The 288,358-nt window shown below is 47.7% G+C and overlaps 1 protein-coding gene and 2 non-coding genes across 4 annotated transcripts; 1 reads left to right on the forward strand and 2 right to left on the reverse strand.

The window, feature by feature from the left end:
* Positions 1-4,161: 4,161 nt before the first annotated feature.
* LOC139279677 (forkhead box protein O3-like) lies at positions 4,162-202,512 on the reverse strand. 2 transcript variants are annotated; one of them, XM_070898788.1, is made up of 4 exons: positions 201,843-202,512; positions 11,813-12,271; positions 7,155-7,264; positions 4,162-5,124 (listed from the first exon to the last, which is right to left on the reverse strand). In XM_070898788.1, the coding sequence occupies exons 1-3, from the start codon at positions 202,272-202,274 to the stop codon at positions 7,157-7,159; spliced, it is 999 nt and encodes a 332-aa protein (XP_070754889.1). In that variant the 5' UTR covers positions 202,275-202,512; the 3' UTR covers positions 4,162-5,124; positions 7,155-7,156. The 2 variants fall into 2 exon arrangements, with proteins under 2 accessions (XP_070754889.1, XP_070754888.1); XM_070898787.1 differs by lacking the exon at positions 4,162-5,124 and having other exon boundaries at positions 7,191-12,271.
* trnak-cuu (transfer RNA lysine (anticodon CUU)) lies at positions 105,364-105,436 on the forward strand. The gene has a single exon. It is a non-coding gene; the product is annotated as a tRNA-Lys (tRNA).
* LOC139280393 (U2 spliceosomal RNA) lies at positions 176,086-176,276 on the reverse strand. The gene has a single exon (XR_011596663.1). It is a non-coding gene; the product is annotated as a U2 spliceosomal RNA (small nuclear RNA).
* Positions 202,513-288,358: the final 85,846 nt, after the last annotated feature.

A 288,358-nucleotide genomic window follows, 5' to 3' on the forward strand; every position in this document is an offset into this window, starting at 1 on the left:
CGGGGCACCAACATATGGCCTCATGAAAAACCTGTTCGCTCCAGCGAAGCCCATAGAAGTCATACGATGAGTTGTGCACACTAGCCTGGGAGCATCTCCGCCCGAAGGAAAGCATTCTGATGGCGAGGTATCGGTTCTGCACGTACAAGAGGTCTGAAGGCCAGGAAGTGGCGAGCTATGTCGCCGAGCTAAGGCGCCTTGCACGACATTGCAAATTTGAAGGACACTTAGAGCACATGCTCAGGGACTTCTTTGTACTTGGCATTGGCCATGAAGTAATACTTCGCAAACTTTTGACTGCAGAGACCCCAACCTTGAGTAAAGCCATAGCCCAGGCGGTTATTGCCACCAGTGACAATACCAAACAAATTTCTCAGCACATTAGTGCTTCTGCAAGTACTGTGAACAAAGTAACATTGTTTTCAAACCGAAATGTAGAGGGCAGGACTGATACGCCTGCAGCTGCACATCCACAGATAACTCAAGAGTCCACCATCAAGGGTGATGAATGCAAGGCCATTAACACCTTGTTGGTGCTGTGGGGATGATCATCGATTCCATTCATGCTGCTTCAAAGGATACATTTGCAAGGGCTGTGGAACAATGGGACACCTCCAATGTATGTGCAGGCGAGCTGCAAACCCTGTTAATCTTGCAAACCACCATGTTACAGAGGAGGACAGATTCACGGTGGATCATGATGAACCAGAGCCTCAGACCGAGGAGGCAGAGGTATATGGGGTGCACACATTCACCACAAAGTGCCCCCCGATAATGCTGAAGGTTGAATTAAATGGACTCTCGGTGTCAAGGAGCTGGACACGGGCGCAAGCCAGTCCATAATGAGCAAAAAGACTTTTGATAAATTATGGTGCAGCAAGGCCTCAAGGCCCGTCCTGACTCCCATTCGTATTAAACTGAGAACGTACACAAAGGAACTGATTCCTGTAATCGGCAGTGCTACCGTAAAGGTCTCCTACAATGGAGCGGTGCACGAGTTACCACTCTGGGTGGTACCGGGCGATGGCCCCACACTGTTCAGCAGGAGCTGGCTGGGAAAGATTTGCTGGAACTGGGACGACGTCCGAGCGCTTTTGTCCATCGACAACACCTCATGTGCCCAGGTCCTAAACAAGTTCCCCTCGCTGTTCGAACCAGGCATCGGGAAGTTCCAAGGAGCAAAAGTGCAGATCCATTTAATTCCAGGGGGCGCGACCCATCCATCACAAAGCGAGAGTGGTACCTTACATGATGAGAGAGAGGGTGGAGATCGAGCTGGATCGGCTGCAACGAGAGGGCATCATTTCGCCGATCGAATTCAATGAGTGGGCCAGTCCGATTGTTCCAGTCCTCAAGGGAGACGGCACCGTAAGAATGTGTGGTGATTACAAAATAACTATCAATCGTTTCTTATTGCAGGATCAATACCCACTACCAAAAGCAGACGACTTATTTGCGATGCTGGCGGGAGGGAGAACATTCACAAAGCTGGACTTGACCTCGGCCTACATGATGCAGGAGCTGGAGGAATCATCGAAAGGCCTCACCTGCATCAACACGCACAAAGGACTCTTCATTTGCAACAGATGCCCGTTTGGGATTCGATTGGCCGCGGCGATATTCCAGAGGAACATGGAAAGCTTGCTGATGTCAGTTCCGCGCACCGTGGTCTTCCAGAATGACATCTTGGTTACAGGTTGGGGCACTGTTGAGCACCTACAGAACCTTAGTTCTTAGTCGGCTTAATCATGTGGGGCTCAGGCTAAAACGCTCGAAGTGCATTTTCCTGGCACTTGAACTGGAGTTCCTGGGGAGAAGAATCGCGACGGACGGCATCAGGCCTACCGATTCGAAGACGGAGACAATCAAGAACACACCGAGACCACAGAACATGACAGAGCTGCGGTCGTTTCTAGGACTCCTGAACTATTTTGGTAACTTCTTACTGGGTCTTAGCACATTGTTAGAACCCCTGCACTCTTTACTGCGTAAAGGAGATGAATGGATATGGGATAAAAGCCAAGAAAATGCCTTTGAGAAAGCTAGGAAACTGACATGCTGAAACAAATTGCTTGTGTTGTACGATCCATGTAAGCGTTTGGTACTAGCATGTGATGCTTTGTCGTACGGGGTCGGGCGTGTATTGCAACAAGCTAATGAATTTGGGAAATTGCAACCAGTTGTTTATACATCCAGAAGTCTGTCTTAAGACTGAGAGGGCCTACAGTATGATCGAAAAAGAAGTGTTAGCATGTGTTTATGGGGTAAAGAAAATGCATCAATATCTGTTCGGGCTCAAATTTAAATTGGACACTGACCATAAGCCACTTATATCCCTCTTTTCTAAAAGCAAGGGGATAAATACGAATGCATCGGCCCGCATCCAGAGATGGGCGCTCACGTTGTCCGCATACAACTACACCATCCGCCACAGGCCAGGCACAGAAAACTGCGCCGATGCTCTCAGTAGGCTGCCATTGCCCACCACAGGGGTGGAGATGGCACAGCTCGCAGACTTAGTCATGGTAATGGAAACATTCGAGAGCGAGCAATCACCTGTTACCGCCCAACAGATGAGCCAGGACCCCTTACTGTCCTTAGTAAAAAAAACTGTGTGCTCCACGGGAGTTGGTCTAGTGTCCCGTTAGAGATGCAGGAAGAAATAAAGCCATACCAGCAGCACAGAGATGAAATGTCTATACAGGCAGACTGCCTCCTGTGGGGTAATCGGGTAGTGGTGCCAAAAAAGGACAGGGACACCTTCATTAGTGATCTCCACAGTACCCACCCAGGCATCGTAATGATGAAAGCGATAGCCAGATCCCACGTGTGGTGGCCCGGTATCGATGCAGACTTAGAGTCCTGCATGCACAAATGTAACACATGTTCACAGTTAAGCAATGCACCCAGGGAGGCCCCACTAAGTTTATGGTCCTGGCCCTCCAAACCGTGGTCCAGGGTCCATGTCGACTATGCAGGCTCATTCTTGGGAAAAATGCTCTTAGTGGTTGTAGATGCGTACTCCAAATGGATTGAATGTGTGATAATGTCGGCAATCACATCCGCTGCCACCATTGAAAGCCTACGGGCCATGTTTGCCACGCACGGCCTGCCTGATGTCCTAGTGAGTGACAATGGGCCGTGTTTTACCAGTGCCGAGTTCAAGGAGTTCATGACTCGCAATGGGATCAAACATGTCACATCTGCCCCATTTAAACCAGCGTCCAATGGTCAGGCAGAACGAGCAGTTCAAACAATTAAGCAGAGCTTGAAAAGGGTAACTGAAGGCTCACTGCAGATTCGCTTATCCCGAGTCCTGCTTAGTTACCGCACGAGACCCCACTCGCTCACTGGGGTCCCTCCCGCTGAACTGCTCATGAAAATGGCACTTAAGACAAGGCTCTCGTTAGTCCACCCCACCCTGATCTACACGAACAGATAGAGAGCAAGCAGCTTCAACAGAATACATATCATGATCGTGCAAATGTGTCACGCGAAATCGCGATAAATGATCCTGTATTTATGTTGAACTATGGACAAGGTCCCAAGTGGCTTCCTGGCACTGTTTTGGCCAAAGAGGGGAGTAAGATGTTTGTGGTCAAACTTTCAAATGGACGCACCTTCAGGAAACACTAGGACCAAACCAAACTCAGATTTACTGACTATCCAGAACAACCCACAATAGACTCTACCTTTATCAATCCTCCAACAGACACACAAGTGGCAACCGAACCAGCGGTTGACCATGAAGCAGAACCCATCACTCGAACAGCCCAGCACGCCCAGCAGCCCAGCAAGGCCAGCTGCACAGCAGCCCAGCGAGGGCCCAACAAACGACTCACCAAAACCAGCATTTGCACCGAGACGATCAACCAGGTAAAGGAAGGCCCCAGATCGACTCACCTTGTAAATAGTTACACTATTGACTTTGCGGGGGAGTGTTATTACATATGTAAACCTGTAAATACCATGTCTACCCACATGAGGGCTTATCCCCTGGATTCCCAAGGGATCCCACAATCCCTTGGGAGCACCTGTATACAAGGAGGCCTTACAGACTGGAGAGTTCTGTAATAAAGGACTACAGTCACACCTTATTTTGAGCTTGCAGTATCTAGTCTGACTCTTTATTCAAGACATAACAGTGGCACAAGGTGTTCTGTGCATGATTTATTGTGTACAGCTTTAGGCAGAGTAACAGGCCAATTTACTGTGTTACTGAACAGCTTTGTAATTATGACAGCAGTTCAGAGATAAGGCACAATGTGAAATGCTGTCAGAATCCGTCCGATCATCACAACTGATGGTGCCCTTTTATTTTCGGGGTCACCGGAAAGTCTGTACCATGACTGAACGTCAGATAAAGTAGTACATTCAACCCACTGATTAAAGTATATTATTTAAAACAATTTATTAATGAAAATACACTGTACAATACACTATACACATCTCCTCACATTGCAGTTTTCACAAACCTTTACAGCACAGTTTAAAGTTTTACATTCATTAAGGTATGGATATAATCAAATGACTGTCGCACCAAATCTGACCTGATAAGAGATTACAATGTGTTTTATGGGTTTATAGACGGATACAGCTTTCTGTTGAACTCAAGTTCATGATGGCTTCACAGCATTTGAACAGTACAACACAAAGGTGTATTTTTATATTCGTTACATATGGTTTCTTAATGGTGTGATGAAGGTTAATCCCTTAGCAGGACTGGGCCTGTTCCAACTCCCAACCTTTCTCTCCACCCCTCCCCCAACCTTGACCTGCTCCATGAAACTTTGATAAACTTTCATTTGAAAGCACTGGTTGGTTGCTTTTCCACTTTCATGATTTCTCCGCTCGAGTGTCGCTTAAGCTCTGTTTGATCAGGGAACTGACCTCGTGCAGGTCTCCAGCTATTCACTGAGCTGCCTCCCATTTGTTCGCTGTAAGGCCACTGTCTGCCGATTACACTGCACGCAAATGTAGAGACAGGCCAAACTGTACGACTTTTCGGGATGGCATAGCCCACTCACAAAGCCATGAATGTAAAGGCTGGTGGGTCCTTCATAATGCTCTTCTCAACCCGTCAGAGCAATTCCATGACACAGCTACCTACGAAAACACAATGCCCTGGCAAACCAGGAAGGTTTTGTTAGATTAGGGTTTACACTTCCATCTGGGAGGGTTTTGGAAGCGCTATTGCTAATGGACCATTGGATATGCATGTTTCCGGTTGTCTAAAGCAGTGCACATTGGCCACGTTGAGCATGATATCCGTTTCAAAGCCAGAAGCAACTGGACAGAAGACAATGTAGACAAAACCAGCAAATGTTTGCATAGAAAATAATGGGATTTGTTCCTATCCCCAGGAAAACCAAAAGACTGGGTTTGTGAAGAAACACAAAACTGTATCAGAATGATTTGGGAGAGCAGGATATCAGTGCTGGGTCAATGCAACACAATGGCATCTCATTCTTTTTTTTTTTAAATAGTACAGTGAAGTCAGAGAAACATATTCAGTAACAGAACAAAAGTATGCGTGGGAGTCCTGATGGCTCAGGTTTATTCCCTCGAATACCCAAGCCAGACGGGCCAGTCAGTGCATTGATCGCGGCTGCGATGGTGGCAGGAGCTCGACTGATGTCAGAGAGCCTTGGCTCGGGGGGGGGGGGAAATTGGCTGGGATCGCGCTCTACCCGTGAGGTCCCTGCTGGGAATCGTGTCCAGCCATTGGGCTCGGCTAAGGTGTTCCAAACCATCGAATCGCCACTGATTGCCTGATGAATAATGGTGAGTTAGGGGTGGGGGGGGGCACTGGAGGACACCGGCAATCCATGGAACCCTCTCCCAACAGGGAGTCATGTCATTCAGAGATACACGGCTTTCTTTCACATAGTATCCTTTGTGTGGTATATTTTTGGGACCCTTTAAATAAATTAACATTCATACGGTGGCCACTTTTGTACAAATAGTTTTTATCAATTCTAATAGAGACTCAATTCCGAGTTATAATCAAAAAATAAATCTGTGGGGCTTTATTTTACCATTGGATAATTTGTCACAGTTAAGCCATTATTGTCCATTTGATTAAATTAAGAATCAGGAAGGTTCTTACTAACTGATATCCAGAAGAGTTTATTTTGAGTCAGGAGCTTGTCAATGATCAGACGCCCCAGTGTGAGTTTTATTGGCAAAATAAAGACCTTTGCCATAATTACCTGCGCAGTAATAAACTCCAAAGCCGATATTTCACAGGCTGTAAAGGCCCAGTCTCCGTTTTAACGCACAGTTTCGCTCGATATTAATCTTGTGTGCTAAAGCTCCCAGCATTCATCACCATTGACTACCCAACTTTAAAATGATCAGATTTTAAAATGAAGAACATATTTAATTAACAAAACTTTGAAGCAATTTGTGGGGGCGTTTCTTTTAAAATTTAATTCAGGAGATTGCTAAAAACTCAAAGCGGTGGACCGACCTGCTGAGGGAACATCTGGATTTGTAAATCATGGCTAAATCTCTACAGCTATGTGATGGTTTAGTGGTGATAAACGCAGTTCAGGTGGTTTGCAACAATTCAGATTATTGATGTTGTGAGCCCTGAGCAATGTTGGGTAATCTGCAAAGGGGTTCAATAAGGAGTGCCAAGATACGGCGGTGACCATAACACGGTATTGCAAATCCCCTGGGAGGACAGACGCATCAACGTCAGTGTTCTCACTCAGACCAATATCCCCAGCATCGAAGCACTGACCACACTCGACCAGCTCCATTGGGCGGGCCACATTGTCCGCATGCCCAGCACAGGACTCCCAAAGCAAGCGCTCTACTCGGAACTCCTACACGGCAAGCGAGCCCCAGGTAGGCAGATGAAATGTTTCAAGGACACCCTCAAAGCCTCCCTGATAAAGGGCAACATCCCCACCGACACCTGGGAGTCCCCGGCCAAAGACCGCCCTAAGTGGAGGAAGAGCATCCGGGAGGGCGCTGAGCACCTCGAGTCTCGTTGCCGAGAGCATGCAGAAAGCAAGCACAGACAGCGGAAGGAGCGTGCGGCAAACCAGACTCCCCACCCACCCTTTCCTTCAACCACTGTCTGTCCCACCTGTGACAGAGACTGTAATTCCCATATTGGACTGTTCAGTCACCTGAGAACTCACTTTTAGAGTGGAAGCAAGTCTTCCTCGATCCCGAGGGACTGTCTATGATGATTGCCCATTGCAGTGAATCGTCTCTTATCTTTCACGGATACAGATCCATCAATCTTCAACTGAAGAAAAAAAAATCATCTTAATGGTGTGTCTTTCTTTCGCGGATTGTTGTGGGATGTGTGTGTTTCTCACGACAGAAGTAGGTGGCACAGATATAAAGCAAAAAAAACTTGCATTTAAATAGTGCCTTATTTGCACCCTCCCGAGTAATTTGCGGCCAATGAGTTATACTCCGGAAGCTCAGTCACCGTTGTTATGCAGGCAAGAGTGGTCGCCCATTTGCACACAGCAAGATCCCACAAACAACGGCTTGATCTGTTTATGATGGCATCGGTCGAGGGAGGAATATTGGACAGTATTCTGTGCCACTCTCATTCTACTGAACTGCAATGTGTATAGGCCCAACCTACTCAACCCATCCTCGTAAGTCAATTCCCTTATTTCTGGAATGAACCTCGTGAACCTTCTCTGACCAGCCTCCAATACAAGTATATCCCTTCTTAAATACGGAGACCAAAATTGTATGCAGTACTCCAAGTGTGGCCCCACCAATACCCTGTACAGTTGCAGATAAACTTCCCTCCCTCTACTTTGTTCAAGAAAATTCCCACAAAGTTCCATCGTTTAGCAGTTTTATCGGTGGGCAATGGACTGCTTCAGTTGAAACTTTTCTTTTGTCTGTTCAGGCTTTCAGCCTGGAAGGAGGGGAGGGTTAAGACTGAGCGATTTATTGAAGCTGCAAAACCTTGGGAGAAATTAAACACTTAGCTGATCCTTTCTCCTGTGGGCTAACTTGCAAATGTCTCTCAATACTTGTTAAATGTGCTCTGTAAATAAGCATTTTAAAAATCGAAAGTTCCGCTTTGTGCATTCGTGCCCTGGTTTGCCTGAATTGATTTGTTTGTACGCCTGTTACATCATGGAACGGGAGTCTTCCGATAGGACGGGATGTGACCTAAGTTTGAGACGTGCATAGGGTTGCCCAGCCCTCCTGGATTGAAGTGCTTTGGGCCGTTTCACTCTGTTAAAGGTGCTATATAAATAAAAGTTGTTGTTGTTGTTTGCCCCAGAGACTCCAGGAACTGAAGATTAATCCCCAGGACACCCGGGAGAAAAATCATAGGGGAGATGCAGTAAACCATGGCGTGCTGCGTTCATTTCCCAGAACACCCATTTCTTAGTTAGAAAATATCAGATGGACAGAAAAATAGGCTGTTTGACCGGCGGCCTAGAATCATCCAATGAGACGGTGAGGGCTGACCTGTTGAGCGTAGGGGGAGTGGGGCAGTTAGACGCAGGAGGCCATGTGACGAGACACAAGAACATAAGAATTAGGAGCAGGAGGAAGCCATTCGGCCCCTCAAGCCTGCTCCGCCATTCAATGAGATCATGGCTGATCTTCTACCTCAACTCCACTTTCCCGCTCGATCCTTGTATCCCTCGATTCTTTTAATATTCAAAAATCTATCGATCTCTGTCTTGAATATACTCAATAGACAATTCCAAAGATTCACGACCTTCTGAGTGAAGACGTTTCTCCTCATCTCAGTCCTAAATGGCCAACCCCTTATCCTGAGACTGTGACCCCTGGTTCTAGACTCCCCAGCCCGGGGGAAACATCCTCCCTGCATCTACCCTGTCAATCCCTGTTAGAATTTTGTATGTTTCAACGAGATCACCTCTCATTCTTCTAAACTCGAGAGAATATAGGCCTAGTCTACTCAATCTCTCATAGGACAATCCCCTCAGGAATAATGACCACCTCCAGGAGTACGTCCGACCAGAAATGGGCACCCTAGATGTACACGATGGAAAGGGAGTGCTCCCTTTCACAATCACCAACAGAATGCGAGTGTCTGGAACAGAATCGGTTTTACTCTCTGATTTAGTTTTTAAAAATGCTGTTGGAATTTGTTCTGTTACTGTTAGAATTTCATACAAGAAAGTTGCTGTCTGGGGCTTCCATTATCGTACAATATTATTTTATATTTGAAAAATAAAAAGAAATTATATTCTTAATCACATCAACATCCAAAGAATACATGGTGAAATTACAGTACAGTACCTGTATGTACATTTAAGAATGGACTTTTCTGATTTTAATTATCCATATGCTTTACATTAAAAAGAAGTTAATATACATATGTAACTTATATAACTATCACTGATGGCACTTTACAGAGAAAGTTTCAGGTATTCGGAGAAATGACTACAGGCAAAGTATCGCGGGATTCCACCAATCTCCGTGGTGGAACGTGGTAGCCACAGTCAGTCTCCCAAAAGAAATTCTCAACAAAATAATGCCCCAATCACGACATAAATTAAAGTTTCAGGCTGTGGTATTAACTCCAAACACCTACGTTACCAAGCTTGTCATTTCGCTCAATGTAAAATAAATACAGTTCCGACCAAAAATAGCATACAATAATGATAAATGCCAAAGCCGTAACAATATGACGTGTTTTTAAAACTCTCAGTCTATGAAAGAAACGAAGAATTGACAAATAATGTTATGTAATGTTTGAGAGCAGTCAAACCGCAGATGTAGGCCACTGAAGAATCGTTTTGATCAAAGTCTTCCAAGACAAAGGAGTTTTGCATTCGGCAAATCCAACTATTTCTCAGTCCACAGTCTCAGAAGATTCCTCCTCTGCCAACATCCTCTCGTTTAATGTGCTTCACCCACTCTCAATCTTGTCCTCAGAAATACAAGTGTGTATTAAAATGCCTTCAGTTGTTACAAACAAGTTTGTTTAAAAAAAAATTATGAAGCTTTGGTGACTTTAATGCAACTGTGGTTTGCAAACCCAAGACTGAGCGAGAAATTATCCTGGCCCAGACCAAATGAACTTCTGGTTTCCAGCAGGGGGGCTGAAAGTGGGATTTATCTCTATCGAGGGGACACTTCACCAGTCACATCCCCTGTCCTCTCACCCCACTGCCCCCTCACACCTCTGTCTAAAGTCAATATTTAGTCGTGGCATTTTTGTGTTAGTTATACAAAAGGATTGGAACACCCACTAAGATATCAGCGTGCAATAGTGAAAGTTCCAGCCACCATGGGGAGAGAAGTTGTTCGATGTGCATTCTGTAATGAAATCGTCAACCTGTTAATAGCGAATGGGCTTCGAGTTTTGTTACACAGTGCACAGCAACCCTCCCGTATCACCCAAATCCAACTCTTGAGTAAAAATGTTAAGGATTAAATTCTGAGAGACTATTCCAGAGTTACAATTATGAAAAAGTAACCTATTTAAAATTATTTCGCTTTACAGAGAAATTAGATTAAGGCCTTAATTTCAGGAACTATATCTTTGAGCTCCATTCACATTACATTGCAGCTGTCCCACTAAATAAATCAATTGTGCCGAGACCATCATCGTAACATCTGGGCATCTTGGATTTGCAGCCGAACTTCCAAAAGAAAAATATGACTTCACTTTAATTGGCCTAACAGTTACTCTAACCAAGAACACATTATTGCCTTTTTTTAAATTGTATTTCTAAGTGTATCCCAGGTAAAGGAGACAAAAAGCAAATCTTTCTGTTTTCAAGTATGTGTTTCTTAAGAAGCCAAATGTCAATTTGGTCTGGTCTTAGAGCATTTATGGAACCAACTTTCATCCCATGATGCTGAACATTGCAACTCCCCCTCACCCTGGCACCCAGCTCTGATTGGTGGTCTGTGGGGCAGTGGGGAGGCTCGCCATGTTAATGCCAACATTCTGAGCTGGCATTGCACAGTCAAAATTGAAATCAAGCTCATCACTGTCCATAAATTCGTTAAGAATAATAGATTCCACGTCGCACTCTAAGCTGCCGTGGAACATATCTAGGTCAAGGTCTGTGGGGAACTTATCTTGACTGGTGGCAGCAATGGTAATCCCTCCTGGGCAAGAGTTCAACCTCGAGTCTGTCGCCTCCATGTGCATCCCGTGGCTGGCAAGTGAATGAAGCTGGTTGTGGAGAGGGTGCACAACAGAGTTGATGTTCGCAGCATCAGAGTGCATGTGCATGAGGCCGATGGGATTGGATAAGGCACCGTTACTGACGGCAGAGTTCTGCTGGGCTGGTGATGGATGGTGAAACGGATTGCCGTTCATTAATCTCGGTGACTGGGCATTGAATGGCGATAACGCTGGGTCACTGCACATCACCATCTGTCTCTGGCTTTGCGATGTTGCGACGGCACTGGCCTGCGGCATCAAGGGATCTGACTGCGTCATCATGACCTCTTTGTGCCGCAGTGACTCTGGTGTTAACAGGTCTTGCAACATCCGATTCCCATAGTGGTTGATGGTTGAAAAAGTGACTTGTTTGTTTTCCTGAATAGTCTGCATGGGCGAGTGGCGTAACATGGTCATGGGTGGCTGGCTGTACATGGTGGCACTGTACGTACCTGCCTGGCTTCCCAGGGCCGGGCACTTGGATCCAAAGGAGAAGCTGGAGCTCCTCTGCCGGAGGCACCCCGAAGGAATCTGCTGTGATGGGCTCATGCTGTAACTGTCCTGCAGGTCCTCGAGGTTCTCTGTCAGCCCCTCGTTCAAGCTAATTGTACCGGCCATGTCAGCCAGCCTGGGAAGCTCCACAGAACACCTGGTACTTACAGAGGGCGATAAGGTATTGGAGGGGCTGGGGTAGAGCAACGGAGAAGATGGAGTCCTGTCATCGTCGTCAAGGTCGTCCAATTCGGAATTGGCCATGATGGGGGACAATCGGCCACTCAAAGTACTCGCTGCCGAGTTTGCACGTGATCTGAAGTCAGTCCACAAATCAAATTCATCGCTGGCATGCGAGCTGGGGCTGCCTGACCACATTGTGTGCTGTGATGAAGGACTGCCCTCGTTTCTTTCTTGGGCTGCCTGTAGGGTGGCTTTCTTCTTGTTCGCTCCTCTCTTGCTCTTCAGGAACTTACTGCTGTTGTCCATGGAAACGGCCCGTCTCCGGGGAGATTTCCCAGTCTTCCCTCCGTCGGGGTTTAACATCCACCACGAACTCTTACCTGTGCCTTCATTCTGCACCCGTATAAATCGGCTATGCAAGGAGAGGTTGTGTCGGATGGAGTTCTGCGAAGATATAAAAAAAAAAGGGATAGACTGAGAATGAGACCCCAAAGTGAACAATGTACACACGGCACAATAACGACTGCCCCTGTCCTCAGAACCGGTCCCGGTCGATGCTGCCACCTGCTCCATAGGTGGGAGATTAAAGCCTCCCCATCATGTGACTGTGGAGCTCCTAATCAGACCCTGGAGCACATCATCGAGCACTGCCCTCAGAGGGAATTCACAGGCAGCCTACAGGATATCCACACTGTTACACTGGGAGTTTTGGTCTGGATAGCCAACTTAGATATTGGTACTTGTTTTGCAACTATCGTAGAAAAAAAGAATGTTCTCTAAAGATGCAAAACATGGTGCAGATATGCAGTGTTAATGCAGTTTATACAATGAGCAATGTGCACATGTAGGATATATAGGACAATAATTCAGTTAAATAGTTGATAAAATGAATGATGACATAGTTGGATTAGTTGACACACACTCTCTCACACACACACACTCTCTCACACACACACACTCACACACACTCTCTCTCTCACACACACACTCACACACACTCTCTCTCTCACACACACACACTCACACACTCTCTCACACACACACACACACACACACACACACAATGCTCAACTATTGGTGATCGTGCCTTCAGCTGCTCCGACACTCCTCCTTTCGCGTTGCTCCTTAAAACCTGCCCCGTTTCCCACATTACAACACTAACTACACTCCAAAAGTACTTCATTGGCTGTAAAGCGCTTTGAGATGTCCGGTGGTAGTGAAAGGCGCTATATAAATACAGGTTTTTGTTGTTTCAATGCTTGTGGAATTATATGTCAGCAAGAAATGGACATCTTAATGAGAGGAAGAGGGGAGAAATAACATTAAAAAGAATTGTTCTACATTTCAACTCAATCTACAACTATTTTTTCAAAACATAAAATTGGTTTTTATCCCGATAGGAATCTGTCAAGTCTTTGAGAGGAGCGGCTATTGGTAGAGGCCTAAATATGTGCATTCTAATTCCTGGAGTGCACGCAATTGCTTTTCACCAGCACTTCTGAAAACTTGCTCTCAACAGTTTTAGCAATTTTCTGCCTCTCTTGGGAGATTACTGGAGTGTATGCATGATGGTGACATTCCCTGAAATAGCCTGATGGTACTCCAGGGTAATAAGTACATCAGTAATAGGAGCAGGAGGAGGCCCCTCGAGACTGCTCCGCCATTCAATAGGATCACGGCTGATCTTCGACCTCAACTCCACTTTCCCGCCCAATCTCCATATCTCTCGATTCCCCTCAAGTCCAAAAATCTATCGATCTCAGGCTTGAATATATTCAACGTCTGAGCATCCACAGCCCTCTGGGGCAAAGAATCCCAAAGATTCACCCCCCTCTGAGTGAAGTAATTTCTCCTCATCTCAGTCCTAAATGGCCACCTGAGCATTATGCATTGCCTGGGCAGGATGCAGGGAGAGAAATCTAGCCCAGGTGATTAGGCAGAACCCACTGGGTTTTCCTGCCAATGACACTCCGACAGGTTTTGTACAGGCCGTGTAATCCTCCTGGTAGATTTTCCTTCCTGTGCTCTGCACGGGGAAGACAACCGACTTTAAAATACATTTATTTCTAGATTACCCAAGAATGAATTAAGATAATGACCATCCTGGGGTTTAGGTGACCTTGGAAGCCAAGGGTTACAGTGCCAGCTGAATCCCTGGATTGATTTACTGTCGAGTTCATGGAGAGTACCTGTTGCTGTCTAGGATCATGAGTTGGATGCTGATAGCTTGCTCTCTCTCCTGTTTCATTGATTTCTTAATGTTTCTGTAAATATTTCCTTGCACTATGCACCACGCTGTATATCGCAGTTGCTCCACTCTGGTGTTGTCAGCACTCAGTGTTGAAGCTAAAATACTGCTTCAGAAATATAAAAACAGAGTGATAAACGCAAGTGCTTCAGAATCATTTGTTTTGCAAAAGCTTCCCGATCTGGATCCCGCTCCTGTCCCAACTTTCTCTTTTGATGTTTTCTGGACTCAGCAACTGCCAGTTCTAATTTGATGCTGGGTGATTTTGTACAGAACACCGAATCTCTCAGTAAGACCATTAAAACCTTCTGGCCTTGGTGTAGAATTGGGGCTGATGTTTAGGACTGAGAGGCGGGCGTAGGAACTGGCTGCAGGCTGGAATGGCAGGGGTGAAACACAGTTCAGCCAGTTTAGCATCACTAATGTTCCTAATGGTTTAACCACTCAGGGGCAGATTTCTCTCTGGTGTTATACAGGCTCCCTGGCATAATTCCAGGGTGTGGGGAGCTGGACCACCTGTCTCCCCATCACCTGGGGTCCCCCGGCAGGAGTGACATCGGGTATTCAGTGTGGTGCCGAAATTGCCCCATCCCTTAAGCCACACAAGAAGAAATTAGGGCAGATGACCAACAGCTTGGTCAAAGAGGTAGGTTTTAAGGAGCGTCTTGAAGGAGGAGGGAGAGGTAGAGAGGTGGAGAGGTTTAGGGAGGGAGTTCCAGAGCTTGGGGCCCAGACAGCTGAAGGCACGGCCACCGGTGGTGGAGCGATTATAATCAGGGATGGTCAAGAGGGCAGAGTTAGAGGAGCACAGACATCTCGGGGGGAGGTTGTGGGGCTCGAGGAGATTACAGAGATAGGGAGGGGCAAGGCCCTGGAGGGATTTGTAAACACGGATGAGAATTTGGAAATGATGCTTCCCTGGTTACAGAGTGGTACTATGGCAGTAGCAGCTCACATTTACATGAATTCACGACCCTTGAGTATTCAAACCAGTGTTTAATGCAAACCCTATTGGAGACTTGATCTGTCACTGGCATGTCTGCTGTTACTAAGCTCGTTGCTGTGTAAACAACAGGGTCTGACACCATCCATGTTTGCTGTGTTCTTAATAGAAGGAATTCCAACAGGCAGCATTTTACCAGATAGTTTTGCTTTGGGGGGTCACTGTACAATAATGTCCTTTTGTAGTTCAGATACCTCTTGCTAGAAACAAAGGTGAGTTTCCCCGAAAATAAGATTAATGATGAGGTATCAAAATGGAGTTGTTTAGCAACAAATTGTGAGAGTCCCTCACAAATCCTCACTTCCGAGAATGTTTGGTCCCATTGATGCCGATAAATGTCACGATGAGCTACGAAATAGTGCACCACTCCGTATTATACAACAACCTCTTTATACTATAGTCCATTTGTTTTCATCTTGTTTATAATCTGGCACTTTACCAAATGAGCTGCATTGTATCTTGAACAGCAGAAATCAATCTACAGTCCTGACTAAGCCGGGTTCATAAGTAATTATCCCTTCATGCGTAGGGAGGGCCAAGTAGCTTACTCATTGAAATTTCATATCCATAAGCCGCGTCCATACAGTATTACGTGACCAACGCTAAGAGCCAACTAAAGGCGTTGTCTTGGCATAGTCACCACAATGCAATTCTTTTCAGAATATAACGCACACACAACTGGGTGGGCAACATTACAATCATTTTTTTGGACAACCCCAAGCTCCACCTTAAGACAACCAAGCCAGCAGGAAAAACACGGTGCATAGCCAGTGTTGCACTTTCAACAACAACAACAACTTGTATTTGAATAGCACCTTTAACATAATGAATCGCGGTTTGATGTTCAATTCTAAAATCCCTTGCTGTTGGTGTTTGAGCATCTTGCAGGCTAATGGAAAAGGTGTGGGCCCCGATATTTTTTTTTTTTAAGATGGAGAGCGGGATCGGTTTAAGCGAGCCCCAAAGTGGGCGGAACACACGGAGAGTCTGGAGACACGGAGAGTCCGGAGACCCGGAGGCCCGGCCAATCTCTATGGCAGGGCCTCACTTAGGTAAAGCTTTCCAGAGTACTGCCCGACACGTGGACAGGCGGGCAAGAGCTGGGGTTTGGGGACAGGGGGCTACAGGTAGGAGGACCTGAGAGAGTCTCTGAGAGGAAGAGTCGTGAGGATGATCGGAGATTCAGAGGGGTTCCAGGGGTCTTGGGGGGGTGGGGGTTGGATCACCCCTGCTCCTCCTGGCCCACATGGCATTCTAACAGAAGTAACTGAGGTCATCGGGCTGTGACTTGTATATGAAGTCATCCTCCAAGGGACTGCCTCTGATGATGTGTGTATGAAGCCGGGCCTGTAGCGGGAGCCTTGTCGATGGCCTGGAATGTGGCAGGTTGGAGCCGAGAGGTCAAAGTTACACATTTTAACCCCCTCCCATTGTTGCTGGGTAAGGTGGGGCAGGGTTAAAATCCAAGCTGTGGAATCAGAAAGAGAGAGAGACAAAGAGAGAGAGAGAGAGAGAGAATTGCATTTATATAGCGCCTTTCATGACCACCGGACGTCTCAAAGCGCTTTACAGCCAATGAAGTACTTTTGGAGTGTAGTTACTGTTGTAATGTGGGAAACACAGCAGCCAATTTGCGCACAGCAAGCTCCCACAAACAGCAATGTGATAATGACCAGATAATCTGTTGATTGAGGGATAAATATTGACCCCAGGACACCGGGGATAACTCCCCTGCTCTTCTTCAAAATAGTGCCATGGAATCTTTTACATCCACCTGAGAGAGCAGGCGGGATTCGGTTTAACGTCTCGTCTGAAAGACGGCACCTCCGACAGTGCAGCACTCCCTCAGCACTGCACTGGGAGTGTCAGCCTAGATTTATGTGCTCAAGTCCCTGGAGTGGGACTTGAACCCACAACCTTCTGACTCAGAGGCGGGAGTGCTGCTCACTGAGCCATGACTAACACAAATCTAAGGTCAATAGGCTCTCAACCAAACTGCCTGGAGTGGGATGGATAACTTCCCCATCAGTGAGAGATGATTGCTTTGCTATTCCTTCCAAAGTAAAACCCATCACTGGACCTTTGGCAATGTTAGTTGCTGTCCTGTTACTCCTCTGTGAATAAGAGCCTAAGAATTAGGAGCTGGAGGAGGCCATTCAATAAGATCATGGCTGATCTTCTACCTCAACTCCACTTTACTGCACTGTCCCCATATCACTTTAAATCCCAAAAATGTAATGACCTCTGTCTTGCATATACTCAACGACTGAGCCTCCATCAGGAGTGTGTCTGTGTTATGTCAGTGGGGCCATTGTTTCTAATGTGGATGAATGCTTTGCGAACACATTGGAGAATCGGTCTCTTAGCACAGTGAGGGTCTCACTCTGTGCAGCTTTGTTTTGAAGCTCTCACTTGGGTGTCTGACGGTTTATACTTGACCCTTTATGGGAGGTGGGTGGCAAGTCACATAACCGAGTTATAAATACAGCTTTGATTGCATATCCTGTTACATTTCCATACTGTCCAGATTTAGATGTCAAACTTCAACAGAACATTGCAACGTCAACACTGGCAATCACTTTCTGCTGAATTCTAACAAACCTCTCTATCAATTGCCGCTGCAAGAGAGATACTGTGCCCCCAAATCCTGGACTATATTTTACATGAGGATCCAGTTTAGTTCTGATTCAATAATAGATGCAGAGAGGTTGTTTCCCCCGGGCTGGAGAGTCTAGAACTAGGGGGCATAGTTTCAGGATAAGGGGTTGGCCATTTAAGACAACTGCCTGGGCCCCAAGCTCTGGAACTTCCTCCCTAAACCTCTCCGCCTCTCTACCTCTCTTTCCTCCTTTAAGACGCTCCTTAAAACCGACCTCTTTGACCAAGCTTTTGGTCACCTGCCCTAATTTCTTCTGTGGCTCGGTGTCAAATGTATCTGTTTTGTCCTGTGAAGAACCTTGGGATGTTTTACTACATTAAAGGTGCTATATAAATACAAGTTGTTGTTGTTGAGATGAAGAGGAATTTCTTCACTCAGAGAATTTGTGAATCTTTGGAATTCTCTGCCCCAGAGGGCTGTGGAGGCTCAGTCATGGAGTATATTCAAGACAGAGATCGATAGATCTTTAAATATTAAGGGAATCAAGGGATATGGGGATAGTGCAGTGAAGTGAAGTTGAGTTTGATGATCAGCCCTGATCTTATTGAATGGCGGAGCAGGCTCGAGGGGCCGAATGGCTTCCTCCTGCTCCTAATTCTATGTTCTTATGTTACAGCTTTAATTTAGATAGTGATCTTTGAGCGAAAAGAATGCCTGAGACAAGGTGGAGAGCCATGGGGTCCAGGGGTTTGGGGGAGGGGAGACCAAAGGTACAATCGGAAGGGATAGGTTTTTAGGAGAGAAGTGGGGAAGGATTTTAGGAGGAAGCTCCGGAGTGTAGAAACATGTGGGCTGAAGGAGAAACTTCCAGCGTGGGAGTAGAAGGGGCAGGAGGCAAGCTGTGATCCAGAGCTAGAGCTATATACATTCCGAGAAGGGGTCTATGATTGGAGAAGGTTAGAGATAGAGCGGCTGTTTGTGAGGGGTTGCGGGTAAACTCTGTAAGGAGGGGCGACGACAGAGATTTTGAAGGGGGTGGGAACAAGGAGAGATGCTGGCAATGAACACAGTGTTAGAAATGCAAAGTCTGGAGGCTGGAGGTTTAGGAGCTGGGTTGGGAGGGAGACAAGGGAGCAGGGGTTAGATCTCATGGACAAAATAAATCCAATGGAAAGGATATGGGGAGATGGAGAAATGGCAGAGTGCAGCGGAGGGGGAGTGGGGGAAAGGACATGTTGACCGACGGAAGAATTTACAATCAGAGGGAGGGATGCAGGGTGCGAGAGAGGGAGGTTCGAAGAAGTGGTCTGTAGCAACAAAAAGGTTGAGGAGGGGGCGGTCTTTGCTTTCCAGGATGACCCAGGAACATTTGGCCATGGAGAGGGCCAGGCAGTACGCTTCTTGGGTTTTAAGTATAGCTTTGGCAGTGCCAACGAGGCTGGTCATAACCACATGTATCGGAGCTTGCAGCATTAGTCAAGTTGGATGAAAACCGTATGTGGCAATTAAATGACTCAGTAGCATCGCTTTCTAGATGTAAATACAAAACCAAAATATTAGATTTCCACAGCAGGGGCTCGAGATTCATTTGCCCTGCGCCACCGGTCAGTGCCCGAGAGGGGTCGGTGACGGGCCGCTCAGCGCTTACTGCCCGAGAGGGGTCGGTGACGAGCCGGTCAGTGCCCGAGAGGGGTCGGTGACGAGCCGGTCAGTGCCCGAGAGGGGTCGGTGACGGGCCGCTCAGCGCTTACTGCCCGAGCGCCGCACGTCAGCGCCTCCCGCGAACTTCAGCGGAGGTTTAGCGGCGGCATTGATAGTGAGCGCTGCGTTCGCTAGCCTCGCCCACTGGGTGACATCACCGAGCGTGCATCGCCTCAGTTAGTACCACGGTCCCGAACTTGACCACATTGGCCTGCCGTAGCGCCCGGCGCCGTCACTGACAGGGAGAACGGGCATCACGGAGACGCTGCCGGGGCGATGTGTCCGAGGGGGGAGCGAGTGGACGGTTACAATGACATTTCTTCCCGTTGATGCATCTCCCCCGGATGGTGCACATTGTGGTTTAGCTGCCTTGGCTTTTCTGGAACTTGTCGGGGCGGTCCAGCCGACCTCCCCTTTAGGCGCTGGGATCCCGGTTTCCTAGCGATAGAACTTCAGCAGCGCTCCCGCGATAGCACCCCGGGAATCTGGGTTAGCGCCCGGAGAAGGGTGTGGAACGCTCCCCTCCCGGGGCGCTAAAAGTGACTATCCCGGTCGGAGGTGCTAAATGTTGCCCGTCGCTAAAGTTAGCGACCAGGCAGTGTCACCACCTCAAACCGGGCGATACTGAATTTTTAGCCCCAGGTTTCTGAAACAGCGTACATCAAAGATGAGTGTCAATCCTCATCTGAAATGCAAGCAGATTTGAACTGACTGGGTACTGCGAGCCAATTCTAATTCAATCTACAGAAAGCCTCCAGTTCAATCTTCCCCTTACCCAACATCCAGTAACGTACACTTTGTACCATCACTATGCAGCAATTGGGAGGGGGGAACCATATCAGATATTAAGCCTCGAGATATTTCCCCCTCCCCAACTGGGCGATATTGAGGCCAACAGCACTGCCCTCATCGCTGTCTCAACTGAAATCAGCCGACTCCAACACCAGGGATCAAACCTGGGACACTTCTTGGTAGCACACTAAACCATTTTTTCCCCCCGCCTCTTATATTGCCATCAGTGTGGGTTGCAAGTCCCACTCCAGAGACTTGAGCACAAAAGTCTTTCTCCCACACCACCGCCCATACCTCGGGTCACAGCTCGTCATTGTACTAGAGAGTCTGTGTCTGGGCTGGAAGTCAGCATATCAAGTTCCAATCCAGTCACTTCAGCACAAAATTCCAGGCCGACATTCCCAGTGCAGTGCTGTGGGAGTGCTGCACTGTCAGAGGTGTCTTTCGGATGTGACATTAAACCGAGGCCCCCCAGTCTGCTCTCTCAGGTGGATGTAAAAGATCCCATGGCACTATTTTGAAGAGGAGCAGGGGAGTTATCCCCGGTGTCCTGGCCAATAGTTATCCCTCAATCAACATAACAAAAACAGATTGTTTGGTCATTATTTCATTGCTGTGTGTGGGAGCTTGCTGTGCCCAAATTGGCTGCCATGTTTCCTACATTACAACAGTGACTACACTCCAAAAAAGTACTTCATTGGCTGTAAAGCGCTTTGAGACGTCCTGAGGTCGTGAAAGGCGCTATATAAATGCAAGTTGTTCGTTTTTTTTTAATCATAAGTCGAAAAGGAAATAGCAGCTATCAGCAGCTCAACTGTACCAGGGGTTTTGCCTCTGTTTGATGGCAGACTGGTCTCTCATTCTAAGTGGAGTCTACAGCACCACTAACAGCAAGCTCGGGAGCCGAGAGATTTCAAAGGACGATTGTTATTCATTTATTCCATTTTTTCCTGCTCCCTGGGACAGCTCAGTCAGATTAGACAATCAAACAGAATCTCAACTCTCTATCGGAAAAGTCGAAGAGCTTTTTTTTCTGTTGCCTATGTTACAACTCAACACTGTCAAAACAATATTGCCATAATTGATTATAAAAATCACAACATTTGATGAGCAAATTAAAAATTTCTCGATGTCATTTCAATGTAACTTATTATTTTTTTTTTAAGTTAAACAAATAAAGACCGGCAGTTTATTTCTAAAGTAGGTCACCGTTGATTTCTTGTTCGTGATCTCCCCGAGACATTTTTGTTTTTAAATTCTGAATGCTCGCAGTTCTGTTTTAATGTACTTTGTAAAAAATAAAGAAAAAATTGGGCTTTTATTGTCAATTATCATCACTGCAGCTTCCCTTTTGCCGGTGGAAGTGTTTGTCGGGGGGTAAGGCAAGGTGAAGAGTTCAACGCTACCAATACAAAGTGGAAGCACTGCTGACTCACAAATGGGATTAACATCACAGCGGCCAACTTTGTCAAAAAGTCGCTATTTAAAACTTCATCATAACAGTTACAGCTGGAATATTGGGAGGCGGTTTCCCGGGTAATTATGTGTTGCGGTTTCTCCTGATCTTCCCAGTCACACCACCGCCATCAATCTCCGCCATCCTCCTCGCATTATCTCTTCACCTGATGACATCAGTCAACGGAGGAGTTCAATTATTGCAGCGGGAGAGCAGAGCACAAACTGACACCAAAATTGAAGGTGTGGGAAATTCAGGAATCTGAACTTTCGAACACTGGGTTTTAATTAAAAGTCGCTGTCAGAATGTAAAGAAATGTGTGTAGATTGGGCCTGTACTCGCTGGAGTTTAGAAGAATGAGAGGTGATCTGATTGAAACATACAAGATTCTGAGGGGGATTGACAGGGTAGATGCAGGGAGGATGTTTCCCCCGGGCTGGAGAGTCTAGAACCAGGGGTCACAGTCTCAGGATAAGGGGTCGGCCATTTAGGACTGAGATGAGGAGGAATTTCTTCACTCGGAGGGTGGTGAATCTTTGGAACTCTCTGCCCCAGAGGGCTGTGGAGGCTCAGTCTCTGAGTATATTCAAGGCTGAGATTGATAGATTTTGAGAGTCTAGGGGAATCGAGGGACATGGGGATCGGGCGGGAAAGTGGAGTTGAGGTAGAAGATCAGCCATGATCTTATTGAATGGTGGAGCAGGCTCGAGGGGCTGAATGGCCGACTCCTGCTCCTAATTCTTATGTTCTGGTGGCATCAGCCCAGCACGCCTTTGGGATTGGCGAGGAGGAATCGAAATGGAGCGGACGGGTGGGCTTCCCGGCAGCCACTGCCTTAAGATCCCTCGTATGTCAGGCTGCTTCGAAGAGATGCGCTGGCTGATGAAGCTGTCGCCAATGGTTAGAGGACTCTGCTCTGCCACGAAGGGAGAACGCCGTCAGGTTATCGCGCCATCAGCAAGAGGCGGGACATGAAGAAGCGACGGATTTTATTGTCACATGTCTCAGAGCTGGTAATTGGCTCCAACACACTCTTCCCCTTGTTCACCCCCACCCCCCTCCTTCTCCTTCCCCCCCCCCCCCGCCCCCGGCCACCCCCCTACCTTCTCCACGCCACCCTCTTCCCCCCCACCCCCCCGCCCCCGGCCACCCCCCTACCTTCTCCACGCCACCCTCTTCCCCTCACCCCCCCGCCCCCGGCCACCCCCCTACCTTCTCCACGCCACCCTCTTCCCCCCACCCCCCCCGCCCTTCCCCCCACTCTCCGCCCGCCACCCCTCCCCCACCCTCTTTCCCTCCCCTCCGCCCCTTGCCACCCTCACCCTCACCCCACCCTCCCCCAGTGCCAACAGGTTATAGCACTACGAGAAAGCCTGGGGTACATTCAGAGACAAATCAGGATGGAGACATATTTGCCTCCGAAATGTCCATGCGTTGAAATACAAAGTACAGTAACACAAGATAGCATGTTTCACTCAGATTTTTGAGAGGTTTAAATTTGTATCTTTATTTCCCATCCATGCAGTGGATTGTTATTCATCCTGTTTTAATATTACTTACTTTCAGAAATACAAACAACTTGTATTTGTATAACGCCTTTACTGTAGTAAAACGTCCCAAGGTGCTTCACAGGAGTATTGAGATAAATAATTTGACACCGAGCTGTTTAAATAGAAATTAGGGCAGGTAACCAAAAGCTTTGTCAATGAGATAGGTTTTAAGGACTGTCTCGAAAGAGGAGAGAGAGAGGCGGAGAGGTTTAGGGAGGGAGTTCCAGAGCTTGGGGCCCAGGCAACAGAAGGCACGGCCACCGATGGTGGAGCGATTATAATCAGGGATGCTCAGGAGGGCAGAGATAGAGGAGCGCAGACATCTCGGGGGGTTGTGGGGCTGGAGGAGATTACAGAGATAGGGAGGGGAGAGGCCATGGAGAGATTTTGAAATTGAGGCGTTGCTTAACCGGTGGCCAATACAGGTCAGTGAGCACAAGGGTGGTGGGTGAGTGGGACTGGGTGCGAGTTAGGACACGGGGCACAGGGGGTGATGGGGGAGTGGGACGGTGTGAGTTAGGACACGGGGCAGTGAGCACGGGGGGTGATGGGTGAGCGGGACTCGGGGCAGTGAGCACAGGGGGTGATGGGTGAGCGGGACTGGGTGTGAGTTAGGACACGGGGCAGTGAGCACGGGGGGGGGTGATGGGTGAGCGGGACTGGGTGCGAGTTAGGACACGGGGCAGCGAGCACAGGTGGTGATGGGTGAGTGGGACTGGGTGCGAGTTAGGACACGGGGCAGTGAGCACAGGGGGTGATGGGTGAGTGGGACACGGGGCAGGGGGCACAGGGGGTGATGGGGGAGTGGGACACGGGGCAGGGGGCACAGGGGGTGATGGGTGAGCGGGACTGGGTGCGAGTTAGGACACGGGGCAGTGAGCACGGGGGGTGATGGGTGAGTGGGAGTGTGCGTGAGTTAGGACACGGGGCAGCGAGCACAGGGGGTGATGGGTGAGCGGGACTCGGTGTGAGTTAGGACACGGGGCAGCGAGCACAGGGGGTGATGGGTGAGTGGGACTGGGGGTGAATTAGGACACGGGGTCAGTGAGCACAGGGGGTGATGGGTGAGCGGGACTTGGTGCGAGTTAGGACACGGGGCAGTGAGCACAGAGGGTGATGGGTGAGTGGGACTCAGTGCGAGTTAGGACACGGGGCAGTGAGCACAGGGGGTGATGGGTGAGTGGGACGGTGTGAGTTAGGACACGGGGCAGTGAGCACAGGGGGTGATGGGGGAGGGGTAATGGCAGATTGAGAAATGAGAACTGTAAAATATGAAATGGCTGCACTGACGTTGGGATCTGGAGTGTGTGGGCGTGTGCACGGGGAATTCTCCCTTCCCTCCCTCCCTCCCTGATACCATCGCTATGTCAGTTAACAAGCGCTGGACTATGGCCACTGCTATCTTTACCAGTTACTGCAATTGAGAGAACAGTTGTAAACATTTCAGGGAAAACCCGCTGAAAATAGACCGACTCGCGCTGCCTTCGAAAGTGGCAGGCTGGAATATATTGAGAATAAACACGACGCTGCGATTTGACTTCACACCATTTAAAGTACAATTTTTAAAACTTTCCACAGGACGATGTTGGCTGTTGCCATCAAACAGCAGAAACCTGCTATGCAGCCTCTATCCCAGGGACCCCAGGCCCTCGACACTGCAATGCAGTTACTCACTAGTCATTACACAGATTCTTTCATCCACTGATTTGTGGATTTATGTACTTGCCTCGTCCCGTGGGGTTGCTCAATGATAAGCAGACAGGGGTTTCATGCTCTGGGCTTGAGTACATTTCCCCACAAATCCTTCTTGTGAGCTGCACCCCCCCCCCCACCCCCGGGGTACACATGGCCAGCGTCCGAGCGCCATGCGCTTAACTTCGCTGTCTCTCCGGTCTGCCTGGCATCTGACCGTGGCTAGTTTGCTCGGCTGAGTTACAGAATAGCACAGCACACAAGGAGGCCATTCAGCCCATCGTGTCTGTGCCGGCTCTTTCAAAGTGCAGTCCAGTTAGTCCCACTCCCCATATCCCTGCCATTTCTTTCTCCTTCAGAGTAGTTATGTACTCGCCTTGACCAAGTGTTGTTCTACTCGACATGACCACGCTTCTACTCATTGTACGCTCCTATCTTTCTCCCTGCCCGCCCTCTAGGGCTGTCTGAGTGTCAGCCACAGCACTCTGCTGCCATACAAATATATCCATCTCCTACAAGGAGTGCCAGTCTCCTCAACAAGTTACACAATCTCTCATGTGACACTTGATATAAATGTGTTGAATCATCAGCTCCATGTGTCAGCCGTGGCCCAGTGGGCAGCACTCTCGCCTCTGAGTCAGAAGGTTGTGGGTCCAAGTTCCACTCCAGGCCGACACTCAGCGGTACTGAGGGAGTGCTGCACTGTCAAAGGTGCTGCTTTTTGGATGAGGTGTTAAACCGAGGCCCTGTCTGCTCTCTCAGGTGGCCGTAAAAGATCTCATGCCACTATTTGGAAGAAGAGCAGGGGAGTTCTCCCCGGTGTAACAGATTATCTGATCATTATCACATTGCTGTTTGTGGGAGCTTGCTGTGCACAGATTGGCTGCTGTGTTTTCCACATTACAACAGTGACTGCACTCCAAAAGTACTTCATTGGCCGTAAAGCGCTTTGAGATGTCCGGTAGTCGTGAAAGGTGCTATATAAATACAAGCCTTTCTTCCCGAAATTAGCGCTGGTAAGAGGGTATTGCACTAGAAATTCACGGCCCACTGATGATAGCGAGTATGCTGTGCCAAGCTGCAGGTTTCCAGCGCTCCGCAATTTCTCGACCTAAAACGTTCCTTTTGTATGTAGAAGAATTCTCCTCCAGGCCCTACAATAAATGCCGCAGCCTCCCGTGCCCTGGAATCCAGCCCCCCACCGACTGCCATTCCGGCCTTTCTGACCCAGCGGTATGACGATGAAGCCCAGGGATTAAACTATCTCAAACGTAGGCCAGTAGTAGGGTTTTGCCCAGCCCTTACCTACACCGTTTGGAGGCGGTAACTTTCCCGGACATTTATCGCCCGGCCTGGAAGCTCTGCCCACCTCCCGGCAGGGAATTCAATCCTTCTGCCCCTCCACGGAGGTGGAGCACTAAGGGAGACGCTCCAGGTCCATGGAGCGCTATGTGGATGCTCCGCATAGCGCTGTCGCGGCAGACCGCCCCGTCCCGCCCCTTTAATTAAAGGGGAACTCCGCTGTGCACTCTGCAGTCCCTTTGGCGGCCACCAGAGACAACCTCAGCCGGGCCGACAGGGCGGCATCCATAACAGAGTGACAGGCTGCAGGATGACGGCCCGATTGTGGTGAGGGGCGCCATTGTCGGGCCGACTGAGAAGCCCCGGGGCAATTTCCCCCGCGGGGTGCAAAAGGGCCAGCGTGGAGCGGTGAGGGGTCAGCGCGCACGTTGATGATGTCATCGCCATGCGCGTGCCAGCCCGGGGTGAAAATCACGGCACTCACGACAAAACACCGCCCCCCCAAACCTTCGGGGCAATTTCCCCAGAGGCACTATCGACCCCTGTCCTTGGGCGATAACCTCATTGCACCCCATTAGCACCTCCTGGAGGCATTGATGGGGCTATAAAAAAAACAGCAATTTTGCCCTCTCTGGGTGTTAAACCTGCCCCCCATTTTTCTCTCCCCCGATCCACAGCGCTGCCTAGTTTGGGAGCTGCAGTCAACACATACTGACAGCCTCTATCAATTTTTGGAAATCAGATGTCTGAGTCATGCCAAATCATGATACGCACCCACATGTGGCATGTGGCTTTGAAACACCCAGCGTCTTCCCCATTACTTTATGCCAGGAACTCAGATAGAATAATCTCATCCTTGAACTGTGGTGCAGAAAAATGTTTCCCTATGTTTCATTAAAAATAAACATGCCCTATGCCAAAGTCCTCCATTTGAGGTTGTGTCTTTGACTGGGCTCGAGACTAAGGTACTAGGCCAAGATATCGGGGTTACCTCAGTACCTGAAAACGCCACTGCCCATTGCTCTCGGTGCTCAACCAACACACTACAGAAAGTGCCAAGAAAAGAAATATTTTCAAAGCAGCTTTTTAAAAATTGGATCAATATCGACATTTGTATTTATATAGTGCCTTTAACGGCATAAAACGTCCCAAGGTGCTTCACAGGAGCGTTATCAAAAACAAAATTTGAAACTGAGCTGCATGAGGAGATATCAGAGCAGATGGCCAAAAGCTTGGTCGATGAGGTCGGTTTTAAGGAGCGTCTTGAAAGAGAGAGAGAGAGGGGTAGAGAGGCGGAGAGGTTTAGGGAGGGAGTTCCAGAGCTTGGGGCCCAGGCAACAGAAGGCACGGCCACCGATGGTGGAGCGATTAAACTCAGGGATGTTCAAAAAGCACTTTTAAAAATATTTATTTTCTTGGCATTTCCATTAAGCTGACACAGCTGGACATAAGAAATAGGAGCAGGAGGAGGTCATTTGGCCCCTCGAGCCTGCTCCGCCATTCAATGAGATCATGGCTGAAGAGGCCAGAACAGGCCAAGTGCAGAGGTCTAAGGGGTTCATAGGGCTGCAGAAGGTTACAGAGTTATGCAGGGGCAAGGCCATGGAGGACTAAATATCTTTCTTTCATCTTTGAGGCACAAAATAGACATTTAGAAAGGACTATGATGATTAACCACTTCTAATCGACGCTGACTGCGAAAATTAAATGAATATTAGGGTACCATCTTGGCTGGGGCGGTAACAGATCAGTGAGGAGTGCAAATGTTTTGTTGTCTTCTAAAGAAGGGGAGAAAAAAATATAACAGAAAACAATGAAATAATCCTTTTGTATATGTTTAATTTGCTGCTCATTAACAACTTACCTCTGCAGATTTTGTCTACTTTTCAAAATATTGCCTGCATGAATAACGAAATGTCAAGTTTTATCTTTTTAATATATGTGTTTTTTTGTCCTCCTTTACAAATAATTCTTTACCTGGCGATGTATAACCTGTTTTTAGTGTCTCTCTTGAGCAGGTCTCATTTACATAATGAAAACACACGCCGGTGAAATGAGTATAGTTTGCAAGGTGCTGCTTAATTGGAGATAATTTCCAAAGCAGTTTCTTTCAGCGAGTAGTTATTGTGATATAATCTTACGATATCACTAACAAACACACTCTGCACAAGATGGCTCCATACACAGAACGGTCATCATGTGACCTTGCCACATGACCCTTTTATTGCATTTACATCAGTCGTCCAATAGGTGGAGCAGTAGTCCACTAGGGGGAGCTCTATTACAGTTATGGTCACAGTGCATTGATGGAGAGTCTGTGCTATTATCAGCCACAGATATCACGTAAAGGAACAGTGAACAGCTATTGGTATTGAATATGTTTGACAGCTAATGTTTAATCACAAACTGTCTTCATTTCAATATCTAAGACTATTTAAAATTGAGAGATCCAAATAAGGGGCTAACACCCACAGTACGGGACACTACCAATAAAGACCATCAGAATGATGCCACACAGCTGGAATTTTAAAGGTCTGTTGAACAGTATGTCTCCGATCAGCACATCAGGCTCTCCCTCCCTCCCTCTCTGTTTGACATGAGGTCTCTCTATCTCCCCTGCCTTCTGCAGGCTGTTGCCCATTCAATGTGTTCTCTCTCCACCCACAGATCAGGATACAGGAACAAAAGAACATAATAATTAGGAGCAGGATTTGGCCATTCGGCCCCTCGAGCCTGCATTGCCATTCAATAAGATCATGGCTGACCTTCGACCTCAATGTCACTATGTTAAAAGGCGCTATAATTATTTTTTAAGTCTTTGCCATCTGACCACCACAAGCATCAGTCTCTCACTGTTTCCCAGATTGCTGCACTGCTATAATAAATAAATAAATAAAATTGGGAGTTTGGTCATTAAAGGTAGACCTCAGTGCTTGCAACTACTGGAACCAACGTTGGTAATGTTATGAAGCACATTCCTCTATACATGCATTGAAGCTTTCGCTGCATGGTAGCTCTTGGAAACCATAGTTTTATTTAAGCTTTCAATTTGCTCCTGAACAATCACTGCCATTGTTGGCCAATTAAATTATCAATATTAATACGGACAACACAAAGCAGCCGCTTGATCAGCTCCCCATCCACCACCTTCAACATTCACTCCCTCCACCACCGGCGCACCGTGGCTGCAGTGTGCACCATCTACAAGATGCACTGCAGCAACTCGCCAAGGCTTCTTCGGCAGCACCTCCCAAACCCACGACCTCTACCACCTAGAAGGACAAGGGCAGCAGGCGCATGGGAACACCACCACCTCCACGTTCCCCTCCCAGTCACACACCATCCTGACTTGGAAATATATCGGCCATTCCTTCATCGTCGCTGGGTCACAATCCTGGAACTCCCTCCCTAACAGCACTGTGGGAGCACCTTCACCACACGGACTGCAGCGGTTCAAGAAGGTGGCTCACCACCACCTTCTCAAGGGGCAATTAGGGATGGGCAATAAATGCCGGCCTTGCCAGCGACACCCACATCCCAGGAATGAAAAAAAAGGTTCCCTATAACAGAATGGTTCTTGGAATCCCAATAAACTCATCGATTTCTTTCAGTCTTGGACACAAAATGAAAAAAACGCAAATTATGGTAATGTGGGCTAAAAATGAAAAATCTTGGAAGGATACGTTAACATTTTGGATTGAGCCGATTTACGAAAGGTCCTATTTTATATGTGAACTTGTTCTCTCAGAAGCTAACTGACTTTCGACGTATAATCAGCACTTTCTTTGAGATGATCCCTGATCCGTGTCACAATTGTTGGCGGGACATCAAGAGATTGAAAATAATAGTGAAATGAGCAGGTCCCCACACCCAATAGCGACAGTGAATGCAAAGTTCGTCCTCTCTCCCTGTCGCAGCTCACTGGGGACTGACTTAACTATCGGATTTGTGTCAGACCCAAGGCCCCCTGCTATGCCCCAGCCCAGGATAAACATACACTACCCTGTTCATTGGGGGTTAATTAATGCTACCGAAGATTTAAACCCATTGTACAACAACTTGTATTTATATAGCGCCTTTAACATCACAAAGCACAAGGCACTTCACAGGAGTATTTTTGGACAATATTTGACATCGAGCCACAAAAGGAAGATATTGGGGCAAGCTTGGTCAAAGAGGGAGGTTTTTAAAGAGCGTCTTGAAGGAGGAAAGAGAGGTAGAGAGGTGGAGAGATTTTGGGAGGGAGTTCCAGAGCTTGGGGCCCAGGCAGCAGAAGGCACGGCCACTGATGGTGGAGCGATTATAATCAGGGATGTTCAGGAGGGCAGAATTAGAGGAGCGCAGACATCTCGGGGAGTGTGGGGCTGGAGGAGATTACAGAGATAGGGAAGGGTGAGGCCTTGGATGGATTGAAAACAAGGTTGAGAATTTTGAAATCGAGGCATTGCTTAACCGGGAGCCAATGTAGGTCGGTGAGCACAGGGGGTGATGGGTGAGCGGGACTTGGTGCGAGTTAGGACACGGGGCAGTGAGCACAGGGGGTGTTGGGTGAGCGGGACTCGGTGCGAGTTAGGACACGGGGCAGCACAGTTTTGATGAGCTCAAGTTACCTGTAAAGAGTAAAACAAAATAAAAATGATTTTGTGTCACACCGATTAGTAATATTAAGCAAAGATGTCGCTTAAGTTAGAACCTAAATAAAGGGGCTTAGATAGAAAGAAGAGCTTGCATTTCTATAGCGCCTATCACAGCCTCATGAAGTCCCAAATCACGTTACAATCATTGAAGTAGAAGAGCCATAATGGCAGTCTGTAAAGCTGAAATATCCGGTTAAATGTAAAGCGCAAAATGGGGTCTGTATTTACCTACCTGTTTTTCGTTATGCAAGGAATTCTCTCATAACAACATAACATAAGAATTAGGAACAGGAGTAGGTCCTACAAGCCCCTCGAGCCTGCTCTGCCATTCAATGAGATCAGGGCTGACCATTGACCTCAACTCCACTTTCCTGTACTATCCCCATATCCCTTGATATCCAAAAATCTTTCAATCTCTGTCTCTAATGTACTCAAAGACTGAGCCTCCACAGCCCTCTGTGGCAGAGAATTCCAGAGATTCACCACTCTCTCTGTCCTAAATGGCCGACCCCTTATCCTGAGACTGTGACCCCTGGTTCTAGACTCCCCAGCCCGGGGGAAACATCCTCCCTGCATCTACCCTGTCAAGCCCTGTAAGAATTTTGTATGTTTCAATGCGATCACCTCTCATTCTTCTAAACTCTAGAGAATATCGGCCTCGTCTGCTCATTATCACATTGCTGTTTGTGGGAGCTTGCTGTGCACAAATTGTCTGTCGCGTTTCCTACATTATAACAGTGACTACACTTTTAAAAAGTACCTCATTGGCTGTAAAGCGCTTTGGGCATCCTGGGATTGTGGAAGGCACTATATAAATGCAAGCCTCTCTTTTTCAAATATAGTTTGTGCTCTGCATTCATCAGTTTACTCCATCTGAGACAATCTCGGATGAAATACAGCGGAATTATTTTACGCTCAACAAGCGACGGGTTTATAAAAGTCCTGCACAGCCGAGCTGACTCCAGGATTGGCTATTCCAGGACTTAACTGTGTCAGCAAAATAGAAATACACTGGACTTGGGAGCAATTTGCTTATATCTGTGTTGCAAATACTGACTGAGAGTATCAGTGCGATTGTGTGACTGTCGGGGCTGGAAACGCTGACAGCTTTAATCCACGGTCGGACAGATGCCTGGATGAGATGGTTGACCGGATGCCGGGCATCCACCTGGCACTCGGAGCAGAACTGGTGGATCTGGCTCGGAGGCTGAAAGCATTTCCCTCGGGGTGTTTGAGTTCAAGACGCTCCTTTACAACCTACCTCTTTGACCAATCGTTTGGCCATCTGCCCCAATATCTCCTTATGTAGCTCGGTAACAAATCTTGCCCACTAGCACACCTGCCTAGGGACATTTTGCGACGTTAAATTGCTCTGTATAAATATAAGCTGCTGTTAGTGTTGGTCAGTACCTGGTGTGGAGAACCTGCTTACACAATTACAAGGATACTCTTTTTAAAAATGTCCTTCTCCCTTAGGTCCCCTCCATGTATAAAAACTATTCCTAGGCCAAGAGGTGCTCCAAAACGCGGCTGCAAGTGTCCTAACTCGCACCAAGCCCCGCTCACCCATCACCCCCTGTGCTTCCGGTTAAGCAACACCTCGATTTCAAAATTCTCGTCCTTATTTACAAATCCCTCTCTGGCCTCGCCCCTCCCTATCTCTGTAATCTCCTCCAGCCCCACACCCCCAGCAACCCCCCCTTCCCCGAGATGTCTGCGCTCCTCTAATTCTGCCCTCCTGAGCATCCCTGATTATAATCGCTCCACCATCGGTGGCCGTGCCTTCTGTTGCCTGGGCCCCAAGCTCTGGAACTCCCTCCCTAAACCTCTCCGCCTCTCTACCTCTCTTTCTTCCTTCAAGATGCTTCTTAAAACCGACATCTTTGACAAAGCTTTTGGTCACCTGCCCTAATTTCTCCTTGAGTGGCTCGGTGTCAATTTTTTTTTTGGATCATAACACTCCTGTGAAGCGCCTCGGGACGTTTCACTACGTTAAAGGCGCTATATAAATATCAGTTGTTGTTTTTGTTGTTGTAAAGCATTTGGCAATGTAAATTAAAATTGCTGCAATAAGACAGATCGAAAGAAAGAAAGACTTCTACTTATATAGCTCTCTGTCACAGCTCTCTACAAATAATGAATTGCTTTGAAGGAGAGCGACTGGTGTTAGGTAGGGAAACACGGCAGCCATTTCCCAACAGTTTATTTCTGGCTGGCTGGCCAGGATAACTGGGCTCTTTGAATGAAGCCATTTAACACCTGAATAGGGCCTCGATTTAACAGCTCAGCCAAAGGACGGTAGGAGGTCGGAGGGCCTCCTCGTGGAACTGCTCATAGGCCTGGCCAAGGGTGCCATTAACCGGTCTGGGCATCGAGGGGGTCGTTCAGCCCGACTGCCTGCCTCTCTTCCGCGGTTACGTTCGCGCCAGGGTGTCCCTGGAGATGGAGCACGCGGTGTCCACCGGTACATTCACGGCCTTCCGCGAGAGGTGGGCGCCGGAGGGACTGGAGTGCATCATCACCCTCGGCAACCAAATTATAATTTGATTGGCAAAGTTCCCAGTTAATTTCTAAATTTATGGGTTCGAGTGCCCTTGCTAACAGGGCACGTGATTTAAAGTTTAGTTTAAAATAGTTGTGGAGCTGTTGCATTGAGAGTGGCTTAGCCAGTCATGTGACATTCACAAGACTCAATAAAATCTCAGACAGTTGCGTCTAGATCATCCACGATGAGGTATGCAATTGTGAGCCAAGTGGATTAACCGGTAATGTGTAGTGTGATTTGTTAATAAACCAACTAATTCTTAATAGCAATGCATTGCTATGAATTCTTAAGCAAAGAGCCCATGAAGCAAATACATTACAGCTGGCAGGGTACAGGGCAGCTGAATTCTGTATCTAGCCAGTGCTACAGTTAACTTTGGACCGCTTGATCCCGAAATGGAGGAAGAATTCCAGTTCTAACTAACTCCCTTCACCTTGACTAGCACAAAATTTCACAAAAAAATCTCCCGTTGTCATCTATTTTCACCCACCATTGCTGCCGCTGTAAAAAAATAACCTAATTTGCAACTATCACCATGTACCTAACGCCAGAGTGTCTAAATCATAACTATAAATTTAATTTGGCTGCCACCGCCCACGTATCTCTAGATTAAATTAATATTTTATTGTGAAATCAGGTGGTGACCCGTTCTCCCAGCACAGTCTCATGCTTCACTGCACACGCGATCGAGAAATGTGCTGTGTGAGAAGTAATTGGGCTCCAGTTTCCGTAGTCTAATCCTGGGCTGTCCCCGCTGTTCCCCAGGCAACGGGGGCAGTCCGAGGAACCGGCCTGGCATGCTGTTATTATGCAGAGTCATCCACCACACAGTGAGTCACTGTGGTCTCGGCAACAGCCGGACAAAACGAGGGTTCTGGGCACGGTTTGAGAACTGCCCGCTTTAATGTGATTGGCAAGAGTTTTAACTTAATTTACATACGACACCCTCGTTAATCTTTGCACGCAGCTACTTCCTGCAGGAATGTATAGGCCTGCTTCTCCCAGATAGAGCTGGAGGGGAGGGAGCTGATTGGCTGCAACTACAAGGTTCACGAGGTTGATTCCGGGGATGAGGGGGTTGACTTATGAGGTTGGGCCTCTGCTCATTGGAATTCAGAAGAATGAGAGGTGATCTTATCGAAACGTATAAGATTATGAGGGGGCTTGACAAGGTGGATGCAGAGAGGATGTTTCCACTGATGGGGGAGACTAGAACTAGGGGGCATAATCTTAGAATAAGGGGCTGCCCATTTAAAACTGAGATGAGGAGAAATTTCTTCTCTGAGAGGGTTGTAAATCTGTGGAATTTGCTGCCTCAGAGAGCTGTGGAGGCTGGGACATTGAATAAATTTAAGATAGAAATAGACAGTTTCTTAACCAATAAGGGGATAAGGGGATAAGGGGTTATGGGGAGTGGGCGGGGAAATGGAGCTGAGTCCATGATCAGATCAGCTATGATCGTATTGAATGGCGGGGAAGGCTCGAGGGGCCGTGTGGCCTACTCCTGCTCCTATTATGTTCTTATATGGGACACCTTTTTACCTTAATTTGGATTTACTAATTTTTAAATAAAAGACTTGCATTTCTATAGCGCCTTTCACATCCCAAAGCGCCTTACAGCCAATGAGGTACTTTTTGGAGTGTAGTCACTGTTGTAATGTGGGAAACGCGGCAGCCAGTTTGCACACAGCAAGCTCCCACAAACAGCAATGTGATAATGACCAGATAATCTGTTTTAGTGATGTTGATTGAGGGATAAATATTGGCCCCAGGACACCGGGGATAACTCCCCTGCTCTTCTTCGAAATAGTGCCACGGGATCTTTTACATCCACCTGAGAGAGCAGACGGGGCCTCGGTTTAACGTCTCATCCGAAAGACGGAAAAATGTGTTGCCATTTGGTCGAATGTTTGAGAAAGTTGTGTTTGCACATGACTTAAATACTGTGTCCCTCTCGTCACCAATACAAAAGCCAAATACTGCGGATGCTGGACACTGGGGGGGGCGGCACCACGAGTTCAAATGCAGACCATGTCTTGAAGGTGTATAAGTTGTCTCCTGCGTTTAAAAATAAATTGTTGTTGAAATACGAGTCACATTTGCTGCCTATCCGAGCAATTGAGTGGTTTGCGAAGCCACTTCAGAGGACCTTAAGGTCCAACCACATCATGGAGACTTCATTCCACTGAGGGAGGGGTGGACGGTCTATTCCCCGGAGGATATTAGTGACCAGTTGTTTTTTTTTTTAGTGACAGTCCTGCACTTTTTACTGTTTTTTTCCCCCTGGCGCCAGCCGACAAATTAAGAGATTTATCAAATTTATATTTCACTACTTGCTGTTATTCTGGAAGCAGGAAGCACAATCATTACACTGCCATACCCATCAACTGAGTGTGGACAGTCTTAGTCTGCTTCCCAATGGGCTTGGGACAATGGGAGTGTCTGCATCGCACAAAGTCCTGCTCACCCATCACCCCCTGTGCTCGCTGCCTCGTGTCCTAACTCGCACCAAGTCCCGCTCACCCATCACCCCCTGTGCTCACTGCCCAGTGTCCTAACTCACACCAAGTCCCGCTCACCCTTCACCCCCTGTGCTCGCTGACCCGTGTCCTAACTCGCACCGTCCCGCTCACCCATCACCCCCTGTGCTCACTGACCCGTGTCCTAACTCGCACCAAGTCCCGCTCACCCATCACCCCCTGTGCTCGCTGACCCGTGTCCTAACTCGCACAGAGTCCTGCTCACCCATCACCCCCTGTGCTCGTTGCCTCGTGTCCCAACTCGCACCAAGTCCCGCTCACCCATCACTCCCTGTGCTCGCTGCCCCGTGTCCCAACTCGCACCGAGTCCCACTCACCCATCACCCCCTGTGCTCACTGCCCCGTGTCCCAACTTGCACCGAGTCCTGCTCACCCTTCACCCCCTGTGCTCGTTGACCTACATTGGCTCCCGGAACCCCAACACTTCGATTTCAAAATTCTCATCCTCGTTTTCAAATCCCTCCATGCCCTCACCCCTCCCTATCTCTGTAATCTCCTCCAGCCCCATAACCCCCTGAGATATCTGCGCTGCTCTAATTCTGCCCTTGACCATCCCTGAATATAATCGCTCCACCATTAGTGGCCATGCCTTCTGTTGCCTGGGCCCCAAGCTCTGGAACTCCCTCTCTAAACCTCTCCGCCTCTCTACCTCTCTCTCCTCCTTTAAGACGCTCCTTAAAACCTACCTCTGTGACCCAGCTTATGGTCACCTTCCCTAATTTCTACTTATGCGGCTCGGTGTCTAATGTTTTTGCCTCCTAACACACCTGTGACGCGTCTTGGGACGTTTCACTGCGTTAAAGGCGCTATATAAATACAAGTTGTTGTTGCTGCTCCACTTTGGTCTGATAAATGCCAGATTTTATTTTCCCCTCATTTTAGTTGTGGGGCAGATAGTGTGGCCTTTGCAGATGAACAAATACACAGGCCACGATTCCCGCCGTTCAAGACAGTTGCGCCCGCCAAGGAGATCGTCATTTATTGGCACTGTGTGCAAGCTGTTGGCCATGAACTATTACATTGGCCACGAAATGAACAGCACCACACCCCTGACTAAATTTATCAGCCAGAGGCCGCAGGCAGGGTTACTGTGGGATAATTGACTGTACATTAATTTTGCTTAATTACAGGTGCAATCAGGCGATGGGTGAGGCAACTGGGCGGGTGCCTGCTTTTAGCACAAGTGATTAACTTTTTTGCTGGGATACCAGCTGAGCGGGAACTGGCATGGGCCCGTCCAATTGCAGACATCACCGTTCACTGCACCACAACGGGAGCCCGTCAGTCGAGAAATACAGCAGACCGAGCTGGAACTTCGAGCCATCTACAATCGAGCAATGGTACTGAATCGCTTGCCAACCTGCGCTTTCCTCCGTGAAGGTCAGCAAAGATCTCTCTGACTGGAGGGGGGTGCAGTACCGTGGTCTTCCCGCTGAGCTTTTAAGGAAGCTTCAGTGGGTGTTTCTTTGAATCAAACTGCTCTGCAAACCCAACTCAATTACTGGTTCATCCACCACAGGAGGCGGGGCGGGGCGGGGCGGGGCGGGGGGGCGGGGGGGAATCCACGATTCAGCACTTCCTAAATCAGCCACAATACGAGCTTTCAGATGGAGACTTTACTATTGATGCCCTTTCAACCTTCTCCCCAACATCCCCGCCACCCGCCAGCCGTGGCTCAGTGGGTAGCGCCCTCGCCTCTGAGCCAGAGGGTTGTGGGTTCAAGTCCCACTCCAGGGACTTGAGCACAAAAATCCAACACACTAACACAAAAATCTGACACTCCCATGTAGTGCTGAACGAGCGCCGCACTGTCGGAGGGGCAGTACTGAGGGAGTGCCGCACTGTCGGAGGGGCAGTACTGAGGGAGTGCCGCACTGTCGGAGGGGCGGTACTGAGGGAGTGTCGCACTGTCAGAGGGGCGGTACTGAGGGAGTGCCGCACTGTCGGAGGGGCGGTACTGAGGGAGTGCCGCACTGTCGGAGGGGCGGTACTGAGGGAGTGCCGCACTGTCGGAGGGGCGGTACTGAGGGAGTGCCGCACTGTCGGAGGGGCGGTACTGAGGGAGTGCCGCACTGTCGGAGGGGCGGTACTGAGGGAGTGCCGCACTGTCGGAGGGGCAGTACTGAGGGAGTGCCGCACTGTCGGAGGGGCAGTACTGAGGGAGCGCCGCACTGTCGGAGGGGCAGTACTGAGGGAGAGTCGCACTGTCAGAGGGGCAGTACTGAGGGAGTGCCGCACTGTCGGAGGGGCGGTACTGAGGGAGCGCCGCACTGTCGGAGGGGCAGTACTGAGGGAGAGTCGCACTGTCGGAGGGGCAGTACTGAGGGAGTGCCGCACTGTCGGAGGGGCGGTACTGAGGGAGCGCCGCACTGTCGGAGGGGCGGTACTGAGGGAGTGCCGCACTGTCGGAGGGGCGGTGCTGAGGGAGCGCCGCACTGTCGGAGGGGCGGTGCTGAGGGAGCGCCGCACTGTCGGAGGGGCGGTACTGAGGGAGCGCCGCACTGTCGGAGGGGCGGTACTGAGGGAGTGCCGCACTGTCGGAGGGGCGGTACTGAGGGAGTGCTGCACTGTCGGAGGGGCGGTGCTGAGGGAGCGCCGCACTGTCGGAGGGGCGGTGCTGAGGGAGTGCCGCACTGTCGGAGGGGCGGTGCTGAGGGAGCGCCGCACTGTCGGAGGGGCAGTACCTAGGGAGTGCCGCACTGTCGGAGGGGCGGTACTGAGGGAGCGCCGCACTGTCGGAGGGGCGATGCTGAGGGAGTGCCGCACTGTCGGAGGGGCGGTGCTGAGGGAGTGCCGCACTGTCGGAGGGGCGGTGCTGAGGGAGTGCCGCACTGTCGGAGGGGCGGTGCTGAGGGAGTGCCGCACTGTCGGAGGGGCGGTGCTGAGGGAGTGCCGCACTGTCGGAGGTGCCGTCTTTCGGATAAGACATTCAACCAAGGCTGCTCTCTCAGGTGGATGTAAAAGATTCCATGGCACTATTTCGAAGAAGAGCAGGGGAGTTCTCCCCGATGTCCTGGGGCCAATATTTATCCCGCAATCAACATCACTAAAACAGATTATCTGCTCATTATCACATTGCTGTGTGTGGGAGCTTGCTGTGCGCAAATTGGCTGCCGCGTTTCCCACATTACAACAGTGACTACACTTCACAAAGTACATCATTTTGTAAAGCGCTTTGGGACGTTCGGTGATCATAAAAGGCGCTACAGAAATGCACAACCCATCCCCACTCCCGCCCCAATTTTCCTCTCTCCTTTCCTGAAAGTGGCGAGTCATCCTGGAGTTCGGTTGGCCCGGCAACAAGCAGCCATTTGTTCCCCTGTGTGAGCCGACAGTCAATGTTCACAGATAGTCCTGTTCTCACGCACACTAGCACACACTGTCACTCATCACCCCCGCCTTCCACACACCCCCCCCCCCAAACACACACTCCCCCCCCCCACACACACACTCCCCCCCCCCACACACACACACACTCCCCCCCCCACACACACACACACTCCCCCCCCCCACACACACTCCCCCCCCCACACACACTCCCCCCCCCACACACACTCCCCCCCCACACACACTCCCCCCCCCACACACACTCCCCCCCCACACACACTCCCCCCCCCACACACACTCCCCCCCCCACACACACTCACTCCCCCCCCCACACACACACACTCACTCCCCCCCCACACACACACACACACTCCCCCCCCCCACACACACACACACTCCCCCCCCACACACACACACACTCCCCCCCCCACACACACTCCCCCCCCACACACACTCCCCCCCCCACACACACTCCCCCCCCCACACACACTCACTCCCCCCCCCACACACACACACACACTCCCCCCCCCACACACACACACTCACTCCCCCCCCCACACACACACACTCACTCCCCCCCCCACACACACACACTCACTCCCCCCCCCACACACACACACACACTCCCCCCCCCACACACACTCCCCCCCCCACACACACACACTCACTCCCCCCCCCACACACACACACACTCCCCCCCCCACACACACTCACTCCCCCCCCACACACACTCACTCCCCCCCCCACACACACACACTCACTCCCCCCCCCACACACACACACTCACTCCCCCCCCCACACACACACACTCACTCCCCCCCCCACACACACACACTCACTCCCCCCCCCACACACACACACACACTCCCCCCCCCCCCACACTCACTCCCCCCCCCACACACACACACACACTCCCCCCCCCACACACACACTCCCCCCCCCCCCACACACAGCCCGATCACATGCCAGGCTACCCAGCGATTGACACAAGCTGACAATTCCTAGCATGCACCAATGAGCCTGTTCACCTTTTCCATTTTATTGAAGAGCAAATCTGAAACAGAACGAGTTAAAAATGTACAATTCCGAATTTTTAAAAATAACGAACTTGTTCATTTGCATGGCAGGTACATCGCGGCTGTCTGTCAGGCAGATATTTGCATATTACGGGAGCCAATGAGGTGCACCACAACCCAGGAGACTGTAAGCTTCATGCTCACAGACACAGAGGCAGAATTTCCTACATTTACTTGTGTTAGCAACGGTGAGAGTATATCGCAAGCCTGACGTTTCGCTAACAGAGGGAAGTTTATGAAACGGTGAACCGATTTGGAAAAATACCTCTCTTTATTTCAATTTACCAAATTCATACAAGTCTTTATCAAAGTTAACTTTCTACCGCCAATTTGAAGGAGTAACATGCAGTGTCGTCATCAATGTTCTCTGTAGCCGAGCCTGTTCCACCATTCAATATCACCTTCCGCCTCAAATCCACCTTCCCCGCCCGATCCCCATATCCCTCGGAGAGTTATCTCTTTTGGAGAAAACCTCATTGTTAAAAATTACACCTTCTAAAGCCGTCTGCTCCCACAACCTTGGGGAGAAATCAGGTATTCTGTTTTCCACTCAAGGTGGAATTCAGCCCTGAAAGATGCCAAGAGGAAAATGACTCATCGAGGGCCGGGTCTATTACGTGTGTAATGTACTTATGAATGACTCCACGAGGCAATGTGTTGCACTCAAACTGTAGTGACCTTGGTCCTTTATTCGTAACTCCAGAGTGAGGCAACAAGCATGGTGGCTCCCCTTTTATACAGCCCCTGCCACCAGGGCGGGAAACCCCGGTCTCCACCAGTTGCACCCTCTAGTGGTGCCAGCATAGTATATAGACAGTATAAATCTTACTGATAGTACATCAGGTAACAAGTCTCCATCTTGTGCAACTATACAGTGACTACACAGAGAGTACATCTATAGTCTGCATATATAACCGGGTCCTCCTCAGGACGAGGTGGTGAGCAGCAGGGTCATTGGGCAGGTCGCTGAGCACACTGGAAAGCAGAGCCAGAGACCAAACAATCGCTGCGAGTCAGGTCTGGACGTGCGGACTGATTGTCTGCGCTGTGGGCCCTGCTCTTGGGCCAGTTGTGGAGCAGGGAATGCCTCCAAACCAGGCTAAAAATAGCTCAGGTAATGAGCGCAGGTCTTGTTACTACATAGCACTTGTTTATGTATCTGCAACAGTTACTCATGGAGCACACAGGAAGCACACATTGTACCAACAAGAGGCACAAAGGCTACTAATGATTTGTGGAAGATACATCTTTGTGTCATTGGCAACGCACCGTCCTGGCGAATGAAGGGCCCATTCTTCATTTAGTGAAAAATGAGAGAAAGCCTGTTTTTATTTAATTAAATTGAACAGGGGTGGGAAGACACTACCTTCCAGTTTCAACACGGGCTCGGAGAGAGACCATGGCACCTGGGAATTACAACAGACATTCTCACATTTTTTTCTTTTTAAACAAAGAAAGACGCATTTATATAGCGCCTTTCACGACCTCCAGATGTCCCAAAACGTTTTACAGCCAATGAAGTACTTTTTGGAGTGTGGCCACTGTTGTAATGTGGGAAACGCGGCAGCCTATTTGTGCACAGCAAGCTCCCACACACAGCAATGTGATAATGACCAGATAATCTGTTTTTAGTGATGTTGATTGAGGGATAAATATTGACCCCAGGACACCGGGGATAACTCCCCTGCTCTTCTTCCAATAGTGCCGTGGGATCTTTTACATCCACTTGAGAGGGCAGATGGGGCCTCAGTTTAACGTCTGATCCGAAAGACGGCACCTCCGACAGTGCAGCACTCCCTCAGTACCTCACTGGGAGTGGCAGCCTAGATTTTTGTGCTCAAGTACCTGGATTGGGACTTGAACCCACAACCTTCTGACTTAGAGGTGGGAGTGCTGCCCACTGAACTATGGCTGACACTGAGTATATCATCCCCACTTGGGAATTATTAATATTGTGTCCACGTTCCTTTAATGGCCGCCCAGTGGAATCGCGAAACTGCACAGCTATGGTTTCTGGGAAAGCGTTTTGTTGGGGATGTAAAAAAAATCATACCCTGCTTTTGTTGAAAGAGCAGTTTCAGACCCCAAGTGTTGAATGTCTCATTTCTAGTGAATCCATGGGGTAGACGTACATAGGCACGGCCTGGGCAGTAAACTGCTGGAGCAGGGTGCATTTCTGTTGTGCCATACTCTCTCCACAGGTCAATTCAGGACACACTGTTACATTAAACACATATTTCCTCTCATCCTTTGCCAAATTACATGATTAATTTGTCCTTCCTCATTCTAAGGATAAGGGGCAGGCCATTTAGAACTGAGATGAGGAGTTACTTCTTCACTCAGAGTTGTTAACCTGTGGAATTCCCTGCCGCAGAGAGTTGTTGATGCCAGTTCATTGGAAAGATTCAAGAGGGAGTTAGATATGGCCCTTACGGCTAAAGGGATCAAGGGGTATGGAGAGAAAGCAGGAAAGGGGTACTGAGGGAATGATCAGCCATGATCTTATTGAACGGTGGTGCAGGCTCGAGGGGCCGAATGGCCTACTCCTGCACCTATTTTCTATGTTTTTATGCAGAATGAGTCGGTGGAGTGCAAACCAGCTGGTTGTCAGTGCACCACAGTGCAGCACTCCCTCAGTACCGCCCCTCCGACAGTGCAGCACTCCCTCAGCACTGCCCCTCCAACAGTGCAGCACTCCCTCAGTACTGCCCCTCCGACAGTGCAGCGCTCCTTCAGTACCGCCCCTCCGACAGTGCAGCACTCCCTCAGCACTGCCCCTCCAACAGTGCAGCGCTCCTTCAGTACCGCCCCTCCGACAGTGCGGCGCTCCCTCAGTACTGCCCCTCCGACAGTGCGGCGTTCCCTCAGTATTGCCCCTCCGACAGTGCGGCGCTCCCTCAGTACTGCCCCTCCGACAGTGCGGCGCTCCCTCAGTACTGCCCCTCCGACAGTGCGGCGCTCCCTCAGTACTGCACTGAAGTGTTCATGAGACAAGGTGCACAAATCTCGGGAGTGAGGCTTTAACCCACAACCCACCGGCTCAGGTGAGAATGCTACTAACTATAAGTTTCCCCATCACCAACACTGGGCTGACTCGCCCATACTTCATCCCTCTCCCCTTGTTTTGAACAGGATTGTAATATTTGCAATTTTCCTGTTCTCTGGCACCACTCCCATACCCGGGAGGATTGGAAGCTTGTGGTCACAGTCTCTGCTATTCCCACCCCACCTTCCCTTTGCAAACTAGGATGCCTCCCATCCAGACAGTATTCCATATTAGAAACAAAAGTGTTTCAAAACAGTCTCTTTGCTTTGCTCAAACTCCAAAAATAATACACTTTTTATACAACAACTTGTATTTATATAGCACCTTTAATGTAGTAAAACGTCCCAAGGTGCTTCATAGGAGCGATTATCAAACAAAATTTGACACCGAGCCACATAAGGAGAGATCAGAACATGTTGGTCAAAGAGGGAGGTTTTAAGGAGCGTCTTAAAGGAGGAGAGAGAGGTAGAGAGGCGGAGAGGTTTAGGGAGGGAGTTCCAGAGCTTGGGGCCCAGGCAGCGGAAGGCACAGCCACCGATGGTGGGGTGATTATAATCAGGGATGCTCAAGAGGCCAGAATTAGAGAAGCGCAGACATCTCGGGGGGTTGTGGGGCTGGAGGAGATTACAGAGATAGGGAGGGGCGAGGGCCATGGAGGGATTTGTAAACGAGGATGAATATTCTAAAAATCGATGCGTTGCTTACAAACAGTAACAAAACAAGTGCACCAAGGAAGGAGATTCAGTATTACTCTTAAAAATAACTGTTGGCAGGATTGATGGGAAGACAATTCAGACAATGTAAAATATTGCTCTGGTTTGCTGTATAATTTTAAAATACCACAGGACAGCAGACAAGTATCTGGCCGCAGTGTTACACACGCAATGACTGGCTTTTGCCCATACCCTGGCGCTGCTGCAAGGGCTTGTGGCTACCAGAGATTCCTGGTGCAGCCGCGAGCTTGCAACATCTGTTTGCTGTGCAGTGAGGTGCCATTTACAGCACAGGCAGAGGCTCGGGTTACAGGCAAAACTTTGCTGGAGCAATCCAGGGGCCTGATCTGCTGCACCCACGCCAAGGCTGAACCTGCGCACACCCTGTGGCAGACAAATCCCCAACCACCTTTGGATTATTAATCCTCATCTCATTCCCATCATTCAGCCTGCGCGCAAAAGGTTGGTCAAGTGTGCGAGGATGTTATTAAGTGAAGTTGACGCATTGAGTTTCACTTTTATTAATTATTTATCTCAAAGAACTTTTCGTGCCGGCAAAACTGTAGAGTGGGGTGGGAATCCCGGCTTGCTTTCCCGTTGGGTATGATAGTTTACTGGTTCTGCCCCTGGACCAGCAACACAAGAGGCTGAGTGTTCAAATCCCAGGCTCGCTTCAGGAAAAATACCATGAAAATTGCCAGGTTATCAGAAACCCTGACTTCACACCAACAACTTACATTTATATATCACCTTCAACGTCGTACAACAGCCCCAGGTGCTTCACAGGAGCATTACCAGGCAACGGCTGACAGGGAAAGAGATTGGCCACACCCACGCGTTCTGATCTACTCCAATCCCATGATTGAAAGAAAGAAAGACTTGCATTTATATAGCACCTTTCACAATCACCGGGCACCCCCCAAAGCACTTTACAGCCAATGAAGTACTTTTGGAGTGTAGTTACTGTTGTAATGTGGGAAACGCGGCAGCCGATATACGCACAGCAAGCTCCCACAAACAGCATCATCATCGTAGGCAGTCCCTCAAAATCGAGGAAGACTTGCTTCCACTCTAAAAGTGAGTTCTCAGGTGACTGAACAGTCCAATACGGGAATTACAGTCTCTGTCACAGGTGGGACAGACAGTGGTTGAAGGAAGGGGAGGGTGGGACTGGTTTGCCGCACGCTCCTTCCACTGCCTGCGCTTGGTTTCTGCATGCTCTCGGTGATGAGAAACAGCAACGTGATAATGACCAGATAATCTTTTTTTGTTATGTTGATTGAGGGATAAATATTGGCCAGGACACCGAGGATAACTCCCCTGCTCTTCTTCGAAATAGTGGCCATGGGATCTTTTACATCCACCTGAGAGAGCAGACAGGGCCTCGGTTTAACATCTCATCCCAAAGACGGCACCTCCGACAGTGCAGCACTCCCGCAGTACTGCACTGGAGTGTCAGCCTAGATTTTTGTGCTCAAGTCTCTGGAGTGGGACTTGAACCCACAACCTTCTGACTCAGAGGCGAGGGTGCTGCCCACTGAGCCAGGGCTGACACTTCATTGACTCAAAGCAAAGCCCACCATCGCCTCCACATTAGAAAGTCTTCTCGCGGCAACTGTGGATGGGTAATAAAATGTCGACCACATACGGCAAACAAACAAAAGAAAGAGTTCGCCCAGCGCGGTGCAGGAGAGGATTGGGTTCAACATTCACCGGGGCAGACTCGCCTGTTGTCCCTCACAGCCCGACGATCTACATGAAGAATGGTCACTGGAGTAAGGTGCCAGTGGGCACATCGCTTTCAAGAGAGAACACTGGGGTGGGTAAAAGAAATCTCTGTCAGGCACATTCCTGAGTCATGCTGGTATGAAGAGGCTGTTTTCAAACAAGTGGGTCTTGTAGAGTTAGCAAGTCCAAAATAGCTTTCAAAGAGGGGTTTGTATATTTCTCACCCTGTAAATATATTGAATTTTCTGAAATTGATGTAACGCTTTATTCCTGTCAGACTATCATACAGATGTGATTTTTCGGGAGTGGGTTTACTGTAATTAACCCAAGGAATGATGTAATTAGCAACAGCACAACGGAGGAGAAAATCACCCGAGATCTTTCTTCTGACTGACGTTAATTCTATGGTATTGTGTGCAGGACTTAATCTATTAATTTAAGTGTCACACCACTACTTTTAATTCTGTGATACAGGACATGACCCGTAGAACAGGCAAAATGTCACCTAAATAACCAGCCTGATTATGATCATCAGTGATATTTCACTCTACATTTTAAAGAGGTTCTGTAAAGACAATCGTTGAGGTTCCTACAGTGACTGCCCCAGTCTCCCCAGTCCAGAGATATTCTGTCTAAAACAGGTTTGTTTTAGTGTCAGTCTTGTCTCAGTAGGCAGCACACTCATCTCTGAGTCAGAAGATTGTGGGTTCAAGTCCCACTCCAGGGACTTGAGCAGAAAAATCTAGGCTGACACTCCCAGTGCAGTGCTGAGGGAGTGCCGCACTGTCGGAGGTGCCGTCTTTTGGATGAGACGTTAAACCCAGGCCCCGTCTGCTCTCTCAGGTGAACGTAAAAGATCCCATGACACTGTTTCGAAGAAGAGCAGGGGAGTTATCCCCGTGTCCTGACCAATATTTTATCCCTCAATCAACAAAACAAAAAACAAATTTTCCAGTCATAATCACATTGCTGTTTGTGGGAGCTTGCTGTGTGCAAATTGGCTGCCGCGTTTTCCACATTACAACAGTGACTACACTTCTAAAGTGCTTCAATGTCTGTAAAGTGCTTTGAGACGATCGTGAAAGGTGCTATCACCTTTAAGGTATAAATTTAAATCTTTATTTTTCTTTTATCAAAGCAATAACAAAAGAGGGGGGTTTGTAGAGAATAATCAGTTCCAAATAACTGCGACCAAATTATTTACCCACACCCGCACGTGGTGCAGTGCCCATATCGTTGGATATTATAGGCTGGATTGTGATGTTAATGTCATATCAAATCTCTCCTCGTCACACATTCCCAATAAAATTGGGAGAAAGATACATCGGTACTGAGGTGTTGCCGATTCTCATTAGTTCTGTAGCCTACCTGCCCCCCGCGTAGCGCATTGGAACACCACCACCTCCACATTCCCCTCCCAGTCACACACCATCCTGACTTGGAAATATATCGGCCGTTCCTTCATCGTCGCTGGGTCACAATCCTGGAACTCCCTCCCTAACAGCACTGTGGGAGCACCTTCACCACACGGGACTGCAGCGGTTCAAGAAGGCGGCTCACCACCACCTTCTGAAGGGGCAATTAGGGATGGGCAATAAATGCCGGCCTTGCCAGCGACGCACACATCCCAGGAACGAATAAAAAAAAAAGCTCTGGAATGGTTGCAAATCTGAAGAACAGACAGAGTCACAAGAGCTTTGCTCAATTCCCAGAACTCTTTCAATGAACTGAAAATATGCAGACTTGGTCGTATTTTTATTCCTGGTTTGGAAATGCCAGGTTTTTTTTGGAGTAGGCTGTTGCAGGAATTCAGCTTGTCTGGAAACTCCCCAGCAACGTGACACTGTCCCTTTTGAATAGGGCTGAGCCACCCACTCATTTTGCAAATTGAATAGTTCATCAATTACTGAAAGATTATCGGAACATTTAAATACACTGCGGCTAATGGTTTCAAAGCTTACTTTGAACCGCGGTCATCGTCCCGAGTTAAAGATACAGCTTCTCTCCCTCTCCCCGCCCCCTCCTCCTCCTCCCCCCAACTGCTGACAGCACCATTTCAACAACAACAACTTGTATTTATATAGCACCTTTGCCTGTGAAATATCCCAAGGCGCTTCACAGGAGTGTTATGCAATGAAAATTTGACACAGAGTCGTACAAGTAGAAATTCGCGCAGGTGACCAAAATCGTCGTCAAAGAGGTCGGTTTTAAGGAGCGTCTTGAAGGAGGAAAGAAAGGGAGAGGCGGAGAGGTTTAGGGAGGGAGTTCCAAAGCTTGGGGTCCAGGCAGCTGAAGGCACGGCCACCAATGGTGGAGCGATTATAATCAGAGAAGGTCACTCTTTGGGGGTTGTGGGGCTGGAGGAGATTACAGAGATAGGGAGGGGTGAGGGTCATGGAGGGATTGAAAATAAGGATGAAAGTTTTGAAATCAAGGCGTTGCTTAACTGGGAGCCAATGTAGGTCAGCGAGCACAGGGGGTGATGGGTGAGTGGGACTGGGTGCGAGTTAGGACACGGGCAGTGAGCACAGGGGGTGATGGGTGAGCGGGACTCGGTGCGAGTTAGGACACGGGACAGTGAGTACGGGGTGATGGGTGAGCGGGACTCGGTGCGAGTTAGGACACGGGACAGTGAGTACGGGGTGATGGGTGAGCGGGACTCGGTGCGAGTTAAGACACGGGGCACAGGGAGTGATGGGTGAGCGGGACTCGGTGCGAGTTGGGACACGGGGCACAGGGGTGATGGGTGAGCGGGACTCGGTGCGAGTTAAGACACGGGGCACAGGGGGTGATGGGTGAGCGGGACTCGGTGCGAGTTAAGACACGGGGCACAGGGGGTGATGGGTGAGCGGGACTCGGTGCGAGTTAAGACACGGGGCACAGGGGGTGATGGGTGAGCGGGACTCGGTGCGAGTTAAGACACGGGGCACAGGGGGTGATGGGTGAGCGGGACTCGGTGCGAGTTAAGACACGGGGCACAGGGGGTGATGGGTGAGCGGGACTCAGTGCGAGTTGTACACCGGGTACAATGCCATCTGGAGCATCCCCTGTAACATTTCCCCATAGCAACAGCGAGACTCTCCTGCCAACATTCAGCAGCAACAACTTGCATTTATATAGCCTTCAACGTAGAGAAAAGTCCCGTGGGTGAGAGGATGAACAGGCTAGGTCTCTTTCCTCTTGAAAAAAAGACTGTGGGCTGACCTAACAGAGGTCTTTAAAATTATGAAGGGTTTTGATGGAGTGGATACAGAGAGCGTTTCCACTTGTGGGCAGAACTAGGGGTCGGTTAGCTAAGCATATGAAGCTTTCGGAAGTGGCTCACTCAGCCATCTCAGAGGGCACTTAAGAGTCACTGGAGTCACATGTTGGCCAGACCGGGAAAGGGCGGCAGATTTCCTTCCCTAAAGGACATCAGTGAACCAGATGGGTTTTTGCGACAATCCGGTAGTTTCCTGGTCACCGTTACTGATACCAGCTTTTTATTCCAGATTTAATTAACTGAGTTTAAATTCCCCAGCTGCCATGGTGGGATTTGAACTCCTGTCTCCGATCATCAGTCCAGGCCTCGGGATTACTGGTTCAGTGACGTAACCACTGTGCTATCGTTGAGGGCGAACAGGATGCCAAGGTTGCAAACAATCTGGTTTAGCCCGAGACAGTGGCTGGAGAGGGGGATGCAATTGGAGTTTGTGACGGGGGCTCGCAGCGATAGTTTCAGTCTTCCCATTGTTTAACTGGAGGGATTTATGGCCTATCCAAGACTGGGTGTCGGACAAGTAGTCCGATAATACAGAGGTAGTGGAAGGGCTGAGACAGGCGGAGGGGAGGTGGAGTTGAGGGAGCGTCATCGTACATTTGTGATCTGACCCCGTGTCTGTGGATGATGTTGCCAAGGGGCAGCATGGAGATGAGGAACAAGATCGACCCTTAAAGGACTCCAGAGGTAGTGCAGCAGTTGGAAGAAAAGCCATTGCTGGAGATGTTGTTGTAACTTCCTCCAGCCCTACAAGCCTCGGAGATGTCTGCGCTCTTCCAATTCTGGCCTCATGCACATCCCCCATTTTAGTCCCTCCGCCATTGGTGGCGGTGCCTTCAGCTGCCTGGGCCCCAAGCTCTGGAACTCCCTCCCTAAACCTCTCCGCCTCTCTACCCTCCTTTAGGTCACTCCTTAAAACCTACCTCTTCGTCTAAGCTTTTGATTAATTGCACTAATTTCTTCTTATGTAGCTCGGTGTCAAAAGTGATTTTAATGGATAGCACTCTTGTTAAGCGCCTTGGGACATTATGCCATGTTAAATGCGCTATATAAATATACGTTTTTGTTGTTGAACAGATAAGTGTATAAGAGAAGGCTTCTTCGGCAGAAACCACCACCTAGAGGGAACAAGAGCAGCAGGCACATGGGAACACCACCACCTCCACGTTCCCCTCCGAGTCACACACCATCCTGACTTGGAAATATATCGGCCGTTCCTTCATCGTCGCTGGGTCACAATCCTGGAACTCCCTCCCTAACAGCACTGTGGGAGCACCTTCACCACACGGACTGCAGCGGTTCAAGAAGGCGGCTCACCACCACCTTCTCAAGGGGCAATTAGGGATGGGCAATAACTGCCGGCTTTGCCAGGGACAACCACATCCTGAGAATGAACAACAAAATGTCCCACAGAGGAAGACAATGGAGGAGAGACATTGGCGGAGGATGGTACAATGGAACCCATCAAGGACTGCAGCGAGGTCGAGGAGATACAATGCACCACAGGCACGGAGAGTGGGATTTGCGACATTTGATGGGCAGCAGTGATGGAAACCTGATTCATCCAAAAACGGTGCCTTGCTCAGGAATACGGTACTATCCTGTTGAATGACACCACCCCACCCCCACTCCCACCATCCTCCCCTCCTTCACGTGGAAGTTTTTGGCCAGAGCCTGAACACATATGTTAGATACCCAACCAATAGCCGAGGACCTAAAATACATTTGAGTGTTTGGTTTTGTTACTGCAACAATGTCAGCTGTCAGCTACAAACCGGAATCTGAACAAGTGTATCCACCATGTGTAGGGTTTAGCATTGTGCCCGGACAGGCCACTGGATCAGTGCCAATCAATCAGAAATCATTTTGTTGCCAATTTCGAAGAGCAGTGGAGTTATCCCCGGTGTCCTGGGGCCGATATTTATCCCTCAATCAACATCACTGAAGCAGATTATCTGGTCATTATCACATTGCTGTTTGTGGGAGCTTGCTGTGCGCAAGTTGGCTGCCGCGTTTCCCGCATTACAACAGTGACTACTCTCCAAAAGGCACTTCATTGGCTGTAAAGCGCTTTGGGACATCCTGAGGTCATGAAAGGCGCTATAGAAATGTAAATCTTTCTTTCTAGCTCCTCTCCCGATGGTTTCTCATGGTAGAGCCCAGTTACAGTCTGTGATACATCACCCAAGTGACATTCATGTTCGAGCCGAGGCAATCATGGTCAGTACGCTTTATTCCCACAAAGACCATGTCAGCTAACACTCTCCTCACTCTGCATTTCCAGCAGGGTTTGTTTTAAGTGTGGCGACCCTGGCCGATTATTTTCCAGTCTCCAGCCTGAGGGCAGGCTCTTCGAACCTAATGGCCTTTCCCACTTCCTAAAAAATGTTGTATTATTAACTTCTAACTCTGACTTCCTGTCAATACAGTGTGTTTCGTGCCATCAGTCGGCCAACATCATAAAGTAAACGCCCAGCGGGGCGATGTACCCAGCTCAAACAAGGCCAGCTCAGTAACCACTCCCGCAGACACCATTACACACATTAATAATAACTTATATTTAGATAACGTCTTTAACGGAGTAAAACGTCCCAAGGTGCTTCACAGCAGTGTTACAGACAAAACAGATAAATTTGACACCGAGCCACAGAAAAAGAAATGACAGCAGATGACCAAAAGCTTGGTTAAAGAGGTAGATTTTAAAGAGGATCTCAAAGGAGGAAAGAGAGGTGGAGAGGTTTAGGGAGGGAGTTCCAGAGCTTGGGGCCCAGGCAGCTGAAGGCACGGCCACCGATGGTGGAGCGATTATAATCAGGGATGCTCAAGAGGGCAGAATTAGAGGAGCGCAGAAAAATGGCTCTCTTGAATGGTTAACTCGGGAAGTTAACAGGAAACTATTGAGACTAATGGGGAAAGAGCTCCTCAGTTAATTATAATAGTCTATTTTTAAAAGTCGCCAACGTACAAGATCAAAATTCAGCAAATTCCATTCGAACAGTCGCTGCAGTGCAGTGGTTTTTCGATTAGCATGTAGCGACCCTGTGCCTTGCTTCTTGTTCGCACGCAGGACAAAGCTGGGTGTGTTCGAGACTGAGACTCTCTCCCATTACCAGGGCACGCCAATACTGGAGGTAAACGGTGCCAGATGGATCTGTAAAATATACACCTTTCTGCTGACTGCTGATCCTTAAAGAAATGCAGGTTGCCTTAATTGGCTTCGCCGGTGGTTGGACCGCCAACTGAAACTATGCATAATAAAGGGAAACAAAAGTAAGAGGAAAAAATTCACAGCAAAACGGGGGATAGCATTGCTCTGACCTTAGGGGATTTTGCAGGTGGACAGACCCAGTAGATGCCAACTGCAGGTTCTTGCCCACGCAGCACGTTAAGGACAGTAGCACGTGGTGTCAGGGTCATTCACATGTCTACCGCTTCAGCTGTCCTGCAGCCTAAGGCAAACTGTTCCAAATGATGGTTTTTTTGTCTAAATTATAGTGTGTCAGCCATGGCTCGGTGCGTAGCACACTCTCCTCTGAGTCAGAAGGTTGTGGGTTCAAGTTCCCCGAAGAGCAGGGGAGTTATCCCCGATGTCCTGGGGCCAATATTTATCCCTCACTGAAACAGATTATCTGGTCATTATCACATTGCTGTTTGTGGGAGCTTGCTGTGCGCAAATAGGCTGCTATGTTTCCTACATTACAACAGTGACGACACTTCAAAAGTACTTCATTGGCACTTTGAGACGTGCGGTCATCGTGAAAGGCGCTATATAAATCCAAGTCTTTCTTTCTATATAACAAAAATTGTACAGGGCCTTGGTGAGACCACACCTGGAGTATTGTGTACAGTTTTGGTCTCCTTACCCAAGGAAGGATATACTTGCCACAGAGGGAGTGCAACGAAGGTTCACCAGACTGATTCCTGGGAGGATGGGATTGTCCTATGAGGAGAGATTGAGCAGACTAAGCCGATATTCTCTATTGTTTAGAAGAACGAGAGGTGATCTCATTGAAACATACAAAATTCTTACAGGGCTTGACAGGATAGATGCAGGGAGGATGTTTCCCCGGGGCTGGGGAGTCTAGAACCAGGGGTCACAGTCCCAGGATAAGGGGTCGGCCATTTAGGACTGAGATGAGAAGAAACTTCTTCACTCAGAGGGTGGTGAATCTCTGGAATTCCCTGCCCCAGAGGGCTGTGGAGGCTCAGTCATTGAGTGTATTGAAGGCTGAGATCGATAGATTTTTGGACTCTTGGGGAATCAAGGGATCGGGCGGGAAAGTGGAGTTGAGGTCGAAGATCAGCCGTGATCTCACTGATTGGCGGAGCAGGCTCGAGGGGCCGAATGGCCGACTCCTGCTCCTAATCCTTATGTTCTTAAGAAATAAATAGTTCTCACAGACCTTCTTTTAAGAGAGGTAGCTGAACATCCTGCAACACCAGCAGAAGCCTTTTGTTATGTTTGTGTTCTCTTTGTCAGCACACCTGATGGTATTGAAGCCACAGAGTGGAGATGAGCTTCAGCTGCAGGCGGCTAATTGATATTCTATGAGAGGACCACTCCGTGCATTATTGATGGCCAAACGCGGCTGAGGGATTTGGGATTTGGGCACGATTCCTGTTCCTCCGTCCGGCTGGATATGAAGTGATGCCTGCTGTCGGCATGCTGCGATGGGTAAAGCTTCACTGTGGTCACCCCTGAGCCAACTTCAAGGCGATTACAGGAGTTTCCTGGCAGCTTATGGGCATTTCCGGTAGACACTTTCAAAATATCACATCACAAAACACAACTTTGATTTTGCCAACGCAGCTTTTTAGACAGAAGATTGTTGCAATCCCTGAAGGACAACAGCAGGGCATGTGGAGGATAGAGTAATGTCACAAAGCAAGCTGAAGGATAGGCTCGGTATTATGTTCCTCATTCTTTCTTGCTGACTTTGCTGGATACAGAATTGGAGTAAGGACAACAAATAGCATGTTGGCCTTTATTACAAGAGGATTTGAGTACAAGAGTAAAGACGTCTTACTGCAATTATATAGGGCCCTAGTGAGACCACACCTGAAGTATTGTGCATAGTTTTGGTCTCCTTACCTAAGGAAGGATATACTTGCCTTGAGGGAGTGCAACAAAGGTTCACCAGACTGATTCCTGGGATGGGGGGATTGTCCTATGAGGAGAGATTGAGCAGACTAAGCCGATATTCTCTAGCGTTTAGAAGAATGAGAGGTGATCTCATTGAAACATACAAAATTCTTACAGGGCTTGACAGGGTAGATGCAGGGAGGATGTTTCCCCCGGGCTGGGGAGTCTAGAACCAGGGGTCACAGTCTCAGGATAAGGGGTCGGCCATTTAGGACTGAGATGAGGAGAAACTTCTTCATTCAGAGGGTGGTGAATCTTTGGAATTCTCTGCCCCGGAGGGCTGTGGAGACTCAGTCGTTGAGTATATGCAAAGCAGGGATCAATAGATTTTTGAATATTAAGCGGATCAAGGGATATGGGGACAGTGCAGGAAAGTAGAGTTGAGTTCGAAGATCAGCCATGATCTTATTGAATGGTGGAGCAGGCTCGAGGGGCCGTATGGCAGACTCCTGCCCCTAATTCTTATGTTATTACATTTTTATCTGCACATACACCTTGTGTTTTTCTTGTACAAGTACCTGTTGCACCACTTAACGCAAGAATATAAGAATTAGGAGCAGGAGTAGGCAGTACGTCCCCTCGAGCCTGCTCCGCCATTCAATAAGATCACGGCTGATCTTCGACCTCAACTCCAGTTTTCAGCCCAATCCCCATATCCCTCAATTTCCCTAGACTCCAAAAATCTATCGATCTCAGCCTTGAATATACTCAAAGACTGAGCCTCCACAACCCTCTGGGGCAGAGAATTCCAAAGATTCACCACCCTCTGAGTGAAGAAATTTCTCCTCATCTCAGTCCTAAATGGCCGACCCCTTATCCTGAGACTGTGAGCCCTGGTTCTAGACTCTCCAGCCCAGGGGAAACATCCTCCCTGCATCTACCCTGTCAATCCCCCTCAATGTAGCTAATGTTCCTTGTGGGTAGACAGAGTGGGGATAAAATAGTATTTAAGCCTCCTTGCTGGACACGAGGTGAATTTGTAACGTTTGGAATGTTTGATTTGTTTTGTCCTGCTCTTTATCTTGAACCTGCACGAGCTGTTGTTATTGGAGGATGAATACCTTTTGAAATTGTATTTCTCCCTCCCTCCCATGCAACATGTCCTGACCGAGAGAACAGCCAGGGCTTCAGCTACGACCAGAGTTACCTTCACTTACTCCAACTGTTAGTAACTGTGTCAGAGGAAGGAAGGACTTGCATTTATATAGCACCTTTCACAACACAGGACCTCCCAAAGCGCTTTACAGCCAATGAAGTACTTACTGAAGTGTAGTCACTGTTGTAATGTAGGAAACGCGGCAGCCAATTTGCGCACAGCAAGCTCCCACAAACAGCAATGTGATAATGACCCAGATAATCTGTTTTTAGTGATGTTGATTGAGGGATAAATATTGGCATTGAAGCACTGACCACACTTGATCAGCTCCGCTGGGCAGGCCACATAGTTCGCATGCCAGACATGAGACTCCCAAAACAAGCGCTCTACTCTGAACTCCTTCACGGCAAACGAGCCAAAGGTGGGCAGCGGAAACGTTACAAGGACACCCTCAAAGCCTCCCTGATAAAGTGCAACAACCTCAACCGACACCTGGGAGTCCCTGGCCAACGATTGCTCAAAGTGGAGGAAGTGCATCCGGGAGGGCGCTGAGCACCTCGAGTCTCGTTGCCAAGAGCATGCAGAAACCAAGCGCAGGCAGCGGAAGGAGCGTGCGGCAAACCTGTCCCACCTGTGATTCTTGTATTGGACTGTTCAGCCACCTAAGAACTCATGTTAAGAGTGGAAGCAAGTCTTCCTCGATTCCGAGAGACTGCCTATGATGATGATGAAATATTGACCAGGACACCGGGGAAAAATCCCCTGCTCTTCTTCGAAATAGTGCCACGGGATCTTTTACGTCCACCTGAGAGAGCAGACAGGGCCTCCGAAAGGCGGCACCTCCGATAGTGTGGCACTCCCTCAGCACTGCACTGGGAGTGTCAACCTGGATTTTTGTGTTCAAGTCTCTGGAGTGTGACTTGAACCCACAACCTTCTGACTCAGAGGCGAGAGTGCTGCCCACTGAGCCACAGCTTGCTCAGTAAGCAAAGATATTTTCTAATTCTCTCTCTCCCCCCCACCCCGATGGGGAAACATCTGGTCCTTAGCAAGGCCAAGAACATGTGATGAAGTGCGTATATTTGCCCATTTTGTAGCCCGTGGTGATGCCAAGTTGCCGCCCCACCTTACATCCCCTCGGCCACCAGTTTTGGAATTTGAAGATGAAAATGGTCCCTAAACCTGGAGACAGGAATTCAACATAACCTGCAAGTAGATTAAACCGTCGCTCTTACAAGAATCACCATCATTGTTTAAGAATGCCTTAGACATAAATTTTGGCATCTGGTTTGCACACACACTTGCTTTCAGCAAACAGACAGCTTCCACACTTGCCAAAGGTGACTATTTATTGATTTTACTGTCTGTACACTGTGTAGCTGTCAGTTTTCACAAACTGAGCAACTTCAAACTCATTATTTGGCCCCAATACTTTTTTGAGCCAACCTGTGTCACAGCAAGTAGCAGGCTGGTGTTGTTCCTATTTTCTTCATCCAATCTCCTTCCCTCACAAGCGTGCACCGTCTCCGTCCGAGGTGGCCAGTCAGGCGTAAGGGTTTTCAGAACATCCGCTGGGCAAGCTGTGGGTAAATGCGGCAATCTTGCCCATGCGAATGTCCTGGATGTGGAGATATGGACGATCTGTCAAGCTCCAGTGTGTACGGAGTGTGTGCGGCAAGGCATCGCAAAAGCCGCTAAAGTCCGTACAGACCCGGGGAAGCTGAAACTTCTGGGCCAATATCTCAGCCAGCACCACTGACACGAGAGAGTATATGCACTGGCACATTCCAGTGGCACCTCGAGCCTGCTCCACCATTCAATACGATCATGGCTGATCATGGACCTCAACTTCACTTCCCCCGCCCGATCTCCATATCCCTCGAGAGTCCAAAAATCTATCGCTCTCGGCCTTGAATATAATCTGAGTCAGCATTTCGCCTCCATCTGTTAGACCCTCTAACTCTGCTTCGCGGTTCTCAAACTTGCCTCTCCCACTCCACCCCAACATGAGAATGGCAACACGCAGTGTGGGCAATTATCGGAACAAAGATGAACCATTCCCACAATACCAACTTCGCACTAGCACCAATTCTCAATCACCGGGTGAGTTCCGGTGCTAACCAAAAGATGCATAACCGTTGCCTTTGTTCACTGTGTAGATCTTCAGCAAAAAACCTTTTGTTAACTAAACTCTGGCCTGGGTTCCCTTGATTCTAAAGCTGGGTCCCTGAAACTGCAACGTGTTTGAAGGGTCAGCCGTGGCTCAGTGGGCAGCGCTCTCGCCTCTGAGTCAGAAGGTTGTCGGTTCAAGTCTCACTCCAGGAACAAAAATCTAGGCCGACACTCCAGTGCAGTGCTGAGAGAGAGAGTGCTGCACTGTCAGAGGTGCCATCTTTCAGATGCAATATTAAACTGAGGCTCTGTCTTGCTCTCTCAGGTGGACATAAAAGATCCCATGGCAATATTGCAAAGAAGAGCAGGGGAGTTATCCCCAGTGTCCTGACCAATATTTATTCCTCAATCAACATAACAAAAAGATTATCTGGTCATTATCACATTGCTGTGTGTGGGAGCTTGCTGTGCACAAATTGGCTGCCGCGTTTCCCACATTACAACAGTGACTACTCCGTTGGCTGTAAAGCGCTTTGAGGAGTCCGGTGGTCATGAAAGGCGCTATAGAAATGCAAGTCTTTCTTGGGGGCAGAGTAGATTGGTTTCGCAGACCATGCCACGCAGCAGACTCTGACCTGACCTGGGTTCCCGCGATGCTAAAGCAGGGTATCTGAAACTGGAACGTGTTCAGAGGGCTAACACTGCTCCAAGCGCCAGGAGAAAAACAAAGTTGCAGCAGTGAGTGAATCAGTCCTGTATTTAGAGAGTGCAACGTTATGGACAAAGACACAACACAGCCACAGGATTTCAATTCGAGCTCAACAGGGGAACAGTAAATGCTGGAGGGAACTGTGCCTGTGTTTCCGCTGTTGTCTCTCAGGCAATTCAACACAAGGCACAGTTACACGGAAAGTCACATTGTGAACTTTCTGATGGAGAACTTTGGCTGAGATTCCGGGGACCTGTTTATTATTGCACAATGCATCAGGAGCTGGCACAGAGCACACGCTGGCTACAGTGATGTCATCCTTCTGACCGACCACTGCATGAAAGAGCAACGATCGGGTTCCAGCCGCACTATGCTACAGGATCCATCTCTTGAATTTGAATTGAAAGAAAGACTTGAATTTATATAGCGCTTTTCACCACCTCAAAGTTCTTTACAGCCAACGAAGTAAGTTTTGGAGTGTAGTCACTGTTGTAATGTGGGGATACACAGCAACCAATTTGCGCACAGCAAGCTCCCACAAACAGCAATGTGATAATGACCAGGTAATCGGTTTTGCTTTAGTGATGCTGATTGAGGGATAAAATTAAGAATAATATTCAACTGACTAAAGATCCAACATGTGGTCAGAACTTGAGTAATGTGCTGTCAAATCAGGATCTACTTCAAATAACTTTAACCTAGGTTGTTCCTATCTTTCCAAATTGGTCCTTTTGAACTAAAGGCCGTGCTTGGGCCAATGTAAGCGCTTGGGTAGAACACACCCCTTACAAAAAGTCATAATGGTCAAAAATGCGATCCCATTTTATACTTGCTGATTTTTCCTCATTGCTGTTTGTGGGACCTTGCTACATTGGCCGACATAACAGTAACTGCACTTCAAAATTAATTCATTGGGCATGAAGCACTTTGGAACATCCTGACAATATGTAATCAGTTGTATTCCTGTCTTCGTTCTTTCTTACCGTGAATTTAACCCGAACGTTACCAAGGGCAGAGAATTGCTTTTGAACACATTTCACTATTTGTTACACGGCATTTTCCCCCCAGGTTACCACGATTGGGGTGCATGAAGTCACCCCGGCCTGCAACGTTCCTTCCTGTCTTTTATCTCTTCAACTGAGGGCTACCAAATACCTGATGGCGAAATTGCCCCATTTAAAAAATATATAATTCCCAAGTTCCATAGTGAATGATGGTCTTGATCAAAGCTCCAATCCATCAGTGGTTGTGGTTCACTCACGATAATGCAGTTTGGGAATGACAGGACCACTGCAGCCAGCTTGTACAACCATGTAACCATTCTATGATTCAGCACAGGAGGCCATTCAGCCCATCGAGCCAGTGCCGGCTCTCTGCAAGAGCACCTCAGCCAGTCCCACTCCCCCGCCCTTTCCCCGGAGCCCTGCAATTATTTCCCCTTCAGGTACTTATCCAACTCCCTTTTGAAAGCCGCGATTGAGTCTGCCTCCACCACCCGCTCAGGCAGCGCATTCCAGATCCTAACCACTCGCTGCGTAAAAACATTTTTCCTCGTGTCGCCTTTGGTTCTTCTGCCAATCGCCTTCAATCTGTGTCCTCTGGTTCCCGACCCTTCCACCAATGGGAACAGTGTCTCTCGATCTACTCTGTCCAGACCCCTCATGGTTTTGAACACCTCGATCAAATCTCCTCTCAACCTTCTCTGCTCCAAGGAGAACAACCCCAGCTTCTCCAGTCTATCCACGTCACTGAAGTCTCTCATCCCTGGAACCATTCTCGTACATTGTGCTGGAGGCTTCTGCAGAGAATTCTGGGCGAGAAAGCACTAACGTTAGCTCTCCCGCTTCAAGAGCCAAAGTTTGGCGGAGAGTATACATTGATTATACGAGCCTAGCCGCACAATGCAGCTCGGTCACCATGACGGCGCACTGCCCAGAATGCACTGCACGATGAAGAAGCAATGGAAGAATTAATTCGCAACAAGTTGGATTTTTCCACAGCCCAGCAATTTAGAAAGACTTGAATTTGGGCTAGAAATTCGGTTATTTAGCGCCAGAGAGAGGGCGCTAAGCCCCTCCCGCCCGAGCGCCGTGCCGTCACCGCCTGCCGTGAACTTCAGTGAAGGTTTAGCGGTGGCGCTGACAGTTTGCGTTGCGCTCGCCAGCCCCGCCCACTCTGTGACATCACCGAGTGTGTAACGCCCCCGGAGCCCCACGTTTGCAAAATTCACTCTTTTGCCCCCGTAGCGCCTGGCGCTGAGACCGGCCGGGCAAGGCAGTCAAGTCCAGCGACGATCCCGGGGTGATATCGTCCGGGGTGCAAGGTAAGGGCTGAAATTTCACTTTTTCAACTTCTAGATGTTTGCTGCAGTAGTGGGGGAACGGTGGGTGAGGTTTATTGAAGTTTTCACAACAATTTTTTGGGGGGTTAGCTTCTGGCGCTATGGCTTCCTGCGCTAGCACTCCGTTTGCACCCAAGGAGTTTGGAACCCTTCCCTTAGTGCTCCACTGCCCTCTTGGGGCGATACAACCGAATATCCCACTTTGAGGTGGTAAACATCGCCTGGCGCTAAAGGTCGCACTCCGGCACCGCCTCAAAGTGGGCCGTACCGAATTTCCAGCCCTTGGTGTTGAATCCTATCCTCGCCGGAACAAATTTATTTTTGGTGCTAATAACGGGATGAAACCTTTGTGTGCTTTCTGTCCGGAAGCACAACGTTAACTCTGATGGCGCACAGCTTGAGTTTTTGCTTGAACACAATTTTTTTTCCCCCCGACAAGACAACTTTCCATTATTCAGTCCTCGTAAAACAGCTAAACCCGGTGCAATGGTCCCCTGTCTGATGCTGTACACTGCGAGCTCAGTGCCATGAAGCCAACGCTCGCTAACCTCTCATTAAAATGTGCACACAGAGACAGCCTCGGGGCTGATGCCTGATTGTGGTGAAGGCATCAGCAGAATTATAATCTAAGAGTGGAGGAGGAGGGGGAGGGAATCGGCACATTGTGCCACGAAAAAGTTATTATGCAGCAATGCCACTACTCTCAGTTATTATGTCACATATAATTATAATAATCCTCTTACCAGCAATACCAGTTATACCTCTGCATGCTGCACAGGTAAGACTGTCTATAGCGCTTTCCCCCACCCACAAACAAGCTGCAACGATATATTCCATGTCTGACCCAGTTTAATTACACGCTGTCAGGGGTAAGATTTACTAATTCACCCTATAGCTGCTCATTCCGATTACAGTTGCAGGGATCCAAGCTTAATGTCTTGCTCCAGTTCAGACTGAGCTCAGAAATAAACACTTGTTGAAAAGCTTCTGAAAAACTTCTGGCTTTCGCACAACAGTAACGATCCACGTGTTCAGAGGGCAGTGCACGGGGTCGCAGTGACGGGGAAGAATGATGTGCCCAGCAGCCACAATGTTCGGATCTGACGGAAAGTCATCGACCTGAAACATTAACTGTTTCTCTCTCCAGATGCTGCCTGACCTGCTGAGTATTTCCAGCATTACCCTATTTTTGTTTTATGTTCAGATTCTTCTTCCCTTCTGGCCTCCCACATTCTACCTTCTGTAAACTAGAGGTCATCCAAAACTGGGCTGCCCCGTGTCCTAACTTGCACCAAGTCCCGCTCACCCATCACCCCCTGTGCTCGCTGACCTACATTGGCTCCCAGTTAAGCAACACCTCCATTTCAAAATTCGCATTCTTATTTTCAAATCCCTCCATGGCCCTCGCCCCTCCCTATCTCTGTAATCTCCTCCAGACCCACAACCTCCCGAGATATCGGCGCTCCTCTAATTCTGTCCTCTTGAACATCCCTGATTATAATCGCTCCACCATCGGTGGCCGTGCCTTCATCGTCGCTGGGTCACAATCCTGGAACTCCCTCCCTAACAGCACTGTGGGAGCACCTTCACCACACGGACTGCAGCGGTTCAAAGCGGCGGCTCACCACCACCTTCTCAAGGGGCAATTAGGGATGGGCAATAAATGCCGACCTTGCCAGCGACACCCACATCCCATGAATTAATTATTTTTAAGTTCCTGATCATTATCCAGTGAGGACAGGAACGCGTTTGAATGGCGATGACCTCCACCTCCCCCATCTCTCTCTCCCCCCGCCATCATATTTCAACAACATGTCGACACTCACTGCATTAAGACGGGCTCCGAATGGGACAAGTCAGTTGGAGGACAATCCAGTGAGTGGTAAGAGCTCATAGAACCAGAAAACAACAACTTACATTTATATAGCACCTTTAAAGTAGCAAAACATCCCAAAGCGTTTCACAGGAGCGATTATCAAATGAAATTTGACACTGAGCCACATAAGGAGAAATTGAGCCATGTGACCAAGGTCAGAGAGGGAGGTTTTAAGGAGCGTCTGGAAGAAGAAAAGAGAGGTGGAGAGGCGGAGAGGTTTAGGGAGGGAGTTCCAGAGCTTGGGGCCCAGGCAACAGAAGGCACGGCCACCGATGGTGGAGCGATTATAATCAGGGATGGTCAGGGGGGCAGAATTAGAGAAGTGCAGACATCTCGGGGAGTAGTGGGGCTGGAGGAGATTACAGAGGTAGGGAGGGGCGAGGGCCATGGAGGGATTTGAAAACAAGGATGAGAATTTAAAATATAAATTTAAAAGAGGTGAGCCCCTGCAGGAAATGAGATGGGGGGGGGGGGGGGGGGGGAAGAGAAGCAGGAGTAAATGAAAATGATTTTCAAAGCGGCTCCTTTGACAAAAGGCTGATTTACATTTATCATTTAAAGACCTGAGCGCTGCAATTTCTTCCACGTGCAAGAGTATCAGAATATCACCCCTAGGGTGAACAGGATGAGAATCTAGGTCACCCGGTGCCGTGTCTCCCGAACACGCACACTAATCACCAGAGGATCTCCAGACTATTAGCATGTACCTACTGTACTTATTTATAAGTGCACAGTATAAAATGATTGGGCTGGCTGTGTGCCTGATTCTGGGACCGCTTCCCCAAACACCACTTCAACTAAATGAGGGTGGGGGCAGGGAATAATTACTTATTGGTTTTAGCCAGTTTTAGAGCCACGTTGACAGCTTGCTAAGGAACTAACATCTTCGTTTTATTGTTTGCAGCTCAGTGACAAATGTTTCTGGATTTCAAAACCACCAATGATGGAACTGATAATACAACACTTGTGCTGCCAGGATAATACGACGATACCCACCAAAATCAGTATCTCAACATTTCTTGCATCAAAAATATGTGTTATATATATAATAAACAGCACAAAATTGCGGGCTGTTTGCAGTATTCCATCAATAATCAGGAGCAGGAGGATTTGTACAGCTTTTTGTATTTTTCTCTCAGTAACCTCTTCCTGCAAAATGTCCCTTCCCCTCCACCAGCTTTCACAGGAACAGGAGGCGGCCAGTCAGCCCCTTGAGCCTGTTCCTGCATTCAACGAGATCGTGGCTGATCTGTGACCTAACTCCATATACCCGCCTTTGGCCCATATTCCTGGATACCTTAGAAAGAAAAAGAAAAAGAAAAAAAAACTTGGATTTATATAGCGCCTTTCATGACCATCAGATGTCCCAAAGCACTTTACAGCCAATGAAGTACTTTTGGAGTGTAGTCACTGTTGTAATGTGGGAAACACGGCAACCAATTTGCGCACAGCAAGCTCCCACACACAGCAATGTGATAATGACCCAACAATCTGTTTTTGTTATATTGATTGAGGGATAAATATTGGCCCCAGAGCACCGGGGAGAACTCCCCTCATCTACTTCGAAATAGTGCCATGGGAGAGCAGACGAGGCCTCGGTTTAACGTCTTATCTGAAAGACGGCCCCTCCGACAGTGCAGCACTCCCTCAGTACTGCACTGGGAGTGTCAGCCTAGATTTTGTGCTCAAGTCCCTGGAGTGGGACTTGAACCCACAACCTTCTGACCCAGAGGCGAGAGTGCTGCTCACTGAGCCATGGCTGACACAATGGTTAACAGAAATCTATCAACCTCAGCTTTACAATTAACAATTGATCGAGCGAGAGTTTCAACCTTTGTGTGTAGAAGTGTTTCCTAATTTCACTCCTGAAAGGTCTGTCTCTAATTTTTAAACCCATGTCCCCGAGTCCTAGATGGCCCAACCAACTGAAATAGTTTCTCTTATCTGTTCTTGAAAATTTTGATCAAATCACTTCTTAACCTGCTAAAATTCTTTTGGATCTCTGGTGTCACATATTGTTGGGATGATGATGATCATCATCATAGGCGGTCCCTCGAATCGAGGATGACTTGCTTCCACGTCAAAAAGTTCACAGCTGTTTCAATGAAGGACCTAATATTCCGGATCCCGAACTACATGTTGAAGGGTGGAAGATGCCTGTGGGTGGATTGTTTTAACGTGGGGTGACCGTTGCACACCAGCCACCACACGGGCTTGACAGAGCTGGGTCTTGGTCCAGTGGCAAGGGTTAACCAGGACGACTGGAGACCTGCTCTGCTGCATGGACCTAGTGCGCACACACATCGCAGTATGGGCTGGGCCCGTGCTGCCCCTGGGCCCTCGCCTCTCCTGGGCCCCGATCACGTCGCTCTACAATCTCTCGCCGCTCCTTCGCCCTGACCTTGCCGCTCCTGCTGTACCTGCCCACGCTCCAATCACCGACCTGGATCTTGGTGATGTCCTTTTTCACTGCCGTTGTTCTCCTGCTCCAGCACGTGCTGCTCCCTGGAGTGTACACCGCCACACTGCTCCTTCCGCTCCCCGGCCTGCTCCGATGGTGCTCGCAGGATAGGGAGGCAGGGAACCTATCCCCAGGTCTCTGTCCGTGCAACTGTGGAAGGAGTATCTGTGATCTCCTCTCACCAGCTCATCCTCCCATCTCTCCTCGCCTGCACACCTTGTCGGAAAGTGTCTGCGAGTTCTTCCCATCGGAACAGCTGAGACCAGAGACGCTGTGGATTAATCAGTGCGGACCCAGACACTACCCCAGGGCACCAAACGCAGTACAGAATTCGCTCGACTGAGAGCGGGACCTCCATGGGTTCAAAGTGAGGCCTTTCTGGCCATCGAGGGACCACGGCAGGAAAACACTTATGTTGATTCCGACAAGCCTGTACCAATGGCTGAGCATGGTGGGAACCTACGCTGCATACATCGTCATTGTGAATTTTATCTTGTAGAGAAAATATTTATTTTCGTTTTGGGACATTAACCTATATCGAAAGAACATGCATTTATACAACCGAGAGTCTAACCACCACCCTGTGACATTCAACGGCATTACCATCGCCAAATCCTCCATCATCAACACCCTGTGAGTCACCATTGACCAGAAATTTAACTGGACCAGTCACATAAATACTGTGGCTACAAGAGCAGGTCAGAGGCTGGGTATTCTGCGGCGAGCGTCTCACCTCCTGACTCCCCAAAGCCTTTCCACCATCTACAAGGCACAAGTCAGGAGTGAGATGGAATACTCTCCACTTGCCTGGATGGTGCAGCTCCAACAACACTCAAGGAGCTCAACACCATCCAGGACAAAGCAGCCGCTTGATCGGCTCCCCATCCCCCACCTTCAACACTCACTCCCTCCACCACCGGCGCACCCTGGCTGCAGTGTGCACCATCTACAAGATGCACTGCAGCAACTCGCCAAGGCTTCTTCGGCAGCACCTCCCAAACCCGCGACCTCTATCACCTGGAAGGACAAGGGCAGCAGGCGCATGGGAACACCACCACCTCCACGTTCCCCTCCCAGTCACACACCATCCTGACTTGGAAATATATCGGCCGTTCCTTCATCGTCGCTGGGTCACAATCCTGGAACTCCCTCCCTAACAGCACTGTGGGAGCACCTTCACCACACGGACTGCAGCGGTTCAAGAAGGCGGCTCACCACCACCTTCTCAAGGGGCAATTAGGGATGGGCAATACTCCCTCAGTACTGCCCCTCCGACAGTGCGGCTCTGCCTCAGTACTGCCCCTCCGACAGTGCGGCTCTCCTTCAATATCGCCCCTCCGACAGTGCGGCGCTCCCTTAGCACTGCCCCTCCGACAGTGCAGCGCTCCCTCAGTACTGCCCCTCCGACAGTGTGACTCTCCCTCAGTACGGCCCCTCCGACAGTGCTGCGCTCCCTCAGTACCGCCCCTCCGACAGTGCGGTGCTCCCTCAGTACTGCCCCTCAGACAGTGTGACTCTCCGACAGTGCAGTGCTCCCTCAGTACCGCCCCTCCGACAGTGCGGTGCTCCCTCAGTACCGCCCCTCTGACAGTGCGGTGCTCCCTCAGTACTGCCCCTCAGACAGTGTGACTCTCCCTACTGCCCCTCCGACAGTGCGGTGCTCTCTCAGTACCGCACTGGGAGTGTCAGCCTAGAATTTGTGCTGAAGTCTCTGGAGTAGGGCGTAAACCCACAACCAAATGTCCCCCTGTAAGCTGCCCCGCCTCTTCCAACCCACGGCCCGTTCAAATCTTTGCGCATGCGCGGTAGCGATAATCCAAACGCCGGTGAGCGGCCTGTGCGCGATCTTGCCGCTGACTGCGCGGCCTTGGAGCCTCGCGGGAACATTGCCCACAACCTTCTGACTCAGAGCTGAAAGAGCTGCCACTGAGCCATGGCTGATACAATATCAAAATCACATCAGCCACAACTTCTCGGTGATCTTGGGTTCAGGTGGCTTCACGTGGCAGGCTGTTGCAAGACGTGTTTGCCCAATGTTTCTGCTGCTGTTTATCTGCCCCGAACCACCGCCGGACAATGCTCAGCTAAAGATTCAATTCAGCCCCAAGTGTTCCTGTTTTTAAATATATATTTCTGTCACTGTTGTCGAATACGAAGGGTTAGTTCCCGCTCCTCGCCCTCTCGTACTTGGGAGGTGGGCTACATTATACCTCTCTGTCCCCTGGAGATGATGCATCCTGCAGAAGTGCAGATATTTCAATCTTCAATCTTCTCGCAAAAGAGAACGCCAGAAAAACTGCCAAGCTTTGCTTACAGAATATGACCTGTTCATTTAGATAATCATGGGTGAGGAGATGTGTGTTTAGTGAGGATTTTAGGAGGGTTTTAGCAACCCAGTGTTTGTCTTGGCACCAGATGAAGCCAAATGCTACAATGAACCCTTGTCCACCAAAACCTGAATAAACATGCATCATTGGACGGTCGAGGAACCATTAACCCCCAGCTCCCTTGCCAAAGCACAAATCAAATTTGAAGAAAGCATGAGAAAGGTTAATGAGTCGGCCTCTCACACCATTAAGAACAAAAGAATTAGGGGCAGGAATCGGCCATTCGGCCCCTTGAGCCAGCTCCGCCATTCAATGAGAGCGGGCTGATCTTTGACCTCAACTCCACTTCCCTGCACTCTCCCACTTAGGCAGTCCCTCGGAGTCGAGGATGACTTGCTTCCACACTGATGAAGGGTCGTCGACCCAAAATGTTAGCTCTGTTTCGCTCGCCACAGATGCTGCCTGACCCGCTGAGTGTTTCCGGCATTTTCTGTTTTTATTCCACACTAAAATGAGTTCGGAGGTGACTGATGAGTCCAACGCGGGATCTACAGACTCTGTCACAGGTAAGGCAGACGGTGGTTGAAGGGACAGGTGGGTGGGGTGCCATGCGCTCCTTCCGCTGTTTATACCTGCACTGTTCCCATATCAAGTGACCATTCCTGCTTGTGGGAGGGTTCACGTTATTGACCAGCCTGCATCACTCGCACCACGAGTCACTACATTGCCCCGAGCAGCAACCAATCAGGAGCGGCAATGCTGGGCCATTGCCCTGCCTTACTCCAGCAGCACCGAGATCAAACTGTAGGCTCCGTACCATTGCACCTTGCGAAGATCAGCTGAACATAGGAAGAGAAGGATGCCATTCAACCATCGGGGTTACAGTTTCAGCTGTGAGTCATGTACCCAAGTTGTAGCCTCAGGTCAAAAACATGAACACAGATAAGAGCAGAAAGCTACATTCCATCACCTGGGGACTCACAGAATGTCTACGTTGATTTCATAGATTACTCTTCCCTCTTTAAAAAAAATTCATTCCTGGGATGTGGGCGTCGCTGGCAAGGCCGGCATTTATTGCCCATCCCTAATTGCCCCTTGAGAAGGTGGTGGTGAGCCGCCTTCTTGAACCGCTGCAGTCCGTGTGGTGAAGGTGCTCCCACAGTGCTGTTAGGGAGGGAGTTCCAGGATTGTGGCCCAGCGACGATGAAGGAACATATATTTCCAAGTCAGGATGGTGTGTGACTGGGAGGGGAACGTGGAGGTGGTGGTGTTCCCATGGGCCTGCTGCCCTTGTCCTTCGAGGTGGTAGAGGTCGCGGGTTTGGAAGGTGCTGTCTCGCTCCATTTTTTTTCCCAGCACAATTTATCTTCCTCTTCTCTACATTTTCTCTATTTCTCACTCTCTCTCTTCTGTGTGCCGATGTGATTTATGAGGATATTTTCTTGCTGGAGGCAGAGGAATGATATTTGCTGAGTTTGGTCATTTTTACACAGAACCTTGTATGGAGAACTCCGCTGGTGGCTCAATGAGTAAATGTGACTCAAGGTACTAAACCAGGAATGTGCCAAGTTTAATACCTGCTCCAAGTTAACTTAGTGCCGAGAGTTACCTGCAGTGAGATAACAGTGGCGACACTATAAGTTGCCACAAAATTCCCAAGTTGGGAAGGCCAAGTTCTACCAGGACCCCTGTTCATTATCATTATCCAGTAACCCTGCTGGAAGTCTGAGAGTGCTGACCTCGAAGAACAGGATCGGGTTCAGTTGTGATGGCCTCCATTGTCAAATAGCCCCAGGAAGTCACTGCCTCAGTTGACATATGAATAGCGATCACAACACAAGAAATAGGAGAAAAAAATAGGCATTCGGACCTCGAGCCTGCTCCGCCATTCAATATCAGGGCTGATCTTCAACCTCAACTCCATTTTCCCGCCCGATCCCCATATCCCTGGATTCCCTTAATATTCAAAAATCTATCGATCTCTGTCTTGAATATACTCAATGACTGAGCCTCCACAGCCCTCTGGGATAGAGAATTCCAAAGATTCACCCCCTCTGGGTGAAGAAATTTCTCCTCCTCTCAGTCCTAAATGGCCGATGCCTTATTTTGAGGAGGGCTGCTAACACTGATAAAGTTGTATCACACTGTGAGTCACGTTGTCCAATAGGGAAAGGGCAAGAGAAAAATTGGAGAAATAAATTAAATTAGTGCCTGTGTGTCCCTGTCCATTTTCCAAAGTCCAACTCCCACCAGTTACTTAATGGAAAGAGATATTACTGGAGTCACAAGTGTACTATAATTAACAAGCTGTTCCTGATTCTGCTATTCCCATTCAAACCCCCCTCTCGACCCAATCTTTTGTTTGTTCACTTGTCCCCATTACCATCTCCTTTTGCCTCGCACCATCATCCCTTTTGTCTCTCATCTCTCCTGCCTTCCCCCTGATCACAGACCTTCCCGTTTGTTCTTCCCTCCCCTCCCCCTTTCCCTGCCCCCGACACTTGCTTAAAACCTGTTACATCTCGAACAGTTCCCAGTTCGGACGACGGGTCATCGACCTGAAACATTAACTCTGTTTCTCTCTCCATAGATGCTGCCTGACCCGCTGAGTATTTCCAGCGTTTTCTGTTTTTACGTGCTATAATTAACGTGGCTATGACTTTGCAAAAAAATAAGTCCCATTGGGCTAGAATTTGCACTGTATCGCCGCCCGGTTTATCGACGGTGTTGGTCGTTTTGGGCGAATACTCCCCAAAAAGAGTTCCACCGGCAGTTTTGAAATACCGCTGGGGGAGTGGAGCACTGGCCGGCATGCATCGTCCATCGACTGCCATCGCCCGACCTTTGACTCAGCGCTGACCCGCAGGGAAGTTGAAAAAAAAAGCCACTCAGGAGAAGCAGTGGCAGTTGGGCTGTGGATAATTAGTCCAGCAAAAAAAGGCAAGTCCAGGGGTTTTTAATCATTATTTTTAAATTCTCTTCGTGATTAAAGTGAAAAGGGTCTCTAGAATGTTTTCTGATTTTTTATTTTATATTTTTTTTTTCAAAAAAAAAAATGTGTGTTTTTCTCCTCCTAGGCCCAACCCACAGCCTCGGTGTAAATTTGAGTAATTATCGCCCATTTTGTTTAAGAGCTGCCCTATCGGCTCGAGATTTTCCATTTTCCGCCAGAATTGGGGTGGGAGGTCCATTTTTTTTCCCCGGCGGGCAGAATTTTTTCTTTTTAAAATGGAACTTTTCACCGGCACCAATTTGAAAATCTTAGCGGTGTTTTGGGCGGTAATCTGGCGCTGGCAGATTTTGGGGACAATCTACCCCATTGAAGCTGGAACTACAATCGTGCGATGAATTTATTTGAGGCCAGTTTTGAAAATCAGGCGATAATTCGGTACCTCCAGTTCTCTGGTGTCGCGCAGTACGCTTTTGCCAGTTTGCAGCCTGTCTGGTGCATTCAGAGTTACTGGGGAAATCTTTTCCCTTACATTACAAGAGGTACTGTGAGAGCGTTGCAGGATTTGTGGAAGTGGCGGCGACAGACAAACACACAATCTGTGTTTTCTGCTCCCGATTTAAAAAAATCCAAGAGGCTGTGGTTTATAAATTGGGCTCATGTCATTAGCAATCAAAGGGCATATTTCAGGCATAGAAGCCCTGTCTTCTTTAATTGAAGGAGATATTTTAAGTGCGCAGAAGCCAACAGAATACACACTGTCTCTTTACTTCAGCCTGGATCGGAATTAACAGCTTCTTTGTTAATGCGAGGAGTTTGAAAGGTTGGGTTTTGGAGACAGACCACGATGTAACCTTCCTGCCAGCACTGTGCAACAGGGCATCACATCCAGCCCCTGCCGCCTGGGGTATTATACAGCCCGCTGTTGTGTTCAGGTCACTGGCTCGGCTGATGGGAACAAGGACTGACAGTGCGATAATTGAACCACATGCCCATCAGTGGCACCAGGAGCAGTACGGAGACAGATCGTCCAGTCACCCACCGTCCTCTCACCAGCGTCAAGCACGGAGGATCCGCAATGCAGACGTGCCCAACGCAGGCACTCCCAGGCAGGCGCCATTTCCCAGATCCACCCAGTCCATCGGGCCCAGAACTCCGAACTGAAATGAAAAGGTCAAAAAGCAGAATCTAGAAGGTCTCGGCAGTTCCAAGCCCCACTAATGAAATGTACTGGCAAACAAAGACATCGCATTGATAGAGGGCTTTCACGACCACAGGACGTTCCAGAAGTTTCAGTGTCAGCTGCGGCTCAGTGGGCAGCACTCTCGCCTCGGAGTCAGAGAGTCGTGGGTTCAAATCCCACTCCAGGGACTTGAGCACAAAAAAAAAATCTAGGCTGACACTCCAGTGCAGTGCTGAGGGAGTGCTGCACTGTCAGAGGGGCAGTGCTGAGGGAGCGCTGCACTGTCGGAGGGGCGGTGCTGAGGGAGTGCTGCACTGTCAGAGGGGCAGTGCTGAGGGAGCGCTGCACTGTCGGAGGGGCAGTGCTGAGGGAGCGCTGCACTGTCAGAGGGGCAGTGCTGAGGGAGCGCTGCACTGTCGGAGGGGCAGTGCTGAGGGAGAGCTGCACTGTCGGAGGGGCAGTGCTGAGGGAGTGCTGCACTGTCGGAGGGGCAGTGCTGAGGGAGCGCTGCACTGTCAGAGAGGCAGTGCTGAGGGAGCGCTGCACTGTCGGAGGGGCAGTGCTGAGGGAGTGCTGCACTGTCGGAGGGGCAGTGCTGAGGGAGCGCTGCACTGTCAGAGGGGCAGTGCTGAGGGAGCGCTGCACTGTCGGAGGGGCAGTGCTGAGGGAGCGCTGCACTGTCGGAGGGGCAGTGCTGAGGGAGTGCTGCACTGTCGGAGGGGCAGTACTGAGGGAGCGCCGCACTTTCGGAGGGGCAGTACTGAGGGAACGCCGCACTGTCAGAGGGGCAGTACTGAGGGAGAGCCGCACTGTCGGAGGTGTCATCTTTCAGATGAGATGTTAAACCGAGGCCCCGTCTGCTCTCTCAGGTGGACATAAAAGATCCCAAGGCACTATTTTGAAGAAGAGCAGGGGAGTTATCCCCAGTGTCCTGGGGCCAATATTTATCCCTCAATCAACATCACTAAAACAGATTATCTGGTCATTATCACATTGCTGTGTGTGGGAGCTTGCTGTGCGCAAATTGGCTGCCGCGCTTCCCACATTACAACAGTGACTACACTCCAAACGTACTTCATTGGCTGTAAAGCGCTTTGGGACATCCTGAGGCCGTGAAAGGCGCTATATAAATCCAAGTCTTTCTTTGAAAGTACTTTACAACCAATGAAACACGTTTCAAGTGTAGTCACTGTTGTATCATCACGAAACAGAAATTATTGGTAATTGTTAATGCCATAAGTATTACAGATTTTTACTTAGAACTCACACAAAATTACAGCTAATGAACAATACTGTTGATATATTGTGATAAAGGTACCAGCACAGTTATGTTGAGTCTACAACACAATAGGGAGATGGATGCGATTAAGTCAAGAAGTGAACATGATTTAACTACCTTGAAGTTCTCTGTGTCATATATACTACAAGAACCCGTCATGGGGGGATTAACATGGAGGCCAATGTCTCACGAGACCACAACTCAATATAGTCGAATCATAGAATGGTTACAGCACAGGAGGAGGCCATTCGGCCCGTCGAGCCTGTTCCGGCTCTCTGCAAGAGCACCTCAGCCAGTCCCACTCCCCCGCCCTTTCCCCGTAGTCCTGTGATTCTTTTCTCTTCAGATACTCATCCAACTCCCTTTTGAAAGCCACGATTGAGTCTGCCTCCACCACCCTCTCAGGCAGCGCGTTCCAGATCCTAACCACTCGCTGCGTAAAAAAGGTTTTTCCTCATGTCGCCTTTGGTTCTTCTGCCAATCGCCTTAAATCTGTGTCCTCTGGTTCTCGACCCTTCCACCAATGGGAACAGTTTCTCTCGATCTACTCTGTCCAGGCCCCTCAGGGTTTTGACTTGAATCTCACCAACTCAGAGCCCTGCACTGCATACGGACCTTTAAACCTCTCAATTGCTGTTGCCAGTGTTAGAGTGGGAATGCTTGCCAGCTTGTGTGGTGTTCACTAGTTTAACAGAGCAGCCAACCACTTTTAATGGATTAATGCCTCCATTAAAAACAGGAGGAGGACTATCAGAACAAAAGTTCATACGGAATACTGCAAACAGTACTTTCTCGGCCTTAATTTCTGCAGCACTGCCCTCTGCGAGCGAGTGACACGTTGAGGCCTCTGCCAATGGTACTCCAAAATCTTCCGCTAAATGTGGGTTCCAACTGGAGCTAAACTTTACTTTTAATGTTCTAAAGGCTGGAGGCATCCAGGACGAGAGGGCTCCGATCCCCTCGCAGGTCAATGAGGATGTCTGAAGCCAGACAATGCCATACAAGTCCCACCAACAATTCTTCCATTGGGAAAAGCTGCAATTTGCCCCTCTCCAGGAGGAGAAAACAAACATTAACAACTTAGATTTATATAGTGCCTTTAACATAGTGAAACGTCCCAAGACGCTTTCACAGGAGTGTTATGAGATAAAACAATTTGACACCGAGCCACATAAGTAAAAATTAGCGCAGGTGACCAAAAGCTTGGTCAAAGAGGGAGGTTTTAAGGAGCGTGTTGAAGGAGGAAAGAGAGGGAGAGAGGCGGAGAGGTATAGGGAGGGAGTTCCAGAGCTTGGGGCCCAGGCAACAGAAGGCACGGCCACCAATGGTGGAGCGATTATAATCAGGGATGCTCAGGAGGCCAGAATTAGAGGAGCGCAGACATCTCGGGGAGTTGTGGGGCTGGAGGAGATTAGAGAGATAGGGAGGGGCGAGGGCCATGGAGGGATTTGAAAATAAGGATGAGAATTTTGGAATCGGTGTTGCTTAACCGGGAACCAATGTAGGTCAGTGAGCACAGGGGGTGATGGGTGAGCGGGACTTGGTGCGAGTTAGGACACGGGCAGCGAGCACAGGGGGTGATGGGTAAGCGGGACTTGGTGCGAGTTAGGACATGGGCAGTGAGCACAGGGGGTGATGGGTGAGCGGGACTCGGTGCGAGTTAGGACACGGGGCAGCGAGCACAGGGGGTGATGGGTGAGTGGGACTCGGTGCGAGTTAGGACACGGGCAGTGAGCACAGGGGGTGATGGGTGAGCGGGACTCGGTGCGAGTTAGGACACGAGGCAACGAGCACAGGGGGTGATGGGTGAGTGGGACTCGGTGCGAGTTAGGACACGGGCAGTGAGCACAGGGGGTGATGGGTGAGCGGGACTCGGTGCGAGTTAGGACACGAGGCAACGAGCACAGGGGGTGATGGGTGAGTGGGACTCGGTGCGAGTTAGGATATGGGCAGTGAGCACAGGGGGTGATGGGTGAGCGGGACTTGGTGCGAGTTAGGGCACGGGGCAGCGAGCACAGGGGGTGATGGGTGAGCGGGACTTGGTGCGAGTTAGGACACCGGCTGCTGTGTTTTGGATCGACTCTGGTTTACATAGGGTAGAATGTGGGAGGCCGGCCAGGAATGCAGTACACTTCTCATTGAACGCTCTCCTCCAAGCTGCACGACCTCCCTCTCTTTTCCAACATCATAAATGCTGCTCTCAGCTCAGGCACTGTTCCTCTCTGCCTCACAACCACCATTGTAACGCCTCGCCTAAACAAAACCAGCCTCACCCCTCGGCCCTCACTAACCACCTCCACATGTCCAACCTTCCTTTGCTCTCCAAGTTCCTTGAACGTCTTGCTGCCATACCTCAGTGCTTGCCTCTCGCAAAATTTCCCTTGTGAATCCCTGCAACCGGGTTTCTGCCCTGCACACCGTACCGAGACAGCCTCAATCAGTCACCAGTGACATTCTCTGCTGCCATTGCTGCTTGCTCTCTCTGACTGTTGTGCAATGTTTCAACATGGTTGATCACTCTATCCTCCTCCACCATCTGTGCCCAACCTTCAGGGGATTGCTCTTGACTGATTGCATTAATATTTGTCGCAACGGACTCAGCATATCTCCAGCAACTGCTTTTTAAAAAAATGATTCATTCGCAGGATGTGGGCATCGCTGGCAATGCCAATATTTATTGCCCGTCACAAATTGCCCTCAACTGAGTGTGTCGCTGGGCCATTTCAGGGGGCAGTTAAGAGTCAACCACATTGCTGTGGGACTGGAGTCGCATATAGGCCCAGACTGGGAAAGGACATTAGTGAGCTAGATAGGTTTTTACAACAGTCTGATAATTTCATGGTCACCATTACTGATACAGGTGTAATGTCCCAAATCCGGAAATCCGAAAACCGGAATTGTCCAAAAACCGGACGTTTTGCGCATAGCTGATGGAGTTGACCTGAATCCGGAATTTTTGTCCGAAAACTGGGCATTTGAGGCAAAACCCCAAATCTGACAGAGATTTGGTCGAGGATTCTGGATTTCAGACAAAAAAAATCAAGTCTGAAATCCGGAATCCTTGACCAAATCCGTGCCGGATTTTGTTGTTTGCCGGATTTTTGGACCTCGCCGCTCAAAACCCGGCACGGATTCAGTCGAGGATTCCAGATTTCAAACTATTGATTTTCTTGTCTGAAATCCGGAAAAAACCCAAAAACTGGAACGGATTCAGTCATGAGGATTCCGGACATTGGACCTGTACGAGCTTATTATTCCAGATTTATTTAATGAACTGAATCCCAAGATTTGAACTCATGTCCCCGAATCATTAGTCCAGGCCTCTGGATTAATAGTCCAGTAACATAATCGTTCTTCCCCAAGATGATCTGCGAGATACCCTGAGGTTCTGTCCCATGTCCCCTTCTATGATTCATTTACACGCTGCTCCATGGAACCGCGAACCACGTTGAAACATTGCACAGCAGTCAGAGAGAGCAAGCAGTGATGGTAGCAGAGGGAATGTCACTGGTGACTGACTGAAGCTATCTCGGTGCTGCGTGCAGGGCAGAAACCAAATGACAGGGATTCACAAGGGAAATTTTGCGAGAGGCAAGCACTGAGATATGGCAGCAAGATGTTCCAAGAAACTTGGAGAGCAATGGGAGGTTGGACATGTGGCAGTGGTTAGTGAGAGCCGAGGGCCGAGGGTGGTTTGTTGAGGCGAGGGGTTACATTGGGGCAGTTTCCATACTTATACTATGACACCCAGCTCTCTGCTTCTACACCCTCAATTATACAAGCATTCCTTTGTTGTCAAACTGACACCACGTTGTGGATAAGCTGGAACCTCTCCCAGCTGAATGGGAAAACCAAAGCCATCTGATTCAAATCCCTTAAAAAATTCCGCTCTCTTGTTCCCAATTCAATGGCCCTCCCTGGCTCCTCACTCATGCTGAACCAGACGGAACGCAACCTCAGTGCCGTGATTAGCCCTGCACCTCGCTTCCCAACATCGAAGCACTGACCACACTCAACCAGCCCCGCTGGGCGGGCCACATTGTCCACATGCCCGACACGAGACTCCCAAAGCAAGCGCTCTACTCAGAACTCCTACACGGCAAGTGAGCCCCAGGTGGGCAGAGGAAACGTTTCAAGGACACCCTCAAAGCCTCCCTGATAAAGTGCAACATCCCCACTGACACCTGGGAGTCCCTGGCCAAAGACCGCCCTAAGTGGAGGAAGTGCATCCGGGAGGGCGCTGAGCACCTCGAGCCTCGTCGCCGAGAGCATGCAGAAATCAAGCGCAGACAGCAGAAGGAGCGTGCGGCAAACCAGATTCCCCACCCACCCTTTCCTCCAACCACTGTCTGTCCCACCTGTGACAGAGACTGTAATTCCGGTATTGGACTGTTCAGTCACCTGAGAACTCACTGAGTGGAAGCAAGTCTTCCTCGATTTCGAGGGGCTACCTATGATGGTGATCTCACTTCAAACCCCACATCCTGTACACCACATCAACATTGCTCACCTTCATCCCCCATCATGCCCACTGATGCTAAAGTTCTTGTTTATGTTTTTGTAACTACAAAACTTAATTTCTGGAAAGCCCATCTCTACTCCTGGTGGAAGAACAGTCAGCCATCTTGGCCCTACGCTGTGGAATTCCCTGCCTAAACCTCTTTGCCCAGTTATCTCCCATTTGGCCTTTTTAGAAACCTCCTGCACTCCTCCCCAATACAAACGTCAATGTGCCCGACATGACACATGCACGGAGGCTCACTCACCCATCTCCCCTGTTCTCACTCACCGCCCAATGGCTTCTTATCGCTCAACTAACCCACCCCTCTTTCCCTGCCTCTGTACTTGCCTAAATCCCATTGCATCTCTAGCCATTTCCAGTTCTGACGAAAGGTCATCCCATGTGAGGTGTCTTAGGATGTTGCAGCCTGCCACCCAAGTGATAGAATAGCAGAGCTTGAACTGTATAAAACACCAGTTATACCACAGCTGGAGTACTGCATACCGTTCTGGTCACATTACAGGATTGCACCACAGCAGATACAGAGATTTACCAGGATGTTGCCTGGACTGGAGAATTTTAGCTATGAGGAAAGATTGGATAGGCTGGGTCTGTTTTCATTGGAATAGAGAAGGCAGAGGGGAGACTTAATTGAGGTGTGTAAAATTATGAGGGGCCTGGATAGAGTGGATAGGAAGGACCTATTTCCCTGAGCAGAGGGGTCAATAACCAGAGGGCAAAGATTTAAAGTAATTGGTAGGAGGTTTAGAGGGGATTTGAGGGGAATTTCTTCGCCCAGAGAGTGGTGGGGGTCTGGAACTCACTGCCTGAAAGGGTGGTAGAGGCAGAAACCCTCACCACATTTAAAAAGTACCTGGATGTGCACCTGAAGTGCTGTAACCTACAGGGCTACGGACCGAGAGCTGGAAAGTGGGATTAGGCTGGGTAGCTCTCGGTCGGCCGAATGGCCTCCTTCCGTGCTGTAACTTTCTATGAGCCGGAGTCGCCCACACGACCCCTCGAGCCTGCTCTGCCATTCAATATCATGGCTGATCTTTGGCCTCAACTCCACTTTCCCGCCCGATCTCCTTATCTCTCGATTCCCCGAGAGTCCAAAAATCTATCGATCTCGGCCTTGAATATACTCATCTGGCTTGTGAATCTTGTGCGCAGTTGCTGCTCCCGACAGCGATACTCTATAAAGTCAGAAGGTCCCGATGGGAGGAGCAAGTAAAGAAATCGCTTAAATTTACTTTGCCAGCTTGGATAAAGCTGGTCAAGAAACTGCGCACCGGAAAAATACCACTTGCTGATCCCCGGTAATATTGCTTATGGATAGTATGGGACCGGCACCACACTTGCAATATTTAGCTGTGAGCCTGTTCTGTACTCCCCAGTCGCTGCTCAGGTACTCCCTGTGGGGACACGGCCTAAATACGTCTCGAGGTGAACCGGAGTTCAATTACTATTTGACGGGGCAGCGTGAAGGCCCCGACCTGCGAGGGAACATCAGCGGCAGGTCGGGCCATAAAAGGAACGGTCATGGGCAGCGTGGAGACATGCCACGACAGGCTACAGCGCGAGCTGGTGCAGGAGGGCGACGGCAGCGAAGAGGGACATCATCAAGGTCCAGGTCGGTGATTGGAGCGCGGGCAGGTGCAGCAGGAGCGTCGAGGTCGGGGCGAAGGAGCGACGAGAGATTGTGGAGGCACGTGACCGGGACCCAGGGGAGGTGAGAGTTCGGGGCCAGGGGCAGCACGGGCCAGCCCACACTGTGCGATATGTGTGTGCGCACTAGGTCCGTGCAGTAGAGCTGGTCTCCAGTCGTCTTGGTTAACCCTTGCCACTGGACCAAGACCTAGCTTGGTCAAGCCCGTGTGGTGGCTGGAGTGCAACGGCCACCCCACGTTAAATAATCCACGCACAGGCATCTTCCACCCTTCAACATGTAGTTCGGGTCCTTCATTGAAACACCTGTGAACCCATCCTTTTTTTGGCGTGGAAGCAAGTCATCCTCGTTTTGAGGGAACGCCGATGATGAATGAATGACTATTTGATAAAGAACATTCACAGATCTTCAGGTGCTTGTAAATTTCCAGCTCTGGGCGAGAAGGACATAAATGGCTTTCCATCCCTTTACTCTCTGGAGTGTGACATTTGACCTCCCAAGAGGTGAATAATTGTTTTTCATGATAAATTTTTTTTTTTAAACTTGAAAAGACACAGTTCTATCTGAATTGCATTGCCTCCCGGTTAAGCAACGCCTCGATTTCAAAATTCTCATCCTGGTTTACAAATCCCTCCATGGCCCTCACTCCTCCCTATCTCTGTAATCTCCTCCAACCCCACAACCCCTACCACCCCCGAGATGTCTGCACTCCTCTAATTCTGCCCTCTTGAGCATCCCTGATTATAATCGCTCCACCATCGGTGGCCGTGCCTTCTGTTGCCTGGGCCCCAAGCTCTGGAACTCCCTCCCTAAACCTCTCCGTCTCTCTACCTCATTAAAACCTAACTTTTTGAACAAACTTTTGGTCATCTGCCATAATTTATTATACGGCTCAGTGTCAAATCTATTTGTTTTGTCGTATTGCACTCCTGCGATGCGCCTTGGGGCCATTTTACTGCGTTAAAGGTGTTATATAACTACAAGTTGTTGTTGTTGTTGTAGTTGAATGACACTATTTTGCAAGAGAGCTGTCCGAGTAACACAACAGCTCGTTCCTGGCAAAGAAAAAGACCCAACTGAGCAATGCTGGGCAAAGGTTGGCTCCTGTGTACCGCTCAGTGGAAATTCAGAGCTTCAGGGGTTAAGCCGAAAGCGTCTGACTCCACTTGTGTGGTTGGCAGGGTTAGTCATTATAGTTGGGGGGTTAGTCATTAGTCGAAGTGTGCAAATCCCTATGTGTCAGCAAGTTATTTTTTGCTGTCACGAGAGGCAAATTTTTTTGTTTTAAATCCTGGACTGAGTTCAGGACGTGTTGTACCAACAGTTTATGCTGATGAGTGGGGGTTGCGATGGGATAGAAGTGTTGAATACTTGTCCGAGAGTGACTCCTGGAAACTGTGCAAAGACGGGATGTATGTGTGGAACAGGCGTGGGCCAATCTGTTTATCGTACGCTGCCCAGGGGTGACACGAACATGATGCCACACTTCCCTGGGCTCCTGCTGTTTGCAATGGCAAAGGCAGCATCTGCGTGCATTAACAGTAATTACTCGAAGATAATTTGCACACACGGTATTTCTGGGTTGCACCCTGACAGAATGCGGCCCATTTTTATTAGCATTTCTCTTCCCCCCCCCCCCCGCCTTGGCTCCAGCTTACCGTCACTGATTTCAATGGGCGACGGTGTCACGATTCTTTGTAAAAAAACACTTCAGTAAACACCCCCCCCACCCCACCCCACCCCACCCTCCCGGTGAGTATCCCACCTTTAAAATAAATGCATCTTAAAACTGTAAATAATAACCAGTCTTCAAACAGACATTCTTTACCAGACAACACATTCCAAATGGAATTAAATAGCGAAAGTCCGAATAGTGAAAAGAAGGAATTTGCATTAATATAGCACCTTTCACTACCTCAGGATGTTCTCAAGTATCTCACGGTTGATTAAATACTTTGGAAGTGTGGTCAGTGTTATGTAAACTGGAAAGCTGTTCGCTCAGAGAGTGACTGCTCACTGAAACAGGCTTCAACCGGTGTATGATCCACAAAAATAAAGTATCCAATACTAGGATTGGATATATTCAAAAGGGAGTTAGATGTGGCCCTTACAGCTAAAGGGATCAAGGGGTATGGAGAGAAAGCAGGAAAGGGGTACTGAGGGAATGATCAGTCATGATCTTATTGAATGGTGGTGCAGGCTCGAAGGGCCGAATGGCCCACTCCTGCACCTATTTTTTAATGTTTCTATGAATTCACAGTGAACACTGGAGTAAGTTTTCTTGCGTGGGTTTTTAAAAGTGTAAGCGCTTTAGGGCGTAAACCGCACCACACCTTTACTGCAGTTTGGTCAATTGTAGAAGTTGCACTATTGGCACAGACAGTGCGTTAACCGGGGCAGTAAACACTAGCCCGGGTAAACCGGGGCAGCGGGAGATCACCGCTCACACGATCCAGTCAACAACAACCGAGCACTATGGGCAGACAGAAAACACTCTGGCTGGTTGGACATTATTCCAGGGGTGGCTCCATTTAGAACCATGTTCCACATGATTTTTGTTCGGAATTCCCTGGCGTTAGCTGGCGGAGTGCAATCTCCCGCAATGGGTTCTATTTCCCCAACACATTTGCAACGCCCGAGGGAAATAGAATGAGATCGGCAATCGTGACACTGTGCGCTAAACTTGGAATATGTGAGTCGAGTGACTGCAATTGCAGGAGCGGGGCAGGGTGTGCATTACGTTACAGCTATCTGCTTAGAATCAAGTTATACTGGCAGCTCCGCAAATGCTTTCTGGTCAAAGAAAGACTTGCATTTATATAGCGCCTTTCACGACCACCGGACATCGCAAAGGGCTTTACAGCCAAATGAAGTACTTTTTGTGAAATGTAATCACTGTTGTAATGTAGGAAATGCGGCAGCCAATTTGCGCACAGCAAGCTCCCACAAACAGAAATGTGATCATGACCCAGATAATCCGTTTTAGTAATGTTGATTGAGGGATAAATATTGGTCCCAGGACACCGGGGATAATTCCCCTGCTCCTCTTCAAGATAGTGCCATTGGATCTTTTACGTCCACCTGAGAGAGCAGGTTTAACGTCTCATCCGAAAGACGGCCCCTACAACAGTGCGGCACTCCCTCAGCACTGCCCCTCCGACAGTGCGGCCCTCCCTCAGCACTGCCCCTCCGACAGTGCGGCACTCCCTCAGCACTGCCCCTCGACAGTGCGGCACTCCCTCAGCACTGCCCCTCGACAGTGCGGCACTCCCTCAGCACTGCACTGGAGTGTCAGCCTACATTTCTGTGCTCCAGTCTCTGGAGTGGGACCAACCTTCAAGGAGAAAGTGGAGTACCATGCAGCATGGTTTACTGAGCATTCAGCTGACTGGCCTCCGAATGTCGGCTGTATTTTAATAGTGACAAAGAGCCGACTGTTTCACCACCTTCAACATTCACTCCCTCCACCACCGGCGCACCGTGGCTGCAGTGTGTACCATCTACAAGATGCACTGCAGCAACTCGCCAAGGCTTCTTCGGCAGCACCTCCCAAACCCGCGACCTCTACCACCTAGAAGGACAAGGGCAGCAGGCGCATGGGAACACCACCACCTCCACGTTCCCCTCCCAGTCACACACCATCCTGACTTGGAAATATATCGGCCGTTCCTTCATCGTCGCTGGGTCACAATCCTGGAACTCCCTCCCTAACAGCACTGTGGGAGCACCTTCACCACACGGTTCAAGAAATAGGAGGTGGGTGGGGTGGATTGACCCATCCACCTCCACGGAGGTGTGTGGGGGGCCTGACCCATCCACCTCCATGGCACGAACCTGGTATTGCAGTACTTCCAGGAACGGTGCAGTGGCTCTCGGCCTTTTGGCTAAGAGCATTGGCGCAGAGTGATCCCTGATGTGTGCAAGGTGACCTCTGGCGTTTGTGATTTGACAAAGAATTGGAAAGATTGGCTACGAATAAAAAAAAACACGGTTCAAGAAGGCGGCTCACCACCACCTTCTCAAGGGGCAATGAGGGATGGGCAATAAATGCCGGCCTTGCCAGCGACGCCCACATTCCAGGAATGGATTAAAAAAAAAACACAATCTGATAGTGATGTTAGTGTCCCCGTTAAGATGTGAAATGTCCAATCAGCAAATTTGGATTTTAGGGTTCAAATTTGCTATCGGCCATTCAAATCCAAGCCATGCAATCAGATAACCAAATGCCCCTGCGATTGTTAGAGTATAACCGAAGCTGACTCAATCTGTGGTATCATCAGAAAAATAATAAAGTGTCAATCGAGAAAGGAAACTGATACTGGCAGAAGTCAGAAATCCCGAGGTCAGAAGTCCAGGCTAAGATTAGTGAAGAGTCAGTTTAAAAGGTCATTCAGGGTGCACTGAACAAGTATCATAAATTCAGCATGATACAAGTGGAGGTTCTGTGGCACACAGGGCGATTTGTGTTACAAGGTAGTAACAGATGATGTTTATAAATAACTCGATATATTAAAAGACAGACAGACTTGCATTTATATCGAGCTTTTGATATACTTTTTTGTGATGTTGATTGAGGGATAAATATTGGCCCCAGGACACCGGGGAGAACTCCCCTGCTCTTCTTCGAAATAGCACCGTGGGATCTTTTACATCCACCTGAGAGAGCAGACGGGGCCTCGGTTTAATGTCTCATCCGAAAGACGGCACCTCCGACAGTGCAGCACTGCCCTGGAGTGTCAGCCTAGATTCTTGTGCTCGAGTCTCTGGAGTGGGACTTGAACCCACAACCTTCTGACTCAGAGGCGAGGGTGCTACCCACTGAGCCACAGCTAACATAGCTCTGAGGCACATACCCTCTCGGGGTTGGAAACCTGGTTTCATTCAGCGTTTCGAACTGTATAGATTTTTTCATAGAATTATACAGCACAGGAGGCTGCCATTCGGCCCATCGTGTCTGTGCCGGCTCTGTGGCAGAGCGATCCCATTAGTCCCACTCCCCCCGCTCTTTCCCCACAGCCCAGCAAATTTTCCCCCTTCAAATATTAAACTAATTCCCTTTTGAAAGTTACGATTGAATCTGCTTCCACCGCCCTTTCAGGCGGTGCGTTCCCGATCATAACTCATTGCATGACGTTCTCCTCATCACCCTCTCTGCTTTGTTTGCCCATTACCTTAAATCCATGTCCCCTGGTTACCAACCCTCCTGCCAGTGGATACAGCTTCGCCATATTTACTCCATCAAAACCTTTCATAATTTCGAACATCTCAATCAAATTTCCCCTTAACCTGCTCTGTTCCAAGGAGAACAATCCCCGTTTCTCCAGTCTCCCCACGTAACTAAAGTCCCTCACCCCCCTGTACTCCATCATTTTGTTTAGACGATGGCGGATATCATTTGCAACTCTCCGACAACCGTGAATTTCAACACCACTGATGTCCGATCGAGAAGAGCTTTGGTGCGATGACACAGCCTCGCGTGACCCTGGTCCGAACGTGAATTGGGTCAGTGGTGGACGTGTTGGTCAGGATCACGGCCTGCATGTGAAGCAGTCGAAGGATGGCCACAAACTTTTCGGGGCAGCCGAGTTTGGAGGATGCCTCATAGTCCCTCGCGGTTGACAGTGTCGAAGGCTTTTGTGAGGTTAAGGAAGTAACAGAGTGCAGGGCTGCTCAATCACAGGATGGGAAAAATTGAAAAGCCAGCAGACCGGGCTGAGAATAACATTTTGCCCGATCTGACCACACTGTCTTTAATTAGTGCTCCCCAAGCGGCCGGCCGAGATCGCCACGCCTCCTGCGGCTGCCGCTGTTGACACCCGGCAAGGCTGCAGGGGGCGGGAGCGGATCCAAGATCCGGGGCTGTAATGGGGCGCGTGCACCAGATGACATCATGAGCCGCGCAGCAGATGACATCACGATCTCGGAGGCGGTAAGGTGCAGCGCCAGCACTAACCCCCGCCATGCAAGTTCGCGGGTGTCGGTAGTTTCACCACGCCCGGTCGGTAAGCCGTGAGCGCCCCCGGGAGGCGCAAAGGAGGCCAATTTCTCCCCCATATAGTGTCTGGTCTTTGCCCTCTTGGTGGGAATCCTTGCCTGCTCCGAGTGTATAATAGAAATTCAGACATACATGAACCTATAATCACTGAGATTGAATGGTTGGAAAATACGTGTTCAAATCGTCGATACCTGCTGCTGGTAGGTGCAGCACTCCCGTACACACAGTGTAACAGATATTTAGCAGAATGTTTATAACACGTTACAGCTCTCTGACGATCTCAGAATTTATTGGCGTAAAGTTAGAATGGTTTCTGTCCATCCACGGAACCCCAGATATCTTACAGTTTCAAACACAAATTGCATTTTATTTATTCCGTTTATAGTAACTGCAAGAATTACTGGATGCAAGGGAGCGGGGAGCGGGGGGGGGGGGGCGGGGGGTGACTTTGAGTTTATAGTGACAAGTAGTCTGACTGAGTAAGTGTTCAGCTTGACTGCATTGTAACAGTGAATGAAATGATACATGGTATCGGACTCATCCTGGGGCATAAAAGTAACTCTTTCACATTACAGTTTGATACGTTTAGTGCCTTAGATGTATTATATATTGTTTTATGTTTTACTTCAATAATTTGGGGTGTATTTTTGCACTTATCAAAGTGAGAGAGTGATTTTCCATTTCAGGAGCCCATAGTAGCAGCATCAAATATTCTCTGGTCAGGTTGAGCACTGGTAGGGGCAGAGTAATTCCCCGCTCTTTACCCTCCATCGCACCACTCTGACATCTTCCCCTTCCCCCCCAAACCTTGCAGCCCATCCGAGTGAGTTTGGCCAATTTAGGGGAGTTGTGCGCTTCGGGCCAATGCCAGCTTGGAACAGCATCTAGAGACTGCCCAATCTTATTTTACAGAAAAGCTCAACCGGTCAGGCAGCATCTGTGGGGAGAAATACAGAGTTAACGTTTCAGGCCGATGATCGATGATCGATGATCGATGATCGATGATCGATGATCGACCTGAAACGTTAACACTGTATTTCTCTCCACAGATGCTGCCTGACCCGCTGAGATTTCCAGCGTCCGAAGACTTGAATTCCGTCAGCTCAGGCTGGGAATTGAACCTGGGACCCAGAGGCAAATGGACAGCATGCGATCCTATGCCACTATTCAGTCTCGCGTGTTAAACAAGTCAAGTGGAAGGAATTCAGGTTCCACCCCAGTCCTGGTTACTGTATGTTGATATTTAACTCTGGAGATGCATGCAATGCTTTGTAAATAATGTGAGTTTTTAGTTAATTAAATGAAGGCACTTGCTTTGTGAGGCACCTTTATATTTGTTCACCGTCCAACTTGTTATAGTTTTGTTAATATTTGTTTTGCCTTCACCGGTTTAAACACAAAAAGCAGATGTGCTGTGCTGTCGTGTAGTCTGCTCATTTTCCCATTGGCTTCTTAGGCACTGCAGTAATAACTGAAAGACTTGCATTTATATAGCGCCTTTCATGAACACCGGACGTCTCAAAGCCCTTTGCAGCCAATGAAGTACCTTTTGGAGTGTAGTCACTGTTGTAATGTAGGAAGCGCGGCAGCCAATTTGCGCACAGCAAGCTCCCACACACAGCAATGTGATAATGACCAGATAATCAGTTTTTGTGATGTTGGTTGAGGGATAAATATTGGCCCCAGGACACCGGGGATAACTCCCCTGCTCTTCTTCGAAATAGTGGTCATGGGATCTTTTACATCCACCCGAGTGTGCAGACAGGGCCTCGGTTTAACTTGTCATCCGAAAGACGGCACCTCCGACAGTGCGGCACTCCCTCAGCACTGCACTGGGAGTGTCAGCCTAGATTTGTGCTCAAGTCTCTGGAGTGGGACTTGCACCCACAACCTTCTGACCCAGAGGCGAGGGTGCTGCCCACTGAGCCACGGCTGACACTGGTATCGGACAGGAGAGAGTTGCTGTCTTTCACTTGCAGTCATCGAGATTGAGAGCCACATGCAGCCACTTTATTACATACTTCTTAAAAACAACCCAGCATGATAAAGGGCTGGGTGTACCTAGCCCACGGTGTGCTGGAATAACTATCTGTAACGCACTGGCATCTCTTCAACAATCTCGTTCCAAAATCATGGGTACTTTTCAAAACTATGCATCCACGGGAGGCCAAGAATCTCCTGCAGACATTTTTTTACGATGCCTAACCTACTGAAATTGACAGACGACCAATATCTTGTGTATCAGACTTCCAGCTGAAGCACAAATTGGCCAGGCTCCCCTGCCAATGGCAGCTACAGTCGGCTGACCTTAGTTGCCCTCGTCTGCGACCTTGCTCAGGTAACTGGCAAAGGCGGCGCTGGGCTGGGGAGGACGCGCAACGTCTCCGCGCACACGGCCGGGAAGAGGTCGTCGGTCGCCTCTACTTCGAAGTTGTGGCAGGCGGTTACCGCGGTGGAAGAGGGGAGACGGGTTACGAGGGGCCTTGGGCTGTTTTGGGAGGCAGGTGGGCGAACAGTTGGCAGACACAGTCGAATGCAGAGTTAGTACATAGTCATGCATGGAATAGGCAGAGGGATTACAGAACCACTGGAAAAATACGGACAAAAAAAAAAATCAGGAAAAGGGATCTGGGAGTCAAATCGATCAAGGCAATGTCTGGCTGCTGTCAAGACAGCAAAATGGCTACTAGGTGGAAAAAGAGAGAAAGAGAGAGAGTGCAGATGAAAGAAAAGTGTCCTGCTATTGTACAGAGCATGGTCAGGATACTCCTGGGGGTCGGAAATCCTCACTAAAGAAAGAAAATAGCTGAACAGAGAAAAAATTATAGAATGATTAGAGGACTAGAGAAAGAAAAAGATCCCCAGCATCGAAGCATTGACCACACTCGATCAGCTCCGGTGGACGGGCCACATTGTCCGCATGCCCGACACTAAACTCCCAAAACAAGCGCTCTACTCCGAGCTCCGACACGGCAAACGAGTCCCAGGTGGCAGAGGAAACGCTTCAAGGACATCCTCAAAGCCTCCTTGGAAAAAGTGCAACATCCCCACCGACACCTGGGAATCCCCGGCCCAAGACTGCTCAAAGTAGAGGAGAAGCATCCGGGAAGGCACTGAACACCTCGAGTCCCTTCGCCGGGAGCACGCGGAGGCCAAGAGCAAACAGCGGAAGGAGCGCACGACAACCCAAGCCCCCCCACCCACCCGCCCCTCCAACCACCGTCTGCCCCACCTGTGACAGAGACTGTAGGAACTCATTAGTGTGGAAGCAAGTCATCCTCGACTCCGAGGGACTGCCTAAGAAGAGGAGAAAGAAAGACTTGCATTTATATAGCGCCTTTCACGACCACCGGATGTCTCAAAGCGCTTTACAGCCAATGAATTACTTTTGGAGTGTAGTCACTGTTGTAATGTGGGAAACATGGCAGCCAATTTGCGCACAGCAAGCTCCCACACACAACAACATGATAACGACCCAGATAATCAATTTTGTTCTGCTGCTGAGGGATTAATATTGAACAGGACACAGGGGATAACTCCCCTGCTCTTCTTCAAAATAGTGCCGTGGGACCCTTTACGTCTACCCGAGAGCGCCTCAGTTTAACGTCTCATCTGAAAGACGGCAAGTCCGGCAGTGCAGCACTCCCTCAACACTGCATTAGAGTTGGACTTGAACCCACAACCTTCTGACTCAGAGGCGAGAGTCCTACCCACTGAGCCACAGCGGACGGCCCAGAGAATAAAATATACAGGGATAGACTTACATAACTGGGATTCTGGAGAGGAAAATAGTGGGGAAGGTTATGAATGAAGGCTCAAGAGTGTGCAGGGTCAGGCGGGGATATTTGATTTGATACAGGATGACAGAGCAAAGGGATACAGGCTGAGAAAGGGCAGCTTTGTGAAGAGAGAACACATTACTTCACTGAGGGAGGTCGGTTCTTGGAACAGTTTATCAAGCGAGGTTGTAGACCAAGTGGCTTAGATCTCTTCAAGGTCAAAATGGATCAGTATTTTAAAGAGAAACAAATCATTGGGTTACAACCTCTACGACAGCAGGAAGACAGAAGAAATGGACCTTGACATTTTCCCCGTTTCTGTATTTTACACGGTCTGGCAACATTCAGACTGAATCGGTCAGAATGTGAGCTGAGGCATAATGCTGTGTGGAACACATGGCTGGACACATGGAGGCATGCTCGACCAGAAGTGATCCTGACTCCACCTCCTCCCCAAACAACATTCACTGAGCAGGTGGCTCACCAAGGCCCTTTCAACCTTCGGACGGCGCGTACATCAGCTGGATTGCACGCCTTCGATCTGATCTTTCTGCCATTATTAAACTCCCGGCCTTCCCGTGTCTTCAGTGAAATAGTCTGTGGTCTTGCCAAGAGAAACACTGGTTTTTGCCACATATCGGGCCAAGATTTACTGTAACCGGCGAACGAGCGGAGCGTTGGCCTTGACCTTGCCCGTTTAATTTCCACGAGGCTTCGCCCGGAAAGTTGCTGGAAGTTGGAAGTGGGAGATGGGAACGGCACGGCGCCCTCTACAGGGCATCTGCTACCTGCGTGAACAGGAAAAGCCACTGTGTTATCTCCTTCACCACCATCATCATAGGCGGTCCCTCGAAACGAGGATGACTTGCTTCCACGCCAAAGAAAGGACAAGTTCACAGGTGTTTCAATGAAGGACCCGAACTACATGGTGAAGGGTGGAAGATGCCTGTGCGTGGATTGTTTTAACATGGGGTGACCGTTGCACACCAGCCACCACACGGGCTTGACAGAGCGAGGTCTTGGTCCAGTGGCAAGGGTTAACCACGACGACTGGAGACCTGCTCTGCTGCACGGACCTAGTGCGCACACATATCGCAGTGTGGGCTGGCGCGGCCCGTGCTGCCCCTGGGCCTTCGGCTAATCTGGGCCCCGATCACGTCCCTCTACAGTCTCTCGCCGCTCCTGCTGTATCTGCCCACGCTCCAATCATCGACCTGGATCTTGATGACGTCAGTCTTCACAGGCGTCACCCTCCCACACCAGCTCGTGCTGCTCCTTGAAGTGGTCTCCTTAACCAATCAGATTGAAGAATCGCTACTGAGCAGTGCAGAGTCTGAACCAGGAAGTGCCAGTTCGAATAGTGAATTCAAGGTCAAATCAGGTACAGAAAGTGAAATAGAGAGAGGGAAAGAAATGAATTGAGAGAGAAAAAAAGAGACAGAAAGAAAAGTTTTACATTTTTTTCTAAATCTCCAACAAGTTAAAAGCTGAAGGAATGACACACCACACCTGTAAAAGTTAATTTTCAGAGCAGAGAGGTTGTTTGGCAGTAATTATTACTTATCACGCTGTTAAAAAGGTACTTTGGCTGGAATGGACAAGCCGTGACCGACTATGGCAAGTTTAGTCCGTATCTACGAGGTCAGTACAGGAACTTCACGCCGTTGAGCAGGGAGCCACACGGCGAGGTTCTGTTCTCACGCAGCTTACGGAGGAGCAGCGCATCTCAGACCGCAACTTCCAGATTTTCCTGCTTAACTGCACGTGGGTGCCCACCGGAAGTTGCGGTCCAATTTACACATAAATAACGGGGAGCGCCTTTAGCCTCACTGTTATTGTTACAGTAAATTCTGGCCCCTTCTTTACTGTGTGTGTCAGCTGTGGCTCAGTGGGTAGCACTCTCACCTCTAAGTCAGCAGGTTGTGGTTTCAAGTCTCACTCCAGGAACTTGAGCACAAAAAAATCCAGGCTGACTCTCCCAGTGCAGTGCCGAGGGAGCGCCACACTGTCGGAGGTGCCGTCTTTCAGATGAGATGTTAAACCGCGGCCCCGTCTGCTCTCTCAGGTGGACGTAAAAGATCCCATGGCACTACTTCGAAGAAGAGCAGGGGAGTTCTCCCCGGTGTCCTGAGGCCAATATTTATCCCTCAATCAACATCACTAAAACAGATTATCTGGTCATTATCACATTGCTGTTTGTGGGAGCTTGCTGTGCGCTAATTGGCTGCCGCGCTTCCCACATTACAACAGTGACTGCACTCCAAAACTACTTCATTGGCTGTAAAGCCGATTGAGACATCCGGTGGTCGTGAAAGGCGCTATATAAATGCAAGTCTTTCTTTCTTTATCCTGAACGATGGCAATGTATAAATTGAAATACACAGCAACCACGCAGGTCTGTGCTCCCTCTGGGAGAACACGGCACTGGACATTGCTGCTACCCATAAGCTTAAAGCAATTTTATCCCTGGAAGTTCAGCATGTTTGTGAGCCACACAGACTAGGGGGTGTTCCAGGGTTGACTGTAACATCGTGAATTAAATGTTAACTTTGGCACTCGACTCACCCCGAGGCACGACAGTTTGATGCATTCAGTGCCTTGGAGCATTTTTGGGTGAATTTTTGGACTGGAATGATTTTCCAGTCCAGCCAGCCAATGTATCAGCATCAAATATTCTCAGTTCTGCCGAAAGGTCATCACCTCAAACGTTAACTCTGTTTCTCTCCCCGCAGGTGCTGCCTGACCCGCTGAGTATTTCCAGTCATTTTCTGCTTATAGTTCAGATATTCTCCGGTCAGGTTGAGCAATGCCGAATGCAGAATAAAGCTCCACTCCGCTCCAACAATACAAGCTCATCCCCTCTATCGCACCACTGAGGTATTCTCTCATTTCTCTTGAGCGGAGTGAGATTGACAAATTAAGGGTAGTTTTGTGCTTTCGTTCGATGCCCACTTGGAATGCCATCGAGACGGCCCAATCCTATTTTACATAAGACAGTGAAGACTTTCACTGCATCAGCTTGGGCTGGAATTGAACCCAGGACCCAGTTGAATTTTCAACTTTGCTACCTGCCTGATAAACTGGCAGAGCGATCAGTCTGCCTGTTGCAGAACCTACCCGATCCTCAGCCCACTTCAATCAAACGAAACTCGGGAGGGTTCTACAATGAACGTGCGATCCACTCTGCTAAGTTCTCCTTATCTGAGGAAGGATATACTTACCTGAGAGGCAGATAAAAGAAGGTTCACTAGATTGGTTCCTGGGATGACAGGGTTGTCCAATCAGGAGAGACTGAATAGATTGGGCCGATACTCTCTGGAGTTTAGAAGAATGAGAGGTGATCTCATTGAAACATACAAGATTCTGAGGGGGATTGACAGGGTAGATGCAGGGAGGTTGTTCCCCCCCGGGCTGGAGAGTCTAGAACCAGGGGTCACAGTCTCAGGATAAGGGATCGGCCATTTAGGACTGAGATGAGGAGAAATTTCTTCACTCAGAGGGTGGTGAATCTTTGGAATTCTCTGCCCCAGAGGGCTGTGGAGGCTCAGACTTCGAGTATATTCAAGGCTGGGATCGCTAGATTTTTGGAGTCTCGGGGAATCAAAAGATATGGGGATCGGGCGGGAAAGTGGAATTGAGGTCGAAGATCAGCCGTGCCGACTCCTGCTCCTAATTATTATGCTCTTATGTTCGTGCCTAGGAAGTGAAGTTGAAAATTATCCACATGCCATTTAATGTGACGCATTACTCTCAGAAATTGATCTGACTCATTTGTAACATGACTCCAAGAAACTATACGTCTCACGTACATTTAATTGAACTATTTAATTATTGATAAGTGACAGTTCGTCAATCAAGTTTCTGCTTTGGTCTCGAGAAGGTTTCCCTAGCCTAAATATTTTATTACATGATAAAACAGCGACATGGTTCATCTGATGACCTACCCTCATGATTTTGCAAACCGCTTTAGGTTTGTCCCAAATAACAGAAAACAGAGAGTCAGGATAAATGGGTCATTTTCCAGTTGTCAAACAGTAACTGGTGGGGTGCCGCAGGGATCAGTGCTGGGGCCTCAACTATTTACAATCTATATTAATGACTTGGATGAAGGGACTGAGTGTAATGTAGCCAAGTTTGCTGATGATACAAAGATGGGTGGGAAAGCAAATTGTGAGGAGGACACAACAAATCTGCAAAAAAGCAAATTATAATTTAAATGGAGAAAAATTGCAAAGTGCTGCAGTACAGAGGGACCTGGGGGTCCTTGTGCATGAAACACAAAAAGTTAGTATGAAGGTACAGCAAGTGATCAGGAAGGCAAATGGAATGTTGGCCTTTATTGCAAGAGGGATAGAGTATAAAAGCAGGGAAGTCCTGCTACAACTGTACAGGGTATTGGTGAGGCCGCACCTAGAGTACTGCATACAGTTATTTAAGAAAGGATATACTTGCATTGGAGGCAGTTTAGAGAAGGTTCACTAGGTTGATTCCTGAGATGAAGGGGTTGTCATATGAAGAAAGATTGAGCAGGTTGGGCCTGTACTCATTGGAGTTTAGAAGACTTAGATGATCTTATTGAAACGTATAAGATTCTGAGGGGGCTTGACAGGGTAGATGCAGAGAGGATATTTCCCCTCATGGGGAATCTAGAACTAGGGGGCATAGCTTCAGAATAAGGGGTCGCCTATTTAAAACAGAAACGATGAGGAATTTCTTCTCTCAGAGGGTCGTGAATCTGTGGAATTCTCTACCCCAGAGAGCTGTGGAGGCTGGGTCATTGAATGTTTTTAAGGTGGAAAGAGACAGATTTTTAAGCGATAAGGGAGTCAAGGATTACGGGGAGCGGGCAGGGAAGTGGAGCTGAGAGTCCATGATCAGATCAGCTATGATCTTATTGAATGGTGGAGCAGGCTCGAGGGGCCAAATGGCTGACTCCTGCTCCTAATTCTTATGTTCTGATGTATATGATGATGACCATTACTGTGTGAGCTTACTGCGAAGGCTATCTCTGCACAGGAGGAATCATATTCCATGATTTTCTATATTTAGCCAGCTTGAAAGGAGGTGGGTTTGATGCAGCTGAATTAATTGGTCCAGCTTGTTAGGGGAAAATACTAAAGTTCAAAATGAGGTAATCCAATAACCCCATGACCTCTGATGGAGTCCCCAGAGTTCACGGTTGGTGCTGATTCTAAAGTACTCGTTGGCCAGTTTGCCAACTTTCTTAAAATATAAATAAAGGAGTGACTTAATCATTTCAACAGATTCTATGCTCCCTCGGTGGGCACTGGCCCACGTTTCCAGCCGACATTCATTGCCTGTCAAGCATTTTTTGAGGTTCTGGGACTGAGACCGTGCCGGTTTTCGGACAAGAAAACCAAGAGCGAGACAGACAAAGTACTAATGGTGGTGGTGGGTCGGGTTGGGTCGAAGGTCATTTGGCGAGGCTCGGACCAATCGCACGTCATTTAAAACATAGCGGCGAGGCCGACAACTAGTCCAGCGCGCGGTTTTTGGACAATAACGGATTTTATTTTACTGAATATCAAACGGAGATTTTTCTCCAAAATATCTGGTTTTCGGACAATTCCGAATTTTCAGACAGCCGGAATTGAGACGTTGTACCTGTAAGTCCATGGGAAGGTACCAGGTACTTAACTCCCTTTCTGAAAACTTTTGAGCTCCTTCACCAGAAAAACACAGTCCCACCTACCCCTTCCCTCAACGACTATCTGTCCCACCGGTGAGAGTCTGTGGCTCTCGTATTGGACAGTTCAACTCACTTCAGGAGTGGAAGCAAGTCTTCCTCGATTCCGAGGGACTGCCGATGACGATGCTGCTGCTGCTCTTTGCATGTATCCCTGTGCACGTAATGTAAATAAAAGGACAGTCTTTCACTTCTGGGACCTGGGCTCAAATCCTGAGTTAATAGCTGAAAAAAATTGATTCTTTGGGCTAGCTGTAAGGGTCCTACAGGAAATAATTTTGCCCAGTCTCATTGCACAGAATCATTGCATCATAGAAATTTACGGCACAGGAGGTGGTCATTCAACCCATCACATTGTGCCGGAGGATTGCCCAGATTTGCGATATTCCTCAACGTACAAAGATGGCTGGTGTGGGCAAAGCAAATGCTTCATTGGTTCATTGGAGAGACACTCCTCCAAGGTTTCTCATTGGTTTATTAGAGAGGTGTTCCTCCAAGCTTTCCCATTGGTTCATTGGAGGAACGCTCCTCCACAATTAGAGGGCACTCTTCCAAGGTTGCTGTTAATTCTCACTGTTGGGATTTTTGTACGTAATCCACAAGCCTATGAAATGGACACGGAGTGCAAAATATTCCATTCCTCCAGCACGGATATTCCTTACCTTAATTTGCTTAAAAATCTATCAAAAAAGAAGAATCATTTTGCTCTTCCCACTAATCTGATTAGTAATTAACAGGCAAAAGCCACAGTGAAAGGCAGCGTTATAGCAACCAGAGCAACCTTCTGCGGCATTACAATCAGCCAACAAAAGAGTTAGAGAGATTCCCAGAGTGATTTGGAACCAAATTTGGGCAAGAGTAGGACCCATTCCCCAGTGACAGCCAAAGTCTGATAAAGGTGAAGATGTCTCCCATCAAGGTCAACAGATTAAGGACAAAAACCACTGTGTGTGCAAATAGATAGTACAGCTTTTATCTGAAGAATGTGTACATCTTCATATCTCATATCGCAGTAGCTATCCCCACACCACTGTGCGGCACACAAATATTTGCCCCCATCCTGATCGTTAGGAGTACCGTCTTTCTGCAAATTTCAACTCGGTGACGGAAAACTCCTGCATAAGAGAGATTCATTTCTCTCTAGTATTGACTTCACTAGAACCAAGATATGAGAGTTCAGGATAGAAGCGGTTATGTTGCTTGATCATTTCAAGCCATTTCCAATTCTGCCGTCCATTGGATTGCCCTGTGAAGCACCGGACGTTTTAATATGTTAAAGGCGTTATATAAATGAATACAATTTGTTGTTGTTGTAAAGCAAAGCCACATCTTAATTCAGAGATTTAAAAAGGCAACAACCAGTGCTGATTTATGCCTCTCCTCTTTCCAGTAACGCACAAACCATAAGATCCACTCGGCTCGGCAAAACCGAACCGTTATCTTCTGCTGCTGCAATCATGTACTCCCCAGTGCCAGCTCCCTCTGGCTAACTTGCATATTGACCATAGCACAGGAGCTACGCTTTACCAGGATGTTGTCTGGACTGAAGAATTTTAGCTAGGAATTACGAGGGGTCTGGATAAAGTGGGTAAGAAGGACTTTTTATTAGTAGAGGCATCACTAACCAGGGGAGGGGGCAGGCATAGATTTAAAGTAGTTGGTCAAAGGATTAGAGGGGAGTAGAGGAGAATCATTTTTCACCTAGAGAGTGGTGGGGGTCTGGAACTCACTGCCTGAAAGGGTGGTAGAGACAGAAACCCTCACCACATTTAAAAAGTACTTGGATGTACACTTGAAGTGTTGTAACCTACAGGGCTACGGACCCAGAGCTGGAAAGTGGGATTAGACTGGATAGCTTTTTGTCGGCCGGCACGGACACGATGGGCTGAATGGCCTCCTTCTGTCCCATAATTTTCTATGATTTTATACGAGAACAGGACAAACTACGTTAGGATGAGTTTTAATCTTAGTTTCACTTGAAAGCTGAGCAACTGATGCTTATCCTCAGTACAGCTTGGCTCCAATACGCATATAATACAAACATCAATGTTTCCTTTTATATCATCTGACAAAAGGTTTGAAGTTCCTATTGCTAACCAACCCAGAGGTATGCATATAATCTGCAGGGCACGAAAAAACAATGTCTGCCCTTTGGAGCACACATACTTGGAGTTGTTGGTGTTCCCATGCGCCTGCTGCCCTTGTCCTTCTAGGTGGTAGAGGTCGCGGGTTTGGGAGGTGCTGCCGAAGAAGCCTTGGCGAGTTGCTGCAGTGCATCTTGTAGATGGTGCACACTGCAACCACGGTGCGCCGGTGGTGGAGGGAGTGAGTGTTGAAGGTGGGGGATGGGGTGCTGATCACGCGGCTGCTTTGTCCTGGATGGTGTCGAGCTTCTCGAGTGTTGTTGGAGCTGCACCATCCAGGCAAGTGGAGAGTATTCCATCACACTCCTGACTTGTGCCTTGTAGATGGTGGAAAGGCTTTGGGGAGTCAGGAGGTGAGACACTCGCCGCAGAATACCCAGCCTCTGACCTACTCTTGTAGCCCCAGTATTTATGTGGCTGGTCCAGTTAAGTTTCTGACCAATTAAAGCATTCAAATATATTCTAGCATGTAGAGAACTATTAAAGTAGTCCGTGTGTTTGTACTGAAATACTGACAGATCTCGAGTAGCATTGCTCCCAGGGAATGGGAGAATACACTATTTTAGAACAGTGGGGTATCCTGACAGAGGATTAAATGGGATACACAGCACAGAAACAGGCCATTCGGCCCAACCAGTCCATGCCGGAGTTTATGCTCCACTCGAGCCTCCTCCCGTCTTTCCTCATCTAAATCTATCAGCATAACCCTCTATTCCTTCTCCCCCATACGCTTGTCCAGTCTCCCCTTAAATACATCGATACTATTCACCTCAACCCCTCCCTGTGGCAGCGAGTTCCACATTCTCACCGCTCTCTGGGTAAAGAAGTTTCTTCTGAATTCCCCATTGGATTTCTGGGTGACTATCTTATATTGATGGCCTCTAGTTATGCTCTTCCCCACAAGTGGAAATATTCTCTCCCATAATGCACTATGGACGACTATCAGAGCCGCTGATTTACAGTGCGTGAATAAGTCACATGCTGCTGCATCAAGTCAGCAAATGGTGACAGGAAGTAAATATGACACTTACAGGTACACGCTGTACACAAAAGATGAATGTATTCGAGATAGGGGGTAATTCTATGAATTGGCACTGTTGGCAGAGAGCATTGCCCGCCAGCAACACGAGTCGTGAACATGGGTGCACCAGGCCCACAATTATCTGACCATTACAATGCCAGCCATTGAAACGAATGCTTGGAAAATGACGGGACCTTGCAGCCCAAATTCCCAATTTCCACTGATGGTAGGTGAGCTTGCCCGCCTGTGAACTCTCCCCTCCCACTTACACAAAATCAGTGTCATAACATACAAGGCTGGGTCAGCTATATATATATATATAATATATATAAATATATACCCACATCACTGCTCAGCAAACCATGTGCTCATGCTGTAGGCGTCTGCTGCCAATCATGGAATCCAAAAAAAACCCAGGCAAAATAATGTAGGAAATCACCCTGTGCATATTACACAGAGGGTATTCTGCACGCACAATATATATGAACGTGTGGAGACTTCCGAGGCTGTGACATTGAGGGGTTGAAGTGATGTTAATAAATGTTGCTCTTGTGAATTATGATTTGATGCCTGCCTCCTTTCCCCCCATGTGTTACAGCCTTGTGCTTTATACCCTCAAAGCCTCCCTGATAAAGTGCGACATCCCCACTGACACCTGGGAGTCCCTGGCCAAAGACCAGTCCGCCCTAAGTGGAGGAAGAGCATCCGGGAGGGCGCTGAGCACCTCGAGTCTCGTCGCCGAGAGCGTGCAGAAACCAAGCGCAGGCAGCAGAAGGAGCGTGCGGCAAACCAGACTCCCCACCCACCCTTTCCTCCAACCACTGTCTGTCCCACCTGTGACAGAGACTGTAATTCCCGTATTGGGCTGTTCAGTCACCTGAGAACTCACTTTTAGAGTGGAAGCAAGTCTTCCTCGATTCGAGGGACTGCCTCTGATGATGATTACATCTTCTCTAAATGTCTAAGCACAGAAGTTTGCCACTTGTGAATTAAGGATCTGCTTACCATACAAACGGGACAGACTTTTGTTGGGGGTGAATTTCTCACTCCCAACTTAAACATTCACTCCCTCCACCACCGGCGCACCCTGGCTGCAGTGTGCACCATCTACAAGATGCACTGCAGCAACTCGCCAAGGCTTCTTCGGCAGCACCTCCCAAACCCGTGACCTCTACCCCCTAGAAGGACAAGGGCAGCAGGTACATGGGAACACCACCACCTCCACGTTCCCCTCCCAGTCACACACCATCCTGACTGGGAAATATATCGGCCGTTCCTTCATCGTCGCTGGGTCAAAATCCTGGAACTCCCTCCCTAACAGCACTGTGGGAGCACCTTCACCACACGGACTGCAGCGGTTCAAGAAGGCGGCTCACCACCACCTTCTCCAGGGGCAATTAGGGATGGGCGATAAATGCCGACCTTGCCAGCGACGCCCACATCCCAGGAACGAAAAAAACATTTGGCCAGTGCAGGCTTTCAGTAAACCGCCACTGATGGAATTAAATGCGATTGGATGAGGAATGCTTTTTGGCCAGGATGAGCTCAGCCACTCAGGATACCAACCCGACTGCTTCACCCTCACATTAGCAAACATCCACCTGAACAAGCAGACATGATCTCAGTGCAATATCTCATGTGAAGGACAATCGTCCCTGACTCAGTACAACTGGGAGTGTCAGAATGAATGATCTGCCCAAGCGCCATTGTCAAGCCTGAACCTGCAACTTTCTGACCCAGAGGAGAGAGTATTATCAACATTAAATTAAACGCAAATAAATTTACCTGTGAATTTATATTAGCCGCCTCGCTCTCTTGGCTATTTACACATACGTTTTCTCCCCAACCATCTTTGAACAACTCTACAAATGAGACAACAGTGGCCTCTCCTACCAGTTGCTAAGGCTGGTGAGGTCTGACAGCCTGGACAATGCTACATTTCCATCCCCTTTCTCCTGGATTAATATCGAGCCAATAATCTATACCCAACTTGCTTTTTTTTTCAATCGTTTTTCTCTTGCTTCACAAGTAAAAGAGAAAAGAAAAACTTCAATTTCTACAGCGGTTTTCACAGCTGCAAGACATGACAAAGCGCTTTACAGCCAATCAGGTACTTTTTGGAGTGTAGTAACTTGGGAAATGCAGCAGCCAATTTGCGCACAGCAAGCTCCCACACACAGCAATGTGATGATGACCAGATAGTTTGTTTTTTGTTATGGCGATTGAGGGATAAATATTGGCCCCAGGACACCGAGGATAACTCCCCTGCTCTTCTTCAGAGCAGTGCCGTGGGACTTTTTACGTCCACCTGAGAGAGCAGACAGGGCCTCGGTTTAATGTCTCATCTGAAAAACGGCCCCTCCGACAGTGCGGCCCTCCCTCAGCACTGCCCCTCCGATAGTGTAGCACTCCCTCAGCACTGCACTGGGAGTGTCAGCCTGGATTTTTGTACTGGTCTCCACTAGGACATAGACCAAATTCAATAAAGCTGTACACAGAATACGATCTATATTTAAAATGCTGCAATTTCTATTAAAAAAAAATAAAAGGTTATTTTATTCAGCAGAGCCAACTGGGATCAAGGTGATTATTTTAATTACCAGAAAAGTAAAAATGCAACCTCTATTTACAAATATGACGGTGCGCTGATGGGCATATCTCAGAATGCCAGCTGTCAATGTTCATGTCACACCCTCATAATCACCAGGAGCAGGAGAAGAAACCTCTCTATCCTTTGTTCACACTGTCTGCAAACAACTGGTTGCTAAGGTGGTTTCAAATGCGTGTGGTTTCGGTTGTCATGGCAGTACGGCTATTTTAACCAAGCCTGATCACATGGAGCCCTTTTCCTAAATAGCCCTCAGTTAGTCGGGAGACACGTTGACTGAACCTGGTGCGAGTGTGTGTGTGCTCGACTGGCCACTTTTATAAGGCCTGCCACACATTAGTCACGCAGCAGCCTCTGTCATCTGCCGATGTGTCCATCTGCAGCCAACCCTGTCTGCATCTCTTCCTCCGCTAACTTGAGCATTTGGAGCAAAAACCAGAAAATACTTCTAAATGTGTGGTGCCAATCTCGGCGCTCTCATTAATTCCATAAAGGTTCCATAATACACTGGCTCCATTGCTGCTCACTCTCTCCGTGTTAACTCTTTCGTAGCTGCGTTGCAGATTTCAGCAACGGTCAGATGCCAAAAAATCATGCAGGAACAGCAAGCAATTAGTCTTAGAATAAGGGGCCGCCCGTTTAAAACTGAGATGAGGAGAAATTTCTTCTCTGAGGGTTGTAAATCTGGAATTCTCTGCCCCAGAGAGCTGTGGGGGCTGGGTCATTGAATATATTTAAGGTGGAGATAGACAGATCTTTGAATGATAAGGGAGTAAAGGGTTATGGGGAGCGGGCGGGGAAGTGGAGCTGAGTCCATGATCAGATCAGCCATGATCTTATTGAATGGCGGAGCAGGCTCGAGAGGCCAAATGGCCGACTCCTGCTCCTAATTCTTGTGCTCTCATCTTTTTAAATGCTTGTAGGCCTGTTTAGTTTCACTTCTAATAACTTACAATCTGAGCATACGATGGCTACCGAGAACTCCCCCTCATATTAACATTGGCACCGTCCAATCTCTTTCCTTTCAATTGTGAAGTGCTAATTATGTTTGCTGACCTGTTCATGTTCCTAAATTATGCTCCACTGTAGAAGCAAGGTGAAGAAAAGACTGAATGTGTCAATGCATTTGTGCCATGGATTGGGAGATTGACCTGCACATTCGATGCCCCGTTAACATTTGCATCCTTTGCTTCTCCGAGCGAGCGATCAGCTGATCTTCACTCGGTCACAGTCTCAGCACTGAGCTAAAGCAACGCGTCGGGCCAAAGAAACAAATCTGAGCAGTGTGTCGGCGAATGTCTACGTTGAAGTGAACCGGTTTTCAGGTGAGGGGAAATCACAGGAACGCGAGCCACATTCTATTTGGCACGTTATAAAATACTCAGAAAACATTCCTTCAATCAGTTTCGCAGCAACATAAGAATTAAGAATTAGGAGCAGGAGGAGACTACACGATCCCTTGGACCTGCTCCGTCATCCAACAAGATCATGGCCGATCATCGACCTCAACTCCACTTCCCTGCCCGCTCCCCATATCCCTCGATTCCCTTAGAGTCCAAAATCTATCGATCTACAGAAATAATTAAATGCTTCCCTTCAAGCAACGGCTTCTAACTGTTTGCTAAATGCCTACAGGCTTTGCATCAAAATATCCAAAAGCAATAAAAATACTTTCCATCATCTTTCCATTTGCAGGTAAGACAAGTTAGCTTTTGCCCAGTGGAGAGAATTGAGCAATTGGATTCAGTCAAGTGAAAGTAACAAGATTGGTATGCACCTTATGTTTTATGAATGACTAGATTGTCATGAGCGGCGATAGGCACTGGGAATGGATGGTGATTCTGTGAGGCTGAGCTTTGATCTGGTGGGGCTGAGTGGACAACAGGTGGACATACTGTGAACGTCCCATGCACTGGGCAGCCATCCTAAGTGAATGGTCATGGTCATCAAACATACTGTACTGTTGTTCACAGGAGGGGTAGGGGGAAATCACTTGGTGCAGCTAAAAGCCACAGAAATTAAATTTGCAATAATTAATGCATGTCTTGAAGTACTCGGGACTTACTGTATATTTACTTTGTCTTTATGAATGATAATGCAAATTGCACCATACTTCAGCAAGAAATGTGATGCAAATCCGCACTTAGAAATGCCTTTACATCACTGTAGCACCCAACTGCTCAAAACAAGTCACAAACCACCAGTATTTAGGGAATCATGCAGGGTGGATCAAGGGGGAACCAGTAGATGTAGTGTATTTGGATTTCCAGAAGGCATTCGATAAGGTGCCACATAAAAGGTTACTGCACAAGATAAGAGCTCACAGGATTGGGGGTAATATATGAGCGTGGCTAGAAGATTGGCTAACTAACAGAAAACAGAGAGTTGGGATAAATGGATAATTTTCAGGTTGGCAAACAGTAACTAGTGGGGTGCCACAGGGATTAGTGCTGGGGCCTCAACTATTTACAATCTATATTAATGATTTGGATAAAGGAAGGGAATGTACTGTAGCCAAATTTGCTGACAATACAAAGATGAGTGGGAAAGCAAGTTGTGAAGAGGACACAGGGATATAGACAGGCTAAGTGAGTGAGCAAAAAATTGGCAGATAGAGCATAATGTGGGAAAATGTGAGGTTATCCACTTTGATAGGAAGAATAGAAAAGCAGAATATTATTTAAATGGAGCGAGATTACAAAGTGCTGCGGTACAGAGGGATCTGGGTGTCATAGTACAGGAAACACAACAAGTTAGCATGCAGGTAAAGCAAGTAATTTGGAAGACCAATGAAATGTTGGCCTTAGTTCAGGGAAGGTTCACTCGGTTGATTCCCGAGATGAAGGGGGTCGTCTTATGAACAAAGGTTGAGCAGGTTGGGCCTGTACTGATTGGAGTTTAGAAGAATGAGAAGTGATCGTATTGAAATGTATAAGATTCTGAGGGGGCTGGACAGGGTAGATACAGAGAGGCTGTTTCCCCTCGAGGGGGAATCTAGAACTAGGGGGCATAGTTTCAGAATAAGGAGTCGCCCATTTAAGAGGAGGAATTTCTTCTCTCAAAGAGTTGTGAATGTTTGGAATTCTCTACCGCAGAGAGCTGTGGAGATTGGGTCATTGAATATATTTAAGGTGTAGATAGACAGATTTTTGAACTACAGGGAAATCGAGGATTATGGGGAGCGGGCAGGAAACTGGAGTTGAGGCCAAGATCAGATCAGCCATGATTTTATTAAATGGTGGAGCAGGCTCGAGGGGCTCCTAATCCTTATGTTTTTATGACTGCAAATACCTCCTACCTCCTCATGGCATGGTGTACGAGAGCTCCGATGTGTGGGACCACTCATTCACTCCCATACCATTTATGTTTAACTCAAGCATTCAATAATGCTGAACAAGTTATTACCTTCTGTGATATATTCACAGAACACAGCACACACAGCTTCCTAACATGGCAGGCAGCTCTCTCGGAAGTCTCCAGAATTGCCTGGTTTTGTCTAACGATTAACTGTGCAATTGCAGTACACAATACGTCCACATCCACAGTGTGGAGCTACACACATTACAAGCTTACAGACATTACACCTTCATTGCATTACAAACTTTTCTCTCTATTTAATAGATGCGCTAATGTTTCTCAGTTGCTTTTTATGCTTCTGCATGGCCCACTCTTTTTCAAAGTTCCAACTTCGAGTAACTATGAGATTTTAATTCATATTATATATGTCCAGTAGTCAATCATCTGTGACATTGTACATGGGGAGCAAGACCAAATGTCGTCTTTGCAAATTGGGGTTAGAGGCCAAGTGATATTTGAACGAGGGTGTGTAGACATATTTCAGGCTTCATTTTAAAGTCATGGATTTTGTCCTTATTTTTCTATTTCACCATAAATTCCTATGCCCACATTTACAATGGGAGTTGTCTTTGTAAACTTGCCAAACTATAATTACATTCTGTGACGGGTGCTGCAGCATCTCCAATGGGCTGGAGGTGTAACTGCAGCAAGCAAGGCAATTTCCATTATACCTGTGGGCAAAGGAATTGATAATGGAAAAAGCTGACAGGAAGTGTACTGACCCCAAAACCGACAACACCAGCTTTCAGTTGAGAAAAATGGCCATAAGGATGGGTGTTATACAAGCAGTATAGCAGTACATAGGAACATACGAACAGGAAGAGGCCATTCAGCCCTTCGAGACACTCAATGAGATCACGGCTGATCTGCAACCTAACTCCATATACTCGCCTTTGGCCCATATCCCTCAATACCTCTGGTTAACAGAAAGCTATCAATCTCCAATTTGAAATTAACAGTTGATCTAGCATCAATTGCCATTTACAGAATATAATTCCAAACTTCTACCATCCTTTGTGCATAGAAGTGTTTCCTAATTTCATTCCTGGAAGGTCTGGCTCTTGTTTTTCAAGACTATGCCCCCTAGTCCTAGACTTCCCAACCAGCGGGTGTTTGCTTAATGAAGTGTCTCTCCAAAATTAAACTGTTATACATATTGAACAAAGGATCCTTATGCAAAAAAAAAAATCAATGATAAATGAGTGGAAGTGTGAGCAGATGGCTCTGAGCTGGTACTTTCAAAAAGTACAACCTGAATGGGTGTTAAATTATGATTATACTAAGATTTCATCTTGAATTTATAAGAATTAGGAGTAGGCCATTCGGCCCCTCGAGCCTGCTCCGCCATTACAGAAGAACATAAGAATTAGGAACAGGAGTAGGACATCTAGCCCCTCGAGCCTGCTCCGCCATTCAACAAGATCATGGTTGATCTGGCCATGGACTCAGCTCCACTTACCCGCCCACTCCCCATAACCCTTAATTCCCTTATTAATTAAAAATCTATCTATCTGTGACTTGAATATATTCAATGAGCTAGCCTCAACTGCTTCCCTGGGCAGAGAATTCCACAGATTCACAACCCTCTGGGAGAAGAAATTCCTTCTCAACTCGGTTTTAAATTGGCTCCCCCGTATTTTGAGGCTGTGCCCCCTAGTTCTAGTCTCCCCGACCAATGGAAACAACCTCTCTGCCTCTATCTTGTCTATCCCTTTCATTATTTTAAATGTTTCTATAAGATCACCCCTCATCCTTCTGAACTCCAACGAGTAAAGACCCAGTCTACTCAATCTATCATCATAAGTTAACCCCCTCATCTCCGGAATCAACCTAGTGAATCGTCTCTGTACCCTCTCCAAAGCTAGTATATCCTTCCTTAAGTAAGGTGACCAAAACTGCATGCAGTACTCCAGGTGCGGCCTCACCAATACCCTATACAGTTGCAGAAGGACCTCCCTGCTTTTGTACTCCATCCCTCTCGCAATGAAGGCCAACATTCCATTCGCCTTCCTGATTACCTGCTGCACCTGCAAACTAACTTTTTGGGATTCATGCACAAGGAAAGCCCGGCTAGCTCAGTCGGTAGAACATGAGGTTCTTAATCTCAGGGTCATGGGTTCGAGCCCCTCGTCGGGTGATTTTTTTTTTTTTGTCAGCTGTAGCTCAGTGGGTAGCACACTTGCCTCTGAATCAAAAGGTTGCGGGTTCTAGTCTCACTCTAGGGATTAAACTGCATTTTTATCGGCCGCGTGGCCTAATGGATAAGGCGTCTGACTTCAAATGTAACTGTGATGTTATCAGAAGATTGCCGGTTCGATTCCTGCCGCGATCAGCTAACTCGCCGTGTGATATTTTCTAAAAGAGTTTCATGCACAAGGACCCCCAGGACCCTCTGCACCGCAGCATGTTGTAATTTCTCCCCATTCAAATAATATTCCCTTTTACTGTTTTTTTTCCCCCAACGTGGATGACCTCACACTTTCCGACATTGTATTCCATCTGCCAAACCTTAGCCCATTCGCTTAACCTATCTAAATCTCTTTGCAGCCTCTCTGTGTCCTCTACACAACCCGCTTTCCCACTAATCTTTGTGTCATCTGCAAATTTTGTTACACTACACTCTGTCCCCTCTTCCAGGTCATCTATGTATATGGTAAACAGTTGTGGTCCCAGCACCGATCCCTGTGGCACAACACTAACCACCGATTTCCAACCCGAAAAGGACCCATTTATCCCGACTCTCTGCTTTCTGTTAGCCAGCCAATTCTCTATCCATGCTAATACATTTCCACTGACCCCGCGTACTTTTATCTTCTGCAGTAACCTTTTGTGTGGCACCTTATCGAATGCCTTTTGAAAATCTAAATACACCACATCCATCAGTACACCTCTATCCACCATGCTCGTTATATCCTCAAAGAATTCCAGTAAATTAGTTAAACATGATTTCCCCTTCATGAATTCATGCTGCGTCTGCTTGATTGCACTATTCCTATCTAGATGTCCCGCTATTTCTTCCTTAATGATAGTTTCAAGCATTTTCCCCACTACAGATGTTAAACTAACCGGCCTATAGTTACCTGCCTTTTGTCTGCCCCCATTCAATAAGATCACGGCTGATCTTCGACCTCAACTCCACTTTCCTGCCCGATCGCCATAATCCTCGATTCCCTTAATATCCAAAAATCTATCGATCTCAGCCTTGAATATACTCATCGACTGAGCCTCCACAGCCCTTTTGGGTAGAGAATTCCAAAGATTCACAACTTGAGTGAAGAGGTTTCTGCTCATCTCAGTCCTAAATGGCCGACCCCTTATCCTGAGACTGTGACCCCTGGTTCTAGACTCCCCAGCCCCGGGGGAAACATCCTCCCTGCATCTACCCTGTCAAGCCCTGTAAGAAGGTTTTATGTTTCAATGAGATCACCTCTCATTCTTCGATACTCCAGAGAGTATAGGCCTAGTCTACTCAATCTCTCCTCATAGGACAATCCCCCCATCCCAGGAATCAATCTGGTAAACCTTCGCTGCACTCCCTCTACAGCAAGTATATCCTTCCTTAGGTAAGGAGACCAAAACTGCACACAATACTCCAGGTGTGGATATAAGCACAAAAATCCTACTGCGCTGTAAAAGGAGAAGGAAGACGTGCATTTCTATAGCACCTTTCATGACCTCAGGATGTCCGAAAGTGCTTTATAGCCAATGAAGTGCTTTTGTAGTGTCATCACTGTTGTAATGTGGGAAACGCAGCAGCCAATTTGCACACAGCAAGCTCCCACACACAGCAATGTGATAATGACCCGATAATCTGTGGTGGTGATATTGATTTTAGGGATAGATTTTGGCCAGGACAATTGTTAAATACCGCAATTGATTTAAGTGCTTAACCTCCAGGCCAAGACCCCTGATGTAGGTGGGATGAATGAGGCTCTGACAGAAGATTGTATGCGCAGAGAATTGTACAAGTCTGTGCCACTCGGACAGATTTCCTGCCACACTAGCTCCAGTATAAATGCTAGTGTGGACACACTGCCAAAAATCCATGGTGCAATCCCAAGTTATGTGCCAGTACACTCTTGCCACGGCGTGGATTTAAGTTGGTGGGCACATCCATTGGGTACTCTGTCTTCAAAACAAAGATCTGCTGTGTGTTCATGGACAGGACAGTGGGAAAAATGTACCCCTGAATGCAAATTAACAATCTGAAAGAAAGGCTTGCATTTCTATAGCGCCTTTCATGACCACCAGACGTCCCCAAGCACTTTACAGCCAAAGTACTTTGTGAAGTGTAGTCACTGTTGTAATATGGGAAATGTGGCAGCCAATTTGCGCACAGCAAGCTCCCACAATCAGCAATGTGATAGTGACCAGATAATCTGCTTTTTTTGTTATGTTGATTGAGGGATAAATATTGGCTCCAGGACAAACTCCCCTGCTCTTCTTCGCAATAGTGCTATGGAATCTTTTGTCCACCTGAGAGAGCAGACGGGGCCTCGGTTTAACGTCTCATCTGAAAGATGGCACCTCCGACAGTGTGGCACTCTCTCAGTACTGCCCCCCCGACAGTGCAGCGTTCCTTCAGTGCTGCCCCTCCGACAGTGTGGAACTCCCTCAACACTGTACTGGAGCGTCAGCCTAGATTTTAGTGCTCATGTACCTGGAGTGGGACTTGAACCTTCAACCTTCTGACTCAGAGGCGAGTGCTGTCCACTGAGCCACTGTTGAGTTTCAGAGGACATCACGGGAAGTGCGTAACTGTGCTGGAGTGAATCAGAAAGCGCTGGTTAGCACACCTCACGCAGAGAATAAGGACGTTGGAGGTGATAATATTAAGAGGTAATGTTACAAAGTGCGAAATGTTCCGTGGTCTACAACAAGCATCAACAGACATGAATGGTTTTACGAGGGCGAGTAATAGGTACATATGCATCTGGTATGCACAGAAACAGCTGGGCCAATAAAGTGGATTTTCTAATTAGGAGTTCCTTCCCAATGTGCAAGAGCATTAACATTAACATTAACACAGCAAGTTAAAGTGCAGGGTACGGAGAAACTGCCGGAGCCTCTGAAAAGCAGGATGGAGCCGAGGTATTCTTTTAAGTGAGCTTTACTGCTGTAAGCGCCAAGAGTGGAAAATGCAAAACTAGCTCTCGCGTGTCAAAGAAGAATACAATGTCAGGTCTCAATGGCCAATACTGATCCTGAAATTAAACGAAGAGCTGTTGGTGGGTAAAGTGGAGCTGCGATTGACAGGATTGCCATTGGCCTCTTCTCCGACAATACTCTGAAAGACTGCAGTGTGTATTTGGCTCTGTAATCCTCCTCGGCCCACACGTACTCTCTTCCGTCACATGAAAGTTTACATAGGCTGATTGACAGGAACGGTGATTAAATTTCAGAGCATTTAAACTCAGTCTCACTGCTTTTAATGATGACAGCTGTTGGCTGCGATTTTTATTTCCAATTGCAATGCGAAAGGAACTATGGGACTGGCGTTTGTATTTCTTTAAAATGTCTATTTTGTTTTTGTCGAAATGAATTGCTTGCTGACAAAATCCTGGCAATGCGCGACTCGGAGATGCGAGGGGCCCGATGACGTATCTTTGTCAGCGCTGACGACAACCAATTGTGACGCATCTGTAATATCGATCCTATAATGCTTCTCAAGAATCTAACAAGGCACCTGGATGATATACATGTCCCAAAGTTTGGCAAGCCAGTTGCAGAATGAATCATTTGGAATCCTGATGTCAAAATGACAGCTGTGTACTTGTTAATAAGAGTTAAGGTTTGGAAAGAAAGACTTGCATTTCTATAGCGCCTTTCACGACCACCGAACGTCCCAAAGCACTTTACAGCCAATGAAATACTTATTGGAGTGTAGTCACTGTTGTAATGTGGGAAACCCAGCAGCCAATTTGCGCACAGCAAGCTCCCACACAGAGATATGTGATAATGACCAGATAATCTGTTTTAGTGATGTTGATTGAGGAATAAATATTGGCCCAGGACACCGGGGATAACTCCCCTGCTCTTCTTCGAAATAGTGCCATGGGATCTTTTACATCCACCTGAGAGAGTAGACGTGGCCTTGGTTTAATGTTTCATCCAAAAGACGGCACCTCCGACAGTGCGGCGCTCCCTCAGCACGGCCCCTCCGACAGTGCGGCGCTCCCTCAGCACCGCCCCTCCGACAGTGCAGCGCTCCCTCAGCACCGCCCCTCCGACAGTGCAGCGCTCCCTCAGCACCGCCCCTCCGACAGTGCAGCGCTCCCTCAGCACCGCCCCTCCGACAGTGCAGCGCTCCCTCAGCACCGCCCCTCCGACAGTGCAGCGCTCCCTCAGCACCGCCCCTCCGACAGTGCGGCACTCCCTCAGCACCGCCCCTCCGACAGTGCGGCTCTCCCTCAGCACTGCACTGGGAGTGTCAGCCTAGATTTTTGTGCTCAATCTCTGGAGTGGGACTTGAACCCACAACCTTCCAGCTCAGAGACGAGTGTGCTGCCCACTGAGACACTGGCTGATGCTGTAAAAACTATACACTTAACAAAACTGACCCTCGTCGTTATACCTTCAACAGATCAGATGAAGGGAGAACAGGTTAGTATTTGAGAAGATGAACACTGAGCAGGGATCTATTCAAGTAGAGCAAACAGCAAATAATAAGATCTTGCTTAATCACTTCACGTGTATACTACATTTGTCAGATGTAAAATGGAGATTATTTTCCTCATTTAACAAATGACGATTCAAATAAGGTGGTAAGGGCACAGAGCGCATGGTGGGGGTCACTTGGAGAACGTGTGACGTTTACCAACCCGTGCACCTGTGGGAGATTGCCGACGGGAGAGGTGAGTCAGTGAGGGAGACATTCCGATTCCGGGTTTAGAACCGAAGCAAAGATTTACAACTAGCCCTGGCACCGTTCCTCTGTGGATGATGCAATCACAAAGAACTGGGCTGCTTTCCAGTTTTTTTGCGAATTGCAGCCTCACCTTTGTGCTGTGTGGGATTAAAAAAAGGTGCATTGGAAGAACACTGTGCTCCTCAACAGATCATTTATAAGAACAGAAGAATTCGGAGCAGGAATCGGCCATTTGGCCGCTTGAGCCTGCTTCGCCATTCATTGAGATTATGGTTGACTTTTGACCTCAACTCCACTTTCCTGCACTCTCTCGATTCCCTTAACATCTAAAAATCTATCGATCTCCGCCTTGAATATACTCAAAGACTGAGCCTCCCCCAGCCCTCTGGGGCAGACAATTCCAGAGATTCACCACCCTCCGAATGAAGAAGTTTCTCCTAATCTCAGTCCTAAATGGCCGACCCCTTATCCTGAGACTGTGACCCCTGGTTCTAGACTCCCCAGCCGGGGGAACCAACCTCCCAGCATCTACCTTGTCAAGCCCTGTAAGAATGGTGTATGCTTTAATGAGATCACCTCTCATTCTTCTAAACTCTAGGGAATATAAGCCTAGTCTACTCAATCTCTCCTCATAGGACATGCTTTTAAGTTTTTAAAGTCAGCCCATATCTGATCCCAAAGCATTTCACCGAAGTTAATGCTGACAATGTATTTCACTTGACATTGCAATATTTATGTATCTCTGACTGCTTTTCAAGGAATTGTTTAATTTGTTTGACCCGCCTAAACTGCTTCAAAGTTCTGGCACCTCCTATGTGTATCTTTGCTGAAAAGATTGAAGTTTACGGGTAAACCTACCCCTCCAGGGTTGGAGGTGACATAACTGCAGACTGACAGCACATTGTTTGGGCATTATTAAAGTAAAACTACACAGTTCCTTTTAAACCACAGATAACATCGCACGCTGTGCAACTAACTTTTGTGTCAGTGCGTGCCGCAATGCCATGTCACAACTGTAGATTGCTGGGCGTGCAAATATCCTTCTCAATCGGTAAATGACCTCTAATACAGAGAACTGGCATTCAATTGTTTCGACATCTATTAACACCTCGTCACAGGCAGTGAAAAGAAACAGACTTGCATTTATATAGCGCCTTTCATGACAACCGGCGCCCCAAAAGTGCTTTGCAGCCAATGAAGTACTTTTATGACATGTAGTCACTGTCGCAATGTGGGAAATGCGGCAGCCAAATTGCGCACAGCAAGCTCCCACACACAGCAATGTGATAATGACCAGATAATCTGTTTTTTGAGTGAAGTTGATTGAGGGATAAATATTGATCCCGGGACACAAGTCCACTGCTCTTCTTCAAAATAGTGCCATAGGATCATTTACATTCACCCGAGGGGACAGGCGGGGACGCCGTTTCACATCTCATCCAAAAGACAGTACCGCTGACAGTGCAGCACTCCCTCAGCCCTCGTCATCCTCATCATCATAGGCAGTCCCTCGAATCGAGGATGACTTGCTTCCACGCCAAAAAAGTTCACAGGTGTTTCAATGAAGGACCTAATATTCCCGATCCCGAACTACATGTTGAAGGGTGGAAGATACCTGTGGGTGGATTGTTTTAACGTGGGGTGGCCGTTGCACACCAGCCACCACACGAGCTTGACAGAGCGAGGTCTTGGTCCAGTGGCAAGGATTACCCAAGACTAACTGGAGACCTGCTCTGCTGCACGGACCTAGTGCGCGCACACATATCGCAGTGTGGGCTGGGCCCGTGCTGCCCCTGGGCCCTTGCCTTTCCTGGGCCCCGGTCACTTCCCTCTACAAACCCTTCGCCCCTCCTGCTGTGCCTGCCCGCACTGCAGTCAGCGACCTGGCTTCCCAGCCGTCGCCCTCCTGCAGCAGCACGCGCTGCTCCCTGCAGTGGTATACCACCGCACGCTGCTCCCTCCAATGGCCCCAGCCTGCTGATGGTCTTACAGACTTGGTCAATCTTAGACAGCCAATAAAGGACTCTACAGGTTAGCAGAAATGGGGTTGATTCCAACATCTATGCCGTGCATGTTGGCAGCAGTCACTCAGAACAATGTAAAGATGTATATTGATTATCACACCTCGAACTTCCAGAACATCTCTCCACTTTGGAGCTTTTGAAGACAGGCCCTCAAAACTGCCACCAAGTTCATGGTCTACAGGGCTGTAGTAATTCCCGCCCTCCTGTATGGCTCAGAGACATGGACCATGTACAGTAGACACCTCAAGTCACTGGAGAAATACCACCAGCGATGTCTCCGCAAGATCCTACAAATCCCCTGGGAAGACAGACGCACCAACATTAGCGTCCTCGACCAGGCCAACATCCCCAGCATCGAAGCACTGACCACACTCGATCAGCTCCGCTGGGCAGGGCCACATAATTCGCATGCCAGACACGAGACTCCCAAAGCAAGCGCTCTACTCGGAACTCCTTCACGGCAAGCGAGCCCCAGGTGGGCAGCGGAAACGTTACAAGGACACCCTCAAAGCCTCCCTGATAAAGTGCAACATCCCCACCGACACCTGGGAGTCCCTGGCCAAAGACCACCCAAAGTGGGGAAAGTGCATCCGGGAGGGCGCTGAGCACCTCGAATCTCAACGCCGAGAGCATGCAGAAATCAAGCGCAGGCAGCGGGAAGAGCGTGCGGCAAACCAGTCCTACCCTCCCCTTCCCTCAACGACTGTCTGTCCCACAGCCTGTGACTCTTGTATTGGACTGTTCAGCCACCAAAAAACTCACTTCAGGAGTGGAAGCAAGTCTTCCTCGATTCCGAGGGACTGCCTATGGTGATGATGGTGAGGAGAGGCTGTCTCCTGATGTGGGACTTGAACCCTAAACCTTCTGATCCAGAGGCGAGGATGCTACCCACTGAGCCACAGCAGACACTGACATTGTGGGGATAATTATTAAAGAAGCATTAGCAAGACATTTGGAAAAGCAAAATTCGGTCAGGCAGAGTCAGCATGGATTTATGAAGGGGAAGTCATGTTTGACAAATTTGCTGGAATTCTTTGAGGGTGGATAAAGGGGAACCAGTGGATGTGGTGTATTTGGATTTCCAGAAGGCATTTGACAAGGTACCACATAAAAGTTTACTGCACAAGATAAAAGTTCACGGGGTTGGGGGTAATATATTAGCATGGATAGAGAATTGGCTAACTAACAGAAAACAGAAAGTTGGAATAAATGTTTATTCTCGGCTTGGCAATCAGTAACTAGTGGGGTGCAGCAGGGATCAGTGCTGGGATCCCAAGTATTTACAATCTATATTAACGACTTAGAAGAAGGGACTGAGTGTAACGTAGCCAGGTTTGCTGACGATACAAAGATGGGAGGAAAAGCAATATGTGAGGAGGACACAAAAAATCTGCAAAAGGACATAGACAGGCTAAGTGAGTGGGCAAAAATTTGGCAGATGGAGTATAATGTTGGAAAGTGTGAGGTCATGCACTTTGGCAGAAAAAAAATCAAAGAGCAAGTTATTGTTTAAATGGAGAAAGATTGCAAAGTGCCGCAGTACAGCAGGATCTGGGGGTACTTGTGCATGAAACACAAAAGGATAGTGGTGTGCATGGAGAAAGAGTCAAACTGAACACTGTGAGCTCAAAGTAAAGTGTGACCTTAGTCTTTTATTGCAGGTCTCCAGAGTGCCTCTCCAACCTGAGAAGCCTCCTTAAATACCTGTGCTCCCAAGGGATTATGGGATCCCATGGGACTCCAGGGGGTGAGCCCTTTGGTGGCTGTACAGAGTAAATACAAGTATACATATATAACAGATAGTATGCAGGTACAGCAACTGATCAGGAAGGCCAATGTTATCTTGGCCTTTATTGCAAAGGGGCTGGAGTATAAAAGCAGGGAAGTTTTGCTACAGCTATATTGGTGAGGGCACACCTGGAATACTACGTGCAGTTTTGGTTTCCATATTTACGAAAGGATATACTTGCTTTGAAGGCAGTTCAGAGAAGGTTCACTAGGTTGATTCCGGGGATGAGGGGGTTGATTTATGAGGAAAGGTTGAGTAGGTTGGGCCTCTACTCATTGGAATTCAGAAGAATGAGGTGATCTTATGGAAACGTATAAGATTATGAGGGGGCTTGACAAGGTGGATGCAGAGAGGATGTTTCCACTGATGGGGGAGACTAGAACTAGGGGGCATAATCTTAGAATAAGGGGCTGCCCATTTAAAACTGAGATGAGGAGAAATTTCTTCTCTCAGAGGGTTGTATATCTATGGAATTCACTGCCTCAGAGAGCTGTGGAAGCTGGGACATTGAATAAATTTACGACAGAAATAGACAGTTTCTTAAACGTTAAGGGAATAAGGGGTTATGGGGAGCGGGCGGGGAAGTGGAGCTGAGTCCGTGATCAGATCAGCCATGATCTTATTAAATGGCGGAGCAGGCTCGAGGGGCCGTATGGCCGACTCCTGCTCCTATTTCTTATGTTCTTATGTTCTAAGTGTCTGTGAGCAGGGTGGCACGGGATCAGAATAGTTAATCAGTGCTGACATTAAGAATACGGATGAGACTGTTGCAGACTTCGTCTTAGTCGAGAAATTTTGTGTGTGTTTTTTTGGGGTTAAAAGTGGCGTGTTAAATGTTACTGGCAGAATTTACTCCAGCTGATTTACATGCAAGCTTCAAGTTCGCAGGCTCCAGGCTAACTGTGGTTTTTGCTCCTGTACGATGGGCCAGCCAATCAAAAGGCTGCAGCACTAATCCTCTAAATTAGATATGAACTGCAATTAGGAGGCAATTTAACACCTGAAGTAGCACTGGAAAAGCAACGGCAATTGTTTACTCAGCAAAATTGCTGTAGCATTAGGGATTACTGAGCGAGGAACGAGAGTTTCACAGACCAAAAGTTGCGAAACCTCTCTTCAAGGACTCAGGAGAGCCAGCCCAGTATTTAAGGGATGGTTGCTCACTCCCCGCCCCCTCCCCCTGCTCCTGTACACCTAGCACAGGAGGAGGGAGCTCCAAACATGTTATATATGCAGACTATCGATATACTCTCTGTGTCGTCACTGTATAGTTGGATAAGATGGAGACTTGTTTACCTGATGTACTATCAATAAGGTTTACACTGTGTATATATGATGCTGGCACCACTAGAGGGTGCAACTGGTGCAGACCGGGGTTTCCTGCCCTGGTGGCAGGGGCTGTATAAAAGGGAAGCCATCATGTAGCTACCTCACTCTGGAGTTATGAATAAAGGACCCAGGTCACTACAGTTTGAGTACAACACATTGCCTCGTGGAGTCGTTCATAGGTACATTACAGACATAACAAAACACATAACACTCGTCAGTTACCACAGTCTTAATTGTGGCGGACTCACATGCAAGGCCCTCATAATAGCCCAAGGAGGTCACAACCACGAAGACTTGGAGGCGGTGCAACGAAGGTTCACTAGATTGATCCCTGGCCTATGAGGAGAGATTGAGCAGACTGGGCCTATACCCTCTGGAGTTTAAGAATGAGAAGGGATCTCATTGAAACATACAAGATTCTGAGGGGTATTGACAGAGTAGATGCTGAGAGGATGTTTTCCCCGGGCTGGGGAGTCTACAACCAGGGGTCACAGTCTCAGGATAAGGGATCGGACATTTGAGACTGAGATGAGGAGGAATTTCTTCACTCAGAGGGTTGTGAATCTTTGGAATTCTCTGCCCCAGAGGGCAGTCCAGGAGTATATTCCAGGCACACAAATCCAGGCTGACACTCCCAGTGCAGTGCTGAGGGAGCGCCGCACTGTCGGAGGTGTCGTCTTTCAGATGGGAGGTTAAACCGAGGCCCCGTAGCATGTTGTTTATGTTGTGTATGCATGCCTGTAACACTGTTATGCAACACTGAATGTACCCTTACACTGTACATACCTTGCCTGTACACGAGAGGGTGCTGCTGCTGGAAACCTAAGAGTTACCTGCACATGACAGGTAAACCAGCATAAAAGGGAACTCACAGCTTATTGTCGTCACTCAGGGGCTGCAAATAAAGGACTACAGGTCTACACAGTTTAAGTATCATATCCTGCCTCGTGGAGTCATCACTAAAGGTGCCTACATACAGAACAGTTTATATAAAATAAGGTGTTAATAAGCCAATTACATAAGAACATAAGAATTAGGAACAGGAGTAGGCCATCTAGCCCCTCGAGCCCGCTCCGCCATTCAACAAGATCATGGCTGATCTGGCCGTGGACTCGGCTCCACTTACCCGCCCGCTCCCCGTAACCCTTAATTCCCTTATTGGTTAAAAATCTATCTATCTGTGATTTGAATACATTCAATGAGCTAGCCTCAACTGCTTCCTTGGGCAGAGAAGTCCACAGATTCACAACCCTCTGAGAGAAGAAATTCCTTCTCAACTCGGTTTTAAATTGGCTCCCCCGTATTTTGAGGCTGTGCCCCCTAGTTCTAGTCTCCCCGACCAGTGGAAACAACCTCTCTGCCTCTATCTTGTCTATCCCTTTCATTATTTTAAATGTTTCTGTAAGATCACCCCTCATCCTTCTGAACTCCAACGTGTAAAGACCCAGTCTACTCAATCTATCATCATAAGGTAACCCCATCATCTCCGGAATCAGCCGAGTGAATAGTCTCTGTACCCCCTCCAAAGCCAGTGTATCCTTCCTTAAGAAAGGTGACCAAAACTGCACGCAGTACTCCAGGTGCGGCCTCACCAATACCCTGTACAGTTGCAGCAGGACCTCCCTGCTTTTGTACTCCATCCCTCTCGCAATGAAGGCCAACATTCCATTCACCTTCCTGATTACCTGCTGCACCTGCAAACTACATTTTTGGGATTCATGCACAAGGACCCCCAGGTCCCTTTGCACCGCAGCATGTTGTAATTTCTCCCCATTCAAATAATATTCCCTTTTACTGTTTTTTTTCCCCAAGGTGGATGACCTCACACTTTCCGACATTGTATTCCATCTGCCAAACCTTAGCCCATTCGCTTAACCTATCCAAATCTCTTTGCAGCCTCTCTGTGTCCTCTACACAACCCGCTTTCCCACTAATCTTTGTGTCATCTGCAAATGTTGTTACACTACACTCGGTCCCCTCTTCCAGGTCATCTATGTATATTGTAAACAGTTGTGGTCCCAGCACCGATCCCTGTGGCACACCACTAACCACCGATTTCCAACCCGAAAAGGACCCATTTATCCCGACTCTCTGCTTTCTGTTCGCCAGCCAATTCTCTATCCATGCTAATACATTTCCTCTGACTCCGCGTACCTCTATCTTCTGCAGTAACCTTTTGTGTGGCACCTTATCGAATGCCTTTTGGAAATCTAAATACACCACATCCATCGGTACACCTCTATCCACCATGCTCGTTATATCCTCAAAGAATTCCAGTAGATTAGTTAAACATGATTTCCCCTTCATGAATCCATGCTGTGTCTGCTTGATTGCACTATTCCTATCCAGATGTCCCGCTATTTCTTCCTTAATGATAGTTTCAAGCATTTTCCCCATTACAGATGTTAAACTAACCGGCCTATAGTTACCTGCCTTTTGTCTGCCTCCTTTTTTAAACAGAGGCGTTACATTAGCTGCTCTCCAATCCGCTGGTACCTCCCCAGAGTCCAGAGAATTTTGGTAGATTATAACGAATGCATCTGCTATAACTTCCGCCATCTCTTTTAATACCCTGGGATGCATTTCATCAGGACCAGGGGACTTGTCTACCTTGAGTCCCATTAGCCTGTCCAGCACTACCCACCAAGTGATAGTGATTGTCTCAAGGTCCTCCCTTCCTACATTCCCGTGACCAGCAATTTTTGGCATGGTTTTTGTGTCTTTCACTGTGAAGACTGAAGCAAAATAATTGTTTAAGGTCTCAGCCATTTCCACATTTCCCATTATTAAATCCCCCTTCTCAGCGTCTAAGGGACCAACATTTACTTTAGTCACTCTTTTCTGTTTTATATATCTGTAAAAGCTTTTACTATCTGTTTTTATGTTTTGCGCAAGTTTTCCTTCGTAATCTATCTTTCCTTTCTTTATTGCTTTTTTAAGTCATTCTTTGCTGTCGGTTAAAATTTTCCCAATCTTCTAGTTTCCCACTAACCTTGGCCACCTTATACGCATTGGTCTTTAATTTGATACTCTCCTTTATTTCCTTGGTTATCCACGGCTGGTTATCCCTTCTCTTAACGTCCTTCTTTTTCACTGGAATATATTTTTGTTGAGCACTATGAAAGAGCTCCTTAAAAGTCCTCCACTGTTCCTCAATTGTGCCACCGTTTAGTCCTTGTTTCCAGTCTACTTTAGCCAACTCTGCCCTCATCCCACAGTAGTCCCCTTTGTTTAAGCATAGTACGCTCGTTTCTGACACAACTTCCTCACCCTCAATCTGTATTACAAATTCAACCATACTGTGATCACTCAATCCGAGATGATCTTTTACTAGGAGGGAAGGAGGGAAGTGGGGGAAGGGGGGGGGGGGGGGGAGTGGGAAGGGGGGGTTGGGGGGGGGGAAGTGGGGAGGGGGCAGAAAATTTAAATGCCTGCAAAATGAGTAGAGATGAACATTTCTCGCCTGTGCTGAGCAATCAAAGGTACGCAGAGCAGTATGAGGGCAGATCACCCTAAACACACGGAGCAAAATCAGAGCAAGCAAAACCAAATTCGTTAGTAATTCCAAATGCAAATATTATTCAATCCACTACGCCCTGAACAGTCAGCGCAGTTACTGGATGAGGGACTTGTTGGGGAGTGTACATACGGCTCTTGTATGCAATTCCTGTTTTCAGAACTCGCTGTGCTCTTGCCTTGATTACATTGGCCTGTCTTGAAGGCGATGGGAGCTCTGGACTCCATTCAGTTTGGCTTCGCGAGACCAGCCAATTTGGCCGCTGAGAATCGGTATTAGGTTCTTACTTCAACCCAGCTTTCACTTGATGTTCAAATTGCTTTTACATTGCACACTGCTGCCAGGGTAATGCTGTTAAATATATAAACTTTGCGATGCTAAAGGTTTTTTTGGCAAGGGAGGCCGAGGTTGGAATTTACAGAGTGGAAACGTTCCAAATCCTTTGTTGAATATGACAAAGAAAGTCTTGTGCTCCATCCTTTCTCAGCGAGGCCGATTGCTCGCGGAAAGCCGCCCTCGCCCCTGTGTTCAAACGGCATTGGTGCCAGTGTTCGGTCAGGCCTGTCACTGGAGGCCTCCGGCAGGCCTTACCCTCGATCTATTCGCATTCATTGTGGGGCACGGCCCTTGGTGCAAACACTTGATGTTTTCAGTTGTTCGATACCAGGCGCAAAATGTTCATCTCTACTCATTTTGCAGGCATTTAATTTTCTGCCCCCTCCCCACTTACCCTCCTTCCCTCCCCCTCCCCCCCCACTTTCCCTTCCCCCCTCCTTTCACCTTCCCTTCCCCCCTCCCCTTCCCTTCCCCCCACCCCCGCTTCCCCTTCCCTTCCCCCACCCCCTCTCCTCCCTCCCATCCCCCCTTTTCTGCCGATCTCTCCCATCTCATGCACTGGTCTAAGGTCAGAAGGACGGGGGGGAAATCCCCTCCCAGGACCCTGCCCGACATCACTCGCCCTGGGAAGCTCGGAGCCCAGAGCTAGTCTCTCAGCTGCCCCCCTCCTCCCCATGTGGGAATCACACGACAGCTCCCTGTGCTGCACAAAGCTCTCAGCTCCGTGATCTCACCACAACGCTGACTCACTCCTAAAATACCGATTAGAAAAACAATAAGATTGGGTTTTCGGAGGAGAAAATGGCACCAAACTGAAAATCCTCCTCCGTGGAACGGGTGAAAATAAAGGAACAAATCGTTCTTCGATTTGCCTCTCTCTCCTGGAGTCGCAAGGCAGTTCTGGCAAATGATCTTAACTTCGTCACGACATATACTCGGCTTTTAATCCCCTTATAATTCTGTTATAGAAATGCCGAATAATTCCTGTCTTACAGCATGTCATAACAGTCGATCAGATAATTTAATGGATGGAATGTCATATCGTGTGAACATCGTAACCTGCAAATGGGAAAAGCTCCAGAACTTACAAAGAGAGGCCTCTTGCAAGGTTAGAACATACACTGCACACCATCAGAAGTGAAGTACAACACAGAATGGACACAAAGCACTTCTTCAAAAGGGAAGGGAGGGTGGGGGGAATAAAGGAAAGAGCTTGGTGTGTACAGCACATCCTCGGGACATCCTAACGTGCTTCAAAACCCAATGAATTACAGTCACTGTTCTGTAGGTAAATGCAGCAGTTCATTCGCGCACAGCAACGGCCCACAGTTGAATTGTCCCAGACAAACAACAGAATTCACAAAGAGCCCTCCAGCTTTGAACACGCTGCTAGACATGATTTTTTTAATATCATGTTCATTGTTTTAAAAAAAAAAAATTACCGAGTTTTTTCAATTTTGTGGAAATCCAGGCCTGTATTTTCACAGAATCAATAAAACCCCAGTCAACGCCAGCCAACAAAGAGCTTTCCCGCTCTCGGTCCATAGCCCTGTAGGTTACGGCACTTCAAATGCCCATCCAAGTACTTTTTAAATGTGGTGAGGGTTTCTGCCTCTACCACCCTTTCAGGCAGTGAGTTCCAGACCCCCACCACCCTCTGGGTGAAGAAATTTCCCCTCAACTCCCCTCGAAACCTCCTATTAATTACTTTAAATTTATGCCCCCTGGTTATTGACCACTCTGCTAAGGGAAACAGGTCCTTTCTATCCACTCTATCCAGGCCCCTCATAATTTTACACACCTCAATCAGGTCTCCCCTCAGCCTCCTCTGTTCCAAAGAAAACAACCCCAGCCTATCCAATCTTTTTTCATAGCTAAGATTGTCCAGTCCAGGCAACATCCTGGTAAATCTTCTATGTACCCTCTCCAGTGCAGTCACATTCTTCCTGTAATGTGGTGACCAGAACTGCACGCAGTACTCCAGCTGTGGCCCGATGTGCTTTATCCCGTTCAAGCATAACCTCCCTGCTCTTGTATTCTATGCCTCGGCTAATAAAGGCAAGTATTCCGTATGCCTTTCTAACCACCTTATGTTCTTGGCCTGCTACCTTCAGGGATCTGTGGACATGTACTCCAAGGTCCCTTTGTCATTTGCTAAACCACCCCAAATCAGGCGGGTTAGTGGTGAGAATTGTGGGAAGATGGGACGGTGAGGCCAAGTGGTCGCTCCCTGCCCTGACCAGGATTTTCGCTCCCCTGCTTCCAACCAGGATGGCTGCTGGCTCACCCTGGCCCACCTCTCAGCGGGTAAATGACACGGTGGGGAGGCAGGACCCGGCAGGCCTCCCCCTACACCCCCCTGTAGTTTCCACTGCTGCCATTCCAAGACCCTACATTAAGGGTCCCTCAAATCTCCAGGCTCCTGTGCCTCCTTTAACTTGACCTCCGGTTCTCTGGAAACTGCAGCTCAATCAGGGACTTGCCTTGGTGGCAGAGACGGGTTCCTCATTGCTTTTTTTAAAAAAAATGTATTCACGGGATGTGGGCATTTATTGCCCATCCCTAATTGCCCCTTGAGAAGGTGGTGGTGAGCCGCCCTCTTGAACCGCTGCAGTCCGTGTGGTGAAGGTGCTCCCACCGTGCTGTCAGGGAGGGAGTTCCAGGATTGTGACCCAGCGACGATGAAGGAACGGCCGATATATTTCCAAGTCAGGATGGTGTGTGACTGGGAGGGGAACGTGGAGGTGGTGGTGTTCCCATGCACCTGCTGCCCTTGTCCTTCTAGGTGGTGGAGGTCGCAGTTTTAACTCAGAGGGTGGTGAATCTTTGGAATTCTCTGCCTCAGAGGGCTGTGTAAGCTCAGTTGTGGAGTATATTCAAGACAGAGATTGATAGATTTTTGGATATTAAGGGAATCAAGGGATATGGGGATCGGGCGGGAAAGTGGAGTTGAGGTAGAAGATCCGCCATGATCTCATTGAATGGCGGAGCAGACTAGATGGGCCGAATGCCCTACTCCTATTTCTTATGTTTCGGGAGGTGTTGTCGTAGGTGCTGATGGGATTCCCACCAAGGAGCCTGCCCTGTGTAAATAATGGCAGACTGTTTTACATTTATGGCATGCCCACACTGCCTATTATCTAACCATATGACAGCAATGCCCAGGTGTGTAACAACAGGACTCCGCCATGATGAAAACTAGACACCACACAAACCCTCATACGTACTTCTCCAATCGTTTTATAGGCGGACTAAAGCATTTAGTGAAAAAAGATCAGAGACATGTTCTTTATTTGGCAGACAGCAAGTGAACGTACAGAGCATTGAAGATAGGTTGAGCCTATATTCATTGGAATTCAGAAGGCTGAGAGGTGATCTTATCGAAACATATAATATTATGAGGGGGCTTGACAAGGTGGATGCAGAGAGGATGTTTCCACTGATGGGGGAGACTAGAACTTAGGGGCATAATCTTGCAATAAGGGGCCGCCCATTTAAAACTGAGATGAGGAGGAATTTCTTCTCTGAGGGTTGTATATCTGTGGAATTCGCTGCCTCTGAGAGCTGTGGAAGCTGGGACATTGAATATATTTAAGACAGAGATAGACAGTTTCTTAACTGATGAGGGAATAAGGGGTTATAGGGAGCGGGTGGGGAAGTGAACCAGAGTCCATGATCAGATCAGCCATGATCATATTAAATGGTGGAGCAGGCTCGAGGGGCCGTATGGCCTACTCCTGTTCCTATTTCTTATAAAGTCAATTCCACTGAGTAAGTTCAATCTTGCATCTCTCCTTGAAATTTGGGATTAGTTAACAGGCCCTTCCAACGAACCATTCACCCCCTTTCCCCAGGACGCTGCCCTCTCTTGATATTTCCCGCTCCACCTCTGTGAAGGGAATCGTCCTCACCACAATGGGTGGGAATATTTTATTTGGTAGATGAGAAGAGATGACTAATTGCTTTGTGACCCTGACATGAAGACACAGGTTAAGACAGCATAGTGGTTATGTTACTGGACCAATAATCCAGAGGCCTGGACTGATGATCCAGAGACATGAGTTTAAATCTCACCACGGCAGCTGGGGAATGTGAATTTAGTTCATTAAATAAATCTGGAATGGAAAACTAGTGTTTGCAACGGTGACCATGAAACTGTCAGATTATTGTAAAAAACCCATCTGGTTCACCAAGGTCCTTCAGGGAAGGAAATTTGCCGTCCTTACCCGGTCTGGCCTATATGTGACTCCAGACCCATAGCAATGGGGTTGATTCTTAACTGCCCTCTGAAATGGCGGCTCACCGCCAGCTTCTCCAGGGCAATGAAGATCATAAAAACATAAGCAATAGGAGCAGGAATCGGCCATTCGGCCCCTCGAGCCTGTTCCGCCATTCAATAAGATTATGGCTGATCTGATCCTGGCCTCAGCTCCATCATCATCATCATAGGCATTCCCTCGGAATCGAGGAAGACTTGCTTCCACTCCTGAAGTGAGTTCTTTGGTGGCTGAATAGTCCAATACGAGTCACAGACCCTGTCACAGGTGGACTCAGCTCCACTTCCCCGCCCGCTCCCCATAACCCTTCACTCCCTTATCACTCAAAAATCTGTCTATCTCCGCCTTAAATATATTCAATGACCCAGCCTCCACAGCTCTCTGGGGCAGAGAATTCCACAGATTTACAACCCTCTGAGAAAAAATTCCTCCTCATCTCAGTTTTAAATGGGCGGCCCCTTATTCTGAAACTATGCCCCCTAGTTCTAGATTCCCCCACAAGGGGAAACATCCTCTCTGCATCTACCCTGTCGAGCCCCCTCAGAATCTTATGTTTCAATAAGATCGCCTCTCATTCTTCTAAACTCCAATGAGTACAGGCCCAACCTTTCTTCATAAGGCAACCCCCTTCATCTCAGGAATCAACCGAGTGAACCTTCCCTGAACTGCCTCCAATGCAAGTGTATCCCTCTTTAAATACGGATGGGCAATAAATGCCAGCCTAGACGGCGACGCCCACATACCGTGAACAAATTAATTTTTTTAAATCCTGGCCAATGGGACTTGGATGAGATAACAGATCTTCACTGCACCAGTTTGCAATAGGCTGTGAGCTCCACAAACTGGCCTGTCTGGGTTTAATGCACATTTACTCATGCCTGCTGCCTGTGGCTTTTCGATTTAAAACCTGTGCAAATTCTCAATCCAAAATTCATTTCCCCGAAGAAAAAAAAAAAATTCCAAAAACGTGACAGGCAGGCATAATTTGTTTTGTAAAACTTTGGTTATTAAAATCTCCTTTATAAACTTTTGTGCTTTATTGTCAATTTTTTCTTTAACTTTACACAAGGAAAATCGACCCCCGGGATTTCCTTGGGTATAACAGTGTGTTGATTGCACTCGCAGTGGTGTGTTGTGGAGTCCTTTCACAAGTATATAAACCAATAAACCTTAACACAGAAAGTAAATGAGATACGCCACTCTCGCGTATTTGCTTCATGGGTTCTTTGCTAAAGAATTCACGGCTACACATTTGCTGTAAAGAACGAGCTGGTTTATGAGCAAAGGTTTATAAAACTGAACCCGACCAATTCATCCACCAGGTTCACAACAGCCCGCCTCATCGTAGGGAACCTGAACTCAATTAACCGGGGTTTTATTGAGTCTTGCGAACATCACATGACTGGCTAAGCCACTCACAGTGCAACAGCTCCACAACTATTTTAATTAAACTATAAATCAAATGCCCCCTAAAAAGAGGGCACTAGAACGGACAAATTAAACTTTCGACATTAAACAGTCAAATTAAAATTTGGTTGCCGGGGGTGATGATGCACTCCACTCCCTCCGGCACCCACATCTCAAGGAAGGCCGCGAGCGTACCGGTGGACACCGCGTGCTCCATCTCCAGGGACACCCTGGCTCGGATGTAACCGCGGAAGAAAGGCAGGCAGTCGGGCTCAATGACCCCCCACTGCCTGGACCGGCTGATGGCCCCCTTGGCCGTGCCCAGGAGCAGTCCTACGAGGAGGCCCTCGGACCTGCCCGCTCCCCAGTGTGGGACTGAAGTGCAACCAGAATTTGAGGAGCAGCCACTTTAAATAATGGAACAGGGGCTGCAACCTCGCACACACTCAGTAAAAACATGGATCACGGACTCTTCCAGACCACAGAAATTGCAGGCGGCCTGGGAGCCCGTGAACCAACTTAAAAACCGATTGCACGGGACTGCTCCGTGCACCACCCTCCAGGCCAAGTCCCCAATAAATAGTGGGAGGACTCCCGCGTAGAGTGCACTCCATCGGGGACCCCCGCCTCCTCCAGACGGCAAGATGGTACGCCATGGCGTGTCCGGACTGCAGACGAGGATGGCAAGGTGGAGAGTGTGCAGGAGCAGCCCGTACAGGAAACCCCTCCGCGCAGCAACAGCACCACAAGCCTGTGAGCATACACACCACCAATAGTACATTAAGATCTAGTCCAGGAGATGTCCTTTATACTTCCCTCGAATAAATCATGTAGTCCCAACCATTAAATGAAATTAACTGCAATTACTTGTTTTTATTTTTATTTCCATTTATCACGCTTTTGATCTGTGAAATTATCACTTACGCTCATTGAATATTTACAACCCACCTTCATTATAAGGCTCTGTTTTATAAAAGATTGAGGCTTTTTATAATTTTTATATAAGTTTTTAATGTTATGTTATGCAATGAAACACCCACTAAAAGTGTGTACCTCATTATAACTTGGCTTGTTTCCCATCAACTGAACAACAATGTGGATGAAGTGTAATAGGAATTAACTGATGTCTGGGGATGCATTACTGTGGGCTACAAATAAGTGCATACCTCAGCTAAGCATAGAATTCCAAAATACTGAACCATTTCCTATTAAGCCTCACTGTAGAGAATTCCAATGAGCCCTGTAGTATCCTATTAACTCATTATGTGGAATCCCAATGGAATCCCAATACATTCCATTCACTCTCGCTGTATAAAAATCTAAAGGACCCAAGCATGTCCAATTGATTCTCATTGTACAAATCTGAGTGCATAAAACCACTTTCCATTCACTCCCACAGTACAGAATGGCAGTGCATCAAACCAAACTCCATTCCTTGCTAATTTTTGATCCAACCTAATTTTGCAGAATTTTTGATCCAACCATGATACTTAAATATCAGCCAGTTTAGCAAAGTTTGATTCTGGTCAATTGGCAATCTTGATTTTTTAAGCTCGAGACAAGAAGTCCAGTTTTTGAACATCTGATTGAAAGCTCTCGGTGCATGAGGTGTGAGGGGAGCGTACACTTACACAGATCAGAAACACCCATGGTCTCAGTGGTTGGGACACCACACACATTTGCTGTTTGAGGTCAAGAATCGAGACTTACCTCTTCATTCCCCCTATCTGGATTCTGCGAAGATTGACAACCCTACTGTCAGCTGTGGTTCAGTGGGTGGCACTCTCGCCTCTAAATCAGAAGGTTGTGGGTTCAAGTCTCACTCCAGGGACTTGAGCACAAAAAAAATTCCAGGCCGACACGCCCAGTGCAGTGCTGAGGGAGCGCCGCACTGTCGGAGGGGCAGTACTGAGGGAGCGCCGCACTGTCGGAGGGGCAGTGCTGAGGGAGTGCCGCACTGTCGGAGGGGCAGTGCTGCGGGAGTGCCGCATTGTCGGAGGGGCAGTGCTGAGGGAGCGCCGCACTGTCGGAGGGGCAGTGCTGAGGGAGTGCCGCACTGTCGGAGGGGCAGTACTGAGGGAGTGCCGCACTGTCGGAGGGGCAGTGCTGAGGGAGTGCCGCACTGTCGGAGGGGCAGTGCTGCGGGAGTGCCGCACTGTCGGAGGGGCAGTGCTGAGGGAGCGCCGCACTGTCGGAGGTGCCGTCTTTTAGATGAGACGTTAAACCGAGGCCCCGTCTGCTCTCAGGTGGACATAAAAGATCCCATGGCACTATTTTGAAGAAGAGCAGGGGAGTTATCCCCGGTGTCCTGGGGCCAATATTTATCCCTCAATCAACATAAGAAAAACAGATTATCTGGTCAGTATCACATTGCTGTTTGTGGGAGCTTGCTGTGCGCAAATTGGCAGCTGCATTTCCCACATTACAACAGTGACTACACTTCAAAAGTACTTCATTGGCTGCAAAGCGCTTTGAGACGTCTGATGGCCGTGAAAGGCGCTATAGAAATACAAGTCTTTTTTTTTTAAAGTCCAAAATCTTACCCCAAGCATAAAACATTCCGAGCTGTCCGGCGTACAATGTCCGCCGCACTAAATTCAACCAATCTGCCAGCATTTGCCATCCTGAAGGCAGCAGACGTTTTCCAAATGTAATCACAGTTGCCTCAAATTTTGGCTGGGTCTTTTCCGAATTGAACGGCTGGGCAATTGATCAATGAGGCAGTTACAGGAAGAGTTGCAGTGACTTTTTAAAAAAGCTAAATGATGAATAACATACTTGACATTCTTTATTAGATTTCACGTACTTAAGCCAGAACTTTTTAACCTTTATGATAGCTGCACGAACAGCACTATATTTAGCACTGCAAATACCTCCCTAATCTATCCCCAGCGATCTACTGCTCTCAATTCCTGCAAGAGCCTTTCTTATCTGATCTTTAACGGTTTACGCAATGCATCCTAGCCTTTTGCGTGGCGATCACAGACAGCAGGAGTCAAACTGACATCAGCTGGAATCGTTTTCTTTTTAAGCGACAGAAAAGTAAAAGGAGCAAAAATAAAAACCCACCCAAAGTGGCCCAGCCCTGATGCAACTTGTTGATATTATTTCATCTACATTTCACACACATGCAGACTTTCAGGAAGCCATTTCACGCAAGCCCCGAGGTCACAGTTAGGTCGTAGGATACATAAATTTGTAAATGTGGAGAGAATATAGGAACCTTTCTTCTGTAAGGCCTCCACACCACTGTGAGAGTTTGAAAACAAGCCAAGCCAGTCTAAAAATATACAAAACAGTCGCATAACTGGGTTTACATCACCACATTAATGGCAAATCAACCTGCGGTCTTAAAATTCTACTACTCTCAAACAACAGTGCTGCCCCTGCACTGTGGGACTTAGCTCGGCACCTGATTCATCAATAAAAAATGGAGGAACTTTAATAAAGTTATATTTAGTTCATATATATATTTTATGGAGTAGATTGGACCTATAATCTCTGAAGTTTAGAAGAATGAGAGGTGATCTCATTGAAGCATACAAGATTCTGAGGGGGATTGACAGGGTAGATGCTGAGGTTGTTTCCCCCGGGCTGGAGAGTCTAGAACCAGGGGTCACAGTCTCAGAATAAGGGGCCGGCCATATAAGACCGAGATGAGCAGAAATGTCTTCACTCAGAGGGTTGTTAATCGAATGTGTAACTGTGTCGGAGCAGCAAATGACTGACCATTTCCCAATCCCGAAGCTGCGGTCAGTTTCAAAGGCGATCGCTGTCATCCGGACCGCAGATATCGGGCTCTTGTGACAGAGATCGCCAGTCTCTGAGTCTGCTCAACAGTAACCTCACAATCGGTGACATCACCACAACACAAGTACGGAGATCAAGCTGCACCGAGCTGGTGCTGAAGCGATTGCTGTGTTGAGCCTGCTGACTCGGGCCTTTTGATCCCATCACACGATGGGGAAGCAGCAACTTCACGATGTGGATGTGGGCTGTCTTCGCTGCAGAGTTTAATGGGAAGCAAGTCAAACTGTGCAAACCTACAGTGGAACGCCTGACCCATATCTGGCAAAGTCAAAAAAGGAATCTATTGGCTGACCTCCTTTGTGCTAAGCTGCATCATAGAATCTCAGAATAGTACAGCACAGAAAGAGGCCATTCGGCCATCGAGTCTGTGCCGGCTCTGTCAAAGAGCAACCCAGTCAGTCCCACTCCCCCGCTCTTTCCCCATATCCGGGCCATTGTTTCTCCTTTGAGCATTTATCCAAGTCCCTTTTGCAGGCTGCTATTGAATCTGTATCCACCGCCCTCTCAGTCAGTGCATTCCAAATCCTAACCACTCGCTGCGTAAAATAGTTTTCCCTCGTGTCTGGTTCTTCTGCCAATCGCCTTAAATCTGTGTCCCTCTGGTTCCCGACCCTTCCACCAATGGGAACAGTGTCTCTCTATCTACTCTGTCCAGACCCCTCATGATGTTGAACACCTCGATCAAATCTTCTCTCAACCTTCTCTGCTCCAAGGAGAACAACCCCAGCTTCTCCAGTCTCTCCACGTAACGGCAATCATCTAAAGTAATCTGGTGGGCGGCGTGTCTCAGTGTGATTTCTGGGATAATATTTATAGTTGTTGTCCAGCCTGTCATCAAGAAAACAACCAGCTTATTTCCAGTTATTTTAGAAACCGTGACGGGCAGTGTCAGCATGTAACGTGCCCACATTGTTTCAAAGGTATACCGATCTGGGTAGCCTAATTACTTTGATTCATTAATGCGAGTGAACCCAACAGGTCGTGGTAGCATTGCCTGGACTGACCATCGATAAACTGATCCCAGAGGGTTAGCATTGGTTCCAGAACACTGTCCATGCTGGCTGTGTAATAGATTTTCTGACTCTCGTTGCAGGAAAAATGACAACAATGAATGCTTTGTCTTCATTGAGCAAAAGCACTGTGGTCACACGGCTTCCATATGGGAAAGAAACAAAGACTTGCATTTATATAGCACCTTTCCAACCACCGCATTCTCAAAGCGCTTTACAGCCAATGAAGTACTTTTGAAGTGCAGTCACTGTTGTAATGTGGGAAATGCGGCAGCCAACTTGCGCACAGCAAGCTCCCACAAACAGCTGTGTGATAATGACCAGATAATCTCAGAACATAAGAATTAGGAGCAGGAGTCAGCCATTCGGCCCCTCGAGCCTGCTCCGCCATTTAATAAGATTATGGCTGATCTGATCATGGACTCAGCTCCACTTCCCTGCCCGCTCCCCATAACCCTTTACTCACTGTTTTTGTTATGTTGATTGAAGGATAGATATAGGGCACCCGGGAAGAACTCCCCTGCGCTTCTGTGAAATAGTGCCATGGGATCTTTTACATCCACCCGAGAGCGCAGATGGGGCCTCGGTTTAACATCTCATCTGAAAGACGGTACCTCCGACAGTGAGGCGCTCCCTCAGTACCGCCCCTCCGACAGTGGGGCGCTCCCTCAGTACCGCCCCTCCGACAGTGGGGCGCTCCCTCAGTACCGCCCCTCCGACAGTGGGGCGCTCCCTCAGTACCGCCCCTCCGACAGTGCGGCGCTCCCTCAGTACCGCCCCTCCGACAGTGGGGCGCTCCCTCAGTACCGCCCCTCCGACAGTGGGGCGCTCCCTCAGTACCGCCCCTCCGACAGTGCGGCGCTCCCTCAGTACCGCCCCTTCGACAGTGTGGCGCTCCCTCAGCATTGCACTGAGTGTGTCAGCCTAGATTTGCATGCTAAAAGTTGCTGGAGTGGGGCTTGAACCCACAACCTTCTGACTCAGAGGTGAGGGTGCTGCCCACTGAGCCACGACTAAGACTCAGATACAGAGCAGAGCACATCTTCCAAACCATTGCACGAAAGATGTTTCGCCCGCAGAGAATCATAGCACAACTGAAAAGATTGTGCTGCAATGGACCGTACGCCGGCTCAATCACTTTTAGTCGATTATGGAAACATCTACCATCTTATTTCTCCCTGCAGCATATGCATGGTCTGATAATTGCACGTAGACGAAGGTTCAACAACACTGCTCCACAATCGCACTGTTTGCCTCAGTCAATTGAGCATTGTTGCCCAGTGTCCCATGATAACATTTCCCCCGTAACTGCGTAACATTTGGCATATTAAATATTCCCAGGCCTCAATTGCTGCCAGAGAAAAGGACAATGGTGACAAAGAGACAGGCAGACAACCAGTTGAGGAGGCGAAGGGACACGGTGGAATTATAGCTCAGAGGGTCTGAATAGGTTCAGAATGATTTGGGACTTGGACGATTCCATAAGAGCATAAGAATTAGGAGCAGGAGTCGGCCATACAGCCCCTCGAGCCTGCTCCGCCATTTAATAAGATCATGGCTGATCTGATCTTAGCCTCAACTCCACTTCCCTGCCCGCTCCCCATAACTCTCTACTCCCTTATCATTCAAAAATCTGTCTATTCAATGACCCAGCCTCCACAGCTCTCTGGGGCAGAGAATTCCAAAGATTCACGACCCTCTGAGAAGAAATTCCTCCTCATCTCCGTATTAAATGGGCGACCCCTCATTCTGAAACTATGTCCCCTAGTTCTAGATTCCCCCGCGAGGGGAAACATCCTCTCAGCATCTACCCTGTCGAGCCCCCTCAGAATCTTAATGTTTCAATAAGATCACCTCTCATACTTCTAAACTCCAAGGTCAGACAGCGTCTGTGGAGAGAGAAACTGAGTTAACGTTTCAGGTCGGTGACCTTGCATCAGAAGTGTTGAAAAGTCATCGACCTGAAATGTTAACTCAGTTTCTCTCCACAGACGCATTTTCCGTTTTTATTTCAGATTTCCAGTATCCACAGTAATTCGCTTTTGTATGATTCGACAAGTGTGGAAGCACATTAATACCTCACATTATTATCCAATCTTCATATAGAAGCAAGGACAGTGAGTGTCACTCGACTATTTAACTGTGGTGCAGCTCACAGGTCAGCTTGATCTTGCCTTCATCTCACAGGTCTGCACACACGCTCAGTCTAGCAGGAGTTGCGCATAGCAATCAGGAGCAAGTCGCTTCTCAGGGCACTGAAGCTAATCGTCACACTCCAAACATTGCCCAAACTAACCGAGACAGACTGTGAATTGTATCACAGCTAAGAGTGAGGTGGAAAGAGATCGAGGGGGAACGTGGAGCTGGTGGTGTTCCCATGCACCTGCTGCCCTTGTCCTTCTAGGTGGTAGAGGTCGCGGGTTTGGGAGGTGCTGCCGAAGAAGCCTTGGCGAGTCGCTGCAGTGCATCTTGTAGATGGTGCACACTGCAGCCAGGGGGCGCCGGTGGTGGAGGGAGTGAATGTTGAAGGTGGTGGATGGGGTGCTGATCAAAGAATCATAGAAATTTACAGCACGGAAGGAGGCCATTCGGCCCATCGTGTCCGTGCCGGCAGACAAAGAGTTACCCAGCCGAATCCTACTTTCCAGCTCTGGGTCCGTAGCCCTGTAGGTTACAGCTCTTCAGGTGCACATCCAGGTACTTTTTAAATGTGGTGAGGGTTTCTGCCTCTACCACCCTTTCAGGCCGTGAGTTCCAGACCCCCACCACCCCTCTGGGTGAAGAGATTTCCCCTCTAAACCACCTCCAATTACTTTAAATCTATGCACCCCCCCACCCCGGGCTGCTTTGTCCTGGATGGTGCCGAGCTTCTTGAGTGTTGCTGGAGCTGCAATCATCCAGGCAAGTGGAGAGTATTCCATCACACTCATTATAGCCCCACTTCCAACGCAGCCCTGACCGGAGATCCAAGAATTCTGGTTACCAGCTGCGGCAGGTGGCTTTGACTGACCATGAGTCATTGTATGAACATTCACAGCCATCGTGTTGGGAGCTGGCACTCCAGGTGCAGTACCCGGCTGCCTCGGGGTTAGGATTTATAATCAGGGTTATATTTTATCATGCAAGCGAGCAAATAGCATCCGTAAAGGAAGTGGAAATCTCATCTGGCACCACGCCAATCGGGCAGCAAAGAGATCTATAGCTTCAATTCCACGATAACACAGCCCAGCATTTCCATATCATGGAGACACTAATCTGGTCCAGCCTTTTCCAAGTGCCAAATCTCAAGGGCAGAGCAGCTCTTCGTGAGGATTGTTTTGCAACAGCCCAATGATTATCATCCTCCACAGAGCAGGAGAACGATCGAGAGCTAGAGGAAAACGAGGTATACTCGACCGTGTGTGTGTGTGTGTGATCAGTTTAATTTAAAGGGACAAATCTGGGGCTGCGCCTGTTCAGAAAATCCACATCATAGAATGATAGAAATTTACAGCACGGAAGGAGGCCATTCGGCCCATCGTGTCCACGCCGGCCGACCAAGAGCTACCCAGCCTAATCCCACTTTCCAGCTCTCGGTCCGTAGCCCTGTAGGTTACGGCACTTCAGGTGCACATCCAGGTACTTTTTAAATGTGGTGAGGGTTTCTGCCTCTACCACCCTTTCAGGCCGTGAGTTCCAGACCCCCACCACCCTCTGGGTGAAAAAGCTACCGTCATATCTCCTCTAAACCTCCCACCAATTACTTGAAATCTCTGCACTTGCGAAACGATGCGTCCTGGATTGAGCGTTGGTCAAACTGCAGGAACATTGCAGTCCGATGGTTGACGTGAAGAATGTAAAGTAGCAATGAAGCGGTCTGTGACTTCCAGTGATACCACATTTGGCGATGTAGCATTGACTGTTGGAATTCATCGAGACAGACAGTGGGGATATAGCAGCCAAACAGAAATGGTTGAAATCATTCCCATTTAGCACAGTGCACCGTGCCAGAAGCACATACCCTGAGGTGTGCATCAATTATTAAACAAAGTGTTATTTAACCCGAACCAGTAATTGTAGGTAATGAAGTGTTTGATTTCCTGCAGAAGGGCCCTCCCTCACTCAGAAAATGCTTGCAATCCCAACAAGTTCTTGTGTTGTTTAAAGCTGTGGTCGACAGTCCACCCCAACACAAAACATCTAAAGCCCCATTGTTCTGCTCGGTCGATAGTCGATTCTGCCTAACGCTGCCTTTAGGAGCCTGGATAAAACAATCTTTTTATAGTGCAGTTCATCGTCACAGCAGGGTTAGAGGAAAGAAGCGAGACTCGTCTCCCAAGTGTCTCAAACAATGTCAGCTGTGCTCGCTCTCGCTTTCTCTCTCGTCTCACAGTCAGAAGGTTGTGGGTTCAAGTCCCACTCGAGACTTGAGCACATAAATCTAGGCTGACTCTCCCAGTGCAGTGCTGAGGGAGCTCTGCGCTGTCAGAGGTGCCGTCTTTCAGATGAGACATTAAACAGAGGGCCTGTTTTCACTTCTAGGTGGATGTAAAAGATCCCACGGCACTATTTTGGAAAAAAGAGCAGGGGAGTTCTCCCTGGTGTCCTGGACAATATTTATATCTCAACCAACATTTGTCCCACTGGTTGTCTGGTCATTCCTTCACTGCTGTCTGTGGGATCTCAATTTGCGCATATTAGCTGCTGCGTTTCCTACATTACAACTTTTCAAAAGGTACTTAATTGGCTGCAAAGTGCTTTGAAATGACCTGAAGTCATGAAAGGCGCTATATAAATGCAAGTCTTTCTTTCTTCTAAGTACCTCAACATTTCCCCAATATCAGATAATGAGGGGACGTCTTCAAACACTGCATGTTGCATCAGACGCTGTGGTATATTCAGGTTGACATGAAGTTTGACGATATTTATGTTTTTATTTTAAATCGTTTTATTGATAAATGCAGCTTTGAGAAGCACACGATTACATTTCCAAAGTGTTCCTCAAACATAACCTTATTAATTCGGCTTGGTTGCGATGGCATTCTAAACCACGGCCGGTTCAATACTAATATTTGGGTTTGTTATTTGAATTATGTAAATCTAAATGCCACAAAAGCTTAGTGAGTAGGGGCACCTCTTGGTTTCATATCAAGCCCCACAAACCAGTGGAACCCAGATCACGAGTTATCTAGGTATGTCATTCAGTCCATCAGAACGAATCTGTCCAGAGTCACCAAACCCTCCCTCACAGTAACCGACTGTCCCTTCAACGATTTCGGTGATTTTCACCTCCCCGACCCTCCCGGCTGGTCTTCTCCATGCGTGTAAAAGAACTTGGAACCAGAAACGTTTACAGCACAGAAGGAGGACATTCAACCCATCAGTTCTTTACTAGGGTAACCCAAAACTAACCCTTGCTCTCTGCCGATAACCCAGTGTCTTCCTCTGCATCAAATATTTCGCCATTTCTCCTTCAAAAGATGCATCAGTCTTTGCTGGAGCCCTTCCTGTTACAAATCATTACATGTTCAAACAACTCTCTGCTGGGAAATTTCTCCTCCCTCTCTCGATGATAATTTTGAATTGCTGACTCCTCGTGACTGACTCCCCAACTGGAGCAAATAGGTTCCTCTGTTCCTGAACACAAGCCGAAATTTGCCATTACCAATTGCAAATGTTGCCTCTTGTCCGGAAATCATGCTTTCGTTGAAAGTCGTGTTCTGCGCCGACATTTTTAATGCCGCTACTCTCTTGTATGCCTTGATAAGATCACCAGTCAGACGCTTCACTTACAGCCCAAGTTTCTCCAACTAAAAAAAAAAACACTTTGCGAAATGACCACCCATAACCCAGCCCGGGGCAATTTCAGCCCCACAGTCTCAACAATCCTGAACAAAATGAGTAAGAGAACTATGGAACAGGACACTTTTTAAAATTTATTCGTTCACAGGATGTGGGCGTCGCTGGCAAGGCCGGCATTTATCGCCCATCCCTAATTGCCCCTCGAGAAGGTGGTGGTGAGCTGCCTTCTTGAACCGCTGCAGTCCGTGTGGTGAAGGAGCTCCCACAGTGCAGCGGTTTGGTACAACGGAGTGTCTCGCCGGGCCATTTCGGAGGGCACTTCAGAGTCAATCACATTGCTGTGGGTCTGGAGTCACATATCGGCCAGACCGGGTGAGGACGGCAGATTTCCTTCCCTAAAGGACAGTGAACCCGATGGGTTTTTACGACAATCCGGTAGTTTCATGGGGGGGGGGCGGGGACTTTCACCGTCATTTTCGGTGGTTTTCTCAGTGGGACGGCTGTTTTTGGGAGAGAAACCGCCCAGCAAAGGTTTCCCTCCCCCCCCCACTTACTTTTTAAGTAGAACCGCCCACATTTTGAAAAGACCGCAGGGAGCAAACCGCCCACCGAGAAAAGTGCCAGGGTCGAAGTTTGGCCTCAATGGAAGCCCATACCGGATCACCAAGGAAACCGTCTCCGGAAACGCCCTGAAACAAGGCGGTCAGTGAGTACCCTACAGAGAAAGGCAAGCTAAAGGGTTTTTTTTTTAATTCTAAAATGGCGATTACATTTAAAATTATCTTGGGCATGTTTTTTCATTTTTTGTTTATTTATTTATTTATTTTAAAGTGGAAAAATATATTTTGAGTTTCCCCCCTCCCTAGGCCCAACCGCAGCCTCGGACTAAATTTTAAATACTTATCGTCCATTCTGGTAAGAACCGCCCGTTTTGCCTAGTTTTGTCTTTAACCACCGAGAATCTTGGTGTGAGAACCATTTTCTCACCGGGCAGTGTGTCTTACCTCATTAATGGAAATTTTCACCGGTGTTAATTGCAGGAGCCTAGCGGGCTTTTCTGGGCGGTGAGGAAAGTCTAGCCCACAGTCACCATGACTGACACTGGCTTTTTAATTCCAGATTTATTTAATTAACTGAATTTAAATTCCCCAGCTGCCGTGGTGGGATTTGAACTTGCGTCTCCGGCTCATTAGTCCAGGCCCCGGGATTACTGGTCCAGTGACATAACCGTACCCTCAACTAAGGAAAGATCAAGTTGCGCTTGGGTGGGGGGAGGGAAGGCCCAAGGTTTCCTGCTCCTGCCATGCCCACAAGGAAGACGCAATCTCACTGGGTCCTAACTCTGCTGCCCCCGGTCCTTCTCCTAGGTCTCGCTGGCAGTGCTAGCGCTGAGCACCAATGCCACGACTGACAGTTAAGATCAGGTCAGGTTCCGAGTGACAGCATTGGACCCTTAACTGTCAAATATTAATGAGGTCCCCGACACGGCCATGAACCCAGCCGTTAAAATGGCGGGGGGGGGGGTGGGAGAGGGGGCCTGGACACATTGGGCGGGCAGGGTTAGAAACATAGAAATTTACAGTGCAGGAGGAGGCCATTCCGGCCCATCGTGTCCGCGCCGGCCGACAAAGAGCCACACGGCCCTCGGTCAGCAGCCCTGAAGGTTACATTTTTTTTTAAATTTCAAAATATACTTTATTCATAGAAAAATTTGCCCAATACATTGGAAAGCCGTTCAGTACGTTTGGATGCGGTCAGCAATCCCATACAATACATTTGGACTCTGACGGCAGTTCCGTTCAATACATTTGCTTGCTTTACATTTCGAGGTACATTTCAGTACAATCCAGGATACATTGTAATACAGTCATCAAATTACTTTACATGTGGCACTATACGGTACACGGAATGGGTGAGGGTACAGTTACATTTCTTTGCAACATACATTACTAAACAGAACTTGCATTGTACATGGCACTACATAGGTGTTTACAGCACATGGTGCTCTATGTATACAAAAAGTTGACAAGTACAGCCCGAGGGGGGTTTTGTACTGATTCCAGCCCCTGGGTTTACCGTGGTGGAAGGGCTTTAAACTGTGGCCCTTCCCCACCGTGCCTTTGCGGCGACTGCACCAATTTTAAGTGCGTCCCTCAGCACGTAATCCTGGATCTTGGATTGCGCCAGTCTGCAACACGCAGACGTGGACATCTCCTTGCTCTGGCAGACCAGCAAGTTTCGGCAAGACCAAAGAGCGTCTTTGACCGAGTTGATGGCCCTCCAGCAGCAGGTGATGTCTGTCTCGGTGTGTGTCCCTGGGAACAGCCCGTAGAGCACAGAGTCCTGTGTTACGGAGCTGCTCGGGATGAACCTCGACAGCAAGCACTGCATCTCCTTCCAGACCTGCCTTGCAAAGGGGCAATCCTGAAGGAGATGGGTGACAGTCTCGTCCACACCACAGCCAACTCGGGGACACCGTGCCGTGCTGCTGAGACGCCGGCTGTGCATGAACGCTCTGACGGGTAAGGCCCTCCTCACCGCCAACCAAGCTACGTCTTGGTGCTTGTGTGAAAGCTCTGGCGGTGAGACGTTCTGCCAAACGAGTTCGACAGTCCGCTCGGGGAACCACCCGACAGGGTCCACCCTCTCCTGCTTTCGTAGGGCGTCCAGGACCTTACGTGCTGACCACTGCTCTATGGCCTTGTGGTCAAAGGGGTTTTTTGTGAAAAACTTTTCCACGAAGGACAGGTGGACAGGCATGGTCCAGCTGGTGGGGGCGTTTCACAGCAGCGTGGCCAGACCCATCCTTCGCAACACCGGGGACAGGTAGAACCTCAGCACGTAGTGACACTTGGTGTTTGTGTACCGGGGGGTCTGTGCACAGCTTGATGCAGCCGCACACAAAGGTAACCATCAGGATGAGGGCCACGTTCGGAACATCCTTTCCTCCACTATCCAGAGATTTGTACATCGTGTCTCTGCGGACACGGTCCATTTTGGATCTCCAGACAAAGTGGAAGACGGCCCGGGTGACTGCCGCGGCACAAGAGCGAGAGATGGGCCAGACCTGCGCCATGTGTAGCAACCCCGAGAGCACCTCACTCCTGATGACCAGGTTCTTTCCTGCAATGGAGAGGGAGCGCTGCTCCCACAATGCCAGTTTTTGTTTCACTTTGGCGATACGCTCTTCCCAGCTTTTGGCGCACGTCCCGTCCGCTCCGAACCATATTCCCAACACCTTCAGGAAATCTGGCTCAACGGTGAAGGGAATGGAGGCTCGGTCGGCCCAGTTGCCAAAGAGCATGGCCTCGCTCTTGCTGCAATTGACCTTCGCTCCCGAGGCCAGTTCAAACTGGTCGCAGATTGCGAGCAATCTGCGGACCGACTGCGGATCCGAGCAAAAGATGGTGACATCGTCCACGTACAGGGAAGTCTTGACCTGAGCGCCTCCGCTGCCTGGGATCGTCACCCCTCTAATGCTCGCATCCTTCCTGATGAACTCGGCAAAGAGCTCGATACAGCACACAAGGTTACATATAAACCTATGAACAATGAACAATGGCAGAAAGGTAAAGAGCACCCAGCCCAACCAGTCCGCCCCACACAACTGCGACACCCCTTACACTGAAACATTCCACACTCCACCCCAACCGGAGCCATGTGGTCTCCTGGTTAGAATCGGGCCGTACATTCTGTGACAAAAGGAGACCGTCTCCACTCTAGGATTTCGAGGAAAGCAGGGTCTGCTAACGTCAGAAGAGTTTAATGTGTAGGAACACGAAAAGGTCATTAACAGAACGGGTTTTGCAACATCAGCTAGACTGCCGGGGAGCAGCACTTCCTGCAATTCAGAAGCACGGCTCTAGATTCATCAGTCACTGTGATTAGCAACACAGCAGCAGGAGGGGACCATTAAGCCCCACGAGCCTGTTGCCATAGGAGCAGGAGGAGGCCATTCAGCCCCGCGAGCCTGTTCCGTCATGATCTGTGACCTAACTCCATATACCCCCTTTACCCCATATCCCTCAATACCTTTGGTTAACAGAAATCCATCAATCTCAAATTTAAAATTGATCTAGCATCAATTGCCGTTTGCGGAAGAGAGTTCCAAACTTCTACTGCTCTATGTGTAGATGTATTTCCTAATTTCACTCCTGAAAGGTCTGGCTCTAATCTTTGGGCTACTATCCTTAACCCTAGACTCCCCAACCAGCGGAAATACTTTCTCTCTATTTGTTCTACTCAATATCGTGGAAAGGTCGATCAAATCCCCCCATTACCTTCCGTATTCCAACGTTGGGGGCATCGCCGATTTCTCCATTTGGCCCTTTCTCTTGAGGTTGGGGAGGATCAGTGTGGCCTCAAAGGGCACATTTGGGGACAACAGTGTAGGGTGAGCAGGGAGTGTTTGTTCTCGACCTCAGCATCTACCAAATGCTTTGTTTGACCATTTTAATTGGTTTGTAATTGGATCCAGATTCTATCGTATACAAAGTAGGAAATAAATCTGCTGGAACCCCATCAGCAACACAAGAGCGGTGACACAGATTAAGATCTGATGATTAAGATCTATATTTAGATCCTATGTCACAAACCTGATGTTCTTTCAGGAGATTACTTCAGATTCTACAACACCTGCTTGACGGAGGAATGGATCAGTGATTAAGCAGTCATTAAGAACGAGTGTAATTCAGCACCTTGTATATATTATAAAGAAGTTAAACAACATCTTCTGGCTCACAAACATCATATTTTGCAGTAGAGGTGAATTACCTGAACCTCCTCATTGAATGATATCGGTGCCCAATAAACACCCAGAATGATCCATTATGCCATTTTTTATTTATTTGTTCAAGGCCGGCATTTATTGCCCATCCCGAATTGCCCCTTGAGAAGGTGGTGGTGAGCCGCCATCTTGAACCGCTGCAGTCCGTGTGGTGAAGGTGCTCCCACAGAGCTGACTTTGTGGCTTGTTGGGCCATTTCAGAGGCAATCACATGGCCGTGGGTCTGGAGTCATATAGGCCAGACCGCTAAGGAAGGCAGATTTCCTTCCCTAAAAGGACATTCGTGAACTAGATGGGTTTTTCCGCCAATCCGGTAGTTTCAGGGTCATAAGAACATAAGAATTAGGAACAGGAGTAGGCCATCTAGCCCCTCGAGCCTGCTCCGCCATTCAACAAGATCATGGCTGATCTGGCCGTGGACTCAGCTCCACTTACCCGCCCGCTCCCCGTAACCCTTAATTCCCTTATTGGTTAAAAATCTATCTATCTGTGACTTGAATACATTCAGTGAGCTAGCCTCAACTGCTTCCTTGGGCAGAGAATTCCACAGATTCACAACCCTCTGGGAGAAGAAATTCCTTCTCAACTCGGTTTTAAATTGGCTCCCCCGTATTTTGAGGCTGTGCCCCATAGTTCTAGTCTCCCCGACCAGTGGAAACAACCTCTCTGCCTCTTTCTTGTCTATCCCTTTCATTATTTTAAATGTTTCGATAAGATCACCCCTCATCCTTCTGAATTCCAACAAGTAAAGACCCAGTCTACTCAATCTATCATCATAAGGTAACCCCCTCATCTCCGGAATCAGCCGAGTGAATAGTCTCTGTACCCCCTCCAAAGCTAGTATATCCTTCCTTAAGTAAGGTCACCATTACTAACACTGGCTTTTTATTCCAGATTTATTTTATTAACTGAATTTAAATTCCCCAGCTGCCGTGGTGGGATTTGAACTTGTGTCTCCGGTTCATTAGTCCAGGCCTCTGGGTTACTGGCCCAGTAGCATAACCACGATGCTCCAGTACTCCTAAAATCCTTATTCATTACAAGTTATTTTGCTCCCAAATTGGAGCTTATTCAAGGACAATTGTGATGACGTGCCAAGACTGAGCTGGAAGGAGTCAAGGGTCACCGGAGTTTTCGCTGCACCTGTTTGCAGAGTTCAGTGGCCACAGCGGGAAGCTCCAGTGTATGTGTGTACATCGCCACAATCCACAGGAGTGGCTGTGGCCCAGGTCCGCCCACTTACAACAAGCAACTTACTTACTGGAGTTCACTTGGTCACAGTTCTCTCAGCGCTTCGAGCTGAATCGCTCGGCCTACATTTTGACATGCTGGGATGAAGCAACTATTCATCGGCGCTTATTATTCAGACAATTAGGTTTGTACTGCTGTTAGAGAAAGCAGCACCCCCCGAAGGCAAACACGCTGCAGCCAGGCTCTGAGCGATTGGACAGGCTTGACAAATGAGTCTTTCCACCGCCAAGTTATTCAACAACAGAATGTACCAGGCATCAGAACATTCAAATCTAGGAACACAGTGTGCTGCACTGCTTTTCCTGGCTTTCTTCCCCCGGAGAAAGAAACACGATCTTTCCATCAGTGATTATGCACGGCTTTAAGTAGGAATATGTGTAATAATTCCAAGAGGAAGCTGTTAGAGCATGAAGGCTTGGGGGGGGTGGGGGGAAACCGAGTGCAGGCACATGCTAGATTTTAGACAAATTTAGCAACCGGAATTAAATTATTTGCGGGAAAGACTTGCATTTATATAGCGCCTTTCACGACCACTGGATGTCCCAAGCGCTTTACAGCCAATGAAGTACTTTTGGAGTGTAGTCACTGTTGTAATGTGGGAAACGCGGCAGTAAGTTTGTGCACAGCAAGCTCCCACAAACAGCAATGTGATAATGACCAGATAATCTGTTTTTGTTACGTTGATCGAGGGATAAATATTGGCCCCAGGACACCGGGGATAACTCCCCTGCTCTTCTTAGAAATAGTGCCATGGGATCTTTTACATCCACCTGAGAGAGCAGACGGGGCCTCGGTTTAATGTCTCATCCGAAAGACGGCACCTCCGACAGTGCAGCACTCCCTCAGCACTGCACTGGGAGTGTCAGCCTAGATTTTTGTGCTCAAGTCTCTGGAGTGGGACTTGAACCCACAACCTTCTGACTCAGAGGCGAGATTGCTGCCCACTGAGCCACAGCCGACACTGCTTTTCTGTACTATGTATATCTCTTCTGTACTGCCTATCCTCAGTCCTCACTGTAAATCCGCAGCGCCACGTAGCGCGCCCTAATGGGACCGCCGGGGAAAGCGGGCGATCCGAGCTTTAGTGGCTGTAGTGAGGGAAGGAATGTCGACCTGAGGCAAGTGCGATTGTTTTTTTTATTTTTGCAATCCATGTTGGATGTGGCATCAGCAAAGTATTGGGAATGTTTTGGGTGGTTATTGTTTTTCACGGAAGTCTCTGTCAGGGCGCTCCGGGGCCGGCTGTGTAGCTCGGGATATTCAGTTGCTCAGGCGGCCTAGCGCCCCGAGAGGTGTGAACGCCTCCCTTAGCGCTCCGCCCCACACTCAGGGCCCAGCTGATGAATTTTACAGCTGGAGACGCAAACCATTTCCGGGTACAGAATTTACCGCCCCGCCTGGATTAACGGTGCAACACAGGCGCAAGTGAATTTCCAGCCCCTTGTGGTTGTGAATTTCGTCCAGTACTTGATCGTTCCTAAAACTTAAAACCACCTTCATTTCTTTTAGTTTTCCGACCAGCAACTGCCGTCCCTTGTAAGGAAGAATATAACATGCGTTTACAAAGCGCAGTGTCACTCACAATAGTCCTGAACCGGAGTCAATGTTATGTTGTCAAACTTGGCTGCCATCTTGCACGAAGGGCCCACAAGCAGCTGAGAGATGTTTGTGGTAGTGCTGGTTGAGGGAGGAATGTTGGCCAAGGACACAGCAATTCACTGCTCTCCTTTGAAGATCTTCAATGGCCGCCCGAGCCACCTGGAGAGGCAGGCTCGTTTCGACATTTGATCGGCAGCTTGGCACCTCAGCCAAGGCAGCACTCGTTCAGTACTGCTCCGGAGTGTCAGCGCGATGATGCCATTATTGTGTTGGAATGACTGTGGTTGTGCTCACTGTCAGAGCACTGTGGCCGCTCAAGTATAACTGGGGAGTGCTGGATCCCGAGTCACACTTTGGCACTCAGCCAATTGCTGAACAAAGGTAAAATGTTGTCACAACAAAGCACTGCCCTCCCAGGGGACATTTTTCACCTCGGCACTCTCCTAGGCAACGTGTGCAAGAGCATCAACTGAAGCTGGTTACATCACCCCAGCTAGTCTGAAGGGAATGATTAAACCGTTCGGGTTAGGGCTGGGCTACTAATAATTATTAAATGCTAATAATTTAAAGAAACGTAATGCTGAGATTAGATTATAAAGCTGCTTTATGCTGTTAATCACTAATGTCATGCTCGTTTCAAGCTAACTCGACCTACTGTGGTCCAATACTGTTTCTTGTTAAGTAAAAATGAGGAGGAAACTGAAATCATTATATTTTTGCGCACTGTCGGAGGGGCAGTGCTGAGGGAGCGCCGCACTGTCGGAGGGGCCGTCTTTCGGATGAGACTTAAACCGAGGCCCTATCTGTTCTCTCAGGTGGACATCAAAGATCCACTATTTCGAAGAAGAGCAGGGGAGTTATCCCCGGTGTCCTGGCGCCAATATTTATCCCTCAATCAACATCACTAAAACAGATTATCTGGTCATTATCACATTGCTGTCTGTGGGAGCTTGCTGTGCGCAAATTGGCTGCCGCGTTTCCCACATTACAACAGTGACTACACTCCAAAAGTACTTCATTTGCTGTAAAGCGCTTGGAGACATCCAGTGGTCATAAATGCAAGTCTTTCCTTTTTTTTCCCCGAAACAGAATTTAGAGCTAAAGTTCTTTTGAAAATGAAAACTAAAGAGTAAGATTGGAGATAACTGAAGTCGCAGACTACAAGCCTGCTGGAGCAGCCCATGGTTTTTTGGAGCAGGAGTTAGAAATTGAAATGGCTGAGTGAAATCCTCGGTTGTGATTTTAGCCCCAGTTTATTATCACACCACATGTGCGCGCTGTGCGAAAAATCAAACAAAGCTGCAATTCTTTGAACCATAAATTTTCAACAACAAAAAAATCTGGTGGAAAGTCTAGACAAAAGTAAAAAAAAAAACTTAATTTGTGACGACTGTAAAACTAAAACAGGATTTAAAATTGAGAAAAACTGGACATAAACCCGGACTCCATTTCTGCCAAAGAGTACATTTAAAGATTAAATGAAATGATCAGAAAAGTTAACATTATTTCATGGTCAAAAGGCAAGACTGACAGAGGCACTTGCTGAAGAAACACCTGTGCTTGTGAGCGGATGTGTTTAACCCATACACCTTTCGGAATGGGGCACATCAGGCTACAGTAGTCATACGTGTGCCTATGCCACTCAGAGTCCATTGTCCACTTACAGCAGGTCAGGAGGCTCCGATAGACCACAGGCCTGGCTGGACGGAGCGTACTCTGACACCGTCACTGTGCATCACGTTCGAGAACCTGCACTTGCACCCCTGCACCAGCCAAGCAGAAAAAATTCTGCCTCATTAATACGGGAAACTGGCTCATCGCTCCTCTGCTCAACTATTGTTAACCCTTTGGAGGTTCCGCACTACAATGACAGTGGTGGAAATTGTCAGTGTACATATGACGGGGTCAATTTTACTCGTTCACTAATTTAGTTTTGTACATAAAAAAGGAGAAAGAGAGAGAGAGAGAAAGAGAGAGAGAAAGAGAGAGAGAAAGAAAGAGAGAGAGAAAGAAAGAGAGAGAGAAAGAAAGAGAGAGAGAAAGAAAAAGAGAGAGAAAAGGAGAGAGAAAAGAGAGAAAAAGAGAGAGAGAGAAAGAGAGAGAGAGAGAAAGAGAGAGAGAGAGAAAGAGAGAGAGAGAGAAAGAGAGAGAGAGAGAGAGAGAAAGAAAAAGAGAGAAAGAGAAAAAGGAGAGAGAGAGAGAGAGAGAGAGAGAGAGAGAATGAAAGAATGAAAGAGAGAAAGAGAGAAAGAAGAGAAAGAAACTTTCATTTCTATAGCGCATTTCATGACCTCACGACATCCCAAAACTCTTTACAGCCAATGAAGTACTTTTGGAGTGTAGTCACTGTTGTAATGTAGGAAATGCAGCAGCCAATTTGCGCACAACAAGCTTCCACAAACAGCGATGTGATAATGACCTGATAATCTGTTTCAGTGATGTTGATTGATGTTGGCCAGGACACCGGGGATAACTCCCCTGCTCCTCTTCGGAATAGTGCCATGGGATCTTTTACGTCCACCTGAGAGAGCAGACGGGGCCTCGGTTTAACGTCTCATCTGAAAGACGGCCTCCTCCGACAGTGCAGCACTCCCTCAGCACTGCACTGGGAGTGTCAGCCTAGATTTTTGTGCTCAAGTCCCTGGAGTGGGACTTGAACCCACAACCTTCTGACTCAGAGGCGAGGGTGCTGCCCACTGAGCCACAGCTGACACAGAAATTAATTAAGTCAGTTTTGACTTCGAAGCAACTGTGAAAGCACACCTATTATCAAACTTCTCCTCTGGAAATAATCATTCCCATTGAGTGTTAGCTGGAGTTCTGTAACACTGTACATGTTCTATCGTTACAGCAGTGCCTACACTCCAAAACTACTGCATTGTCGATAAAGCGCTTTCAGACGTGGGTGGTTGTGAAAGGCACTATATAAATGCAAATATATAAATGCAAGTCTTTCTTTCAAGTCTTTCAAACAATGGATTAATTTAAATGACATATTTAACTGCAATCTGTGGATCATTTTCATAATTTTACCCTGTAACGTTCCTTCACCCTCAGGGCTCAATTAACGCAACCATCGCTCCTTCAGTTCCTCGGGGAACGAGTCATGAGCCGAGCCAAAAAGACACAGCGGAGGGGGGGTGGGGGGCGACTGCACGATGTGGGCAATGCCTTCTGGGTGGTGAGCTGAAGGCTGTGCTACTCGCGGAAACACTTATGCTCCAGGCACCGTGTGTGTGCGTTGGCAGGCTGTGCTATTTGCGTTGGAAAGTTGCTGGAATCCGGGCCCGCTGCAGAAGTGATTGGGACGCCCAGCGAAGATACGCCAGAGGCACAAAGTCAGGATATCTCTCCCCGCATGAAAAAGCGTAGTCAGCCCCGAGGGAGGAACAGTGGGTTCTCTCACTCACATGTCGGGGGAATGCCCCCGTGAGCTGGCGTGTCGTGTTTCGAAACAGGGCCAGTGATGTCTAGCCACAACAAGGCTAGAATTGAGCATTGCATGAGGTTATTAGACAACGGGAGCAGAAGTTATTGGTCCTCAGCTAGAAATGAAAGGAAAAACACTACTCTGGCAACGCACGAGTAACTAAAGATCTACTCTGTACAGACACAAATGTTCACTGGAGATAGCTTGTAAAAAATATCCTGCACAAGACGCTTTCGGTACAGAGAAGCTGCACGGATTGTGTTTTGCAACAGAAGGCATTCCAACTCTGTGTGCGTGCCGCTGATATCCTGGCTGATCATGGCCAACTGGATGGTTCAATCCTGCCAGAGGCAGGATCAAGGGCCTGAGGCAAACGGATCCCAATGGGCCGATAGTTACCTTTGTTCATGTTCATTACATTACGTTTATAATTCGGATTCTGAGTATGGATACATAGGCCGGGATATTGAACAATGTATATTCTGTATCAAGTAGGTATATATTCTGCTTCTGGTAACACTGCAATACTAGATTCCAATATATATACGCAAATTTCTCAATAACATGTGAAATAAAACAGAAACATAGAAACTTAGAAAATAGGTGCAGGAGTAGGCCATTCGGCCCTTCGAGCCTGCACCACCATTCAATAAGATTATGGCTGATCATTCACCTCAGTACCCCTTTCCTGCTTTCTCTCCATATCGCTTGATCCCTTTAGCCGTAAGGGCCATATCTAACTCCCTCTTGAATATATCCAATGAACTGGCATCAACAACTCTCTGCGACAGAGAATTCCACAGGTTAACAACTCTGAGTGAAGAAGTTTCTCCTCATCTCAGTCCTAAACGGCCGACCCCTATCCTCAGACTATGTCCCCTGGTTCTGAACTTCCCCAACATCGGGAACATTCTTCCTGCCTCTAACCTGTTCAATCCCGTCAGAATTTTATATGTTTCTATGAGATCCCCTCTCATTCTTCTAAACTCCAGTGAATACAGGCCCAGTCGATCCAGTCTCTCCTCATATGTCAGTCCTGCCATCCTGGGAATCAGTCTGGTGAACCTTCACTGCACTCCCTCAATAGCAAGAATGTCCTTCCTCAGATTAGGAGACCAAAACTGAACACATTATTCCAGGTGAGGCCTCACCAAGGCCCTGTACAACTGCAGTAAGACCTCCCTGCTCCTATACTCAAATCCTCTCGCTATGAAGGTCAACATACCATTTGCCTTCTTCACCGCTTGCTGTACCTGCATGCCAACTTTCAATGACGGATGAACCATGACACCCAGGTCTCGTTGCACCTCCCCTTTTCCTAATCTGTCACCATTCAGATAATATTCTGCCTTTGTGTTTTTGCCACCGAAGTGGATAACCTCACATTTATCCACATTATACTGCATCTGCCACACGTTTGCCCACTCACCTAACCTGTCCAAGTCACCCTGCAGCCTCTTAGCATCCTCCTCACAGCTCACACTGCCACCCAGCTTAGTGTCAGCTGCAAACTTGAAGATATTACATTCAATTCCCTCATCCAAATCATTCATGTATATTGTAAAGAGCTGGGGTCCCAGCACTGAGCCCTGCGGTACCCGACTAGTCACTGCCTGCCATTCTGAAAAGGACCCATTTATCCCGACTCTCTGCTTCCTATCTGCCAACCAGTTCTCTATCCACATCAGTACATTACTCCCAATACCATGCGCTTTAATTTTGCATATCAATCTCTTGTGTGGGACCTTGTCAAACGGCGTTTGAAAGTCCAAATACACCACATCCACTGGTTCTCCCTTGTCCACTCTACTAGTTACATCTTCAAAAAATTCCAGAAAATTTGTCAAGCATGATTTCCCTTTCATAAATCCATGCTGACTTGGACTGATCCTGTCACTGCTTTCCAAATAGTCTGCTATTTCATCTTTATTAATTGATCCCAACATTTTCCCCACTATTGATGTCAGGCTAACTGGTCTATAAATTACCTGTTTTTTCTCTTCCTCCTTTCTTAAAAAGTGGTGTTACATTAACTATCCTCCAGTCCATAGGAACTGATCCAGAGTCGAGAGACTGTTGGAAAATGATCACCAATGCATACACTATTTCTAGGGCTACTTCCTTAAGTACTCTGTGATGCAGACTATCAGGCCTCGGGGATTTATCGGCCTTAAATCAATTTCCCTAACACAATTTCCCACCTAATAAGGATTTCCTTCAGTTCCTCCTTCTCACTAGACCCTCGGTCCCATAGTATTTCCGGAAGGTTATTTGTGTCTTCCTTCGTGAAGACAGAACCAAAGTATTTGTTTAACTGGTCCGCCATTTCTTTGATCCCCATTATAAATTCACCTGAATCTGACTGCAAGGGACCTACGTTTGTTTTCACTAATCTTTTTCTCTTCACATATCTATAGAAGTTTTTGCAGTCAGTTTTTAATGTTCCCAGCAAGCTTCCTCGCATACTCTATTTCCCCCTCCTAATTAAACCCTTTGTCCTCCTCTGCTGTATTACAAAATTCTCCCAGTCCTCAGGTTTGCTGCTTTTTCTGGCCAATTTATATGCCTCTTCCTTGGATTTAACACTATCCCTAATTTCCCCTGTTAGCCACATTGAGCCACCTTCCAATTTTATTTTTACTCCAGACAGGGATGTTTGCCATTGCCTATCCACCGTCAACTCTTTAAGTATCATTTGCCAGTCTATTCTAGCCAATTCACATCTCACACCATCGAAGTTACCTTTCCTTATATTCAGGACCCTAGTCTCTAAATTAACTATCACTCTCCATCTTGATAAATAATTCTACCATATTATGGTCACTCTTCTCCAAGGGGCCTCGCACAACCAGATTGCTAATTAGTCCTTTCTCATTACACATCATCCAGTCTAGGATGGCCAACCCTCTAGTTGGTTCCGACATATTGGTCTAGAAAACCATCCCTAATACACTCCAGGAAATCATCTTCCACCACATTGCTGCCAGTTTGGATGGCCCAATCAATATGTAGATTAAAGTCGCCCATGATAATTGCTGTACCTTTATTGCATGCATCCTAATTTCTTGTTTGATGCTGCCCCCAACCTCACTACTACAGTTTGTGGTCTGTATACAACTCCCACTAGCGTTTTCTGCCCTTTGGTATTCCGTAGCTCCACCCATACCGATTCCACATCATCCAGGCTAATGTCCTTCCTTACTATTGAGTTAATTTCTTCTTTAACCAGCAACGCTACTCCATCTCCTTTTCCATTCTGTCTATTCTTCCTAAATGTTGAATATCCCTGGATGTTGAGTTCCCAGCCTTGGTCACCCTGGAGCCATGTCTCCGTGATGCCAATTACATCATATCCGTTAACTGCTATCTGCGCTGTTAATTCGTCCATCTTATTACGAATACTCCTCACATTGAGGCACAGAGCCTTCAGGCTTGCCTTGTTAACACACTTTGCCCCTTTAGAATTTTGCTGTAATTTGACCCTTTTTGCCTTGGGTTTCTCTGCCCTCCACTTTTACTTTTCTTATTGCTATCTTTTGTTTCTGTCCCCATTCTACTTCCCTTTGTCTCTGTGCATAGATTCCCATCCTCCTGCCATATTAGTTTAACCCCTCCCCAACAGCACTAGCAAACACTCCCCCTAGGACATTGGTTCCGATCCTGCCCAGGTGCAGGCCATCCGGTTTGTACTGGTCCCACCTCCCTTTGAATCGGTTCCAATGTCCCAGGAATTTGAATCCCTCCCTTCTGTGCCACTCCTCAAGCCACGTATTCTTCTGAGCTATCCTGCGATTCCTACTCTGACTAGCACGTGGCAGTGGTAGCAATCCTGAGTACATATTCTGTTCTGTATATAGGTACATTAGTGTATATAGGTCTTGTTTTCCTCTGATTGTCCATTCTATTCAGCCTATTTGGGAGGCCTTATATTTTTTTCCTACATTTATTTGGTGGGTCTCGCACGCAGCGGTAGCTCATGACTCTGCAATAGCGTAAAACAGGCGGCCATTCTTACATCCCTCCCGATCAGGAGAGCTGGAAAACAGGCTGCTGATTCTCTCTTACTCGCTGTACACTGTCACAAATCATCATCATCATCATGGGCAGTCCCTCGGAATCGAGGGAGACTTGCTACCACTCTTTCCATGAGTTCTTTGGTGGCTGAACAGTCCAATACAAGAACCACAGTCCCCGTCACAGGTGGGACAGGTTTGCCGCACGCTCCTTCCGCTTGGTTTCTGCATGCTCTCGGCGACGAGACTCGAGGTGCTCAGCGCCCTCCCGGATGCACTTCCTCCACTTAGGGCGGTCTTTGGCCAGGGACTCCCAGGTGGGGATGTTGTATTTTATCAGGGAGGCTTTGAGGGTGTCCTGGTCATGTTCCCACTGCCGTTTGGCTCGTTTGCCATGAAGGAGTTCCAAGTAGAGCGCTTGCTTTGGGAGTCTCATGCCTGGCATGCGAACAATGTGGCCTGCCCAGCGGAGCTGATCAGGTGTGGTCAGTGCTTCAATGCTGGGGATGTTGGCCTAGATGAGGACGCTAACGTTGGTGCGTCTGTCCTCCCAGGGGATTTGTAGGATCCCAGGGGTCTGTCACAAAGCGTACTCAGTAATTCCATAACAAGTCTGTGAGATACCAGTAACACCCACTAGAGGCCTGGTCGCGCGCACTGCACATTGTTTACTAACGGAATTAAGACAGACTTGCATTTATATAGCACCTTTCACCACCACCACCGGATGTCTCAAAGCGCCTTACAACCAATGAAGTACTGCATCTCAAGATTTTCCAGTTCTGACGAAAGGTCACAGACCTGAAATGTTAACTCAGTTTCTCTCTCCAAGATGCTGCCTGACCCGCTGAGATTTCCAGCATTTTCTGTTTTTATTTTAAGTCCTTTTGGAGTGTGGTACTGTTGTAATGTGGGAAACACGGCAGCCGATTTGCGCACAGCAAGCTCCCACACACAGCAATGTGATAATGACCAGACAATCTGTTTTAGTGATGTTGATTGAGGGATAAATATTGGCCCCAGGACACCGGGGAGAACTCCCCTGCTCTTCTTCAAAATAGTGCCATGACCTGACACTATCCAACGGCGAACAAAGGTTTCTGCGATTTTCATTGTTAAAACAAATAATGTGCACAGCATTGCACATACTGCATGGATTGCAATGCTGCAGATATTCACACCTTATTCCTCCCCGCCCCCCCCGAGGCTGCCGAGTTATTTTGAGACTCAGAACCAACAGTGGTGAGATCACTCGTTTCCATGGGCAGTCCTCCAGCACCTGGTCCAAAGGACCATGCTTCATGGGTGAGGCATAACAGTGAGTGTTGGCAGGCTGATTGGCCAAAGAAAGTTTGAGCGGGGTGGGGGGGGGTAAGGGAGACTTTGCAGTGAAGTCGAAACCTGCCTCTGCCCAATATCATAAGAACAAGGGGCCCAAAATCAACATGGACTATTGTTGACGCAGTTGTAGAGGTACATCTGATTGTCTAGTGGCCGACTGCGCCAATAAAAAAGTTCCACGTTTCGCCGGCATAAGCTTTCACTTTGGAGCTGCGCAGATTGTCCTCAACCGCTGCGGGCGGAGCCTAAGGCCTACGCCGAAAAACTGAAGTTGCCAGGGTAACGAGGGACTGTGCCTTGCCTTGACTATCAGAACGTGACATTTGTTATTGCCGATTTGACAGATATGCGCTCCCAGGGCTTACACATTTTTAGGAGATTTCTTGCTCAGATGGTTCTTAAGTCAGTCACTGAGATTCTGTGCTATCTTCCCGCTCCAAGATAATTCAGGAGTCACTGTACTATCTTGTTAAAAAAAAACCTCTCCGGGTACATTGAAACAAACATTTCAAAATGGTGAATAAAATCTAATTCTAAAGTTGAGTTCCATTCTGTACCCTTTTGTGCTGTTTCTGGGGTTCAACTAACTTATTCTCCATTATCCCGAGCCGAAATACCCGCCCGGCCCCAGTGCCGTGTCTTCAGCTCGGCTAAAACAATGTCGTCTTCCCCGCCCTCATTTTCTTAAGTTCAGGTATGGTTTTTCAGAACGGTGCACTGCGCTGTTTTGGAAAAAATCCTACCTGGCCAAACTCACTTAAGTGGCCAGAAATGGTGCACCCGACATCCCCAAAAAATCGGCAACTAAAAAAATCTGCAGTAAGTAGTTTAGGATGGCGGCGAAACTTACAGATTTTAGTCTGCTCCAAAAAAAACACAGCGTCGGCCAAAAAACGGTGCAGAATCGTGGCGAAGATTCAACCCATAAGAATTAGGAGCAGGAGTCGGCCATTCGGCTCCTTGGGCCCGCTCCACCATTCAATGAGATCATGATCTTCAACCTCAACTCCACTTTCCTGCACTATCCCCATATCCCTGGAGTCCCTTGGAGTGAAAAAAATCTTTCTATCTCAGCCTTGAATACATTCAACAATTCAGCATCCACAGACCTTCTGGGGCAGAGAGAAATTCCTCCTCATCTCATCTCGGCCCCTTATCCTGAGACTGTGACCCCTGGTTCTAGATTCCCCAGCTTTGGGGGAAACATCCTCTCAGCATCTACCCAGTCAATCCCCTCAGAATCTTGTATGTTTCAATGAGATCCCCTCTCATTCTTCTACATTCAAGAGAGGAAAGGCCCAATCTACTCAATAAAACGTATATAAACTAAATATAACTTTATTAAAGTTCCCCTCAGAATCTTGTGTGTTTCGAACACCCGGAGAGATGTGAAAAGACGATATATCAATGTAATTTTCTTTCTTCTCCGAGTGCGCAAGAGGTTAAATGAAATACTCCTTATATCCGGTACTTATCAAATCCATAATATCTGCACCTTGTGAAGCAGACATGTGTGCAAACTATGTTAATCAAGTAATAAAACCTGGGAACAAAACACCACCACATTTCATATCTGTCCCAACACAGGGTCAGGCTGCACTGAAAATAACACTGCATTTCAAACTAGGTTTCTTTTATAAAGGGAGTTTGAAGTTTCACTCAGACCTTGATGTTAGCCTCTTTTGGGATTCAATTCTGAACACATGAAACTTTTAATCTGCACAAATTTCCAACAGAGTGCATCGCTCGCTGCACATACCAGGGCGAATTAATTCTCTCGAATAACGCACAACATTTTAGATGCTTATTTTGAACCGAACCAGTGCTGCTCGCTCCAGCCCAGTCGCTCACCGATCACTTCAATTTTTCATTGCCTGCATTCCATCTGTAAATTCTTGCAGTTACAGATTTGAGGCCTGCAGGCATCCACACTCCATTTTAGATTGGTTAGCTTGGGTTCGATTCCGATGCAGTGCCACTAACTTAACCGGATTTGCAAAGCTGGGACGGTTGAATAGGAGCAGAGGCGGCAGCCTGGACTGCGTTCACACCCGGAGATAATGCCCTGGGTCGACTAAAAGTTAATTCTGAGCTTTCCCCCCTCTCCACCCCCGACCAAGCAATTGGTGAGATTGCTTTCCTCGTGGACGAGTGAGTAAATTCACTGCTCAGTGTGGATCGGAGTCATTGGGGGGGGGGGGGGGGGGGGGGGCGTGATTTTAACCCGACTCGCTCAGCAGAAACCTGGCGGGTGGGCAGTTAGAATCGCCCCAGCTCTTAGCTGTCCGAAAGCCACCATGATTGCAACATCTGCAATTTTAACCTGCTCTCATGAAATCCATAGAAATTTACAGCACGGAAGGAGGCCATTCGGTCCATCGTGTCTGCGCCGGCCAACCAAGTGCTATCCCACTTTCCAGCTCTGGGTCCGTAGCCCTGTAGGTTACGGCACTTCAAGTGCACATCCAAGTACTTTTTAAATGTGGTGAGGGTTTCTGCCTCTACCACCCTTTCAGGCAGTGAGTTCCAGACCCCCACCACCCTCTGGGTGAAGAAATTTCCCCTCAAATCACCTCTAAACAGTCTACCAATTATTTAAATCCCCACTGTTTGCTGACCCCTCTAAGGGAAATAGGTCCTTCCTATCCACGCTATCTCGGCCCCTCAATTCTATACACTTCAATTAAGTCCCCTCAGCCTCCTCTGTTCCAAAGAAAACAACCCCAGCCTATCCAATCTTTTCTCATAGCAAACATTCTCCAGTACAGGCAACATCCTGGTAAATTTCCTCTGTACCCTCTCTAGTGCAATCACATCTTTCCTGTAATGTGGTGACCAGACCTGCACGCAGTACTCCAGCTGCGGCCTCACTAATGTTTTTTTTACAATTCAAGCACAACCTCCCTGCTCTTGTATTCTATGCCTCAGCTAATAAAGGCAAGTATTCCATATGCCTTCTTCACCACCTGAGCAGGCAGCAAGGACAGGCGTCCGGAACCAACGGGATCCTTCTTTACATGTGCAGGTTGCGGCCCGATGACATCATTGAGGCGCATCTGTAATTTTATAACTCAGGATGAGCGGGGAATCCGCCTGGAGTTTAAAAATCGAGACCACTTTCAGGTTTGTGCCGAGCTAGCTGATTTCAGGGCTGACAACAGGAGCTGTTCGTGGGAGCTTGCTGTGCGCAAATTGGCTGCCACGTTTCCCACATTACAACAGTGACTACACTCCAAAAAGTACTTCATTGGCTGTAAAGTGCTTTGGGACATAGGAGATCGTGAAAGGGCACTGTGGAAATGCAAGTCTGTATTTCTTTTTCAGAGGTGGATGGAAGGGAAGGCATTTGGAGCAGCGGCAGGGGGGAGGGGCGGGGAGATCGGTGCCATGAGGTGATGGCAACTGACTCCGAACTTAAATTTACTGAAAGCATCCATTGTCTCCAAAGGGTTGAATAGGACGTGACCGTCGCAGGAAATCCTGGCTTTGAATCACCAAAAAATGTGACATACCAATTCTCAGCCCGAGGGCCTTTGACACCTAAAAATGACTCAGACAAGCCCTTTTCTTCATCAACCCAATAATAAACAAAGACAGACTCAACAAATCAGGGTTGTTGTGTGTGTGATTTTTTAAAAAACTGCACGAGTAAGCCGGCAAAAACGGTTGTGTGTCGATGTGCTGCTGCTCCCCAACTTCCATGGAGTATATATTCATGTATTCTCCATCTTCCCCGCACGCTAGCTCAATCGGACAGCTGATCACTCTTCTGCATTGGAGGCGTTGCTGGTGCAGATCTCTGGAGAACAGCAGCTGGGATCGAGAGAGTGTTAGCAGCAGGCAGCACTCAGGCAGAAGGAGAGCAGGTTGTCTCAACCTCCAGCAGTTGTGCAAAGATGAACTCTTTATCCTCGTATCTTCAGGCAGCCCCGCTAAGAACATATTCACAGAAAGCTATTAAATGCTCAATCCCTTTGTGTGACAAGGAGATGCGATAATACCAACAAACCTTTTCCCCTTTTTCTTTTCCCCGCAGGCCTCACGGTTGTTTTTCCATTTTCCCCACTGGGAAGAACTACATTTATGCCTGGATGCCCAAACGAGGAACATAGGAACAGGAGGAGACCATTCAGCCCCTCGAGCCTGTTCCGCCATTCAATGAGGTTGTGGCTGATCTGCGATTGAACTCCATATACCCGCCTTTGGCCCATATCTTCGATACCTTTGGTCAACAAAAAGCTATCTCCAATTTAAAATTAATTGATTCGAGGACATGGTCTTCGAATAACTTTTAAAACTGAGATGAGGAGGAATTTCTTCTGAGGGTTGTAAATCTGTGGCATTCTCTGCCCCAGAGAGCTGTGGAGGCTGGGTCATTGAATATATTTAAGGCGGAGACAGATAGATTTTTGAGCGATAAGGGAATAAAGGGTTATGGGGAGCGGGTGGGGAAGTGGAGCTGAGTCCATGATCAGATCAGCCGTGATCTTATTAAATGGCGGAGCAGGCTTGAGGGGCCTTATGGCCTACTCCTGCTCCTATTTCTTAAGTTCTTACGTTCTTATCTAGCATCAATTGTCGTTTGCAGAAGAGAGTTCCAAACTTTTACCACCCTTTGTGTGTAGAAGTGTTTCCTAATTTCACTCCTGGAATGTCTGGCTCTAATCTTTAGACAGTGCCCCCCTAGTCCTAGACTCCCCAACCAGCGGGAATAGTTTCTCTCTCTCTCTCTCTCTCTCTACCCCCTGTTCCCCTTAATATCCTAAAAACTTAGATCAAATCACCCCTTAACCTTACAAATTCTAGGGAATACTATCCTAATGTGTGAAATCTCTCCTCGTAACTTAACCCTTGGAGTGCGGGTACCATTCTGGTAAACCTACGCTGCACTCCCTCCAAGGCCAATATACCCTCCCTAAGGTGTGGTGCTCAGAACTGCTCACAGTGCTCCAGGTGTGGGCTAACCAGGGCTTTGTACAGCTGCAGCATAACTTCTACCCCCCTTGTCCTCTCGATATAAAGGCCAGCATTCCATTCGCCTTTTTGATTATGTTCTGTACCTGAAATCAACTCCCTGCAATAAGACGAGTGAATGATTTAATACTGCTATAGAAGGTGTCACATAATAAAAGAAAAACACATTGATAGAAAGAACTTACTTTCATATGACACCTTTTCACATCTCAGGTTGTCCCAAAGCGCTTCTAAACACAATGAATTGCTTTTCAATTGAGAGGATATTTGATCGAGGTGTTCAAAATCAAGAGACTGATTCCTGGGATGGGGTGGGGGGGGGGGATTGTCCTATGAGGAGAGATTGAGTAGACTTGGCCTATATTCTCTGGAATTTAGAAGAATTAGAGGTGATCTAATTGAAACATACAAAATTCTTTCAGGGCTTGACAGGGTAGATGCAGAGAGGATGTTTCCTTTGACTGAGGAGTCTGGAACCAGGGGTTACAGTCTCAGAATAAGGGGTCGGCCATTTAGGACTGAGATGAGGAGAAGCTTCTTCAATCAGAGGGTGATGAATCTTTGGAATTCTCTGCCCCAGAGGGCTGTGGAGGCTCAGTCGTTGAGTATATTCAAGACGGAGATCGATATATTTTTGGATATTAAGGAAATCAAGGGATATGGGGATCAGGCGGGAAAGTGGAGCTGAGGTCGAAGATCAGTCATGATCTCATTGAATGGCGGAGCAGGCTCGAGGGGCTGAATGGCCGACTCCTGCTTCTAATTCTTATGTTATGTTCTTATGAGGGGTCTGGACAGAGTCGATCGAGAGAAACTGTTCCCATTGGCGGAAGGGTTGAGAACCAGAGGACACACCTGGAGTACTGCGTGCAGATTTGGTCTCCGTATTTCAGGAGGGATATACTTGCATTGGAGGTAGTTCAGAGAAGGTTCACGAGGTTGATCCCCGAGATGAAGGGGTTGTCTTATGAAGAAAGGATGAGCAGGTCGGGTTCATACTTATTGGAGTTTGGATGAGTGAGAGGTGATCTTATTGAAACGTATAAGATACTGAGGGGGCTCGACAGGGTCGATGCAGAGAGGATGTTTCCACTCGTGGGGAAATCTAGAACTAGGGGGCATAGTTTAAGAATAAGGGGTCATCCATTTCGAACGGAGATTTCTCAGAGGGTCGTAAATCTGTGGAATTCTCTGCACAAGAGAGCTGTGGAGGCTGGGTCATTGAATATATTTAAGGTGGAGAGAGACAGATTTTTGAACAATAAGGGAGTCAAGGGTTATGGGGAGCAGGCAGGGAAGGGAGTTGACCTCAGGATCAGATCAGCCGCGAATGGCGGAGCAGGCTCGAGGGGCCGAATGGCCTACTCCTGCTCCTAATTCTTATATTATGACACAGATTTAAGGCGATTGGCAGAAGAACCAAAGGCGACATGAGGGAAAACGTTTTTACGCAGCGAGTGGTTAGGATCTGGAATGCGCTGCCTGAGAGGGTGGTGGAGGCAGACTCAATCATGGCTTTCAAAAGGGAATTGGATAAGTAGCTGAAGGAAAAACAAATGCTGGGCTACGGGGAGTGGGACTGGCTGAAGTGCTCTTGCAGAGAGCCGGCACGGACTCAACGGGCCGAATGGCCTCATTCTGTGCTGTAAGCATTCTATGGTTCTAACTGAAGTCCAGCCACTGTTATTTTTTGGCAGACATGATAGCCATTTGTGCACAGCAAGAGTCCACAAGCAGCAATTAAATAAACTAATCTATTTTGTTTGGGTGCTGTTGGCAGAGGGAAGAATATTGGACAGGGATAAATCCCTGCTCTCTCTCTCTTGGAATAGTGCCAAGGGATCTTTAACGGGTACCTGAACCACAGACACAGGCAGAGTACAGACCCTCCTACAATGGAGTGCTCCCTTCAGCCTAGTTTCAGACAAGTGGAGCTTGAAGCAAGGGCCTTCTGAATCAGAGTCTAGTTGATAGCCCTTGCCATCTGTAATGTATGCCCCGATGAGCATACTCTCAGGTTTGTGGAGCTGTTGAGTGGGGGTGGCTTAGCCAGTCACGTGATGTTCACAAGACTCAATAAAACCCCAGTCAGTTGGGTACGGGGGATCCACAATGAGGCAGGTGGTTGTTAGCATGGTGGATGAACTGGTTATGTGTAGTGTGATTGATAAACTTTTGCTAAGAAACCAACTAGTTCTTAATAGCAATGTGTTGCTATGAATTCTTAAGCAAAGAACCCATGAAGCAAATACATTACAGCAGCAAATGTTCATCTGTGGTTGGTATTTTTAAAGCCTTGAAGTGCCGGTAATGTTGACAGACAAGCGTTCAATGCTTTCCTGTGACATTCCTGTCTGCTATCTTTGCACAGTTCTTAACCCGGATATTTCAAATGGGTTAACACCATCACTAAAATATCAGGTAAAAGAATTTCATACAAAGGTTTGTCCATGAATATCAGCAACAGTAATTTCTAGACGTAGAAACATTAGTTACAAGTGAATGCCTGATGGCAGAGTCCCTTGTGGGAATGAAGTGCCTGTGCGAGAGTTAACACTAACGTCGCTGGGTCACAATCCTGGAACTCCCTCCCTAACAGCACTGTGGGAGCACCTTCACCACACGGACTGCAGCGGTTCAAGAAGGCGGCTCACCACCACCTTCTCGATGGGCAATTAGGGATGGGCAATAAATGCCGGCCTTGCCAGCGACGCCCACATCCCAGGAACAAATTTTTTTTTAAAATTTTTTTTAAATGCTTTCAGGCAGAGGGGATCACGGAAAAATACTGGGGATCGTAAAATAAACCTGGAATACACAGGATGTATTTATGTATGCATGTAGAGCAGAAGCTGTAAAAGAGAGGCTAATATTTCGGGTAGGTTCCTTCATCAGAGTAGAACTGATCATTGGCCTCACACTAAATGTTAAGCAGATGTTGATCAGATACTGATCGTGCTGCCGTGTATTTCCAACATTTTTTGTGTTTAATTCTGGTTTCCATTACTCACGCTTTTTCTTTACATCCCTGCTGACGTATTTAGCAAAGTACCAGCTGACCTGCTATGGTATTGCACAGGGGTTTGGAAAACAGGGATAATTGGCCTGTGGCACGCAGACATTAGTCAGTCTCCATTTTACAGGCATACACTCCATCCGGATTTTTTTTTTTTTTATTGTACCACCTAGTTAAATAGCTAAACTACAGACAATTTAGGAAACGAGATAAGTAGAGTTGTTTGAAGTAGAGGAGTTTCTCGGCAATACAGGCCGAGAGGGGCAAAACTGAGGCTGTGCAGCGATCAATGCGAGGGTGTAAACAGTGCAATGGTCACACAGCCAGTTGGTATTCCAAGGGGCCGGAACTGCCCTCCGGCCAAAAGGGGGCGCACTCAGCGATCGTGAAGATTTCCAGTTCTGGTGAAGGGTCATCGATCGCCCGGAAACGTTAACACTGTTTTTCTCTCTCTCTCTCTCTCGCTCCACAGTTGCTACCTGATCTGCCAAGTGATTCCAGCATTTGCGGGTTTTATTTCAGACTCCCAGCATCTGCAGTGTTTTGCTTACGGTTCGAAAGGGATGCTTATTGCGGCTTGATCGCAGGAAAGATTCTCTCCCAGATTCACGGAGGCTGAAATTCAACTTTGGCGGCATCACACAAAGGTCGACGGTGAATTTACAGCCTGCCCGATTAGGAGAGAGAAGTGAGGGGGGGGGCGATGTCAAACAGGCTGCTGATTGGAGGAAGTACCAAACGGGCGATAGCCAAAATGAGTTTCACCCCCACAATCTTTTATACGGTGTGCAGTCATTTTAAGGGCAGGCTTGCTGATTGGGCTAGACGGACACGACTTTACATTCGGGCAAAAGTCTAAAAATGACAAGTTCTCGGCGAATGGTTACAATGCTGGATTGCTTCCCCCATTTGAGTATAAGAGTAAAGACGTCTTACTACAGTTATATCAGGCCCTGGTGAGACCACACCTGGAGTATTGTGTACAGTTTTGGTCTCCTTACCCAAGGAAGGATATGCTTGTAATAGAGGGAATGCAATGAAGGTTTACCAGACTGATTCCTGGGATGGGGAGGGATTGTCCTATGAGGACAGATTGAGTAGGCTAGGCCTATATTTTCTAGAATTTAGGTGATCTCATGTACATAATTCTTACAGGGCTCGACAGGGTAGATGCTGAGAGGATGTTTCCCCCGGGCTGGGGAGTCTAGAACCAGGGGTCACAGTCTCAGGATAAGGGGTTGGTCATTTAGGTCTGAGTTGAGGAGAAATTTCTTCACTCAGAGGGTGGTGAATCTTTGGAATTCTCTGCCCCAGAGGGCTGTGGATGCTCAGTCGATGAGTATATTTAAGGCTGAGAGCGATAGATTTTTGGATATTAAGGGAATCAAGGGATATGGGGATCGGGCGGGAAAGTGGAGTTGAGGTCGATGATCAGTCATGATCTTATTGAATGGCGGAGCAGGCTCGAGGGACCGAATGGCCGACTCCTGCTCCTAATCCTTATGTTCTGATTTGTTCAACAATCTTTCTGCCCTCCTATCCTGCCGAGGCTGATTGTTGCTGGACTACAGTCCCAGGCAGCCTTCCAGTGCCCCACCCGAGTGATCACTCTTCATGAATGTAGTTTGATGGAGTCATTTTGCCACGGGAGCATTACACTCGAGCCCGATCTCTCCACACTTGAAGGCCACACATGTGCATCTATTCAGGAGCAGCAACGCCCACAGACACTGTTTTCCTTTTCCCCAACTCGGAGATTCAAAACAAATTGCAGGAGGCAACTGCAAAGAAAGAAAGACTTGCATTTATATAGCGCCTTTCACGACCACCGGACATCCCAAAGCGCTTCACAGCCAATGAAGTACTTTTTGGAGTGTAGTCACTGTTGTAATGTGGGAAACACAGCAGCCAATTTGCGCACAGCAAGCTCCCACACACAGCAATGTGATAATGACCAGATAATCTGTTTTAGTGATGTTGATCGAGGGAAAATATTGGCCCCAGGACACCGGGGATAACTCCCCTGCTCTTCTTCAAAATAGTGCCATGGGATCTTTTACATCCACCTGAGAGAGCAGACGGGGCCTCGGTTTAATGTCTCATATGAAAGACTGCACCTCTGACAGTGCAGCACTCCCTCAGCACTGCACTGGGAGTGTCAGCCTAGATTAATGTGCTCAAGTCCCTGGAGTGGGACTTGAACCCACAACCTTCGGACTCAGAGGCGAGGGTGCTGCCCACTGAGCCACGGTTGATCAGCTAAATCTCACGGGTTAGGTTTCAAACCGAGAGCTTCCTGATCAGTATGGCTGGGTGTTAGTTACTCACTGAGCCATCGTGGGGAGTCTAGTTCAACCTGCCAATGACAGCAAACGCCATCCAGCACAGCAACGTTCCCGATAGTGAAATGTTATTGCCAATTAGATTTAATTTTTTCAAATTGGATTGTATTTACACGGTCAGTTATTTCCATAATCCATGTGCCGGTTTTGTGCATCATCTACAACTCTTCGACCTTGAAAGGGCACACGTTTTGCTGGCACCATTTGAGAACTACTGGAGTACAGGACTAAAAATCAGTCTATCGGATGAGACGTTAAACCGAGGCCCCATCTGTTCTCTCAGGTGGACGTAAAAGATCCAGTGGCATTATATCGAAGAGGAGCAGGGGAGTTCTCCCCGGTGTCCTGGGGCCAATATTTATCCCCCAAACAACATAACAAAAACAGATCATCAATCGCTTATTACGGTTTGTGGGAGCTTGCTGTGCGCGAATTGGCTGCCGCATTTCCCCACAATACAACAGTGACTACACTTCAAAAAGTATTTCATTGGCTGTAAAGCGCTTTGAGATGTCTTGAGGTCATGAAAGGCAGCATGCATCGGCAAAAGCGAAATACTGCAGCTGTTGGAAAGGCAAATTATTTCCTTCTTTATAGCACAAGTCGTTCAAAGTGGATTTGGACTCCAGCTATCAGGCGGAGAGCAGTAGCTGCCGTTGGGATTCTGGACATCAGAGCCCGGTTTACATTGTTTGGCTCTTGTTCCAGAACTTTAAATGACCCATTCAGGAGAGCGCACTGTGAATGTCTGGGTACAACAAGACCAGGACTCGCTCCCAAAAGTTTTGAAATTTAAAATATTTAGACTAGAGAGGGGAAAATCTTTGCTCTCAAAATATTTAAATGAAGGTCAGGTAAGTTAACAAAGTGTTCGGAAGATGCCAAAACATTCTGCCCTCTCGGGAGTCGCCCTGTGCACGGACTCCGGAGTTACACTGCTAGTGTAGCATTGGTGTGCAGTGATTTGTGTGACATATTGACATGAAACTGGTAAAGTCAATGCACCCTGAAATGTGAGCAGCTGAGCTTGAAGCCTCGATTCCAATTGCTGCGCACTGCCTCATGCGACCACAAAGCACAATTCAAAGTATTGTGATTTCAGCAATACTTCAATCAAAACCTCAAACCAAAAGTACTGGATACACCACAGCAAGACACCAAATAACAGCATGCAACTAAGCCATAACAATACTGTGTTAAAATAGCTTTGCAGTGCATCACCACAGTCAATATTATGGGATATCATTTTCCTCATATTATAGATAGAAGAGACAATGGTTAGGGCCTAAAGAGTAGGAATAAATGGGTCCTTTTCAGAATGGCAGGCAGTGACGAGTGGGGTACCGCAGGGTTCAGTGCTGGGACTCCAGCTATTTACAATATATATTAATGATTTAGACAAAGGAATTGAATGTAATATCTCCAAGTTTGCAGATGACACTAAACTGGGTGGCAGTGTGAGCTGTGAGGAGGATGCTAAAAGGCTGCAGGGTGACTTGGACAGGTTAGGTGAGTGGGCAAATGCATGGCAGATGCAGTATAATGTAAATAAATGTGAGGTTATCCACTTTGGTGGCAAAAACACAAAGACAGAATATTATCTGAACAGTGACAGATTAGGAAAGGGGGAGGTGCAACAAGACCTGGGTGTCATGGTTCATCAGTTGTTGAAAGTTGGCATGCAGGTACAGCAGGCAGTGAAGGCGGCAAATGGTATGTTGGCCTTCATAGCTAAGGGATTTGAGTATAGAAGCAGGGAGTACTTACTGCAGTTGTACAGGGTCTTGGTGAGGCCACATCTTGAATATTATGTTCAGTTTTGGTCTCCTAATCTGAGGAAGTACATTCTTGCTATCGAGGGAGTGCAGCGAAGGTTCACCAGACTGATTCCCAGGATGGCAGGACTGACATATGAAGACAGACTGGATTGACTAGGCTTATATTTCACTGGAATTTAGAAGAATGAGAGGGAATCTCATAGAAACACAAAATTCTGACGGGACTGGACAGGTTAGATGCAGGAAGAATGTTTCCGATGTTGGGAAGTCCAGAACCAGGGGTCACAGTCTAAGGATAAGGGGTAGGCCATTTAGGACCGAGATGAGGAGAAACTTCTTCACTGAGAGAATTGTTAACCTGTGGAATTCTCCACCACAGAAAGTTGTTGAGGCCAGTTCATTAGATATAATCAAAAGGGAGTTAGATGTGGCTCTTACGCCTAAAGGGATCAAGGGGTATGGAGAGAAACCAGGAATGGGGTATTGAAGTTGCATGATCAGCCATGTTCGTATTGAATGGTGGTGCAGGCTCGAAGGGCCGAATGGCCTACTCCTGCACCTATTTTCTATGTCTCTATGATTCTAAATAGGTTCATGTAATGTGCTGCTGAAATGACAAAAGAGAAAGACTTGCATTTATATAGCGCCTTTCACGACCTCAGGATGCACAGGCTTTACAGCCAATGAAGTACTTTTGGAGTGTAGTCACTGTTGTAATGTAGGAAACGCAAGAGCCAATTTGCATATAGTAAGCTCCCACAAAACAGCAATGTGATAATGACCAGATAATATGATTTTTAGTGATGTTGGTTGCGATATAAATATTGGCCAGGACACCGGGGATAACTCCCCTGCTCTTATTCAAAATAGTACCTTGGGATCTTTTAAGTCCACCTGAGGGGGCAGACGGGGCCTCGGTTTAATGTCTCATCCAAAAGACGGCACCTCCGACAATGCAGCACTCCCTCTGCACTGCACTGGGAGTGTCAGCCTAGATTGTGCTCAAGTCCCTGGAGTGGGACCCTGCAGAGGCAAGGGTGCTGCCCACTGAGCCACAGTTGACATGGACATTCTCTCAATGCCTATCTGTCCCGCCTGTGACAGAAACTGTGGTTCTCTTATTGGACTGTTCAGTCACCTGAGAACTCATTTTATGAGTGGAAGCAAGTCTTCCTCGATTCCAAGGGACTGCCTATGATGATGATGACATAGGTTGTGGTCTTTCATGAAACAACTGTAATAACTCAGATTTTCCAGGTTAATCATCCAGCTAGTTCCTCTTTAACTGTAACCACTGGGTAACTGGTTAACTATATTTTGCTGAGAAACCAGTGTAAAAAAGGCCTAACCTCACATTGCCGGACACCTCCCCTCCCCCACAGTTGAAAAAGTACTTGAGAAAGCGGAATCAGAAAATTGTGGTTCGTTGATGCAAGTTTGGGTTTTCAAAACAGGATGAAGAAAAGGACTGAAAAAGACAGAGTAGAAAACTGTACGAATATTACTCATGACGCTGTCAGGCAACTCAGTCAATCTCAAGCACTGAACCCAATGTGTAATCTGACAGTGTGAAAAGCCAATACACACTTCAGTCAAAGAAAGTACATCATCTGGCAGCTCGTCGACTGATATTAGGATGCCATCTCAAGAACATAAGAGTGATTTATTAAATAAGATTGGATGGCCTTTCTCCTCAGTGATTTGTTTTGGACTGAGCCCATTATCACTGATGGAGAGACTAAGTAAGATTTGTTTAGTCAGTCTCAATCCAGTGGGTGGGGGTCACAGGCAGCAGCTGCTAATTGTCAATAGACTGGCAATCGAATGAAGGAAAGCCCAAGGAAGACTGGTGCAAGACACTAAGTGTCGCACCGGCATAGAATAGGGGCTGAGGATGGGGTAGGGGTACAGAGCTATTACAGAGCGTATCCAGTATCTAATCTGTGCTCTCACAAGATCACACGATAGTTATGGGTGAGGAACATCACTTGGCCCCATCTTAGTTTATCCGTCCATAATGACCCGACATTTGTCCCATCTCGGCATTCAACTGTTTAAATATTTCCCGGGGTTTTGCCTTTAATTCCACGTAAAGAAGTCCACTCTGTGTTTAGATCTAACTTTGTATAAAGATGACCGGGTGCCTGGTATTGGATGGAGCTGGGTGGCCAAGGTACGCTGCCCATTATCGGATTTCTGGCCCAGCATTTTAATTCTTTCTTCACAAGAAGACAGTTCTTCATCTCTAGATGAGAGGACTGTAACCCTCCCCAAACTTGGTGATCCAAAACTCTGCTGCCCCGTGTCCTAACTCGCACCGAATCCCGCTCACCCATCACCCCCCTGTGCTCGCTGACCTGCATTGGCTTCCGGTTAAGCAACGCCTTGATTTCAAAATTCTCATCCTGGTTTTCAAATCCCTCCATGGCCTTCGCCCCTCCCTATCTCTGTAATCCCCTCCAGCCCCATAGCCCCCCCCCCCCCCCCCCGAGATATCTGCTCTCCTCAAATTCTGGTCTCTAGCGCATCCCCTATTTTATTCGCCCTACCATCGGTGGCTGAACCTTCAGCTGCCTGGGCCCCAAGCTCCGAAATTTACTCCCTAAACCTCTCCACCTCTTTTTCCCCCTTTAAGATGCTCCTTAAAACCTCCCTCTGATCACCTGCCCTAATTTCTCCTTACGTGGCTCAGTGTCAAATTTTGTTTGGTATTGCTCCTTGGGACGTTTTACTACATTAATGGCGCTATATAAATACAAGCTGTTGTTATATTTCCTAAAAACGTATTTCATACTTTCTTTGAATGAATGCCCTATCCTGTAAACATTTTTGATAGTTTTTTTTTTAAATTCCCCAAATTGCTCCTTTTTTCTGAGAGCAGTGAGTTGTTCTGGGTATTCTGGATCATTCAAGCTTATGGTCTACAGGGCAGTAGAGATACCCGCCCTCCTGTATGGACTATATACAGCAGACATCTCAAAACGCTGGAGAAATGCTGCCTCCGCAAGATCCTGCAAATCCCCTGGGAGGACAGACGCACCAACGTTAGCGTCCTCGACCAGGCCAACATCCCCAGTATCGAAGCACTGACCACACTCGACCAGCTCCGTTAGGTGGGCCACATTGTCCGCATGCCCCCGACACAAGACTCCCAAAGCAAGCGCTCTACTCGGAACTCCTACACGGCAAGCGAGCCCCAGGTGGGCAGAGGAAACGCTTCAAGGACACCCTCAAAGCCTCCCTGATAAAGTACAACATACCCACCGACACCTGCGAGTCCCTGGCCAAAGACCGCCCTAAGTGGAGGAAGTGCATCCGGGAGGGCGCGGAGCACCTCGAGTCTCATCGCTGAGAGCATGCAGAAACCAAGCGCAGGCAGCGGAAGGAGCATGCGGCAAACCAGATTCCCCACCCACCCTTTCCTTCAACCACTGTCTATCCCACCTGTGACAGAGACTGTAATTCCTGTATTGGACTGTACAGTCACCTGAGAACCGAGTGGACGCAAGTCTTCCTTAATTTCGAGGGACTGCCTCTGATGATGGTCCCTTGGGCCCCAGAACATGGCCCAAACAGCACGGTGTTTCTTGCTGCTCAAGGATGCATTGGATTTGGTTCAACAGAAAGTGCCACAGATGCTGCTTATAGACAAGTTGCTTAGAAGAACTGTGACATATGGAATGGATTCCTTACCGAGGAGCCCACAGTACAACCTGAAGGATCAAACCTTCCTCGCAAACAGTGGACAACCATCAACCGCCTCAGAACCGGTCCCGGTCGATGCTGCCACCTTCTCCAGGGGTGGAAGATTAAAGCCTCCCCATCATGTGACTGTGGAGCTCCTAATCAGACCCTGGAGCACATCATCGAGCACTGCCCTCAGAGGGAATTCACAGGCAGCCTACAGGATCTCCACGCTGTTACACCGGGAGCTTTGGTCTGGATAGCCAACTTGGATATTGACGTTTGATTTGCTTTGCCAGTACCATACGGAAGAAGAATGAACAAGTTCACAAACCAGTTGCGATTATAGACGATTAGGAGTTGGAGGTGAAAAGAAATATAAATTTAAGTCAAAAAAATATTGGACAGTGGTATCAAAGTCAACTAGAAATACTGTCGTTTCACAGAAACCGGTATGACCAGATTATATAAGAACATAAGAAATAGGAGCAGGAGTCGGCCATACGGCCCCTCGAGCCTGCTCCACCATTCAATAAGATCACGGCTGATCTAATCTTGGCCTCAACTCCACTTCCCCGCCCGCTCCCCATAACCCTCGACTCCCCTATAGTTCAAGAATCTGTCTATCTCAGCCTTGAATATGTTCAATGACCCAGCCCTCTGGGGCAGAGAATTCCAAAGATTCACAACCCTCCGAGAAGAAATTCCTCCTCATCTCTGTCTTAAATGGGAGACCCCTTATTCTAAAACTACCTCGTTCTAGATTCCCCCAGGAGGGGAAACATCCTCTCAGCATCTACCCTGTCCAGCTCCCTCAGAATCTTATACATTTCAATAAGATCACCTTTCATTCTTCTAAACTCCAATGAGTACAGGCCCAACCTTTCCTCATAAGACAAACCCTTCTTCCCAGGAATCGACCTCGTGAACCTTCTGTGAATTTCCTGTAATGTAAACATATCCCTCCTTAAATAAGGATGCAGGCATAGAAAGCACTGTAACCTAACTGAGGCCGTCCTCTCAAACTATAAAAATGTGCAATAAAATTGAGCCCTGCAAACAGGAAAATTAATCTGACTTCACTTCAGAAGGAAAATGGCCTGAATTTGCATCATATTATTTTAAAAAATCTCCATAAATCTAGTCAGCGCTCAACACGAACGCCAAGTGTACTTAATTACACAATGGAAGTGTTTATAGGGTCTGTACAGCAAATGATGAATGATCAGCAGATGCAGCCATATAAGTGGCAATGTCAATGTCTGGAATGTTCTGGCACAATGCAGTGAATATCAAATATATACAGGTTTTTATGCTGCAATGAGAAGAACTTCTGACTTTCTGAAGGAGCTATCCATAATGTTTACGTTCGTGGAGGTATTCTCTGAGGGAGGGGGCAGCCCCAGCTCTATCTCTAGACACACGACGAGTTCCTTATAACAGAACGTTCAGCGCGGACCTGGTTTTCCCACTTTCCCTGATGTCCACGCAACCAGACAGATCAGTGTCAGCTGTGCACCCGGCCAGGATTTAATAATTCACTGCTGCATCCAGACAAACAGACCGGACACTCGCAATCTCCCCATCACTTGCTGGCTCCCTCCTCAACCAAACCTAAATCAAGCAAAGTACACTTTGTCTGGACAAAAAGCTATTTAAAAAAAAACAATTGTTCACAGGATGTCGGCTTCGCTAGAAAGGCCGGCATTTATTGCCCGTCCCTAATTGGCCTTGAGAAGGTGGTGGTGAGCCGCCTTATACAACGGAATGTCTCGCTGGGCCATTTCAGGGGGCAGTTAAGAGTCAACCACATTGCTGTGGGTCTGGAGTCACATGTAGGCCAGACCAGGTAAGGGCGGCAGATTTCCTTCCCTAAAGGACATTAGTGAACCAGATGGGTTTTTCCGACAATCCGGTAGTTTCATGATCACCATTACTAACACTGGCTTTTTATTCCAGATTTATTTAATTAATTTATTTAATCCCAGCTGCCGTGGTGGGATTTGAATTTGTGTCTCGGGATCATTAGTCCAGGCCTCGGGATTATTGGTCCTGTGACATAACCACTGTGCTACCGTACCCAATCAGGCAAAGTACACTTTATCTCGACAAAAAGCTATTCTTATCCGAACTAACTTATTTAAGGAAGGATATACTTGCATTGGAAGCTGTTCAGAGACGGTTCACGAGGTTGATTCCTGAGATGAAGGGGTTATCGCACGAGGAAAGGTTGAGCAGGTTGGGCCTGTACTCATTGGAATTTTGAGGAATGAGAGGTGATCTTATTGAAACGTATAAGATTCTGAGGGGGCTTGACAGGGTAGTTACTGAGAGGATGTTTCCCCTCATGGGGGAAATCTAGAACTCGGGGGCATAGTTTCAGAATAAGGGGCCGCCCATTTAAGACGGAGATGAGGAGGAATTTCTTCTCTGAGGATCGTGAATCTTTGGAATTCTCTCCCTCAGAGCTGTGGAGGCTGGGTCATTGAATATATAAAAAGCTGAGATAGACAGATTCTTGAACGATGAGAGTCAAGGGTTATGGGGAGCGAGCAGGGAAGTGAAGTTGAGGCCAAGATCAGATCAGCCATAATCTTATTGAATGGCGGAGCAGGCTCGAGGGGCTGAATGGCCGACTCCTGCTCCTAGTTCTTATGTTCTTAAACACAGACCTCATAATGCGTTTGAAATATAGAAAATAGGTGCAGGAGTAGGCCATTCAGCCCTTCAAGCCTGCACTGCCATTCGATAAGATCATGACTGATCATTCCCTCAGTACCCCTTTCCTGCTTTCTCTCCATACCCCTTGATCCCCTTAACCGTAAGGGCCATATCTAACTCCCTCTTGAATATATCCAATGAACTGGCATCAACAACTCTCTGCGGCAGGGAATTCCACGGGTTAACAACTCTCTGAGTGAAGAAGTTTCTCCTCATCTCAGTCCTAAACGGCCTGCCCCTTATCCTAAGACTGTGTCCCCTGGTTCTGGACTTCCCCAACATCGGGAGCATTCTTCCCGCATCTAACCTGACCAGTCCAGTCAGAATCTTATGTGTTTCTATGAGATCCCCTCTCATCCTTCTAAACTCGAGTGAATAAAGGCCCAGTTGATCCAGTCTCTTCTCGTATGTCATTCCAGCCATCCCTGGGATCAGTCTGGTGAACCTTCGCTGCACTCCCTCAATAGCCAGAACGTCCTTCCTCAGATTAGGAAATCAAAACTGAACACAATTTGGCATGGGTGTATGCAGTTTGTCCAGGTTGCCATCTTGTCTGAACAAACCTGATCCATTATAAGTATATAGATAGCGACCATCATTATGTAACCCCATAAACCAGTGCTGAACCTCAAGGTTCATGCCAGTGATTCCCTCCACGGAAACCAATTCCCCACTTGGCCTTGCCAAGCAGGGACTGGAATCTTGTCACAGGGATAGATGAGAACTTGACAGGGAAGTCACCCTGTTCTGCCACCTCACACACGTTCCAACAACAGATTGGTCAACCTGCCTCCAGCCCAGGGAACAGTGTCAGGTACGGGACAGATCGCAAGTGGTGAAGAGTTAGTATTTCTTCATTATGCTTTTTAGGAGGAACGGAAGCAGAAGAGAACTCTTTGTACATGGGTTAAAAAGATGACAATTGTGAAAGGCTTTGACATAATTGCCTCAAAAATATGCAAGTAGCAAGCCAGGCCTCCTACACGGAAGCTGAGTAGTGAACATTACGTGTGACTGCTTAAAGACAAAAAATCTAGAAGTGTGAAAAATTGCTTTCAAAAGTTGACCAATTCCAGTAAAAAAAAAGTACGAAGGCAGTGGAAAACATAGATGAAACGATTGGTGTATTTTAACATGCACGGTACACAAGAACATAAGAAATAGGAGTCGTCGGCCATTTGGCCCCTCGAGCCTGCTCCGCCGTTCTCCGTCCCTGTCACAGGTGGGACAGATAGTTGTTGAGGGAAGGGGTGGATGGGACTGGGTTGCCGCATGCTCTTTCCGCTGCCTGTTCTCGGTGATGAGGGAATAAGGGGTTATGGGGAGCGGGCAGGGAAGTGGAGCTGAGTCCATGGTCGGATCAGCCATGATCATATTAAATGGCGGAGCAGGCTCGAGGGCCATATGGCCTACTCCTGCTCTAATTTCTGATGTTCTTATGTTCAAGAAGATCATGACTGATTTGATCTTGGCCTCAACTCCACTTCCCTGCCCACTCCCAATAACCCTTTACTCTCTTATTGCTCAAAAATCTGTCAATCTTCACCTTAAATACATTCAATGACCCAGCCTCCACAGCTCTCTGGGGCAGAGATTTCCAAAGATTCACAACCCTCAGAGAAGAAATTCCTCCTTATTTCTGTTTTATATGGGCGACCCCTTATTCTGAAACTATGCCCCGAGTTCTAGATTTGCCCACAAGGGGGAAACATCCTCTCTGTATCTACCCTGTCGAGCCCCCTCAGAATTTTATGTTTCAGTAAGATCACCTTTCATTCTTCTAAACTCCAATGAGTACAGGCCCAACCTGCTCAACTTCTTTCAAGAGAACCCCTTCATCTCAGGAATCAACCTCGTAAACCTTCTCTGAACTGCTTGCAATGCAAGTATATCCTTCCTTAAATAAAGGGACCAAAACTGTCTGCAGTACCAAACAAAGAAATACTGAAAACTCTGGAACTACACAGCAGGTCAGTTACCATCTTTTGGGAGCACCAGATTCAATAAGGGATACACAGCCTAATGTAGTAACTGCTCTTTATTCTTTCACAATGCGGATTGACCAGCTGTGTATTTCCACCATGTCAGCCATGGCTCAGTGGGCAGCACACTAACCTGAGTCAGAAGGTAGTGGGTTCAAGTCCCATTCCAGAGACTTGAGCACCTAAATCTAGGCTGACACTCCCAGTGCAGTGCTGAGGGAGTGCCGCACTGCAGAGGTGCCGTCTTTCGGATGAGATATTAAACCAAGCCCTCTCAGGTGGATGTAAAAGATCCCATGGCACTATTTCAAAGAAGAGCAGGGGAGTTAAGAGCAGGGGGCCAATATTTATTCCTCAATCAACATCACCAAAACAGATTATCTGATCATTATCACATTGCTGTGTGTGGGAGCTTGCTGTATGTAAATTGGCTGCTGTGTTTCCCACATTACAACAGTGACTACACTCCAAAAGTACTTCATTGGCTGTAAAGTGCTTTGAGATGTCCAGTGGTCATGAAAGACGCTATATAAATGCAAGTCCTTCTTTCTTTGCCAATTTTTTGGGGTTTTATTTCCCGCATTTGCCATTTTGTCTTTTTAAGGAATGTTAATCTCTAGCATCGGGCGTTTGGTTAACACGATTACTGCCAAGTTTTCCATGTTGGATTTGATACTGTGTTGTGGGTCAGTCACTCTAAGCACACACCTACAGGAGGACACAAAATGCCGGACTCAATAAGATCGCATTATAATAGAAAGCTGATACAGAAAGACATTATCTTTTACTGTTCAAAATGTCTTTGTGAAACTGCTTCAAATTTACATTCAGCGCGGAAATGAGTTTCAAAAAGCAATAACCGGTGTGGTCCTACATCACACAAGTCATAATTTATTAGATTGTGTACCAGACAGGCGTGAAGCTCAAACTCTGGTGATCTCAATCTCTGATCCACTCACTCAGAGAAACGACGAACAAAAATCAGGACGAATGATCAAAATACGGCATGCAACACCCTCCAGTCTGAACATCTGTAGTGACCAACACCTTGCCTGCCCGTGTTTGCAAACATCGCACCACCACACCTATGCTGCAAATATGCCGTCTCCGGAGAATACAACCGCTACACCAGCACACATGCCGATCCAGGCCGACTGGAACAACCCACCACCAACCCGGCTCAAATCTACAAGACCATTTTGGACCGTCGCCAAAGCCCTTCAGCCTCGATGGCCGAGGGAGAAATGCTTGGAAGAATTGCAACACATGGAATGGATTCCTTATCGAGGGCCCCACAGTCCAAGTATTAGTCGGGAAATTGTGTTGGAGAAATTGATGGGATTGAAGGCCGATAAATCCCCAGGGCCTGATGGACTGCATCCCAGAGTACTTAAGGAGGTGGCCTTGGAAATAGCGGATGCATTGACAGTCATTTTCCAACATTCCATTGACTCTGGATCAGTTCCTATGGAGTGGAGGTTAGCCAATGTAACCCCACTTTTTAAAAAAGGAGGGAGAGAGAAAACAGGGAATTATAGACCGGTTAGCCTGACATCGGTAGTGGGTAAAATGATGGAATCAATTATTAAGGATGTCATAGCAGCGCATTTGGAAAATGGTGACATGATAGGTCCAAGTCAGCATGGATTTGTGAAAGGGAAATCATGCTTGACAAACCTTCTGGAATTTTTTGAGGATGTTTCCAGTAAAGTGGACAAGGGAGAACCAGTTGATGTGGTATATTTGGACTTTCAGAAGGCTTTCGACAAGGTCCCACACAAGAGATTAATGTGCAAAGTTAAAGCACATGGGATTGGGGGTAGTGTGCTGACGTGGATTGAGAACTGGTTGTCAGACAGGAAGCAAAGAGTAGGAGTAAATGGGTACTTTTCAGAATGGCAGACAGTGACCAGTGGGGTACCGCAAGGTTCTGTGCTGGGGCCCCAGCTGTTTACATTGTACATTAATGATTTAGATGAGGGAATTAAATGTAGTATCTCCAAATTTGCGGATGACACTAAGTTGGGTGGCAGAGTGAGCTGCGAGGAGGATGCTGTGAGGCTGCAGAGTGACTTGGATAGGTTAGGTGATTGGGCAAATGCATGGCAGATGAAGTATAATGTGGATAAATGTGAAGTTACCCACTTTGGTGGTAAAAACAGAGAGACAGACTATTATCTGAATGGTGATAGATTAGGAAAAGGGGAGGTGCAACGAGACCTGGGTGTCATGGTACATCAGTCATTGAAGGTTGGCATGCAGGTATAGCAGGCGGTTAAGAAAGCAAATGGCATGTTGGCCTTCATAGCGAGGGGATTTGAGTACAGGGGCAGGGAGGTGTAGCTACAGTTGTACAGGGCCTTGGTGAGGCCACACCTGGAGTATTGTGTACAGTTTTGGTCTCCTAACTTGAGGAAGGACATTCTTGCTATTGAGGGAGTGCAGCAAAGATTCACCAGACTGATTCCCGGGATGGTGGGACTGACGTATCAAGAAAGACTGGATCAACTGGGCTTGTATTCACTGGAGTTCAGAAGAATGAGAGGGGATCTCATAGAAACGTTTAAAATTCTGACGGGTTTAGACAGGTTAGATGCAGGAAGAATGTTCCCAATGTTGGGGAAGTCCAGAACCAGGGGTCACAGTCTAAGGATAAGGGGTAAGCCATTTAGGACCGAGATGAGGAGAAACTTCTTCACCCAGAGAGTGGTGAACCTGTGGAATTCTCTACCACAGAAAGTTGTTGAGGCCAATTCACTAAATATATTCAAAAGGGAGTTAGATGAAGTCCTTACTACTCGGGGGATCAAGGGGTAAGGCGAGAAAGCAGGAAGGGGGTACTGAAGTGCATGTTCAGCCATGAACTCATTGAATGGCGGTGCAGGCTAGAAGGGCTGAATTGCCTACTCCTGCACCTATTTTCTATGTTTCTATGTCTATGAAGGATCAAACCTTCCTCACAAACAGTGGTCAACCATCAACCACCGATACTGCCATGTTCTTCAGGAGTGGAAGATTAAAGCCTCCCCATCATGTGACTGTGGAGCTCCTAATCAGACCCTGGGGCACCTCATCGAGCACTGCCCTCAGAGGGAATTCACAGGCAGCCTACAGGATATCCACGCTGTTACACCGAGTGCTTTGGCCTGGATAGCCGATTTAGATATTGACGTTTGATTATTTTTGCTGCTACCATATGGAAGAAGAGCAACCAATTTAACGCTACCATACCGAGTCAGCTGGGCGGTTAAAATCGTCCAGGTTAGTTCCCGTCTTGGAGCTGAGGGGAGCGGATCAGTCCTGGGTTTCACCGGCGGTAAGGGCATTCGTCTAAAGCTGGCAGAGTCCTTGCGATCATTGGCAGGTTGGGTCCCAATAACATCACGGTGACCCGACTGCAATCTTTACTCGGTGGCCTGAGCAGGAAGCAGCGGCAAGTGTCCCACCGTTCCCCAACGCCGAGGGGGGGGTGGGGGGCGCGGGGGGGGAGAGTTGAACCAAAATGTTGTTTTTGTTTTCCTTGTTTTTTTTTTAATAAATTCGTAGCCAATCGTTCCAATTCTTTGTCAAATCACAAATGCCAGAGGTCACCTTGCACATGCCAAGGATCACTCTGCGCCAATGCTCTTAGCCAAAAGGCCTAGAGCCACTGCACCGTTCCTGGAAGTACTGCAATACCAGGTTCGTGCCATGGAGGTGGATGGGTCAGGTCCCCCACACACCTCCGTGGAGGTGGATGGGTCAGGTCCCCCACACACCTCCGTGGAGGTGGATGGGTCAAGCCACCCCACCCACCTCCTGTTTCCAAAAAAGCAAGCATATACCTTCCTGACCAGGGAGAAACCACCCGGAGGTCATGGTGGCTGGTCAGGTCAGTTATGCATGATCTTAGCCAAAAGGCCGAGAAGCGAGACCCAGAAGGTGCCCTCCCGTCCCTACCAGGAAAAGTTCCTCCTCCCCCGCTCCCCTTTTCCGATCGTGGGAATGCCCCTCATCACTGGGGCGGCCCACAGCAAACCCTGCTGTCAGAGAAAGACCTCCAGCTGTCAGAATGACCAGAAGGGGAGGGAAGTTGGCCCGCAGGATTTAAATGGAGCCCGGGAAGTTAAATTTCCTCGGGCCTCATTTCTGGAGCAGCGGGTGAATTTCGAACCCTGGCTGCTGCTCGCCCACCTTAAACTACCCCGGAGTAAGAACCATGGCCTATATCTCCTACAGGGGAATGGCGCATTCCACCAGTCATGCTGCTTGGGGACTGCACTGTTGGTGTCAGTGCACTGTCTCCTTGGGTATAAATGCGACAATAAAAAGTGCAAATTTAGGCAAACGTGCATCAGTGCACCCGGGATAGTGGTGTCACACAAGTGAGCACTGGGTAAAAGTAGCAGGTACAGACAGCCTCCATAAAACAATCTCTCCAAATATACTTGCATTGGAGGCAGTTCAGAGAAGGTTCACCAGGTTGATTTCTTATGAAGAAAGGTTGAGCAGGTTGGGCCTGTACTCATTGGAGTTTAGAAGAATGAGAGATAATCTTATTGAAACATACAGGATTCTGAGGGGGCTTGACAAGGTGGATGCAGAGAGGATATTTCCCCTCGTGGGGGAAATCTAGAACTAGGAGGCATAGTTTCAGAATAAGGGGTCACCCATTTAAAACTGAGATGAGGAGGAATTTCTTCTCTGAGGGTCATGAATTTTTGGAATTCTCTGCCCCAGAGAGCTGTGGAGGCTGGGTCATTGAATATATTCAATGCTGAGATAGACAGATTTTTGAACGATAAGGGAGTCCAGGGTTATGGGGAACGGGCGGGGAAGTGGAGTTGAGGCCAAGATCAGATCAGCCATGATCTTATTGAGTGGCGGAGCAGGCTCGAGGGGCCAAATGGCGGACTCCTGCTCCTATTTCCTGTGTTCTTATGTTCTAAAAGCAACTCCAATTGCCCATCGTGCAAACCTTCACATTCTAATGATGCACAAGAACTGAGCATCTCCTGGTCTTTTCCAACCATTAGAAATCACACTGGTTAGAGGAGGGAGACCAATGACTAGCACTTCAGCTATAAGCCAACCGTGGCTCGGTGGGTAGCACCCTCACCTCAGAGTCAGAAGGTTGTGGGTTCAAGTCCCACTCCAGAAACTTGAGCACAAAAATCTAGGTCGACACTCAGTGCAGTACTGAGGGAGTGCTGCACTGTCGGAGGGGCAGTACTGAGGGAGCGCCGCACTGTCGTAGATGCCGTCTTTCAGATGAGACATTAAAATCAAGGCCCTATCTCAGGTGGATGTAAAAGATCACCCTTGCACACTTCCCTTTTTACTACATGGATAGCCCCAACATTTGGAATTGGAACCAATGCCCTCCCAGCTCCTTATACATGATGGGTCCTCTGGCTCCCACCAGCTGGCTAAAGGAGCCTTCGATGTTATTATGGGAGAAGGCTGACCTTGCGCCCTCACAGCTACAGTCAGCATACGCCCAGCAGGGTTTTTTTGAAAAAAAAAAGACTTGCATTTATATAGCGCCTTTCATGACCACCGGATGTCACAAAGCGCTTTACAGCCAATGAAGTAATATGAGTGTAGTCACTGTTGTAACGTACGAAGCGTGGCAACCAATTTATGCACAGCAAGCTCCCAGAAACAGCAATGTGGTAAAGACCAGATAATCTGTTTTTTAGTGATGTTGATTGAGGGATAAATATTGGCCCTGGACACCGGGGAGAATTCCCCTGCTCTTCTTCGAAATAGTGCCATGGGAGGGCCTCGGTTTAACGTCACATCTGAAAGACGACACCTCCGGCAGTGCAGCGCTCCCTCAGCACTGCACGGGGAGCATCAGCCTTGATTCTTGTGCTCAAGTTCCTGGAGTGGGACTTGAACCCACAACCCTCTGACTCCGAGGCGAGTGTGCTGCCCACTGGGCCACAGCTGACTAAAGTAAAACAAAAAGGGGCGATAAACTACAAGAAAAATAAATTTCCTCACAGCCACAACAGGGTTCATTTTGCCTGAGAACAGACATCGAGGGAGGCTGAATATACGGAACCACCGAGCAACTCCGACCACAACATCCAACCACAGCTCTGTCCGGCGTCACACAAGTGATTTATTTTTGACACAACCACCGACGCATTTTTTTTTTTAATACTGAAGATCGGAGCTGTGAAAGAAAAATCAGTTTTACCGACTGATTATTTCGTTTGCCATCATTTGATATCACGGCAAAAGTGCCATAGGGATCGGGCGGGAAAGTGGAGCGCAGGTTGAAGATCAGTCATGATCGTATTGAATGGCGGAGCGGGCTCGAGAGGCCGTGTGTCCGACTCCTGCTCCTAGTTCTTATGTTCTTATTTACTGCTGCCATTCTGTCAACCAGCGGTTTCTCCAGTACAGCCACGTGCATCTTTTGCATTGTAAAAGGTCTCAGACACTGCATCTGTGAAAATGTGTTTGGCAGGTCTTTAATTTGTTGAAAGATGCCATAACATAAAGAGCATGCAATATTTTCATGCCCATGGCAATATCACACGCAAAGCTGCACAGAAGGGTTTTTGGCACAATCTTAGTCAACAAAACATTATCGTAATTCCCTTTAAAATGCCCAAACTCTGCCCACCTGGAGCAGAGACGCACTCGGAGGGTGTGGGTTTGTCCCGATTGCTATATCCTGCAATGCAAGCTTCCCCAGCATATTAAACAGGTTAGGCAAAGAGCACGGGTCGCAAATTCAAGTTGTCCAAGGCCCAGATCTGGGTTCGATGTCAGGAGGTGGGTCAGAGAACAGTGGGCCTCTGGGACAGGCTGCCGTCTCATGTGGTGGATGCAGACTCGTCGAGTTCCTTCAGGCCAGAGCTGGACCCGTTTCTGGCTGGGGCAGTCATCATCTCTTGCAGAAGGGTTGGAGCTGCAGGGATTTGAAGGTGATCTCCTGGACTAGTTTTGATCGCCTGGGTAGGTCGGAGAGGAATTTCACAGATTTTTTTTTTCCCTCAAATTGGTCTGAGTTTTAAAATCAGTTTTTTCACCTCTGCCAGTTTCAGGTCGTGCATCTACAGGCAACTCTCGATTATCCGGGTCCCTCGGGAATTGGGCTATGCCGGGTAAACGATTCCTCCGTTAGAGCGAGTTGACATTATAAAGTTAAACCTTCAATGAATAAATACTGTGCGATCAGCTACAAACAGTAACAAGGCAGTTATGTATGGACATTACCAGCATGCATTGTCTAGCTCCAGGGATCCGGAGCACGCTGCATTCGCGGGCTGAAAGGTCTCCGACGTCAGTGGCGGCCGCGAGAGACAGCGTTTGCAGCAGCGCGCGCACACGGAATTTTAAATGCCGTTACCACGGTTTCCTGTGGCACCCGTGTGCGGATAATCGAGAGTTGCCTGTACTGTGATGCACAAGACATCGCAATTGTGTGGGACAGGCCTGATGGACCAGGGGGTCTCCAGTTGCCCGCCAGTGTTCGTATGTTCGTACGCAAAGTGAAAAAGTCAAAATTAGGAATGTATGGAAATGGAGGTGAGGGACAGTCCAGGTACATTCGGAAGCAACAGGCCAACCAGGGTGGGACCACCTTCAATTGCTTTTCCAAACCTTTCATGGAATCACTTGAAGGGAGCAGTGTCTATGTTTGGAGTGAAGCAGGCGGTAAGTCAGGAACCTGAGCCAAGGCTCGGTGCACAGGCAGGATTATCATTCTGCGCCATTAATTTTTTTCTTTTCCTCCACAAAAGCATCTCTCTCAGACTTCCCTCGCTTCACCTCACAGCCTGCCGAGTGTTGACACAATATCATCTGTACGCACTCGGCTGCCAAGAAGCAGCAATTGAGGTCAGGCAGCAGCGAAAGCCACCAATCCACATCGTCATTGCGTGCAAAGGAATGTTTTGTGCTTGCTGAATCGAGTTAGGGTCATCGAAAGGACAGGGGATCATATGTATTCTCAAAAACAAGACCAAAAAACTAAAGAACTATTGTTGTCCAGCTGTATTACATGTAATTAACTTAAAATGCCTGGAGATTTGTTACGTCTTGGTATGGTGTAGCTATAAAACAAAAATAGTGTTCAAACGTTCCCCAGTGTTTGCGAGAACCCGTCACAAATAATGTGTTTGAACATTTTTCCCGTCCTCTCCGGACAGGGCAGAATCTTACTCGAGGGATGGTCCCATGGGCGTCAGCAGATCGCTGGTGCCTGAGCCCAGTGGGCAGTCTTCATTTCCAAGCCTAGACATGGGAGCGCCAGTTGCAATTTGACCATGGAAGGCATCACAACTGAGCCCAACCAGGTGCTCACCGGATGTCCCCCCACATGCCCTTTTCACCAGCTGACAACGAGTATCCCTCAGGAGCAGGAACCCGAGCTTGCCTTACCACGTGGTGCCGAGACCAATTGTACTGTCTCAGCTGGTGTCCCGTTTGTGATCAATAACTCAGCGTAGCCAGAGAATCATGCGCAAAAATCATTGGTCTTTATCCCTTACCACAGCAACAACTGCTTGTATTTATATAGCGCCTTCAATGTAGTAAAATGTCCCAAGGCGTTTCGCAGCAGCGTAATTAAGCAAAGTTTGACACCGAGCCATGTAAGGGGATGTCTTCGTAACATCTAGATTTGACTATTCCAACGTACTCCTGGCCGGCCTCCAAAGTTCTACCCTCCATAGCTGTGTCAGCCGTGGCTCAGAAGTGGGTTCAAGTCCCACTCCAGAGATTTGAGCACGAAAATCTAGGCTGACACTCCCAGTGCAGTGCTGAGGGAGTGCTGCACTGTCGGAGGTGCCGTCTTTCGGTTGAGACGTTAAACCGAGGCCCCGTCTGCTCTCTCAGGTGGATGGAAAAGATCCCATGGCACTAATTCGAAAGGAGCAGGGGAGTTATCCCTGGTGTCCTGGCCAATATTTATCCCTCAATCAACAGCACTGAAACAGATTCTCTGGTCATTATCACATTGCTGTTTGTGGGAGCTTGCTGTGCACAGGTTGGCTGCCGCGTTTCCCACATTACAACAGTGACTACACTTCATTGGCTGTAAAGCAATTTGGGACATCAGAGCTCGTGAAAGAAGCTATAGAAATGCAAGTCATTCTTTTCTCAAGAACAGGGAAACCCAGTGATAGTCACAGTGCGGCTCACGTTTACAATACTGTCTCGCTCGACGTGTCAAAGGATATCAAGTTTTCTCCTTCACTGAGCATGGAGCAAAACGAGCCGAGAATCTTCTGAACTACTTGCTTGCTGTCAGCCTTCACTCCCGCTTTCCTTACTGAAAGTAACAGAGAAAGGCCGAAAAAAGTGACGCATTTTCTGCGGTGACTAAACAGCTCCTGCAGCAGTTACTAGTTCCCACGCCTAATCTTGTTCGACAGTTCTAATTGCAAGCGCTTTTCATTCTATGCATGTCAATGGTTCTTGTGCAGAAATCACTCACTATCAAAACCTGTTAAACACACGGTAAGAAAGAATTGCATTGATATAGCACCGCTGACTGCAATGGATCCGAGCATCAGTCACTGCGTATAACAGACGGTCGAGCCAATACAACCCTGTTTAACGCCACTGCCCAAGACGGAACCCAGGCCTTGGCCTGTTAATATTGTAGATGTACATTCTTGATCAGAAGTTTGCCCGAACCATTGTGACGAAGGGTTTACACCGGAATCCTTTTGCAGGACTGATGGACCTGCTGGGTCAGAGTTCCAGGACTTTGTCTTTACTTCATATTCCTAATATTTATAGGGTTTGTTTTTATTTTTCAAATAGATCTTGCCTCTGCAACATGCGCTCGGTTAGCATTCCAAATCTACCGACAGTTAGAAAGAGCTCGAGGCCAATTGCTCCGGTGAAAGTCCATTTTCAAATAGTGGTGTTGGAGTCCACAATCCCAGGAATTGATGGCATGGGTTCTTTTACCTCCATCGGAGAGAGCAGACTTGGTTTTTTAAAACATCTCATGTGAAAGACGGCACCTCCGACAGTGCAGCGCTCCCTCAGCACTGCACTGGAGTGTCAGCTGAGATTTGTGTGCTCAAGTCTCCTGGAGTGGGACTTGAACCCACAACCTTCTGACTCAATGGTGAGGGTGCCACCCACTGAGCTACTTAATGTTGACTGCACACTGCCATAGTCACCCGCTGCTGCTCACATCCACCTTGCGTCATTTAGTATCTTCTTGGGACCGGAGATGAGGGGGTTGACTTATGAGGAAAGGTTGAGGAGGTTGGGCCTCTACTCATTGGAATTCAGAAGAATGAGAGGTGATCTTATCGAAACGTATAAGATTATGAGGGGGCTTGACAAGGTGGATGCAGAGAGGATGTTTCCACTGATGGGGGAGACGAGAACTAGGGCGCATGATCTTAGAATAAGAGGCCGCCCATTTAAAACAGAGATGAGGAGGAATTTCTTCTCTGAGTTGTAAATGTGTGGAATTCGCTGCCCCAGAGCTGTGGAAGCCGGGACATTGAATAAATTTAAGACAGAGATAGACAGTTTCTTAACCGATAAGGGATTAAGGGGATATGGGGAGCGGGCGGGGAAGCGAACGCGAGTCCATGATCGGATCAGCCATGATCTTATTAACTGGCAGAGCAGGCTCGTGGGGCCATATGGCCGACTCCTGCTCCTAATTCTTATGTTCTTATGCAACATTGAGAGCATCATGCTGAATAGCATCTTTAGTAGTATGTGAGTATCTAATGTGAAGATATAAACAAGCATTTTCTCAGTACCAAAGAGGGAAGTATTATAGCGTGCTCTATCTCAGCGCCTTTTCAATATATATCAATGCGTAAATGTAGTTTGTTTTTCAAAGCAGCATCTTCAGTTTGTGTGTCACTGGTTGCTGCGATTCAGAATACAAATGGGTAACTTTAATGAAATCATTGTCACAATCAAGGGAATGTTATCACGTGGGTTTCTGTTCATTCTGACAACAAAGATTTCCATTGACATCATGGCTGGTTCCTTGTGAGACTGTGTGTACAGAAGGAGCTTTGCTGTTCCCAGATCCACATCCAGGCCGTTTATTTCACTTCACTGTCCGAGTGTAACCAACTGTCTCTGGATTCACAATGACCTGCGCCCACTCATCTTTGGGACCTACCTGGTTCTCTCGCTTATATCCCTTTACCTTGCAAGTCGTCCTTTTCTGTGCTTGTAAGGAAGGAGAAGCACGCTTCTTTTACAACATAGTCTTCTCAAATGTTAACTCCCACACGCCAGAATAGTTTGACAATGGAGGAGGGGGACAAGAGAACGCATTTTGCAAACTGAATACAGTGCCTCATAATTGGCATTAGATACAGGCAAATGTTTCACTATGGGGAAGGGTTCGAATACCAGGGGAACACAAATTAAAATGTACTTCCATTAGGAGCAAGGAAAGAATATTTTCAGCCAAAGGGTATTAAGCATTGCAGAATAAAGGCATTGATGCTGACAGCACACATCAGCTTAAAACACAATTGGACAATGTATCTGAGGAGAGATGGGAATAAGGGGATGCTGAGTTCTGAAAAGGAATGGACAGGTTCATTCCTGTTCCTATAACAACGTGATTAAAAAGAAAAGTCTTGCATTTATATAGCGCCTTTCACGACCACCAGACGTCTCAAAGCTCTTTCCATGAAGTACTTTTGGAGTGTAGTCACTGTTATAATGTGGGAAACGCAGCAGCAAGCTCCCACAAACAGTAATGTGACAACGACCAGTAAATCTGCTTTCTAGCGATGTTGATTGAGGGATGAATATTGGCCCCAGGACACCGGGGATAACTCCCCTGCTCGTCTTCAAAATAGTGCCCGTGGGATTTCTACATCCATCCGAGAGGGCAGACGGGGCCTCAGTTTAACGTCGCAGCAGATAGACGGCACCTCCGACAGTGCGGCTCTCCCTCAGCACTGTCAGAGAGATGGTCAGAGAGGACTGAAAAACACGGAGTGTGCTGGAGTTTGCCAGTTGCATTTCACATACGAGTAACACCTCCTCACTCACGTGCGAATGTGCTGGAGATATCTTAGTTGGAAATAGAATAAAACAGATGGCTCTTTCAGTACAACAGGAAAAGAAGACAAATTCATTTGTTATGTTTAAATGTGCAGTCCAAGGAAACACTAAAAAGCCTTAATCTGATGATTCACTTCAGTAATGTCACAAGAGTAATGTCACAAGTGGTTATCGTGGGACCACAAATATGTCAACTTCTCTGTGGATTGTACGTAGAGAAATTATAAAATGTTGCATAAAATAAGACTTTACTGGAGTCAGCCATACGACCCCTCGAGCCTGCTCCGCCATTCAATAAGATCATGGCTGATCTTCGACCTCAACTCCACTTTCCCTCCCGATCCCCATATCCCTCGATTCCACTACAATTTAAAAATCTATCGATCTCAGCCTTGAATATACTCAAGGTCTTACTGCAGTTGTACAGGGCCTTGGTGAGTCCTCACCTGGAATATTGTGTTCAGTTTTGGTCTCCTAATCTGAGGAAGGACGTTCTTGCTATTGAGGGAGTGCAGCGAAGATTCACCAGACTGATTCCCGGGATGGCAGGACTGACATATGAGGAGAGACTGGATCAACTGGGCTTGTATTTACTGGAGTTTAGAAGGATGAGAGGGGATCTCATAGAAACATATAAAATTCTGACGGGACTGGACAGGTTAGATGCGGGAAGAATGTTCCCGATGTTGGGGAAGTCCAGAACCAGGGGACACAGTCTAAGGATAAGGGGTAGGCCATTTAGGACTGAAATGAGGAGAAACTTCTTCACTCAGAGTTGTGAACCTGTGGAATTCCCTATCGCAGAGAGTTGTTGATGCCAGTTAATTGGATATATTCAAGTTAGATATGGCCCTTACGGCTAAAGGGATCAAGGGTTATTGAGAGAAAGCAGGAAAGGGGTACTGAGGGAATGATCAGCCATGATCTTATTGAATGGTGGTGCAGGCTCGAAGGGCTGAATGGCCTACTCCTGCACCTATTTTCTGTGTTTCTATGTTTCAACGACTCAGCATCCACAGCCCTGAGGTAGAGAGTGCCAAAGATTCATCACCCTCTGAGTGAAAACATTTCTCCTCACCTCAGTCCTAAATGGGGCATCCAACTGTAATGTATTTGCTTCATGGGTTCTTTGCTTACGAATTCATAGCAACACATTGCAGTTCATCCACGAGGCTCACAACTGCAATGCTCATTGTGGATGGCCGAGACCCAACTGACTTGGGTTTTATAAGAACATAAGAAATAGGAGCAGGAGTAGGCCACCTGGTCCCTCGAGCCTGCTCCGCCATTTAATAAGATCATGGCTGATCTGATCATGGACTCAGCTCCACTTCCCTGCCCACTCCCCAAAACCCTTTATTCCCTTATTGCTCAAAAATCTGTCTATCTCCACCTTAAATATATTCAAGACAGAGCCTCCACAGCTCTCTGGGGCAGAGAATTCCACAGAAGAAATTCCTCCTCATTTCAGTTTTAAATGGGCAGCCCCTTATTCTAAGACTATGTCCCCTAGTTTTATTTTCCCGAGTGGAAATATCCTCTCTGCATCCACCTTGACGAGCCCCCTCATTATATTATATATTTTGATAAGACCACTTCTCATTCTTCTGAACTCCAATGAGTATAGACCCAACCCCCTCATCTCCAGAATAAATGCAGTGAACCTTCTCTGAACAGCCTCCAATGAAAGTATATCCTTCCTTAAATACGGAGACCAAAACTGTACGCAGTACTCCAGGTGCGGCCTCACCAATACCCTGTACAGTTGTAGCAGGACATCTCTGCTTTTATACTCTATCCCCCTTGCAATAAAAGCCAACATTCCATTTGCCTTCCTGATTACTTGCTGTACCTACATACTCACAATATCGAGTCTTGTGAACATCACGTGACTAAGCCACTCACAATGCAACAGCTCTACAAACCTGTGAGCATGCTCAGGGGCATACATTACACCGACCAACTTTCCCTTTGAGCCTGGCCGCGCAGCGCTCTGAGGGTCCTGCGCAGCCCGTGAGCCGGCTTTTAAAAAGAAAAAAAAAAAACGGCATATGCGTGAAATTTTGAAGGAGCCGTGTGGGCCAAAAAAATAAATTAGAGGGACCATTGCCTCCAACTGTTCCTGCTGGTTTCCCTGCCCAGCGCGTTAGCTTAAAATAATCCCAATAATCTGCATTCTACACTAAACTATGATTACGCTTTTATGCAATCACAACAGCAGTGTGGTTGTCACATTTCATTAATGGGCGTCAGTGATAAAATCACCTTGCCAGCAGTTTCTGGGGCCGTTCAGATTTGAGCAGGATTGCCCCTTTAATGCAGGCAGTTGTTGAGGAGGACGAGTGTACGGCGACAGCTAGCGCTCTTTCTGTTGCGTTGAGCAGCTGTACAGTACAGTTAAGTGTTTTTATTTGCATTTTGGGTGGGAAAACTGCCAAAAGCCACAGTTACATTCAGTTTATTTTTGGCACTTGTAAAAATATGGGTCAATAAATGAAAACCAGTACAGATTTATTAAATCGTGTTTGGCTGCCTTGATTGAGTTCTTTGGTGATGTAACGGAGAGGGTTGATGAGGGTAGTGTGGTTGATGTGTATATGGAACTTTCAAAAGGCGTTTGATAAAGTGTCACATAATAGACTGGTTAGCAAAATTGAAGCCCACAGGATTAAAGGGGCAGTGGATATGGTATTGGCTAAAGGACAGAAAGCAGAGAGTAATGGTGAACGGTTGTTTTTCAGACTGGAGGGAAGTCAGAGCTGGTATCCCCCAGTGGTCGATGTTGGGACCACTGCTCTTTCTGATGTATATTAATGGCCTGGAGTTGGGTATACAGGGGGCATAATTTCAATGTTTGCAGATGACGAGAAACTTGGAAATATTGCAATCAGTGAGGAGGATAGCAAAAGACTTCAGGAGGACATAGGCAGACTGGTGAAATGGGGAGACACATGGGCAGATGAAATTTAATGCAGCTAAGTGTGAAGTGATGCATTTTGGTAGGAAGAATGAGGTGAGACACAATACAAACTCAATGGTACAATTTTAAGGAGGGTGGGAGGGTGCAGGGAGAGAGAGACCTGGGCTTATATGTACAGAAGTCTTTGAAGGTGGCAGAACAAGATGAGAGGATTGTTAAACAGGTATATGGAATCCTTGGCTTTATAACTAGAGGCATAGAGTGCAAAAGCAAGGAAGTTATGCTAAATCTTTACAAATCATTGCTTAGACCCAGATGGAGTACCGTGTCCAATTTTGCACACCACACTTTAGGAAGGATGTGAAGGCCTTAGATGGGGTGCGGAGGAGATTTACTAAAATGGTGCCAGGGATGAACAACGTCAGTTATGTGGAGAGACTGGAGAAGCTGGGGTTGCTCTCCTTAGAGCAGAGAAGGTTAAAGGGTGATCCGATAGAGGTGTTCAAGAAGGTTTTTGATAGAGTAAATAAGGAGAAACTGTTTCCAGTGGCATAAGGGTTGGAAACCAACAGACACAGATTTATGGAAATTGGCAAAAGAATCGGAGGCAACATGAGGAAAATAAACGTACGCAGCGAGTTGCTATGATCGGGAGCGCGCTGCCTGAAAGGGCGGTGGAAGCAGATTCAATAGTAACTTTCAAAAGGAAATTGGATAAATATGTCAAATGGAAAAATTTGCAGGGCTATGGGGAGAGAGCAAGGGGCGTGTGGGACTGATTGCATCGCTCTGTCAGAGAGCCAGCACAGGCAACGATGGGCCGAATGGCCTCCTTCTGTGTTGCAGCATTCTATGATTCTATACAGGCAATAAAAGTCAAGATAAGGAAACAAAAACCAAAAAAGTGTCAAAATTCACTTGTTAACTGGTCCCAGCTGTCGTCTTTGAGGTCAGTGACCTAAATAGAGAATTTACCGCAAGCAACCTGCATGGATTGAGGCCAACCATTGGTGCATCTGTCAACAGAGTTTAAACGGAGAATAATGGATAACTGGGAGTGATTACAAGGCATTATCTCATTCAGGACATCATGAATCACTCAAACAAGACTCAAGCAGTTTACAACCATTTGAGTGGAGACAAGTTTGCAGCTTTGCAGTGGCTCCCATGGTCGATATAATTTCTTTATTGATAGTGGGGTTTACAAGCCTGGCTTCCATTTCACATCATTGGTTACTGCTTCCCCACCCAAGGGTCACATTCACACTCCACCTGTCCTTCCGATTGTCCAATAAAACGGGAAATGATGGAGTGTATTTTACACACGGGCTTGGAGAAGACAAGCTTTCCGGTGAGGAAACCCGTACTGACTAAACAGAGAGGCTCCACCATCTGAACTCCAATCACCCCTCTCGACCTCGTACTCAAAGAAGTCAGCAACTTGGAGCCAGCTCTTGTTGCTTATTACTCGCACTTACCTGTAGTCCTGACCACTCCTCGCTACATCCAGTGCCGGCACTCTTGGGTCAGGTACAACACAATTCACGTCTGCGCTCCTCTAATTCTGCCCTCTTGAGCCTCCCGGATTATAAAATTGCTCAACATCGGTGGCCGTGCCTTCTGTTGCCTGGGCCCCAAGCTCTGGAATTCCCTCCCGAAACCTCTCCACCTCTCTACCACTCTTTCCTCCTGTAAGACCCTCCTTAAAACCGACCTCCTTGACCCAGCTTTTGCTCATCTGCGCTAATTTCTGCTTCTGTGGCTCGGTGTCAAATTTTGTATCTCATAATATTCCTGTGAAACACCTTGGGACGTTTCATTATGTTAAAGGCACTATATAAATATAAGTTGTTGTTGTTGTTGTTGGAATCAACGGCTGGAAGTTGCTTCCAACTGCACCAATGGAAAATGTTCACTTTGTGCACACCAGCCATTCTTGCAACAGTGCCAAGGGAGATGATACATTTAAAAAATACTTGCATTTATATAGCGCCTTTCACAACCATCGGACATCCCAAAGTGCTTTACAGCCAATGAAATACTTTTTCCAAGTGTAGTCACTGTTGTAATGTGGGAAATGCAGCAGCCAATTTGTGCACAGCAAGCTCCCACACACAGCAATGTGATAATGACCCGATAATCTGTTTTTTAGTGATGTTGGTTGAGGGATAAATATTGGCCCCAGGACATCGGGGATAACTCCTCTGCTGTTCCTCGAAATAGTGCCATGGGATCATTTACGTCCACCCGAGAGGCAGACGGGGCCTCGGTTTAACGTCTCATCCGAAAGATGGCACCTCCGACAGTGCAGCACTCCCTCAGCACTGCACTGGAGTGTCAGCCGAGATTTTTGTGCTCAAATTCCTGGAGTGGGACTTGAACCCACAACCTTCTGACTCAGAGGCGAGGGTGCTGCCCATTGAGCCAGGGTTGACACTAAATGTCAATCAAAATGAGATTAAGGCTGCTTTTAAGCCTTTGGATGTCCGCCCAGTAAGAACTAGGTGGGGCTATCCAAACTCATTTCCTATAGGACGGAGCTATGACAACAAGAAACTTCTCTCCCCTGGCCCTGACCGAGGCTGGATCCAAATATAAAAGAAGTGTTTACAGAGTCTCTGATATAATGCCAGCTCGCCGACTAGATCGCAAGATTCTGCTTGCCCGTGTGTCACGCTCCCAAGTCATTGGCACATTATAGGGTAATAGATTTGTAGGTCTACTGAGAATTGATATTGAATGTGGGTTATCTCACATTACAGGCGGACCAGTGTATCCGTTTGTGTTCATTCCCTTTGCAATTAATGTTGGCAGTGGAAAATCAATTAAAAGTCGTCACTAACTACTTGTTAGTTAGAATGTTATTTAATTATTACCGATCAGGTGATTGCACACCAGTAATACTGAACTAATTGTTAAAAATATAGACATGTAGAGGTATTTGGTTCAGCGGTACAAGAGAGATATTGCTGAGTGCTCGGGCAAGGATGAATTCAAGTATCTGAACATAATTACAAAACATGCACGAGAGTAAATGGCCATTCGGATAAAGGAGTGCTGTTCCATAATTGACGTTTTCAAATCCCTCCATGGCCTCTCCCCTCATTATTTCTGAAATCTCCTCCCCCACCCCCGATATCTGCACTCCTCCAATTCTGGTCTCTTGGCCAGCCTTGATTTTAATCGCTTCGCCATTGGTGGCTGTGCCTTCACCTGCTAAAGCCCGAGGTTCTGGAACTCCCTCCCTAAACCTCTCCGCCTCGCCTCACCTCACCTCGCCGCCCCTCTCCCTCTTTAAGACGCTCCTTAAAACCTACCTCTTTGTCCAAGCTTTAGGTCATCTGACCTTATGTGACTCGGTGTCAAATTTTGTTTGATAACGCCCGAGAAGCACCTTGGGACGTTTTACCATGTTATAGGCGCTATATAAATACAAGTAGCTGATATTGTTAGCAGTAGATTTGTTAAAGTTGCAATTCAGCCATCAACAATCTATCGACGGAAATCTATGATCGGAGAGACAAAACAATAAAGTAACATCCGTTTCCAGCAGTGCTGGGGTTCGCAGTCAGTGTGAATTGACGGAGCACACTGCAAACAGGTGCTCTCGCCCACTTGCACCCCGATCCTTTTCCAGTCAAAGACCTGATAAAGCTCGTTGAACAAGGTCCCTCACTATACTGCGACTACCCAGCTGGAAAATGTGTGGCGATATTGGGCAAGGACACAAGTAGACTTTGTGTAATGCTCCCCCTGGTAGAATAGGCGCTCTACTCAGAGCTCCGACAGGACAAGCATGTCCCAGGAGGGCAGAGGAAACGCTTGAAGGACACCCTCAAAGCCGCCTTGAAAAAGTGCAACATCCCCACCGACACCTGGGTATCCCCGGCCCAAGATCGCTCAAAGTGGAGGAGAAGTATCCGGGAAGGCACCTCGAGTCTCTTCGCCGGGAGCACGCAGAAACCAAGCGCAAACAGCGGAAGGAGCGCACGGCAACCCAAGCCCCCCACCCACCCGTCCCCCAACCACCATCTGCCTCACCTGTGACAGAGACTGGAGGTCCCACATTGGACTCATCAGTCACCTGAGAACTGGTGTTAGTGTGGGAGCAAGTCATCCTCGACTCCGTGGGACTGCCTAAAAGGAAGAATAGGCTGTCGACACTGTCTGAACTCAGTGACGTATTGTCATTTGAGTGTGGTACTAACAGGACTGTCAGTATACTGAGCCACACTCTCGCAATAGAGTCCTTCAGACAAATAGAAAATGTATTATCAGTGGGGTGAGGTTACAATATACCTCTTTCCTAAAAAGAAATTGGTCCACAAGGAGAGCTTAAACTGGTCACTGCCATGCTTCCTATATTACATTTATATAGCGCCTTTCATGTCCTCAGAACGTCCCAAAGCACTTCACCCTGGGATGAAAGGTTTGTCCTATGAGAGACTGAGTAGATTGGGCCGACACTCTCTGGAATTTAAGAATGAAAGGTGATCTCACTGAAACAGACAAGGTTCTGAGGGGGATTGACAGGGTAGATGCTGAGAGCTTGTTTCCCCCGGGCTGGAGGGTCTAGAACCAGGGGTCACAGACTCAGGATAAAAGGTCGGCCATTTAGGACTGAGATGAGGAAGAATTTCTTCACTCAGAGGGTGGTAAATTATTGGAATTCTCTGCCCCAGAGGGCTGTGGAGACTCAGTCGTTCAGTATATTCAAGGCTGAGATCGATAGATTTTTGGACTCTCAGGGAATCAAGGGATCGGGCGGGAAAGTGGAGTCGAGGTTGAAAATCAGCCATGATCTCACTGAATGGTGGAGCAGGCTCAAGAGGCCGTATGGCCTACTCCTGCTCCTAATTCGTATGGTCTTCACAGCCAATGTAGTCCCAGTTGTAATGTAGAGAATCACAGCAGCTAATTTGGACACTGCAAGCTCCCACAAACAGCAATGGGATACACGATCAGAAACTCTGTTTTTATGATGTTGATTGAGGGATAACTATTGGTCAAGACACCGAGAATAACTCCCCTTCTCTTCTACAAATAATGCCACGGGATCCTTTACATCCATCCAAGACACAGGAGGGGCCTCGGTTTATCAGTTCATCCACAAGACGCACTTATGACAGTGCATCACTCCCGCAGTGCTGCATTGAAGTGTCAGCCTGGATTATGTGCTCATGTCTCAGCAGTGGGATTCGAACCCACAACCTTCTGACTCAGAAGCGAGAGTGCTCCCCGCTGAGCCAATGGCTGACACAGATGCATTAGTAGCAGATCCAAGACTCCGACACAAAAGTAGCACTGTTACACTTGCTGGAATTTCCGAGTCCTGTACCTGGGAGAACTGGGTCACCTGGACACGGCAAATACAGGAAAAGCGGGGAAGGAGGAGAAGCAGATGCCCATGAGGGAGTCTGCTTGACTTCCTGCTCCAAAGCGGATGGAATACTGGATGGGCTTCCGTACAGATGTGCATTCCTCCTCGCTCCATGTTGCTGTAGTGGCTGTGCGTAGACGGCCCAACACACCTAGTTTCAGGGCCAGGAGGATCGATCCCTAAAAATTGTTGCATCCAAAACTCGGCCGCCCATGTCCCAACTCACACCAAGTCCCGCTCACACATCACCCCTGTGCTCGCTGACCGACATTGGCTTCCGGTTAAGCAACGCTTTGATTTCAAAATTCTCATCCTTGTTTACGAATCCCTCCATGGCGTCGCCCCTCCCTATCTCTAATCGCCTCCAGCCCCCTCCTCCCTCCCCTGAGATGTCTGCGCTCCTCTAATTCTGCTCTCTTGAGCATCCCTGATTATAATCGCTCCACCATCGGTGGCCGTGCTTTCTGTTGCCTGGGCCCCAAGCTCTGGAACTCCCTGCCTAAACCTCTCCGCCTCTCTTTGCTCCTTTAAGACGCCCCTTAAAACCTCCCACTTTGACCAACCCTGCCCTAATTTCTTCTTATGTGGCTCGGTGTCAAATTTATTTGTTTTGTCTGAAAACATTCCTGTGACTCACCTTGGGACATTTTACTATGTTAAAGGCGCTATATAAATACAAGTTGTTGTTGTTTTTGTGTCCCCCTACTTGTTATGTGAGGCAAATAAAATCTCACGAGGTCCCGCACCCCAGCAGTCACCCATCCCACCATTATTTCTGTTACGCATTGTTTGCCGATCATCCCTTCCTTACGGAGCGAAAACACGGACTGAGCAACCCGACCCGCCGAATCCTTCAAGCATTTTCTGATTTTTGTTCAAAATTTCCAGCATCCGCAGTATTTTGCTCATCACTTCATCGCGGAGACTCCCCTTCACCCGGGGAAACTTACTCACTTACACTGCGGCACATTGTGACACAGAACAGCAATTGGGTTCCTCAAACAACATAAAAGGAAATAGCTGGAGCCCATTAAAAATACAATACTTCTCAAGATTTAATTTGTTTGCGTTAAATTATTCAGGAAATTGGTATAAAGCCACTCCAGAAAGCCGCTGAAACAATATTACGCCCCACTAAATATCAGTCAAATTGCTTTATAACATAATCCTTCATACTCCAGTCAATCGAAACGCACACTTTCACCTTCTATAAAATTCTGGAACTTTTAAAACCAAGTCAGCAAATCATGTCACAGCACAGTTTGCCGCAGGTATTCTCCCACCCTGACTTGCCATTTGGAACATTTCCAATTATCCACATTTGAAATGTATGAGATTGGAATAAATATCAAATTCCAACTAAAGTGTGCTCTCTGAAAACACCGAGCATTCACAGGCTCTCCAGAGATTTACGTCAGGTGCACAGATCACCTTGGAATGGAGTAGGAAATGATTACGGACTTTAAAAACGCCTTTTTTCCTTTCTGATGTAAAGGGTTTAAACAGAAAAAATTCTGTGCCTCCTGACTGCACCCACTCCTGGTGGGATTTGGTTCAGCGGTTCCGATACCTCTTCCAAATGGCCGTTCCCCAGCCACCGACTCCATCCCGTTCCCCAGCTTCTGTCTGAGGCTAAACCAGACTGTTCACAACCTTGGTGTCATATCTGACCCTGAAATGAGCTTTCGAACACGTAGCCGCTGCATAACTAATCCACAGCATAACTCAGACCGCATCTTTCCACCTCCAAAACATCGCCCGTCTCCGCCCCTGCCTCAGCTCATCCACTGCTGAAACCCTCATCCCTGCCTTAGTTACCTCTAGACCTGATTACTCCAACACACTCCTGGCTGGCCTCCCACATTCTACCCGAAATAAACTAGAGGTCATCCAAAACTCGACTGCCCGTGTCCTAACTCGCACCAAGTCCCGCTCACCCCTCACTGACCTACATTGGCACCCGTTTAAGCAACGCCTCGATTTCAAAATTCTCATCCTTGTTTACAAATCCCTCCATGGCCCTTGCCCCCTCCCTAGCTCTGTAATCTCCTCCAGCCCCACCAACCATCCCCGAGATGTCTGCGCTCCTCTAATTCTGCCCTCGAGCATCCCTGATTGTAAATCACTCAACCATCGGTGGCCGTGCCTTCAGCTGCCTGGGCCCCAAGCTCTGGAACTCCCTCCCTAAACCTCTCCACCTCTCTTTCCTCCTTCAAGACGCTCCTTAAAACCTACCTCTTTGACCAAGCTTTTGGTCACCTGCGCTAATTTCTACTTATGCGGCTTGGTGTCAAATTTTTAATCTCATAATACTCCTGTGAAGCGCCTTGGGACATTTCACGACGTTAGAGGCGCTATATAAATACAAGTTGTTGTTGTTCCTGCGTGAGCCTGGTCTGTGACGCCAGCTGCCTATTTAATACGGAGGAGTTACCACAGCTGCCCAATCCTGGCCTTCCCTGATGTCCAAGTACGTGCACTCTCGAGCAGGTATCTCTACAGGTATGGGAATCCCGGCTGATTGATTCCCCCTCCCAGCCGAGCATCACTGAGGACAATTGCAGCGCCCCCTACTGACGTTTAGCCAAACGCAATAAACTCAGAACAGACCCGGAATCCAAGCTGGAATCTGCAACCTGGATAGCTCAGTTACACACTGGCTTTATCAAGTGAGACACGGGAGGCGGGGCGGGGCAGGAGGGGCGCAGATCAGGGATGGCAGGGGGAGCTGAAAAGGCATTTTTTTATATACAGGATATATATATATATATATTTCTACATACAGTTCAGTTTAGGCCATTGCATAGCGAGGGTTCTTTTGGTAAAAATATCAATAACTTTTGAGATATTGAACAGAAAAACATGGGAGCAGGAGTCAGCCATTCGGCCCCTCGAGCCTGTTCCGCCATTCAATGAGATCATAGCTGATCTGCGGCCTTTGGCCATTATCTCTTAATCCCATTGCTAAACAAAAATCTATCAATCCCACAGATTTAAAATTAACAATTGATCCTGCATTAACTTCTACCATCCTTTGTGCTGAGTTTAGTTATGCAATAACAATAGTTAAGTGGTTTCACTAATCTTTCTCATTTGAAATAGTCAAACAACAGACCAGAACAAGCATATACACTCTATGTACTCTTGTCCTCAGAATGATCTTGATTCCTTCCCCCCGCTGCTTGCTTCCAGCCGCTGAGATTGCAATTTAGTTCCTTGCAACTAAATGCCAGCCAAGACTTTGCTGAAATAATGTTCCAGTCTAGTTAGGGTCCGTCATGTTACACAGGCCACTGGTCAGATAAGGGACACCAGTCTGTGTTCTTTCACACTGCTGAATAAAGAGCTTCAGATCAAGCTTAGAAATTTAAAACCCATTTAGATTCAAAAGGGAATTTTCAGTCGTTGACTCAAACTGACAGTTAGACATGTCCATTTTTGGAAATAAAAAGCCAAGCTTTGCAATATTTTCAAATTCTAACTCACCGTGTTAAACGCTGTGAATAACAGCACCAGGTCTGTGTGTACAAAAACCTTTATAACAGTATGAATGTATTTAACCCTTACTCACTTAAAGCAGTTGTGTTTGGAGGAGAGTTCTTGCAACCTAATCATTGTGCAGGTTTTGAATAAGGTGCCAGGTGACACAGTTTCAGTTGTGTCCACTCGGTTGAGAGACGTGAAGGGGAAAACTCACAGTCAGGAGTCCTTCTAATACTCCAACCATTTTAAATAATGATGGAAAATTTGAATATCTGTTTGACTTTCTAATTATATTAATTTTTTTTTAAAAAGATTTTTTTGTTCTAATGAAGTCAATCCTAATGACAACACCAGGGTGCTGCCTTGAATTGTTCACTGATTCAGACAATGTAAAGGAGTGGAGTTTAATATCATTACCCCCAGTGCTCCAAGCTCACCTGTGTGCACAGAAATTCAGTTCCCACAGGCCACTGGATTCAATTAATTCTCTTAACTGCTTGAATGATATTAAAATAGATCCAGATCACTGGAATCACTCAGGGTATTAAGGCGGCATTTGGGATACTTTGCTTTATTAGCCGAGGCATAGAATACAAGAGCAGGGAGGTTATGCTTGAACTGTATAAAACACTAGTTAGGCCACAGCTAGAGTACTGCGCGCAGTTCTGGTCACCACGTTACAGGAAAGATGTGATTGCACTAGAGAGGGTACAGAGGAGATTTATGAGGATGTTGCCAGGACTGGAGAATTTTAGCGATGAGGAAAGATTGGTTAGGCTGGGGCTGGTTTCTTTGGAATGGTGAAGGCTGAAGGGAGACTTAATTGAGGTGTATAACATTATGAGGGGCCAAGATAGAATGGTTAGGAAGGACCTATTTCCCTCAGCAGAGTGGTCAATAACCAAGGGGCATATATTTAAAATGATTAGTAGAAGGTTTAGAGGGGAGTTGAGGAGAACTTTCTTCACCCAGAGGGTGGTGGGGGTCTGGAACTCACTGCCTGAAACAGTGGTAGAGGCATAAACCCTCAGCACATTTAAAAAGTACCTAGATATACACTTGAAGTGCCATAACCTACAGGGCTACAAACCAAGAGCTGGAAAGTGGGATTAGGTTGGATAGCTGTTGGTCGGCTGGCGCGGACACGATGGGCCGAATGGCCTCCTTCCGTGCTGTAAGTTTCTATGATTCTATGACAGTTGAAACTTGCCCACCTAAAGACTAGGCTCAAAACAATGAAAGTGTAGCTCAAACCATTGTTTCCTGAATACAAAGTGCTACAGCAACCCATCTATTCCTGAGTTCAGACCTGGTGAGTCCCTTCGGTCATCACACAAACTAACCGCCAATGTTTTTAATGAAACTCAATCTTACCAGCGCTTACAAAATACATTTAGACACACACAAACCTGTGCTCTGTACTGCTTGAAGATGTAAAAGTTACTGGGTCTGAGCTCACCTCCCTGTGCACAACACAGACACTCCCATTACCCCAACACAGATGGGGACTTCAGTGTCCAATTAGATATGAGGAACTAGTTAGCATAAAGACAAAGGTGTGTTTGTACCAATCATTTGAATCAAGAAAGATGCTAATAAAAAAATAAAACTAAGTTTATAGACCAATTTTTAGAAACATAGAAAATAGGTGCAGGAATAGGCCATTCGGCCCTTCGAACCTGCACCACCATTCAATAAGATCATGGCTGAGCATTCCCTCAGTGCCCCTTTCCTGCCTTCTCTCCATACCCCTTGATCCCCTTAGCCGTAAGAGCCATATCTAACCCCCTCTTGAATATATCCAATGAACTGGCATCAACAACTCTCTGCGGCAGGGAATTCCACAGGTTAACAACTCTCTGAGTGAAGAAGTTTCTCCTCATCTCAGTTCTAAATGGCCTACCCCTTATCCTAAGACTATGTCCCCTGGTCCTGGACTTCCCCCAACATCGGGAACATGCTTCCCGTATCTAACCTGTCCAGTCCCGTCAGAATCTTATACGTTTCTATGAGATCCCCTCTCATCCTTCTAAACTCCAGTGAATAAAGGCCCAGTTGATCCAGTCTCTCCTCATATGTCAATCCAGCCATCCCTGGAATCAGTCTGGTGAACCTTCACTGCACTCCCTCAATAGCAAGAACGTCCTTCCTCAGATTAGGAGCCCAAAACTGAACACAATATTCCAGGTGAGGCCTCACCAAGGCCCTGTACAACTGCAGTAAGACCTCCCTGCTCCTATACTCAAATCCCCTAGCTATGAAGGCCAACATACCATTTGCCTTCTTCACCACCTGCTGTACCTGCATGCCAACTTTCAATGACTGATGAACCAATGACACCCAGGTCTCGTTGCACCTCCCCTTTTCCTAATCTGCCACCATTCAGATAATATTCTGCCTTCCAATTTTTGCCCCCAAAATGGATAACCTCACCTTTATCCATATTATACTGCATCTGCCATGCATTTGCCCACTCACCTAACCTGTCCAAGTCACCCTGCAGCCTCTTTGCGTCCTCCTCACAGCTCACACTGCCACCCAGTTTAGTGTCATCTGCAAACTTGGAGATATTACACTCAAATCCTTCATCTAAATCATTAATGTATATTGTAAAGAGCTGGGGTCCCAGCACTGAGCCCTGCGGCACTCCACTAGTCACTGCCTGCCATTCTGAAAAGGACCCGTTTGTCCCGACTCTCTGCTTCCTGTCTGCCAATCAGTTCTCTATCCACGTCAGTACATTACCCCCAATACCATGCGCTTTGATTTTGCACACCAATCTCTTGTGCGGGACCTTGTCAAAAGCCTTTTGAAAGTCCAAATACACCACATCCACTGGTTCTCCCTTGTCCACTCTGCTAGTTACATCCTTAAAAAATTCCAGAAGATTCATCAAGCATGATTTCCCTTTCATAAATCCATGCTGACTTGGACTGATCCTGTCACTGCTTTCCAAATGCACTGTTATTTCATCCTTAATAATTGATTCCAACATTTTCCCCACTATTGATGTCAGGCTAACCGGTCTATAATTACCCGTTTTCTCGCTCCCTCCTTTTTTAAATGATTCCTTGCCAAATTCTTCACCTAACTCCTACAGCTGTAAAACATTTTTTTTTTTTAAATACAACAGGTGATGTCACACCTGTAAATCCACCCAAAGCACTAAAGAGCAATGATGCCAAACTACAAGAGTGACTAGTGAAGTACCAGCTATGACTGAAGCAATGGTCTTAGTAGTTTCAATGTCTGGCATACACCATAGGATAACTTAAAAATGACTAACATTGAAAGCAAAAACAAATGAAGTGGAGACTGGGTCATTGAATATATTTAAGGTGGAGATAGACAGATTTTAGAATGATAAGGGAGCCAAGGGTTATGGGGAGCGGGCAGGGAAGTGGAGCTGAGGCCAGGATCACATCAGCCATGATCTTATTGAACAGTGGAGCAGGCTCAAGGGGCTGATAGGAGCAGGAGTCGGCCAATTTCTTATGTCCTTACGAATAAAGACAATCTGCTCCCCTCAAACAGGGAGAAATAAAGGTAACAACTCCCCATCGCAGCACGCATGGTCCTTCCCCAGTTTGCTGAGAATGTTTCTGTTACTCAGTGATTGAGTTGCTCAACAATACATTACAAATTCAGATGCGAGAAGTGGAGAGTCCCTCAGCAGCTAAGGTCAGTGACAGTTTAATGTCTGATGTTATAGGTATAGTCATATATCACTGAACTCTGAACCCCTGCCTGCATATCCTGGTTATAGCAACTTATGTCCCAATGGTCTTCAGCATCATGTTTTCAGTAGTTGTATCTCAATTCGTTATTTTCACTTTGCTGATTTTTAAAATGAGTCCTACAGTAAAACTCACTGTGTAAATTGACACTCGTACAGTGACATTGTGATTCTCTGACACAATTCACTGCTTGTCCTTAACTACAGTTGTCCACCTGGGAGACAACTTATCCTACCAATAGCTTGTATTTGTATAGCTTCTTCACCATGGTAAATGCACCAAGGCATCTCACACAGGAGTGCAAGTACTGGAGAGGATGACCAAAGGCATGGCTCGGAGAAGGCTTTTGAAGGTAGGGAGAGTACTCCACACATTGATGGTGTAGATGCAAAGCAGGCAAATTATAAGAAAACAAATCACTGAGACACTAAAGTCATCCTAACTAGAGCATCAAATGCTGGCCAAAGTATACTGCAAGCACTGTACCAAACATATAGGCACTACACAACTAAACTGGCCATCAGGGCTAATTACTCAGGTGCACCTCCTCCCCTCTTGGTTTGATTATGGTTAACTTGACTATGGTTGTTGTAGTCATCATCAGACAGTCCCTCGGAATCGAGGATGACTTGCTTCCACTCTTTAAGGGAGTTCTTTGGTGGCTGAACAGTCCAATACGAGAGCCACAGACTCTGTCGCAGGTGGGATAGACAGCGGTTGAAGGAAAGGGTGGGTGGGGAGTCTGGTTTGCCGCACGCTCCTTCCACTGCCTGCGCTTATTTTCTGCATGCTCTCGGCGATGAGACTCGAGGTGCTCAGCGCCCTCCCGGATGCTCTTCCTCCACTTAGGGCGGTCTTTGGCCAGGGACTCCCAGGTGTCAGTGGGGATGTTGCACTTTATCAGGGAGGCTTTGAAGGTGATATACCCTCGGTGGCCCATTATTCCCTATTACTGTATAAGGCAGCTCGGTGCAAACTGGCTGCCAACTACCAGCTGCACATTAACTTTCGAAGATCAGTGCACTGTATTTATAAAGCATTAACTGGGTCCTGAAAGACTCCCTACAGAAAGCAAACATCTCCCAATTGTGCTTTAATCAATCCAAGCACATTTTCCCCAATTGGAATTCTGGTGCAGCCCGCACAATGTACCTAACCGGTTAACCCTGGCGTGGCCATCCGGTCTATCATCTGATTTATTTTCTTATTTAGCTAGCGATTATAATGTTGCATTCTGGAATTAATAGTAAGGATGCAGAATACACCGGCTTGTCCCCCAGACGCTGTGCAATCATTAACCACCACAGTGTGTATATTAGTGGGAAATAGCTTATTTAAAAAAAAATTCCATCCACGCTTTATAACCTTTCTGGGACTTGGGCTGAGTGCATACGGTGTGTATGTGGTAAGTGGCCGGGAACTCACGCTGTGTCTCTGAATTGCAATAGATTGCGCAATGTGCTTTGCAATTAGCCGGCTTTCTGCACACACAAAAATATTGGATTTATCTACAGGAATACCAACTTGCAGCTTTTTGCACTTTTATATAAAAAAAATATATACAGATAGAACAGATCTGACGTTTCACGGCACACCAGCCAGGGTTCAACAAGTTGGGAGTGCTGGCTGATCCCGCACGGATCTGTTCCCCGCAACACTGCCACTTTTACACTTGGGCAGTGCACAGAGAGGCTGAAATAGGACAGATAAACTTCCAAACTCCGGGTTTGCCTTCCCCAACTAACTTCAAAATGGGTCTAATCTTCACTTCAAATGGGTTAATGCAGAGCTGGAAGCTGCCTGCTGAAGCTGGCAATCTGCACAAGGAGCTGTCAAAGCTGCAATCACCTCCTTTCTTAAATTGTGTTTGTTATTATTAATAATAATAATAATAATAGTGAATGCAGCCGGGAGAGGGGGGAGGGTGGGGGAAGTAGCCATACCTTCCAGCCGGCCGAACTGTTGCTGTCACCTTTATCTTTAAAGTAAGGGACGTGCCGCACCATCCAGTCGTAGATTTGCGAGAGGGTGAGCCGGCGCTCGGCCGAGCTCTCGATGGCTTTGGTGATCAGGTCGGCGTACGACAGGTTGCCCCAGGCGTTCCTGCGGGACGACTTCTTGCGGTGCTGGCCGCCGTCGGGGGCGGACTGAGCGGCCGGCGGGGCTTTGGCGTCGGCCCGGAGCCCGGCGCACTCGCTGGCCGCCGCCGCCGCCGCCTCCTCCTCCTCCTCGCCCCGCCGCGGCGGGCTCCCCTCCGCCTTCCCCTCGGCTCCGGGCAGCTCGGGCCGGGGCAGCGGCCAGGTGCACGATCGGGGCCGGCTCTGCGGCTCGAAATCCGGGTCGATGTCAACCAGAGGGGCCACAGCTTCTTCCATGTCCGACCAAGGCGCAACCCGTGCCCCCAGAAATAATCAATTGTTGGGGGTTTTTTTTTGTTGCCCCCCCCGCAAAGCCAAGAAAAAGATATGAATAATTGACAATGCAGTATTCTCAGTGCAGGAGGGTTGCAGATAATGGCTGAATGCAGAGAGCTGGGGGTGCAGTGGGTGTTAAAGGGGCTGAGCGCTGTGCTGCCGGCGCCCCGCCTGCCCGCCCGCACTGAGCCGCCGCCTCCATGTGTCTCCCCCGACAGAAAGGCTACACCGCCGGCCGCCTCCTGATTGGCCGCCCGCTCACACCAACCTTCCATCTGGGGCCCCATCGCCGCTGCCATTGGCCGCCGCCGCCGCTGGGCGGGGCGTGCGGGGGGGGGGGGGGCGGAGTCTTGCATATATTTAGCAGGCGGGGAAATCCCCTCCGACTGACGTCACGGCAGCTGCAAGTGACCTCCCCATCCTCGGCTGGAGGCTCCCTCGCCCTCCCCACAAAACTAACTGGCTCACACACACTCACTCACTCACTCTCAGGCTCCTCCAAAAACTAACTAGCTCACATACACTCTCCCTCAGCCTCTCAGGCTCCCTCCCCCTCCCCCTCCCCACAAAACTAACTGGCTCACACACACCACACTCACTCACTCACTCACTCTCAGGCTCCCCACCCTCCAAAAACTAACTAGCTCACATACACTCTCCCTCAGCCTCTCAGGCTCCCTCCCCCTCCCCACAAAACTAACTGGCTCACACACACCACACTCACTCACTCACTCTCAGGCTCCCCACCCTCCAAAAACTAACTAGCTCACATACACTCTCCCTCAGCCTCTCAGGCTCCCTCCCCCTCCCCACAAAACTAACTGGCTCACACACACCACACTCACTCACTCACTCTCAGGCTCCCCACCCTCCAAAAACTAACTAGCTCACATACACTCTCCCTCAGCCTCTCAGACTCCCTCCCCCTCCCCACAAAACTAACTGGCACACACACACCACACACACTCACTCTCTCAGGCTCCCCACCCTCTCAGTCTCTCAGGCTCCCCACCCTCCAAAAACTAACTGGCTCACACACCACACACACTCACTCACTCACTCACTCACTCTCAGGCTCCCCACCCTCCCCACAAAACTAACTGGCTCACACACACCACACACACACACACACTCACTCACTCACTCACTCACTCTCAGGCTCCCAACCCTCCAAAAACTAACTAGCTCACATACACTCTCCCTCAGCCCCTCAGGCTCCCTCCCCCTCCCCACAAAACTAACTGACTCACACACACACTCACTCACTCACTCACTCACACTCTCACTCTCTCTCTCTCTCAGGCTCCCTCCCCCTCCCCACAAAACTAACTGGCTCACGCACACACTCACTCACTCTCTCTCGCTCTCTCTCTCTCTCAGGCTCCCCACCCTCCAAAAACTAACTGGCTCAGTGCTGTGCCCCACACACACACACACACACTCTCTCTCAGCCTCTTCAGTCACAATGGTTGTAGGTTCAAGTACATCCCCACTGACACCTGGGAGTCCCTGGCCAAAGACCGCCCATAAGTGGCGGAAGAGTATCTGGGAGGGCAGTGAGCACCTCGAGTCTCGTCGCCGAGAGCATGCAGAAACCAAGCGCAGGCAGCAGAAGGAGCGTGCGGCAAACCAGACTCCCCACCCACCCTTTCCTCCAACCACTGTCTGTCCCACCTGTGACAGAGACTGTAATTCCCGTATTGGACTGTTCAGACACCTGAGAACTCACTTTTAGAGTGAAAGCAAGTCTTCCTCAATTCTGAGGGACTGCCGATGATGATGATGATGGGTTTGTCCCACTCTGAAGAGGGATTGACAGGGTAGATGCTGAGAGCTTCTTCTCTAATTCTGCCCATTTGAGCATCCCTGATTATAATCGCTCAACCATCGGTGGCCGTGCCTTCAGTTGCCTGGGCCCCAAGCTCTGGAACTCCCTCGCTAAACCTCTCTACCTCTCTTTCCTCCTTTAAGCCTACCTCTTTAACCGAGCTTTTGGTCATCTGCCATAATTTCTTCTTATGTGGCTTGGTGACAAATTATCTGTTTTGTCTTATAACACAGCAGTGAAGTGCCTTGGAATGTTTTACTATGTTAAAGGCGCTATATATATAAAAGTTGTTGTTGTTGTTGCCTCTGGCTGAAGTGTCTAGAACCAGGGCTCACAGTCTCAGGATAAGGGGCCGGCCATTTAGGACTGAGATGAGGAGGAATTTCTTTCCTTAGAGGGTGGTGAATCTTTGGAATTCTCTGCCTCAGAGGGCTATGGATGCTGAGTCTCTGAATATATTCAAGGCTGAGATCGATAGATTTTTGGAGTCTGGAGCAATCAAGGGATATGGAGATCGGGCGGGAAAGTGGAGTTAAGGTCGATGATCAGCCCTGATCTTATTGAATGGCGGAGCAGGCTTCTGTTCCGATTTGTTCTTATGCAGACTTGAGCACAAAAATCTAGGCTGACAGTCCCAGTGTTAAAGTAATTGACAAATTTAATGTAATTGGGGGGAGGGTTAGAGGGGATTTGAGGGGAAATTTCTTCACCCAGAGGGCGGTGGGGGTCTGGAACTCACGGCCTGAAAGGGTGGTAGAGGCAGAAACCCTCACCACATTTAAAAAGTACTTGGATGTGCACTTGAAGTGCCGTAACCTACAGGGCTACGGACCGAGAGCTGGAGAGTGGGATTAGGCTGGATAGCTCTTTGTTGGCAGTCACAGACACGATGGGCCGAATGACCTCCTTCTGTGCTGTAAATTTCTACAATTCTGAGTGCTGCACTTTTGAAGGTGCTGTCTTAGAATCAGAATGGTTATAGCACAGTAGAAGGCCACTTAGTGTGTCAAGCCTGTGCCTGCTCTCTGCAAGAGCACTTTAACTAGGAATTGACGTGGATAGAGAACTGGTTGGCAGATAGGAAGCAAAGAGTAGGAATAAATGAGTCCTTTTCAGAATGGTAGGCAGTGATTAGTGGGGTGCCGCAGGGTTCAGTGCTGGGACCCCAGCTATTCACAATATACATTAATGATTTAGACAAAGGAATTGAATATAATATCTCCAAGTTTGCAGATGATACTAAGCTGGGTGGCAGTGTGAGCTGTGAGGAGGATGCTAAGAGGCTGCAGGGTGACTTGGACAGGTTAGGTGAGTGGGCAAATGCATGGCAGATGCAGTATAATGTAGATAAATGTGAGATTATCCACTTTGGTGGCAAAAACAGGAAGGCAGAATATAATCTGAATGGTGACAGATTCAGAAAAGGGGAAGTGCAACGAGACTTGGGTGTCATGGTACATCAGTCATTGAAAGTTGGCATGCAGGTACAACAGGCGGTGAAGAAGGCAAATGGCATGTTGGCCTTCATAGCGAGAGAATTTGATATAGGAGCAGGGAGGTCTTACTGCAGTTGTACAGGGCCTTGGTGAGGCCACACCTTGAATATTGTGTTCAGTTTTGGTCTCCTAATCTGAGGAAGGACATTCTTGCTATTGAGGGAGTGCAGCGAAGGTTCACCAGACTGATTCCCGGGATGGCAGGACTGACATATGAAGAAAGACTGGATCGGCTAGGCTTATATTCACTGGAATTTAGAAGAATGAGGGGGGATCTCATAGAAACATATAAAATTCTGACAGGATTGGACAGGTTAGATGCAGGAAGAATGTTCCCGATGTTGGGGAAGTCCAGAACCAGGGGTCACAGTCTAAGGATAAGTGGTAAGCCATTTAGGACCGAGATGAGGACCGAGATAAAGTTGCATGATCAGCCATGATCATATTGAATGGTGGTGCAGGCTCAAAGGGCCGAACAGCCTACTCCTGCACTTATTTTCTATCTTTCTATGTTTCACTTCCCCGCCCTTTCCCTGTAACCCTGCAATTTCTTTCCTTCAGGTATTTATCCAATTCCCTTTTGAAAGCCGCGATTGAGTCTGCCTCCACCACCCTCTCAGGCAGCACATTCCAGATCCTAACCACTCGCTGCGTAAAATGTTTTCCCTCATGTCACCCCTGGAACTTTGGCCAATCACCTTAAATCTGTGTCCTCTGGTCCTTGACCCTTCCGCCAATGGGAACAGTTTCTCTCGATCTACTCTGTCTATCAGGTGAGATGGTAAACCGAGGCCCTGTCTGCTCTCTCAGGTGGATGTAAAAGATCACATGGCTACCATTTCGAAGAGGAGCAGGGGAGTTATCCCCAGTGTCCTGGGGCCAATATTTATCCATCAATCAACATCACTAAAAACAGATTATTTAGTCATTATCACATTGCTGTGTGTGGGAGCTTGCTGTGCGCAAATTGGCTGCTGCATTTCCCACAATACAACAGTGACCACACTCCAAACGTACTTCATTGGCTGTAAAGTGCTTTGGGATGTCCGGTGGTCGTGAAAGGTGCTATATAAATGCAAGTCTCTCTTTCTCACTGTCCCATTGAACACTGTGTCCCACTCTTTATCTCAAAAGTACGGTCTTCACTTTTTCATAGTGACTGCCAAAACTTAAAGCATACATTTTACTTTTTTCCACAATTGATTGACAAAAAAAACAAAAAATTTTTGATGAATAAAGAAAGAATTGCATTTCATACAGCACATTTCATGACCTCAGGATATCCCAAAACACTTTACAGCCAATCAAGTACTTTTGGAGTGTAGTCACTGTTGTAATGTGGGAAACGCGGCAGCCAATTTGCGCACAGCAAGCTCCCACACACAGCAATGAGATAAATGACTAAATAATTATTTTTGCAGTGACGTTGATTGAGGGATAAATATTGGCCCCAAGACACCTCCCCTGCTCTTCTTCAAAATAGTGCCATGGGATCTTTTACGTCACCTGAGAGAGCAGACGAGGCCTCGGTTTAACATCTCATCTGAAAGACGGCACCTCCGACAGTGCGGCGCTCCCTCAGCACTGCACTGGGAGTGTCAGCCTCGACTTTTGTCCTCAAGCCTCTGGAGTGGGACTTGAACCCACAACCTTCTGACTCAGAGGTGAGAGTGCTGCCCACTGAGCCCCAGCTGACACAAAATGAGGGACCACCTGCAACAGTTTGGCATTTTGCTAAATATATTTTCCCCTTGACTAATTCTGTTATAAAATGCATCGATCTTTTGTTCCAAAATAATTTCACTAATATAATTTTTTCATACAATTTCTGTGGATAATGTAAATAAAGTATATGCTGACATAAAACATTTAGAAAACAAATAAATCACAGTTATGATACAAATGTCAATGCTTTTGCACGTCTCAATTTAATATTGAACAATGTGTGTTTCAACAGAAAATAAATGAAAGCCTATTCCTATTTTGTACATAATGTATTTTAATTAGATTTGCCAGTGATATGTGAGGAGTAAATGTTGCGTGCATTGGATTTAAATGCAAGCGAGAAATAAGGATAGGTTCTGGATACTGACATTTATAAGTGTTATGCAAGCAATAATTGGGAGCCTGCAAATTCTCATAATTATGCATTTGGATCCTTTAAGGCGAAATGTGTCAACATGATGTGGTATAAAACTATCCATGTTCATACTAAAACTCCATAAAGCAGTCATTTCCAGAATGCTCATTTAACTGCTTTATTGCTCAAATACCTTGTTTAAGGCACTTGCTAAAGTACGAAAGTGTAACATTTATTGACCAACAAAATGCAATTTATAAACTTCGCACATTAAATCCTGGAGAACCAGTTAATCTCATTAACGACTCTTTTCAACATCGTAAGGCAGTAATTGCATAGGATTTACTGCACAGAAACAGGCCGTTCACCCCAACTGGTCCGTGCCGGCGTTTATGCTCCACACAAGCCTCCTCCTACCCCGCTTCATCGAACCTTATCAGCATCTCCTTCCATTCGTTTCCCCCTCACGCACTTATTGTTAGAACTTGCTTCTGTGTCAGAGGCCATTGTCCGATTAGGATATGGAGATTAGTCGGGGCAATGGGGAGAAGCAAACAGCCGACTGTTTGGCTGCATTTTGTGTGAGGTTCTACTACAGGTGCAGCGTCGAGAATCCGGTGTTCCGGAATCCGCAATGTTCCGGAATCTGGGCCCCAGATCGATCGGTGGTAGGGTCGTCTGGAATCCGTAAAATGTTCTGGAATCCAGACCCAACGAATGTGCTGATCTCTGGACCCCGCCGCTGCCCAACCTCGGGCCTCACCCTGCCACCGCTGCCCTTACCTCGGGGCCTCCTCACCGGCCTGCCCCAACACCTCCTCGGCGAGGCCGGCCCGAACACCTCCTTGGCGGGGCCCTATCCAACGATGACCTCCTTGGCGGGGCCCTACCCAACGATGACCTCCTTGGTGGGGCCCTACCCAACGATGGCCTCCTTGGTGGGGCCCTACCCAACGATGATCTCCTTGGCGGGGCCCTACCCAACGATGGCCTCCTTGGTGGGGCCCTACCCAAAGACGACCTCCTTGGCAGGGCCCTACCCAAAGACGACCTCCTTGGTGGGGCCCTACCCAACGACGACCTCCTTGGTGGGGCCCTACCCAACGACGACCTCCTTGGTGGGGCCCTACCCAATGACGACCTCCTTGGTGGGGCCCGCCCGCCCGCCCAATGATATCCTTGGCGGGGCCAGACAGCCCGAACAGCTCTTTGGTGGGAATCCCCGCCCACCCTTTCTGACGTTCCAAAATCCAGAAATACCCAAACCTGAGCTTGGGTGTTTCCAGATTCGTGACGTCAGAAAAGCCCAGAATCCGGAATGGCCTCGATCCCGAGGATTCCAGATTTTAGGCGCTGTACCTATATCAGGAATTGGCCAGACCAATGGAAGCCCCCAAGCAGTATCACATTAACTATCTGGGATTGTCTAGATCATCCTGTTCCTTTGGTAATGTTAAGGCAGGATGTCAGGTTAGACTGATTAATAGTTAAACCATCAAGATGGCTGTTATGTCAAGTCTGGAGGTTTGATATGCTTTGCTTTAATATACATTCTGTGCATGCTGGGAGGTTTTTGAACATGTGACAAGTGACACACTAGAACAGGTCACAGCCTTTATGCAGAGAGAGCTTACGTGACAGTCGGAAGTCCAACACCTATGGAGACCAAGCTCAATCACCTTGGGTCTGCAGGAAACCAGGTTGTCTAAGTCTATTGTATAACAGTAATAGTTATTAAACTTTTGGTGTCTGAGTAATCAACCTGCATCTGGACAATACGCTCTAGCCTGAATCACGAGGAATAATTTCATTGAGTTTAAGAGATTTCCTTCCACTTAACTGCATCTATGCTAATCGCCTCAATACTCCATGTTGTTACGAGTTCCACTTTCTAACCACTCCCTGGGTGAAGATGCGTCTTCTGAATTTTTAATTGGATTTATTGGTGACAGTCTTATATTTATGACCCCTAATTTTGGATTCCACCCACAGGAAGACACACCCTCTCTATGTCTACCCTATCAAACCCCTTCAGAATTTTAAAGACCCGTTTGCAGATGTAAATACCGATCAAACGCTTGGAATTTGCTGATGGCCATAACTCACACATAAACTGACTTAATTGAATAAAAAAGTACAAATGAAAGTGAATGTTCTACATTTTAAATACAAGGAAGCCAATTTAAGGCTACCTCCTAATCTTGAGGTCAGCTAATAATTGTAAACAATTAATCAGATATAAACCTTTCATTAAATAACAGATGGCAGTTCCAGGCATTCATCATTGTTTATAGAGAAAGTACAGAGGAGATCTACAAACGGGAATAAGGGGGGGACAGAGAGAGTATGAGAGTATGAGAATAGATTAGCGGCATCATAAAAGGGAATCGAAAACACTTTTATAAACATATACATATTAAAAGGGTAGTTAAAGGAAGGGTGGGGCCAATAAGGGACCAAAAAGGATATCTTCTTGTGGAGGCAGAGGGCATGGCTGAAGTCCTGAATGAGTACGTTGCATCTATCGTCACTAAAGAAGAGGATGCTGCCAATATCACAGTAAAGGAGGAACCAGTCACGATACTGAACAGGATAAAAATAGATAAAGAGGATGTACTTAAACATTTGGCAGTCCTCAAAGTAGAAAAGACAGCCGGTCCGGATGGGATGCATCCCAAGTTTACTGAGGGAAGTAAGGGTGGAAATTGCAGAGGCTCTGACCAAAATCTTCCAATCCTCCTTCGGTTTGGGGATGGTGCCAGAGGACTAGAGAATTGCAAATGTTACACCCCTGTTCAAGAAAGGGGAGAGGAATAAACACAGCAACTACAGGTCAGTCAGAGCATCAGTGATGGGGAATGTTTTCGTGACATTAATCCGGGACAAAATTCAATGCCATTTGGAAAGAATGGGCCTATGAATGAAAGTCAGCATGGATTTGTTAAAGGTAAATCGTGTTTGTCGAACTTGATTGAGTTCCTTGGTGAAGTAGTGGCGAGGGATGATGAGGATAATGGAGTTGATGTTGTGAATATGGATATCTAAAGACGTTGGATAAAGTACCACATAATAGACGTGTAGCAGCATTGAAGCCCATGGGATTAAAGGGACAGTGGCAGCAATATTGGCTCAGCGACAGAAAGCAGAGAGTAATGATGAAGTTATTTTTCAAACTGGATGTATTAGGACCACTGCACGTTTTGATATATATTAATGATCTGGACTGTGTTTCGAGGCATAATCTCAATGCTTGCAGATGCTATGAAAATCGGAAATGTAGTAAGCAATGAGGAGGATAGTAACAGACGTCAGGACATCGAAACACTGGTGAAATGAGCCAACACACGGCAGAAGAAATTTAATGCAGAGAAGTGTGAAGTGATACATTTTGGTAGGAAGAATAAGGAGAGGCAATATAAACTAAATATTACAATTTTAAAGGGGGTGCAGGAACAGAGCGACCTGGGGGTGTATGTACACAAGTCTTTGAAGGTGGCAGAATGGGTTGAGAGGACTGTTTAAAAAAACATATGGGAGCCTTGGCTTTATAAATAGAGACACAGAGTACAAGGAAGTTATGATCAACATTACTAAAACACTGGAGTATTGTGGCCAATTCTGGGCACCACACTTTAGGAAGGATGTGAAGGCCTTGGAGAGGGCGCGGACGAGATTTACCAGAATAGTCCCAGGAACGAGGGACTTCAGTGACGGGGACAGACTGGAGAAGCTGGGGTTGTTCTCCTTGGAGCAGAGAAGGTTGAGAGGAGATTTGATCGAGGTGTTCAAAATCATGAGGGGTCTGGACAGAATAGATCGAGAGAAACTGTTCCCATTGGTGGAAGGGTCGAGAACCAGAGGACACAGATTTAAGGTGATTGGCAGAAGAACCAGAGGCAACACGAGGAAACATTTATTTACGCAGCGAGTTGTTGTGATCAGGAACACGCTGCCTGAAAGGGCGGTGGGAGCAGATTCAATAGTAACTTTTGGATAAATACTTGAAATGGAAACATTTGCCGGGCTATAGGGGAAGAGCAGGGGGGATGGGACTAATTGGATCATTCTACCAAAGAGCCAGCACAGGCACGATGGGCCGAATGGCCTCCTTCTGTGCTGTACCATTCTATGATTTAATTAACAATGCCTTTCAATGTACAGAATTTTTTTTTAAATCAGTAAATATCATGATATAGAAATCTCCAAAAAAAGATGCATTGTAGAAGTTCTTTCGAAGACCTAATTGTCTTTGCTACTTTTAAAATTGAGAAACCAAGATGAGATGCCAAATCCCACTGTGCAGCACATCACCTTGATTGACAAAAGTAAAGAGCCAGTTTTCCGAGGCGGGCATTGTTTGGGAGCAAGGTGCGTGTAAGGGCGTGATGTCCTTGCAAGTATTGGAGTGCCAGGATTTCCTGATGGCTGGGACAGTCCCCAGGCACTGCTAGAAATGCTTGTATTCTGTGCAGGGCAAGTGAGGATCACAGGACTTGGTTCAATTTGGGCCTTAAAGGCAGCAACACAATTAAAGGGGCAGGTACAATAAAAACGCATGGGAGAGGCAGAAAGTAATGGGGCAGGGTTTTTATATTGCCTGCTTCCGATCACTTGTAAGTTTTTAAGAAAGAAAGGCTTGCATTTATACAGCAACTTTCACGACCACCGGACGTCTCAAAGCGCTTTACGGCCAATGAAGTACTTTTTGGAGTGTAGTCACTGTTGTAATGTGGGAAACGCAGCAACCAATTTCCGCACAGCAAGCTCCCACACACAGCAATGTGATAATGACCAGATAATCTGTTTTAGTGATGTTGATTGAGGGATAAATATTGGCCCCAGGACACCGGGGATAACTCCCCTGCTCTTCTTCGCAATAGTGCCGTGGGATCTTTTACGTCCACCTGAGAGAGCAGACGGGGCCTCGGTTTAACGTCTCATCCGAAAGACGGCACCTCCGACAGTGCAGCACTTCCTCAGCACTGCACTGGAGTGTCAGCCCAGACTTATGTGCTCAAGTCCCTGGATTTAATTTAATGTATGTATGCCTAAAGCTGTGATTTGCTTGTTGGTGGCCTCTGTGTTAATTTGAAAGTTCTGTCAACCTATAAGTCAGTTAATGCTGTGCCATGGCTGGGTTGCCAGCAGCACAAAGCAACAATGCTGACATCTCTACAGCCTACTGTGCAGGAAGGGTTCGAGCGGCACCATTGTGACAAGGCGTGGATGAAAGAAAATAACTTGCAAATATATAGCGCCTTTCAAGACCTCAGGATGGGCCAAATGCTTTACAGCCAATTAAGTACCTTTGAACTGTTGTAATGTAGGAAATGCAGCAGCCAATTTGTGCACAGCAAACATCATCATCACAGGCGGTCCCTCGAACGAGGATGACTTGCTTCCACATGAGTTCACAGATGTTTCAGTGAAGGACCCAATGTTCCAGTCCTGAACTCCAGGGGTGGAAGATGCCTGTGCGTGGATTTTTTTAACGTGGGGTGACCGTTGCACACCAGCCACCACACGGGCTTGACAGAGCGAGGTCTTGGTCCAGTGGCAAGGGTTAGCCAGGACAACTGGAGACCAGCTCTGCTGCACGGACCTAGTGCGCACACATATCACAGTGTGGGTTGGGCCCCCGTGCTGCCCCTGGGCCCTCGCCTCTTCTGGGCCCCGTACCCTCATTCGCTGCTCCTCCACCATGATTCCTCGCCACTCCTCCACCACAAACATTCGCCGCACCTCCGCAAATAGTAATGAGATAAATGACCAGACAATCTGTTTTAGTAATGTTGATTGAGGGAAAAATATTGGCCCCAGGACACCGGGGATAACTCCCCTGCTCTTCTTCGAAATAGTGCCGTGGGATCTTTTGTGTCCGCCTGAGAGAGCAGACGGGGCCTCGGTTTAATGTATCATTTGAAAGACAGCACCTCCGACAATGCAGCACTCCCTCAGCACTGCGCTGGAGAGTCAGCCTGGATTATATGCTCAAATCCTGAAGTGGGTCTTGAACCCACAACCTTCTGGCTCAGTGTTACCACCGAGCCAAGGCTGACATTTGAATAAGAGAGAAATTTCACAGGAAAAATTATCATAATAGTGTTCATTAAATGGGGAGACAGGAGAAGTTATACTGGGGATAGAGTTGGAGGCTAGAGTGTTAGTTCATGGCTGATCTGATCTTGGCCTAAACTCCACTTCCCTGCCTGCTTCCCATAACCCTTGACACCTTTATCATTCAAAAATCTGTCTACCTCCACCTTAAATATATTCAATGACCCAACCTCCACAGTTCTCTGGGGCAGAGAATTCCAAAGATTCACGACCCTCTGAGAGAAGAAATTCCTCCTCATTTCCATTTTAAATGGGCGGCCCCTTATTCTGAAACTATGTCCCCTAGTTCTAGATTCCCCCACAAGGGGGAAACATCCTCTCAGCATCTACCTTGTCAAGCCCCCTCAGAATCTTATATGTTTCAATAAGATCACCTCTCATTCTTCTAAACTCCAGTGAGTACAGGCCCAACCTGCTCAACCTATCCTCATAAGGCAACCCCTTCATTTTGGGAATCAATCCAGTGAACCTCCTTTTAAAGATACTAGGCAGACACATCTTATTTATTTTCACACAAACTAAAACCTGCATACAATGACTTACCCCCAACAAGGAGCCCTGAAGAGATCGAGAATGTTTCATCTGCACACAGTTTTCAGCATAAACAAAATAAAATAGCATTAGCTCTACACCCCACGTAATACAATTGCATCACGATTGAGAGGCTGAGGTCAGAGTTAAATATAAATAACAAGTGGTTGCTTTAATTTCACTTCGACAAATATTCATGTCAATATTTTAAAACTAAATTGATTTAAATTATGATTTTTTTTTGCTGAAGGAATATTGATTACTAGCAGCAAGGTCAGGGAATCTCTGAGCACACTTATTAACCATTAAAACATTGAATTTCTGATCCTGAGCACATAGAATTATATCCAATGAACAGTTACTGTGCATAAAAACTATATAGTGTAAAAGCCGCTGCAATATGAGTGAGTGTGAAAGGAAACACTTGCATTTATATAGCACCTTTCACGACCACCGGACATCTCAAAGCGTTTTACAGCCAATGAAGTACTTTTGGAGTGTAGTCACTGTTGTAATGTGGGAAACGCGGCAGCCAATTTGCACACAGCAACCTCCCACAAACAGCAATGTGATAATGAGCAGATAATCTGTTTTTAGTGATGTTGATTGAGGGATAAATATTTGCCCCAGGACACCGGGGAGAACTCCCCTGCTCTTAGAATCAGAGAATCATAGAAATTTACTGCACGGAAAGAGGCCATTCGGCAAAGAGCTACCCACTTTCCAGCTCTCGGTCCGTAGCCCTGTAGGTTACGGTACTTCAGGTGCACATCCAAGTACTTTTTAAATGTGGTGAGGGTTTCTGCCTCTACCACCCTTTCAGGCCGTGAGTTCCAGACCCCCAGCACCCTCTGGGTGAAAAAATTACCCCTCATATCATCTCTAAACCTCCCCCCAATTACTTTAAATCTCTGCCCCCTGGTTATTGATCCCTCTACCAAGGGAAACAGGTCCTTCCTATCCACATCCCTCATAATATTATACAGTTCAATAAAGTCTCCCCTCAGCCAAGGAAAACAAACCCAGCATCTCCAATCTTTCCTCATAGCCAAAGTTCTCCAGTCCAGGTAACATTCTTGTTAATCTCCTCTGTACCCTTTCCAGTGCAATCGTACCTTTCCTGTAACGTGGTGACCAGAACTGCACGCAGTACTCCAGCTGCGGCCGAACTAGTGTTTTATACAGTTCAAGCATAAACTCCTTGCTTTTGTATTCCATGCTTCAACTCTTCTTCGAAATAGCGCCGTGGATTCTTTTACGTTCATCTGAGAGAGCAGACGGGGCCTCGGTTAACAGCTCATCCGAAAGACGGCACCTCCGACTGTTATGTATGTAAACTTTACTAGTGTGTAAGACTTGCCACCAGGGGGCGCACCTGTTGGAGACCCAAGGGTCACCTGCACACCCCAGGCAAGCAGGTATAAAAGGCAGTCTACCATGTTGCCTCCTCACTCTGAAGTTACATTAAAGAGACCAAGGTCGCAACAGTTTGAGCTTACAGTGTTCAGTCTTGTGGAATTCTGAACATAACAATTGGCGACGAATAACAGATCATGAACTTTCTGGCGGCTATGGCTGCCATTGGTATTCTTGAGAGATTTGTTGAGGGTGATGATTGGGAAGCCTTCGTTGAACGTCTTGACCAGTACTTTGTGGCCAACGAGCTGGATACGGAAGATACCACGGTCAAGCACAGGGCGATTCTCCTCACTGTTTGTGGGTCCACGATATATGGCCTCATCAAAAATCTGCTAGCATCGATGAAACCAACGGACAAGACATATGCAGAGTTGTACACGCTGGTTTGGGAACACCTCAAGCCGAAGGAGAGCATCTTAATGGCCAGGTATCGTGTTTACACGCACCATCACTCCGAGGGCCAGAACATGGCGAGCTATCTCGCTGACCTAAGACGCCTTGTGGGACCGTGCATATTTGCTGGATTTTTGGGGGAAATGTTGCAAGACTATATCGTGCTTGGAATCAGCCACGAGGTCATTCTTCGCAAAATGCTGACTGCTGAATCCCTAGATCTGAGCAAGGCCAACACGATAGCCCAAGTTTTCATGTCCACGAATGATAACACTAAACAGATATCTTTGCAGCATCGAAGCTCCTGACAAGTACTGTGCATAAATTCACACCTTCAGCAGGCAGAACTGTACATGGCAGGGCCTACACGCATGCAGAGGCCAGAGCTAGGATGACTCAAAGTCCGCTGTGGGGTGTGAATGCGAATCCATTAACACCATGTTGGTGCTGCGGAGGTAATCATAGAGCCCATCAATGTCGATTCAAGCACTACGTGTGCAAGGGCTGTGGAACAATGGGGCACCTCCAGCGAATGTGCAGACGTGCTGTGACTCACCACGTGGCAGCGTCGGCAGAAGATGACCGATCCGGCGCGGATCACGCTGAATGAGTAAGAGAGGCAACTCAACCCGAGGCTGAAGAGGAAGTGTATGGGGTACACACCTTCACCACCAAAAGCCCTCCGGTAATGTTGAAAGTCAAATTAAATGGCATTCCAGTTTCCATGGAATTGGACACGGGGGCAAGTCAGTCAATTATGAGCCAGAAGGCTTTTGAGAAATTGTGGGGCAACAAGGCACAAAGGCCAAAACTAAGCCCGATTCACACAAAGCTGTGCACTTACACCAAAGAGCTCATACCAGTCATTGGCAGTGCGACAGTGAAGGTATCGTACGATGGAGCTGTGCATGATTTATCACAAGAGATTGTACCAGGCGATGGCCCAACGCTGTTCGGCAGAAGCTGGCTAGGAAAGATTCGATGGAACTGGGACGACATTAAAACACTGTGTTCGGTGGATGACACCTCGTGCGCCCAAGTGCTAAACAAATTCCCGTCGTTATTTGAGCCAGGCATCGGCAATTTCACAGGCGCCAAAGTGCAGATCCATCTAGTCCCTGATGCACGGCCCATTCATCACAAGGCCCGAGCGGTTCCATATATGATGTGAGAGAAAGTCGAGATCGAGCTGGACAGACTTCAACGAGAGGGAATCATATCGCCAGTCGAGTTCAACAAGTGGGCCAGTCCAATTGTTCCGGTGTTGAAAAGCAATGGGACGGTCAGAAACTGCGGCGACTACAAATTAACGATCAACCGAGTCTCGTTACAGGACCAGTACCCACTACCCAAAGCGGATGACCTGTTCGCAACGCTAGCAGGAGGGAAGTCACTCACCAAGCTGGATATAACCTCTGCTTACATGACACAGGAGCTGGCTGAATCTTCGAAAAGATTGACGTGCATCAACACACACAAAGGACTGTTCATATACCACCGATGCCCCTTTGGGATTTGCTCGGTTAAGGCCATCTTCCAGAGGAACATGGAGAGTCTGCTGAAATCGGTTCCATGCACGGTGGTGTTCCAAGACAACATCCTGATCACTGGTCACAACACCACCGAACACTTGCACAACCTCGAAGAGGTTCTAAAGCCGCTGGACAGAGTGGGACTCAGGCTGAAACGCTCCATGTGCTTTCCTGGCGCCAGAGGTCGAATTTTTGGGGAGAACGATTGCGGCAGACGGCATCAGACCCACGGACTCCAAGACGGAGGCCATCAAAAATGCACCCAGACCACAGAATGTGACGGATCTGCGTTCGTTCCTGGGACTCCTCAACTATTTTAGTAACTTTCTACCGGGGTTGAGCACTTTGCTAGAACTTTTGCATTTATTGCTACGCAAGGGTGACGACTGGGTTTGGGGTAAATCTCACGAGACAGCCTTTAATAAGGACAGAAACCTGCTATGTTCTAACAAGTTACTTGTATTGTATGACCCGTGTAAACGTTTAGTACTAGCTTGTGATGCACCTTCGTACGGGTCGGTTGTATGTTACAGCAAGCCAGTGTGTCGGGCAAACTGCAACCGGTTGCATATGCATCCAGAAGTCTATCTAAGGCAGAAAGAGCCTACAGTACGGTTGAGAAAGAAGCATTAGCTTGCATATACGAGGTTAAGAAAATGCACCAAAACCTATTTGAGCTCCGGTTCGAGCTCGAAACCGACCACAAACCATTCATTTTGCTGTTCTCAGAAAGCAAAGGTATTAACACCAGTGCTTCATCCCACATCCAAAGATGGGCACTAACATTATCTGTGTATGACGATGTAATCCGCCACAGACCAGACACGGAGAACTGCGCTGATGCCCTCAGTCGGCTACCATTGCCCACCACCGGGATGGAAATGGCGCAGCCTACAGACTTGCTCCTTGTAATGGATGTTTTTGAGAGCGAGGGGTCACCCATCACGGCTCACCAGATCAGGACCTGGACCAGCCAAGACCCTGTGCTATCACTAGTAAAAAGCTGTGTCCTCAATGGGAGCTGGTCGGCTGTTCCCGGGAAAATGCAAGACAAAATTTAGCCGTTTTACCGATGCAAGGATGAAATGTCCATCCATTCGGATTGTCTCCTATGGGGGAATCGCGTAGTTTTGCAAAAAAAAGGCAGGGGAACGTTTATACGCGACCTACACAGTACCCACCCAGGCATGATGAAGGCTATCGCTAGTTTGCATGTTTGGTGGCCCGGCATTGAGTCTGAACTGGAGTCATGTGGACACCAATGTAACACTTGCTCACAGCTGAGCAATGCACCAAGGGAGGCCTCACTGAGTCTGTGGTCATGGCTCTCCAATCCGTGGTCCAGGGTCCACGTAGATTTCGCTGGCCCCTTTCTAGGAAAGATATTCCTAGTAGCAGTGGACGCTTACTCTAAATGGATTGACTGTGTATCATCATCTACATCCACTGCCACCATTGAAAGCCTCAAGGCCATGTTCGCCACCCATGGTTTGCCCGGCGTCCTTGTTAGTGACAATGGACTATGTTTTACCAGCTCGGAATTCAACAAGTTCATGACCCGCAATGGCATCAAGCATGTCAGGTCTGCCCTGTTTAAACCCGCATCCAATGGTCAAGCGGAACGGGCAGTCCAAACCATCAAGCAGAGCTTGAAACACGTGACGGACGGTTCCCTGCAGACCCGGTTATCTCGGGTTCTGCTCAGCTACCGGACGCGACCCCACTCGCTTACCGGGGATCCCCCTGAAGAATTGTTAATAAAGAGAGCACTCAAAACCAGGCTCTCCTTAGTCCACCAGAATCTCAATGATCATGTAGAAACCCGGCGTCACCAGGATAACGTGTACCACGATCGCGCGCCGGTATCACCAATGTAACCCCACTTTTTAAAAAAGGAGGGAGAGAGATAACAGGGAATTATAGACCGGTCAGCCTGACCTCAGTAGTGGGTAAAATGATGGAATCAATTAATAAGGATGTCATAGCAGCGCATTTGGAAAGAGGTGACATGATAGGTCCAAGTCAGCATGGATTTGTGAAAGGGAAATCATGCTTGACAAATCTTCTGGAATTTTTTGAGGATGTTTCCAGTAGAGTGGACAAGGGAGAACCAGTTGATGTGGTGTATTTGGACTTTCAGAAGGCTTTCGACAAGGTCCCACACAAGAGATTAATGTGCAAAGTTAAAGCACATGGGATTGGGGGTAGTGTGCTGATGTGGGTTGAGAACTGGTTGGCAGACAGGAAGCAAAGAGTAGGAGTAAATGGGGACTTTTCAGAATGGCAGGCAGTGACTAGTGGGGTACCGCAAGGTTCTGTGCTGGGGCCCCAGCTGTTTACATTGTACATTAATGATTTAGACGAGGGGATTAAATGTAATATCTCCAAATTTGCGGATGGCACTAAGTTGGATGGCAGTGTGAGCTGCGAGGAGGATGCTATGAGGCTGCAGAGTGACTTGGATAGGTTAGGTGAGTGGGCAAATGCATGGCAGATGAAGTATAATGTGAGGTTATCCACTTTGGTGGTAAAAACAGAGAGACAGACTATTATCTGAATGGTGACAGATTAGGAAAAGGGGAGGTGCAACGAGACCTGGGTGTCATGGTACATCAGTCATTGAAGGTTGGCATGCAGGTACAGCAGGCAGTTAAGAAAGCAAATGGCATGTTGGCCTTCATAGCGAGGGGATTTGAGTACAGGGGCAGGGAGGTGTTGCTACAGTTGTACAGGGCCTTGGTGAGGCCACACCTGGAGTATTGTGTACAGTTTTGGTCTCCTAACTTGAGGAAGGACATTCTTGCTATTGAGGGAGTGCAGCGAAGGTTCACCAGACTGATTTCCGGGATGACGGGACTGACATATCCAGAAAGATTGGATCAACTGGGCTTGTATTCACTGGAGTTCAGAAGAATGAGAGGGGATATCATAGAAACGTTTAAAATTCTGACGGGTTTAGACAGGTTAGATGCAGGAAAAATGTTCCCAATGTTGGGGAAGTCCAGAACCAGGGGTCACAGTCTAAGGATAAGGGGTAAGTCATTTAGGACCGAGATGAGGAGAAACTTCTTCACCCAGAGAGTGGGGAACCTGTGGAATTCTCTACCACAGAAAGTTGTTGAGGCCAATTCACTAAATATATTCAAAGAGGACTTAGATGTAGTCCTTACTACTAGGGGGATCAAGGGGTATGGCGAGAAAGCAGGAATGGAGTCCTGAAGTTGCATGTTCAGCCATGAACTCATTGAATGGCGGTGCAGGCTCGAAGGGCCAAATGGCCTACTCCTGCACCTAATTTCTATGTTTCTATGACATTGAGGTTAATGACCCTGTGTTTGTTTTTAATTACGGTCATGGTCCCAAATGGGTTGCTGGCACTGTTTTAGCCTAGGAGGGGAATAGAGTGTTTGTTGTGAAACTTTTGAATGGACAAACGTGCAGAATGCATTTTGATCAGACCAAACTGTGATTCACTGATAACCAAGAACAGTTTGAAGAGGACATTACCATCATTGATCCACCAACACACACCCAACCAGCAATCGACCTCACTGTCAACCACGAGGATGAACCCACCATGCCTGACCAGCCGCGCTGCAGTGCAGTAATGATCTGACCAACTCAACCATGTCACGACTTCAACTGAGGCGATCAACCCAGGAACGTAGAGCCCTGGATCGCCTCAACTTCAAATAACTTGTATCTAATACTTTGTGGGGGAATGATGTTATGTATGTAAACTTTACTAGTGAGTAAGACTTGCCACCTGTGGGAGACCGAAAGATCACCTACACACCCCAGGCAAGCAGGTATAAAAGGCAGTCTATCATACTACTTCCTCACTCTGGAGTTACATTAAAGAGACCAAGGTCACAACAGTTTGAGCTTACAGTGTACAGTCTTGTGGAGTTATTCTGAACATAACACCAACAGTGCAGCACTCCCTTAGCACTGCACTGGAGTGTCAGCTTAGCTTTTTGTCTCAAGTCCCTGGAGTGAGACTTGAACCCACAACCTTCTGACTTAGAGGTGAGAGTGCTACCCACTGAGCCACAGTTGACACTGAAGGAAAAAGGTGTCATATAACCTCTATATTTTTTTATCATATCCTGGTGTCTGTGGGTGAAGCGTGTACCTTGGAGTTTTCATTTCTTTAGAAGTTTCATTAAAAAGTTTCTTGAGTCTGCTATAGGGAGAGGTTAGCTCACAATTATATGCTGCATGATACCTACAAAAACAGTTGGCATCACACCATGTGAGCACTATATAGACAGCTCCACTGGGCAGGTCACATTGTCCACATGCCAGACACGAGACTCCCAAAGCAAGCGTTTTACTCGGAACTACTTCATGGCAAACGAGCCAAAGGTGGGAAGAGGAAACGTTACAAGGACATCCTCAAAGCCTCCCTGATAAAGTGCAACATCCCCACCGACACCTGGGAGTCACTGGCCAAAGACCGCCCTAAGTGGAGGAAGAGCATCCGGGGGGGGCGCTGAGCACCTCGAGTCTCGTCACCGAGTGTGTGCAGAAACCAAGCTCAGGCAGCAGAAGGAGCGTGCGGCAAACCAGTCCCATCCACCCCTTCCCTCACCGACTATCTGTCCCACCTGTGACAGGGACTGTGTTCTCGTATTGGACTGTTCAGCCACCTAAGGACTCATTTTAAGAGTGGAACTCTCCGAGGGACTGCCTATGATGATGATGATATAGACACAGTCAGAATAACCACTTGGTAATCTCAAGCTAATAAACACTTTACAGAACTAGGAATGGCATTCTCCCACTATACTATTTGTGTTGATCAAAATCAGAACCAATCTCTCCAATATTTATTCCCCATATCTAATCATGTGTAGTCAACAGAAATCATGGTTCACATTACTACATGAGTTGGGTTTGTATCCTTCCATGAACATTTACTAACTCCCAATAATGCAACAAATCTGCAGTTGTGGTCTGGACCTATCAATAGACCCTGGGTGCCGGCTCCATGGACTTTCTGGGGCAGAAGAAAATTTAAAAGGCAAAGGAGAAGAGGCCCAAATTTTCAAAACAGCTGTAACTCTGGGGGTTACTTATGAAACGTTATCCTTGTGAAGTTCTCTGTTAGAGAAAAAGGCTGACCTGATGGAGGAGGGTGTAACCTAGAGTGCATGCACAATATTGTGGCAAAGTGGTTTCTGACTTGTGCCCACGTTAAAGTTATTAATTTCAGTGCGTCCTTAATCTGATGCAGCGCACTTGCTGGTTGTACCTCAAGGATATAGCCCACCGCTCCAAAACAACCCCAGCCTGAACCACAATCTGATAAACTGCTTATTCCACTGTTTTCCAGAGTTCAAAAGATCACGAGATCTTTGGTACATCAGTCATTGAAGGTTGGCATGCAGGTACAGCAGGCAGTTAAAAAAGCAAATGGCATGTTGGCCTTCATAGCGAGGGGATTTGAGTACAGGGGCAGGGAGGTGTTACTACAGTTGTACAGGGCCTTGGTGAGGCCACACCTGGAGTATTGTGTACAGTTTTGGTCTCCTAACTTGAGGAAGGACATTCTTGCTATTGAGGGAGTGCAGCGAAGGTTCACCAGACTGATTTCCGGGATGACGGGACTGACATATCCAGAAAGATTGGATCAACTAGGCTTGTATTCACTGGAGTTCAGAAGAATGAGAGGGGATCTCATAGAAACAGATTTAGACAGGTTAGATGCAGGAAGAATGTTCCCAATGTTGGGGAAGTCCAGAACCAGGGTTCACAGTCTAAGGATAAGGGGTAAGCCATTTAGGACCGAGATGAGGAGAAACTTCTTCACCCAGAGAGTGGTGAACCTGTGGAATTCTCTACCACAGAAAGTTGTTGAGGCCAATTCACTAAATATATTCAAAGAGGAGTTAGATGTAGTCCTTACTACTAGGGGGATCAAGGGGTATGGCGAGAAAGCAGGAATGGGGTACTGAAGTTGCATGTTCAGCCATGAACTCATTGAATGGTGGTGCAGGCTCGAAGGGCCGAATGGCCTACTCCTGCACCTATTTTGTATGTTTCTTTGTTTCTATGAGAGGATTAATATCATATCCAGTAAGCTAAATGTTTTAGTGTAAGGGGTGTCGCAGTTGTGTGAGGTGGTCTGGTTGGCCGAGTGCTTTTTACCTTTGCGCCATTGTTCATTGTTCATGGCAGGGGATACTTAAAGGGTTGACGGTGGATAAGCAATGGCAAACATTTAAAGATCACATGGATGAACTTCAGCAATTGTACATCCCTGTCTGGAGTAAAAATAAAACGGGGAAGGTGGCTCAACCATGGCTAACAAGTGAAATTAAGGATAGTGTTAAATCCAAGGAAGAGGCATATAAATTGGCCAGAAAAAGCAACAAACCTGAGGGCTGGGAGAAATTTAGAATTCAGCATAGGAGGACAAAGGATTTAATTAGGAGTGGGAAAATAGAGTACGAGAAGAAGCTTGCCAGGAACATAAAATCTGACTGCAAAAGCTTCTATAGATGTGTGAAGAGAAAAAGATTAGTGAAGACAAACGTAGGTCCCTTGCAGTCAGATTCAGGTGAATTTATAATGGGGAATAAAGAAATGGCAGACCAATTGAACAAATACTTTGGTTCTGTCTTCACGAAGGAAGACACAAATAACCTTCTGGAATACATCAATGATTTGGATGAAGGAATTGAGTGTAATATCTCCAAGTTTGCAGATGACACTAAACTGGGTGGCGGTGCGAGCTGTGAGGGGGACGTTAGGAGGGTGACTTGGACAGGTTAGGTGAGTGGGCAAATGCATGGCAGATGCAGTATAATGTGGATAAATGTGAGGTTATCCACTTTGGGGGCAAAAACGCGATGACAGAATATTATCTGAATGGCGGCAGATTAGGAAAAGGGGAGGTGCAACGAGACCCGGGCGTCATGGTTCATCAGTCATTGAAAGTTGGCATGCAGGTACAGCAGGTGGTGAAGAAGGCAAATGGTATGTTGGCCTTCATAGCTAGGGGATTTGAGCATAGGAGCAGGGAGGTCTTACTGCAGTTGTACAGGGCCTTGATGAGGCCTCGCCTGGAATATTGTGTTCAGTTTTGGTTTCCTAATCTGAGGAAGGACGATCTTGCTATTGAGGGACTGCAGCGAAGATTCACCAGACTGATTCCTGGGATGGCAGGACTGACATATGAGGAGAGACTGGATCAACTGGGCCTTTATACATTGGAGTTTAGAGGGATGAGAGGGGATTTCATCGAAACATATAAGATTTTGACGGGACGGGACAGGTTAGATGTGGGTAGAATGTTCCTGGTGTTGGGGAAGTCCAGAACTAGGGGACACAGTCTTAGAATAAGGGGTAGGCCATTTACATAAGAACATAAGAACATAAGAATTAGGAACAGGAGTAGGCCATCTAGCCCCTCGAGCCTGCTCCGCCATTCAACAAGATCATGGCTGATCTGGCCGTGGACTCAGCTCCACTTACCCGCCCGCTCCCCGTAACCCTTAATTCCCTTATTGGTTAAAAATCTATCTATCTGTGATTTGAATACATTCAATGAGCTAGCCTCAACTGCTTCCTTGGGCAGAGAATTCCAGAGATTCACAACCCTCTGGGAGAAGAAATTCCTTCTCAACTCGGTTTTAAATTGGCTCCCCCGTATTTTGAGGCTGTGCCCCCTAGTTCTAGTCTCCCCGACCAGTGGAAACAACCTCTCTGCCTCCATCTTGTCTATCCCTTTCATTATTTTAAATGTTTCTATAAGATCACCCCTCATCCTTCTGAACTCCAACGAGTAAAGACCCAGTCTACTCAATCTATCAAATTTAGGATTGAGATGAGGAGAAACTTCTTCACTCAGAGTGTTGTTAACCTGTGGAATTCCCTGCTGCAGAGAGTTGTTGATGCCAGTTCATTGGATATATTCAAGAGGGAGTTAGATGTGGCCCTTACGGCTGAAGGGATCAAGGGGTATGGAGAGAAAGCAAGAAAGGGGTACTGAGGGAATGATCAGCTATGATCTTATTGAATGGTGGTGCAGGCTCGAAGGGCCGAATGGCCTACTCCTGCACCTATTTTCTATGTTTCTATGTTTATATGTAACCTTCAGGGCTGCTGACCGAGGGCCGTGTGGCTCTTTGTCGGCCGGCGCGGACACGATGGGCCGGAATGGCCTCCTTCTGCGCTGTAAATTTTTATGTTCTATGTTCTTTCTATGTTCTATGTTCTTACACAACCTTACAAACCCAGAGAACTAAACCACTTTTAGGAACATGAAAAAATCTTTGAACGGTACAAAGGTGAACAAAGCTTTTCAATCGCTCTAAAGCCGAACAAGCTGTCTTCCCATCAATCCCTTCTCTTTCCAGAAACACGTCTGACTGTCTCTTGTGCCTATCTATGCTGTTCACTTCAGTGACCTTCCCTGGTAACTTATTCCACAACTCTCTTACCCTTTGTTTCAAAACAATCCATTCGGCTTCCCTTCCTAGGCCTAACTTACTCATTTTAACTTGAATCCTCGGTATTTGAACTGCACGCTGTAGTAAATAATTTACTTGGATCAATCTTCTCAGTCCCTTTTATACTCGTAACTTTTTCAGTCTGAAATGTTCCCATTTACGGCTATCCTCGGTTTCCCATTTCTAAGCAAATTATTTACCTATTGTGGTATGATTTCCATCTATTCTGCAACTCTTTACCTTGGCTATTCATGGAATCATCGAGCACAGATTGAAAGGCTACATTAGAGGGAGCAGCATGTGGCAGCCTGGCCCAGCCCGGAAATCGGCATGGTCCCGGCCTGCAAAACCATCAGCAGGCCGAGGCCATCAGAGGGAGCAGCGTGCGGCGGTATACCACTGCAGGAGGGCGATGGCTACGAAGCCAGGTCGCTGATTGCAGTGCGGGCAGACACAGCAGGAGGGGCGAAGGAGCAAGAGTTTGTAGAAGGAAGTGACCGGGGCTCAGGAGAGGCCAGGGTCCTGGGGTAGCACGAGCCAGCCCACACTGCTATATGTGTGCGCACTAGGTCCGTGCAGCAGAGCTGGTTGCCAGTCGTCTTGGGTAATCTTTGCCACTGGACCAAGACCTCGCTCTGTCAAGCCCGTGTGGTGGCTGGTGTGCAACGGCCACCCCACATTAAAAAAATCCACGCACAGGCATCTTCCACCCTTCAGGATGTAGCTCGGGATCGGGAATATTAGGTCCTTCATTGAAACACCTGTGGACTCATCACTTTTTGGCGTGGAAGCAAGTCATCCTCGCTTCGAGGCATTGCCTATGATGATGGAACCGTACAAAAGTTTCTATACATAAGAACATAAGAAATAGGAGCAGGAGTCGGCCATTCAGCCCCTCGAGCCATTCAATAAGATCATGGCTGATCCGATCATGGACTCAGCTCCACTTCCCTGCCCACTCCCCATAACCTTGACTCCTTTATCGTTTCCTGAAAATTCAAGTACATTATATCAACTGAATGTAGTTTTGAGGTAAGCAAAGCCCACGATAGAACGAGTGTACATTGCCTCTGGAGGGAGTGGGTTTGACAGACCAAATGGTTCTTTCTCAATCTGGATTTGGTCAACAGATCCTAATTTTCTCTATCCAGCGGACCAGTAATACCTTTAAAAAATGCTGGGTGATTAGCTCGGCAAAAGTGAGAAACTTGAGTGGCTTCTGGGCATCAGCAGGGCCTTGAGGCTGGATTACTGCTCACTGGTTGCAGTTCATTCTGTTTCTAAAACCTGCCTTGCGTGAGTGAGTTGGGTGTGATAGACCAGCAATGGTGCAGGGGACGATTAACAAATATGAGCGATCCTTAAGACATTTGGCAATGCATGCATCACTGTGACTATTGTTATGACAGAGTTTTTATCAGCAGAGGCTTATGAAGAAACATACTGGACGCAACGGAAGGAAATGAGGCAGGGTGACGAAACAGAAACAATTAAAGAAAAGACGAGTGAAACAAAAAGGCATATGATGGATGAAAATGAAGCGAGAGTTTTTAAGTATGGACATTTCTGAAGCCCACCAGTTAGGCTGCCAAGAATAAGCACCGCATTCCATCAGCCCTCGGGACATAGGATTTACAGCACGGAAACAGGCCATTCGGCCCAACAGGTCTGTGCTGGTCTTCATGCTCCACATGAGCCTCCTCCCACCATACTCCACCTCAGTGCCAGCTGTGGCTCAGTGGATAGCACACTTGCCTCCAAGTCAGAAGGTTGTGGGTTCAAGTCCCACTCCAGTGATATGAGCACAAAAATCTAAGCTGACACTCCCAGTGCAGAGGGAGTGCTTTCGGATGAGATGTTAAACCAAGGTGGATGTAAACAATCCCACGGCACTATTTTGAAGGTGAGCAGGGGAGTTATCCTCAGTGTCCTGGCCAATATTTATCCCTCAATCAACATAACAAAAGCAGATTATCTGGTCATTATCACATTGCTGTTTATGGAAGCATGCTGTGTGCAAATTGACTGCCGTGTTTCCCACATTACAACCCAACACTCCAAAAGTACTGAATTGGCTGGAAAGCACTTTGAGACGTCTGGTGGTCATGAAAGTTGCTATATAAATGCAAGTCTTTCTTTCTTTCTAATCCTATCAGCATATACTTCTATTCCTTTCTCCCTCATGTGTTTATCCAGCTTCCCCTTAAATGCATCTCTGTTATTTGCCTGAACTACTCCCTGTGGCAGCAAGTTCCACATTCTCACCACTAATTCATTGCCCCACTATTGCATCCGAACAGACAGGCACTTGTTCCTTTCTACAATTTTTCCACATGGAATCACCCCTAAGGCCTGTGGAATGAAGCCAGCAATAGTTTGGAAAGATTGCTTTTATTGTAATTTAACATACAAAGAGAAAGATTGGAGAAGACTAGCTGGCCCATTGAGCCTGCCCGATCATGCATGATCTACCTTCAAGACCTCACCCTGGAAGAGCCAAAACATTAAAAAATATGTTTAGGTCCATTTAGGAGAAAGCTCCATCCCAAAGGCAATCAAGCAAGCTCCAAGAGACCATGGTGGCTGGGTGACACAATGCCCAGTGGCCCATCCACCTTCCATATTTAGAAATAGCCACTCTCAGGAGCTCACCCAGTTCCCTTTTCAATCCGCACGAAGAACTCTCACTCACTGCACAGGGCGGCAACTTATTCCAGAGGTCAACGACTCTCTGTGGAAAGAAGTACCTCCTAACATCTAACCTAGTTCTATGTTTTCGTAACTTGCACTCATGTCCCCCTTATCTATCAAATAACCCACAAATTGTTTTTCATCTAGTAAGTTTGTGATTTACTATCTTTTTTGATAAATTTACTGGCACAGGCACGATGAGCCGGTAAATTTAGGGATGGGGTTAGATGAAGTCGAGTGGGACAAGGCTCGTGTGGAGCATGAACACTATTCTATGATATATTCTTTTTAAAGTAGAGGTGATCCGAAACTCAGCTGCCCATGTCCCAACTCGCACCAAGTCCCGCTCACCCATCACCCCCTGTGCTCCCTGACCTACATTGGCTCCCGGTTAAGCAACGCCTCGATTTCAAAATTTTCATCCTTATTTTCAAATCCCTCCATGGCCCTCGCCCCTCCCTATCTCTGTAATCTCCTCTAGCCCCACAACCCCCCCCCCGCCCCGAGATATCTGCGCTCCTCTAATTCTGCCCTCCTGAGCATCCCTGATTATAATCGCTCCACCATTGGTGGCCGTGCCTTCTGTTGCCTGGGCCCCAAGCTCTGGAGCTCCCTCCCTAAACCTCTCCGCCTCTCTACCTCTCTTTCCTCCTTCAAGATGCTCCTTAAAACCGACCTCTTTGACCGTCATCTGCCATAATTTCTACTTATGTGGCTCAGAGTCAAATTTGTCATCTCATAATACTCCTGTGAAGCGCCTTGGGATGTTTCACTACGTTAAAGGCGCTATATAAATACAAGTTGTTGTTGTTGTTAAGGTGAAAAAAAACAACAACTTCACTGAAACGATCTCAGATCCATTCTCCACTGCAGGTTGAAAAGTTTATAATTCACAGTCCAGTCACAGAATAATTGCAGCAGACACTTAAAACAAGTTAATGGCCTCATGAATATGTCGTCTGCCACCGCAAATATATGAAGTGCGGCCATTAATGTCAAATCAGCAGTTTTTGTTTTTTTTAAGTTTTATTGAACAGGGCGAGGTAGCTCTGCAAGACACGAAACCAGAACTGAAAATGACACGAGGGGAAAGAATGGAGGCGGTGGGAGGGTAGGGGGCGGGGGGGCAGAGGGGGCGGGGGGCAGAGGGGGTGGGGGCGGGGGATGTCGGAGACTTTGAAGGCTGACAGAATTGGGTGAAAAAATATTTCCAAATAAAAAATTGAGTAAGTTGCACTTTAGAAGCCATCAATTTAATTTGTGCTGCAAGGAACCTTGCGATGGTTTAACTTGGCAGTAGATTGTTGTCAGAGGATTTCAGCCTCTGTATAAATCACAAGAACAGCATACCCCATAATGTGCTAGGTAGCACTGATGGATATCTATTTTATTCATGAGAAAGGAATTTGGCTGAGAGTTATGAGGAACGGTTACAGAGTGCAGGCTGGCTGCAATAATGTCATCCTACCCAGAGAACACTGCAAGAACGTAAATGAGTGGCACTTTGATGGAAAAGTACAATATTAGAAATGAGATTAATCCGCAAATGTAAAAAATATCTGACTCTGAATGTATCAAAGGGCTGTGTTAGTGAGTCAACTGTGCAATAACAAGACACACTGCAGGATATAATAATGAGAAAAAATATTTTGGGCCTTCAAGTTTTTTTTAATCATTTAGTTCCACCTACAAATCCCATGCAGTCCATTTTCATCTCCTCCTGCATCCACTTTAGTTCCTCTTTAATAGTTGCAGACATGTAACCGAAATTGTTGCTTTGAAATTATTCAAAAACATTGGTGCAAACTTAAATTCAAGTGTGTAAGCTGTGGCTTAGTGGGTAGCACCCTCTCACCTCTGAGTCAGAGGGTTCATGTTTCAAGTCCCACTCCAGGCACTTGAACACATAATCTTGGCTGACACCCCAGCGCTGCACTATCGGAGCTGCTGTGCTTTCGATGAGACATTAAGCAAGACCCCGTCTGCTCTCTCCAGTGTCCGTTAAAGATCCCGTGGCACTATTTCGAAGAAGAGCAGGGGAGTTATCCCCGGTGTCCTGGGACCAATATTTATCCCTCAATCAACAGCATCTAAAACAGATGATCTGGTCATTATCATATTGCTGTTTGCGGGAGCTTGCTGTGCGCAAATTGGCTGCCGTGTTTCCCACATTGCCACAGTGACTACACTCCAAAAGCACCTCATTGGCTGAAAAGCTCTTTGGGATGAATTGAGGTTGTGAAAGGCACTATATAAATGCAAGTTCCTCCCTTTTCCCTTTACTATCATAACGATAAACTCACCACATTGGTTGGCTGAACGGGTATCGTAGCATAGTAGTTATGTTATGGGACTAGTAATCTAGAAGCTTGGATAAATGATCTGGGGATGCGAGTTCAAATCCCACCACAGCAGCTGGGGAATTTAAATTCAGTTAATTAAATAAATCTGGAATTTAAAAAAAGCTAGTATCAGTAATGGTGACCATGAAACTACCAGATTGTCGAACCCATCTGGTTCACTAATGTCCTTCAAGGAAGGAAATCTGCCGTCCTTACCCGGTCTGGCCGATATGTAACTCCAGACCCACAGCAATGGGGTTGACACTTAACTAATCTCTGAAATGGCCCAACGAGACACTCGGTTGTACCAAATCACTACAAAAAGAACAGAGACTCAAGAGGTGGGTCACCACCACTTTCTCCATGGGCAATAAATGCTGGCCTTGCCAGCGACGCCCACATCCTGTGAATGAATAAAGAATTATATTTTTTTTAATTGAAAAACCAAGGTGAATGCCTGAAGCCCATAATGCAGGACATCATCGAAGAGGGTATATTTTCCTTTTTATCTAATCATGCTAATTCTGTAAAGAGCTACACCCAAACTCCAACTCACCTTTCTCTAAGAGCTGCCGATCGATATACTATACATTTTCATTATCGAGAATGAACATTTGTCGAGCATCGTTCACCATCTCTTGATGTCCCAAAGTGCTTCACAGCCAATGAAGTTGTTTTGAAATGCAGTGGCAGTTCCACAAACAGCAATGAGATTAATGACCAGATAATCTGTTTGTGGCAGCGTTGGCTGAGGGAGAAATATTGGCCAGGGATAACTCCCCTGTTCTTCTTCGAAATAGTGCCATAAGATATTTTACATCCATCTGAGAGAGCAGAATGGGCCACATTTTAACATCTTATCTGAAAGGCAGCACCTCAGCACTGCACTGGGAGTATCAGCCTAGATTTCTGTGCTCAAGTCTCTAGAGTGGGACTTGAACCCACAACCTTCTGACTCAGAGGCGAGGGTGCTGCCCACTGAGCCACAGCGTTCTGTTACGTTCAATTAAACGGTCCATTTTGGTTTGTCCCCAACTTATAATGTTTAAAAAACAAATCACATTCTTTGGATCACCTGAGAACTTGTCATATGAATTCTGTTATTTTTGTAATCTATTAAATAATACCAAATGTAAAGTAATAATATTGTAATATTTGATACATTTGGAAAACCTTCCAATGTAATTAAAAGAAATGACACACTGGACAATTCTTACTTATACTTCACTGTCAGTACAACATAAGAACATAAGAATTCAGACCAGGAGTAGGCCATATGGCCCTTCGAGCCTGCTCCGCCATTCAGTGAGATCATGGCTGATCTTCGACCTCAACTCCACTTTCTCGTTCAATCCCCTTATCCCTTGATTCCCCTAGATTCCAAAAATCGATCGATCTCAGCCTTGAATATACTCAATGACTGAGCCTCCACAGCTCTCTGGGGCAGAGAATTTCAAAGATTCACCACCCTCTGAGTGAAGAAATTCCTCCTCAGCTCAGTCTTAAATGGCCGACCCCTTATCCTGAGACTGTGACCCCTGGTTCTAGACTCCCCAGCCCGGGGGAAACATCCTCCCTGCATCTACCCTGTAAAGCCCCCTCGGAATTTTCAATGAGATCACCTCTCATTTTTCTAAACTCCAGGGAGTACAGGCCCAATCTACACAATCTCTCCTCATAGGACAGTCCTCTCATCTCAGGAATCAATTTATGAAGTGAATACATTTCTCTGACAAAGGGGTCACTTTAAACATCCATTGCACTATCATGTACCATCAAAATCTACCCCACTGAGTTAAAAACTATAATAAGTAATCATTCAAACAGATTGACATGTTTCTGTAGAAAATCCACAACTTCAAAATGCGAAGTATTATCTCACTGTTTGACAAATACGTGGAATATTTCATCTATAAACAAGAGAAAATCAAATTCTGTTCACAGTAAGTTTGTGTTATGAGCAAGCGCTTTGTTCACTGTAGGAACATACTCCAGCAAGCTCTTTTGGTCTGCAGTCTGAACAATTAATCTTCCATTACCGAATGACTTAATTATAAAATCTCAAAATGTGTGAATTGCCTTTTCTAAATGGCACTGAAATGACATCGTTTTTTTTAATCCGTCATGGGATGCAGGCATCACTGACAAAGCCAGCATTTATTGTCCATCCCTAAATGCCCTTTGATACAACTGAGTGGCTTGCTTGGCCATTTCAGAGAGCACTTTATAGTCAATCACATTACTGTGTGTCTGGAGTCACAAGTAGACCAGACTGGGTAAGGACAGCAGATTTCCTTCCATTCGTGAATCAAATGGGTTTTCATGACAATCCAATAGTTACATTGTCACTGTAATGTATTTGCTTCACGGGTTCTTTGCTTAAGAATTCACAGCAACACATTGCTATTAAGAACTAGTTGGTTTATTAACAAAGGTTTAACAATCGCACTACACATTACCGGTTCATCCACCAGGCTCACAACTGCATACCTCATCGTGGATGGCCTAGACCCAACTGGCTGGGATTTTATTGAGTCTTATGAACATCACGTGACTGGCTAAGCCACTCCCAATGCAACAGCTCTACAACTCTTTTGAGGGGGGGGGACAAAATAAACATTAGATCAAGTGCCCCCCCGATCTGGGGGACACTCCAGACAACAGCTCTACAAATCCGTGAGCATGTTCACAGGTGCATACATTTCACTCACAATCATTGACACTGGCTTCTTATTTCAGATTTATTTAATTAATTGAATTTAATTTCCCCAGTTGCCGTGGTGGGATTTGAACTCATGTCTCCAGCTCATTAGTCCATGCTGATTGGATCACTAGTACCAGTAACATAAATACTATGCTACTGTATCCTATCATGGGACAGCATAGTATGAAAGCTTCATTTGAAATTCCTCCCTCTGCTACTTAAATTTCGCCAAGCCATTTATTTCAAACAGTTTAATTTATTCTACTAAAAGGGCCAAGAATGAGTTACGGAGAAACTCTTTGTATTGGCAACCTGGAAATTGCTCCTGAAATGATGCCCATTCACTTGCCCATTCTGCTGATGTCACGTTACATGCAAGTTTCCTGCCAATCTCATGAGCAAGTCTTTCTTTCTTTCATCTCACCCTTATTCCACAAGCACAAATGGCAATGCGCCTGGATTTTCCAACAATGCGTCTAATCGTTAATCTAATTAAATACACTCTATCCTTTGTTGTATCTGAGAAGGTTGGTCCATTGGCTCCAAGGGGCTCTCTCTCTCTCTCTCTCTCTCTCTCTCCACCGGCATAGCAACGTCTACCCTGCCCCTCATGTAACGTATGCACCTGTGAGTATGCTCACAGGTTTGTGGAGCTGTTGTTGCTCGCGTCCTTCCGTGAGAGGTGGGCGCCGGAGGGACTGGAGTGCATCGTTACCCCTGGCAACCAAATTTTAATTTGATTTTATATGTTTTAAAGTTTAATTTGCTTTAATTGCTGGATTTTTAGTGTCCCCCTCCCCTTTTATAGGGGGCACTTGTAAAATATATGGTTTTAATGCCCCCCCAAAAAAATCACAAAAAAAACCCCCAAAAAAACATTTATTCGAAAAAGGGGCAGTTAAGTGTCTGGAGTGTCCCCCAGAGCGGGGGGCACTTGATCTAATGTTTATTTTGTTCCCCCCCCCAAAAGAGTTGTGGAGTTGTTGTTCTGTGAGTAGCTTAGCCAGTCACGTGATGTTCACAAGACTCAATAAAACCCCAGTCAGTTGGGTCTAGGTCATCCATGATGAGATACGATGGTAAGTACTGCAACAAATTGAGTATGGCCAGGGTGATCCCCTGGACTAGTTTCGATCACCTGGATGGGTCGGAGACGAATTTTCACAATTTTTTTTTTCTCCAATTGGCCTGGGTTTCTATCTGGTTTTTGCCTCTTCCAGGAGATCACACGGTTCCAGTTGGGGTGGAGTGTAGAATGTTTTGGTGTAAGGGGTGTCGCAGTTGTGCGGGGCGGACTGGTTGGGCTGGGTGCTCTTTACTTTTCCGCCATTGTTCATTGTTCATAGGTTTATATGTAACCTTCAGGGCCGCTGACCGAGGGCCGTGCGGCTCTTTGTCGGCCGGCGCGGACACGATGGGCCGAATGGCCTCCTTCTGTGCTGTAAATTTCTATGTTTCTATGTACGTAGTTGTGAGCCTAGTGGATGAACTGGTAATGTGTGGTGTGATTGTTAAACCTTTGTCAATAAACCAAACTAATTCTTAATAGCAACGTGTTGCTATGAATTCTTAAGCAAGTACATTCCACCTGGAGTGAGCCCACCATATTTATATCGATGAACGCCATTTTTTTCAAACATTCCTCGGGAGGCTGGCCAAGAGACCCAGGCCAAGACAATACTGGCCTGGAGCAATCACTTCATTTATTGATTTAGGAATTAGTAACAAGGGAAGGAAACCTTGCTGGGAAAAAAAAGCAATTTCAATTAGCGGCAATTACATATTTTGGGGAAATTCTATTTGCTGCCAGCAAAGTGCTCATCTACAACAAAAACCTTTTAAGCCGCATATTTGTTTTGCCTGGGTTATCAATTATACTATTTGTTGTATTAACATGCACCAAATGACACGGTGCTGCACCAGTTAGCCTTATTTATGAGGGCAGTCTGACCTAATAGGTTACATTTCAGTAGATCTTCTGGGCCTTAGCAACTTGTGTCTTAAATATTAAATATTGTCAGTACTTCCAGAGATTGAAAGCCAAGAAATTTAAGCAGTAAAGATTCTGCAGGGAGATGCGAGTTTATGACCTTCCATCATAAAAAGTTTAGATTACAGTTTGCAGAGAGGCTGTGTGTAAAATCTGCTGTCAATCTCCAGGTCACTTCAAGGCGAGATAATATTTTTAAGAGCGAGTGCATTAACAGCTGCCAAGCTAGTCGAGTGAAATGGCGATTGTGGCCTGATGCGATGATCTTTTGTAATACTTTTATTTGTAATACGTCATTGTACTGGACGTAAGCATATTTAATATCAGCAGAAATAATTATTTAACAGCAATGCTGATTTAGTGTCAGCCGTGGCTCAGTGGGCAGCACTCTCGCCTCTGAGTCAGAAGGTTGTGGGTTCAAGTCCCACTCCAGGGATGTGAGCACAGAAAATAAATCTTGGCTGACACTCCCAGTGCAGTGCTGATGGGGCGCTGCACTGTCGGAGGTGCCGTCTTTCGGATGAGACGTTAAACCGAGGCCCCGTCTGCTCTCTCAGGTGGACAGAAAAGATGCCATGGAACTATTTCGAAGAAGAGTAGGGGAGTTATCCCCGGTGTCCTAGGGCCAATATTTATCCCTCAATCAACATCACTAAAACAGATTATCTCGTCATTATCAAGTTGCTGTATGCGGGAGCTTGCTGTGCGCAGATTGGCTGTCGCGTTTCCCACATTACAACAGTGACTACACTTCAAAAGTACTTCATTGGCTGTAAAGCGCTTTAGGACATCCGGTGGTCGTGAAAGATGCTGAATAAATAGGAACATAAGAACATAAGAAATAGGAGCAGGAGTTGGCCATACGGCCCCTCGAGCCTGCTCCGCCAGTTAATACGATCATGGCTGATCCGATCATGGACTCAGCTCCACTTCCCCGTGCGCTCCACATAACCCCTTATCCCCTTATCGTTTAAGAAACTGTCTATTTCTGTCTTAACTTTATTCAATGTCCCAGCTTCCACAGCTCTCTGTGGCAGCGAATTCCACAGATTCACAACCCTCTGAGAGAAGAAATTTCTCCTCATCTCAGTTTTAAATGGGCGGCCCCTTATTCTATGATCATGCCCTCTAGTTCTAGTCTCCCCCATCAGTGGAAACATCCTCTCTGCATCCACCTTGTCAAGCCCCCTCATAATCTTATACATTTCGATAAGATCACCTCTCATTCTTCTGAATTCTAATGAGTAGAGGCCCAACCTACTCAACCTTTCCTCAAAGGTCAACCCCCTCATCCCTGGAATCAACCGAGTGATCCTTCTCTGAACTGCCTCCAGAGCAAGTATATCCTTTCGTAAATATGGAAACCAAAACGGCACGCAGTATTCCAGGTGAGGCCTCACCAATGCCCTGTATAGCTGTAACAAGACTTTGCTGCTTTTATACTCCATCCCCTTTGCAATAAAGCCAAGATTCCATTGGCCGAACTGATCACTTGCTGTACCTGCATCCTATCCTTTTGTGTTTCATGCACAAGTACCCCCAGGTCCCGCTGTACTGCAGCACTTTGCAATCTTTCTCCATTTAAATAATAACTTGCTCTTTGATTTTTTTCTGCCAAAGTGCATGACCTCACACTTTCCAACATTATACTCTATCTGTCATGTATCTTACATTATTATATGTAACTGTATCCTAACATGCTATACATGACCGTAATAAGATATGCCCTGTAACCACCAGCATACCTTACCACCAGGGGTATGGGGTCGGGTGCATTTTGCAACATGTCAATAGTGCGGGCAAATTACAACCCATAGCTTATGCCTCCAGGTCACTTTCGCGGGCGGAGCGCGGGTACGGAATGGTAGAGAAGGAGGCGCTCGCGTGCGAGTACGGTGTCAAAAAGATGCACCGATACCTTTTCGGGGCCAAGTTCGCGTTAGAAACCGACCACAAGCCCCTCACGTCCCTCCTATCCGAGAGCAAGGCAATAAACGCCAACGCCTCGGCACGAATTCAACGGTGGGCATTCATGCTGGCGTCCTACGACTATACTATAAGGCATAGACCAGGCACAGACAACTGTGCCGACGCGCTCAGCAGGCTACCCCTGGCGACCACGGAAGGGTCTGACGAACAGGACTGTGAGATAGTCATGGCAATCAATGCCTTTGAGTCCACAGGTTCGCCCATGATGGCTCGCCAAATCAGAGCCTGGACGGCCAGCGACCCCACGTTATCCTTAGTAAAAAGTTGTGTCCTAACCGGTGACTGGGCAGAGGCTCGCAATGCCTGCCCCGAGGAATTAAAACCCTTTCACAGGCGCATGCATGAGCTATCACTACAAGCAGACTGCCTGATGTGGGGCAGCCGAGTAGTCATGCCTCTGCGAGACAGAGAGGCATTTGTCCGGGAGCTCCACCACGAGCACCCGGGGATCATTCTCATGAAGGCCATAGCCAGGTCCCACGTCTGGTGGCCTGGTATTGACGGGACTTAGAGCTCTGCGTCCGAAGGTGCACCATTTGTGCCCAACTCAGCAATGCCCCCAGGGAGGCTCCACTGAGCCCCTGGCCCTGGCCTACCAAACCGTGGTCGCGGGTGCACGTAGACTATGCGGGCCCATTCATGGACAAAATGTTCCTTGTAGTTGTAGATGCATTTTCAAAGTGGATCGAATGCACCATTTTAAACTCGAGCACAACCTCCATCACTGTGGAGAGCCTCGCAACCATGTTTGCAACGCACGGAATCCCTGACATATTGGTCAGTGACAATAGTCCGTGCTTCACCAGCGCAGAATTCCAAGACTTTATAATTGACCACGGCATAAATCACGTCAAGACGGCACCGTTCAAGCCGGCCTCCAATGGCCAGGCGGAGAGAGCAGTGCAAATCATTAAACAAGGCATGCTTAAAATCCAAGGTCCCACGCTGCAGGGTCGCCTGTCGCGACTGCTGCTGGCATACCGATCTCGTCCGCACTCATTGACTGAGATCCTCCCCGCGCAACTGTTAATGAAAAGGACTTTAAAAACAAGGCTCTCATTAATCCTCCCAGACATGCACAAAATCGTTGAGGCAAAGCGCCGTAAGCTGACTGAGTACCATGACAGAAATTCGAGGGGGAGATGGAATGAGATAGGGGACAAAGTGTTTGTACTAAACTATGGCAGGGGTCCCAAATGGCTTGCAGGGACAGTAACAGGCAAGGAAGGAAACAGGCTACTGGTAGTACAAATGGACAATGGCAAAACCCGCCGGAGGCATGTAGACCAAGTCAAAAGCAGATTTACCAACAACACTGCGGAACCAGAGGCAGACTACAATGTGGAACTCGCACCACACTTGGTGGACAGACAGAGGGAACAACCTGAGGAAAGGGCAATCCCAACAGACAGCCCAGGCGAGTCAACAACAATCACACCAATCGAAACAGACAGCCCAGACGAGATACCAGCAACCACACCCAAAGAAAAACAGACACCAAGGCAAACAACTGAACCACAACTCAGATGCTCCACGCGAGAGCGTAGACCATCTGAGAGACTGAACCTATAAAGACAATAAAATCTTGGGGGAGGGTGATGTCATGTATCTTACATTATTATATGTAACTGTATCCTAACATGCTATACATGACTGTAATAAGATATGACCTGTAACCACCAGCATACCTTACCACAAGGGGTGCACTTGCAAGAGACAAGTATATAAGGACAGGTCTCAGGCAAGTGCAGCATTCCAGAGCTGTGAAATAAAGGTGCAGGTCCAGAGTGACCTTGACTTCACTACATGCCTCGTGTGAATCTGTACTGAGGGGACAGGACTTTACTGTACCTGCCAATTTTTTGCCCACTCACTTAGCCTGTCTATGTCCTTTTATAGATTTTTTGTGTCCTCCTCACACATAGCTTTTCCTCCCAGCTTTGTATCGCCAGCAAACTTGGCTACATTACACTCAGTACCTTCATCCAAGTTGTTAATATAGATTGTAAATAGTTGGGGTCCCAGCACTGATCCCTGCGGCACCCCACTAGTTACTGGTTGGCAAGTCTTTCTTTTAAAGCCACAGGATAGATTCAATAAAATAGACCACATCCTACGTTTAGATTAAAATAACTGATGGGTACTTAGATAGTATTTAACCAGTAAATACGACACACTTGAGCTGATAGGAATATGTCCACAAAATAGATGCATCTGGTTCAACTAAAGTTATCAGCAACAATGATATCTGTAAAAAGGCCAGACGGCTATGAATGCAGACACTGACTGCTTGATGCTGGTGGTAGATAGCTCACTTCTGGTTCACTTAGCTCACACAATCAACCTTTCCTTTTGTATATTCAATAGGACCTGAATTACATTTCCTTATCGTGTGTTATGAGGCGATCGTTTTGTTCCAGCTCCTGACATTTCTTTCTCTGCTTATTTTTCCGTGCCACGATTTAACTCATCCTTTGACTTCCGCTTCATCCAAAGTGGTGTACCGGGAGCTGTGAAACCTTGTTGAACCATTGAATTTTGGGAAGATCGAAGCCATTGTTTTCGGTCCCCGCCACAAACTCCGTTCCCGAGCCACTGACTCCCTCCCTCTCCCCAACTCTTGCCTGAGGCTGAACCAGACTGTTTGCAAAAGCAAAATATTGCGGATGTTGGAATCTGGAATAAAAACTGAGAATGCTGGAAATCTCAACGGGTCAGGCAGCATCTGTGGAGAGAAAAACAGAGTTAACGTTGAGTCGACCCCTTCGTCAGAACATCAGTTTTTCTCCACAGATGCTGCCTGACCCGCTGAGATTTCCAGACTGTTCGCAACCTTGGGATCATATTTGACTCTGAAATGAGCTTTCGACCACATATCCGCACCATAACTAAGACCGCCTATTTTCACCTCCGTAACATCGCCCGTCTCCACCCCTGCCTCAGCTCATCCGCTGCTGAAGCCCTCATCCCTGCCTTTGTTACCTCCAGACTTGACTATTCCAACGCACTCCTGGCTGGGCCTCCCACAATCTACCCGGCGTAAACTAGAGTTGATCCAAAACTCGGCTGCCTGTGTCCTAACTCGCACCAAGTCCCTCTCACCCATCACCCATCACCCCCTGTGCCCGCTGACCTACATTGGCTCCTGGTTAAGCAACGCCTCGATTTCAAAATTCTCATCCTTATTTTCAAACCCCTCCATGACCTCACCCCTCCCTATCTCTGTAATCTCCTTCAGCCCCACAACCCCCCCGAGATATCTGCGCTCCTCTAATTCTGCCCTCTTGACCATCCCTGATTATAATCGCTCCACCATCGGTGGCCGTGCCTTCTGTTGCCTGGGCCCCAAGCTCTGAAACTCCCTCCCTAAACCTCTCCACCTCTCTGCCTCTTTCCTCCTTAAAACCTACTCTTTTGGTCACCTGCGCTAATTTCTACTTATGGAGCAGGGAGGGAAGTGGAGCTGAGTCCATGATCAGAACAGCCATGATCTTATTAAAGGCTCGAGGGGCCAAATGGCCTACTCCTGCTCCTACTTCTTATGTTCTTATGAAGACGGAGACAGGCTGGTGGAATGGGCGGACACGTGGCAGATGAAGTTTAACTCAGAAAAGTGTGAAGTGATACATTTTGGTAGAAAGAATGAGAGGAAATATAAACTAAAGGGTACAATCCTGAAGGGGGTGCACAAACAGAGAGACCTGGGGCTTTGTGTGCGCAAATCATTGAAAGTAGAAGGGCAGGTTGAGAAAGCGGTTTAAAAAAAAGGCTTATGGGATCCTGGGCTTTATAAATAGAGGTATAGAGTACAAAAGTGTGGAAATTATGATGGACCTGTATAAAACAATGGTTCTGACCCCACTGGAGTATTGTGCCCAATTCTGGGCACCACACTTTAGGAAGGATGTGAAGGCCTTAGAGAGGGCGCAGAACAGATTTATGAGAATGGTTCCAGGGATGAGGGACTTCAGTGACGGGGACAGACTGGAGAAGCTGGGGTTGTTCTCCTTGGAGCAGAGAAGGTTGAGAGGAGATTTGATCGAGGTGTTCAAAATCATGAGGGGTCTGGACAGAATAGATAGAGAGAAACTGTTCCCATTGGTGGAAGGGTCGAGAACCAGAGGACACAGATTTAAAGTGATTAGCAAAAGGACCAAAGGCGATATAAGAAAAATATTTTTTACGCAGCGAGTGGTTAGGATCTGGAATGCGCTGCCTGAGAGGGTGGTGGAGGCAGACTCAATCGCGGCTTTCAAAAGGGAGTTGGATAAGTATACAAAGGAAATAAAATTGCCGGGCTACGGGGAAAGGGCGGGGGGAGTGGGACTGGCTGAGAGCTGGCACGGGCAAGATTGGGCCGAATGGCCTTCTTCCGTGCTGTAACCATTCTGTGATTCTAAGCAGGTTGGGGGCAGATTGCTAGGAAAGCACGTCCGCCAGACATGGTGATATCACCAGACGCAGTTGATTTATGGGTTGGATTTTCGGCTGATAATGGCGGCGGGGTGGTAAAGTTAGCGCCCGGGAACAGTTAGCGCCTCAGTGGGTAAGTTTGGGCAGCTGGGCCCTGAGTCAGGGGGCGCAGCGCTAAGGGAGGCGTTGTACCCCTCTCGGGGCATTAGGATGGGAAACTCCCGAGCTAAAGCACCGAGCCGGGAGCGCTCCCAGAGACGCCTGGGGTGGGGGGAAACCTAACAAAAAACCCACAAAAACATTCCCAAAACATTGCCCACGCCCTCACAACACAAATCGCCAAAACAAATTAAAAGCTAAAACACTCGCCCTTACCTCAGGAGCCCATTACTCACCTCCCCGCTGTCGGGATGGTGGGCCCGCCTGATTTCCCGGGCGGTCACTGCGGGGCGCGCTGTGGGGCGGACGGGTCGGGCAGGAGCTCAAACTCGCGCCGGTGTCGCGACCCAGGGGGCGTTACACACCGGGCGCAGCTCTTCCGGGCGGTGCTGCTCCACGCCACCGCTAAACCCGACCCGAGGATCACCGCGTGGCGCTGGAGGCTGGCCACCCCGCCCAGAACCCCTCACCCCCGCCATTGCCCCCGCTAAACCCGACCCGAGGATCACCGCGGGGCGCGGGAGGCTGGCCACCCGCCCAGAACCCCTCACCCCCGCCATTGTCACCGCTAAACCCGACCCGGGGATCGCCGCGGGGCGCTGGAGGCTGGCCACCCGCCCAGAACCCCTCACCCCCGCCATTGTCACCGCTAAACCTGACCCGAGGATCACCGCGGGGCGCTGGAGGCTGGCCACCCGCCCAGAACACCTCACCCCCGCCATTGCCCCCGCTCCGGGGCGTAACACGGAGAGGAGCCAGAAATCCAGATTATGTCGACTCTTACTTTTATCAGCCTTGGTGGGGACCTGTAATTTGCACTTCAACCTTCTCTAGGTTTGTCAATATTAAAAAAATGAAGTGTATTTTTGATGAAAGTTTATTGGCCAGTTTCTACTCCAGCTGACAGTCTACAGAGGATCTATACCCGTGGATACTGGATGACCTGAAAACCAAACAGGGTTACTGTGAATGTCTCTGATTATCAATATAATCAACCTTATTAAGGAGACAAGGTTATATAATCATTTCCAATTGATAAACGTACCTAATCTAAGCAAACCCAGCACAGAACTTCAACGCTCCATATCACTTCCGATTTATCCCTATTGATACAATTCTTGATCCCAATATAATGCATGCTCCAGATCCAAGCATATCTTTATTAATAACAAAATAATGGCAGTCACTTTTCAGCAATTTCATTAACCAGTAGAAATTACAAACCCATTCTGACTGACACCCAGAACTCCAGTGTAGTGCCACACTGTCGGAGGGGCAGTACTGAGGGAGTGCCACACTGTCGGAGGGGCAGTACTGAGGGAGTGCCACACTGTGGGAGGGGCAGTACTGAGGGAGAGCTGCACTGTCGGAGGGGCAGTACTGAGGGAGCGCTGCACTGTCGGAGGGGCAGTACTGAGGGAGAGCTGCACTGTCGGAGGGGCAGTACTGAGGGAGTGCCACACTGTCGGAGGGGCAGTACTGAGCGAGTGCCACACTGTGGGAGGGGCAGTACTGAGGGAGAGCTGCACTGTCGGAGGGGCAGTACTGAGGGAGCGCTGCACTGTCGGAGGGGCAGTACTGAGGGAGAGCTGCACTGTCGGAGGGGCAGTACTGAGGGAGTGCCACACTGTCGGAGGGGCAGTACTGAGGGAGAGCTGCACTGTCGGAGAGGCAGTACTGAGGGAGCGCCACACTGTCGGAGGGGCAGTACTGAGGGAGCGCCACACTGTCGAAGGGGCAGTACTGAGGGAGCGCTGCACTGTAGGAGGGGTAGTACTGAGGGAGTGCCGCACTGTCGGATGGGCAGTACTAAGGCAGCGCAGCATTGTCGGAGGGGCAGTACTGAGGGAGCACTGCACTGTCGGAGGGGCAGTACTGAGGGAGTGTTGCACTGTTGGAGGTGCCGTCTTTTGGATGAGACGTTAAACCGAGGCCCAACCTGCTCTCTCAGGTGGATGTAAAAGATCCCGTGGCACTATTTCGAAGAAGAGCAGGGGAGTTATCCCCGGTGTCCTGGGGCCAATATTTATCCCTCAATCAACATAATTTAGAAACAGATTATCTGGTCATTGCTATGTGTGGGAGCTTGCTGTGCGCAAATTGGCTGCCGCGTTTCCCACATTGACTACACTCTGAAAGTACTTCATTGGCTGTAAAGCGCTTTGGGACGTCTGATGGTCGTGAAAGGTGCTATAGAAATGTAGTTATTTTCTCTTTCTTTAGGCAATTTTGTGAGGGGTCAGTGAGTTTCTGTTTAGCTAGTAAAGGTAGCCAGCGTGCTCCCAGTCCCTGTCTCCAGCCTCAGCACTGAGCTCTGCTTTAACACAGACAATATTTATTTGCCTCAGTCATAATTAGAGGGTTCAGTATGATATAGTCCAAAAATACGCCCTTTCAGACTGCACTTTGGTGGAGACAGTTTTCCTGCCTCCGAGCGTTTCTGGGGAACAACAGCAGCTGCTGGATTGTTGTGATGTCACTGACCCTCCTACTATGATGCAGTGCTACAACAGAGGCTGCCAAATTTTGTTTTACACGGAAGGTGAGAGGACACCATGGTGACAGCAGGGACATGAGCAAACCAGGAATAAACACAGACACGGGCCTGAGTCGGCAGAGAAGGAGCCAAGTAAAATGCATCGGGAGGGGGCCAGGGGGGAAATTCGGCACCTTAGCGCCTCCAGTTAGCCCCTGGCAGGGGTGCTAATGGAGCACTGAGGCAGTCGCGCCACAATCAAGGCACATCCAGCAACGCAGCCCAAATCCACACCCCCGTCCTGTAGCACCGCCGCTACAACTTGGCACCGGGGACTTCAGCGCCAGTCAGATCGTGACGTCAGGGAATGTGCAACGCTCACTGGGTGCCCGATCTGCAAAAAAAACATTGTCGCCCCCTGTCTTCGCACCTCGTCCTGACATCGACAGGCAGAGGAGGCGTTAAGCAGGAGAATGCTGGCTCCAGGGGCGCTACTTAAAGGGATCATGTGTAATGAGCTGTCAGGTTGGTGTTCTCTCACTTCCCTTGTCAATTTGACATTGTGCAACAGTTGAATTCTGTCATTTAAAGGTTGTGTAATTTCCAAAGTGTTGTGGCTACTAAAAGTTAGTGACATTTTTATTCTCACAACATATAAAGTGCTGCATCAATGAATCTCCCCTTTAAGAACTGCGAACGAGCCTGTGGCAATGATGCCTTGTGATTAGACTGCACCTGATAGTGCTCAGCTCCTTGAGTGGTAAGGCCACTGAGCTGGGCAATTAGCACTTGATTCAGTGCTCCAATCCTTCCTGTGAGCTGTGAGACTTAATTTTGCTGCAGCGTGATTCATTAGCGCCTGGTGCTAAATCTCAAACTTTTCGAAAGTTACCGCCCATTCATAAGAACATAAGAAATAGGAGCAGGAGTCAGCCATTTGGCCCCTCGAGCCTGCTCCGTCATTCAATAAGATCATGGCTGGTCTGATCATGGACTCAGCTCCACTTCCCTGCCCGCTCCTCATAACCCTTTACTCCCTTATCGCTCAAAGATCTGTCTATCTCCACCTTAAATATATTCAATGACCCAGCCTCCACAGCTCTCTGGGGCAGAGAATTCCACAGATTTACGGCCCTCTGAGAGAACAAATTCCTGCTCATCTCAGTTTTAAATGGGCGGTCCATTATTCTAATACTATGACCCCTAGTTTTAGTTTCCCCTATGAGTGGAAATATTCTCTCTGCATCCATCTTGTCGAGCCCCCTCATTATTTTATACGTTTCGATAAGATCATCTCTCATTCTTCTGAATTTCAATGAGTAGAGGCCCAACCTACTCAACCTTTACTGATCAGTCAACCCCCTCATCCCCGGAATCAACCGAGTGAACCTTCTCTGAACAGCCTCCAAAGCAAGTATATCCTTCCTTAAATAAGGAGACCAAAACTGTACGCAGTACTCCAGGTGCGGCCTCACCAATACCCTGTATAGTTGTAGCAGGACTTCTCTGCTTTTATACTCCATCCCCCTTGCAATAAAGGCCAACATTCGATTTGCCAACATTCCTGGGCTATAATGAATTTCTCCCCCATTGAATTATAGAATCACAGAATGATACAGCATAGAAGGAGTCCACACATCCCATCCCATCGTGCCTGTGCCGACTCTTTGAAAGCACTATCCAATTAGTCCTGCTCTGCTGCTCTTCTCCATAGCCCTGTAATTTTTATCCCTTCACTGTTTTTCCTCATCCCTGCCCCCCGCCCACCCAACTCTTTAGCACCTTAAATCTGTGTCCATTGCTTTTCGACACTTCTGCCTCCGAAAACATTCTCTCCTTATTCATCTAAGAATTCATATAAGATTCTGAGGGGGCTGGACAGGGTAGATGCAGAGAGGCTGTTTCTCCTCATGGGGGAATCTAGAACTAGGGGGCATAGTTTCAGAATACCCATTTAAAACAGAGATGAGGAGGAGTTTCTTCTCTCAGTGGGTCATGAATCTGTAGAATTCTCTACCCCAGAGGGCTGGGTCATTGAATATATTTAAGGTGAAGATAGACAGATTTTTGAACGGTAGGGGTGTTAAGGGTTACGGGGAGCGGGCAGGGAAGTGGAGTTGAGGCCAAGATCAGATCAGCCATGATCTTATTGAATCACATATCGGCCAGACCGGGTAAGGACGGCAGATTTCCTTCCCTAAAGGGCATTAGTGAACCAGATGGGTTTTTACAACAATCCGGTCGCCATTACTGATGTTAGCTTTTCATTCCTGATTTATTTAATTCATTGAATTTAAATTCCCCAGCTGCCGTGGTGGAATTTGAACTCATGTCCCTGGATCATCAGTCCAGGCCAGATATGTGAGCCTAGATACAGAGTGCTAACGGGCGATTCTACCACTGCTTAGTCTCAAGGGGCCAAATGGCCGACTCCTGCTCCTAATTTTTACGTTATGTTAAAACCACTCATGATTTTGAACACCTCTATCAAATCTCCTTTTAACCTTCGCTACAAGTCAAGAATGCACACTGATCCCAATCTTCGGCCCAGAAGAAACTTCTTTTCCACATGTATTCATATCTTTCAATGGTCGACATATGGCTTGTTGTTATTACTTGGTTAGTGAGTGAAGCAGAAAGTCAACCTGCACCCAAAATGGGGAAAAGACGGGAGAGATATTTTTTTATATTCCTTCATGGATATGGGTATCGCTGGCAAGGCCGGCATTTATTGCCCATCCCTAATTGCCCTCGAGGAAGTGGTGGAGAGCTGCAGTTTTTTGTAGCAGACAACTGAGTGGCTTGCTGGGCCATTTCAGAGGGCAGTTAAGAATCAATCACAACGTGTTGGGAAGCTCAGGCAAGGGCAGAGTCAGACTAAGCAGTGGTAGAATCGCCCGTTAGCACTCTGTATCTAGGCTCACATATCTGGCCTGGACTGATGATCCAGGGACATGAGTTCAAATTCCACCACGGCAGCTGGGGAATTTAAATTCAGTGAATTAAATAAATCTGGAATAAAAAGCTAACATCATTAATGGCGACCGGATTATTGTAAAAACCTATCTGGTTCACTAATGCCCTTTAGGGAAGGAAATCTGCCGTCCTTACCCGGTCTGGCCGATATGTGACTCCAGACCCACAGCAAAGGGATTGACTCTTAACTGCCCTCTGAAATGGCCCAGCGAGACACTCGGTTGTACCAAGCCGCTCAAAGAGGTATACACGGACTGCAGCGGTTCAAGAAGGCGGCTCGTCACCATCTTCTCGAGGGCAATTAGGAATAGGCAATAAATGCCGGCCTTGCCAGCGATACCCATATCCTGTGAACGAATAAATAAAAAAAGGCCCTCACCATTGCAACAGTGACTACGCCTCAAACTTCATTGGCTGCAGAACGCTTTGGGACATGCTGAGATTTTGAAAGGCGCTATAGAAACGCAAACTTTTCTTTTCATTGGACCTGGGAATTTGTAAAATGTGTAATATCTGTGTATGTCATTATTAATATTAGCACACAGCAGATGCTCCAACCCCTCTTGCTGAATATGAAGAAATAGTTGCCAAAAGTGTGGAGCTCTGTGCATCCACCAGAATGCATGTGCACAGATCTCCATTGTCATTATATGTTGATATGTGTTGATGTGCGTTAGGCTTCAGTATAACACGGCTCTGCTCTCTGCATATAGATACCACACTCAGATCAATAGCCGCAGTGTCATTGCAGTATTATTTAGACTGCGATCAGAGAACCAGTGGGAAGATTACCAAGTGAACAAGCCTCAGGCAAGCCGAGAGATTACAAGGAGTTTTTGTTCTCCTTCCCAGAGTTGCAGATATGTGGAATAGACCCCCACCAAAAGCAGTTAATAACATGTTACTAAATTATCTTAAAATTGAAGAGCTCGATAAAGAGCTGGGCTGAGAACAATGTTATGAACTTTAAGGCTTAATGGATGGACAGCGATTTATAGAGTAAAACTCGTCAGGTTTGAATAACGATGGATGTAATGTTGGATTGACATGCTGAACTTTCACCATGTTCATTTTTGGGTTCACGGAAAAGATTCACAGAATCTGAGAAGGTATTTTCCCTCTCCTTTTCTTGCCCAAGGGCAGCGCCATGTGTTTTCCCTCCAGTACCTTGGCCAAATGGTCACTTTCCACCTTTAAAACAAAATAGTTCCTGGGATGTGGGCATCACTGACAAGGTCGGCATTTATTGTCCGTCCCTTATTGCCCTCGAGAAGGTGGTGGTGAGCCGCCTTGAACCGTTGCAGTCCGTGTATACTTCTTTGAGTGGTTTGGTACAACTGAGTGTCTTGATGGGACATTTGAGAGGGGCAGTTAAGAGTCAACCGCATTGCTGTGGGTCTGGAGTCACATATAGGCCCAGACCGGGTAAGGACGGCAGATTTCCTTCCCTAAAGGACATTAGTGAACCAGTTGGGTTTTTACGACAATCTGGTAGTTTCATGGTCACCATTACCGATACTAGCTTTTTATTCCAGATTTATTTAATGAACATAAATTAAATTCCCCAGCTGCCGTGGTGGGATTTTAACTCATGTCTCTGGATCATTAGTCCAGGCCAGATATGTGAGCCTAGATACAAAGTGCTAACAGGTGATTCTACCATGAAGCGGGTACCACTGCCCACTGCTGAGTCTGATTCTGCCGTTGAGATGGTACTGGTGAGCCGCCTTCTTGAGCCGTTGTTCTTTGTAGCAGTTTGGTACAACTGAGCATCTCGCTGGGCCATTTCAATGGGCAGTCTTTACAAGATTTTACACTGCTTGGATTTACAGTGCCCAGATTGTGACTTGATACCTAAGTCACGCTGCCCTTTGCACTAATGTACATCTGCAATGGCCTTTCAGTGGTACAGAAGGGAAGGAAAGCTGTACTCTTAAATAAACTGCTTTTCTCAACATTACCACAACCTCCCAGCATCTCACAGACCTGGGAGCAATTTGAACCTCACTCGCCCAATGGGAAACTGAGGCAAGCACATCGGCCGCCTGTTTTACACGCTGGTTCCATTCTTTTCTATTCAGTCATAGCCAGAGAATCACTTGCATTGGCTTCTCATCCCGCTCCCACACCGTTACCTATGGAGTCCCCCGAGGATCTATCCTTGGCCCTCTCTATTTCTCATCTATATGCTGCCCCTCGGCGACATCACCCGGTTGTATATGCAATAACTGTTAGACTGATTACTGTTTAAATCCAAGAGGTATGACCTTGGCTCTGCTTTATGAAGGTCCAAATGACTAATATACAAAATGGCTGGCCTTTTACTCTTGGACTGTGCACATGTGCGTGCAGCCCAATGGCCTCCAATAGTGATGCCATCTAGTGGCTAGTGATCCCAAAAGTACATACGTGACACACCCAAAAACGCATCAAGTTCCCCATGTGTGCTGATGGCACCTAGTTCCACCTCACCTGCACCTCTCCCGACTCCTTCACTGCCTCTCATCTATCAGAATGCTTGTCCAACATCCAGTACTGGGTGAGCAGAAATTTTCTCTAACTTCGGCACGGGCTCAATGGCCTTCCTCTGTGCTCGAACCATTCTCTGATTCTAATGATTCTAAATATTGGGAAGACCACCACCAAACAGTAGTAGTGAGGTTGGGGACAGCATCAAACAAGAAATTAGGGCTGCGTGTAATAAAGATACAGCAGTTATCATGGGTGACTTTAATCTACAGATTAATTGGGCAAACCAAACTGGTAGCAATACAGTGGAGGAGGATTTCCTGGAGTGTATTGGGAATAGTTTTCTAGACCAATATTTCGAGGAACCAATTAGAGGGCTAGACTGGGTGATGTATAATGAGAAAGGACTAATTAGCAATCTTGTTGTGCGAGGCCTCCTGGGGAAGAGTGACCATAATATGGTAGAATTCTTTATTAAGATGGAGAGTGATACAGTTAATTCAGAGACTAGGGTCCTGAACTTAAGGAAAGGTAACTTCGATGGTATGAGACATGAATTGGCTAGAATAGACTGGCAAATGATACTTAAAGGGTTGACGGTGGATAGGCAATGGCAAACATTTAAAGATCACATGGATGAACTTCAACAATTGTACATCCCTGTCTGGAGTAAAAATAAAACTGGGAAGGTGACTCAACCGTGGCTAACAAGGGAAATTATGGATAGTGTTAAATCCAAGGAAGAGGCATATAAATTGGCCAGAAAAAGCAGCAAACCTGAAGACTGGGAAAATTTTATAATTCAGCAGAGGAGGACAAAGGGTTTAATTAGGAGGGGGAAAATAGAGTATGCGAGGAAGCTTGCTGGAACATAAAAACTGACTGCAAAAGCTTCTATAGATATGTGAAGAGAAAAAGATTAGTGAAAACAAACATAGGTCCCTTGCAGTCAGAATCAGGTGAATTTATAATGGGGAACAAAGAAATGGCGGACCAGTTAAATAAATACTTTGGTTCTGTTTTACGAAGGAAAACACAAATAACCTTCTGGAAATACGAAGGGACCAAGGGTCCAGTGAGAAGGAGGAACTGAAGGAAATCCTTATTAGGCAGGAAATTGTTTTAGGGAAACTGATGGGCCAATAAATCCCCGGGGCCTGATAGTCTGCATCCCAGAGTACTTAAGGAAGTGGCCATAGAAATAGTGAATGCATTGATGATCATTTTCCAACGACTCTGGATCAGTTCCTATGGACTGGAGGGTAGTTAATGTAACACCATTTTTTAAGAAAAGAGGGAGAGAGAAAGCGGGTATTTATAGACCGGTTAGCCTGACATCAGTAATGGGGAAAATGTTGGAATCAATTATTAAAGATGAAATAGCAGCGCATTTGGAAAGCAGTGACAGGATTGGTCCAAGTCAGCATAGATTTATGAAAGGGAAATCATGCTTGACAAATCTTTTGGAATTTTTTGAGGATGTAACTAGTAGAGTGGACAAGGGAAAGCCAGTGGATGTGGTGTATTTGGACTTTCAAAAGGCTTTTGACAAGGTCCCACACAAGAAATTGGTGCACAAAATTAAAGCACATGGTATTGGGGGTAATGTACTGACGTGGATAGTGAACTGGTTGGCAGACAGGAAGCAGAGAGTCGGGATAAATGGGTCCTTTACAGAATGGCAGGCATTGACTAGTGGAGTGCCACAGGGCTCAGTGCTGGGACCCCAGCTATTTACAATATACATTAATGATTTAGATGAAGGAATTGCGTGTAATATCTCCAAGTTTGCAGATGACACTAAGCTGGGTGGCAGTGTGAGCTGTGAGGAGGATGCTAAGAGGCTGCAGGGTGACTTGGACAGGATAGGTGAGTGGGCAAATGCATGGCAGATGCAGTATAATGTGGATAAATGTGAGGTTATCCACTTTGGTGGCAAAAACACGAAGGCAGAATATTATCTGAATGGCGGCAGATTAGGAAAAGGGGAGGTGCAACGAGACCTGGGTGTCATGGTACATCAGTCATTGAAAGTTGGCATGCAGGTACAGCAGATGGTGAAGAAGGCAAATGCTATGTTGCCCTTCATAGCTAGGGGATTTGAATATAGGAGCAGGGAGGTCTTACTGCAGTTGCACAGGGCCTTAGTGAGGCCTCACCTGGAATATTGTGTTCAGTTTTGGTCTCCTAATCTGAGGAAGGACGTTCTTGCTATTGAGGGAGTGCAGCGAAGGTTCACCAGACTGATTCCAGGGCTGGCTGGACTGACATATGAGGAGAGATTGGATCGACTGGGCCTTTATACACTGGAGTTTAGAAGGATGAGAGGTAATCTCAAAGAAACCTGTAAAATTCTGACGGGACTGGACAGGTTAGATGCAGGAAGAATGTTCCCGATGTTGGAGAAGTCCAGAACCAGTGGACTTAGTCTAAGGATAAGGGGTAAGCCATTTAGGACTGAGAAGAGCAGAAACTTCTTCACTCAGAGAGTTGTTAACCTGTGGAATTCCCTACCGCAGAGAGTTGTTGATGCCAGTTCATTGGATGTATTCAACAGGGAGTTAGATATGGCCCTTATGGCTAAAGGGATTAAGGGGTATGGAGAGAAAGCAGGAAAGGGGTACTGAGGTGAATGATCAGCCATGATCTTATTGAATGGTGGTGCAGGCTCGAAGGGCCGAATGGCCTACTCCTGCACCTATTTTCTATGTTTCTATGTTTACCGGATTGTCATAAAAACCCATCTGGTTCACTAATGCTCTTTAGGGAAAGAAATCTGCCGCCCTTACCCGGTCTGGCCAATATGTGATTCCGGACCCACAGCAATGGGTGCCCTCTGAAATGGCCCAGCGAGTCACTCAGTTGTATCAAACTGCCACGACAAAGTCAGCATTGTGGGAGTTCCTTCATCACTGCAGCACCACCACCTTCTGGAGGGCAATTGGGGATGGGCAATAATGGCCGGCCTTGCCGGCAACGCGCACGACCCATGAATGAATAATTTTTTAAAATTCATACAGGCCAGTGCGTGGTCATCCACGTTGGACCTGAAAAGGATTGATCAGATGGTGAAAAGCTAAGTGCAAAGAGACGTAGGTTCCGTGTATGTACATCAGCAACGCTCTTTGACTACAACCTCAGAATATCGCCCCTCCCCTTTTCTATACCACAATGAATTTTCTTATTTCTGATACCAAATGCCCTTCTGTCTTCTCTGCAGAGGATTGACAGTTCTCGTGCCAAGTTAGTGCGGCATCACAGGCAACTTCACACCAGCAGCTAAGTCGGGAACAGCCAAATATATTCTCCATGGAACCCTCACAGGTAGGCAACAGAATGTGCAGCCTCTCATCCCACAGCATGAGCTGGATGTCAGCCCAGGTCCCAGTGTGGAGAGGGCAGTGCTTCTCAGTCACCGCAGTGCACAGTCCCTTGCCGTAGTTGCTTTCACCCAGGTTGTAGTGTTGTTACTGCACCGACACTCTGTGATGCCACAATGGTTATTCAAATAAGGGCCAAGGGGTTTTTCACTTTTGTATTTGCAATGATAATCCAGCGGATGTCCTGTGCTGCAGCGAGGTGGAAAGGGATTAGATGTTGGCAAATCTTCGACATGCTATCCATACAACAGGTGGTGGGATACTGGCTGACGTTTATTGATTCTCCACATGGCAGGCTCATAATCTTCGCTACGCTGTTGGGGAAGATATTGAACAGAGGCCAGAAACGCCGCACACACCCAGTGAAGCACAGAGAATGGGAGGATGAGTGACTGTGTGCAGCTATCTGCACACCCACCTACTGCCAACTGATGAACAATGCTGAGCGAGGCCTGGGAACGGGCCACCTGTCCACCCTCTTGTCCAGCCAATGACATCATTTCCTGTTTTGCTAAGACAAAGCACAGATAAAGTGGGAAATACAGCATGATGATGTACGTTTGTTTCATATAAGAATGTTGCCTGGACAGGAGAATTTTGGCTATGAGGAAAGATTGGATAGGCTGGGATTGTTTTCTTTGGAACAGAGGAGGCTGAGGGGAGACCTGATTGAGGTGTATAAAATTATGAGCGGCCTGGATAGAGTGGATAGAAAGGACCTGGTTCCCTTGACAGAGAGGTCAACAACCAGGGGGCATAGATTTAAAGTAATTGGGGGGAGGTTTAGAGGAGATAATAGGGGAAATGTTCTCACCCAGAGAGTGAGGGGGTCTGGAACTCACTGCCTGAAAGGGTGGTAGAGGCAGAAACCCTCACCACATTGAAAAAGTACTTGGATGTGCACCTGAAGTGCCGTAACCTACAGGGCTACGGACCGAGAGCTGGAAAGTGGGATTAGGCTGGGTAGCTCTTGGTCGGCCGGCGCGGACATGATGGGCCAAATGGCCTCTTTCCATGCTGTAAATCTCTATGATTCTATGATTCTAAGATACTGAGTGGGCTCGACAAGGTAGAGGTAGAGAGGATGTTTCCCCTCGTGGGGGAATCTAGAACTAGGGGGCACACTTTAAGAACAGAGATGAGGAGAAATTTCTTCTCTCAGAAGGTAGTAAATTGATGGAATTTTCTACCCCAGAGAGCTGTGGAGACTATATTTAAGGTGGAGATAGACAGATTTTTGAGCAATAAGGGAGTAAAGGGTTATGGGGAGTGGGCAGGGAAGTGGAGCTGAGTCCATGATCAGATCAGCCACGATTGTACTAAATGGCGGAGCAGACTCAAGGGGCCAAATGGCTGACTCCTGCTCCTATTTCTCATGTTCTTATGCTCTTAATAAAATTACCGGATGCAAGAAAATATATTGTGTGTGGCCTGGAGGACACAAAAAATATTAAATTAAAATTAGGATAACTCCAACAACAATTGGAATTGGAGAAACTTTGCCTCATGGTTAGGTAATTGGTTGGAAGGTAGAGGGTGTGGATAAAGGAAATGTTCTCTGATTGGAGAGGTGTGACAACTGCCATTCCCAATGAATACACAATCTGTACTACCACCTCAACTTTTCATCATATCATAGAATCATACAATCATAGAAATTTACAGCACGGAAGGAGGCCATTTCGGCCCATCGTGTCCGCGCTGGCTGACAAAAAGCTACCCAGCCTAATCCCACTTTCCAGCTCTCGGTCGTTAGCCCTGTAGGTTACGGCACTTAAGGTGCACATCCAGGTACTTTTTAAATGTGGTGAGGGTTTCTGCCTCTACCACCCTTTCAGGCCGTGAGTTCCAGACCCCCACCACCCTCTGGGTGAAGAAATTCTCCTCAAATCCCCTCTAAACCTTCTACCAATTACTTTAAATCTATGCCCCCTGGTTGTTGACCCCTCTGCTAAGGTAAATAGGTCCTTCCTATCCACTCCATCTAGACCCCTCATAATTTTATACACCTCAATAAGGTGTCGCCTCAGCCTCCTCTGTTCCAATGAAAACAACCCCAGCCTATCCAATCTTTCTTCATAGCTAATATTCTCCAGTCCAGGCAACATCCTTGTAAATCTCCTCTGTCCCCTCTCTAGTGCAATCACATCTTTCCTGTAATGTGGTGACCAGACCTGCACGCAGGACTCCAGCTGTGGCCTAACTAGTGTTTTAAATATATCGATGACTTGGATGAAGGAATAGAAAGAAAAGACTTGCATTTATGTGGACATCCGAAGCGCTCGTAGGAGCGAAGAGTTGTATATCCACGTGTGCAGATGACACTAAGTTGGGAGTCACAGTATGTTGTGTGGATCGGAGCAGGAGGTTATAAAGGGAGATGGCCAGGCTAAGTGAGTGAGCAAAACTGTGGCAGGTGGAATTCAATGTGGGAAAGTGTCCATTCTGGATCCGAGAAAGACAAACCGGAATATTTTCTTAACAGCGAGAGATTAGGAGCTGTGGTGAACAAAGAGATTTAGGCGCCCCTGTGCATAACTCTCTAAAATGCTTACGGGTTGTCTCTCCAAAGGCTACGGATGTGGGAAGCCTGGGATGGCTCGGTCGGGGAATGGTGGTGAGGCAGCAGGAAGCTACAAATTCCTCATTGTGAGCGGTTATCTGGGTGTACAGTATACCCCTTTTTAGTCTCTTTATTCGGTTCCAACCTGGTTTATAATTATACACCGCCCCCCAGTGTTCAGATTATGCTTAGACAGCACAACTCAGAACTTTGATTCATAAAACAGGGATTATTAGATGCAGAATCTCTCAGTTTTATTAGTTTTAGAGTGAGGGTTCTCAGGCCCCTCTGGAGGGTTTCAGTTTAACCCTTCACTGTTCCGTTCTGGGACCGCTTCTGTTCTCTGTGTATGTTAATGATTTGGACATCGGGCTAGAGGGGGAACAGTGTCCAATAGATGGCAGAGTAAATCATTCTGAAGACCAAAGGAAGTTGCAAGGCATTGTGGATAAGGCGATGGAATAAAAGATGGAATTCAATGTACATGTGAGGTGGTACACTTCGGGTAACAAAAATAGCTGTGGATGCTGAATCGTTGAGTATATTCAAGGCTGAGATCGATAGATTTTTGGAGTCGAGGGGAATCGAGGGATATGGGGATCGGGCGGGAAAGTGGAGTTGAGGTCTAAGATCAGCCGTGATATTGAATGGCGGAGCAGGCTCGAGGGGCCGAATGGCCGACTCCTGCTCCTATTTCTTCTGTTCTTATGTTTGAAAAAATATGCGTAAGTAACCATAAGAATGTAAGAATTAGGAGCAGCAGTAGGGCCACATGACCCCTTGAGCCTGCTCCGCCATTTAATAAGATCACGGCTGATCATCAACCTCAACTCCACTTCCCCGCCCGATCCCTATATCCCTCGTTTGCCATATGAACAACACTGTGTTGTCTGTACTGCAACCTCGTTCAATTGGTATTTAATACAATGGTTAACCACATGTAAATAAAATCCTGAACGTTGCTTTTGTATTAAAGTGATGTCATGTGCGAACCCAGAACAGATTATTTGCTACAGAGTCGTACTCAATAACCAGAAACCCACCGCCTAAACCAATCCTGTAAAGCACAATCGTTCGGGCAATGCGGTGATACAGGGGGTCCTATACTATATTCTTACTTCTGGGTCTTTTTATTCAAATCTATAACAACAACAACTTGTATTTATATAGCACTTTTAACATAGTGGAACATCCCAAGGTCGCTTCACAGGTGCGATAAAAATTTGACACCAAGCCCCATAAATAAAAATTATCGCAGGTGACCAAAACTTGGTCAAAGAGGTAGGTTTTAAGGAGGAGAGAGAGGTAGAGAGGCGGAGAGGTTTAGGGAGGGAGTTCCAGAGCTTGGGGCCCAGGCAACAGAAGGCACGGCCACCGATGGTGGAGCGATTATAATCAGGGATGGTCAGGAGGGCAGAATTAGAGGAGCGCAGACATCTCGGGCGGGTTGTGAGGCTGGAGGAGATTACAGAGATAGGGAGGGATGAGACCATGAAGGGATTTGAAAATAAGGATGAGAATTTTGAAAAATCGAGGCGTTGCTTAATCAGGAGCCAATGTAGGTCAGCGAGCACAGGGGGTGATGGGTGAGCGGGACTCGGTGCGAGTTAGGACATGGTCAGCCGAGTGTTGGATCACCTCTAGTTTACGTAGGGTAGGATGTATAAATCTAACCTCTAAGTATCAGTTGTGGCTCAGTGGGCAACTCTCTCTCGCCTCTGAGTCGGAAGGTCGTGGGTTTAAGTCCCACTCCAGAAACTTAAGCACAAAAGTCTAGGCTGACAGTCCCAATGTGACGCTGAGCGAGTGCTAAATATAGGTGATATAGCAAAACTTGAGACTTAATTGAGCTAGTTCATGGACTGCTAGTAATATTTAATAAAAAGAAAGGCTTGCATTTATATAGCACCTTTCATGACCACCAGACGTCGTAAAGTGCTTTACAGCCAATGAAGTACATTTTGAAGCATTGTCACTGTTGTAAATTAGGAAACGTGGCAGCCAATTTTAGCACAGCAAGCTCCCACAAACAGCAATGTGATAATAACCGGATAATCTGCTTCAGTGATGTTGCTTGAGAGATAAATATTATCTCCCACATTACTTTTTAATCCCCTAAAGAAATATGTGTGTTACCTCAATGTGATGGGAGTGATTATTGAAGTGTAATATGACATGGGTCTTGCTATAAGTCTTCTTCTCAGGCAGTCCCCCGGAGTCGAGGATAACTTGCTCCCACACTAACACCAGTTCTCAGGTGACTGATGAGTCCAATGCGAGACCTACAGTCTCTGTCACAGGTGGGGCAGACGGTGGTTGGAGGGACGGGTGGGTGGGGGGCTTGGGTTGCCGTGCGCTCCTTCCGCTGTTTGCGCTTGGCTTCTGCGTGCTCCCGGCGAAGGGACTCGAGGTGTTCAGCGCCTTCCCAGATGCTTCTCCTCCACTTTGGGCGGTCTTGGGCCGGGGATTCCCAGGTGTCGGTGAGGATGTTGCACTTTTTCAAGGAGGCGTTGAGGGTGTCCTTGAAGCGTTTTCTCTGCCCACCTGGAGCTCGCCTGCCATGTCGGGCATGTAGACAATGTGGCCTGTCCATCGGAGCTGATCGAGTGTGGTCAATGCTTCGATGCTGGGGATTCTAGGTTGTGACTGGTTGCCACATAATGCGTGCCTATTGATAAATGTCTTGTTTCCGAGCAGTTTTCAGACTGATTGGCCTTCCCATATGGTTGTAATAGAGCTATATTTGAGCGGAGCCATTACTGAAATGCATGTGCTCTTTGACTGAAGTAAATACTGACTTTTCACACCACCAATCACTGGGTTAAGTGGATCCTCTCCTCAATTTTCACAATATCATTAAATCCTCACACAAAATGTCGTCTGCAGCTCTATAAATGTCTCAGACTACGGCCCCAGGATTTATTCAGTACAGCTGGCCATTATCACCTCAGACTCAACACTTCATAATAGACTTTCTCACTTAAAGGGAAGTTGATATTTCATTGGGAGGGAAGTGAGTTATTATGGTAACAGCTTCAAACAGCCGGAACAATGAAAACTGACTATCCAACAAGGCATTGGACTTAGTCTGCTGCCTTTGGTTATGCACATTAATGAAGATCTTCATGTGCTTGGTGAGATGGATCGGTTGGTAGAGTGGTGAGTTTAATGAATTTGCTTCAGGGGTTCTTTGCATAAGAATTCATAGCAACACATTGCTATTAAGAATGAGTTGGTTGATTAGCAAAGGTTTAACAACCACACTACACATTACCAGTTCATCCACCAGGTTCACAACCACCTGCCCCATCGTGGATGCCCTGAACCCAACTGGCTGGGGTTTTATTGAGTCTTGTGAACATCACGTGACTGGCTAAGCCTCTCCCAACTCAACAGTTCTACAACTCTTTTGGGGGGGAACAAAATAAACATTAGATCAAGTGCCCCCCCCCCGATCTGGGGGACACTCCAGACAATTTTAACTGCCCCTTTATTTTTTAAAATGTTTTTTTTTTTGGGGGGGGTTTTTGTGTGATTTTTTGGGGGGCATTAAAACCATATATTTTACAAGTGCCCCCTATAAAAAGGGGAAAGGGACACTAAAACCGGCAATTAAAACAAATTAAACTTTAAAACATATAAAATCAAATTAAAATTTGGTTGCTAGGGATGATGATGCACTCCAGTCCCTCCGGTGCCCACCTCTTGCGGAAGGCCGCGAGCGTACCGGTGGACACCGCATGCTCCATCTCCAGGGACACCCCGGCTCGGATGTAGGCGCGGAAGAGAGGCAGGCAGTCAGGCTGAATGATCCCCTCGACCGCCCGCTGCCTGGACCTGCTGATGACACCCTTGGCCAGGCCCAGGAGCAGTCCCACGAGGAGGCCCTCGGACCTACCCACTCCCCTCCGCATAGGGTGCCCAAACATCAGGAGTGTGGGACTGAAGTGCAACCAGAAATTGAGGAGCAGCCCCTTCAAATAATGGAACAGGGGCTGCAACCTCCCACACTCCATAAAAACATGGAACACGGACTCCTCCAGACCGCAGAAATTGCAGGCGGCCTGGGAGCCCGTGAACCGACTTAAACATTTATTCCACAGGACTGCTCCGTGCACCACCCTCCAGGCCAAGTCCCCGATAAATAGTGGGAGGACTCCCGCGTAGAGTGCACTCCATCAGGGACCCCCGCCTCCTCCGGACGGCTGACACCCTCCGGATCCGAGACGAGAGAGCCGTCGTCGGCCAGCAGCGTCAAGAGCTGCTTACGGACACCCTGTCTTTTTTCCAGCGAGTAGTAGAAGTGGGAGCCGCAGGGAATTGCAGAGTGCAGGGCCTAGCTGGTTGGAGACATGGCCACCAGTGATGGGACGATGGGAGTGGAAGCTGCATCAAAGTCCAGAGTTGAAGGAATGTAGATGTAATGTATTTACTTCATGGGCTCTTTGCTTAAGAATTCCAAGCAACACATTGCTATTAAGCACTAGTTGGTTTATTAACAAAGGTTTAACAATCACACAACACATTACCAGTTCATCCACTAGGCCCACAACTGCATACCTCATCGTGGATGACCTAGACCCAACTGGCTGGGGTTTTATTGAGTTCTGTGAACATCACATGACTGGCTAAGCCACTCCCAACTCAACAGCTCGACAACTATTTTGTAGACAACATTAATCAAGTGCCCCCTGATTAAAGCGGGGCACACTCCAGATACTTTCAAACAAGTGCTCCCTTGTTTTTTTTTGAGGGCACTAAAAACATAAATTATACAAATGCACTCTGGCTAAAAGGTGTGTGTGGGTTGGGGAGGGGGCACTAAAATCGACAAACTTAAACAAATTAAACTTTAGACATGGTTCAAAATAAAATTTGGTTGCCGGGGGTGATGATGCACTCCAGTCCCTCTGGCGCCCACCTCTCGCGGAAGGCCGCGAGCGTACCGGTGGACACCGCGTGCTCCATCTCCAGGGACACCCTGGCTCGGATGTAACCACAGAAGAGAGGCAGGCAGTCGGGCTGAACGACCCCCTCGACCGCCCGCTGCCTGGACCGGCTGATGGCCCCGTTGGCCAGGCCCAGGAGCAGTTCCACGAGGAGGCCTTCCGACCTGCCCGCTCCCCTCCGCACCGAGTGCCCAAAGATCAGGAATGTGGGACTGAAGTGCAGCCAGGATTTGAGGAGCAGCCCCTTTAAATAATGGAACAGGGGCTGCAACCTCTCACACTCCATAAAAACATGGAACACGGACTCTTCCAGACCGCAGAAATTGCAGGCGGCCTGGGAGCCCGTGAACCGACTTAAAAATTTATTGCACGGGACTGCTCCGTGCACCACCCTCCAGGCCAAGTCCCCGATAAATAGTGGGAGGACTCCCGCGTAGAGTACACTCCATCGGGGACCCCCGCCTCCTCCGGACGGCTGATACCCTCCGGATCCAAGACGAGAGACCCATCATCGGCCAGCAGCGTCAAGAGCTGCTTACGGACACCCTCTCTTTTTTCCAGCGAGTAGTACAAGGGGGAGCCGCGGTCCAGATCCCGCAGGAACCGGATCCGCGATCTCACGAACGCACCTCGGGACCCGACAAACTGCAGGCCCTTCAGCGCGGCCTTCTTCACTTCGTACACCATCCGCAGGGCCGGGTCCTCGACGACTTGACCGAGACGGGATTCCAGGTCGAACACCTCTTTTTCTATGCGCCCGACCCTGGCCGCCCGCCTCTTGGTCGACCCCCTCGCGTACTCTTGACAGAAGACACGGACGTGAGCCTTGCCCACGTCCCACGATAGCCTCAAGGAGGGGAAGCCCCCCTGCTTCCTTCTCCAGTCGGCCCAGAAATGACGGAACGAGTCCTGGAACCGCACGTCCTCCAGCAGCCGGTTGTTAAAGTGCCAGTACGCGGACCCCGTCCTCGCGCGGAGCGAAGCGAGCTCCGCCCACACCAGGTGGTGGTCCGAACACGGCACCGGCCGCATGGAGGCCGCCGGGACGCAGGAAACGTACGCCCGAGACACGTAAAGGCGGTCGACTCTGGACCATCCGACTCCAGGCCTCACCCAAGTAAAGGCGCTGGAGTCGGGGTGGAGATTTCGCCAGATGTCCACCAAGTCGAAGGACCCGACCAGGTCCCTCAACTTCTCCATCGCCGTCATGCTCTGCGGGGCAGCGGAGCGGTCCCTCGCCTCGAGGGTGCAGTTAAAATCCCCCCCGAGGACAATGCAGTCGCCGACGTCGACGGAGCCAAGAAGAAGCGCGTTTGCTGTGGGCCGGGCTGAGGGGCGTACACGTTCACGAGATGGAGCGGCACGTCCCCCAGGCGAACCGTTACGTGCAGCAAGCGGCCTGGCACGGGCTCCTCGACCCCCAAGATCTCCGGCTGAAAATGCGGGCCCAGCAAGATGGCCACCCCACTAGAAGTGGCGGTGAGGTGGCTCATGTGGATCTCTCTTTGCCATTCCAGGAGCCACGTGGCTTCGTCTCCCGGAACGGTGTGGGTTTCTTGCAGGAAGCACACCGCATATTGGAAATATATCGGCCGTTCCTTCATCGTCGCTGGGTCACAATCCTGGAACTCCCTCCCTAACAGCATTGTGGGAGCACCTTCACCACATGGACTGCAGCGGTTCAAGAAGGCGGCTCACCACCACCTTCTCAAGGGGCAATTAGGGATGGGCAATAAATGCCGGCCTTGCCAGCGACGCCCACATCCCATGAACAAATTTGAAAAAATTGTTACCCACTGAATATGAACTTTATTGACCAGGATGATCTCAGTCCCTGATGCTTAGCATGGTTTTATGAAAGGGAAATCATGTTTGACAAATTTGCTGGAGTTCTTTGAGGATGTAACAAGCAGGGTGGATAAGGGGGAAGCAGTGGATGTGGTGTATTTGGATTTCCAGGAAGCATTTGATAAAGTGCCACATAAAAGGTTACTGTACAAGATAAAAGCTCACGTGGTAATGGGTATTATATTAGCATGGATTGAGGATTGGCTAACTAACAGAGAACAGAGAGTCGGGATAAATGGGTAATTTTCCGGTTGGCAAACAGTAACTAGTGGGGTGCCGCAGGGATCGGTGCTGGGGCCTCAACTATTTACAATCTATATTAACGACTTGGATGAAGGGACTGAGTGTAATGTAGCCAAGTTTGCTGATGATACAAAGATGGGTGGGAAAGCAAATTGTGAGGAGGACACAACAAATCTGCAAAGGGATATAGACAGGCTAAGTGAGTGGGCAAAAATTTGACAGATGGAGTATAATGTGGGAAAATGTGAGGTTATCCACTTTGGCAGAAAAAATAGAAAAGCAAATTATAATTTAAATGGAGAAAAATTGCAAAGTGCTGCAGTACAGAGGGACCTGGAGATCCTTGTGTATGAAACACAAAAAGTTAGTATGCAGATACAGCAAGTGATCAGGAAGGCAAATGGAATGTTGGCTTTTATTGCAAAGGGGATAGAGTATAAAAGCAGAGAAGTCCTGCTACAACTGTACAGGGTATTGGTGAGGCCACACCTGGAGTACTGCGTACAGTTTTGGTCTCTGTATTTAAGAAAGGATATACTTGCTTTGGAGTCTGTTCAGAGAAGGCTCACTAGGTTGATTCCAGAGATGAGGGGGTTGACTTCTGAAGATAGGTTGAGTAGGTTGGGCCTATACTCATTGGAGTTTAGAAGAATGAGAGGCGATCTTATTGAAACATATAAGATAATGAGGGGGCTCGACAGGGTAGATGCAGAGAGGATATTTCCACTCATAGGGGAAACTAAAACTAAGGGGCATAGTCTCAGAATAAGGGGCCGCCCATTTAAAACTGAGATGAGGAAGAACTTCTTTTCTCAGGGGGTTGTAAATCTGTGGAATTCTCTGCCCCAGAGAGCTGTGGAGGCTGGGTCATTGAATATATTTAAGGTGGAGATAGATTTTTGAGCGACAAGGGAGTAAAGGGTTATGGGGAGCGGGCGGGGAAGTGAAGCTGAGTCCATGATCAGATCAGCCATGATCTTATTGAATGATGGAGCAGGCTCGAGGGGCCAGGTGGCCTACTCCTGCTCCTATTTCTTATGTTCTTATATTCTTATCTCAGGCAAAATGGCATTGGGGCACCATAAGTGGCCTCAGTCCCTTGCATTAAAAAGGGGAAAACTCACCATGCAGAGACCCAAGGTGGGAGCTTGACATTGGGCGATTCCATGATCCAGCTCAGCTGCAAATCACGCGCCTGATATAATATTCCCATTGGTGGAGGGGTCTATTACAAGGGGGCATAGTATTAAGGTGGTTGGTGGAAGGTTTAAAGGGGATTTGAGGGGGGGGCTTCTTTACGCAGAGGGTTGTGGGGATCTGGAACTCGCTGCCTGGAAGAGTGGTGGATGCAGAAACCCTCACCACTTTTAAGAGATGGTTGGATGGTCACTTAAAGTGCAATAACCTGCAGGGTTACGGACCTAGAGCTGGTAATTGGGATTAGACTAGATGACCTTTTGTTGGACGGAGCAGATATAATGGTAAGTATTGCAGGGAATCGAATACGGCCAGGGTGCTCTCCTGGACTAGTGTCGATCGCCTGGATGGGTTGGAGAGGAATTTTCCCAGATTTTTTTCCCCCTAAATTGGCCTGGGTTTTTATCTGTTTTTTGCCTCTCCCAGGAGATCACATGGCTCCGGTTGGGGTGGAGTGTAGAATGTTTCAGTGTAAGGGGTGTCGCAGTTGTGCGGGGCGGACTGGTTGGGCCGGGTGTTCTTTGCCTTTCCGCCATTGTTCATTGTTCATAGGTTTATATGTAACCTTCAGGGTTCCTGACCGAGGGCCGTGCGGCTCTTTGTCGGCCGGCGCGGACACGATGGGCCGGAATGGCCTCCTTCTGCGCTGTAAATTTCTATTTATCTATGTTTCTAATAGTTTCTTAAGGGCCATTAGGAATGGGCAATAAATGCTGGCCATGCCAGCGATGCTCACATCCTGTGAATGGATAAAAAAACAAAGTGATTATCCGCATGAATATTTTTGTGTCGTTCTGCGCATGTGCGCACGCGCTCGATCTGGTCGCACAAGCGCCGTGCGATATACGAGGGAGCCAGAAGTGGGGCCGAGCCACATTGCTGAGCCTGGACCTGCTGCTAGAGCCTGAGCCTGCTACTGGGGCTTTGGGTTATCTGTGCAAAATCAATGACTACACTAAAGGAGCCTCCAGCACTTTTACCTAGAATATCGCTGTGATTATCGACATGAACATTTTCACGGCCTTCTGAGAGAGAGAGAAAATTGGTGGTGGGAGAGAAAGAGAGGGTGGTAGAGAGAGGAGGGCAGATAAAGGGAGAGAGTGAGAATATAGGATAGAGACGGGAAAGCGAGATAGAGAGTGGGGCAGAGAGAGAGAGAGAGTCAGAGCAAGAGAGAGTGGGGAGGGAGAGAGAGAGTGGAGCAGAGAGAAAGAGTCAGAGTGAGAGAGAGTGGGAGGGAGAGAGTGTGGGGAGAGAGAGAGAGAGTGGCGTAGAGAGAGAGTGGGGCATAGAGAGTGGGGCAGAGATAGAGGGGAATGAGAGAGGGGGAGAGAAAGGGGGGGAGAGAGAGGGGGGAGAGGGGGGGGAGAGAGAGGGAAAGAGGGGGACAGAGCGAGAGAGAGAGGGGGAGAGAGAGGGGGGAGAGAGAGGGGGAGAGAGAGGGAGAGAGGGAGAGAAAGAGAGAGTGGGGGAGAGAGAGAAAGTGGGGGGTCGAGAGAGAGAAAGTGGGGGGGAGAAAGAGATAGAGTAGGGCAGAGAGAGAGAGTGGGGCAGAGAGAGAGAGAAAGTGGGCAGATACAGAGAGAGGGAGAGAGAGAGGAGGGGGAGAGGGAGAGAGAGAGACAGAGAGAGAGGGGGAGAGAGTGGGGCAGAGAGAGGAGAGGGGAGAGAGAGAGAGAGAGGGGGGGGGAGAGAAAGAGGGAGAGGTGGAGAGAGAGAGAGTGGGGCAGAGAAAGGAGAGGGGGCAAGAGAGAGAGTGGGGCAGAGAAAGGAGAGGGGGCGAGAGAGAGAGTGCGTCAGAGGGAGAGGGGGAGAGGGGGAGAGAGTCAGAGGGAGAGGGGGAGAGGGGGAGAGAGTCAGAGGGAGAGGGGGAGAGGGGGAGAGAGTCAGGGTGAGCATTATCCGCCAGTCATTTGGCACTACACCGTTTTCTAACGAATTATTAAATATGTGTCCTCTGAGTTTGATTAGTTTATTTAATAGATCTCCTCTTTATTTTTAATGCAATTATCTTATTACTAATCCAATGTTCTGTCTCCCTGGTAAACACTGAAGCTAAATAATTATTTCATATTTTTGGCATCTAGGTCTTTCCAAATTCTTCCGCAGCACCTACGTGAACCACTTTGGATTCTGACTTTGTGTTTGATGACCAACTATGACTAATTTGTCAGTTCCACCTTCTACTAGTGCAATGCAGAATAACAAGGCGTATTCGCTCAGTCGTTGAGCATACTCAAGGCTGAGATTGATAGATTTTTGGAGTCTCGGGGAATCGAGGGATATGGGGATCGGGCGGGAAAGTGGAGTTGAGGTCGAAGATCAGCCGTGATCGTATTGAATGGCGGAGCAGGCTCATGGGGATGAATGACCTACTCCTGCTCCTAGTTCTTATGTTCTTATGTACCACGTGTCGGAGAGGACAAATCAAAAATACACAAAACCGACTAATCAATGAAGGAGATAAAGATGTGCTTTTCATAAATTATCATAAGATCATAAATATCTTTGTTACTATGGTAACCATTAATTACATTTCTTCCATTTTCTGCATCCAGTTACTCCAACTCACATAAGAAACATAGAAGCGAGGACACATTTAGCTTGAATGATTTATCAAGCATGAAGATAAAATATAATTTGTTGAGTTGCTGTCACGAAGGTTGATAACTCACTAATTTCCATATTAAATTCCCTAAGTGCAGCTCCCTTACCCAATGAACAGCCTTTAATGCCTGAATCGACCAAGGTCAGAAGCATTTCAATATTTTAGCTCTGTTTAAGATATTACTACCAATTATAGATTTTGAAAAGTTGGATAACATCAGGGCATCATAACCTCTGTCTCTTGTTTACTCAAATTACGTGAAGACTACCTTTACTATCTGTCACTGCAATCCTGCTATGTGAGGGTGATCACCTTTCTGAGCGAATTGATTCATTGTGAATATCTATTGGACAATTTACACCAAATAATCTATGTTTGTACGAAACATAGTTTGTACTATGTATGAAATGTTGGATCATAATTGGTGCTGTCTCATTCCATTATTGTAATGTATTTGCTTCATGGGTTTTTTGCTTAAGAATTCACAGCAACACATTGTTATTAAGAACTAGTTGATTTATTAGCAAAAGGTTTAACAATCACACTACACATTACCAGTTCATCCACCAGGCTCACAACCACCTGCCCCATCGTGGATCCCCGAACCCAACTGGCTGGGGTTTTATTGAGTCTTGTGAACATCACGTGACTGGCTAAGCCACTCCCAACTCAACAGCTCTACAAACCAGTGAGCATCCTCACAGGGGCATACATTACAAATATAAAGTCTGATATTTGAGGTAAGATTTTATAATGTGTATTAGATTTAAACTCCTGGGGCCCATTCAATTAAAATGAACAAGAGAGCAACAGAGAATTACACTTCATTTGCTATATGTTAAATGCAGTAATACCTTGATAGACTTCATAAGCAGTGAATCCAAAGGTTTATCCTTCATTAGTATTATAAGCAGACCTCATGTCCTTTATGAACTGGAGTATGCATCTGCCTGTCCAATATTAACATAACTGCAGTGATCCTTAGGAGTCAAATAGAGAATCCTTGTCAATGTAGTTCAACTTATAAGAACATAAGAATTAGGGGCAGGAGTCGGCCATTCGGCCCCTCGAGCCTGCTCCGCCATTTAATAAGATCACGGCTGACCTTCAACCTCAACTCCACTTTCCTGCACTGTCTCCATATCCCTCGATTCTCTTAATAGCCAAAAATCTATCAATCTCAGCCTTGAATATACTCAAAGACTGAGCCTCCACAGCCCTCTGGGGCAGAGAATTCCAAAGATTCACCACCCTCTGAGTGAAGAAATTCCTCCTCATCTCAGTCCTAAATGGCCGACCCCTTATCCTGATACTGTGACCCCTGGTTCTAGACTCTCCAGCCCGGGGGGAAACATCCTCCCTGCATCTACCCTGTTATTAGAATATACGCTCTATCACCTGTTAAGACATTTTTAAATCCAAACAATTGATCCACACACAGGAAAGCCATCTGGGATGTATATTCTCCGTAGCCTGCAGAAATATTTAGCAGTAAAAAAATGTAACCCTATGTCTGTTGTGATGAGCAAGAAAGAATGGATCGTAGGCAAAACATGTGGTGGTGACTGGAGATGGCAGAACACAGCGAGGATGAGTAGTGATTAGGGCCTGATTGCTAAATCGCCATGGAACAAGGCAGAAAAAGTAACTCCCATAATGGAAGAAATATTTTCTGATTGTTTCATGACAACATGAAAGAGAAATGTCAATTTTTTTTTTTATTCGTCCCTGGGATGTGGGCGTCACTGGCAAGGCCGGCATTTATTGCCCATCCCTAATTGCCCCTTGAGAAGGTGGTGGTGAGCCGCCTTCTTGAACCGCTGTTCTTTGTAGCAATTTAGTATAACTGAGTGTTTCGTTGGGCCATTTCAGAGTCAACCATGTTGCTGTGGGTCTGGAGTCACGTGTAGGCCAGACCGGGTAAGGGTGGCAGATTTCCTTCCCTAAAGGGCACTATGAATTAGAGGGGTTTGCATGACAATCCAGTAGTTTCATGGTCACCATTGCAGACACTAGCTTTTTGTTCCAGACTTAATTAATGAACTGAATTTTAATTCCCCAGCTGCCGTGGTGGGATTTGTACGCATCTCGACGTGGAAACCCGGTGTTAGTCATTCACCACTCCGACACCGGCTGCGCTGTGAAATCTGTGATATCTGTGGAACTGATGAAAACGTGAACGTTTCCACGGTCAGCTCACTGTTAAAGACCCCATTAAATGTTAAGCCCTGTGGGACTAGGTGTAACTGGGGCTTTAAAAGGTACTGACTGCTAAACAAACGTTCTGGCCCTGAAAAACTCATTGTTGTTGTTGTGTATCTGTAAAACATGCACTCCCGTATTCCGCCACCAGGGAGCGCATCCCCTGAAGTCCCAAAGGATCCCAGCATCCCTTGGGAGCACTGTATATAAGTGCTCCCAAGCACTTAGGGGCCCCTAAAGCCTGCTACTCACTCTGGAGTGTCTTAATAAAGACTGAGGTCACTGTTACTTTAATCTCCCTGTGTGCAGTCTCATCTGTGTTAGGACCACATTAGTTATATTCATGGAGTGTCAAATTTCTCCATTATGATTAAAAAATTTTAATTTTTAAAAAACAGCTAGCTGTCTGCAAGAATTCTTCAATGTGATTGGCTGCTTAAAAGGACGAAAGTCTTGCATTTATATAGCACTTTTCACAACCATCAGATGAAGTACTTTTGGAATGTAGTCACTGTTATAATGTGGGAAACACAGCAACCAATGTGCGCACAGCAAGCTCCCACAAAATGTGATAATGTTTCTTGTTGTGTTGATTGAGGGATAAATATTGGCGACGAGACTCGAGGTGCTCAGCACCCTCCCGGATGGTCTTCCTCCACTTAGGACGGTCTTTGGACCTCGAGTCTCGTCGCCGAGAGCATGCAGAAAACAAGCGCAGGCAGCGGAAGGAGCGTGCGGCAAACCAGACTCCCCACCCACCCTTTCCTTCAACCACTGTCTGTCCCACCTGTGACAGAGACTGTAATTCCCGTATTGGACTGTTCCGTCACCTGAGGGCTCACTTTTAGAGTGGAAGCAAGTCTTCCTCCATTCCGAGGGACTGCCTATGATGATGAAATATTGGCCAGGACACCGGGGATAACTCCCCTGCTCTTCTTCAAAGTAGCACCGTGAGACCGTTTACGTCCACCTGAGAGAGCAGACGGGACCTCGATTTAACGTCTCATCCGAAAGACGGCACCTTTGACAGTGCAGCACTCCCTCAGCACTGCACTGGGAGTGTCAGTCTAAATTGAGACAGCTTGGTGACGTTACTCCCGCTCTGCACCGGGAACCCCCTATTCACAGCGCTAGAATCAATGACACATCGAGAAACCCAAAGTTTCCGCCACAGAGATAGCGAGACCTGTGAGCAGCTTTCTTCGCGGTCAATGCCATCGCATTGCTGCTGACCACAAATTCCGGGCAAGTGATTGTAAACTTCTGTAATGCAGAGGCAGCAGTGAGCAGGTAGCACAGCAGCATCCTGTATAATAACACTGGATCTCTCATGCAGCTGAGACTGAATAAAACGGGAAGAGGTCGGCGTTCTTGGGTCAGAAGAAAAATTGAACTGGATTTTCGGCTTTTTGCCTTTTCGCCCATTTTCAGGCACAATTCGCGCCGGAGCCAAAAATTTAGCATCATCATCATCATCACAGGCAGTCCCTCAGAATCGAGGAAGACTTGCTTCCATTCTTAAAATGAGTCCTTAGGTAGCTGAACAGTCCAATACGAGAACCACAATCCCTGTCACAGGTGGGACAGACAGTGGTTGAAGGAAAGGGTGGGTGGGGAGTCTGGTTAGCCGCACGCTCCTTCCGCTGCCTGCGCTTGGTTTCTGCATGCTCTCGGCGACGCGACTCGAGGTGCTCAGCGCCCTCCCGGATGCACTTCCTCCACTTAGGGCAGTCTTTGGCCAGGGACTCCCAGGTGTCGGTGGGGATGTTGCACTTTATCAGGGAGGCTTTGAGGGTGTCCTTGAAACATTTCCACTGCCCACCTTTGGCTCGTTTGCCGTGAAGGAGTTCCGAGTAGAGCACTTGCTTTGGGAGTCTCGTTCTGGCATGCGGACAATGTGGCCTGCCCAGTGGAGCTGATCGAGTGTGGTCAGTGATTCAATGCTGGGGATGTTGGCCTGGTTGAGGACATTAATGTTGGTGCGTCTGTCCTCCCAGGGGTTTTGTAGGATCTTGCGGTGACATCGCTGGTGGTATTTCTCCAGCGACTTCAGGTGTCTACTGTACATGGTCCATGTCTCTGAACCATACAGGAGGGCGGGAATTACTACAGCCCTGTAGACCATGAGCTTGGTGGCAGATTTGAGGGCCTGGTCTTCGAACACTCTTTTCCTCAGGCGGCCAAAGGCTGTGCTAGCGCACTGGATGCGGTATTGAATCTCGTCATCAATGTCTGCTCTTGTTGATAAGAGGCTCCCGAGATATGGGAAATGGTCCACGGTGTCCAGGGTCGCGCCGTGGATCTTGATGACTGGGGGGCAGTGCTGTGCGGCGAGGACAGGCTGGTGGAGGACCTTTGTCTTATGGATGTTTAGCATAAGACCCATGCTTTCGTACTCCTCAGTAAATACATTGACTGTTGTGTATGCAATAACTGTTAGACTGAGTACTGTTTAACTCCAAGAGGTATGACCTTGGCTCTGCTTTATTAAGACCCAAAGTGACTAATATACAAAATGGCTGGCCTTTTATACTTGGGCTGCACTCACGTGGGTGCAGCCCAATGGCCTCCAACAGTGACACCATCTAGTGGCTAGTGATCCCAAAAGTACATACATGACATCGACTATGTCCTGGAGTTCAGCCTCTCTATGTGCGCAGACACAGGCGTCGTCCACATTCTGTAGCTCGACGACAGAGGTTGAGGTTAGTGGGAGTTGTGTACAGACCTCCAAACAGTAGTAGTGATGTTGGGGAGGGCATCAAACAGGAAATTAGGGGTGCGTGCAATAAAGGTGCAGCAGTTATAATGGGTGACTTTAATATGCACATAGATTGGGCTAACCAAACTGGAAGCAATACGGTGGAGGAGGATTTTCTGGAGTGCATAAGGGATGGTTTTTTAGACCAATATGTCGAGGAACCAACTAGGGGGGAGGCCATCTTAGACTGGGTGTTATGTAATGAGAAAGGATTAATTAGCAATCTCGTTGTGCGAGGCCCCTTGGGGAAGAGTGACCATAATATGGTGGAATTCTGCATTAGGATGGAGAATGAAACAGTTAATTCAGAGACCATGGTCCAGAACTTAAAGAAGGCTAACTTTGAAGGTATGAGGCGTGAATTGGCTGAGATGGATTGGCGAATGATACTTAAGGGGTTGACTGTGGATGGGCAATGGCAGACATTTAGAGACCGCATGGATGAACTACAACAATTGTACATTCCTGTCTGGCATAGAAATAAAAAAGGGAAGGTGGCTCAACCGTGGCTATCAAGGGAAATCAGGGATAGTATTAAAGCCAAGGAAGTGGCATACAAATTGGCTAGAAATAGCAGCGAACCTGGGGACTGGGAGAAATTTAGAACTCAGCAGAGGAGGACAAAGGGTTTGATTAGGGCAGGGAAAATGGAGTATGAGAAGAAGCTTGCAGGGAACATTAAGACGGATTGCAAAAGTTTCTATAGATATGTAAAGAGAAAAAGGTTAGTAAAGACAAATGTAGGTCCCCTGCAGTCAGAATCAGGGGAAGTCATAACGGGGAACAAAGAAATGGCGGACCAATTGAACAAGTACTTTGGTTCGGTATTCACGAAGGAGGACACGAACAACCTTCCGGTTATAAAAGGGGTCGGGGGGTCTAGTAAGGAGGAGGAACTGAGGGAAATCCTTATTAGCCGGGAAATTGTGTTGGGGAAATTGATGGGATTGAAGGCCGATAAATCCCCAGGGCCTGATGGACTGCATCCCAGAGTACTTAAGGAGGTGGCCTTGGAAATAGTGGATGCGTTGACAGTCATTTTCCAACATTCCATTGACTCTGGATCAGTTCCTATGGAGTGGAGGGTAGCCAATGTAACCCCACTTTTTAAAAAAGGAGGGAGAGAGAAAACAGGGAATTATAGACCGGTCAGCCTGACATCGGTAGTGGGTAAAATGATGGAATCAATTATTAAGGATGTCATAGCAGTGCATTTGGAAAGAGGTGACATGATAGGTCCAAGTCAGCATGGATTTGTGAAAGGGAAATCATGCTTGACAAATCTTCTGGAATTTTTTGAGGATGTTTCCAGTAGAGTGGATAAGAGAGAACCAGTTGATGTGGTATATTTGGACTTTCAGAAGGCGTTCGACAAGGTCCCACACAAGAGATTGATGTGCAAAGTTAGAGCACATGGGATTGGGGGTAGTGTACTGACATGGATTGAGAACTGGTTGTCAGACAGGAAGCAAAGAGTAGGAGTAAATGGGTACTTTTCAGAATGGCAGGCAGTGACTAGTGGGGTACCGCAAGGTTCTGTGCTGGGGCCCCAGCTGTTTACACTGTACATTAATGATTTAGATGAGGGGATTAAATGTAGTATCTCCAAATTTGCGGATGACACTAAGTTGGGTGGCAGTGTGAGCTGCGAGGAGGATGCTGTGAGGCTGCAGAGCGACTTGGATAGGTTAGGTGAGTGGGCAAATGCATGGCAGATGAAGTATAATGTGGATAAATGTGAGGTTATCCACTTTGGTGGTAAAAACAGAGAGACAGACTATTATCTGAATGGTGACAGATTAGGAAAAGGGGAGGTGCAAAGAGACCTGGGTGTCATGGTACATCAGTCATTGAAGGTTGGCATGCAGGTGCAGCAGGCGGTTAAGAAAGCAAATGGCATGTTGGCCTTCATAGCAAGGGGATTTGAGTACAGGGTCAGGGAGGTGTTGCTACAGTTGTACAGGGCATTGGTGAGGCCACATCTGGAGTATTGTGTACAGTTTTGGTCTCCTAACCTGAGGAAGGACATTCTTGCTATTGAGGGAGTGCAGCAAAGGTTCACCAGACTGATTCCCGGGATGGCGGGACTGACCTATCAAGAAAGACTGGATCAACTGGGCTTGTATTCACTGGAGTTCAGAAGAATGAGAGGGGACCTCATAGAAACATATAAAATTCTGACGGGGTTAGACAGGTTAGATGCAGGAAGAATGTTCCCAATGTTGGGGAAGTCCAGAACCAGGGGTCACAGTCTAAGGATAAGGGGTAAGCCATTTAGGACCGAGATGCGGAGGAACTTCTTCACCCAGAGAGTGGTGAACCTGTGGAATTCTCTACCACAGAAAGTAGTTGAGGCCAATTCACTAAATATATTCAAAAAGGAGTTAGATGAGGTCCTTACTGCTAGGGGGATCAAGGGGTATGGTGAGAAAGCAGGAATGGGGTACTGAAGTTGAATGTTCAGCCATGAACTCATTGAATGGCGGTGCAGGCTAGAAGGGCCGAATGGCCTACTCCTGCACCTATTTTCTATGTTTCTATGTTTCTATGTTTCATGCCGGGTTAAAGTTAGTGCCAGAGCGAGGAACGTTTGCTGAATAAAAGCTCATGAGGAGCGTTGGCGTTAACTCCGGCCTTGCACCACACACTGTTTGGTTTTTTTATGTCCCGTGCTTGTGGTCTGGTCTCCAGTCGCGAAAGCTAACGCAGGGCGCAACCGTGCACAAGCTCGGGACATGGGCAGGTGATGCAGTCCGTGCCTGTGGCCATGCAATCTGTGTTCCCCACTGTCATACCCAAATCACGCCGATGAAGAGGCTCGCCAGTCAGAAGCCAGACCTTCCAGTGCGTTCCCAGAAGGCGTCTCCATTGTCTCTTCCCCTAACACAGCAGCACTCTGGCAGCCTTGCTGCACGCCATCTTGGTGCCACTTTGGGTAGGGGCAGCAGGCAAGGGAGGGTGATAAGGGGAAGGGGGGTAAAAGAAGGAGGGAAAAAATAACGGGGCAGGACATAATGTTGCTGCATTATGTTGCTGATGCTCGATGCATTGTATGTTTTATGTTACAATATTATTATGTTACAGATTATGTTAAGGTATCACACTGGATTATGTTGTTTGTTGATAATGTTGTTGAATTATCACACTGCTGGATGCAGTTCATTATATTTTATTTTATTTAAGTCTCACAGTAAAGGTTACAAAGTTTAGAATCTTACAATATTTAATAAATTATTTTGTTCACCCTAACCATTCTTGTGCAGTGTCTCATTTGCAGAATAAGAGGGGGAATAGTCAACATGGTGGGATAGAGTGGGCAGGCAACGGTCAAACCTGCCGTTCACTCTTCAAGCAAAGCGTTCAATTAGGAGCTGCCAACATAAGGCTTTTGCAGCGGCGAAGGTTCCACGAGGCCTCCCCTGTGGTTGTGGTGGGCATGGTAGCATGGGTTCCTCGCCAGGCTCCTCCTCCTCTCCCCCCTCCCTCCCCTCCTGAGGTGGTCCTGCAATCCCCTTTGACAATTCCTGTCCCCTCATGATGGCGAAGTTGTGTAGCATGCAGCCCACCACAGTGAACTCCGAGACCTGCTGAGGGGAGTATTGCAGGCTGCCTCCAGAGTGGTCCAGGCTTCGGAAGCGCTGCTTCAGCACTCCAGTTGTCTGCTCGATGATGTTGCGTGTGGCTATATGGCTGGTATTATAGCGATGCTTGGCGTCTGTCTGATGGTTCCGGAGGAAGGTCATGAGCCAGGTGGCCAGGCCGTAATCTTTGTCCCCCAGCATCCAGCTCTGGCCTTGTGGTTTACGCTGGAATAGGCCTGAGACACTGCTCTCACGCAAGATGAAAACTTCATGGATGCTCCCTGGATATTGGGCATTGACTGCCATGATGCACTGTGTATGGTCGCAGACAATCTGTACGTTCAGGGAGTGGAATCCCTTTCGGTTTCCGTAAACCTCTGGATCCTCTAAAGGTGCTCGCAGGGCGATGTGCGTACAGTCAATAGCAGCCTGAACCTTGGGGAAGCCAGCAATTCATACAAAACCTCTCGCCCTCTCATTTTGTGCCTCCTTGGTCATTGGGAACTTTATAAAGTCCATCCTGCATGCGTACAGTGCAGTAGTCACTTGCTGAATGCAGCAATGTGTAGCGTGCGGCGAGATGGAGCATATGTCCCCCGCTGATGCCTGAAAGGAGCCGGAGGCATAGAAGGCAAGTGCCGCAGTCACCTTCACCTTGACGGGCAGTGCAGTCCTGTTGCCGCTGGTAGGCTGTAGGTCTGCCTGTATGAGCTGGCATATCTCTGTGACCACCTCTTTTTGGAAGTGCAGCCTTCGAACGCACTGTGCCTCAGAGAGCTGCAGGTATGAGCGATGTTCCCTGTAAACCCGTGGGGGGTAAGTTCTCCTCCCCATACGTCTGTGAGCTCTTTGACTTACAGTGCAAATGACCAACAATAAACCTTCTTCCAACTTTAAGCTGTATGGCAATAGCAGCCAGGATGAACGGCTCCCGACCTAGCATGGCCCCATCTTTTAAAATATCCTTAAATGTCCTTTATAAAACAAACTGGAAACTCACATAAACTTCACAATCAAAGTATGCAGTAACACAGCGATCTTCTCTCAATCCTTGTAATCACTCACAACTATGACTTTATCCTTCGCGTTCAAATGGCGCCCTTAACCCTGGTGCGCCCTGCGTCCATCTGGTTTTTCTGGGCGGGTTCTCGGGCGGACGCTAAATTGAGCGAAATGTTCACAAGTTCCACCCGGGGCGTTAGCGCAGCGATATACGACGATTTACGTCATACCAACGGTCAAAACAGCCGCAAAACCATTGGCGAAGGTTCCACCCCAGGTGCAAAATCTTGTGTGCCTCGTTTCACAGCCAAAAAGTATCATTTTTGCGCCCTGCCCAAACACTAAATGGGGCGCAAATCAGCCAAAAATCCAGTTCAATATTGTGACAAATGGGGTTCTCCGCGAACCTTCACGGTCTTGAAGTTTGTTGTAAGACAAACAAAATAATTCTAAACAATGGTGGGAATTTAACAATGGCATAATGAGGAAATTGTAAAAGTGAATTCATGCAGATAGCGAGACTTACTGCCACTCAGAAAAAGCATGACGGAAAAGATCCGACTTTAATTGCAACATCTCCTGTGCTCGCTGAACATCCTGGACCATGTTGCTATGGTGACGTGGTGATGCAACAAAACTCCAGATGTGGCTATTGTTAAATTTAGCAGAGGCATGATGAATAAAGGAGCATATTCTGTTCATTAATTGTACATCACGTTTCAATGAGGACAAGCACTTGATTCGAGTGGACCAGTGCGTATCAATGCAAATGAAAAGAAGTTTTATTTTAGTGCAGTGAATGGATCTGATTGGACCTTTTCTGTACAAGAAATTACTGTTTATCATCTAAAAATACATTGTCAAATCAATGCTATTGACAACTATTCCTATACTTTCTAAACACGGTAAGCAACATTATTTTAATTCATGAGGTTGTTCGATACAGACTGCTGAGTCCAAATCAATCAATGTCCTACACATTCATAGAATCACAGAACGGTTACAGCACAGAAGGAGGCCATTCAGCCCCTCGAGCCCGTGCCGGCTCTCTGCGAGAGAGTCTCACTGCCCCGCCCTTTCCCCGTCTGCCTCCACCACCCTCTCAGGCAGCGCATTCCAGATCCTCACCACTCGCTGCGTAAAAAAGTTTTTCCTCATGTCGCCTTTGGTTCTTCTGCCAATCGCCTTAAATCTGTGTCCTCTGGTTCCCGACCCTGCCACCAATGGTCAGAGGACCCTAATATAGGAACAAGGGTAGGCCATTCAGCCCCTCAAACCTGTTCCTGTGTTTATTCATTCACGAGATGTGGGCGTTGCCGTCAAGACCAGCATTTATTGCCCATCCCTAATTGCCCTTTGATAAGGTGACAGTGAGCGGCCTTCTTAAATACAACCGAGTGTCTCGCTGGGCCATTATCAGAGGGCAGTTAAGAGTCACCCCCATTGCTGTGGGTCTGGAGTCACATATCGGCCAGACCGGGTAAGGACGGCAGATTTCCTTCCCTAAAGGACATTAATGAACCCGATGGATTTTTACGACAATCCTGCAGTATCATGGTCACCATTACTGATATTACTCAGACCTGATCTGTACCTCATCTCCATTTACCCAGCTTTAATCCATGTCCATTGATACCGTTCCCGAACAAACATCCATTGAAATGAGTTCCCGATTTCCACTACAGTGGAAAAGTGCTGCCAGATTTCACTCCTAAATGTTGATCAAGACAAGCATTAAACTCCTTGGAGCCCAATTCCAAGTATTTATATGAAACATTTGACAGTTGCATTTTACACTGGTATAGTTTGTACTTTTTCAAAAAGAGAAAATAAGATTAAATAAATCAAAAAATAGTGGTTGGGCAAGGCCGAGTTTGGCCGAAATTGCCCCCCGATCGAAGTGGGGTACACCTACCACCACACAGCCCTGCCCCCAGTCATCAAGATCCACGTCGTGTGTGTCCCTGGACAACATGGACCACTTTCCACACCTCAGGAGCCTATTATCAGCAAGGGCAGACAACGAGGTTCAACACCACCTCCAGTGCACCAGCACAGCCTTCAGTCATCTGAGGAAGAGAGTGATTGAAGACCAGGATCGCAAATCTGGCACCAAGGTCTACAGGGCTGCAGTGATACCCGCCCTCCTGTATGGCTCAGAGATGTGGACCATATACAGTAGACACCTCAAATCGCTGGAGAAATATCACCAACGATGCATCCATAAGATCCTGCAAATCCACTGGGAGGACAGATGCACCAACGTTAATGTCCTTGATCAGGCCAACATCCCCAGCATCGAAGCACTGACCACACTCGACCAGCGCCATTGGGCGGGCCACATTGTCCGCATGCCTGACACAAGACTCCCAAAGCAAGCGCTCTACTCGGAATTCCTTCACGGCAAGCGAGCCCCTGGTGGGCAGAGGAAACGTTTCGAGGACACCATCAAAGCCTCCCTGATAAAGTGCAATATCCCCACCGACACCTGGGAGTCCCTGGCCCAAGACCGCCCTAACTGGAGGAAGAGCATCCGGGAGGGCGCTGAGCACCTCGAGGCTTGTCGCCGAGAGCATGCAGAAACCAAGTGCAGGCAGCGGAAGGAGCGTGCGGCAAACCAGACTCCCCACCCACCCTTTCCTTCAACCACTGTCTGTCCCACCTGTGACAGAGACTGTAATTCCCATATTGGACTGTTCAGTCACCTGAGAACTCACTTTTGGAGTGGAAGCAAGTTTTCCTCGATCCCGAGGGACTGCCTCTGATGATGATGAATAAATGGGTTTTTTCCGCTCCGATCCATGGGCGGAGAGTCGAGCGGAATTGAGGTCTTAAAAGTTGTTTTTTTCTCGGGGCGGTGTTTGGGGCGGAAGGCGGGCGGTCAGCGTGCCACCGCTTATGACGGACATGCTGCGTCGCACTGACACGTCACAACATCCCCTCCCCCCCCAGTTAAAGGGGCGGGCCACTGTGAGCTCTGCACAAAGTTTAGTGGGGCCCACTGGGCCACCAGGGAGGATTTCGGCCGGGCCAGCGGCCTGGTACCCAAGAGGGGGTGCGGGGGTCGGGGGTGCTGCCTGTTGGCGGCCCGGCCGAACCCGTGGCCGCCATTGTCGGGCCAACTTCGGAGTCGGAGAACGATTAAAATCAAACGCCGGCAGCAGGCACTGCGCCCTTCCCTTTAATTTGAATCATATTTCGGGCCTTAATGTGATTCAGACGTGCAATGGATGCCAAGGAGTAGATCTTGTCTTAGCGTTAGCGGGGCTGCAGACTGTTTTACATTAACCTGATTTTTATTTTGGGAGAAATGTAAAACCGGGTGCCAACTCACTATCCCCCGTTTTACAAAGTCACGATTTACTCCAAGCTCCTGTGATGCAGCAGACTGCAGGCCAGTGGGAAATGGGTACAGGGCTTGTTCTCCCAAACTTGTGACTCTGCTGCACACATTGAGCACCTGCTGTCCTGGCTCACAGCACTGTACAATCTACCCTCGATTCCCTGTACAATGGAAGCACCTTCTCCCGGCACTACGCTGCAATTGGTGGTATTTGTAATCGGTGATTATAATCGCTCAACCACTGGTGGCCGTGCCTTCTGTTGCCTGGGCCCCAAGCTCTGGAACTCCCTCCCTAAACGGATAAGATTATGAGGGGGCTTGACAAGGTGGATGCAGAGAGGATGTTTCCACTGATGGGGGAGACTAGAACTAGAGGGCATGATCTTAGAATAAGGGGCCGCCCATTTAAAACTGAGATGAGGAGGAATTTCTTCTCTCAGAGGGTTGTAAATCTGTGGAATTCGCTGCCTCAGAGAGCTGTGGATGCTGGGACATTGAATAAATTTAAGACAGAAATAGACAGTTTCTTAAATGATAATCAGGGGTTATGGGGAGCGGGCGGGGAAGTGGAGCTGAGTCCATGATCGGATCAGCCATGATCTTATTGAATGGCGGAGCAGGCTCGAGGGGCCGTATGGCCGACTCCTGCTCCTATTTCTTATATTCTTATGTTCTTAAACCTCTCCGCCTCTCTACCTCTCTTTCCTCCTTCAAGACGCTCCTTAAAACCTACCTCTTTGATCAAGCCTCCCCGAATTTCTACTTAGATGGTTCGGTGTCAAATTCTTTATCTCATAACATTCCTGTGAAGCGCCTTGGGACGTTTCACTACGTTAAAGGCGCTATATAAATACAAGTTGTTGTTGTTATTGTTGTTATTATACTGTAGCATAGTGGTTATGTTACTAGACAATTAATCCAGAGGCCTGGATTAATTATCCAGGGACAGGAGTTGAAACCTCCACCGTGGCAGCTGGGGAATTTAAATTCACTCAATTTAATAAAGTTAGTATCAGTGATGGCTCAATTGTCCCCAGTGATTTGCACCGTTTTTTTGGTCTAAGTTAAAAAATTAAAGTTTCCCCAAGGAATGTGCGCCAGCATAACTCAGTTACAATTTTTTAATGTTAATTTTTATTTGTGACGTGGGAGCGTAACCTGATGTCTGCGCCAGTTTTTGTTAATTATTTAAGTTTGCCCCCAAAAAATGTCTCCTAGGGCGGCGTATGGGCTCACTCCCGAAAAACCTTCTGCTGAGTTAAGGAAAACCAGCGCACATTGAAAAATGGGCGCAGAAAGACGCCATTGTTTCTCAGCGAAGTTTTGGAGGGAGTCAAGAACACTTAAATATACATAATAAAGATTAACTTTTTTACCTGATAACGCAGTAAATGGAAGTTTGATGGAATTCTGTTAGTTTTCATTTTGTTTCAACTGACATGTCACCACGGAACGTCTGCAAATGGGGCTGGAGGGTCGGAGCGCCGGCCGGCAGAATCAGGCTCGCGCCCGGATACAGGATCGGGGCTCGGCTGCAAAACAAGCCCAGGGGGAGTTGGGGAGACTGTGGAACGCATACGGAAGGCATCACAAGCCTGCACCACGCATCAAATCAAGCCCGGGTGAGTCGGGGGTTCCCATCACTGCGCCTGTTCAGACCTCGGTGTGGTCCATACATGTGGGGAGAGAGAACAAAGAACCTTGTCCTGCCTGACTGCCATTTTGAGCTTCTTGCAAAGGTACAATTTAATTATGGGGGCAATACTGACAATGCCATGCCTTGTGCCAGCCTTCTGCTTGATGGTGCTGGGGAAGAGACGATTGATATGTAAAGAGAAAAAGGTTAGTAAAGACAAATGTAGGTCCCCTGCAGTCAGAATCAGGGGAAGTCATAACGGGGAACAAAGAAATGGCGGACCAATTGAACAAGTACTTTGGTTCGGTATTCACGAAGGAGGACACGAACAACCTTCCGGTTATAAAAGGGGTCGGGGGGTCTAGTAAGGAGGAGGAACTGAGGGAAATCCTTATTAGCCGGGAAATTGTGTTGGGGAAATTGATGGGATTGAAGGCCGATAAATCCCCAGGGCCTGATGGACTGCATCCCAGAGTACTTAAGGAGGTGGCTTTGGGAATAGTGGATGCGTTGACAGTCATTTTCCAACATTCCATTGACTCTGGATCAGTTCCTATGGAGTGGAGGGTAGCCAATGTAACCCCACTTTTTAAAAAAGGAGGGAGAGAGAAAACAGGGAATTATAGACCGGTCAGCCTGACATCGGTAGTGGGTAAAATGATGGAATCAATTATTAAGGATGTCATAGCAGTGCATTTGGAAAGAGGTGACATGATAGGTCCAAGTCAGCATGGATTTGTGAAAGGGAAATCATGCTTGACAAATCTTCTGGAATTTTTTGAGGATGTTTCCAGTAGAGTGGATAAGGGAGAACCAGTTGATGTGGTATATTTGGACTTTCAGAAGGCGTTCGACAAGGTCCCACACAAGAGATTGATGTGCAAAGTTAGAGCACATGGGATTGGGGGTAGTGTACTGACATGGATTGAGAACTGGTTGTCAGACAGGAAGCAAAGAGTAGGAGTAAATGGGTACTTTTCAGAATGGCAGGCGGTGACTAGTGGGGTACCGCAAGGTTCTGTGCTGGGGCCCCAGCTGTTTACACTGTACATTAATGATTTAGATGAGGGGATTAAATGTAGTATCTCCAAATTTGCGGATGACACTAAGTTGGGTGGCAGTGTGAGCTGCGAGGAGGATGCTGTGAGGCTGCAGAGCGACTTGGATAGGTTAGGTGAGTGGGCAAATGCATGGCAGATGAAGTATAATGTGGATAAATGTGAGGTTATCCACTTTGGTGGTAAAAACAGAGAGACAGACTATTATCTGAATGGTGACAGATTAGGAAAAGGGGAGGTGCAAAGAGACCTGGGTGTCATGGTACATCAGTCATTGAAGGTTGGCATGCAGGTGCAGCAGGCGGTTAAGAAAGCAAATGGCATGTTGGCCTTCATAGCAAGGGGATTTGAGTACAGGGGCAGGGAGGTGTTGCTACAGTTGTACAGGGCATTGGTGAGGCCACACCTGGAGTATTGTGTACAGTTTTGGTCTCCTAACCTGAGGAAGGACATTCTTGCTATTGAGGGAGTGCAGCGAAGGTTCACCAGACTGATTCCCGGGATGGCGGGACTGACCTATCAAGAAAGACTGGATCAACTGGGCTTGTATTCACTGGAGTTCAGAAGAATGAGAGGGGACCTCATAGAAACATATAAAATTCTGACGGGGTTAGACAGGTTAGATGCAGGAAGAATGTTCCCAATGTTGGGGAAGTCCAGAACCAGGGGTCACAGTCTAAGGATAAGGGGTAAGCCATTTAGGACCGAGATGCGGAGGAACTTCTTCACCCAGAGAGTGGTGAACCTGTGGAATTCTCTACCACAGAAAGTTGTTGAGGCCAATTCACTAAATATATTCAAAAAGGAGTTAGATGAGGTCCTTACTGCTAGGGGGATCAAGGGGTATGGCGAGAAAGCAGGAATGGGGTACTGAAGTTGAATGTTCAGCCATGAACTCATTGAATGGCGGTGCAGGCTAGAAGGGCCGAATGGCCTACTCCTGCACCTATTTTCTATGTTTCTATGTTTCTATGATTCAACGTCATCGCATGAGGAACCTCAGAGCCCGTAGGGTGATGGGCAGGAGGCCTTACCCACATTGGGTATATCGAGACAGGCGTTCATACCTGCACCTGAGTGATGCGGACTGTGTCAGAAGGCTGCGTTTTCGCAAAGTTGTAACTGAGATCTGAGAGTTAGTAAAAGCAGACCTGCAAAAGTAGAAGTATCAGAAAGACTGCTTTGTCAGTTGAAGTGAAGGTTACAGCTGCACTTTCATTCTATGCATCTGGATCATTCCAGGCCACAACTGGGGATGTGTGCACCATTTTTCAAAATGCAACACATGTCTGCATTCAGCAGGTGACTGCTGCACTATATGCCCGGAGGAATGATTACATAAAGTTCCCAATGACTGCCCAGGCAATGCGTGAAAGGGCTGTGGGCTTCTCCAGGATTGCTGGCTTCCCAAAGGTACAGGGCTGCATTGATTGTACCCACATCGCTTTGCGAGCACCTTTAGAGGATTTCGAGGTGTACAGGAACAGAAAAGGCATCCACTCCATTAATGTGCAGCTCGTGTGTGACGACATGCATCGCATCATGTCAGTGGATGCAAGATACCCTGGGAGCACCCATGATGCATTCATCCTACGCAAGAATGCTATATCTGCCATGTTTCAGCAGCAGCCAGAAGGGCAGAGCTGGCTGCTGGGAGACAAAGGGTACGGCCTCGCCACCTGGCTCATGATGTCCCCTACGTGTAACCCGGACAGAAACTGACCGGGAATACAACATGTCACACATTGCGATACGCAGCATAATAGAGAGGACCATTGGCATCTTGAAACAGCGTTTCCGATGCCTGGACCATTCCGGAGGCTACTTGCTATACTCCCCTGAGATTGTCGGTCAGTTCGCTGTTGTGTGCTGCATGCTGCATAACTTAGCCATCATGAGGCAGCAGCAGCTGGTAGTAGAAGACCCACCTGAGGTGAGAGAGGCTGATGATGAGGAGGAGAACGAGGAAGCCATGCAACTACCTGAACCCGGAGCACGATGGCGGAGGAGGGCGGGCCGTCGTGCCCCTTTAACGATTGCTCGAGCCTTGCGCCAGCAGTTCATCCGTGAACACTTTACTGCCTGAAGGCTCAGCGGCAACTATTCCACATGGACCATGTTTACTGTTTGGATCTGTTCCGTAATGTTGTGTTGTGTTAATGGAACAAATAATGAAATTGATTCTTCTTTACTTCAAAAAGTTGTGTTAATAATCAAACAAATAATGGAAATGATTCAGATACCATTTAAAATATATTTTATTCAAAAGTTTAACAAACATTTGTTTGTGCTTAACTTAACTTTAATAAAAATATTCTTGTATCAAACTTTAAAGTTTCCACTTAAGATCACTTACAAACTCTAAGATCACTTAAAAACTTTAAGATCACTTACTAACTTTTAATATAAATTTACATAACTTACAAAAAACTTTTAATTTGAGAATAGTTACAACAATAACAACAACAGCAGCAGCAAAGAAAGGCTGCACCCATCTCTCCTCCACCTTATTCTAAGACCACCCGCTGCGCTTGGTCTTGGTGACTCCACCCCTGCCCGCAGGCGGTGGCACAGTGTTTCTCGGGTTGGTACCGAGCTTAGTCTTTCAAGCATCTCGGGTGATGCACACCTCTTGATGGGGTGGGGGGATTGGAGTGGGAGTGGCAGTTAATTCTGTCAATCGGCGCAGGGTCTGGGATTGTGTTCCCTTATTGCAGCAACTAACTCTGACATTCCCTCCCTCATGTGCCCTGACAGTGTCTCAACTACCCCCAACATTCCCTCCCTCATGTTCACCGACATAGCTTCTGCTGACTGAGATATTCCCTCCCTCATATTCCCGGACAGTGTTCCCATTTCTCATGAGAGTGTTGTTACTTCTCCCAACAGTCCCGATACCTCATCACCCATCCCACTGATGGTGTCCAGGACTAATCGGGTAAGGTCAATGCTGTCCACGCTCATTGCCATCATCTGAACCACATCTGTTAGATCCTGTACCTCAGGAGAGCGCTGTCGAGCTCTCCTTCCCCTCCTCATCCTGGGTGTGGCTCGCTACATCCCATTGGGACTCACAGCCTTGGATGGTGGGGCCCCACAGTGCAGGCAGCAGGATCATTTGAAGGACCACGATGAATGATAGCACATTGCATTAACCGTAGCGTAGCTGATGGAGACATCCCCATGAACCGAAGCTTGGCTAGCCCGCGCAGTACTTAACATTTAGCAAAGCCAGACTGTGGAATTTGCAGGACTTACCCTCTCCCTCGAGTGTGGGCCCAGCTTGTGCAGTGGTGGTTGCTTTTCTCCAGGCAGGACCCATCAAAGCAGCGACCCTCTCTTCCAAGTGTGTCAGTGGGTGTAGATTTGCCGGGCCTCCTCCTGTTCGAGTTCTTTCCCTTTTGTTGAGTGCCATCTTCCTCTACAAAGATGAAAATATAACTTTTTAGAGAGAGTGTCTTTCTGCTGGGTGGGACGTACAGATGGTCACATTTACAATTGCAACTCCAGTGAATAAATGAAAATATTACTTACACGAACTACTTGACCAAGGTCCTGCCACTTCTTTTTACACTGGCCCCCAGACCTCGGGGTGGTCACCATTACACAGTAATCTTCTGCAACTTAGTTCCAGCGTTTCTTCATTTTTTTGGGGTAGAACTTTTATGTGACCTCTGCTGGTGTCCAGCTCGTGCCATCTGGCCTCAATCACAGTAACCAGGGCCTCCCCTTCATCCTGTGACAAATTCTTGGTCCTTGAGCCTTGTTGCATCTTGTATTGCAGCTCCGATTTTTCCACTGAGAATTAAAGTTCTCACACACACTCTTTTAAAATGGCGGATTGCAGACCGGGAGCTGTACTGGGCACGCGCGCCCATGGCAATCACGTCAAAAATATCCTTTTTTTTTGCGCATGCGCAGGAGGGGCAGCATCGTTTTTTTAGCGCAGACATTAGGCTCCACCCCCCGAGGCCACAGGACAGGCTGCGCGGCTCCAATTTAAAAACATAGAGCGGGGAGATTTGGCACGTGTGGTTTTGAAGCAGTTGTGGCCTAGAAAAACGAGCGTAACTCTGGCAATACACAAAAAACGGCTTTGGGCAAAATTGAGCCCTATGAAACTAACGTATTGTCGTTACCCGGTCTGGTCAATACACGTGACTCCAGACCCACATCATTGTGGTTGACTCTTAACTGACTAGCAAGCCATTCAGTTAATTTGAATCATGTTTAGGGCCTTAACGTGATTCAGACGTGAAGTGGATGCCAGGGAGTAGATCTTGACTTTGTGTTAGCGATGCTGCGGCCTGCTTTACATCACCGTGATTTTTTATTTCGCCACCACCTTCTCGAGAGCAACTAGGGCTGGGCAATACATGCCATCCTCGCCAGCGAATGAATATCAAAACAAGCTCTGATAGTATTGCCACAAAACACATCAGAAGTGTTCAGAGGCCGAATGATCAATGTTGTTCACTTAGTGAGCAGTGTTAGTTGTGGTTCAGAGGGCAGCACTCTCTGGGTGGGAGGGGCCAGGAGTGAGCACTCCCTCAGTGGGAGGGGCCAGGAGTGAGCACTCCCTTGGTGGGAGGGGCTAAGAGTGAGCACTCTCTGGGTGGGAGGGGCCAGGGGTGAGCACTCTCTCGGTGGGAGGGGCGAGAAGTGAGCACTCTCTGGGTGGGAGGGGCCAGGGGCGAGCACTCCCTTGCTGGGAGGGGCCAGGGGTGAGCACTCCCTCAGTGGGAGGGGCTAGGAGTGAGCACTCTCTTGGTGGGAGGGGCTAAAGGGTGGGAGGGGCTAGGAGTGAGCACTCTCTCAGTGGGAGGGGCTAGGAGTGAGCACTCTCTCGGTGGGAGGAGGTAGGAGTGAGCACTTTCTCGGTGGGAGGGGCTAGGAGTGAGCACTCTCTCAGTGGGCGGGGCTAGGAGTGAGCACTCTCTCGGTGGGAGGAGCTAGGAGTGAGCACTCTCTCGGTGGGAGGGGCTAGGAGTGAGCACTCTCTCAGTGGGCGGGGCTAGGAGTGAGCACTCTCTCGGTGGGTGGAGCTAGGAGTGAGCACTCTCTCGGTGGGAGGGGCTAGGAGTGAGCACTCTCTCGGTGGGAGGAGCTGGGAGTGAGCACTCTCTCGGTGGGAGGGGCTAGGAGTGAGCACTCTCTTGGTGGGAGGGGCTAGGAGTGAGCACTCTCTCGGTGGGAGGAGCTAGGAGTGAGCAGGTGCTGCTGATTACTGCTGGAGCTGGAGTGAGTTTGTAAAAAGTTGGTGAAGGATTTTTGGGTTGTTTTTTTTCTAATACTAGGGCCTTTTTGGCCCATAAACATCAGCCAGATGCTGCTGAGGGGTCTGGAGCCCCACAGAGAACAATGCTCCCAGTGTGAATTTAATCAGAGGAGAGAATGTTGGGGGAAGGGAGAATAAAAGGCCCAAAGATTTGGACCGGGACCCCAGGAGGTTTGGGAAAGAAAACACGGTGGTGGTTCACTGCCGGGATAAGGAGATGCGAGCTTGGGATATTATCCAGGCAGTACACGAGGACTGTGAGGAGGGAAGTTGCTTTGTCTGCCAACCAAAGCCCAATGTTGGGTTCGAAGTGACGGTCAGTGGGCGAGAGG

This window comes from Pristiophorus japonicus, chromosome 14, assembly GCF_044704955.1.
Source record: "Pristiophorus japonicus isolate sPriJap1 chromosome 14, sPriJap1.hap1, whole genome shotgun sequence".
Taxonomy (NCBI): domain Eukaryota; kingdom Metazoa; phylum Chordata; class Chondrichthyes; family Pristiophoridae; genus Pristiophorus; species Pristiophorus japonicus.

Excerpts from the sequence above, each read along its gene's own strand:
- LOC139279677 (XM_070898787.1), bottom strand. The coding sequence starts at position 202,274 with ATGGAAGAAGCTGTGGCCCCTCTGGTTGACATCGACCCGGATTTCGAG. Across the intron at positions 12,272-201,842 it reads ACAGTTCGGCCGGCTGGAAG|AACTCCATCCGACACAACCT; the intron begins GTATGGCTACTT and ends ATATCTTCGCAG.